General features: G+C 33.9%; 2 protein-coding genes and 2 long non-coding RNA genes across 13 annotated transcripts; 1 reads left to right on the top strand and 3 right to left on the bottom strand.

The window, feature by feature from the left end:
* Positions 1 to 24,845: 24,845 nt before the first annotated feature.
* On the bottom strand, positions 24,846 to 71,897 carry LOC128222576 (uncharacterized). Of its 5 annotated transcripts, none has more exons than XM_052931658.1 (16): positions 71,826 to 71,897; positions 47,598 to 47,656; positions 45,517 to 45,615; positions 44,956 to 45,045; positions 44,591 to 44,653; positions 43,934 to 44,029; positions 43,338 to 43,379; positions 42,899 to 42,940; positions 41,849 to 41,905; positions 40,095 to 40,136; positions 39,712 to 39,753; positions 38,793 to 38,825; positions 32,422 to 32,748; positions 31,990 to 32,091; positions 25,603 to 27,456; positions 24,846 to 25,383 (listed from the first exon to the last, which is right to left on the bottom strand). In XM_052931658.1, the coding sequence occupies exons 2-13, from the start codon at positions 47,630 to 47,632 to the stop codon at positions 32,580 to 32,582; spliced, it is 810 nt and encodes a 269-aa protein (XP_052787618.1). In that variant the 5' UTR covers positions 47,633 to 47,656; positions 71,826 to 71,897; the 3' UTR covers positions 24,846 to 25,383; positions 25,603 to 27,456; positions 31,990 to 32,091; positions 32,422 to 32,579. The 5 variants fall into 5 exon arrangements, with proteins under 5 accessions (XP_052787618.1, XP_052787620.1, XP_052787619.1 ...); XM_052931660.1 differs by having other exon boundaries at positions 25,603 to 25,832; XM_052931659.1 differs by having other exon boundaries at positions 25,603 to 25,832; positions 31,990 to 32,748.
* Positions 71,898 to 83,809: 11,912 nt separating this feature from the next.
* LOC128222092 (GRIP and coiled-coil domain-containing protein 2-like) lies at positions 83,810 to 233,363 on the top strand. 6 transcript variants are annotated; one of them, XM_052930921.1, is made up of 16 exons: positions 83,810 to 84,060; positions 93,065 to 93,154; positions 139,411 to 139,500; positions 143,476 to 143,574; positions 149,170 to 149,259; positions 202,213 to 202,302; positions 207,905 to 208,030; positions 223,340 to 223,429; positions 223,650 to 223,712; positions 224,009 to 224,071; positions 224,330 to 224,425; positions 224,912 to 224,953; positions 226,279 to 226,299; positions 227,554 to 227,598; positions 227,859 to 227,900; positions 230,318 to 233,363. In XM_052930921.1, the coding sequence occupies exons 2-16, from the start codon at positions 93,066 to 93,068 to the stop codon at positions 230,745 to 230,747; spliced, it is 1,476 nt and encodes a 491-aa protein (XP_052786881.1). In that variant the 5' UTR covers positions 83,810 to 84,060; position 93,065; the 3' UTR covers positions 230,748 to 233,363. The 6 variants fall into 6 exon arrangements, with proteins under 6 accessions (XP_052786881.1, XP_052786884.1, XP_052786885.1 ...); XM_052930922.1 differs by lacking the exon at positions 83,810 to 84,060 and adding an exon at positions 84,386 to 84,557; XM_052930924.1 differs by lacking the exon at positions 149,170 to 149,259.
* On the bottom strand, positions 120,800 to 126,351 carry LOC128222093 (uncharacterized). The gene is made up of 4 exons (XR_008259066.1): positions 126,277 to 126,351; positions 125,174 to 125,251; positions 124,071 to 124,173; positions 120,800 to 123,175 (listed from the first exon to the last, which is right to left on the bottom strand). It is a non-coding gene; the product is annotated as an uncharacterized LOC128222093 (long non-coding RNA).
* LOC128222094 (uncharacterized) lies at positions 126,354 to 131,110 on the bottom strand. Its single transcript, XR_008259067.1, has 3 exons — positions 130,974 to 131,110; positions 128,497 to 128,640; positions 126,354 to 126,387 (listed from the first exon to the last, which is right to left on the bottom strand). It is a non-coding gene; the product is annotated as an uncharacterized LOC128222094 (long non-coding RNA).
* Positions 233,364 to 249,212: the final 15,849 nt, after the last annotated feature.

Here is a 249,212-nt window from a genome sequence, read left to right as displayed (position 1 = left end):
TATTTATACCTTTTGTCACTAACGTCAGCGTTATATACTGTCATGGCGAAAGTAATCGTGGCCTTGTTAGTATTCTTGATATAAATGAAGGTAAGGTAAATGTGACATTACTGGATGACATAGGCATAACGTTCTCAGTCGTGTCCATGAAATTTCGTTTTTTTTAGATATCTTACAAGTCCTCAGCGGAGGCAGAACATGTTAATCGATTCAACATTGAAAACCGTTTTCTCGACAGCATCGTTATGAAATATAACATATAAGATGTAGTGATGTCAACTGTATAAAATGACTCAGAAAGGATACTCGTTTCGTCGATAGCATTCCCTCTTTACATATTTACATGTACTATAGAAGGTATATGTAAAAGTTACTTAAAAGTATAAATCGACTCTGAGTGATTACCTTTTCATCTTGAGTCTTGTATAAATTTGTGTAAATATGTGGACATTTTAGACTGCGACCATCATCCTAGATGAGTCACTTCCAACAACGGGCCACTTCTTATTTTGTTTGTTTTGTGTACATGAAAACGTTTGTTTGAGCTCTTTGGCTGGGTTTGCTTTACCGGCATTGGAAACATGTGATATATATTATTAACCATGTATGCAACATGTTTGCAGGTAAACTATACAACACATGATAAAAAACAAAGTAAAGAAAATTTATTTTCACAAACCGCCGTTTTTATCTTAATAAAGCAGGCCCGGTTTTGTTCTGAGAATGCCGGCACATCATACCACGAAAGAAGCTGAAAGGTCTCATCTAGGGGAATGTACGTGTGTAGTTGTGGTTTCATTTGTTCAGCAAACTGTTGACCTGAAATATAAGTTAGGGATATTCAATTTGCCCAATATTGATTCTTATATTTATATTTTTTGTATTGCATTTTGGAGGACAGTTACTTTTATAGTTCTTCGAGTCTCTTCCTAGTGCTCATCATGTATTTGCGAAAAATTCCCTCCCTTCCAAACAAAACAAACAAAATACAAACAAACCATTTTATTATGACGTTACAGACATTTGCTATGCAGAACAACTTTGATTGATATAAACATGATATGGTTAATCTGTTTTATGGATATAAAAGAGTAATATTATCAATTAGTTGTAGTAGCCTTAGATAAATAAACCATATACCATAGCCCGCGACTTACTTGAATTAAGGAGTGCAGCTGCGACACATCAAGTTACACTAATGGATGATATAAATATACAATTCAGCGTGCAGATGTGTCATTGAATGAAATACTTTACGGATACTTTCCTCTTTCGCAATATTTACCACGAAGCCCTATCTTACTGGAATTGGTCTCGTAAAGAGAGCACATGAATACAGGCTCTTATCCTAATCGAAATGCTTGTCATTGACTCCTGTCTTACTTTGAAAGGTGTTTTCAATCATTCGTTTGCCCTTAACATTTACTTGCGAATTTGGGCAGTAATACATTTCCATCGAGAATATAGGTACTTACGCGTCTTTATCAAACCCAAAACATTTGCTATATACATCTGTCCTACTCTGTCCACGTGCATATAGCACATACCAAAATGAAGATGTTTGCCTGATAGATACGTTTGTCATACAGTTGTTACCGGGTTGGTGTAGACCGTTTTGGTTACGGACGTGTGGAGTGAAATGAGAGTTGTGTTTATTACATATCGGTGCACGTACCATAGCTAATATACACACCTAGACATATTTAACAGTTATTAAGACATTATTCTCTTTTTCTACAAACTACATCAATAGGAGCATGAGCTAGCTAGGGTATACAATAAAGAACGTACCAACAGGTTATAACCTATTCGCAATGTACCGTATAACTCTGTTTAAACTGGCAAGTGTAATCAATGATACACATAAATAAGAGCACCTAGCTACCTCGCAATGTTTACCGTCGTATCTTATCTTCCACTTGCTGGTTTTATCAAGGTTCACGTATATATACAGCACTTACATATATTGCAATGTTTGATATCAGTTCCTGCCTTACAAAAGCATATTGCATTCACGTATTAGACACCTTAGGGTACTAATTTAATTCTTAATGTTTGTCCCGCTCTTTAACAAAATCTGACGTACAAACATATACATGCCAATCTCACAATTCAAGTCTAAAGCTGGAATGTTTCAACAAGAACACACTAGCGTACGGGCCATGAAATAATGATATACCAGGGAATAACTTTGTTACTGCACGTGCATACGCCTACTCATGTATCTCGCAATGTAATGCATATATTCATGTCTTACACCGGCATGTTGTAGCAATATTACACGTGATTATTGGCACTTATTTAGCTCACAATGTTTGCCATAGAATCCCGTCTCACACCGGCATGTTGTAGCAATAATACACGAGATTAAGGGCACTTACCTAGCTCACAATGTTTTGCCATTGAATCCCGTCTGACACCGGCAGGTTGTAGCAATATATCATATGATAACGGGCACTTACCTAGCTCACAATGTTTCCCATTGAATCCAGTCTTACACTGGCATTTTGTAGCAATAATTCATATGTTAACGGGCACTTACCTAGCTCACAATGTTTGCCATAGAATCCCGTCATACACTGGCACGTTTCATCGAGAATACATTTCCCTCCGTTTTGGCAGGGGAGCTACACACAGGGGCAACTGTAAACAATGTCTTTAAAATCACAAATTGTGTTGTAATTACTTAAGTTTATACAACTTAGATATTGACATATGTAAATTTTCTTTTGGATGTCAAAAAAAACATCTTAAATATACGGTATTGTATAGCAATTTTGGAATCAATAAAGAATATCTGCAATATGACTTACAACTAACATATTGTTTTCAATCTTTATTATATCGTTTCCATTTTCTCTGGACAAACATACTCAATCATATAACATATGAAGATGCTGCATACCTTCACAACATGTTCCTTTGATACCGGATTTACACTGGCAAACACCGTTAATAAAGTCACCATTGTTCAAACAGTACTGATTACATGGTTGTGTCGCTGAGTCTGTTACGCTTGAATCTGTTATTCGGCCATAGCAATAATTCCAAATATAATTCGAACTGCAAGAAAACTGGCAGATTCGTGTTCGCGTCTGAATACCACCTCCGCAAGTTTGACTACAACCACCATAGTTCAACCAAGATGACCAGTTGACCCAATTAATATAATTAGGGTTAAAGGGTATCGCACGTGCATTGCAGGTTGGTGAAGAGAATGATTCACCTGGAATGTATAGAATTAGTTGTTTACATTCAATGTATATACTTAACAATGGTTATGCAGTTGTATGTGTTCTTAAACGTTAAGACTGAAGGCGAATGATACAATTTAAAACCAAATGTAGAACGGATGACTGAATTAATGTAAAACTATAAATATAAATATACTTACCCAATTGGAAGAACAATATCAATATTTTTAAATATTCCATTTCTCTTCAATTTGAATTTTCAGCTCGTGATTTGGCTTATCTTAGAACCGCACGCAAACTATTTGTGATAAATATATTTCACATTAAGGTGGTTGCATTAATAAAATGAAAGATAACGACGAAATCCATTTGCTTTAAATTACAGGATTTATATAAAAACATATTATTTTTTTAAATGCACCATAATTATCGCGATAAAAAATAAACATGCACAATATATCGCACTAATAACTTGAGTTATTGAAAATGCCATTCGAATCACGAGGGAGGCGAAGTTAATGTTTTTCAAACAAAATTTTAAAAAACGAGCTTGGGTATAAGTGTAAAGCATGAAAAGTTATACCTGGATTTAGCTCCGCCCTTTTATTACCGTTCCGATATCGGAGTTGTTATACGAAGCAAAGGAAGCACCCTCCAACAGGTTTTGTGTCAGCTCTGCGATCCTACATATGGATATCCAACCACATGTAACCCACTCGTTTTTGATGACATGACATATTGTATTTTGGTTAAAGCTTTACATTATGAACAATTTTAACTTTGTTACTTGAATGCCCAAATGAACACCTTCAATTCAATACAATGCAGTAATAAAATATAAAGGGGCCCCTTTGGGAATAGCGTTTGACCGTGGTACTATTTTCCCTAGAAATGCAGATAAAACAACGGTGGGGGTTTCGGATATCATTAAATAATTACCAAGGTAAGTCTTCTACAATATATCGATTAACATTCACCTTGACAAATAATCAGACAATTGTATTCAATATAGTCGCCAAAATCTAAAATGGCCACTATCACACATTATATAGATATTTTTTCTCAGTCCTTAGTGTAATATGAATAAAGGGAACTTAAGTATTCTGCGTATGATAATGGCATATCGAAATACTTTGTTTAGATATTTACACAAATGATGATACACGCTGCCAACTCGTCAACATAATTGTTCATGTAAGATCTCTTAACAACTTTTGAAATACGTATTATAAATCTTAATAGAAAAGCTACAGAAAATAGGAAGTACTAAAGTTTTTGCTAGAAGGGATGGAGGGAAAAAAAGTCGAATCATTAACGTTTACCAACGCTAACTACAGGCAAGCTCTGATTTTGTTGACAAAGCGTTTTGAACAAAAGCAACACATTTCATCTGCATACATGCAGACACTTCTACAGTTACCTTCCCGATCAAACAACATCAGAGAGCTCCGTGAGTTCTTCGACCGACTATAAACTACAATCATAGGTTTCGAGTCGTTAGATAAAGAAAGTTATGGAAACCTATTTATTCCTTTAATCCTTGAGAGGCTTCCACCGAAAAAGAGGCGTCACTTAGCAAGAGGACTTGGAACTGGAAGTTTGACACTGTCTGAACTTCGCGAAGCGATACACAAAAAAAACAAGATATTATGGAGGATGGTCAGACACAGGCACAAGTACCTCATTCCTTTCAAGCACCCGTTAATCGTCTAAACGTGACGGCTTTCCGAATTCATCACAAAAGATGAGTTAAGAAGAAAATGCGAAAACCGCAATTGCCCCAGTAAACGCTGACGATATTTCTATTGCCAAAAATATATTATTTGTTGAGGTCATTCATAACACAGAATTAGCCAACCAATAACATCTGCAGAGAGATGGAAGTGACGTCATACATATGTCAGCGTTTGGTTACCCTGCGAACACAGTACAAATATTTGATAATGCAACAGCCAACATAAAAGCGGGTGACGGGGGGATTCCCATTCGAGGATTGATTGTAATTGTTCTTGCGATACCAATCAAAAACCTCTTTTGAAATCCCATTATGAACATGCCATATCTCAAGAACCAAAAGTTAACCTTGACGAAACATTTGAGATTTCCCTCGTTATCGTTTTTTTACTGGGAACCCGTAGATGACAAGACAATCAAAGGTGCCGTACCCACTGCAGTTAGTTCCCGCATTGGCTACTTCCTTTCTGGTCCGACAGCGACGCAACTCAAAACTTCCTGTACAACAGCAGTGGACGTAATAGTAACGCATGCTTAAAGACCACGGATCTCGCGAGATTGTGGGACCTTCCAATTGTAGAGGAACTCATTACCGGTAATGTCGGATTCACGAGGGCCGCAAAAATACATACAGCGAAGGGGGCATCCACTAGGCCTCAAGTGAAAGTATTCCCGCTGGAAGTAGTGGACACTAAATATACTTTATCGGAATACACCTTAGAACCATTTGTGGCCGGGAGACATAACGCGATGCATCGACGTATCGCGCGTGACGTATTTATACTCCCTGTGTGCTGTTATTGTACTTATCACAATAATCAAGGAAACGATCATACACGACGTGTTTTACCGTGATCATCTCAAACAGTATAATTTATGAGTGTCACTCTAGTAGCAAATGGATATGAGTTAACCATAGCTGGTACTACAAAACAAAATATGGAATATTATGGTAAATAACACACAGAATAAAACGAGCAACGAATCTACTTTTTTAAATCGCAAAATATGCGCCATCTATACTAAGAAACGTTTGTAATTATGATAGTCATTGTCGACAGGACATTCTACTACTACTACTACTACTACTACTTTCACTACTACTACTACAACTATAGTACTACTACTACTGCTGCTAGCTACTGCTACTGTTACTGCTGCTGCTGCTGCTGCTGATACTACTGCTGCTGCTGCTACTACTACTACTACTACTACTACTACTACTACTACTACTACTACTACTACTACTACTACTACTACTACTACTACTACTACTACTACTACTACTACTACTACTACTACTACTACTACTACTACTACTACTACTACTACTACTACTACTACTACTACTACTTCTACTACTACTACTACTACTACTACTACTACTACTACTACTACTACTACTACTACTACTACTACTACTACTACTACTACTACTACTACTACTACTACTACTACTACTACTACTACTACTACTACTACTACTACTACTACTACTACTACTACTACTACTACTACTACTACTACTACTACTACTACTACTACTACTACTACTACTACTACTACTACTACTACTACTACTACTACTACTACTACTACTACTTCTACTACTACTACTACTACTACTACTACTACTACTACTACTACTACTTCTACTACTTCTACTACTACTACTACTACTACTACTACTACTACTACTACTACTACTACTACTACTACTACTACTACTACTACTACTACTACTACTACTACTACTACTACTACTACTACTACTACTGCTACTTCTTTTACTACTTCTACTACTACTGATACTACTACTACTATTACTACTACCACTACTACTACTACTACTACTACTACTACTACTACTAATAATAATAATAATAATAATAATACTGCTACTGCTCCTGCTACTGCTGCTGCTGCTGCTGCTGCTGCTGCTGCTGCTGCTGCTGCTGCTGCTATAACTACTTCTACTATTACTACTACTACTTCTTCTATTACTTCTACTAACTACTGCTACTACTACTACTACTACTACTACTACTACTACTACTACTACTACTACTACTACTACTACTACTACTACTACTACTACTACTACTACTACTACTACTACTACTACTACTACTACTACTACTACTACTACTACTGCTACTTCTTTTACTACTTCTACTACTACTGATACTACTACTACTATTACTACTACCACTACTACTACTACTACTACTACTACTACTAATAATAATAATAATAATAATAATACTGCTACTACTACTACTACTACTACTACTACTACTACTACTACTACTACTACTACTACTACTACTACTACTACTACTACTACTACTACTACTACTACTACTACTACTACTACTACTACTACTACTACTACTACTACTACTACTACTACTACTACTACTGCTGCTGCTGCTGCTGCTGCTGCTACTACTACTACTACTACTACTACTACTACTACTACTACTACTACTACTACTACTACTACTACTACTACTACTACTACTACTACTGCTGCTACTACTACTACTACTACTACTACTACTACTACTACTACTACTACTACTACTACTACTACTACTACTACTACTACTACTACTACTTCTACTACTACTACTACTACTACTACTACTACTACTACTTCTACTACTACTACTACTACTACTACTACTACTACTACTACTACTACTACTACTACTACTACTACTACTACTACTACTTCTACTACTACTACTACTACTGCTACTTCTTTTACTACTTCTACTACTACTGATACTACTACTACTACTACTACAACCAATACTACTACTATTACTACTACTACTACTACTACTAATAATAATAATAATAATAATAATAATAATACTGCAACTGCTCCTGCTACTGCTGCTGCTGCTGCTGCTGCTGCTGCTGCGGCTATTACTACTTCTACTATTACTACTACTACTTCTTCTATTACTTCTACTAACTACTGCTACTACTACTACTTTTACTACTACTACTACTACTACTACTACTACTACTACTACTACTACTACTACTACTACTACTACTACTACTACTACTACTACTACTACTACTACTACTACTACTACTACTACTACTACTACTACTACTACTACTACTACTACTACTTCTACTACTACTACTACTACTACTACTACTACTACTACTACTACTACTACTACTACTACTGCTGCTGCTGCTGCTGCTGCTGCTGCTACTACTACTACTACTACTACTACTACTACTACTACTACTACTACTACTACTACTACTACTACTACTACTACTACTACTACTACTACTACTACTACTACTACTACTACTACTACTACTACTTCTTCTACTACTACCACTACTACTTACTACTACTACTTAATTGCAGTCGGTTCAACATTATTGGTGCTGATGGCCAAACTCATTTCTCTTCATTTTATAACGTTAATAAAAAATAGACAAAGAATACAAACTTTTCAGTGTCACCAGTATTACTCACCTGTGATATCTCAGCAGTGTGCATATATTTTATCACAATTTAACACATCTGCAGAATAGTATGTGCCTCATGCAGCTGTTAAGTAAATACTTAACTTTTAAATATAATATGATAGCGTTTATATCAAAGTCTGGGAATGTCGATGATTCGTTTATGTTGATATAATAATGTAAACCTTTGGTTAAATCATGGACAATAGGAAGAAGCCTGTAAACGGAGCATCAACGGTTTACACAGCTTACACAAATCACACATTAAGTTATTAACTGAAGGCGATGCAGAACAGCCTTAATGGCATTTCATTGAAACCAAACGAAATGACTCAACTAAAAGCGTTCCTTTGGTAATTTCAATGACCAAGGGTACATGTAAAATATCATGAAATTGCTAATTGAATTATTCATAAGCAAACATACAAATGATATTGCAATGTTTTAGAAACAATCCCACGTTTCTGAAGGAAAACAGTATTAAAAAAGTAACATAAAAAACATAAACCAACGACAAATGTTGCTACGGCATCTGAATTAGACAACCATTTAAAAACAACTAAACGCGTTTGTTATTTAGCCAAACTATCATAAACCTTAAAGAACACGCATATACAAAATGTGACAAAAATTGTAAATATTTGACAGAAATAAGAGTGGATTAACTTTGTTGATGTGTCGATATATCGGCTTATAATAACTGAAGCAGCGTATCATGATCAAACACATGCTTTAAGAAAGTTTAATCATTCAAGGGTTTTGCTTCAAGACTTCCATGTCTGAAGACGAACTTAAACAAGACAAATGATGTTTTACCAAATGATTGATAATCACATGTTAGTTCAAGTGCCTATTGACGTCAGTGATTTTAATTAAATCTCTTCGTTATCGCATATTCTGTTGACCCAGACTTTATCATCTGAAGACAAGGGACATTTAAAAGAAAGAAAAATAACAGACACCTGAAATGAAGATGAATGCTTGTTAATGTTTTTCGGCAGTTGCACGTGAACTTGAAAACGTTCGCAAAATACCTCGGTATCGAACAAATATCATGTTTATACACTTCCTTTTGCACTGGAAAATAACTTCAGGTTTTTTGTTAGTGTATTAAGTCAAGTTTATATATCAAATGTATACGGTGTAACCGCTGATTTTATTTCTTATATTGTTTTTCAATGCGATTTTTAGATATTTAATTTCATTGTTTTTGCTATTTTTACTTCGACATCAATTGTAGAACATTTTAAAGTAAAACATTGTAGGACAACATCATAAAAAATAAGTGAATCTATTAAGATAGCCACATACTCCTAATAATGTAAGCTACTGATATGATTGTTTACTTTTTTCATTTATCCAGCTTATAAGGTCCACCTGGTCAGAGAGTGTGCAAGAGGCACACTTAATTAAAAGAAAACACACAGACACATACACGTGACTGACCAGATTCAAGTGAGTGAGTGAGTGAGTGAGTGAGTGAGTGAGTGAGTGAGTGAGTGAGTGAGTGAGTGAGTGAGTGAGTGAGTGAGTGAGTGAGTGAGTGAGTGAGTGAGTGAGTGAGTGAGTGAGTGAGTGAGTGAGTGAGTGAGTGAGTGAGTGAGTGAGTGAGTGAGTGAGTGAGTGAGTGAGTGAGTGAGTGAGTGAGTGAGTGAGTGAGTGAGTGAGTGAGTGAGTGAGTGAGTGAGTGAGTGAGTGAGTGAGTGAGTGAGTGAGTGAGTGAGTGAGTGAGTGAGTGAGTGAGTGAGTGAGTGAGTGAGTGAGTGAGTGAGTGAGTGAGTGAGTGAGTGAGTGAGTGAGTGAGTGAGTGAGTGAGTGAGTGAGTGAGTGAGTGAGTGAGTGAGTGAGTGAGTGAGTGAGTGAGTGAGTGAGTGAGTGAGTGAGTGAGTGAGTGAGTGAGTGAGTGAGTGAGTGAGTGAGTGAGTGAGTGAGTGAGTGAGTGAGTGAGTGAGTGAGTGAGTGAGTGAGTGAGTGAGTGAGTGAGTGAGTGAGTGAGTGAGTGAGTGAGTGAGTGAGTGAGTGAGTGAGTGAGTGAGTGAGTGAGTGAGTGAGTGAGTGAGTGAGTGAGTGAGTGAGTGAGTGAGTGAGTGAGTGAGTGAGTGAGTGAGTGAGTGAGTGAGTGAGTGAGTGAGTGAGTGAGTGAGTGAGCATGTTTGACAATCAGTCGGTCGGTCGACTGACTGCCTACTTGACTGACTAAATGTCTGGCTGAATGGCTGGCTGGCTGGCATATACAGTAAACCAAGCTTTATGCGAACGTTTCAAAGATGAATAACAAAACATAAGTATGAAAAAAAAATAAAAATATATATATATATATATATATATATATATATATATATATATGATGAATGAATATATTGTTATCTTATTTAAGATGCAAATATAATATCATTTCTTACATAAAACATGAATATTCTAATTATATTTCCGTTGCATGTTTAAAAAATCTAGTTTTTAAACTATTCACAAACGCAAGATATTTTTTCCAAATCATAAAATACATGTGCAACGAATCAGTTGTGTTATCCTTTTATGTATGTCCAAGTGTCGATCATCATTTTATAAAAATATTTTCCAAGTTTCAACGGAATACATGCAACATGACCAAGGTAATGAAACCTCCTTATATCGACACAAATATAATATTAAGTTTTGATACTTCTTAGACAGATGTATAATTTAGTTAACAGCTTAAATGTTGCTTAATCAGTATCGCAATTCAAGCAATTCGATAATTCTACATTGTCTCTCTTGAATCAAGAATTAGATTCGAAAATATTTGAGATCACAAATTATGAAATGATTATGTTGTCTATATAAATGTATTTTTAAGCCTCCGATTAGTAGCAAAATATGTCAGTGCTGTAAGTGTACTATACTACTTATTGGGTACCTTAACCCTCATAATATAAAACTGTTAGTAATAAAACGTGAATGTAAAATATGTGTGTTTAAGAATTTCGTAAAACTTCATCAGCATAAATAAATGGTTATGCTCATTGATATAACATACGTATTTCAAAAGGTCTTTATGTTAATAAAAATATGTTTTTATTAAATATTAACGTATAGTAAATACGACACCATCGATGCAATTTCTGATTTGTAAAAGTTCTTTAAATTAATACTACATGTTTTTTTTATCATTTATGCAACTTTTCAGCGTTACTACTTCCAATCAAATTATCTGATCGAATTCAATCATTTTAGTAATAAAATATTGTCTAAGGGACGTTACAAGCACATTAAACAGAGAATTAAACGTAACAGTATTTTATCTTGATCAGGAAATTGGTCGGTGTTACCTTAAACTTGTTGTATTGCATTGTAATATATATGCACTTATAAGCTAGTTTGTTTACCAGGTATGTATTAAAGGATTCATCGCATGGCTTTAGATGTTATATATCTATAACATATTAGTACAAACAACTATGCGATTAACTGTTTAAGTTAATCGACTGTGAGGCATTTGTTTTGTTTCAAGCAGTAACTTTATAACTTAAAACGTTTGCATAAGGACCTAGTTATTTTATTTCTTCGTTTGAAGATGAAGTAGGGATCTTTTGTAATGAACGAACTTGGGGTTTTATTTAAGATTTGTTTTATTGTAAAGTTTGCTCAAGTTACTGTATACTCGGTTAAGACTTACCATGAAGGTTCCTACTTTGTTCGGGATCGAGGGATAAAAGTGATTTAATTTACATCTTGCTGAATGACCACTAAATTAGAAATGCTTTACTTGTTTTAAAAATGTATTGTTCTTAAGGATGTGTTAACAAAATGTTTGTCAATATTTCAAAGAAATAAAAGGTAGAGCAAAGTTTGTTGTAAGGCAATAATTATAAAAATAATGAGTTCTTCTTAATAAAATTGTTTGCTGTTGATTTATTTCTCTATGGATTTTTACCACATTTTTTTGTCATCTGTAAATTTTATGTGGACATGTGCTTCTAAAATGTGTAAACACATACTTGGTTTTGAATATATTTAGATGATATGAAATGAGTTTGGATTAATATTGTGAGTTAAGTTATTTTGTGATACAAGTGCCTTATGCTAGACTCATGTACATTGCGTACAGTGAGGATATTTATCGAATGACGATATTAGGATAGCGGCTTGGTGGCGAGGCATAGGAAGAAGATAGTCCTTGTGGAGCAAGCTCAAGCTGTTTACAGCTAAGACAGTAGCTGTGTTACATAGGAGACCTGGTGGCGAGGCGTTGTCAAGTTCTGAGTTAGAATAGCAGCCTGTGATGGCACAGTTGCGGCCGATTGGAGGAGTGGCGTAGAATAAGCTTCATTAACTAGTTGTGCTAACGGATAACATCCGAGTGACGTAAAAGTCAGCGTCCTGGTTGCTACGCAAGTTGACATAGGAGAAAAAAAACGTACTGCGACTGGAAGCTGATGGCATGGTAGGCTAGAAAGGTTATAACCTGGCCCAGTAGCGGCTTGAAATTACCGGTCGAGTGGAGAACCATCGGCATAAAACAGCGCGACGTAAGCATTTTAATAAAGTAGATGTGTTCGACTTGTGGCATGAATGTAGCGACATAGAATAATTATCATGGTGGATATATAAAGAGTTCAGTGGTCTGGTGGCTAAACGGTATAAGCTAGGGACGTATTTCATAAGCTGGGTGAAGCATGCGACCAAGTAGAGTGGCGTAAACGTAGCGGCCTGGTTATGATTTGGCGTTGATGTTGCGAAAATTAAGCGGTCTGATGGGAAAACTGGCCTTATTTAAACGGCCGGGTTATAACGTGACATGTAGAAACGGCTGGGTTGAAAAGTGAAATATGATAGCGGTTTTGATGTACATCGGCGCTAAGTAAGCGGTCCTGTTAAAGATTTTCGTGTGATAAAAGGCCTGGATACTTAAAGGAGTTTAGGTAGCGTTTTGGGGATCTTAGTGGCCTTGTAGAGTACGACTTAAATGTTGCGGCCTGGTGAAATATAAGCGGCCTTGCATATAAGTGTCCGGGTGTAGTGTCGGCGTAAATACAGTAGCCTGACTCATCATCTGCGTGAATTAGAGGATTGGTTGAGTATCAGCGTGGAAATAGCGGGAGGTTTTTGGAGTAACGATATAAATGAAATGTCATTTAGAGTTGTGGCGGGCAGGACAAGTAGCTTAGTGAAAGTAGTGACCTTAATAGTAAAGAGTAGCGCTTTAACGGTAGGAATAATGGCAGCGTGGTTGTGTGACCTAACATCCCATTGGCGCTTTAAAGGTATCGGCATGTAGGAGTAATGGCAGCGTGGTTGTGTGACCTTACATCCCAGTAACGCGTTGAAGGTATCGGCATGTAGGAGTAATGGCAGCGCGGTTGTGTGACCTTACTTCCAATTAATGTTTTGAAGGTATCGGCATGTAGGAGTTAGAGCAGCGCTATTGTGTGACCTTACATGCCAGTAGCGCTTCGAAGGTATCGGCATGTAGGAGTAATGGCAGCGTGAATGTGTGACCTTAGATCCAAGTAGCGCTTTGAATATATCAGAATGTAGGAGTAATGGCAGCGTGGTTGTCTGACCTTAAATACCAGAAGCGCTTTTAAGGAATCGGCATGTAGGAGTAATGGCAGCATGGTTGTGTGACCTTACATACCAGTATCGCTTTTAAGGAATCGGCATGTAGGAGTAATGACAGCATGGTTGTGTGACCTTACATCCCAGTACCGCTTTTAAGGAATCGGCATGTAGGAGTAATGGCAGCATGGTTGTGTGACCTTACATACCAGTAGCGCTTTTAAGGAATCGGCATGTAGGAGTAATGGCACCAAGGTTGTGTGACCTTACATACCAGAAGGTCTATCGCCCTATCGCCCCAGTAACCTTTATCAACTGCATTACTTAAACAAACCGTTTTTAATTCATAGTAAACATTTATCAGTTGTTTAGATGCGTTATTAATACAACCTTTTTTAGCCTATATGACCGTTTTAACCTCATAAATTGTTTTGTTTGCTTCAAATCCGATGGAGACACTGGTTAAACAGTTTCAAAACATTCTTATCTGTAATTAAACATGTTGTGACAAGGAAGTTTACCCAGGTTAATATTATATATATTTGAGTATCAATCGAACACAAAAAGGGTATTTTTTAAATCAGAGCTTTGTATTGATAAAGCTACTGTTTTGATGACATACACAGCGTGAATATTAAAGACGATTAGGATATGTATCTTATAGCTGTCTTTCTACTATGGAATATCAGTAAGTGTACTTTAATAACATTTTTAAGAAAACACAGCATGATTTCTATCATATAATTATTTAAAAATACTAAAACAATACCTCAGGTGAGTGAGCTCATTGCCTTTTTTATAGACTTCTTCATGGATTGCGTTACTCTGCCAATATGTGAGATAAATTCCTAATATATGTTTCTTTGTGAATTATAATAACTCAGATTTAAAACACAAACAAACAAGTTACATGTTTAGATTATTGTTTGGAAAAAACTAGACCAGTAAACAAGATACTCATGGAGCAGTCAAGATACTCTTGAACATTAAGCCGGTCAATTCTTTCTACGGAATAATATTAATATATTTTAGCTATATATAATGATTAAGAAAGGCGACTCAACTGGGTTATATCAAGTGTTCAGTAAGCAGTTAACCAAATTATACAAGTGGTAAGTATATAAAGTGCTTAACGGCTAGACTTTGTATTTAATTAATATCTAGAGATCGATAATTAAATGTCATATGAGAAAATCAAACTGACAGAAAGGGATCAAAACAGCAACCTCAAACGTGAACTGTTTGGGACCCTCAACAATTTAAATTAAATATTAAACTTGTTTTTGAACTTGTGTAAACTTATTAAACTTAATACTAACTTTAATATTTTTTCATTACTAAAACATTTTATGGGAGAAAAATGGTGGCTGCTTTCCCTTAAACCACATCCACCAGTTCCATTACTCCAGCTCTCGAATTGCATTCACTGATACGTTCCCTTTTCCTAATACTTATACATGTAGTTATTTATTATCTATATAAATGAACAGCTTGAAGAGGAAAGTGATTGAAAAAGTCCTTGAATTCTTGAAGTATGAATTAACAATATTTATGCACTATTACACACCACTGAAGGTCATTACGACATAAAGACCGGCCAGTCAACACACGAAGGTGTCTATGGACCAGAATCAGAGTATCACCTCTTGTAATTTGGTCATGGGAACTAATTATGACATAGTTATACATGTTAACACTATTTACAAATTTCTATCAATAATGTTTAGTACAAATAGTCGGACTATTAGGAAAAATTTGCGTTCTTGCTGTCATTGATTCTTGATTGCGTGATATGAAATGCATTGTTTAGATGGTATACATATAGATTTGTATGTGCTTATTTGTATGTGTTTTTCCTTTGTTGTGGCCATCTGATTACATCTATAGTATGATGGTTTTGCGTTTGGGCAAAGGCATGTCTTTTCTGATATTATCACTTGCACTGCCATAAACCAACTCTTTTCAGATTCAGTCTGTTCTCAATCACAATGCGGAAACTACACCAATCTAACAGGCCCTGCACTGCGTACAGACAATAGCCGTCTGACACCTGTTCAAATACCGGTAGGTTGGTACAGATATACTGGCACTGATGCCGGTATCATGGCAACTAGCTGTCCGAATGGTAACAACCAGTGCGGTGCAAAACAGCAAGTCTGGATTAAAGGTGAATTGTCACTCCACCATAACGAACTACACTTGCGGATGACTGCGATTCTCTAAATAAAATCCGAAATATCCCGGTAATTTACCACATTTGACACATCTCAGAGCCTGTCTGAAAAAAAATATATTCATAACCTTTTAAAAGATAACCAATATTATACAATATATTCATGATTTTTTAGAAAATAATGTGAACTCTTCTAAAATTAAAGTACATTTACGCTTGCTATTTCTCGATAACTTCTGTGTCAGTTCAGCTGGCACAAATAATTATGTTTAACAATAGACCGAAAAAAACATTCAATTCTTTTTTGCGTAAAACTTTCCAACGTATTGAATTACTATTTACAAACCTTTCTGATGTCAAAACAGTACTTATGTCATGCAATGTTTCCCTTCTAATATTAAATATGTATTTGATGTATTTACTGTTTCAGATTGTTCGACAGAATCAAATGTATGTCATATTTGTCAATCGTAATGTGACACTGTTTTCCTTTTGTTGATTAACCGTGTATTACAAATAGTGTTGGCTACTCAGTTTACCTCTATAGGTCTATTGTGTTTTAACAACATTGTTTTTTCCAGGTGTATTTCCTGCCCTGAGAAATGGCTCTGTAACTGTTGATACGTGCGTCAGGACTGTAATCACCGACGGGTCAGCCAATTGCTGTGAACGACAAAATCAGTTACGAATTGAAAACTGTGGCTTATTCTACATTTATTTTCTTGTTCGTCTACCACCAGAAACACATGTTTGTTTTAGTAAGTATTAAGTAGAAATGTCAAGCAACATAAGCCAATTTCATAACAAGAACATTAATTTACGAGGATACTTTGTTATGTTTGCTAATTTTGTTATTGCTAACTACTAAAACTTTATACTCTAACATTTTCTTTATGAAAACGTAATGTGGTTTCTGTACGTTTGTTTCTCTCATTCAGTGTGGTTTGGAGCTTAACGTTATGATTCTCGTTACTCTACGGGATATATCTCTGCAGTTTTTATTTCATTATTTAACTGTTCAGGTATTCCAATTTAGTCATTCAATTGTACAATTTACAAGCAGAATAAGGGTTTTACCCAAATTTTGAAAATGATATGTTGATACAGAAAAGGGACAACGTTCCAACACATAAATAGCATATCGTGCCGGGCTGTGAAAAGATGTTTAGGAATTGTGTTTAATTATAGTCGGTTTCAACTACAAAATATGTCAAGTATGAATACATTGATAATCATACGTTTAAAATATAATTAAAACAAAAAACACATTTGATTGTTTAACAGGTAAATATAATTATGTTTGCCCCAATTTGGATTAACCGTACCTACTTGGAAAAGTATACTGTAGGAGGAATTTTATGACTGTTGTAGATTGAAAGATCATGATTTTAGAGTAGCTTTGTGTGGACTGAAATACATAATTCTTACTATTCAGTTATATTTTAGTTATTCTTATTAAATATAATTGAAAGACGTGTTATGATACCCATTTGAATTATTTCAATTTGTCTTTTTAAATATATTTAACTAGATAATACAGCAATATCACTGACAACAACATCAACACCAACATCTTTACCAACGAGTACGACGACCACATCAACACCAACATCTTTACCAACGAGTAGGACGACAACATCAACATCAACATCTTTACCAACAAGTACGACGACAACATCAACATCAACATCTTTACCAACGAGTACGACGACCACATCAACATCAACACCAACAACTACAACGACAAAATCAACACAGAAAACAATAACTACGACGAAACCATCAACAGCAACACCTACAATGACAACGTCGATACCAAAATCAGGAACTACTACCACAACACATCAAACAACGACAATTGGATTGAGAACAACTGAAGTATCCACACATCTGTCTAAAGAGCCACCCACATCGAACACTTATCTCGGTAAGCAAACAAAAGTTTGGTTTGGAAAACTTCTGGCCGGAATGCATCAAGTGATGCTTCTTAAATCCGCATATTTTTATGCATTCAATGTTCAAAAATGAGATTTCGTTCTTTGGTTAAATGTTGATGCCTGGTGAGCCCATATAGTTTTGGAATTGTTTAAAAATCGTATAGCTCTGTGATTTTTTTCTTAAAGCAATGATGGAAAATACATAACAAACAAAGTTATGTCATTTTTTTCGACTAATGTTGAAATTAAAATGACCGATCTTTAACTCGTACACTGTCAAAACAGCCTGGTTTCAATAAATTTTACATAATATTCCTCATCACACAAGTTTAACCCTATTCTAAAATACCAAAATAGTTAAGCCTACATACACAACCAACTACGTATATTTGGCAAGAAAAAAGCGTTGCCACCGCAGAAATGATTGCGTCATCGCGGTAGATCGCGGCGATATATTCCGTGGTAGCCAATGCGCCGATCCGCGTCATCGCCGCGTTTATCTGCTGCTCTCGCGTACGACTTCCGAAAACATGCACGCGGCGGGTCGCCACGATGCGGCTTACCGCGATATACATGTATTTTTACAGGTAAATGTGGTACAAATAGAATATTGTCCATGTATATAGAACCGTGCTTGCAGAATGGATTTCATTCGATTGCGAGGGAAAACAATGTCATCCCCAAAACTTGATAATAATGTCGCTTGAATATTGAGTGTTTGTTCAAGTATTTTTAATATGTTAATTGACTCAATACAGTACTTATTTGTATGCGTTTTATAAACTGACTAGAACACATGTTAAAGACTAAAAAAGAAAAAGCCTTTATAAAATTGACAGCTACGTTAATTACCGTAAATAAACACCTCGCAACGCCGCGGTTACTCGACGCGGTGAAACGCGGGGGTAATTATCGAAATAAACGCGGTTTGCACCATGCTTCAATCGCGGAGTATAGCGATAATTAGATTAAAAAGATAACGTAAGAAAAATCGCGGCGAAATGTGCAAAAGAAACCCGTGGTTTGTAGTGTATTATATATTGCTAGTTTTTACACATTTAAATGATGAACATTTATACTTAACGCAATATATATGGATTATGTTAACCGTACAGCATATAATTAACAGGATCACAATTAAGCAATACAACTACACGTATGTTGATATTCATTAGCGTTTTGTTATATAAACTGTTTATAATATCTACCTTTCTTTCACAGTTGACAATCTTTATTATACGTTTTAAGGTACAACAAATGAACACCGTATCTTAACACCTGGAACCACAGTCATGACGAACACCAATTTAAATGTAAATGTTTCTGGTAAATCTGGATTCAAAACAGAGTTGGGAGCATATATTGGCGGAGCCGTGATTCTGACAGTGATAGCCATTGTACTTCTATTTGTCGGGATTCGAAAATATATAACGTCGTATGTACTGGCATTGTTTCTTATTTTTCCAATTTCTCCTTTTACAAGACTTGATTATCGATAATCGAAGAAACAAAAAAAACAACAACAGCAGTTTATTATTTATATGAGTTAATATATTAGAAAGAATACATCCTTTAGATTAACATTACAAATCTTCAAAAGTGAGTTTTTGCATAATTGTGTACGTGCCATGTTTCAGACGCCAGGAAAGAGTCAATAATTTCGACGCGAATGCTCATCAAGACGAAAGAAATGTCGAATCCAACTATCAGGACGTTCGTGGTATTTTAAAGTCGAGGGACAAAATGATACCATTGAGGAGATTTAATCCGCGGTCGCTTTATGAAAGTTCGTGTGCGAGCAGTCAATAATCAACACTTAGACATCAAAAGGAACTTTTCTTAACATTGTAATCATACAAATAAAAACAGTTGATCAACGCCCAAGTTACTCCAAACACTCAATCAACTAACGCACTCATATCACCCCTCATTGAAAGAACATAGTTTAAAATCGTATACATTGTACTGTCATGCTGTTTTAATTAAACGCCAAACACCAAACAACAGTGACAACTAAGCAATTATCCCGTTATACAAATACCAAATAAAAAAATGGTCCAGGTGTTCACTACATATATCAAATCTAAACTTTAGGCCATAGCTATTGCACCATAATAAGTGTCAACGTAAGATAGCACAGCCATCCACGAATGAACTATTTACTTCGCAAAGTGAAATATATTGTAATTTGTTTTATTATAAGTCACGACATTTTAGTGCAAAAGCGCACCAACGTTACGCTTAAAGGCAGAATACCGGGGTCAAGGTCATTGATTTTGCTTCCCAGTAATTTTATCGTCTATCGTCTTTCTAGCAGTGGACAGAGCTTAATATTAGAGCAGTGGATTTAACTTTTAATAAACTAATAGTGATAATATCATGTTTTAATACACATATTACTATTCTGTATTAACGCATTACTTGCATTTAAGCATGAAATAGTAATTTATACAGTGAAACATTCATTAAAAATGTGGATGTTATCAAGTTCCATGATGTCAGGACGTTCACGGCTTTAAACTCTGGTGGTATATGATGGTGGACATATACTTGATATACATAGTGTATATGCGGAAACACAAAGCGTATGTATAATACGTATCCTGCCTCTCTTCCTCTTAAAAAGAATCACTTTTGTCTTTAAAACTCCACACTACACTGACATTTATTCTGTTAGTTATTACCACAAATATATTAACTGTTCTGTTCAATCTTGTTACAATATACTTGTTGGCATTTTTAATCATATTGAACATTAACTTAGATTTCTGGCCATAGTCATTCATCTGATTGTAAGACTTTTTGAAATGTAATGATGGTTTGGTATAGCAAAACATAAATAAATAAATTTCAAAATATTTATTTTAAATGAGGTGATATACTTTGCTATTTTTCTTATTGCCATATTTCGTTAGATTTCCGGACATGAAACTTAATTGTCTATTCGTATCTTATGGTGTCGTTATAACGCTCAAATCATGGTCTCAATTTGACCGATCAAGACGAATACATTGCGACTTCAGATACATTTCAATGTATATTTTAACGTCATAGAACTCGTGAACATTCCCACTCATGCATTTCAATGTTATTGCTGCTGATAAAAAGAAACTTAGTTTTCTTCCTCAAACAATGTTGTAAAAAGTAACGAAAAAAGGCGAACATCCTCAGGTTCAGTGATACCATAAATACGTAATATCGCATCATTTGGGCGAGTTTTATCACAGTATTGCACAGCTGCAGTATATCATGTGACTCACGCAATTATTTTGGTAATATCTAAATAATCGATAGGAGTTTTAGAAGTTTATATCGCAGTCTGGGAATGCGGATGTTTCGATTTTGCTGATATAATGATAAAAGTTTTAGAAACATGCATATCATAAATGACGAAGCATAAAAAGGTAAATAGTCACTCAGTGTTAAATCAACACAATTTTAACTGAACGAGAACTTCATTAAGAGCATTTCAGTGGAACACTAATCCGATTCGAATGTTATTAATCGCATTCAAACATGTGCATAAGCCTTTAAAATGCACAGGCAATATGCGATAAAAAATGTTATTATTTGACAAGACAAGCGGCTTAACCCTAATATCACTGATAATCGCTCTACCTGCTTTTAGAGAGTAGGAATATTCTCGTATCATAATCAAACAAATGCTTTATTTCAAGCTAAAACGTTTTATTATTTAATTTTTGGTTCTTATCTTCCTTAATGTACATAATATATGAATGCACCTGATTTGATATAAGGTATAATTTATTACGCCCTGGTGTCCAAAGTATTGTCAAATGTTACGCTGAAATGTTTCACAAACTGGTTTGCGATAACATGACAAGTATTTTCTCATGTCAGTGATTTAATTAGATCTCATGAGTTATTGATCCAGACCATTACATCTAAAGACAAGGAAGATTTGATTGTAAATTAATTAGACATTTGAAATGAAGACAAAAACCTTTCAGGTAGTTCCACAGTTGATTTATGTGAGATTTATAATACGAAAATTCACACGAAAATATGAATTTATGAAATACTTGGTAAAAGCACACCAGTAATAAACGAAAATAACTAATACTTTTCTAACTCCCTGGCTTAGTTACCTCGATGTTTTATTTCATACGTCGTTACTTCATCAACATTTATAAGACAATGTGAATTGTAACATAACAAAACTAAATCAAAATGTGTAAGAAATAAAAAAAAGACTTCAACACAATGTATTCGATATGACGCTATTTGGATAAATCATTTTACCATGCCAGCTACCTGTTCAGTAAGGGTGCACACACACACACACAAATACACGCACGCACGCACGCACGCACGCACGCACGCACGCACGCACGCACGCACGCACGCACGCACGCGCACCCCCCCCCCCACACACACACATACCCTCGTATTGGTCCTGTGCCGGAAATGCCGCATCGCCCAAACATGTACACATACTCAAATTATCATTCGTTTTTATTATATAAGGATATTAATTCAAACTGAATCGTTGTATAACAAACACATGTTATATTGCATCTAAGTATTGGAAATGAAGTATCAGTGCACTTTTTTATACAGGTATTATAGCAAAATAAATCTTTTCTAAACACAATTCAAATGTTCCTATTTATCAAGTGATGCATTTTTGTGTCGATTTTGATAAAAGTGCCGTGTATGATCATATTGATTCCTTGTGGTTGGATTAAAGTATGTTCAATGATTACGATGAAGTGTTTTACCAACGGATTGTTTGATAGTTTGTCATTTTAGGTGCACCTTACGTAAAATTGAATAAAATGTATCCGTTTGATCTCCAATTGCGTTCGCCACAAAACATATATTAAGCTATTTTAATGTTTTAGTAATATCTGTGTTTGTAATCCTTTTTATAATATATATATATATATATATATTATAAAAAGGATTACATATTACGATATATATTTTAAGTATTTAACGTATAAGTAATCTCTGTGTTTGTAATCCCTTTTATCCTTTTTATTTTCTCACGTTCAGTTTAAGTTATGAACCTTGTATCAGGACATGTATCTTAAGCTATGTTTAAGTGTCCGTGTTTGCATTCCTTTTTATTGTCCCACGTTCAGTTTAAGTTATGAACCTTGTATCAGGACATGTATCTTAAATGTACGTCTTCGTTAATTAATTGAACACTAGGCCTGTCTCTGTACTTCCCATTGTATAAATAGTTTTATAACAAACATGGCGGAACAAATGGCGAGTTGCGTGTACGGGCGAATCGCATCAGATCGGCATTACCAAAGCATTGTGTTAAAATTTGTGTTTATATTATCTACATAGGTCTAAATTTTCAACTGTAACTTCTCAATCAATGAAACAATTTTCTGGCATAGTTACTCCCAGCCAATTCGTCCATTATTATACATTCCATCCACCTTTTTATTGTAAACATATGTGTTTGAAATCAAATGGCGGATACAATCATTTGTAAACAATTCAGTTGTAAAAATTGTTAATGACGATCATTTAAGTATAGGAAATGGTCACGTAACCATTATTAAAGTTTAGGTTAAAGCTTTTCTGAAAAATCCTTCGTGCCTATTGACAGGATATATTTCAAGAATACAACATTCGTTCTATATGAAGATAACAAACAAACAGGGTTTTTTCCGGTTAACTTGCAAACTTTAGGTTGCTTTGTTCAACAGTCTTGTACTTTCAACCCGTCAATTCAAAAGAACTAGTAAACTATTAACTTGTGATGTTCACGGTGTTTGATTATTATTGTATTTCTAACAAGGACATTATTTGGTTAGAAAAGCACACAACATTAAAAGCAAACGTAACAATATTTAGTTAAAGACTATGCTGAAATTATGTTGCAGTAAAGTTCATGCAGGCGACAGATAAATAGGGGATATTATAAATACGTATCCGTCTTGACAGCAAGTCATTGTATATCTGACTATTTATTCCTTTTTTTCGGTTTCGACTTGATTGAAATTTACCGCTATTTGTCAAATGTTCAAATGTCCATATATGAGATGGCTTGCTCGTTTAAATGTGTTACGTTCGTGTGTGTATTGAAGTTAAGGGAGGCTACTGCAGCGAAATAAGTCAGACGTTACATAATTCGTTATATATCAGCCAAATAAACAAACTGCCAATACTAGAAGAATTATTAAATGTCACAGCACAAGATAAACTAACATAATAATATATTATATAATCGTATTCATCTTATGAGTGTTAACCAATCGTCATTTTCTAAAGATGTAACGCAGCCTTTTAACAAAAGTGAATGTTCGTAGGATTTTTTTTTGACGATCATTATATGCAAAATAGGGGGAAGTGTATGAGTCAATCGCTTTTACTATCGATGACGCGAATTCGCCTTTATTTGTTTTAAGAGAGCTGTTATTTTTTATGATAATGTTGCAATTTTTGATCTTCAATTAGTTGCCTAGTACATGTTTCTTTGATTACCATGTACCTGAATATTTACATGCTTTTGATGGCGTTGGTAATTTGAGGTTATCTTATGTATCAAAATGATGACATGTTAGCGACACTAAAGTAGTTCCTAGAATACATACCGTACTTGCATGATATGGAATTTTATTATGCACCAAAATGCATATAATATATTACTTTTATAATAAATTATAAATATGAAAATTCAAATCTTACGGAATATAATTTTATGGACTTTGATACACTGACTCAAATCGCTTAGAAAAACAGTATCACAAATCAAATGGGATATTTGACAAAGCTAAATGCATTTTAAAAGTTACTTTATCATATTTCGAATAAATATTAATATAAGCAGTGCCAAACATTATACATAAAACAAAATGACTACTTATATGCATGTACCAACATTTTATCAATTCAACCTGAATCACAAAGCTTTTGAAATTGATATATACAATGATCAATAGTTGATCACACTTGAAAAAAAATAACCAGTAACATATTGTGAATATTTATGAATAAAAGAGAATGTCCAATGAAATGCTCTTTACATGTATGACGCAAACATGTATTTGAGTTACACGCAAAATCACATATAAATCGTCAGCATTGATATGAAGCAATTGCCCCATTTTCTGCCACCATGGTCACGTGGTCAAAGTGACTTCCGCTGTAGCAGGAATGCTGGGCTTGGTACACAGCGCGGTCACGGAAACCAGTGCCAATATACACCCCAAACCTAGGACCGTAGTTATCACCTTTCTATAGTGTGATTCGAAAACTGTCATCTCCAGTCGATCGTGAAATGATATTTCCAGACCTCAGTAGAGCCGACTGACTTCTGTGTAAATAATAATATATCAACTTTTATTAGTTACAACATGGAAGCGTCCACGAAGAGGTACATTGCAATTGAATTGGACATCGGTTATATAACAGAACATTTATTAATAAACGGTAATACACCCAAACACGTAAACACTATTTGTGCTAATATAATAAGATAAATAAATTATTATAATAAATTATGAAATGCTTTCGGGGCACGATTTTTACATACCTTGCTAGGCAATGCCCGGATGTTGTTTCCATGGTGACATTGACCACAATATCAAACGCTGCTCCTGTGGTTAGAAATCCGGGACATCTGACCTGAAGACAGGCGAACCTGCTTGTCCCATTTAGAAAACCATGCGCGTCTAATGGCCCCATTGAATAATTTCCAGGTGGCGAACTTACGTCAGCGGTAGATATCGACTCAGCGGTAATAATCGTGTCCTCGGGAGCATTCTAAAATAAATAATACAGAAAATGTCAGTGACTTCACCAGTGATAACTGACTCAGCGGTGAAGCTCCTCGGCAGCATTCATTATATGTATATATACTGTTCAAAGGGTAATATATTATTAAAAACATTCATTGACGACAGCAGATATCAGCGATGACTGTGTTAACACCAGCATTATATCTATAATAATACAGCAGATTTCAATGACGACAGCGGTAAACACAGGTATCAGCGATGACTGTGTTAACACCAGCATTATATCTATAATAATACAGCAGATTTCAATGACGACAGCGGTAAACACAGGTATCAGCGACGACTGTGTTATCACCAGCTTATATCTATAATAATACGGCAGGTCTCAATGAAGACAGCGGTAAACACAGGTATCAGCGACGACTGTGTTATCACCAGCTTATATCTATAATAAAACAGCAGGTCTCAATGACGACAGCGGTAAAGAGGCATCAGCGATGACTGTGTTATCACCAGCATTATATCTATAATAATACAGCAGGTTTTATTGACGACAGCGGTAAACAGGTATCAGCGATGACGACAGCGGTATATTTGTATCTTTGAGAACGTTTTATACATAGACAGACACTATTTAAATTGTTGTGACGTCAGAAGAAGATTTTTGAAAGTCACGGTAGAAATTCACTCATGAATTGTCATCGTTTTGACGTCATTCTTGAAGTATACAGAGACAATGGGTAACTGACGTGTTCGGTAAATATTAATATAATGACAATTGTTTGACATCAACAATATGTCACTAGCTACATCATTAAAAACTTCAATAGCAATGATAGTCGTGTCACTGGGAGCATCATTCATTGGTTGTTATCACACTATGTCAGTCATGTTCAAGATATCCTACAAGTCGTCAGTGGAGTCAGCGTGTGCGTGATAATCATTTCAATAATGAAAATCGTGCCCTCGACAGCATCGTATATATTTATATAAGAGAGGATATTCGTGTCGCCGAGAACATTCTATACTGATTTAATATAGTGTATGTGGAAGTAACGTAAAAGAAAAAAATCGACTCACCAGTTTTTGATAATCTTGTCACATTGAGCTTTGATTGTATATGTAACATATAAAGTGTCAGTGACGTCAGTGTTGCAACATTCAGTAAGTCACGACTATACTTATGCGTAATGTGTGTAACAACGTCAATTTAAGTCCTTGTTTTTTTATTTTATTTTATTTTTTGCACACTAAACACAATCGCTTAATGTGCTAGATAATTCCGGCTGGGACCAATCATATTCCAGATGAGTCACGCCTATCAATGCGTCATTTCTTATTTCGTCTGTTTACTGTAAATGAAACCTTCAATACGTGCTTTTTGGTTGAATTTGTTTTACTTGCATTGGAGCACTTAATATTTATTAATAACCATGCGTATTAGAGGTATTTTAGGTAACGATACAACGGCTGATGGAAACTTTAGTAAAGTAAGTTATTTACATATACCGCCGTTTTTATCTTAATAAAACACGCCCGGTTTAGTTCTGAGAATGCCGGCACATCATACCACGACAGAAGCTGAAATGTCTCATCAAAAGGAATATACGTGTGTAGTTGTGGCTTCAATTGTTCAGCAAACTGTTGACCTGAAATATAAGTGAGAGATATTTCATCAATTTGTCCCATATTGACGACTCCTATATTTATTTTATATGTTTTGTAAATGTAAAAACAGCCATTTGTGAAGATCCTCAAGTCTTGTTCCAAGTGCACAAATTGCATTTCCGAGCATTTCTCCTGCTTCAAAACAAAACAAACAAAACGCAAACAATCCGTATTAGTTTGACTAAACAAACATTTGCTTCGATAAACAGCATTGATTGATATAATCATGATCTGGTTAGTCCGTTTCATAATAGAAAGCAGCAATAGTGCCTAGTTGAAGTTGCCTTTGATAAAAAATATATATAAACGATTATCTAATCCGTAGCCCGCGACTAACTTGACTTAAAGAGTGCACCTGCGACACATTAAATTAAACTAATGGATGCTATAAATAGAAAATAGACAATTCACCATGCGGATAGGTCATTGTACGAAATTACTTACGCGTACCTTCCTCTCTCGCGATATTTGAAATTAAGTCATGTCTAACCGGGATTGGTCGCATACATATATCTTATGAAAACGGGCATTTATCTAACCCGAAATGCTTGTCATTCACTCCTGTCTTACTCTGAGCGGTGTATATAAGATTTCATTTGCATATTGCATCTACCGAACGAGAAATGTTCGCAGTAACGAGACTGCAGACGAGAATATACGTCAATACGCATCCTTACTAAAGTCCAAACAGTCTAAATCTGAGAGGTGTCATTATCTTAAGATGCATATGGCACTAACTTAAATGGAAATAGTTGCCTGATAAATATGTCTTACATTCAAATACGTACCAACAGGTACTGTTTTAAATTGGCAAGTGTGAGATGATACCGGTCGTTGCGGTCGTGTTCTATCCTCCACTGGATGGGTTTCTTCAAGATGCAAGCTTATACAGCAATTACATATATTGCGACGACTGTTATTAGTTTCTGTCTTACACGAGCATATTGCAATTGCTATTTTACGTACAAGCCACTAACGGGGACTTATCTAACTCTAAATGTTTGTAAAAGCATCCAGTCTTGCTCTGGTTTAAATAAAGCGAATAAGTGAGTACTTAGGTACATGCACATACCTATCTTACCATGTCTTACACGGGCAAGTTTCTTCAAGAGCACTCGTGCAAAAGGGCCATAACATAATGTTTTACAATCACAGGATTTAAACAAAAACTACAGGAACCTACCTTACTCGCTATGTTTGCATTAATATATGTTTCAAATGAATACACGTGTATATGGACACACATCTCGCAATGTTTGCCATATAATCCTGGTTTGCAATGCCACTATTAATCCCAAATTTATGCCACTCGAAATGTTACCCATATATTCAAGCCATACATCGGCACGTTGTAGCAATAATACACGTGATTACGGGCACTTACCTGTCTCACAAAGTTTGTCATCAAATCCCGTCTTACACTGTCATGTTGTAGCAATAATACACACGATAACGGCCACTTACCTATCTAACAATGTTTGCCATAAAATCCCGATTAAACATTTTGCTACTGAGCTTGTTTCTGTAGTTTTAACATAAGTATAACATCGGCATGTCTACCTCACAATGTTTGCTATAGAATCCCGTCTTACACCGGCAGGTTGTAGCAATAATTCACATGATAACGGGCACTTATCTAGCTTACAATGTTTGCCATAGAATCCCGTCTTACATCGGCAGGTTGTAGCAATAATTCACATGATAACGGGCACTTACCTAGCTCACAATGTTTGCCATAGAATCCCGTCTTACATCGGCAGGTTGTAGCAATAATTCACATGATAACGGGCACTTACCTAGCTCACAATGTTTGCCATAGAATCCCGTCTTACATCGGCAGGTTGTAGCAATAATGCACATGATAACCGACACTTATCTAGCTTACAATGTGTGCCATATAATCCCGTCTTACACTGTAATATTGTAGCAATAATTCACATGAATACCGGCACTTATCTAGCTCACAATGTTTGCCATATAATCCCGCCTAACACCGGCAGGGTGTAGCAAAAATACACATGATAACAATCACTTACCTACCTCACAATGTTTGCCATAGAATCCCGTCTTACTACTGCAGGTTGTAGCAATAATACACATGATAACGGGCACTTATCTAGCTCATAATGTTCGCCATAGAATATAGTCTTATACTTGCAGGTTGTAGCAATAATACACATGATAACGGGCACTTACCTAGGTCACAATGTTTGCCATAGAATCAAGTCTTACACTGTCAGATTGTAGCAATAATACAGATGACAACGGGCACTTACCTAGCTCAAAATGTTTGCCATATAATCTCGACTTACACCGGCAGGTTGTAGCAATAATACACATGATAACGCGCACTAACCTAGCCCACAATGTGTATCATATAATCCAGTCTTACAATGGAATGTTGTAGCAATAATACACATGATAACCGGCACTTACTTGGCTCACAATGTTTGCCATAGAATCAATTCTTACACCGGCAGGTTGTAGCAATAATACACATGATAACAGGCACTTACTTGGCTCACAATGTTTGCCAAAGAATCCATTCTTACACCGGTAGGTTGTTGCAATAATACACATGATAACGGGCACTAACCTAGCTCACAATGTGTGCTTTATAATCCAGTCTTACACTGGTAGATTGTAGCAATAATACACATGATAACGGGCACTAACCTAGCCCACAATGTGTATAATATAATCCAGTCTTACAATGGAATGTTGTAGCAATAATACACATGATAGCCGGCACTTACTTGGCTCACAATGTTTGCCATAGAATCAATTCTTACACCGGCAGGTTGTTGCAATAATACACATGATAACAGGCACTTACTTGGCTCACAATGTTTGCCAAAGAATCCATTCTTACACCGGTAGGTTGTTGCAATAATACACATGATAACGGGCACTAACCTAGCTCACAATGTGTGCTTTATAATCCAGTCTTACACTGGTAGATTGTAGCAATAATAAACATGATAACAGGCACTAACATAGCCCACGATTAGTGCCATATAATCCAGTCTTACACTGGCATGTTGTAACAATAATACACATGATAACGGGCACAAACCTAGCTTACAATGTTTGCCATAATATCCAGTCTTACATCGGTATGTTGTAATAATAATACACATGATAACGGGCACTAACCTAGCTCCCAATATTTGCCATAGATTCCCGTCTGACACCGGCATGTTTTATCAATAATACACATGATAACGGGCACTTACCTAGTTCACATTGTTTGCCATCGAATCCAGTCTTACACTGGCATGATGTAGCAATAATTCACGTGATTGCGGGCACTTACCTAGCTCACTATGTTTACCATATAATCCAGTCTTACACTTGTATGTTGTAGCAATAATACACATGATAACGGGCACTAACCTAGCTTACAATGTTTGCCATAGAATCCCGTCTTACACTTGCAAGTTGTAGCAATAAAACACATGATAACGGGCGCTTACCTATCTCACAATGTGTGCCATATTATCCTGTTTTACACTGAAAGATTGTAGCAATAATTCACATGATAACGGGCATTAACCTAGCTCACAATGTTTGCCATACAATCCCGTCAGACACCGGCAGATTGTAGCAATAATACACGCGATAACGGGCATTCACCTGGCTCACAAAATGTGCCATATAATCTGTTTTACACTTGAAGATTGTAGCAATAAATCACATGAATACCGGCACTTATCTAGCTCACAATGTTTGCCATAGAATCCCGTCTTACACCGAAAGATTGTAGCAATAGAACACGCGATAACGGTCACTTACCTAGCTCACAATGTGTGCCATATAATCCTGTCTTACACTGGAATATTGTAGCAATAATTCACATGAATACCAGCACTTATCTAGCTCACAATGTTTGCCATATAATCCAGTCTTACACCAGCACGTGTAGCAATAATACACATGATAACGGGCACTACCCTAGCTCACAATGTATGCCATAAAATTCTGCCTTAGACTGTCATGTTGTAGCAGTAATAAACATGACAACGGGCATTTACCTAGCTCACAATGTTTGTCCTAGAATCCAGTCTTACACTGGCATTATGTTGCAATAATACACATGATAACGGGCACTTATCTAGCTCACAATGTTTGCAATAGAATTCCGTCTTACACTGGTAGGTTGTAGCAATAGAACACACGATAACGGGCACTTACCTAGCTCACAATGTTTGCCATAGAATCCCGACTTTCCCTGACAGGTTGCAGCTATAATACACACGATAACGGGCTTTCACCTAGCTCACAATGTTTGCCATAGAATCCCGCGTAACACTGTCGAGTTTTATCAATACTTCAAATGATTACGGGCACTTACCTAGCTCACAATGTTTGCCATAAAATTCTATCTTACACTGGCATGTTGTAGCAATAATACACGAGATAAATGGCACTTACCTAGCTCACAATGTTTGCCATAGAATACCGTCCTGCGCTGGCATGTGGTTGCAATAATACACATGATAACGGGCACTTACCTAGCTCACAATGTTTGCCATAAAATCCCGTCTTACACTGGCACGTTTTATCGAGAATACATTTCCCACCGTTTTGGCAAGGGGAGCTACACATAGGGGCAACTGTAAACAATGTCTTTATGATTACAAATGCAGTTATTGGTGTTGTTTGAACTATAATAATAACATGTTCTTGTATAATAATGGAAATTATTTTATTGACATGGAAATTCCAAATACATAATACGCACAAACCTAATATATAATAGAATGTTCATTGTGTTTGTGGATATCATGCAAAATTATTAGACATTAGGTATGATAAAGTGATTTTAAAATCAATAAACAATACAAAGTATTTTAAAGCTAACATATTGTTGTTTATAAAGATAGGACTTTTACTGCTTTCTCTGGACAAATATAAATACGTGAAATACAAACAAGGATTCTTACCTTCACAGCATGTTCCTTTCATACCAGATTTACACTGGCAAACACCGTTCACAAAGTCACCACCGTTTACATAGTTCTGATTACATGGTTGTGTCGCCGACTCTGTAACACCTGAATCTGTTTTTCGGTGGAAGCAATACAAACCCCAATACTGGTTCCTATAACTGCACATATACAGGCAAATTCTTGACCGCGTCTGTATACCACCTCCACATGTTCGACTGCAACCTCCAAGGGCTGACCATGTAGACCAGTTTACCCAATACACATAACTTTGCATGGATCCGGCAGAACTTGAATCGCAAATTGGTGATGAACATGCTGCACCTATATTTAATTGTATATCATAAACACAAAGAAACGATCACTAATAGTATATCATGTTTGTAACCATTGTACATGCAATACAGTGGTTTTCCTTCAAGTAATTGGTATGCTTAGACTGAAAGAGAGTGAAATATACTGTAATACCCAAAGTAATAACTTAGTTATGCAGATCTTTATAAATAAATCAACCTACCCAATTGAAATAAGAAAATAAATAATTCAAAATATTCCATTTCGTTTCAACTCGACAACTGGTTTGTTATGGCTTGGCTTCATCTTAAATCAGTAATCATAATATTGGTGATAAAGGTATGTCGTGAAAAGGTGCTGAGTCAATAAAACGAACGATAACGGCGACATTTGGCATTCATGGTATGAGTTGTATGTTTTCAATGCACTAAGCATGTAGCGATAAGAATGTGTGCATGCAATGTTTACTGCACCTACGACTTCAGTTTTGGACATAACATTTTCAATCGCAAGGGAAGTAAATCGTTTCTACCATGTTTTAAGACCTCCATTCAAAAAAGCCTTGCGTCTTAGTGAACAGCTTTGAAAATTATCCGTCCAATATTTATAACAAGGTTTAAGCTCCGCCCTTTCGTAAGCGTACCAATATCGGTGAAGACGAATATCAAGAAAATACTACCCAGTATGTAATATCTGCAGCTGTGCTTTCAAAAACGGAACAAATGATTTATTTTCCAATATTCGATTCTATAAATAGATAACCAAAAAAATTTAGTTCAAGTTATCTGAAATGCAATTTGTTACCGAGTTTGAAGAATATCATAATAAAGAAGAAGTACAACTTTATAACTTGAACGCTTTAAATGAACACCTTCCATTCAATGCAAGGCATTTAGGTTAAAGACTTTGCGCCATTTGGGGAGGCAACTTAGACCATGCGATCCATTTCCCTGGAAACCCAAAATACAAAATAAAAATATCCTCAAGAAAAAAATGCTATTTTGGGAGATATCCTCAAGAACAAATGAAAACTATTATCCGATATGGCATCCAAATTGAAAATGGTCGCCCTTGATGTTCCTATATATTTTGCTTCAGTCCTGACTGTGAACTGAACAAAGGAATATTTGCCAACATGCATTTGACTATGTCGAATTGTCTTTACATATTTACAAATAAACTTAAGTAGTAAAAAATCGTCAAAATGTTTTTCATGGGATTATGTCTGAACCATTATTGAAATTCATTTTGTATATTTCAGTTAAATATCAAAATTTTGAAATCGATGTAGATTCCTTAAAAGTCTTAATGTCCCTTACTTTGATATTACTAAATTTATGTATGTTATATTCTTGTGTAAAACTCAATTCGCAAGTGAATATTAGTCAGCCATACTTTGAACTAGGTTAAGCAAAATGTTTATGTTATATGACAAATAACATACAGACCCAAACATACACGTGTTAACTGCTTTGTTGTTACCCCAAACTATCTGACCGCTGTTCGCACAAATATTTTATGTCTGTATAGTCATCGTCTAAACGCCTCAGGGTGGTCTACGTGTAGTACATGTTTTGCCATTGATACATTGTCCTTAACGTGACCTTTAAATTATTGTTTCACATCCTTGAAAACAAATTATTGAGACCATTAAATTGAACAACGTCACAAGGGACTTAGTCAAGTGCGTGAGTTTTTGCTTGGAAATAGTCTTGACTTCATTTTCTTCAAATATTTACAATTTCAAATCATTGGGAAGGAAAGATTAGCGAACACATGTCGCTTTTATTTTTAATAATGTTTTCCTTATTTGTTCCCAGTTTAAGTACAATAATGCTTTTTATTAAGAAACTCTATGATCACACAGTTTTAAACCTTTTATTTTATAAGGCAGACTGTGTGGGATGTTTAAAGTTTCTAACAATGACCTCATCGTATCTTTGAAAAGTTTTTGCATTAGGGGCTCTGAATTGTTACCCTCCGTCTGCAGATAGAGTTTGGATCTCCAATCATAGAAGTACTTGGATTTACTTATACATTTATTATTATTTGTTTTATTGATAAGTTTCCTCAAGTTAATGCATACTTTGATAAGATTTACCTTTTGCGTTTTATCTTTATTAAGGATTATTGGGATAAGAGTGAGGTTTGTGCACATAAACTGGTTTAAACCCCCAGTATATTTGCATTTTACTGACCGTTCCAAGGCGGTACCTAACAATCCTTGATAAACCTACCTATTTTTAATGTACAAAATGTATGAACTGTGCTGTTTGTGGAGTTTTGTGCTGTTCTTCTATGTTTCTTGTTTGGGATTTTGTGTTCTATGTCTTTGGCGTTTGCCCAGTGCCACTAAACCGGGTTTATGTTTAAACTTTTTCCTACTGAGCTTGTTTCTGTAGCTTTTTGCATAAATGTTGTTACCCTATCATGTAATTTATTTTCCCTAGTCAGTAAAGTATGTATACAACGTTTTTAAATCCAAATTTTAAAATCAATAACTCTTAACCATTTATAATCTATCATTTTCCACCATCTCATTCAAACCAGCAATATGTTTTACAATCAAATATGATGTTGCCGTTCATTTCGATGGCCATCTGCGATACATTATACAACATTAGAAATTTACAAAAAAAGTATGATTATTATGGTTCCATCAAGTCAATTGCAAGATTTAAGTACAGGTACAATGTTACTAAAGAACGAGTTTTATGTCATACAATGTATACCATATATATGATGACGTCTCTTTTCACATATTGGGTTTCTAGTAAATGTGGCTCTACCCTGTCAGTCCAGTGCTTAACATGTATCCATATCAGAACCAGGTCACAAAACTACTGTAAAACTATTGCAAGTTTAATACATAAATGTTTAAGCAAAGTATGAATCAAAATATTGTGTGTTTTATTTATTTCCTTATTTCTCATATAAAGTGTTGATTAAGACATGTTGGCAATATTCCAAACATATGATTGCTTGAGTAGCTTAAAACATTTACATGTTTTGTCAAACAGCTTGGGAAACAGTTCAATTCAGACGCAAACGAATTTTAAACTCGAAATTTCAAGTCCTGAAATAGCTAGTTCTTATGCCCAAGCAGAATCTGCAGTCAAAAGAGCGAAATGAATGCTACGTAAATCCACATACGCGAAAACCGACGCATACCCCGCTTTGTTATAGTTTCCAAACACTCCTTTCTCATACGGATATTCGCAGCCTCTTTTCCAGGCACTTTTTGCCAACTTGTAATGAGCAATTGCCACAGAAACCAGTCGACATTAAATCAGCGTTTGAAAACAACAAAAGCATATTTCAATCCATTTCAATCAAGCAAACCAATAATAAGAGCAATACCATTACTGCTTGACGTCATTAGCAATCACGCGAGTGTGTACATGTCATTTGGCGATTGAAATTTGGAAAAAAAACGTTAGTCAGCGTCAGAGTCGCTTTCAAAAGTGCGAATTCGCTTTGTAGCTGGTGGAATACAGCATGATTTATTTTGTCATTTTGACGGATGTGCACATGGATATTACCTCCGTGAAAAGCAAGAAAGGATAAAGTAAATACAACTGTCCCAAAGAGACATACTTACAATGAACGACTTTCTTTCGAGAGAGATCATAATTCAATGAACTACAAACTAGTCTTAACCTGATAAAGAGATTATGTCGCTTTTAAGAGTTAGTACTAAAATACGAAGGAATTATAAGGGTATTGTAAAGTAATATTTTGAATTGTTTTTTCCGTGTCGGAGGACTGTGAAGTAGGTGAAAGCGAGTTCCGCAACCATATGAATGACGGACTTAAAGTGTACCAAACCCTTCTCTTTGTTGTAACTGATGTGACAGAAGTCCTCAATGTCGAACAATGCCGAATGCTTTGCAAATGTTGCAGAAGTTAATACAAACTTCCTTACCACCATCATGCACCTCTCCGTATTTAGTAAATAGAAGCAAAATGGTTAATAATAAAATTAAAAGGTCTCAAACCAGACTAGGAATCGATCAGAACATTGTTGTTGAGTGGATGAATGCATGTATGTTCGTCAAAATCTCTTTCAAAAACTTTGCTAAGAGAGTTAGAATGTGACAAAGTACGATTGGTTAATACTAAATTAGACGCACTTTCTTGTGAACTGAATAAACGTTAACAACCTTCCGAAGTTTTGAAGAAAGCACAGAATGAGTATGAAAGCCCAAGCGAAGGTCTAAAAACATAAATTATTGATTGTGTCTGTTCCAACAGGCTTTCCTAGGGTATAAACGAGAGGTTCGATATCAGCATGGTTAAACCATCTTAAACTAGGTACCACTCAATTTTGTACGGTAAGCTAACTGGTTCGGTATTGGGCTCCTCGAGAAAGGTTTGGTTGACGAAAAAGTTGTTTAATGCAGCTGCTTTCTGTCCATTGCTATGCAGAATATTAAAATAAACAAATATGAGATGAAATGGACTAACAATGGAGCTCGTAGACAGGAACTGTTTCCCAGTAAACGAACCTATTTCTTGACAAGATGTGACTTAGAAATACGTCCAATGTGTTCTTTCATATCGACGTTTATCTTTGCAATGATAGTGTTCCTCAATGTTCTCAAACGAGCCATCTTGGTTCGTGAGGTCTGAACGTAAACTTTTTACTAGGAATAAGCTGGTTTGCGTTTTCAAGGATGTGAGGAATGGGAAATTAATTCAGGAATTCAGCTATTTTCAGCGTATCGAATCCAAGTCGAAGATAAAAAAAAATACATTTTGAAGGCACAAGCTACGTTTTTTATGTTTTAATTTTGTTCTATATTGTGATGCTTTTTTAAAATGTTTCAAACTTTTTAAGGACATTCTTTTAAAAATGATAGTAAGAACCTTTCGTTGGCCTGAATAAATCAAGTTCAAGAAATCTGACGTATAAAGCGAACTGTCAATATTCGAATTATTGCATTTACAAATACAAATGTACGCTGAGTACATAGGCATAGCATTAAAGGTTTCGTGTTGTTCTATTTCAAATTAGCAAAATACCAGAGTATTAAGCATAGTCATATCATTATATCATGCTATATTATTTGTTAGTAAGGTGATAAAAAAGAATAGAAATACTAATGAAAAAAGTGTATTTAAAAACTATATTACATTGTTAAACGTAGTCTTGACATTTTTAACTAGTGGTTAAAAAGCCAACAATTCGTGTCATCTTTAAATGCAATAGCGCACACAGTTACCGGGATTTATTTTAAAGTTTATCATCAATAAATACGTTTGGGTTGATTAACAAAAGTTAAGCAAGTTATCTTAACCTGTTAAGCAGAAAATATGTTGTTGCATTTGGACCAGTTAAATATATCAAGAATTAAAAGATAAAATCCACGATGACAATATCAACTCGGAAAACAATAGGAAGTTTTTTTTTCAACAATCAAACAAAAACGAGAACCGTTACGTATATCATTCAAAAGTACGTTGAATACATTGTCATAATTTTAAGGGCATAGTGTAGGACATTAAATGATCCTTATTGAATGTATTCTCTGTCATGCCAAACATTTGAGAAAGATAATTAATAACACTCCTACGCACAGGGTACAGAAGGTAGAAACTTCAGCTCTCTATGAGCTTATCAAATAATGCTCACACTGAGCCAATTCCTGACCACGGTGCGAAAGAGTGATAAGCTTAAAGCATGCGCGATTTTTAAAGTTAAAGCAAGAGTACAGAATATTAAATGCTCTTTCTTTTTGTGTGTTTAGATTTCTTACATGATCAAACTAATGTGTTAATGTATATTTCACTGCATAAGTTGTGATTTTGCAACATTAATCTTGACTTATGTTAACATGTATTTATATAAGTCTGTCTTAAGATTATTGCGGAGAGTAATGACCTCAATTGGTTTCGGAGAGCTGGGTTTAAAAGTTAGCTTATTAGCTTAGTAGTGCTAACATATGAGCTATGCTTTGTGCGACTGTGACTTAGGTCAGTGTTGTCGAAGTCAAACCGTGCGATATTGCTTCAACAGACGTAGAATTAAATAACATTTGTATCTAGAGCAGAGAATGTATAAATTCCCAAACCTTTGTTGTACCATTTCCAGCTCCGTAGTTAACCTGAAACAAATTATAATATCGTTTTATTATCTTCTTGTATGAATTCGCTAATATATAATTCATGACATTTCCTCGAATGTCAATTGATGTCATCTGATATTTTTTGCCTGTTGTATTGATTATTATCAATTGACATATTTGAACAAGATGCATACAAAATCAAGTCATACGTCAAACGAACTACCTTGACCAATAGTCCTTATTTATATTGTTAAAGGTCAAGTTAAAGAACTGTCTGGCATTGTATTTCCCTGTTGTGCATCTCCTGTTTATTGCACTAGTGTCACAGTAGAGGCAATTTCCTGTGTATTTGTTTATTGGCTCACTAATACATATAAACACTATGCATAGCTAATGTTCTTAGTAATTAAACCGATTGAAAATAAATAATTAAAAAATAAGAATAAATATTATATAACATAACTTTATATTCATAATACATTTAAAATGGTCACCATTGTTGTATCCAAATTGTGAAGCATCTTGGGTAAATCATATTAATGGACTAATAAAAAACATAGCTCTTATTCTGTAATACAAATATTATCATCATTTGAAAACAACAACAACAACTACAAGACAATACATTTCTATAATAAAACCTCAATAACTCTTCTCGACACTCAGATCGGAGATCTGATTAGGAGCACCATGCAATTAAGATAAAGATCAGGTACAATACACTAATGGGGGTCACTTATAGAAGGCGTAAACTATGCCTTTAAGACTAAAATACAGTCCTGAGAAAGCACGGATCGGTTTAATGACTATTCGTACAAACACTTGATATTGCTACAAAACACGTAGAATAAAATTAAAATTGCAAGACGACTCGCGTCAGTATACCAAATCGTATCTAATGCAGGAAAGGTTTAAATTCCCAAACCTTTTTATTTCCTCTTCTTTTTCCGATAGTTCCATAGTTATACTGAAAAAAATAATATATTTTTATGGTATCTTCATTTTTGACTTCGCTATTGTTTATGACATTTCCTTAAATGTTTGGAAAAACTGCTATACTGGCTATTACTATTAATATTTATAATTAAGAGTTTATTTATCAAATCATTTCCGGGTTCTTCTGGACTTTAACCATCAAATTTGTAAATTGTTTTCTGTTGTTGCTATTGCATTTGCTGTTAATAATGTTGTTAATTATTACGATTCCTTGTAATACGATTATATAAACACAGCCAGAATCATGAATATTTGCATTCTTATTTATTATTCTACATTTATTAACATTAACAACGGCAACTTTTCACTTGCCTGTGGTTCACATTATCCAACTTGTTAACGTTTTCTTCCGACCTGAAGAGACAAATATAATCTTACTAGATAAATAGTATAGCAACATACTAAACTTACCATACTGTTTGTTTAACATAAATTGTTTATCAAATACTAGAATGTTGCACAAAAATGACGGTGATTATCCATAATAGTTTTTTTTCATTTTCAGCAATAGCTTTCAATTTTATATTATGTTTAATAATTCTACGCTTTAAGTGTATCCATAACATTAAAACGTGTCGATAATCACAAACGCTTATCAATGATGGGAACTGTTAAATGCATCAATATGAATATAATCAATATGAATATAATTGATACGTAAAGGACTCTTGTTAAGGGTGTCTAGAGGTGCTGAGAAGATTATAAAAAAATCATAGGCGTTTTCAAAATATAATGCAACAGGCGTTTTTGAGGAGATGAGATAATCAGAAGTTAATGCAACATGCGTGTATTGGTCCGATGGGATGACAAGAAGGAAATGCCGCCGGATGAACTATTCACGAGGAGATAAGTTGAACTGAAGTTAATGTCATACGTGTGTATAGGGGTATGCGATGATCAAGTTGTAATGCAAAAAGTGTGTCTTTCAAATGTTAGATGAACAGACGATAATGCAATAGGTATGTCTTTCGGAGAGGAAATCAGAATATAAATCAATAGACGTGTATGAAAGAGAACATGATAAAATCTGAAGATCATGCATTAAACTGATTAGAAGAGTTGAGAAGACATCGGACCGAAATGGGCCGTGTTTTTACCTTCCAGGTGGCCCTGCAGTGCCGGGTGTATGCGGTGGTTTTGTATTCGCACCAAATATAGCGGGGAATGGGCCTTACTTAGGGTCCTTGGGGCGCGGGGGGGGGGCATTTGGCGGTTTTTTTACCAGCAGTTCGTCCCCGCAGAGCGGTGATTTTGCCCGGGCTTGGCTGGACCAAAAGTCAAAGTCCCCGCTATTCCCCGGACCTTGGGGGCCGTGGTTACAATTGACTGGTGCATAATCAAAAAATGGTACAATAGGTGTGTCTAGCGGAGCAGAAATTATCAACCTAGGGGCGATGACATGATGAAAAAATAATTTAATAGGTGTGTCAAAGACGAAGAGATGATCAGAAAGGTAATGCAGTAGGCGTTTTAAAATGAGATCATAGTATTTAAAGAATGATGTAGTGTTGTTTATTGCCCCAGTGGGAAGAATAATTGTCAAAAAACTTTAGCCAACGGTTTTGAATAACATTAGCTGTAAAAATTAGTTTTTACATCGGCTGTATTTGACATTTATTTTAATAGGTGAGCATAGCTCGTGTCACACTATTTTCTGACCTTCACTGAATGTAAACATCCGGGCACAGTTACAGGTAATACTCTTAACTAAAACACGGGAGGTATAATTAATTGTAGAACTCTTTTTCTTTTTAAATATCATAAGTATATCTGCGCTCATGATCTTGTAGTTCATTATCCGCGTATGCGCCGCTTTGTCTAAATATAAAGGTTTTATAGAATGGCCAAGTAGGTCTAGAATTGCATGTCAGACAAAGTATATTGTTCGTTATAGTAACGAAAACAACAGTGGTAATTTATTGGTAATCTACTAACCCAAATACATAGATGTCTTAAACTGGTCAATTGTTCAGGGAAACTGCTTCGCAATATTTTTTGTCAATAAAGGCTTTCGTAACACTGTTGACTTTGACCTCAAAATTATTCAAAAACAATTAAAGTAATACTTATTCAGTCTCTGCACTTGTAGTTTCAATTCTTCATCGAGGTCTTCCTTCAGGTTTCTGAAATTATGTAAGTATAGCAATACATTTCCACGTAAAAAAGATACACACGCCGATGATTTCTAACGGAAATATTAGTAAATTAAAACTAATTAAGCATTTTATGTTTTCTTTGTTTACACACTTGAAAGATAGTTAATTTAAAGAAATGCTAACATTATAAAATATGTAGTTTCTTCTGTGAAACTAAAGAAAACAGTTTCTTTGTCCAATATATTGTATTTAAAATGTCTTGTTTATCAGATTGGTATCAACTGTCGTGCTCAGTAACAAGAATGTGCTCCTTGCCATTGAATGTGCATATTACCTGCTTTGCAATATTATATTTCAAATATGGACCCCGTTATACGAACAATTATAAGTTTTCTATTGCATAATCAAGCAAAGTTTACTCTTGTTATTAGGTATGAAATGTGTACTTACTTGTTAAACAGTTTTAAATATGTCGTTGACATTCTTTTTAAGTCGATCATCAAAAGCAATGTAAAGGTATTTTAAATCGAGATCAAGTACATTGATAAATAAAGAGAACCGCCAAAAACCTAACTATTTCATTAACGATTACGTTGAGTACAGGGTAAAAACGTCAATGGGTTGGTAATGTACATTAAAAAATTTTGCTTGAAATGTAAGTATTGACGTCGCATTGTGACTGATACATATTAAACCTCTAGCATGCGCGAATTCTATTAGTGTAATGAAATTAATTAAGACTACGGAATATTAAATGATCTCAATGGAAAGATTTCTCAAAGTTTCTAGAACAAATAACAACACTATAACACTTGTTTATACATGCACGTGTAGTTAATTTGCATTTTTTACTAAATTAGTCTTCAGTTGTAATTATCAAAGCTAACATTCCATTACGGTTTTTTACAAAATTACATAAGAATATCAGGGAGAGTACACTTCTAATCATCACTCTAAATTTGTAATGCATTATTTCCCTTCCATAAAACACATCAAATAACTTTATACATATTGGCTTACCTTAATTCTTCTTCGGATTCCCTTAAAGTCCTTTCGTTCAATCTAAGGATAAAATACATATTATTTCATTGTATATTTTAGTTATAAAAACTGATTCATTTCTGTGGCTTTATTCCTTTAACGATTTCTAAAATTATTTTTATTTCGAAATTGAATACAATACCGTTCTATTCTGCTATTGTCTTGATATTTGAAATACAGTTAATTTATGTCAACTCATGTACTCAACTGATGTTCATGTATTAAACTACAATGTACTACATGATTAGTGTTTTCTCAGGATAAGTCTTGACCTATGGCATCTAAAGTTATACAAGTTTGTGTTTACAAGAGTTAGATAGAGTTTAAACAGTACTCATACATTCATTACTATAATTGTATGGCCCTTCAATTAACATATCGAAAACACATCAACAAACCGTGATACATATTTGCTCACCTCAATTCCCCTTTGGAATCCCTTAAAGCTTTTTCCTTGTACCTAATAATACAATGCATATCATTTTGTTAAATAGAAAACGCTAACATATGTCTTTTAATATTATTTCTTTAATAAGACTCTCTCTCTCTCTCTCTCTCTCTCTCTCTCTCTCTCTCTCTCTCTCTCTCTCTCTCTCTCTCTCTCTCGCTTCCTTACAGTGGATTAACTACATCATCACTTGCATATTAACTTAACGTAACATGTAAGTAATATACGTGGATTAGTTTTAGATGCTAGCTACCATTTCTTTCAGTTGAACAAATACTGTTTTGATAAGATAACAAAACATACAAACGAGTAATTGTCTTTGAGAAAAAGCCCGTATTACTGGTCTCGTGATATAAACATCGGACCGACTGACATGATTAGGCAAAATGTATCAGACACATGAGCGACAAGATACCATTTTTGTTATTTTTTGAAATTATACGAAATGCTTATACGTTTAAAGTTATTTTGTTTTAAATTATCTTGTTGTCAATATTTTGGATCAATTGAAAAGGAGAAACCTTGTATAGAATGTAATCATTATCATGTACCTATTTCACACTTACTCAAATTGGTCTTGCAAAACTTTTAACTGCTCTCGTGTTTCTCCCAATTCGTTCGACTTTACTGCCAGAGTGTCCTTAAACTGATTGCCCTTTTCCCTGAAAAATAGTACCAATGAGTCATTAAAGATTCATTTTAATGGCCGCTGAGAGAGCTTAAACAATATAAGATTTATTTAACTGGATCATAAAATAAACACGTTAACAAATAAGATATACAAATACCATACCTCAAATCAACAGCTTATAATTTTAAATATTCTTATTGGCCGATTGTTTAAAACTTCAAGTTTACAGTTGCTTACTTCGTCATTGTTAACTTATAAATCGTTGCTTCTCTGGACGTTTAATATATATATCTGGCCGTATTTTTAACAATTTCTATGCGAGTGATTCAGCTTCTTTTTTTAAATTTAAATATTTGACTTTTAAAAGTTAACAACGATGTCTTTAATCACGTTGTAAACTTTTAACAAGTTCTTAATAAACCGCCCCATATCAATATTTTAATTAAAGCTACGGTTCATATAGCAAAATGTCTAGTAGGTCAAGGCCAGTATCCTATTTAAAACCCTCCACATTAGATTTTGTGTTTTATAGGCGTTTGATTTACGTTGTAACAGTTAAGTTATAATGAAGACATATTATACATAGCCTTACCTCAGTTCAGAACATTCCTTCTCAAGTTCCTCTATTGTTTCTTTCAACTTCGTTTCATTTTCTCTAAACGATACAGGGAATATACAACGTTATATATGTCTACCTTTATAAACACAAATTGAACTTTTGCATAAAAGCTGCGATATCAATTTTAGCAAAGAAATAAGTTGGAAACCAGGAACTGTATGTTAGATTGAAATAGGCGGTTTGAAAACCCGTCGAGAAAAGAATATGCTAGTTTTGATAAAAGGATTACTGATGTAGTCTGTTATTCATTGACAAAACATATACATTAATTGTTTAATTTTCTTTTTTTCTGTCATTAATAAAATAAATTTAAGAAAGACTTTGAAATAATCACTTACCTAGCTTTAAGTAGAACTTCTTTCTGATCTCGAATCGTCTCCAAAAGCTTTATATTTTCTTTTTTATGAGCCTCAATCTCTTCTTCCTTTCTGTTAAAATAAGTAAGGTATTGTCGCAACATGTCTGTTTATGAAATGCAAACGAGATTGTTTAACTAACATTACAACGTTTGTTATATCATTAAGAAATATCAATGAAAGGAATATTGCATACATATCTCTAAACAATTGCTCTTAAAAAAAACGTTGATTCTTCTTAATGGCTGATCACGACATTTGATAATTATAATATTTCATTTAAGATAAATTTAGTTTCAAATTTTGTCATTTTTTGTTTTCATTTTTATTTCATTTTAGAAATAATAATCATATATATACCAAATGTGAATTAATCAATGAATATTCCCATCAGGATCTGATTTAAATCTGTGACGTTGATATATATGAGCAAAATATTTTCAGTTTGAAAGCGATTTGTACGTTCGACACATTAATATGTTAGTACATCAAAGATAAAACAAAATGAAAAACCAACGCTTATAAAATAATTTGATATCAAACCGGTTCGTATTATTGATGATCACTGTAGCATGAGGATACAAATTTTCATCTCGAAACATTTGCTGCTCCTCTTCTGTTAGAACCATTGTAGACAAATCACTGAAATATGAAATACACAATCAGGAAGAACTCAAAATCATAATGTTAATACTGATAAAAAGAACAATACGAATCATGGTAAAAAAGAATTATTCTAATTATACTACTACTACTACTACTACTACTACTACTACTACTACTACTACTACTGCTACTGCTGCTGCTGCTGCTGCTGCTGCTGCTGCTGCTGCTGCTGCTTCTACTACTACTACTACTACTACTACTACTACTACTACTACTACTACTACTACTACTACTACTACTACTACTACTACTACTACTACTACTGCTGCTGCTGCTGCTGCTGCTGCTGCTACAACTACTTCTACTACTTCCACTACAACTACCACTACCACTACAACTACCACCACTACTACTCCACTACTACTGCTACTACTACTACTACTACTACTACTATTACTACTACTACTACTTCTTCCACTTCTACAACTGCTACTACAACTACTGCTCCTACTACTACAATTACTACCTTACGGTATTTAACGCATTAAACATATCGACAACAGCTGGATCTGACAATATGTAGTTTTGAATATATGTTTAAACTGTATTTCTTCGGATGCGACTTCGTCTGTTTTATAAATGATACTCTATGTTGTTCTCTCCGAAGAGATACATTTCTTAACTCAACTATTGACCAATTAGTTTAACATAACCTATTAGAATAAATTTGATAATAAATCAAGTGAAGAAATCAAATTGGTGTGTAGATAAGTGCTCTGTTGATACAGGATGGAAATAAGATTAAAAGCGAAATATGGTGTTCTGCAATACTTTGAAATAACGTTTTTCTTTTTAATTTTTAGGTTTATCATTCTATTTTTTTTTAAATTTACGCTTTATATACTTTGCAACGAGAAAATGCAATATACATCAAATATTAAAAAAGGTATCAGTGTATCACAAGCATTACAATTGCATGGTTATTCCAAAGTGTATAGTAGATGAGATTAGCAATATTTAATAACGTTCGCAATATGGAGAAAAAAACCAACAACATATATTTGAACTATCAAACAAGAATACTGTTTGCCAAGTGGGACCACCAAACGAACACAACAGGGAAAGATTAACCTGCCACGATATTTACAAACATTTACACAATATATTAACTAAACAAATAACAAATGCGATTAAGAAAACGTAATGGGAATTCTTAAATACCTAGTCCACGAAACCTAATCTACATCAACTATTGAACAACTAAAAATATGAGCATTATTAAGTTCAATCGACACTATCACAACAAAAACTGATAGATAGTTGAAGTGTGATCCACACGAAATAATATAATTAAAACAATTTTTTTAGAAATGTTCTCGCACTTGTGAATTTTTTAAAGTCTAACTTCTTATATGAACGTTTTGATTTCATTTTACCAAAGACTTGTAATGATCAGTGTAGTTCGCAAATACTAAATGTTTCAGAACATACTAGAAAAATCCACAAAATCTTTGTCTAAAATTTTATAAAAAAATCGTGTGTATTCTAAAATTTGTATCAATGGAAGAAACATACGTTATAAAGGGTGCCAAGTATATCATTGGATAACATAGTATATGCTAATGAATCAAACACTCCAAGTAGATGACAGTATCAATCAATGAAGTCCTGAATTTAAAATTCATATGCGTGTAATGATAGCTACCATTTTTTTAAAATATACACTGAAATCATTCCTTTCCCATCTTGGTATCACATTTTCATTATTATGATTAACTGAATTCTACAAATATCTACATGCACGGACGTAAGGTAAATTAAGGTATTTTCAAAGATAAATAAACTTCAACGAAAGCAAGGAATGTGTGACATTCATTCTCTTACAATTTTTAACAAAGCATCATAACATTTCACAACGAACGTGAACACAATATCATATTGAGACACGCGAAATTATTCATTTGCTAGGAAATGTATATTTTTCTTACTATTAAAAAATTCTCCCACGCAAATTATACCTGAATTTTTGCAAACGAGGTCGATTACTCTCCATTTTGGCCTCAATGGAATCTTGTAACTGAAAAAAATACATATATATTGCACGAAAATAGATAAGTGAAAACTATGAGGCTTAAGGGGTATTAGCAATGATTAGTAATACAAAACGGGTAACATTGGGAAACCATGACATATATCGCCGCTCACCATAACAGACCGTGACGAACATCGGACGTATTCTGCCTGTACCGAATGGTGCTATATTTATATCCCCGCTATTCATAGACCAATAATAGAGTTTTTTCAGCGTATTCTTTTTTAAAACTAATAATATTTTTTTTATTTTTTTTTTTCTGAATAATATTCATTTAATATTAATAAACACTAAAAGGACACGCTTATAGTCAATCATTTATCATTATAAGCGATTCCGTTAAACATGTTATTTAGGTGATATCTGCACAGAAGAGAAGATTTTTTGTCTAAAAAATTTCCACAAACTGCCTGATACTATAAAAGTCAGATATTCATGATAATGGGTTACCATGTACAATTGTTAGAAGATTATGAACATTTTGTGATTTAAAAACCTTTCTGATTAATTATTGCTGAGTTATCATTTTGATATTGTGTTTACTCAATATTTATACAGCATATTAATATACACATGATTTATGTGCATGATTTATGGACAATGTTGCATGATTACTTTATTTAAGAAAATTTTAAAACTTGTGTAAATAATTATTTTATGTTATTTCTAATGTGTGTCATTCCGCGATGTCCTTAATATCTGATTTCGTGTTCCATCACCCACCTGAGGTATTCTTTTAGCTGTTCAAAAGCACACACTTTTAAGACAATATTTGAACAAAGGTCATCTCTTCTATAAGGCCGTTCATTTATAAGTGGCAAGGTTAGGCCAAACAAAACAATAAGCTTTGATTGGTTTAAGCAGAATTGAACATGATAACACAATTCAGTTTAGAAAACACACATATACCATTAAATAGACAGAGATTCACAAAGTTATCATTGTAGTCATTATTTGTTAGTATGAGATATCAAGGATAAATTATACTAGCAATTTAAGTACACATTTACATAATTTAGAAATAAGCATACATTTTTTTTTCTAATTCACTGTTTTGAAGAGTTTATTTTTAACTAAGTATTGAGAAACAAAGTTGTTGAAGACTAAAACATACAAGAATGGTACTACTTTTATGGTTATAAGGAATTCAATAAACTTAAGGGTTTATTTATATTCCAGATTTTGGCTCAAAAAAACGTTTGTTTTGTTCTCGGAGAAATCAGGCATAAGACGGGAACATGTTTGTGTAAATATGCCTCAGACTATCGAACAAACAACAATACAATTTAACATTGGATATGTTTAATATTGTCCTTTTTTTGTTATTGCATGCCATATTGTGTTTACACATTTTTAATTCCCCTGTAATTACGTCATTAAGTTGCATATTATTATTATTACACTTATTTGCTTTCACCTAATAAAGATTTAAAAAAAGACTAGCCGCATAATAGAGTGAGGGCGTGTCGTATTTTAGAAATTGTAATTAACAACTCAAGAAATTACTTCTCCGTACACATTTTGATGTCATATAATGACTCTCAATACATTTCAGCCGTGGGGTGTCTATAAACCGCTGCATATTCGCTTTACTGAAACAAGAGCAAGAGGATTTCCACATACCATAATATCACATAAGTGTAACGTAATATAACCCTTTAACTTCAACCAAAACAATAACAAGAAACAATCTGATGTTGTTGGGATTTGTTCAATGTTTTATTCCTTTCGTCAAAATTGTAACACTTGTTTGTATGTCACATAAACCGTTAAAGAGTATTGTGTCGATGATTTCGTAATGAATATAGTACCCGACTGACAACCTAGAGGAAACAGTTTGATGCCAGCTGCCAGTAAAATATGCAATGCCTTTTCTATTATATTTAACATAACCTGTTTTCCATTGCTTATTAACGTTATATTTTTTACCAATTTTCAAAAAGTGTTAATTGTTATCTCATATAGCAGTATTTATTTTTTCTTTTACAAACTAAAACCAGAAAAACAACAATCGCAATCATGTATACCCATTACCTTGTTGTTTATGTTTATATTCCATTGGATTCTTTTTTAACTGGGTTATTCTGATTTTGACATAAATCATCAAACATAAATCTTAAATACCTTTTACGAATGTTTTTTTAACATTAATGCAATGCAATTCTTTGCATATTTCACACATAGTTCACACAAATATGTAATGCAATTTTCAGCATTTATCACGTATTTATTATACACAGGCTAATGCAAAGCAAGTTTTAACATCAGTCCCGAATAATTTAAACAGAAACTAATACAATGCAGATTTCAGCACCATACGCGGATATTTATTACATCAATTAAAGCCATGCACATTTCAATATCATATATACATATTATATACAAATAACTAAATACCGTAGGCGACATATTTGTTTAGGATAAGAAAAACTGCAATGTCACACCAAAAGATATCTCTGTTTTCAACGTACCAAGTGGCGGTATATTTACTGATTCACATCGACATTTAAGATCATTTTTAATACAAATTGAAATCAAGCACTTTGCATGGTTTATATGAATGATTATTGGGTTTATTATAAGCCATACTCAGGAAGCATTTCACTTTGGTTATCTCGAGATTAAAAAACTGCAATCGAAGAGTAATCGAGGTAATATGAATTATACTCTGCATAAGAAGATACTTGTTTTACACGATATGCATTGCGCGTATTCATTATAAACGGTTTGTTTGGACTGTAATTATATATGTGAAATACAACCTAACAGGCTATCAGATAAAGTTAATCTTGAACGAAAATACCCTTTAAAAACTGATAGGACGATTGCATGATAACACAGATTTGGTTGGTTCATTTATCACCCCGTGACAGTCGCAAGTATAGTTTTGTCTTGTAAAGCCATCAAATAATTAAATATTGTCAATAGTTTTCTTCATTTTATTCTTTGCTCGTTGGAAAAATTAACCTGTTTTGTCGAATCAATGACAGCAGAATAAATGATTGATATTGTGTGAAAAGTTTTGACTGTATTGGTCTATTGAAGATATCAACTATTTTTCACATAACAGAATGTGAAATTTGCGAAATGTTGATGAACTAAAGATTTTGACATTGTCCTTAATGTGCTTTAAAAACAAAGTTGACCTGGCTAAGACCTTCAACAAGAATATAGGGGACCATTTTCACACAACATCTTCAAACATGTATATCTTTTTGTTTTATTTTTTAGTATAACTCAACAGCATTCCAATTTATTCTATCTTAACGATCTAAGCTGCCATATTCTATTTTCTAACTCATTTGCCCAGTTTTTGAGTTTCACTCAATTGTAATAGTTTATTTTATTTCTCATTCGCAAAAGAAGGTAGTACAAAGTTCCTACTTAACAGAAATAAAGTGCACCATTCCTATCGGCGAGCTTCCATTCATCTTTTTAAACAGTTGAGGTACCACGTCGCCATGTAGTCTTTTTTTGAATTGATGAGTTAAAGTGTTTTCAACAAAAAATACTTGATCACTAATTTACTGGATTTTTTTAACTCAGTTTTAATTATAACTTAGGCCTGTCTCTTGTCTATTTATTAACGAAGAAGTCAAACAATAATTAAACGTTTCCTGTTTGTAAGGTCAGGACAGAAAAATGTCGCCAGAGGCTAGGATCGCACATTTTAGTGATAAATGGAAATATACGATCGCTATTTATATCTTGCATAACTTTAGATAATCATTTTTATGGAAAAACAACACAAAAATGCATTGTTTTAACATTAAATCACCATGGTAAACACGTCAGGTCCAAAGAAGTTATGCAAACATAGTAAGCAAGTCAGGTACAAGGAGTATCTGTATAAGTGGTAACAGGTCAAGTCTAAGGAGTATATATATAAATGGTAAACACGTCAGGTACAAGGAGTGTATGTATAAAGGGTAAACAAGTCAGGTACAAGAAGTGTCTGTATAAATGGTAAACAAGTCATGTACAAGAAGTGTCAGTAAAAGTGGTAAACACGTCAGGTACAAAAAGTTTCTGTATAAATGGTAAACAAGTCAGGTACAAGAAGTGTCTGTATAAATGGTAAGCAAGTAAGGTACAAGACGTGTCAGTAAAAGTGGTAAACACGTCAGGTACAAGGCTAGTGAGGGTAAATGGTAAACACACCAGGTACAAGGAGTGTCAGTAAAAGTGGTAAACACGTCAGGTACAAGGAGCGTGAGTGTAAATGGTAAACAAATCAGGTACAAGAAGTGACAGTCAAAGTGGTAAACAAATCAGGTACAACGAGTGTATGTATAAATGGTAAACATGTCAGGAACAAGGTGTGTCTGTATAAATGGTAAATAAGTCAATTACAAGAAGTGTCAGTAAAAGTGGTAAACAAATCAGGTACAATGAGTGTCTTTATAAGTGGTAAACACGTCAGGTACAAGGAGTGTCTGTATAAGTGGTAACAAAGTCAGGTACAAGGAGTGTCAGTAAAAGTGGTAAACAAGTCAGGTACAAGGAGTGTCTGTATAAGTGGTAAAGAAGTCAGATAAAAGTAGTGTCTGTATACATGGTTAACAAGTCACATGCATTGAATGTCTGTAGCAATGGTAAAGAAGGCATGTACATGGAGTGTATAAATGGTAATCAGGTCAGATAAAAGGAGTATCCCTATAAGTTTTAAACAAGTCAGATACAAAGAGGGTCTGTGTAAGTGGTAAACATGTGAGATACAAGGAGCGTCCCTTTAAATAGTAAACAAGTCATGTACAATGTTTTTCTGTAGAAGTGGTAAATACTTTAGGTACTTTGAGTATATGAATAAGTGGTATACAAGTCATGTACAAGAAATGTTTGTATACATGGTAAACAAGTCAGACATGGAGTGTCTGTACAAATGGTTTAACAGGTTAAACAAGGAGAATCTGCATAAATAGTATACAGGTCATGATCATGGAGAATCTGCATAAATGGTATACAGATCATGATCAAGGAGAATCTGTATAAATGGCAAACAGGTTATGTACAAGAAGTGTCTGTATAAGGGGCAACCAAGTCAGGAGCTATGGAGTTGCACACGTTTATTTCTTCAATATCGTCAATATCAAGAGAGGGAACATTAGTAAATACTGATAAAGTAGCTATAATTCTTCATATAGTTACATACACATAACGAACAATCATTGCAACATCAAATAATTTCGAGTGTTTTTCTACAGTTATATTTTATTGCCTTGCATTGAATCATTAGATTTCAATCCCTTAAATATTTTATCTGTTTTAGTTCTTATCAAAATATAAATTAAACGAATTACACTATCACTGATTGTCGCATTTTAATCGAAATCAATTAGGCGACATATTGTATTAGCGTTAAGGTTATTCGTAGCATACTCATTGTTTGTACATTTAGTAGACAAACACAAATCATGTCACGTAATAACAATTTAAAAAAGAAAGATATTAAACGACAATGAATCACAACTCACCAGTTTCATGTTACAATGCATACTGTTTAATAATCATACGTGCGTTTTAAATTTGTAAACAAGCTAGTTAGAGCGAGTGTCTGTATCTTCTGATATGGATACTGTTCATTCATAATTCCGTGTTAAAAATTTGAATCAATAATTTGTCGACGGAATAAATATCGCCTTAAGAGAGGAACTATCAAACTTTATGCGATCATGTATTGAAGAAACAATTGGGCTTACAATTCTATCTCCTTTTTCCGTTATGCATTAAGAGTCCTGTATGCACTGTTACTCCGCTTTGACATTTGCGTATGCGTAAATGTAACAAGTTCACTCAGTGCATGCACGTTTACTGCGTAGTCGCTTTAATAGATATCAAGTCATAATATAATCACATTTCGTGTTTAATTGTTTCCGAACACGTATAATTTTATGTGCACGTCGTGCTTCATTAAATATTTACCTGCACGGTAAGCTACACGTACAAGTTTACGTGCACGTCGTGCTTCATGAAATGAAATATTTACCTGCACAGGAAGCTACACGTACAAGTTCACGTGCACGTCATGCTTTATGGAATGTTTACCAGCACGGGACGCTACACTATCAAGTTCACGTACACGTCGTGTTTCTTAAAACAGTTACATGCACGGGAAGCTACACGTACAAGTTCACGTGTCCGTCACCTTTACCTTAAACATTATATATTTTACAACGATTGTGAAGGAAGCTATGATAGCTTATACTAAGTCGTTGGCACGATGTTGCGCGAGAGTGTGGTATTGTGATGTGGGGGAAACCGGAGTACCCGGAGAAAACCCACTGGTCCGGCTTGGTGACCACTAACCAAATTCACATGCGCCCAAGCCGGGAATCGAACCCGGGTCACCTTGGTGAGAAGCGAGTGTGCTAACCACTGCGCTAGCCGGACAACTTCGCAAGCCGGACAATCCGTCACCTTTCATGGAACATTTATCTGCACGGGAGGTGACACTTTCAAGTTTCGTGCTCGTCCTATTTCATGGAATATTTACCTGCACGTGAAGCTATAAGTTCATGTGCACGTGCACGTCGTGCTCCAAGGAATATTTATCTGCATGGGAAGCAAATGTTTACGTGCCCGTCACATTTCATGCCACATTTACCTGCAAGGGAACCTACACGTACAAGTGTACATGCACGTCGTGCTTCATGGAACATTTACCTGCACGGGAAGCACATGTTAACGTGCACGTCACGTTTCATACCACATTTACCTACAAGGGAACCTTCACGTTCAAGTTCGCGTGCACGTCGTGCTTCATGGAACATTTACCTGCACAGGAAGCTAAACGTACAGGTTCACGTGCACGTCGAGTTTCACGGAACATTTACCTGCAAGGGAGCTACACTTACAAGTTCACGTGCAGGTCATGTTTATTGCAGCATTAACCTGCACGGTAAACACGACGTACAAGTTCACGTGCACGTCGAGAATCATGGAACATTTACCCGAACGGGACGCTACACGTACATGCTCACGTGCACATAATTAGTTATGCAACGTTTACCTGCACGAGAAGCTACACGTACAAGTTCACGTGCATATCGTGTTTCATGCAACAATACCTGCACGGGAGCTAGACGTACAATTTAACGTGCACGTCGAGAATCATGGAACATTTACCCGCACAGGACTCTAGACGAACAAGTTCACGTGCATGTAATTATTTATGTAACGTTAACCTGTACTGGAAGCTACTCGTACAAGTTTACATGCATGTCGTGTTTCATGGATCATTTACCTGCACGTGACGCTACACGTACAAGATGACGTGCATGTCGTTTTTCATCCAACGTTTATCTACACGTGAAGCTACATTTTTAAGCTCACGTGCACGTCATGTTTCGCAACCTCTCTTAAACCGAGTAAATACTTCAGACTCGGCCTTCCACGTTGTGCATAGTGTCCAAAATACATGTAATATCTGTTAGCACGAAGCGTATCAAATTCTTAAAAATTTCCCAAATCCAGGTATTTATTTTGATCATTTTTCTTTGGAAAATAAAATGCTAACATTTATTGGTTTAGAAAAAATATCGTCTAATTAAACATATGGCTGTTTTATAAGTTATTTGCCACGATGTTAATTAGCATGATATATTTTTCTTTGAAATCAAACATTTTTAACCAAGATCATCTGATCATAAGTTAAAAACATAAATTTCATAATTTCGAAAAAGTATTTTTCATCTCTCATCATGTAAAACAAACATTTGTTCAGACTAAAGACAAAACATAACTTGTATGACTCATTTTTTAATTTCGTATGACATCGGTTTAAATGTTTCAACTAATTTGAAGCAAAGTATAGATGACCTTCGAATATTGGCTTATTGTGATATGGACTGCGTACTTTTCAAAACTCTTGACTGTGTTTTTGTTCCTCAAGACCAGCTTTTTGCATACAAGACACTTGGTTGTAAATTATTCAAATTATTCAAGGATGATATTGAAAAAAAATGACAATGGTTGGTGGTTACGTGTATGTAACCATTTGAAGAATTATCCGCCTGTACTAATATTACGTCCCTTTGTATTTACTATATATTAGAAAAAAAAACCCCTATATTTAACAAATCTTTAATTTGATGACAATGTGAAACTGCACTGATGAATGGTTGGCATGTCATTACTTTCATTAAGCTGTTGACTTAGATCTAAACTTTTATTTTCACTTTCGTTTTTAATTGTAACTTCAAGCAACTCATCAAAAGAAATGATCATCACTTTTCTGGACAAATCTCAGCTGCAGCAGCAGTTTCCTCAACCAATTCTGGCTTTAATAACTCAAAACTGCCAACAAGATCTTTGAACAAGTCGAAATCTGACTGATCATCCGCCATGATTACTCTGGGCCGCAGACAAAATGTCAGCTTACAGTTCTCCGCAATCAATTCATGGTCATAAATAATAAAAAAAATATAAAAAAAGCAATATTTTTAAAAAGTTTATTGTTCAGTAGTTGCTTTATTTTAACCACAAAATATTTTTTAAGACGGAAAAAATATATTAATTGCGGAAAACAACTTTCTATTATGACGTCATTGGTAGAAAAAAAAGTAGTCCGGTTATGAATATTAATGAGCTGATTTGCAAACACGAATGCTTCATGGAGAAATGAATGAATGTCACATGGGTTCTATCACCCAATAGGATTTAAGCATTTACTCGTACCTGCTCAAAGTTGTGATTAATTTCCCCCAACGGAGTGGGGAGGGGATTATAGGAATGCACTTTGTCTGTTTGTTAGTCTGTCTTTCTGTCTGTTCCTCCGTCTGTCTGTCCGTCCGTCCGTCTGGCTGTAACATTTCGTGTCCGGGCTGTATCTTACTTAAACATTGATGTATTACAATATTGCTTGGTACAAATGTTGTCCTTTTTGAGACGATGTGCACTGACCTTGACCCGGCTCCTTACATCAAAAGTCAAGGTCACATCTGACATTTAAAGGTCAGAGTACACATGCTCGTGTTCGCCCTATAACTCACTTTTGCATTGATGGATTACCATATTATTTGGTACAAATGTTGTCCTTATTGAGACGATGTGCAGTGACCTTGACACGGGTCCTTACCTCAAAATTCAAGGTCACATCTGACATTTAAAGGTCATAGTACACATGCTTGTGTCCGGGATTTTTACAGTTAGCAGTGTATACATGTCAATTCTTACTGGATTTATTGACCTTATACTTTTCATGTACTTTCAGCAACAATAACCGAATTCGATTCAAGAACTCGATCCAATTGCAATCTTTGCCAATTTTCCATCATGAAGTTCCGGGTCCTTATTATGACAATGCTAAATAGAGGATAATATATAAATGTTAAATGAAAGTTTTCAACAAGTTGAACAGATTGATACTAAGCGAGTTTACCAAGCATTATCATTATGTGCAACAAGTTTAATATTTAAAAAAAAACAATGGACACAAATGTGATAATTTATTTTAACATGTGTTTTCTCTTTAAAAGCAGTAAAACAATTTAATGACGTCACCACAATATATATGTATCACTTTATCGAAAATACAGAAGGCTTGCTTTTTCATCGATATTATAAATCAAGGACTCGTTTTCCTTATTTTTTTAGCCAAAATTAAAAAATAACAATGTTGACATGTACACTGAAAAGTGATTCAAAAGTATTTGCCAGGCAGTAAGTAATGACTGGAATTATTAAACATTCTGCGGCCACCTTATCAACAAGCGTATGGCAAAATACCGTAAGATCAAAACAAGGAAAATCAAATTAATAATTCAACTTGCCATTTCAAATGAACTTTGTAACATCTACAGCCAAATTATTTTTCAATCTTTAATTACCACGGAGAATGAAGTATTCAATAAATAAATCCAAACGTTTGTTACATTACTTTCAACACAAAAAGGTAATGCATTTCTTACACACTTAAACTAATATTGTCCTTGACTGACTTGTTATTAATGTTTAATCATGATATATAGTTGCCATGGCAGCCATCATAGCAAAATTCGGTCATGTTTCAAAAAGCTATGGTCAACACTTGATGTAATAAAAAAGAAATGATAGCATATTTGAAAGAGGGAGCAGATTAAATTATGTTAGAAATCACGTTTGGTAGCTATGCAGATGATCATTGGCCATGTAAAAATGGATGTTCACAGATAGCTTTGACCAATGAATAATTAATCAAAGGGGGATAATCATCAGTATTTACATTAATGTGTTTCATGTCTCATTGTCATCTGTTACAAGCAGAAGCAATGTCAAAACAGTTAAATGAAGCTCGAACAAAGTTACCTGTCATTCCTTGCACCTTTAAATGTCAGTTCACAGAAGTATCCACTACGGAATGCATCTAACACAAGAACGGTTATGTCACGCACAGATTCATACTTTTCCTTTTTCTTACCTTCAACTATACGTGCCTGGAATGAACTTCCACATAATGTGCGGGATTGTCGTTAAATTGCATCCTTTTCGACACGTTTCTGATCATTACCTGACTAGCATAGTTTCCCCAATATGGTATGTACCCAACTTCTTTTCTTCCTAAATATCTGTCCACACCCTACTTTCATATCCTTTATACAATCAGTTGTGCTTATTTTGTCTATCTATTATATATCGTGTTTGAACTACCGAACCCATATCTAAACACAAACATCCTTAATTCTATTTATAAGCAGTAGTAGCAATTTTTCTCGCATAAAACATATATATCGTCTAATCGTCAATCATACGCATTTTTCTGGTAAATGAGTAATTTAATGCTTTCTTTCTAATCCATTTTAATATTATAGACAACTTGTGTGTATGCATATTATGTGTAGTTTATTTGTATATATTTTGAATAAAATTTGTTTAATTCAATTGACCTACAATTGTACCTAGTAGGACGTTAATTAAGCAAAAGACAAATCATTTGATAGTTATTAATCAATTTTTAGGGCAATCCCAAACATATACGAAAGGGACTTAATGTTCTATCTATTTTTATAATATCGAATCGAAACCTGCGTAAACGTTTATGAAGGTCGTATGAAAATGACTGCTATTGCATTTTGACCACTTAGAAGCTTATGATATGACTGATGACCTAAGCAGAGATGAGTTTATATTGTCGAGAGCTGTTGTGTTGCAGTTGTTCTAAGAAAATATTTCAAGACTCCCCTTTATTACATGCTGTAGTATCTAGTGATTGGAAGTGCTACTGGACACTATTGAGACCTTAATTGATGTACATAATATATAATTGAACGTCAATAAATTGAGTTCATTTGCCTAGATTTTATACCATTATAAGTTTTGCATAAGCTTTTTTCAAATAGAACTCAATTAAGTACAGCTAGTTTTCAGTAGAAAATACTCATTTCCATTTGAATCTTCTTTTTAGTGTAAGCAGAACGGTACCTTTGACAGTTTTCAGGACATTCACTAGTATGTTTACATCAAATCAGTAGTATAAGTTCTGACAAGTAAAATTACACTGCCTTTAGTATTCATTTATATAGTAGCATTGTTCTAATTATTTAACTTTGTTTTAAAAGGGACATGCAGTTTATAATAACTTATTGTAATTAAATGAGGTGATATGGTTGTCATTGCTTATTTTAGGTTTCATTTAACGTTATGCTTGCATGTAAGATATTTTTACTTGTTAAGGCAAGAAAATAACAATACAATGAAGGCAGAATTCCATGTGTATACACTGTATCTAAACAATTATGTTTGTTTTCAATATGTTTTCAATACGTGTTGCATTAAGTATCGACTAGAAAATATATGTCACGTGCGTCATTTCAAGGAAACAGGTTTCAAGAACTCGTCAGCCTCTTTTGCAATGGAGAGAACAGGTAGCTAGCCCATCCGTCAACAACGTTCAGAGCTATTCCAAACATTCGCTGAAAATATCCTCTACGGGACAATGAGTCATAAGAAGGGTTTCTGAACGCAATTAATCCTCTTGAAGTCGACCATAAGTTCTAGTATTTTTAGAGAGCCCAAATTACCACACGTTGTTGGCTCTAGATTATTTAGTTAATTATATTAATTAAACTTCAATGCATTGTTTGAACTTCTTTATTAAGTTCACATACACCTTACGGCTGACAAGCTCTGGACACAACAAATGTGTGTAATTGTGTATCTTTTACAGATTTAAAGAAACTTCAATGCCTCGTGACTTCATGAGATAGTTGAAACTTTTTGAAGAGTAATATATGTACAAACAATGAGCAAACTATCATTTAATCTTAATTTCTTAATTATAACTGAACACGGATATTTAGTGACCTATTTTATGCCCAATCCTTCAGCAGAAATCAAAGCGATCTTATCTTTAATGTCAAATACAAAACAAAGGTATATTTCATAGTTTTCTTCTTTGTTTCAAAAGCTGTATAGAGAGGCATATTGCAATATTTACATTCGCCCTGTTCTTTGTATAGGTAAAACTTGACGTTCATAATGTGTATCTTTTATAGATTCAAAGGACACAGCATAAACAATAACCTAAGTATGAAACACAAATCATGTGCGTAATTGTTTATATTTTATTGATTTGAATGAACTTCAATGTCTCGAGAATCCATGTGATATGGAAACTTACTTCATTGAATTTGCTCGCGTTTATAAATTGTTAACAGTCCAATCGTGATTAAGATGCAAGTTGGGAAGTCAGTGGATTTAATGATTTATATTAGTTAATGGTTTAAAGTGACATCTGTTATGTGACAAAAGTATGATTGGAGCAGCTCAACTTTTCATTTCTCTCATCTACATCATGTAATGTTGAAACGCTTATCATATATATAATGTAGCCTTATTTACCAAATTAGCCATTTTTTATTGTACAACTATTGACATGTTCTGATGGATATTGAAAACAATTTTCCTAACCTATAGAATTTATGTATCACGTACAAAAAAAACAAAGTTGCGTGTATCAAACGTTTAATTCAATGTTTGGAACAAAGCTGTTCTTTAAATGTGTCCAAGACTAGAAAAAAATACTTCTACCTATGAAATTAACTTTTACTACGATGTATGGTTTACAAAGATGTTTAAGTATTTCATTTTACAAATTGGCTCTGTTAAGTTCAATATTTCAGTGGCTTAATTACAATTCATTCTTTAGAAGCATGTCATTTTGGTTAACTACGACAGACAGCTCGCTCGATATAATTAAGACAGCAAACGCAGAGTGATCAAGATAATAAAGAGAACACTTTGCAAGTGACAAATATATCGTTCGCCTGATATGCTTTAGGCCTATCATTACATCAGGCCTAATTGCTTTACTGTACTTGTTTATTTGAAACGCAACCTTTGAGGCTATCAACATTCTTGATCTTGAAACAATAAACCCTTTTATCTCGGGACGACAATTGTTTTTAAATCATATTTGCTCATATCTAATCTCATGACAGTCGAAACAATATGGTTTGGATTGCAATAGAAACCACGCAGATCTATAACGATTGTCTATTGTATGGCTTGATAGATAGCTTTTTATTGAGACAATATAACTGGTTCATCGAGGATTGGTACATTTGGCATGACTCACCAATAGCGGGTGCAAATTTCCGATTGAAACGGTCGTTTGAACATTTAAACACTAGTTCTAAAACAAACTGTTCCTATTGAGAAAACATGGTGAATTGAACATTTAGGCATGGCCCCTCTCGTGGTTTGAAATACAACCTTAGATCAGACTCTGATAAATAATATGGCTCCGTTTTAACAAAGATTCCAATAGCTGTCTTCATAAAGATTACATGAGCATTATTATTAAGTATTATACTATTATTGCATTTCAGTGAGGTCGATATGGTGATTTATCGACCCGATAAAAGGCTACGCCCTCCGTCGATATCTTTTTATCAGGTCGATCAATCACCATATCGACAACACTGAAGTGCAACAATCGTTTTATTATTAAATCTATATTTGGTCTAAGATTCATAACATAAATCCAGAGTAACTCTTTAAAATATCATCATAGATTTTAAATTTTCAGTATAAGCGTAGAACTAAAACAGATAGTTCAAGATCAATCCTGGCTGATCAAAACAGTAAGCGATTGTCACAAATGTGCAAATTATTAAAAAAAAATCAACTATCAACAATTGCACGTATAGTGCTACTGCAGTTTTAGTACCCCGTTTGGTATTCCCAGCATCCTTGTTAATAAATATTGGCAATTTTGCTCCACTGTCAGGCAAGCAAAACGCTCACCGAACGCCATGTTTGATTACACAGGAAGTTCAGTTTATGCCGTAAAAGTTTCATACCCAGGCGATTCGCACGCGACATGATTCGCTCAGGTCATTCCGCCTACGAGTCAACACAGCAATTTGTCGCCGGTCATTTTACCACGTTTAGTCCAATAAAAATCGCCAATGTAATACGATTTATTTATAATTTTCAATATCATCTTACTTTCTTTGAACAAAGGAATTATTAACTTCCACGTTCTTTGTTGAAACAATCTTTATTTTTGATGTTCCATGTAATGTGATGCTTCAAATGTTTTATATATTCCAAAATGTAATGAAGCCCGTGATTCGCTTTTTTTAGATCATCTGTTATTGTGTCAATACCCCCCAACACATATAAAACAACAATTATTTAACAACTAACCTTCATTCAAAATATATGAAGCTATCGCTAAAATATAATCTTTCATGTTGCATGTATTGGACATTCTTAAAGGAACTGAAAGTGTAACCCCAAACTGAAATCAAATGAAACATTCTCTTCGACAACTTTCCATTCATCAGTTAATAAAAGTTGTCAAAAATACCATGTCACCATGTGGTCTTGTCAATTTTACGAGTTACACTACCAAGTACAAATGTATTGTTTACGAAAGTTGTATTGTTCTCTTATAAAATGGATATGTTGCTATGAGGTTGGTCGCTTCGTTAAGCATTTTATGTAAATGTTTTAAATAGAGCCAGCATGTTCAACTAGTTTTTGTCAATATTCATTTAATAAGTGTACATGTGGTTATACATTAAAACAAGCCGTGTAATCACTTGTCAATTCGACATAAAGCTATTTATCACATACTCAGTATATGTTACATGATTTTGAACTTGCATATATAGTGATAATGGTTTCATAATAAAAACATAGCATAAGTATATGTTTTTGAAGGTAACGAAGATAATTATTGTTTTCTGAGTTAAAGGCTTATTTTTATGCACCGAACAAGCACCGAAGGCTATATTTCATCGGTGGCATAGCAAGGAGTGAAACATTTATTTTCTATTGTTCAAAGTGAATTATATTGAGATAACACGCTGAAACAAACATTTGTTTTTATTATTTGCAATAAAAACGATATAAAATGACAGATAATTATAGTCGTTAAGAAGAGTGATACAAATACTACGCTCACGTAGCGTCATTTCGTAAATATTTTTTTTGACATTGTGTCCCAGCCGCGTGCGCGTTGAGGTTTGATTTGAATATGAAAGCGATCTAAAACCTCAGAACATTGAAAACTATTAAATTGCTTAAAACGATGACATCTCATTATGTGACTGGTAAATCTCTATAACAATCTCAGAGCATAAACTTAGCCTAATATTTTGATCATCAATATAAACATGTTTAGTTTATATCTAACTATTTATAGCTGTTATAAAAATTGGGCACCTTATTGGAATAGAATCGATCAGTCCTGATCTACATAGTCCAGTGAAAATAAAATTAATTTGTATTTTAAGGCTATGTTTAATTGACTTCACTGTTCGTGTTTCAACTTTTGAAATGAACCAATATTAGTTTGTATTGTGAACAAAAGCATAGAACTTAAATATACTGATTTACCTGCACAATATGTTTTATATTTACAACAATATATTGAACAAAGGTCCAAAGTGTTACTACTAATAAGGCTATGCTGAATGGATTTTATGGTATGTGCCTCCAGCCGTCAAGATGTTATCAACATTGTAAATAAGCCTATCAATATTTGAAATCACCGTGGGTTAACAGAATACAAAGTATACTTTGTCTTTAAGTGGAATAGTTAAGATAAAACAGTATTGAGAAAATATCGTCTGAAAATGAATGTTCAGTATTGCATTCAAACTTATCATAAATGACATGGCGCTTTAAAAATATTTGAAATTGCATTCAAAGGGACCATACATGTACAAATACTTGTATGATGAGGCTATGCTTTTACTTAACTTCAGTCCTATGAACAATTAAATAAACGTTCGGATTAAAGTACAGGTGTGCTTTTGTTGATAAAAGATACTCGGCCACGTTCTTTGCCATAAGCATTTTAAAAGACGTAAATATTTTAAAGAGTACTGCATTAAACATTATGTCTGAATTTACTTAAGTACGCGTTAATTCTTAATATGTTCCTCTATTTTTATAAAGACCTTCTGAAAGGGGAGATAATTTTGAATTACATAGAAAGTATGAAAAGGCAGGTTGGTTTTAATCACATCATTGCAGTGTGCAACTCTGTCAACGCCCCTATAATCGACTTTAGAACAAATCCATTTTCAAAAGTCATTACGCTGTATCGAAAGAAATCGAAGGATGGTTAAATATATGGCTGCACTTTAGACCTGAAGCTATTTGTATGGTATGTGCTGAAAGGCATGATTTGGAACAGTATAGTGTTAATGTTGTGAATCTCACTGGATGCTTTCTAGGTAATCATCACGATTATTTACAGAATTAGAAAACAAGCGGATGTATTTTTGTCTTTCAAATTAAACTGCTAAATCCTGTATTTTTCATTGTTTTATTATAATACAACAGTTCTGAAAAGCATATATGTTAACGAGTGGCCTAGACAAATATCAAATATGATAGATATCGCATTGAAACTGATACACGAGTAGGCTCTATATACCGCCGGGAGATTGTTCAGGTTCTGTTTTACTCCATCAGTTTTGCGATCTGAAAGTCTATAAGTAGAACAACTTGTTTATTCATATCAAGTATCATTAACTTGAATGTGTTGATATGTCATTTTTGCCGGAACTACATACAAAATGACGTTTTCAAAATAAGTTCCAATTTTATTCCAACTGCAAACAAATTCATTGGCATTAAAATGATATTTCGGACGGCTTCACTCAACAAAAGAAGACAATAGAAATCCATTTCAAAAAAACAGCAAAAAGGTCTGCAATAACAGTTTCAATGATAGTAATTAGTTTTGATTAGTGCCGAGTTAGTTTTCACTCTGTCCTAGCCAATGCGAATCGATATAGTCATTATTAAGTCTGACTCGACCGCCCCCAAATTTTCATTGATTGCTTTTCTTAAAAGCTGTGTTTTTATTTTGCTTTTCTTCGCTAACACTTTAGATGCCAGTGGTTTAGTAAAGCTAAAATTAACAGTATTTATTATTTATTAAGCAACATTTTATGAACATTTTATGAACTAAATCATCAGGTGGAACAGGTTCAATCAGTTGATAAATTAACATTCATTGCAATTCAAACATAAATATTATTATCAATATTTATTTTTAACCACAGGAAGTCAAAAATCTTAAATAATACGCTTATATAAGCAAGAACATTTTAAACATTTTAAAATTAAAACATATATTTTTTAAATCGGTCAGGATTCATTTCAAATTTGTGTGTACAATTAAAAAGCAATTATCAGTATAAAGCAAATATTATTGTACAGGCTGTATCATATCGTTCATTGTTTATGTTTACAATAAATGTCAGGTTTGGTATAGTTCTGCTAATTTGTTGTCTCATTACCAGATGTATTTGCATCAATTTTCATAATTAAGTCAAATGACATCACTCACATTTAAAAAAACACAGACATCAATGGTTTTGGATAACTTATGACAGAACTCAAATTTTATAAAGCATTAGTACCGCGTTTTAGCCATTAAATATTTATTTAAATTAAAAAGATGAACTACGATCTGATCTTCTGTCACCAATCGTATGTATAATATCACTGGTTTCCAGACATTAACGCAAATACTGGCTCATTCGAAGGCAGTAAATAAAAAAGTTATCAATACAGTCAATCTGTGAGAGTACAGTTATAAGAAAAGGTAAATGATAACTAACTAAGTGTTGCTGCAAATGCTTCTACATAAAGTAATGCGTATGAGATACCGCTAAATAATTCAGTTAATACAACCAAGAACTGTCCAACTGCGTCATATTTGACACTTTTACCCTGGCTTCATGTATACGTTTAAAGGAGATTTCTGTATCCAACGGCTGAGAACATTATCTAGGTCCGTTTATTTGTGAAGAGAGATCCAACAATTTAGGATTTTTCAAACATCACTTTCGTATTGTTTAAAAAGAAAACAGTGAAACTAACAGTATTAGACTTTATCCAATAGCGATTGTTTCATTTTGTTCAAATAGTTCATACAGCGTTGATTTACTTTTTGTGTGCCTGTACATATGATCTTTTTTATTTGTATGATACAAAGTTTATTTCTGTAGCTATCATTGCTATATAATTAATTCATTAATTAAGTCCAATACTTTTAAATACTTCTTTTATTAAATTACCTATGTTTGTTCGTTTATCCTTTCAACATATAAATACTATTCTAGCACACCGGATAGGCATTTCCGGTTAATTTAGCCGTGCTGGAAAACTCCATCTGGCATGATGAGTCACACGCTGTGACGTAATACTTTTCATTTCTTTTATTTTACACTATGTAACCATAATTATGAGATTTCAATTGATGAGTTCCATAAACAATAAATTTACAAAATATACCTTCAAAACAAACAAAATAACCCTTTAAAGACGTGATACTGAAGGAATTTCTTGACGTATGCAGTGAATAAAAATTACTGCGCGTCATGACGTCAGTAAACATCATTGCACGTGCTTTTTGGTAAAACGTACAAAAATGCGCTTTTTCATGTATTTTTTCACAAAATAATAATAATTTAAGGTGTGCTAGAAAATATCAATCATGGGTTTCCGTTCCGGATAGAAAAATCCGACCCTCGGACAAGCCTCGTTACCTGGCAACGCAGGTGCCCTCGAGTCGGATTTTTCTATTCGGAACGGAAACACATGACAGATATTATTATTCAAATAGGAAACCTACACTTGTTAAGCGTAAATGAGAATGTAACTAAACTGATCAAAATTGTTTAAGAATATTTGACGAAAAAACATTGATTTTACGGTGTTTGTTTCTTTATGTGCATTCAAAAGGTGAATTCAAACGGGTAGATCTAAATTATATCCTTTGGCAATTATTGTTATGTGGACTTTGAAATTTGTATTTGGTTTCAATATAGTTGCGTACTGATTGACACAATGTAACAAAGGGTTTTTATTTCAACATTGATCAATTGAGTTCTAAAGTCGGTGTGCGGAATATTCAATTGCATAAATATTCGGTCGTTTAATCTTAAATATTGAATAAAAGCAATGAATACTCCTTAAGTTCTTCAATAGAATGATAATCTTAAGTTGTTCATTCGAACGATCTAAAAATTCAAGTCGCTCTCATGAGCTGGCTTTATTACGTATTAACAACTGTCAACCCACATGTGTTAGTGATGGAAATTAACTTAAACAAGAGCACTACAAATATGTCGTCTCGATTGCAATACAAAATGTGCACAAGCCACAAGAAAACGTGACACAACTATATAAATACAGCTTATTGTTTCTGACGCGCGACTTTTCTCACTTATTTCAATTTGACCACATTTCACCGGAATACGCCATCAGACTAATAACTAACTATATATAAAAGTGATAAATGTTTTAATGAATAAAATCGAACAACGCTCTAAAATACATTTACTGTGTTTGGGCAAGCATCTGGACAGTCAACTGATTGCACAATGTAATACATAATACACACTTTGTGCGAAAGTGCACACATATTAAATATGTAAAAACAGTTCAGGAATATAAAACACAAATTCTTCATTTACATGATTCATGTTTTCGTTCTATATCAAGTTAAACAGGTGTGTATTAACTACATCGCTAGGCTTTTGTAGACAAGTGAAAACAAATACCAGAAGATCATTTATATAATGAATTTGCATAATTACAGAAAACTGTCGCCATAAACATTTGCTTAAAAAATAAACATTCAATTGAATCGATGTGAACGTTTCGGTTCCTCAAAGCTAAATGCCTTTAGATGCATATGCGTACGAAATATTCGTGCGTATGGAGCACTCGTGCTTAAAAGCTTATAACCTGGCGGTTATTCCATTATAAACAAGGAAAATTAATTTATTTCTCATTCGTTTTACTCAAACGTTACAAAATATATTTCCCTGAATACTATTCTATAATCGTTGTTACAATAGCATTAAACTTGATATTACGATTGCGAATTGCAAAAACTCTATTTAATATAACCAGGTTATTTTACGCTTGTATTCTATGAATACCTGCTCAGGTGCACTAAAAGATCGGCCCGCGTTATTTTGATTCATTTACATTAGCTTATAGAAAACCAATTCGGTCGTATTGTGAAACCATAATTGCATGCTCGCTTATGACAAAGGCGATCAGGTGACATTTAATGCATTTAAGCAATTCAGCAGTTTAGACAGATTTTATATTTAAAAATAAAAACAGCTTATTTACATGTTCATGGAGAATGATCGGTTACCCTGACCATGACATTATCGTCTGCATATTACGACAAAACGTGCTTAGTTAAGTAAATATGACATTTCATGAGTTGAAGTAAACGTACAAGTACATATGAGAATTTATGTTCTTCTAAAATAACTTTAATGCGAAGCTTCTCATTTCCCCTGCACCTAAATTGCGCATGAACATATCATGCGATTGCAGACTATGCATTAGAATTATTAAACACAACTATAAATAAAGTTATATATATATATATGTATGTACCAAGCATTATAAAGGACTGTAATAACGGCCTCGAATAGCATACCATCCCTAATCATTTAAAATTTGCAAATCTGTTTACAATTTCATGATAACCGGATGTAATCAAGTACTATTACGTGTTTTTAGTTCTGCGTCGTTGAATTTCAAAGCATGACGGTTATTATTGTTGAACACCCGAGTTTTATTGTTAACTTAAGAGCAAACATATAATGCATGTATAATACACTTACACCGAAAAGAAACTGCGCAATAAACGTCATGCATTTTGCATATGCATAAATGTACCAAGTCACACAGCGATGCACGTTTACTGCGTAGTCGCTTTAATAGATATCAAGTCATAATATAATCACATTTCGTGTTTAATTGTTTCCACGATTGCAACTCGTTTTATTCGAGTGTTGTAAGCCCTTAAGCACGTGTCTATAATCACATTTCGTGTTTAATTGTTTTCACGATTGCAACTCGTTTTATTCGAGTGTTGTAAGCCCTTAAGCACGTGTCTATAATCACATTTCGTGTTTAATTGTTTTCACAATTGCAACTCGTTTTGTTCGAGTGTTGTACGCTCTTAAGCACGTGTCTACATTATACTTTGTTATCGCGTTTTAGCCAACCGTTAAAGATTGTTTAATTTTCCTTATATTAAACATAATGTTATAATTTAGTTATTACGACCACATGTACATAAAACAGGAAGCATGTACGTAAACTAACTGACATTGATAGGAAAATCAATACATTAAAACTCTAAAACATAAATCTCGTGAAACTGATAACTTAGCTTTTTGTTTGAATATGGTGGTATAGTTTTACAACTGTGAACATACAAGTTCACGTGCTTCATGGAACATTTACCTTCAAGAGAAGCTATTCGTTCAAGTTTACGAGCAGGTCGTGTTTCATGGAACATTTACATACACGGGAAGCTGCACGTACAAGTCCACGTACACGTTATGTTGCATGGAACATTTACCTACAAGGGAAGCTACACGTACCAGTTCGCGTGTCCGTCACCTTTCATGGAACATTTACCTGCACAGAAGCGACACGTACACGTTCACGTGTCCGTCACCTTTCATGGAACATTTACCTGCACAGAAGCGACACGTACACGTTCACGTGCACGTCGTGCTTCATGGAACATTTACCTGCACGGGACGCAACACGTACAAGTTCGAAGTGCCGTCACCTTTCACGGAACATTTACCTGCACAGAAGCGACACGTACACGTCCACGTGTCCGTCACCTTTCACGGAACAATTACCTGCGCAGAAGCGACACGTACACGTTCCCGTGTCCGTCACCTTTCATGGAACATTTACCTGCACAGAAGCGACACGTACACGTTCACGTGTCCGTCACTTTTCATGGAACATTTACCTGCACAGAAGCGAAACGTACACGTTCACGTGTCCGTCACCGTTCATGGAACATTTACCTGCACAGAAGCGACACGTAAACGTTCACGTGTCCGTCACTTTTCATGGAACATTTAAATGCACGAGAAGCTACACGTACACGTTTACGTGTCCGTCACCGTTCATGGAACATTTACCTGCACGAGAAACTACACGTACACGTTTACGTGTCCGTCACCTTTCATGGAACATTTACCTGCACGAGAAACTACACGTACACGTTCACGTGTCCGTCACCTTTCATGGAACATTTACCTGCACGAGAAACTACACGTACACGTTTACGTGTCCGTCACCGTTCATGGAACATTTACCTGCACGAGAAACTACACGTACACGTTTACGTGTCCGTCACCTTTCATGGAACATTTACCTGCACGAGAAACTACACGTACACGTTCACGTGTCCGTCACCTTTCATGGAACATTTACCTGCACAGAAGCGACACGTACACGTTCACGTGTCCGTCACCTTTCATGGAACATTTTCCTGCACAGAAGCGACACGTTCACGTGTCCGTCACCTTTCATGGAACATTTACCTGCACAGAAGCGACACGTACACGTGAACGTGTCCGTCACCTTTCATGGAACATTTATCTGCACAGAAGCGACACGTACAAGTTCACGTGTCCGTCACCTTTCATGAAACATTTACCTGCACAGAAGCGACACGTTCACGTGTCCGTCACCTTTCATGGAACATTTATCTGCACAGAAGCGACACGTACAAGTTCACGTGTCCGTCACCTTTCATGGAACATTTACCTGCACAGAAGCGACACGTTCACGTGTCCGTCACCTTTCATGGAACATTTATCTGCACAGAAGCGACACGTACAAGTTCACGTGTCCGTCACCTTTCATGGAACATTTACCTGCACAGAAGCGACACGTTCACGTGTCCGTCACCTTTCATGGAACATTTACCTGCACAGAAGCGACACGTACAAGTTTACGTGCCCGTGCTATTTCATAGAATATTTACCTGCACGGGAAGCTGTAAGTTCATGTTCTCGTGCACTTCGTGCTAAATGGACCATTTACATGCACGGGTAAATACACACGTACAAGTTCTCGTGCACGTCGTGCTTCATGGAGCAATTACCTGCACTGAAAGGTGCACGTACAAGTTCACGTGCATGTCGTGTTTCATGGATCATTTACCTGCACGGAACGCTACACGCACAAGTTCACTAGCACATTATTATTTATGCAACGTTTATATGCACGGGAAGCTACACGTACAAGTTAACGTGAATGTCGTGCTTCATGCAACATTTGCCTACACGGGAATTTACATTTTCAAGTTCACGTGCACGTAATGTTTCACACCCTCTCTTAAACAAAGTAAATACTTCAGGCTCTGACTTTCGCGTTGTATCTAATATCAGAGTGTACATAATACATGTAATATATGTTAGCACGAAGCGTATCAAATTCTTAAAGTTTCCCAAATCGAGGTTTATATTTTGATCTTATTTGTTTTTGGAAAAAAGGTGTTACCATTTATGGCTTCAGAAAAAATATCGTCTTATTAAATATGGCTGTTTTATATTTAAGTTATTTGCCACGACGTTAATACGCTTGATATTATTTTTCCTTTGAAATTAAACATTTTTAACCAAGATCATCAGATCATAAGTTAAATACATAAATTTGAAAATTTAAAACAGTATCTTCCATTTCTCATCATGTAAAACAAACACTTGTTCAGACTAAAGACCAAACATAATAATGACTCATTTTTTAATTTCGTATCTGTTTGAATGTTTTAAATTGATTGTTTTAAATTTGGTATATACTATATAGAATTAATATATATGTCAATAGTTAGAAAACAGTCGTACGTACGTACATTTCATATAAACTAATTCTAATCCTCTTGTATCCTGCAAACGAATCAGAGAAAGCAAAATGTGTTCATCACTCAGGTCGATCTTTTGAAAAAAAGGCAAGGGGCTGTATTAGTCATACTTGGGTAATATCGGGGATTTCCCTTGTACACTAGGCCGTACTTTATTAAGTTTATTGCTGTTAGCTTTCTGAAGGTTAAACAATCTCATATTTCATATGATTGTGAGATACAGCTGTCACATCAATACAACCGAAAGAAATGAACAAAAGTCATCAGAGGTTTTTCAAACCGTGCTTTACAATTTTAGATCTGATACAGTAAGAAGAAGTTTGAAGGTTGAATAATGACTCACTCTTTGTTATGCATGTAGGGAAATCAAAACAATCCCTACAAAACGTTATCACTCTTCATTGTCGCTTGACGTCTTGCCTCGACAATATATATTAGACTATTACCGAACCTTGGTAGGTTGCAGGGGAACATCCACCCTATTCCTATCAACACAAACAATTGATTTCCACGTTTGTGCGTTAATTTTCTATTACACACCCCTGGTAGTTTGCACGGGAACAAACGCCCTATTCCTATCAACAGAGACAATTGATTTCCACGTCTGTACGTTCATTTTCTATTACACACCCCTGGTAGTTTGCAGGGGAACATCCACCCTATTCCTATCAACACAAACAATTGATTTCTACGTGTGTGCGTTCATGTTCTATTGCATAACCATGGTACTTTGCTGGGGAACATACACCCTATTCCTATCAAAACAAACAATTGATTTCCACGTGTGTGCGTTCATTGTCTATTACACATCTTTGGTATTTTGCAGGGGAACATACACCCTATTCCTATCAACACAACCAATTGATTTCCACGTGTGTGCGTTCATTTTCTATTACACACCTTTGGTAGTTTGCAGGAGAACATACACCCTATTCCTATCAACACAACCAATTGATTTCCACGTGTGTGCGTTCATTTTCTATTACACATCTTTGGTATTTTGCAGGGGAACATACACCCTATTCCTATCAACACAACCAATTGATTTCCACGTGTGTGCGTTCATTTTCTATTACACATCTTTGGTATTTTGCAGGGGAACATACACCCTATTCCTATCAACACAACCAATTGATTTCCACGTGTGTGCGTTCATTTTCTATTACACACCCCTGGTAGTTTGCAGGGGAACATACACCCTATTCCTATCAACGCAAACAATTGATTTCCACGTGTGTGCGTTCATTTTCTATTACAAACCCCTGGTAGTTTGCAGGTGAACATACACCCTATTCCTATCAACACAACCAATTGATTTCCACGTGTGTGCGTTCATTTTCTATTACACCCCTTTGGTACTTTGCAGGAGAACATACACCCTATTCCTATCAACACAACCAATTGATTTCCACGTGTGTGCGTTCATTTTCTATTACACACCTTTGGTAGTTTGCAGGAGAACATACAACCTATTCCTATCAACACAACCAATTGATTTCCACGTGTGTGCGTTCATTTTCTATTACACACCCCTGGTAGTTTGCAGGGGAACATACACCCTATTCCTATCAACGCAAACAATTGATTTTCACGTGTGTGCGTTCATTTTCTATTACACACCCATGGTAGTTTGCAGGTGAACACACACCCTATTCCTATCAACATAACCAATTGATTTCTACGTGTGTGCGTTCATTTTCTGTTACACACCTTTGGTATTTTGCAGGGGAACATACACCCTATTCCAATCAACACAACCAGTTGATTTCCACGTTTGTGTGTTCATTTGCTATAACACACCCTTGGTAGGTTGCAGGGGAACATACATCCTATTCCTATCAACACAACCAATTGATTTCAATGTCTGTGTGTTCATTATCTATATACACCATTGTGTTTTTACAGGAGAGCATCCACCCTATTTACTTTGACAGATGTTTGTCCAAAATTTAACACTTTGACAATTGTTTGTCCAAAATTTAACTGTTTGACAGATGTGTGTCCAAATTTTAACACTTTGACATATGTTTGTCCAAAATGTTTAAACTAAAGTATTGATTTAATGACAATATTTAAAGGGGCTGTCTCACATATGATAAAATATAGAAAAAAAAAGAAAATTGTCGAAAACTGATATAAACTTGGTATCGATGTGTACAATGCATTGCAACTTACTAACTGAAGTACCACATAGTTAACAATTTATTTAAGTTTAGCAGTTATTTCGTATTGTTCCATTAAAACAAGATTACTGGATATGTCTACCAGGTAAAATTCATTCATTATGCGTGATTGGCTAGTCGGTGTTATCAAGTGATATTACCGAGGTAGGTGCATAGCTTAATAATGTCTCCCGATTAGAAAAACCCTTTGTAGCTCAGTGAGTAAGAAGCTGGAATTCAATCTTGGCGACGCGGGTTCAAACCCGGTTTCCGACACAAATTTATTTTACATTTTGGTACTTTTTTACAATTATGATATCAAAGCGAAACACATTCTATTAGATAATTGTCCTGAGATTCGTTATAGAAAAAAACTTTTTGCCAATCTGTGACGCAGTCTCTTTAACAATGTAAAGGTTTAGTACCCGTACACTGTTTTGTACCCCGACGAGCGGCAGGTTTTTCTTACCGTTTCAAAGTAGTAACCCCATTTTTTAAAATGAATTCATTGTATTCTAGTGTGTTTCTCAGGTTTATTTTTGTACTTTGTTTGGTCAGTGTCCGTTGGGCCAATGTTCGACTACTCGGCTTGATGCAGTTCATTTGCTACATTTTTTCCTTCATCTTTTTCAATGTCAGTTTTACTTCATTTCTTTTTGGAACTGAATTATGTATTGTGTTATTCAGAAATTATGTAGTGAATTTGTTCCTTGTTTGCAGTTTAAGACATATCATGGACAATTTGGCCGCTCCAAAACCTTGGTGATTGGTTAAACAGTCTATCAATTTTATAAATCAGGCCGAACGTTAACAATGACAGTTTAAAAAGCCTTTGCAAAATGTAAATGAACTTTTTATTCGTAAAGAAATGCATTGACAAATACAGCGGTTTGAGTATAATGCCTTTATTCATTTAAGCTGCAATGACATTATTTGAAGTCGGATATGCTTTTCGTGAAACTTGATATTGTCATGGATAAATAATACGTTGATTTCGTTTACATAAAGAAAGATCAGACTTACTGATACGCCTTAAGATAACATCTACTTATTGAATAAACAAAATATTTAGATAAAATCCCATCTTTTTGGATGTTTAAAGAGGCTGTTTAAAAATACAATTTAAATGTTTTACGTCACTATCCCATCTATGCATTATCAATTAATCGACATATGACTTCTTTAAAAAATATTTAAAGCCAAGGTTGTTTGCTTTAATATTGCATTCTAGGCATATATAGTTTAATGTAAAACTAACATACCAGTGGTTCGTGTTCCAATTAAATTGCGTTTTGTTACTTATAAACAAAAATACCAAATAAGAAATCACATTTCAGACGTGCCAAAGATAACACTGAATTTAGTGAACATCGACAGTAAGACATGAATACAATTAAGATAGCATTGTATTGGAGGGTATTGAGTAATCAAACACATGAATCGTATCATCTTTAAATTTAAAATCAAGTCTTAATAACGTTAAGTACAAGGGCTGTATCACTAAATATGCCCTGTTATACTGATATTGCGTGGGAAAGTACATATCGTATTTAACTACGATTGAATACAGAGTGAAATCTTGTATTGTTCGAGTTTAGTGACAATTCCGCTTGAAGTGATATTTACCTGATTACGTATTCACAAACGAACTTGATAAGATCTTTCATTCTTTACATAAAACGACCTAAAATAATATTAGGTATCTACCACAAGGTAGTGCAATTGAATTCTTAAATGACAATTTAACTTCAGTTTAATTGTGAAGCATCACATTACAATTTATGTCGGTACGGTTTATAAAACGCATTGCCCAAACTTACTTTTCCTTTTATGTAGGCACACATGTATTGAAACATACTTAATATGTCAATAAGTGTTAAAAGTTGCTGGGTAGTGTTCAAATAGCTGTCGATTTAAACTCGCTATGACTTAAATGTGATGGTTCATAGTTGTGTGTGTGTATGTGTGTGTGTGCGTATGTGCGTGCGTGCATGAGTGGTGCTTGCTTCTGCGTGTGTGCGTTTGTGCTTGCTTCTGCGTTTGTGCTTGCTTGTGTGTGCCTGCCTGCCTGCCTGCCTGCCTGCCTGCCTGCCTGCCTGCCTGCCTGCCTGCCTGCCTGCCTGCCTGCCTGCCTGCCTGCCTGCCTGCCTGCCTGCCTGCCTGCCTGCCTGCCTGCCTGCCTGCCTGCCTGCCTGCCTGCCTGCCTGCCTGCCTGCCTGCCTGCCTGCCTGCCTGCCTGCCTGCCTGCCTGCCTGCCTGCCTGCCTGCCTGCCTGCATGATTTGCCTGCCTGCCTGCCTGCCTGATTTGCCTGCCTGCCTGCCTGCCGTCCGTCCGTCCGTCCGTCCGTCCGTCCGTCCGTCCGTCCGCCTGTCCGTACGTCCGTCCGTTTTGACATCACAAACCTAATGATTATAACTTGCATTATACTTGCTCGTACAGGTTTAATTTTATTGGAAAAGACCGGGTAATCATTGAAATGAAGACATATGGGGATACCAAAAAGTATCAGGGTCTGCACCGCTGGATAAATAAACTGAAATATTAACGATATTGTCGAAGATTTATAATAATTAATAAAAAATGTGTGAAAGTTGGTGTGACGGATGTTCTGCAAAAATGTTTTGGTCAAAATACCACAATATTGGAATTTACACAGCATTCGCTCATGGAAGATCATAGCTCCCATGCTGTTAATTCGCTCTTTTTTATAACAAACAAGGAGTGTACGGTTGACATGACTTTGGAAACAAAGTTGAGGTTGATAATTTAAAAGTGTGCGTAGAAATGAAAGCTGTTCCAAAACAAAAATGCACGTTGAACTGGCCTATTATATAAAACTAGAGCTTCAGCTCCCAGGATACGGAGAAGATGAATTAAGATCATACGATGAAATTATACTCCTATATAAGGACAGCCTATGATACAACTTAAACCGAATGAAATAGAGCCAAAAATAGAGACAGAAGCGCATAAAATGTAGAAGTATTAAAATAACCATGTTTTTTTTCAAGATATCTAATCTATTAGTAGTGCTGTTTTTTTGTAGGTGGGCCTGGAAGGGATACTTTCCATATATTTTTATACATTTGATATTGTCTGCAACGATCCCAAATAAAGCGATCTGAAAAGAATCATATAATTGTCTGTTCAATTATCTCCTCAACTTGTATGGCCTCGCCAGCCTTGTCCTCGCCTTGGTACGTGTAATTGTTCGTGTTCAACCAACCTTGACACTAGTATTTACCCCGAATTAATTATATATGTAGTTTAGCAACCCAGATGAGCCAAAACATATCAGCTGTGGGGAGTACTATATTGGTACAAAAAAGATACACATAATATGACATGGTCTGCCACTCTTGTTTCTTACTATATATGTTTCCTTCCATTCTACATCTATTAGAATAATTTGCATAATTTAAACACAGACTTGGAGAAATAGACGGCCATATACTCGATGTCGTGTAATAAAGGACTAGCAAGGGACCCATCCCCTGTACGTCTTCACGGTTGGCATTCGAAAGCTATTCAGAACCTGCGCTACGTTAATGCAAATATAAAAAATGCATTTAGAGTCTTACGGTGTATATGGTAGTGGAAAATGAATAGACTTACAACATCGAATTACGTCTCGAACTAGAGTAAGATTGTCGTTTTTATGAAAACACCGATTGATCATACTTATAAAAGTGCTTCTACCTATTTTTGACAAAACGTTTTTGAATCATTCACTTTTGCGACGTAAATTACAAACGCCGCATATATATATGGAAATAGAAAGTAGTGTAATGGTTAAGAATAATCTTATAAGTTGTTTTACTATTTATTTCCAAAGAAAACTCGGATTAATTCCATCAAAAACATATTAGTCGAGGCTGGGGTGCTACTAGAATAGATTTGGGGGGACAGGTACAACACATATTCACATTTGTATTTCTGCTATCTTGAAATAAGCAAATCATTAGCAAACGAATATTTCACATCACAGTGCAGACTTAGTCATAAACATTGGGTAGGACATTTAGTATTAAAACTTCCTGTTAAAACGTCCAGATTTATCAATAAATCAAAATGTACACGTATTACTGCAATTTCTTTCTTACCTTTAAAAAAAAATAAAAAATAATACACTATACATATTGTTTTCAAGTGAAGCACAGACACAAATGTCCTTCTTGAGTTTAAAGTAATGTATAAAAACCAATGTCCTTGTCTAACAGTGCGCTGATGCACGTTATCATCTGAAGCTCCTAAGCAAACAAATTACCTGTCAAAGCGGTCTTTAATTTCAGTATTTACCTGTGGCCTTCATACCTAAACAAGATACTACATGTTATTTAAAACTGTTTTTGTCTGCCGTATAACACTATCTAAATCCTCGATCTTTCTTCGCGTTATGTCGTCTGCTTAAAACCAATACTATTACCTCTTCTGTGTTGTCTTAAACCAGCGCTTGTGCAATCTAAAGCACGTACATATTGTTATCTCTTTGACGAATAATTTCGAACCGCTTCAATTTATATACCCGTTGTAAGGTGTTGGGTTAATTGTTATACAGTGTATCAATGTGGTAAATGTTACCTACTTGTTTACAGAGTTAAAATACATGAAAACAAACAAACATGTTAAACAATAACAATACACTTAATATTCTATTTTTCAACCGAAGATAAAACACCAATTCAACTAATTAAATACTACATAGAGTTTAATCCGCACCATTGTAACTTTCTTTATTCTATTATTGACATTACTCGGTAAATATTTGATTTACATTGTGTAATATCTGACCTTTTCCCCTGGCCCTTATGAAGGTTATATAGAAGGTAATATATTATGGGTTAAAACCAGACTGGTTGTGGTTCCTTCTATGTCCGAGTGTGCACAAGAAACAAGCTGTGTTTTAAAAATGAAATACTGTTCAGTCATTCTAAACAAATAGTCGAGGCATAGTTGATTTAACACACTAAAATATAAATAAACAACATTATGTAAAAATAACATAAGTTATTATATAATATGTTTTAGAATAGGTATATCTCATACAACATTTAAGTGCTTAGTGCCCGTATTAACCCACGACTAATGAGATAAATAGCATTCCATGCTAATATACTAGTAATACAGTAAGGGTAACAACACCAAAATATCCATGACATCAACAGCTACGTTTCATACACTTACAAGGTTCAGACCTATGTGTTCTCACTGGTATATTCTCGACTCTCAACCCTGGTGTCTCTATACCCGGTTACTATGGTAACGATTGCAAACAATTATGAAAAACAGTGAAACACATGCAAAGGGCTTTCTTAAGTGTTGCTGAAATCGTGAAATACTGAAAAAGATTCTAATTTAACATACAAAAAAGCACAACCAATACAGCACATTGCAATTAAAAGAACGACTCCTTAGAAATCATTTAATACATACCTTACGAGGAAATGCTCTATGGAAATGACTCCAGAACTCAATTGAAACCAATGAACTAAAATGCGCCAAACCCCTGCAGATTGCTATACAACATCAAAAATCAATAAGGGGAAGCTGACAACACAAACTATTAGTAATGCAGCATACATCACTTTAGTAAATATTCATAGGTCTACACTTATAACGAAAATTGTATCGCATTTATTAGTGAGCAAATAAATGCATAAAATAATATGGATTTATAAATTATTGATAACTTATAAATATAACTATTTTTCCGAAAAAGAAACATTAGATTATTATCATGGCCTTTCTTAATACAATGCATCGGCTTGTGGGTTTACTCGAAATTTTCATGCACGGTCCGCTTACAACCGTAAGAATTCATTTGTGAAAAACTACAGAAACAAGCTCAGTAGCCACAAGTTTAAACATAAACTCCTTTTAATGGCACAGGGTTAACATCAAAGACATAGAAAACACTATGAATATGACTATGAATATAGAAGACTCTTTTTCAATAGCTCTGCTGGGCGTATAGTCGTGTAACTTAATAAACCAAAAGGACAGAACGTCGTCACGCGAATATGTATGTTTCTTCACGTAATTAGAATATATGTGAATTTCATGAACCTGCTTTGCAGTATGACCACGAGCGGATACGAAATGCGCCGATGATTATATCAATGAAAACGCTCGCCCAGTTATTCAAAAGGAAGCTGTTTTTGAAGAGGTCGCAAAACGTTCGAAGTACTTGTTTTACTGTTCAAATAAACGAACTGAGGAAAGCTCACCGTACATTCTAGTGAGTCGAAAGAAACAAACTATGAAAACGTGAGGCTGTAGGTTCATACAACAACACGGAAGAGCAGTCACCATCAAACGTGACGTTACTCGGTAAAACGCCAAAATATATTCTCGGAATATAAAACATAAGAAATAAGTAACAAACGTCCCGGCAGGGATTCCACATCACATAATTGTATTTGAATATAAATTTAACACAAAACCATTTAATCTAAAAAATCAAAATGTTATGAAATTGAATACATCATCAATAGTGGAAACTCCGTCCTATTTGAACATGATAGTGCATTGAAATCAATATGAATTTAGAAGCAAGTTTACTCCAAGTAAACAAAATTATAGTTTGCGTCTATTGATAAGAACTATTGATATAAAGACCATATAAAGTTTGTACTGTGCAATATGGATTTATCGAATGAATGCGTTTTTATTCAACACTATTTAACAAATAGTAGCATTTATAATTCATATCCATGTTTATTTCACATCGGAAGCTCTTGAAATTGGCTATTATATTTAAACCTGCAAAGAATGAATAACGATCCGTCATTGCCAATGAATTTAAAGGCCTGTATTTATAAGATAATGAACATATATTGAATAAAAGTTTTACTAATAAGTTTAGAACAATAGAGATTACAAAATACTACTGTTAGTTGTACTTGTACATAAAGCATTCCGTTCAAGTTAATGTTGCAGTCAAACTCGGTCGCTAAATTTCACATGTGTGTGTACCGGAATATCATCCGACTCCAATACATAACGTTTCCTTAAGATTGTGTACTGAATTGTTAAAAGCAATACTTAATTACCATTAAGTAAACTTTCAGTAATTCTTTCTCACCCATTATGTAAATCGATTAACCCGACCGTAACCGGAATCAGTGTATCACATGACGTTCTACTAAGCGGAAGAAAAATAATCACTTCAAAGATGATCCGTTTAATAACTTTTAAACATGCTATTGAAACGCAAATGACAGCAATACATCTAGCAAATAATAAATTTACACTTTTTGACATGTTGTTTAAAGTGTTAAGTGGCCTACTAACACACTATAAACAATACAAAAAACACAAACAAATCAATCTATAATCGCAATACGAACGTATCTGAAGACGTTGTGTACATCGGAAAATATATGCAATTGTCGATGGCAGGTCATTAAAGAAACGGAAGTTGAGATGTATCATCATCATCATCATCATCATCATCATCATCATCATCATCATCATCATTACATCATCATCATCATCATCATCATCATCATCATCATCATCATCATCATCATCATCATCATCATCATCATCATCATCATCATCATCATCATCATCATCATCATCATCATCATCATTATCATCATCATTATCATCATCAATTTAAGTCAACTATGTTTTATATAAAGTAATCACATCAGTTCTGACAGAAGCGGCAGCTTTGCAAACAGACATTGCTGTCAAATCTGACTTTAAAGATCTAACATAGTAGTTCAATGCAAGGTGGTATTAATCATAAATTGTTGTTGATTTTGTTATATTCAGTCAGTCCATACCTTATCGATTTTTAGACAGTCCATGCGAGGCTTACACAAATAAAATATGTTTTGCCAGTGTTCCAGCGCTCTTGTATTCTAGTCCCAAACATGACACAACATTTATCTGACAGGTTAATTTTGCGTATGTTAGAAATAAGCCGTGTACCAAATTTTACTGTATTATATTCTAAACACATTACTCAAGAAACAGTGTTCATAATCATGAACATAAGTCATGTACATGGTGTTTAGAAATTTAATAAATACAAATTATCAATAAGAAATATTAAATCTCAAACGAAATTTAAATCACAGAAGCTAACATCATAGCTCAATATCTAATTTCAATTATACATTGTTACCCTTTTCCCCGAATCTTACAATTAAATGTTCATTTAATAGTTTATGTCAATTATTATTGCATTGCAAGTCAAATACACTTCATTGTTATCAACACAAAACTCCACAAACAGCACAATGCATATATACTTTATTAAAAAACTAGGTTTTTTTTATCAAATATTGCTAGGTACCGCCTTAGAACGGTCAGTAAAATGTAAATTTACTAGGGTTTAAACCAGTTTAAATGCACAATAATACAAAAAGCTACAAACCGCACTGTTATCCCAACAATCCCGAAAAAGTAAAATCGTTAGAGATAAATCTTATCAAAGTCTGCATTTACTTGAGGAATTTTAAAGGGACTGTACACCAGATTGGTTTTTCTGTAAGGAATCTCAGACCAATTATTTTATAAAATGTTTTACTCTTTGATATCATAATTGTAAAAAGAAATCCAAAATGTAAAAACACAATTGCGTAGGAGACCGGGTTCGAACCGGTGTCGCTAAAATTGCAGTCCAGTGCTATATCCACTGTGCTACGAAGTGCTCTACACTAAAGGAATATTTAAGCTATATACCTAACTTGGTAATATCACGTGATAACATGGACTAGCCAATCAAGCATAAGGAATGAATTCTACTAGGTAGACATACCTAGTAATCTCTTTTAATGAAAAAATACGAAAAAACTGCGAAAACAAATTAATTGTAAACTATGTGGTACTTCAGTTAGTAAGTTTTAATGCATTGTACACATCGATACCAATATATATGCAAAAAGCTACAGAAACATGCTCAGTAGCAGAAAGTTTAAATATAAACCCGGTTTAGTGGCAATGGGCAAACGCCAAAGACATAGAACACAAAATCACAAACAAGAAACATAGAACAGCACAAAACTCTACAAACAGCACAGTGCATAAATACTATATATATATATAAATGATTGGTATTTTTATCAAGTTTATGTCAGTTTTCGACAATTTTCTTCTTTTTTTTTTGCTATTTCATCATACGGAGTACAGCCCCTTTAATAATAAAACAAATAATAATAAATAATAGGTAAATCTCAAGTACTTCAATGATAAACTCATTCTGCAGACAGAGGAATACCATTCAAAGTACCTAATTCAAAACTTACCAATTCATGCCTTTGTATTATATCCATTTTACTATTGCTGTACGAAAATGTTTGCTGAGGTCAATCAGCCGCTTTATAAATCGTGTGAGGGAGACAGATATCCTCTGTTTAATTGAAAAGGGTTAAGTAATCTTAAGGTGTAACACATTGAAGATTTCGGATTTCGAACTTTTTTGTATATAAAAAACAAGAAAGTAAAGTCCGTTTTCAAATTAAGTCAAGTCAAATCAAGTCAATATTTGTTTATTGTCGGGTTCTATATATAATATCCAATATACGCCTATTACTTTCTAAATATTATCATTGTGCTTTCACAACTATAATAACCGTCGATTCGGGTTACAAATCGAAACTATTCAGACAAGTTCGTTAATCGTTTGCTGTTAAGACTGATAAGTATTATATTCAATGAGCCTTTACGTGAAGAAATTGTGCCTCAGGTCTACTAGTTCGGAATTTGATACGCCAAGCGTTGTCCTCAAAATAGATCAATACAAAGCCTGTCGAGTTGATCGATACTTATTCAAATCTAAAATCAAGGAGTACTTCCCTCCAAATAGAGTATTTACATAATTGTGTTCCGTTTTTGGTAGATGATTTCATAAACTAGAAATGATAAAACATTTTCACGCTGGCCGTGTTTACTCTGGCCGTTTTATATAACCAAAATTAAATAAGCTGAAAGCCTTGGCATACAGTGAAATGGAATTTGGAATAGTTGTTTAGACTGGTGCTTAAGCTCATGTGCAGTGACTCTTCTAAACATGTTCGGCTTATAACTCATAAAATTAGGATAAAACGAGTAAGTAAAATATTTAGACTTATTAGTTGAAACTATTTAAAATATGATATGCATTGCTTTGCACTCAAAATAGATATACTGCAATATAAAACCTTACAGAGAAATACGCTTAATAGTGCTAAGAATGATTGAACGATGTTTAATTCAACTATTATTGGGCCGTTTTATTGAACCAAAATTAAAAGCTTTCGGCCTTGGCATACACTTGATGAAATTGAGTTAACAAGAGTCATATAGATTAGTTCTTAAGCGCATGCGCAGTAAAACTAATATAGATGTTCGGCTTAAAACCCACGTAACTCGGATAAAAGGAGTTGGTATCTCGAAAACGCTTCAGCAGGGCATGTGCTTATATAATGACGTGATATGTATTTAAAGCGTCCAAACGAGAATGCGCAAATGTCAAAAAACAACGAGCGAAAAAAGACTATAAACGGGATTTTCAACAAAAAAAAATAATAAAAGAGGACTATAGCGAAATCTAAACCGAGAGACACGTATGTTAGCTTGTTTTAATACATACAAGTTCGTTTATTATATTGAATACAGAGTATTTGTTTTAGTGTTAGATCGCAATATTGTTTTTCTAGTATGCACCAAAAGTTACATTTCACGAGATCTTACACTGTAACAAACATGTTTTTCTTTTTTTATGTTAGGCCTATAAATAATATGAATGACATAAACATAAATGACAACCGTTTTAACTTGTTTCAATGCAGTGCTATAGTTTACCCTAACCTTAACCCTTAATGTAAATGTGAAGATCCTGAACTTTAAAAAAAAACAACATCAATAATGTTAGTATCTAGTGACAGAAAATTATTAAACGTGCACTTACGAGAGCCGTGACGTGTCACGTATCATTTGTTTTAAATATTGGTTATTTCTTGTTATTACTATGAAGTATCCCGTTATAACGACTAAGTGTGTGTTTTAAACGACTTAGTATATTGTTTAGACAAACTAATATGTATATCATTAAATCTCAGTTTTTGTATTTATTTTAAACGACTTAGTATCTCGTTTAAACAAACTGATATATCCTTAAATACCGATATATTTAATCGTTCAATCGTGCGTTCGTAACAAGATACTTAATCGTTTTAGTGAAAAAATAAGTCATAACAACGATAAAGTAAGTCGTTGCAATGAGCAACTTAGTCTTTTTAACTAGATACTAAGTTGTTTTAAGAAGATACTAATTATTTAATACTAGATACCTATTCGTTAGGACAAGATACTCAATATTTTAAACGAGATTCTAAGGTGTTATAACGAGATACTAAGTCGTTAAAGCGAGATTTTAAGTTGTTAATACGAGATACTATATCGATTGAATAAGATACTTAGCCGTTATAATCAGATACCATTTAAGTCATTTATAACTACATACTTAGTCGCTTTGACAGGAGTCTTATACTTTAAAATAAATACTACGTACAGGCTTCCGCATGCATGCAAATATATAAGTAGATAGTTACGTTATCAGAAACGAAAGCAACGTGTTTATCAACAACATCTTAATACAATTATTGTAGATAACAAGAACACTGCAGGATATTTTGATGTTCTCCCCGGCGATATGTCCTTTATCGATTAAGAACTGGTTCAAAACCTTTATATGGAATTGAGAATTAAATATACATAATAGCCGACACTTCTTGTATCAGACTTGTTTACCAATTATTTCGCACGTTAAGTTATTTAACATACTGCTTTACATTGAAACATTGTAAGATGATACTGTTATAATAGGAGATAATTGAGAAACGATTCAATGTAGATCAAAAGAAGTCGTTAAATATCTTCCTTTTGTCGATATTATTGCGTGACATGAGTCGTGTTTTTCTTGTTGAATGTATTAAATGTATGGTTAAGTTTACTTAACTGACTTAACTTAACCCTTGGCATTGTATCGCTACAATTGCGTCAATCAATGGAATGCCGCTTGTACAGCGATAAACCTATTTGAATCAAATTCGGGTTTGTCTTAGAGGTAGTTTTAAACCAATATTGGATCAATACATTTTGATGCCCGGAAAACTGGACGGGAAACCTGTTTGCTTGAGCAAACACATGTACAAATTTACACCTCTCATCAAATGATTCAACATTCTTCAGACATGTTTTTGATATACGTCAAACATAAATAAAGATTCGTGTATACACGAATTCATTGCTTAGACTTATACTAAGGGATATTAAATTATCCTAAAGACCGTGAATACATGAACATTTTTATCTTGCTATCACCACTTCTGACGACTGGATAAAGGCCGCTTTAATATACTGCAATAGCGCACGTGAGACGTATGAGTACGAATTGAATGTGACAAAGTGCTATCTCTGTTGTTAAACATGTATCGCTTTCTTTTTCAGATACGAATGAGTTGTCACACTATTTAATATGTCGTATATCAGCTTGCATAAAATTAAACCTTCAAACACCTGCTTTTGTATAACAAGTACATATTGTTGTGATATAAAGTGAAATGATATTTGTATCATTTCTAACAATGGTTACTCGAGTATTGATCATGTATTTTCGTTGCATAATTATGCAACTCTTCCATTGAAATAAAATGAAGCCGTCTTTGTATTTGTTTCAAAAAATGATTATTCAAGTATTGATCGAGTATTTGATAGTTATGCCGCTCTTTCATTAAAACTTGTAGGCCAGCCCTTGAACATTTATACTGAATTACGGCGTGAAACATGTTATCAATTCATATTTAAATTTTCAATACTGCTTTAACGTAAATTGTATTGCTAATGAAAAGTTAAGGATGTTGTATGTAGTATAAATATTTCATACGAATAATTTTTTAATTCGTTTAATTCATTTTCATAATAACTCGAAAAAAAAACTTTAAGTGAAAACAGTTATATTTCAGTGTATGACAATGTGGTAAAAAACAACAAAAAAACATTGTTGAGGTTAATTATATTCTATATAAGTATTATGAAAACTTTCAAAGTTCAACATTTTATTGGTATCCACTTTTCATTACGTTTTAAATGAGTTAAAGCTAAGGCAAATATGTTCTTATCTACATACTATGTTTGTATAAAGAAATAGTTGCGTAGGTCTGCGAATCTTTCCTTTCGTCAGTAACGAATCAAAGTTTTCATTTATCTGGTGCATGTGCGTGAATGGTAAATTATCTTTGATATAGATGAGAATTCCATCACCTGTTTTATTGTATCGATCTGATGGAATGATTTTTTTTTTACGATCAACAATATATTCATGCAAAATGATTCAAAACTTGTAACAGTATAAATTTTAATTATACATGAGTATGTATCATCTAATGTGGGCACACCATATTGCGCTATTATGTAAATGGTCGACTTTAAAGCAAATATATTCAATGCGCAACCCGACGGTCATGTTTTACTATTTTGATTAACTGATATTTATTTCGAAAATTCTCCCGTCTATTATCAAAGGACACAGAGCTTAGATGTTTAGTTTTAGCACCAGTTATAGGTTTGTTCGAATCATACCGTTATTATTCCTTACGCGGACGTCTGCACTTGAGATAGTAAGCATGGCAATGATAAGTTTTAGTCAGAAGATTATATCTCAAGCGAGTTTGTTGTCATCCGGTTTCAAAGCAGATGATATGGCCATAAGTTTAACTACTTTAAAATTAAGAACTAGTTAATATATACCATTTTCACTTTTGTCTCAAGACGTCTTCTGGCCTTCTCAGCACACGAGATTTAACTTGTCTATACGCAAATGTTAACCAGATCTTAACAGGGAAGTGGACATTTTTAAATTTCATTAGATTCAAACATATTGATTATATCTTACAATATGTGTTTCCTTATAAGGTACTTTGACACGAAACAGAAAAATCAACAATCAGGACTGAGCACCGAGCATTTACAACAGAAGATAGTTTGATTCTGTTAAGAAACAGAACATATCTTGAAGTGTTGCGTCTCTTGTTTGGTGCTTGTTTGGCGTTGATGAGTGTGTCTGTAAATATAATTGTGGTGAAACTTTAGGAAACTGGGTTTGTTTCTGTAGCCATTATTTCTTAGTGTACTTCTTTTCAATGAATGCATTGTATGATGTTAAATGTGGCAATTGTGTCTCTCGTATTTAGAGAGTGTTCTTCGTTAGTTGTCTGTTTGTCTGTTACTTTTTGTTCTCTGTGCCCTTTTGCCATTTCAAGTTTACTGTTACATTTGACTCCTACGTTTTCTTTTATTATAAATACAAATCTGCGCATGGTACAACTTTAGATATATTTCCATTCAAATGTGAAACCTATACTTATTTAACGTAAATTAGAATTAAACCATATAATAATTGTTTGAAAAGATCTGTCGTCTTACCCATGATTCAACCTGTTTCCTTTGGGTGCATTCAAAGGCTGATCTATTCAAAAGGGTACATTTTAATAATATCGTTTTGTAATTATTTGAATGTGGAAAACTGACTTTGTACTTTGTTTCAGTATAACTGTGTCCTTCTTGCAACAATGCAATCGCAGGGTTTTTATTTTAAAAGTGATCGTTTAATAACGAACGTCACTGTGCCGTAAAGTAAATAACAGAAATCATCGGCCGTTTAAACTTAAAATCTAATGAATACACCTTTTAGACATTAAGTTATTGACTTTAGAAACAAATAAATTATTAAAATTTAATCCTTGCCATGCAAGTGATTTGTTCCATAGTAATATACAGTACTGATTACAAATAATAAGATTCATCTAGTTTATTGAAAAACATAACTCTTGACGTTCAGATTGTATGCATGGCAAGAGATTGTGACGACATTGCTCAAATCAATATTACGTTCCAATTGGACAAGAGTGACGTAATATAACCAATGGCAAACTACTTTACAATTATCGGCAGTTCATGTATACATAGAGGACAGTTATGTAGTAAATACTGATTATGTGATGACTTGCTTTATGTGAATTTGACAAGTTTCCAAAGTTATGTCAATTTGTCATGTTACTCCTATTAAATAGATATTACGCTTTTTTATGTATTGAAAAAAATCTAGTTGAACATGCTATGTCTACTTCAATATTATGAAATCTACATAACGTGCCAAATGAACCGACAAAACTTATGTCAACCGACGAGAATATTTCATTTGGTTTCAGTTGGAATTACATTGGAAGTACAACCATATGTAACTTTTGAGAAGGGGAAATAAAATATTATAACTTAGTGATAACTTCATACGTTTTCACTTATAGTTAGTTGCTGTTGTATTTTATATTCGATTGGGTAGTATCGACACAATAACATATAATCTGTAAAAAGCATATCCCGGGATTTATTAGTTATTTATGTTGAATCAGATACTAGTAAATCTTTGCAACATCAAATGAGATGGAGAATGAGTTAAACATTGTGTTCTTTACCAAACATGTTAAAGCTGGTGATTGTTATGTCAGAAAAAAATAAGATGATATTGAATTACCCAGTACTTTAAGATACAAATCATATAATCTTTCTGAAGACAATTTTAAGATTATATTACCACTTTCCTTGGTTTCTGTTAGATATCAGAACCAGGTCCGATGCTGTATTTCAAAGCACAAGAAGGGTCATGACAAAATGTTCAATATTTTCGGAAGACAATTTTAAGATTATATTTGATTACGGTTCTTGGTTCCTGTTAAGTATCAGAGCTAGGTCCGAGGTTGTATTCAACATTTCAATTCACGATATTATCACAATATGCAACATTTCGTTCGAAGACAAGTATCAATATTTTCAAACGACCATTACGATAAAACATACACGCGATATTCATGATACATGCTAAATCTGCTTTAAAGTTACGGACGAAACAAGTTCAATAAGCAAACTATACAATAAAGCAAAACTATCGGTAATTTTCAATATTTGACTGCTATTATATATAAAACTATTTTTGCGACTGTCGTGAGAGGTCACCAACCAATTCTTTGTTTGAAAACAAACGTCGTACGAAATGTAAAAGGATGTATTATTTACAATTCAAGTTGGTATTAATGTTAAGCAGAATCTATGAGGCTATTAGAAAAACTTCATCTGTAAATCATTAATAGCGAACCAAATGCCATGCCATGTTACTAGAACCCATTATTAATAATAAAGAACCAAGTAATTTTGTTATAAAAACTTATCTGCAACATCCGTGCAGACCAAACAGGGTACTAAACATACCACGTTACAGATAGATAGATAAAACAACGTTTGCAATTCAGTTGAAGCATGTATGACGTATATTTCCATTAAAAAAGACACGGTGAGGAATATCCGTTTACTTAAAGGGATTCGCTCATGTTTTGTAAAACGCGCATTTGTTGACGAAATCAAGTATGCCAAATCATGTGTTAAAACTAAGATACTGACGGTTGGAACGCTTTAACAAATGTTTATATATACTCACATATTGAAGTTCAAGACTTTGAAAAGCGTTAGTAACGCGATTCAACAAAAGGCTTTAGCCTGAATGGTTGATTGACATTATCACGTGATCCTACCGATATATTTTATAAAGGTTAAAGTATACATCAGCTTTTGTATGAGTCCTTGTGGCAGAGTGGTATTGGTGTCAGTTTTCAAATTATTGTGTGTACCGGCGTGGATTCGCTCCCCACTACAACCAAGTGTTTTGTATACTTAAATTGTTTTTGTCTGCAAGTTCGGTATGAAAGAGTGAACAAATCATATTATTAGTGTTGTTGATGCATTACCGTGCCAAAAAAATGGTCCTAAAACATTGGCGATACCTTTTAATCGGGAGAGCATGTTTACGGAAGATCTCAAATTTGACAATGATAGCAAGCTTTGAAATTGAAAGAAATACTTACATGCATTGCATTACTTTTGTATAAATACGAGTGAATAATGTTGAAATTCGCTTTGCATTAGTTTTGGTATAACATATGAGTGAATGATGTTGAAATTGACTTTGCATTAGTTTTTGTATTAACTATAAGTGAAAGATGTTGAAATTGACTTTGCATTAGTTTTTGTATGAGATATAAGTGAAAGATGTTGCAATTGGCTTTGCATTAGTTTTTGTATGAAGTATAAGTTAAAGATGTTGCAATTGGCTTTGCATTAGTTTTTGTATGAAGTATAAGTTAAAGATGTTGCAATTGGCTTTGCATTAGTTTTTGTATGAAGTATAAGTGAATGATGTTACAATTGGCTTTGCATTAGTTTTTGTATGAAGTATAAGTTAAAGATGTTACAATTGGCTTTGCATTAGTTTTTGTATGAAGTATAAGTGAATGATGTTGCAATTGGCTTTGCATTAGTTTTTGTATGAAATATAAGTGAATGATGTTGCAATTGACTTTGCATTAGTTTTTGTATGAAATATAAGTGAATGATGTTGCAATTGGCTTTGCATTAGTTTTTTTTTTATTAAATATGAGTGAAATATATAAAAAAATGGCTTTTTATTAGTTTTTGTATGAAATATGCGTGAATGATGTTGCAATCGGCTTTGCATTAGTTTTTTTTTATTAAATATGAGTGAAATATATTGAAAATGGCTTTTTATTAGTTTTTGTATGAAATATGCGTGAATGATATTGCAATTGGCTTTGTATTAGTTTTTTTGTATTATTTATGAGTGAAATATATTGAAAATGGCTTTTTATTAGTTTTTGTATGAAATATGCGTGAATGATGTTGCAATTGGATTTGTATTAGTTTTTTTTTTGTATTATATATGAGTGAAATATATTGAAAATGGGTTTTTATTAGTTTGTGTATGAAATATGCGTGAATGATGTTGCAATTGGCTTTGTATTAGTTTTTTCTGTATTATATATGAGTGAAATATATTGAAAATGGCTTTTTATTAGTTTTTGTATGAAATATGCGTGAATGATGTTGCAATTGGCTTTGTATTAGTTTTTTTGTATTAAATATGAGTGAAATATATTGAAAATGGCTTTTTATTAGTTTTTGTATGAAATATGCGTGAATGATGTTGCAATTGGCTTTGTAATAGTTTTTTTGTATTATATATGAGTGAAATATATTGAAAATGGCTTTTATTAGTTTTTGTATGAAATATGCGTGAATGATGTTGCAATTGGCTTTGTATTAGTTTTTTTGTATTAAATATGAGTGAAATATATTGAAAATTGCTTTTTATTAGTTTTTTGTATGAATATGCGTGAATGATGTTGCAATTGGCTTTGTATTAGTTGTTTGTATTAAATATGAGTGAACTATATTGAAAATGGCTTTTTATTAGTTTTTGTATGAAATATGCGTGCATGATGTTGCAATTGGCTTTGTATTAGTTTTTTTTGTATTAAATATGAGTGATATATATTGAAAATTGCTTTTTATTAGTTTTTGTATGAAATATGCGTGAATGATGTTGCAATTGGCTTTGTATTAGGTTTTTGTATTAAATATGAGTGAACTATATTGAAAATGGCTTTTTATTAGTTTTTGTATGAAATATGCGTGAATGATGTTGCAATTGGCTATGTATTAGTTTTTTGTATTAAATATGAGTGAACTATATTGAAAATGGCTTTTTATTAGTTTTTGTATGAAATATGCGTGAATGCTGTTGCAATTGTCTTTGTATTAGTTTTTTTGTATTAAATATGAGTGAAATATATTGAAAATGGCTTTTTATTAGTTTTTGTGAGAAATATGCGTGACTGATGTTGAAATTTGCTTTGCATTAGTTGTTACGAAATAAGGCTTAAATCCATCCTTCGTCTCTTCTTAATTTTAAGGCAATGAACCTTGCATCTTCAGACTCCGTTGATATATTAAATTCAAGGAAAATTGAATAGTTTCGAAGGCTATTTGTTCAAAGTGTTATTTGATTTATTGAATAGTTATTGCTATTATTATTTGAAGTGGATTGAACAAAAGAAGGTGGTCTTACAATAGCATCGCTAATGTGTGTTTTTGTTTGACATTTGACCAAGCATTTATATTACCAAATTTCATAAATATATCTCAACTGAGTTTTATTTATATTCAGAATGGATCGAGTGGAGCTCTTTTTTCTTATCCTGATTGGCGTGCGTTTTTTCAGCTGTGTCCAGACATCTAAGAACGCCAATATCAAAAGGTGAGCATTTTTGTTTCAACATGCAAAGAAATGGGTGGGATATACTCTATCCACGGCGCATGTCAATTACCGGCAACAAATAGTGTGGATAGTGAGGGTTTTTTTTGTTTCATCTTTTGAATCAAAACTCAACACAACACAAGTCCGAAATACTAAACAAAAATAGCGTGTGTGCAATTTCTTCTTCACATTTATATTGGTCTCCAATACAAAGGAGGACATTGTTTTATGAATAGTGTTGTATTTTAGAAGGCAATATATTTATAGTATTAAGAAGAATTCTTTAAATCAATCCGAATAAGCAAGATTGATTAAAGGCACAATACATGGACAAGAGCAATCGTGAGATCAACCTCTTTGCGTATTATGCTGAATCAATAAGTGATTTCGTATAATTACCATTACTATATAAAGAGTCGAATCATTTTATTTTAAGCTGGAGGTTCGGGAATGTAGTAAGGCTTTGATCCACGTACCGCTGAACTGAAGGTTTGGACATATAGTTAGGATTTTATATATATGCCTTTAAGCTAAATGTTGGGGAATGTAGTTAGGCTTTGATACACGTGTCATTTAGCTGACCGTTGGGGCATGAAGTTAGGCTTTGATCCACGTGTCATTTAGCTGACCGTTGGGGCATGAAGTTAGGCTTTGATCCACGTGTCATTTAGCTGACCGTTGGGGCATGAAGTTAGGCTTTGATCCACGTGTCATTTAGCTGACCGTTGGGGCATGAAGTTAGGCTTTGATCCACGTGTCATTTAGCTGACCGTTGGGGCATGAAGTTAGGCTTTGATCCACGTGTCATTTAGCTGACCGTTGGGGCATGAAGTTAGGCTTTGATCCACGTGTCATTTAGCTGACCGTTGGGGCATGAAGTTAGGCTTTGATCCACGTGTCATTTAGCTGACCGTTGGGGCATGAAGTTAGGCTTTGATCCACGTGTCATTTAGCTGACCGTTGGGGCATGAAGTTAGGCTTTGATCCACGTGTCATTTAGCTGACCGTTGGGGCATGAAGTTAGGCTTTGATCCACGTGGCATTTGGGGCACAGTAATGACCTAAACGGGCGTGGTTTCTTCAGACTAGAAAATAAAAAGAGTATAGTTGAATAATTTAAAATGAATTGATAAACAGAGAGTCAAAGATACCTTTTTGATAAAGTAGGAATATGTACAGTGTATAGTTAGAACTTTTATTAGATTTAATCAGTATTAAATATATTTATGTGTGTTGATGAAAAGCTGGCAATGTATTAATGTCAGGAACCTGAGATTAGGAAAAACACAAACTGTGAATGTTAAACAGACTAAATTTTAAAATTTATTTCACAGGTACAGTACATTTTTTTTTGATAATTTTACAGGTACAGTGCATCTGTATTATGCTATTTTAGGTACAATAACATAAGGTAAAATAGAAAGTGAGTATTTCTAAAATCAATCTAATAATTTGAGAAGTCAAGTGTTTCAACTGCATCAGTTTCTATTTCTGGTATCAGGGACCTTGCTTAAAACTTCAACCATGAAAGCCCCCTGAAAGGTCTTTGAAAATATTTACAACAAGCCAAGTTTAGTTACAATATGACAACCGTTTTTAATACTGTACATATATATATATATATATATATATATATATATATATATATATATATATATATATATATATCTAACATAATTTCCTAAGTAACTCAAAGGCCATTTGGGTCTAATGACCTTGATATTGACCCCATGTGAACAAATTTCGAAGTTGATTTCATCAAGGGGAACATTCTGACCAAGTTCAAACATTGTATGACCTATGCCTATCAACACCGAAGAAGAGTGAAAGACAGAGCAGACATAATGAAGGACGGAATGGCATATTGACAGACAACGCCAACACCATATTCCCCTCCCAAACTGATTTGGCAGGGGATAATCATTTCTTGTAAATTTTGAGTTGGTAATATCTTTGAGTGACTGCAAACTATCTCATGAATAAGCCTTAAGTTGTGTCCATGCAAAAAACAGGTGGAGTAATATCATTCAGGGAGAGTAGATTTAGGGGTGTCTCTTCCTGCTGGATATGTAACCCAGAAAATAGATTTTCGATGCCTGATAAATTTGTCAAATTTATTTAAGTAATTAACTAAATATTATTACTTAATAAACAGTTAACGACATGGCAAGTTTCATATTATCATTTTCATCAGCCATTTCTACATTTCATGCCAGCTTTTGAGATACACTCCGCATATAATACATCAGTCAATTGTAACCCGCGACCCCCAGGTCTGGGGAATAGCGGGACTTCACATTTCGGTCCAGCCAATCCATGGGATCTTGGGTAAAATCCTCGCCCTGCGTGGCCAAACTGCTGTTAAAATCTCCGCCAAATGCCCCCGCATAGTGGGGACATCCAAGGTAAGGCCCGTCCCTCGCTATTTTTTGCTCGAAAACAAAACCACCACATTCACTTGGCAATGTCGGGCCACCTCGAAGGTCATAACACGGCACATACCTCCCCAGATATTTGGTGTACCCCTGGACCTTGGGGGCACGTGGTTACAATTGACTGGTGCATAATAGTATCAGGAATTATGTGGGTTTTAAAGCAAATTTTCCCTGTATTAATCAATACAGGGTCAGTGATTTTTTGGTGCAGTTGACTGCCTTCTAAAGGCTGTTTCCCCTTGCGAAAAAATGTCAATGTTTTCCAAATTTTATATTGTTTCCCCATTTTGATTAATATAGATTACGTTAATGAATAAAAAAGCAATGAATTTCTTGAAATATAAACAAAATCTTAACAAAACTTACTCTTTCACATCATAATGTATGCATAAAATAGTTAGAACATGTACAATTACCATTATATTAGCTAATTTAGCCTAATTTTGTATTTTTCCGAAAGTCAACTTTTTTCCCAATATGCAAGGCAAAGGCGGTAAAATAATCCCAAAAAGATCACTGAGGGTACTATTTGTGCAAATGCCAATAAACATACCACAGTTTTTTGCCCATCGCTGGAATAATAGAATGTTTTGTTCTCTGCATTTTTGATCTCACGCCTCTCTATTTCCTCCTCAGTCAACCTCTTCACCAAACACTCCAGCAGAAAGCTCCCTTTGATATGCTCTACCGTGGCAAACACGCCAAACCCTGCAATTATTAACAACTTGTCAGTTTTACACCAACCCGCAAACACTTTCAAGGATAAGAAGAATCACGTTTTAAACGTTTATTATCTACGACTAATATGCAAGGTTGGATATAAGACTGGCCGGACCGGACATTTCCGTACCGGTCAAGAAATCATTCGGATGTCTTCAGAATTTAGATTGGGTATAAAAGATTGGCCGGATCGGACCATTTCCTAAATGATGATAATAACAACAAACAGCTATTGAAGAACTCATTACATATTAAGCCTAAAGAAGGGTCCTCTTTCTGGTAAACCGACCGACCATACTTTTTGTGTCTCAATTTCAATTTTTGTAACCCAGAGTCCTGGGAAAACCAAATTGGAGACAGAAAATATTTTTTTCTCTACACAGGGCTTTCAATTGACCCGAGCTCCTGTGAGAAGTTGTTTATGGCCAGAAGTTAGCAAGTTCGTGTCAATTTTGTCCCAGGATAATTTCAATGCAAGAGTCGGTAGTTCGGAATCTGAAGATCTAATGGCTGAATGTTTGTTTATTCAATTAAAGTATATATATATATATATATATATATATATATATATATATATATATATATATATATATATATATATATATATATATATATATATATATATAGTTTTAAAACCTCTAAAATATTGGGGCCCTGTTTATATTTACACCCGAATTATTGGGTCCACGGTGTATTTATTGGGGCATACCTCAATATTGGGTCAAAGACCCAACATATAAGGACCCAACATAATTGTTTGTTTTAAATGTATCTGCAGGGTCAAATACGTGATTGCAACCTGTATTCCTAAACACATTTATTGGGTCGCAATTTCACTATTGGGTCGCCAAATATACACGCACCGTGTTTCGTGTATATTTGTATATTATATTATATATTTTGACCCAATATTGCAATATATTGGGACATCACAATAAAGTGGAAAAGCTATCGTTATTGGTATATGTTATACTTATTTTTTTCCATACACAGTAACAACAAACCTTAACGTAGCAATATAACACCTTAACCGTTTAGTTGATGTACTATTATATAGATGATGACATCATTTTCTATAAATAATTCAATTTTTTTTTTTTTTGCTTGTGAATAGCTTTGAAAATATGATGTAAAATGGAGAATTTGCTCCTTAGGAGCAAAGTTTCCATGTTTCATCGTGTTTTTAAATATCACATTCTACATTCTCTAGATGCGTTAGAATGTGTCTCTATCAGTTATTGGGTAGATGTGAACATTAACATGTAACTCAAAATAATTTAATTCATAGAATAACTCCTATGTCAGCCAGTATAGATCCCAGGAAAAAAAATCAGGCATTCTAGTGCAAGAAAACTTTCTAAATATTACTTTCTATGAAGTTTAATGCTCCTTCACTAAAAATCTGTTTCTTAAATGCTAAATAATGGTTTATTTTTTTATTTCTTTCCTGTACATCATCGTATCACTTCATAAGCATACAACTTGAATCCAAATGAGACGCCGAGTAATTGGACGTCCCATTCGGATCCAAGCTGGTTGACATTCTGATATGAGTTAACAATCAACATACAATAGGGGAGTGGGTACACTGACGAGCAATGAAAATGCAACAAGTATTTTTGAGTGTAACTACAAAACGTGCATTTTCGTAGACAACAGACCAAGACATATTTCATATTAGTTACCTATGCTACTCCCTGAAATGGGTTTTGTTTTCTGAAATCAACCATGACTGACTACGGCCGGACTTCTGGCGTATTCAACGTCCGCGACGCGCACGCTTTCTTAGCGACGTTTTTAAAATTCGTTTTTACTTTTATTGCACGTGTGCGTTGATTTACTTTATGAAAATCACCTGAAATAGCAAATCTCTAAGAAATAGGCAATGACACGATAAAACAATCGAAAAGTCAGTCTTCAAATTGAACGGTATAACGTCACGGGCTCCGTTTCAGACTGTCCATGACAAGGTACACAGCGTGCAACGCCGTCAAGACAGAATGTCTACCAACGTTAACGTAATCGATTCCTTGCAGCCCAATCGACGACAGAAGACTTGGTCAGGACACGGTGGTAAACCAAAACATTGGAAACTGTGTCAAGAAGACTTAGGGACTACGGTGGAAGTTGTCATCGGCTTTGCAAATTGTCGTGTTGCGCCGTAGCCATCGTATTGAAGTTACAGTCAGCTTGACACAGGCGTGGCAACTGTGTTGCTCTGGGTACCACATCTTGCACACCCGTCTCTCAGGCAATGCCTTGTTTAAATTTTCTTTTTCTGCAGGCATTAAATCTTAACACTTTGCTAGATGAAATGACGACCTTAAGAGATGTGTATATGTTTGCATTCAAAAGATATTGAAGCATATATTCTTTGTTGCGTTTTCATTGCTCGTCAGTGTATAATCCGAAAGCAGACGAAGACAACCAAAAATAACACATAGGCAAAGCAAGTTTGTCGTCACTAAGTATTATCTAACAACTGTCAACAAGTGTGTATGTGTTTAAATTTTCCAAACACTGCTGTCTGGTTGTGAAAGATGTTTGTAAAGCACTGACAAATCCTGACGAGTCCTGACTAGCAATTGTGTATAATTAATCAGAGCTTAAGATAAGGTGTGTATTGCATGTTCTAAAATATCCATTTCTCAATCTATTCCTATGTTTGACCACTTATTAGAATCGCAACCGGATGTTTGGATTCCTAGAACAGGGGGAATGTCTAATATATGGGCATCGCAGATACGGCCACAGTACCACTTCCGGGTTTAATCAGCGTGTTTCCTGGTAGTATCGTGTCAGTGTTACGAAAGCTTTCCATTTTATTAAATCATATTTTAAAGTATTTCAAAACTGGATAAAAATATCTCGAGAACATTTCAAGGATACACCCACTCTTATCCAGAAGCAGTTTTAGCCACTTGTGCCTATTTTATAACAACATGCTGTCGCATTTATAATTCCACAAAGATGTAACGCCCTCGCATTTTTGAAGGAGTAACATTTTTGTGGACTTAAGGTGACGATGTGACATGATGTGAAAATTTCATTAGCACCTTTCTCAACCATTTACCTGTTTATCACGTGTTTTCACGCCCTTGCAAACAGAGTAGACCCAGATCAGGCAGCTCCTAAAGATCTGGGTCTGCTCTGCTTGTTTCACTCAGGGGTGACAAAATTCCAGAATTCCGGATTTTGGGCAAGTGTCCAAAAAAAATAAAAAAAATGTTTTGGACACTTGCCCACTCATTCTCAATATGTTTCTAAAACACATTAAGAATTAGTGGGCAAGTGTCAAAAACAAATTATGTTTTTTTCTCAGCTCAAATACAGTTTTCACATAAGCTTGAGTCGGATATTGTTTATGAAATTTGGACCAGGTCTCTTATTCTTGCATGCTCAGACTTTACCCTTCCTCCACACAAGCACAGTGCACCTATTGAAACCTTTGAAACTTAAAGTGGTTGAAAATTTAAATGAAATTAGAGTATGTGCTCATATAGAGCAAAATGCTCCATTTCCCATGATATTTTTAAAGGTATTCAGACCATCATTTTTTTCAAGTTCATTTTGTGCTCTTTTTTTTTAACTTCATTTTCTATAAATTTGTAAACAATACAAATTTATAGAAAATGAAGTGATGATCTAAAATTAATGTATGAAGTAAATAGGACTGCAACGGTTCACCGAAGTTCGGTTATTTTCGATTCTTTTTTCTCGGTTCGATTTTCGGTTTGGCGCCGCAAAATTTCGGTTCGGTGCGTCAATTTACGGCCATGACGGCCCATTAGACTATACCGCTTATTTGGACCAATCAGCTTGCCGATAATATTCTGCCTACCGTTGTTAGGTAAAAATGTCTGAATTGTGCGATCCACTGGCTGCTTTAAAATCGGCACTTTGGAAGCATTTCGGCTTCTTCAAGAAGGCTTGCAGCATAACTTGATAGTTGATACAGTTGACAGATGTATATATTAGTCTTATTAGATGAATATTGGCAAGTAAATGAGTTGTTTTAAAGTGTTTCTATAATTATCTTGTGTTCCCTATTTCCGAACCGAATAATCGATAACCGAGAGTGTAATAATCGAAACTGAACCGAACCGAGAAGTACCTGTATTGTTGCAGGCCTAGGAGTAAAGTGTTAAGACTTTGGAATAGTCTTGTGTGAATGGAGAAAACGTTCGAACAGAAGCTGATAATCATTATCAGCTTCTACCAAAATGGTTATTTCATTCATTTGATTGAAAAGTCCCAACTGTGAACTGAATACATAACACTTGTAAACAATGTAGTTTGAACTTCAGACCAAGGCTTGTAAGACAATTAACTCTCAAACCAGGACTGGTGGGACATTTTAATCTTAGACCTGGACTAATGAGGCAGCAGGCAGTGCAGTGCTGACCAGATGGAAACAGTTGACCCAACAATGTTATATATATTACTTGCAAAACCCTTAGAATTGTTGGGTCATAAATTTTCTCGCAAAACCTGGTGAAAGTGATGATATATAGTAGACAAAATTGGCTAGGGGCCCAAAAAGAGTCCCTTTAAGCCAAAACAAAAGTGACAGTTAATATGGTTCCGAATTAACCAACAATGTTGCCTAGATGCCCCTTAAGGTTACCTTTAGAGCTAAGAAAGCTACAAGCTGTAATGGAGATCAGTGATCCAACAACATATTATACATGAATACCTGTTGGGTCATAAATTGTTTTCATACAAGTCCTGTTCCCATAGAGACCATGACCATTGAGACAGTTTACTCACAGGCCAAGACTAGTGAGACAGTTTAATCTCAGACCAAGACTAGTGAGACAGTTTAATCTCAGACCAAGACTAGTGAGACAGTTTACTCACAGGCCAAGACTAGTGAGACAGTTTAATCTCAGACCAAGACTAGTGAGACAGTTTACTCACAGGCCAAGACTAGTGAGACAGTTTAATCTCAGACCAAGACTAGTGAAGTATCAGGCAGTGCTAACCAAATGGAATTGACACAACAATGTAATATATACTACTTACAAAACCCTAAGAACTGTTGGGTCATTAATTTTTTTGCAAAACCTGATGAAAATGATCATATATAGTAGACAAAATTGGATAGGAACTCTTTTGAATCCCTTTAAGCCAAAACAAAAGTGACAGTTTTGGTCAGACCTCGGGCCAAAAACTTGCTCAGGATGTTTTTCTTGATGATGTCTTGATCGAGTTCAGTCATGGATGGGGCAAGGTCAAAAAATAGGTCAGTAGGTCAAATCTTCGAAAAATCCTGTTTACCCTGTAGGAGCCCCATTTTTTGCCCAATCTTCCTGAAATTCAGTCAGAATATTTGTTTGATGATATCTCAATCGAGTTTGACCATGGGTTGGGCCAGGTCAAAAAGTAGGTCAGTAGGTCAAATCTTTGAAAAATCCTATTTAGGCTTTAAGGGCCACATTTTTTACCCAATCTTCCTGAAACTAGCTCAGGATTATTTCTTGATAATATCTTGATCAAGTTCAATCAAGGGTGGGGCCAGGTCATAAAGTAGGTCAGTAAGTTAAATCTTAAAAAATCACAAACCTTCACCTTTGACATTAGTGCGTAAATGGGCACTCCCAACCCCTATTGCATGCACAATTGTGAAAAAGTGCCTTCATGCTAGACCCAGTCCTTTTGGGGCATGTGTCATGTGACTGTGACAGCTCTTGTTAATCATTTCTTTTTATATGCCCAAAGAAACTTTGGTTGTATTTTGTTATGGCGCATCTTCCGCTTGTCCATCCCTCTGTCTGTTTGTCTGTCAGCCATTCTTGTCCGCTCAATAACTTTAATACTATTCAGCTTAGGGCAACCATGGATTAAAAATTTATGACCCAACAATTCTTAGGGTTTTGCAAGTTATATATATATTACATTGTTGGGTTAATTTTTTTATGACCCAACAATTATTCAGAGTTCTCATGGAATATATAAAAAAATGTATAATACATTGTCTTTTTGTCTGTTAGCCATTCTTGTCCGCTCAATAACTTTAATACTATTCAGCTTAGGGCAACCATGGATTAAAAAATTATGACCCAACAATTCTTGGAGTTTTGCAAGTTATATATATATTACATTGTTGGGTCAATTGTTTTATGACCCAACAATTATTCAGAGTTCTCATGGAATATATAAAAAAATGTATAATACATTGTTGGGTCACCAATCTCAAATACTACCAGTAGCTATCTTTAATTTGAAGGTTATGTTATCGGGCACCAAGGCAACACTTAATTAGGGACCAAATCAATGTCAATGTCACAGTTATCTGATATATAGAATGCCTGTGCACTCAAACATTTCTGCTCAATACCGTAACTTGAATAACTCGATCAATAGGTCATCGCCACCGTGATCTTTAATCTAGTCAGTACCATTAATTGAAACGCATTCAGCTAAGGACTACCTTATGTGGTGTTATAGATGATCATGGTCTGTAGTTGATGCTTATTTTTATACCCACAGAAACCAAGTTCGAGAAGGGGTATATAGGAGTTGGCATTGTCGTTGTTGTCGTCATTATCATGGTTGGTGTAGGCATGAAAAACTTTAACCTTGGCTATAACTTCTTTGTTCTTGAAGCTACTGCAATGAAACTTCACACAGCTGTTTACAATCACAAGGGCTTTAATCTGACCAAGAGCCATAACTCTGTGATGCTTTGTTGTCAGAATTATGTTTATGGTCTTGGGAAATAATAGACGAGAGTTGACCTCCATGCACGGGACTTATAGTTTTGAATTGTCTCTTCAAGACGATTATTGAGTAATAGCCCATAATAACAAAACCTTGTTGTGTCAGGAGCTGGGGCAGAAGTACTGATGGTTCTAGGGTTTTTGTGTCACCTGCTGTAGGCAGAAGGTGACACTAAACGATCACTTCTCTGGCGTCTGTCTTAGTCCGTCTGTCCAGCCGTCTGTCCGTCCATCTGTCTGTCCGTCACACTTTTCATGTCACGCGTTTTAGCTCACCTGAGCAAAGCTCAGGATGAGCTACTGTGATCGCTCGAGGCATCCAATAAATCGACTATTATTCTTTTGATATAATTAGAAATAATATAAATGATAATATAAATATAAGAAATGAACGCCTACTCGCTACATTTCAACGGGTATATGAATACAACAGGTCGCATGCATAGTTAATGTAAACCCCTTCGGGGTTTACGAACTCTGCACGCGACCTGTTGTATTCATATACCCGAGAACAGACGCGAGAAGGCGTTCATTTCTTAATTGAAATTAAGTTTTAAATTTTATTCATAATTACACCTGTAATAGCCTATAGGACTTATTCTTTTTGGCTGAAATCTGTTAAGGTTTTGGGGTTAGTGTTGTAATGCACTGTTGCTCCATGAAATAATATTTGCCCTAGGAAGCTTATATGTGACGTCGTTTGAAAAAATGGGACCAATTGCGGGACAAAAAATGCAAACTTAGATCAGACGCCGCTCATTCTGCGCGACGTCTGATCAAAGTCTGCACTTTTTGTCACCCATAGACGTGTAGAGAAAACATTTTCTCTCTCTGTGTGTGAAGATTAAACTAAAAAATAACGACACATGTGTGAAAACAGCTGATATATAATGTCACCATGTTTTCCGCAATTGGTCCCATTTTCTCAGACGACGTCACATATTTGAAATGGAAGTGCCCTGTATGCTGAACATAGATTCTGCATAGATACTGTTTCAAACAATTGATAATTTTAGTCAAATTTCACAGGATTTGAACTGAGTCATTTTTAGTTTAAATCTGATTGATAGTTGAAATATTTGCTGTAGGGAGCTTATATTTGAAATGGAGATGCAATGGAAGGCTGAATATAGATACTTCATAATTAAAGATGATGAAAATATGTTTTATCCAAATTTTAACCCTTTACCTGTTTAATGTTCATGTAAAAAAAACTCTGCCTACTATGCATATATTATTAGATCATTTTCATAGTTTGTGAATTATACTTGTAATTTGTAGAACAATATCCAGACTACAATATTTTATGTTGCAAACAGAGCAGTGTAGTGGACATGATATTTATTATCATATGTTAATATAATAAACACCATGTCCACTACAGACCATAGTTATCTCCCCTTGATGTGTTAAAGTAGGCAAAATAAGCCCTGTCCGGGATTCTTCTTTGTTATTATTCAACAAATCTTTATCAAACTTTCAGAAATTAATGGCCATGTTGTAAACTTTCGCCTCTGTGAATTTGGTACGGGTCACATGACCCTGACCAGAGTTATCTCCCCTTGATGTGTTAAAGTAGGCAAAATTAGCTTTGTCCGGCCTAACTCCAGGGCAAAAAACCTAGACATGGAGGGGATGTACTTATTTCAAACAGTTAGCTCTAGGCGAGCTTTGCTCTTTGTTACTTTTTGTTGTATAAATGGTACAACATGTATTTTTATGCCCCCTCTCTTAAAAAAGGGGGGGGGCATATAGATTTGCCTTTGTCCGTCCGTCTGTCTGTCTGTCTGTCTGTCATTCCGTCTGTCTGTACGTTCCGAAAAGTTTGTGTCGCGTGTATCTCAAAAACCGTTAGTAGTTCAGACTTGAAACTTCATGGATGTAATACTCTGGGTGGGAACTTGCGCACCTGGGTATTTTCATCCGGCCAAAATTGATATTTACGGAGTTATGGGCCTTGATTTTGTGAAAAAATGGCATTTTTAGTTTGTGTCATCTGTAACTCTAAAAGCCTTTGTAGTGCAGACTTGAACTTCATGGATGTATTACTCAGGGTGTGAACTTGTGCACCTGGGTATTTTCATCCGGCCAAAATTTATATTTACGGAGTTTTGGGCCTTGATTTAGTGAAAAAACGGCATTTTTAGTTTGTGTCATCCGTAACTCTAAAAGTATTTGTAGTACAGACTTGAAATTTCATGGATGTATTATTCAGGGTATGAACTTGTGCACCTGGGTATTTATCCGGCCAAAATTTATATTTACGGAGTTATGTGCCTTGATTTAGTGAAAAAGCGGCATTTTTAGTTTGTGTCGTCCATAACTCTAAAAGCGTTTGTAGTAGTGACTTAAAACTGCATGGATGTATTATTTAGGGTGTCAATTTGTGCACCTGAGTATTTTTAGCCAGCTAAAATGTATTTTTACGGAGTTATGGGCCTTGATTTAGTGAAAAATCTGCATTTTTGACAAAGCACTAGTGGGGGCATCTGTGTCCTATGGACACGTTTTCTAGTTCATAAAAGAGTTCTTTAAGAATAAAAGTTAAAATGAAATTTTAGCTTTGTCTGATTTATTCCCAAATCATTTGAATTTTATGTATTATTAACTTGGAGGTGTGTTTCTTGAGGCTAGGAAATCCAGTCCCTACCTAGGTTTACAGACCGCTTAAAACTAGCACCTAGGTTTGGAAAGGTTGGGGAATAATCTTTCGTAGGCAAGCAAGGTCATTTTGCTAAAAGCTAGATCGTTTCTTTTTAAGCAAGATTAAAATCTACCTCTGACTTCCTCTTACTTTGAGAGTCTAGCTGAAGGAAACGCACATCTGATGACTTTAAAAAGTAGGACCCATGCAAACATTTTTGGACTGATTTTTCAACGAAAAAAATCGTCTATTAAAATAGTGATGTCCGGGCGGGCGGGCGTCCGCACAGGACCACCTTTTGGTAAATGTGCTATAATTATTTTATCCTTCAATGGATTGCTTCCATATTTGGACAGTTGCTTCATTGGATAGTCCCTTTCATGTGACATTGACCTTGACCTACTTTTTTCCCCGGAAAATCCGTCCATAATGCGTTTCTCGATTTTATTTTTTTAGCCCACCTGAGCACAGCTCGGGGTGAGCTTTTGTGAACGAGCGTGGTCAACAATTTGCTAATAACCTAATAACCACTTTATAGGCCAGAATTTAGAACCTTGTGTCGCCAAACTTGCTCATAATGTTTTCTATTGATAATATCTCGACCGGAAGCTTTTTTTTCTTCACTATTAGATCTATTTAGACAAATAATTGATATTTTGTTCCATGTTTAGGTCAATTATTTCAGGGTGACATGGCTTACGAGCATGTGCAAATAAACAAACTAGCTATAGCTTAGGTGGCCTAACTTACGTACTTCAAGGGGCTAGCTTACGTAAGAAGACTTTAAAAATTCCAATCATAGTCACACGGCCTGTAAACGTGGGCGCCACCTCTTTTTATGCCCCCAGAATCTGTGATTCGGGGGCATATAGGTTTTGCCCTGTCTGTCTGTTTGTCTGTCTGTGTCACGAAAACTTAACCTTGGCTATAACTTTTCAACCATTGGTCATAGAGCTTTCATACTTGGCATGTGTCTTCCTTGTGACAAGAGCTTTCCAGCTGTGCAAGATTTGTAACTCTGTCTGCAATATTTAAGGAGTTATGCCCCTTTAACCGAAAACTTAACCTTGGCTATAACTTTTCAACCATTGATCATAGAGCTTTAATACTTGGCATGTGTCTTCCTTGTGACGAGCTTTCCAGCTGTGCAAGGTTTGTAACTCTGTTTGCAATTTTGATGGAGTTATGCTCCTTTGAAATTTTGAGTTTTTTTACAAAAGTGCCGCCTGGGGGGCATTCGTGTTTCACAAACACATTTTTCTTGTTTTTAGATGCATTGAAAATGCCCCTATGCAACTTCACAGATACCAAGACATATTTCCACAATTTCCTAGATTGAAGCAGTTTGGATTAAGCAGACGATAATTTTATCGGCGGGTTCAGGGTTAAACTATCGTAAGCAAAATTATGTGTGGCCGCAGCCTCTTAATATAGCGACAAAAACATTTGACGTCATCTGCGAAAAGGACCTTATTGCGGAACAAACCATAACGTACGTCATAAAGCAGCTGCTTTCACACGTTTATGTTGATATTTATAGTTTATACTGCACACAGAGTGATAAAATGTTTTTCTACTAGACTATACAGTCCTATGTGACAAAAAGTGCAGGCTTTGATCAGCCGCCGGGCAGAACGAGGCGTCTGGTCAAATCTTGCACATTGTGTCCCTCCATAAGGTCCTTTTCCCACACAACGTCATTTTTCAGCCGTTTTAGATCTGCAGTCCTGTGCTTTTCAGCTTATTGTAGAGCTAAGCCATTAAAATGTTTAGTGTCCTGAAAAAAAATGAAACTGCGTAGACGGTCAGTGTGACACGTGCTCGCTTAGCCCATTCAGCCCTAGCGACGAGTTTCAGCGTCCTTTGCAAAAACGTGTAAACCAGATCAGAGGGCTCCTGATGGAGCCCTCTGATCAGGGTTTCACTTTTTGTAAAAAAATTAGATTTATTCATATTTTTTTCTCAAAAAAATCCCCCAAAATCTCAGACTGAATTTGTCTTTATAGATCGCATGGAAAAGTCCATTTTAAGGCTAATGCTCAAGGAACTATCTGCACTTTTGTTTTAACGCACTTATGCCTAAAGTCGACAAAAGTAGACATAGGCAAATGGTGTAGACCCAGATAAGCGGACTATGTTTGCTCAACCTGAAATTTCCAAAAAAATCAAAAATCTTAACACTTTGGAAAGTTTGTCCTTATTGTATCAAAATAGACTGTTCCGTGGAATAAATTGGAAAATCCCACTATTAATTCAGGCATGAATAGTAGTGATGTACTGATTAATCAGAAAGTCAACGAATCGTTGACGAGTAGCCCTCTGACTTGACGATGACGGCCGCAAATATTCGTTGACGAAATTTGCCCAAACCCGAAAATGCTTCATTAGTACTGTAGAAGGCATGCGTCTTTGCCTTCGAAAAAATACTGCACTTTTATCACTAGTTTTTAATTGAAAGAAAGTATTTTTCTATAAGTTCTCTATATCCTCCTATATACCCCCAACTTTTGTGTCGGGGGATAACAATACTGTATCAAGCATCAAAGAGTATTATAGTAGTCATTTAACCTTTACAACATTAGTTCTAATGAAGTTTTGCAACTTTTCTCACAAACATTAATACTGTCCCTTTTAGTTGACTTTAGTCGATTAATCGTCAACTTTGACCACTGATTAATCGACGAACTTTTTGGGGGCTGATTACAATCACTAATGAATAGGTTAAGTGATTACCGAATTATTTTTTTAAAATGGTTCTTTCATATTTTACCTCATTCTAACTGCAAGTTCACGATTATACTAGCAAATGTTACTACCGCTGTTATGATATACCACTATACCGGTATATCGAGGGGTTGCTGCCAGAAGCACATAGCTCCTTCTGGCAGTAATCCCTCGATATCATTCGATGTAATTTACACAGGTTCTTAAGACCTCCAAACTGTGTGCAAGAATAGCGGTCCATTCAAGACCTAGGGACTGTTACAGAGGGACTTCGAAATTTCCTTAACATTGAGTTAATGTTTCGTTAATGTTTGCTGGTAAATAATGGTTACAGTAGTGAACTTGATTAAATTGACAACTCTTCCGGTTCCGGTTTGGTATTACTGATTGAATTATGGGATGTGTCAATTCTTATGCAAAATAGTTTGGATGCTGGGACTCTCACAGCTGGCGGTGTCTCACAAAGTTTCCATCTGTAGGTATTTGCAACGCTCAAATACATGTATAATGGCCACAAAATGTTTGAAAACGCTGGATTTTCTTAGTTTGTTAAAGCTTTTAATGGCATCATTGATTAAAAGGTTAAATACTGTGGTACACGTATTAAGGTTAGGTGTTGATAATTATGACAAAAAGTTATGTTTATTGTTTAGCGATTTATTAACACAACGAGCTTCATTAATACTAACCCTATCCAATACAGTAACAATTATTAACGTATAAAACATGATAAAAAGTATACATAATTCGAATTATCTGCACTGATTAACCCAATCATCCAAATTGGTAGAGCTGTTACGAGTATCCGAGTACTCGGATATCCGTGAATCAGGCCTAAAAATCGTGTACGGATATTCGTCATTGCCGAGACCGGTGGATCGCAATCTTTTGCACATTATATAAGTTATACAAAGTATAACGTTTTTGTTCATTATCTTGCCATTTTAAACTGTTCATTTCTGAACAGAAAGTAAAGAATCAATCTATAGGTAGCAACGAACCTTTGTCATTATATAAGATTCGATGATATTCTTGTATGAATTTTCAAAACACAAAAACATGTTTTGAAATTAAATCTTAAATCAGAATGACAATGAACAAGAAATTAATTATAATTTTATGGATATAAAATAATAAATAAATAAATCGGGCTTATTGGTTGACAGGACTGATACACACACGCTTTGTAAAATAAATAATTTGCCAGCATTAACGTTTGACTTAAATGATTCGTATGTGAGCTATTCACTAGGAGAAAGAAACTACTGAGTAAGAACAGTCATAAGGGTATTGCTAGTATTTGCTATCTTTCCATTGCTGTTTTGTTATTATTATGTCTCCCCTTCTCTGAAAGGGGGAGACATATTGTATTTGTAGTTATTCTTATTCTTATTCTTATTATTCTTAGTCTTCTGGGAATTTTTTTGTCCGATGCAGAACTCGGAAACTACTTGAAGGAATTGATTGAAACTTGGAACATAGCTAGATGGCGATGTGAAGTTGTGCCCCTTGCAAGAGTTATAACTCTAGACCATTTTTTTTGCAGAGTTATCTCCCCTTTTTCAATTTTTTAATGGTGTACTTTGTCCAGAGCAGAACTCAGAAGCTACTTGAAGGAATTGATGGAAACTTGGAATATAAATAGATGGCGATCTGCAGTTGTGCATCCTGCAAGAGTTATAACTCTAGGCCACTTTGTTGCAAAGTTATCTCCCCTTGTTCAATAGTTAAATAGTGTAAACTTTGTCCAGAGCATACTATGACAACTACTGGATGGAATTTTATAAAACTTCATACAATTGTAAAGCTCAATGAGAGGAAATGCATTATTCAGGGGCCATAACTCTTAATTACATAATCACAGAGTTATGTCCCTTTGTTACTTTTTCTTATCTAGTTCTTCTTCTTATTCTTCTGGGAATTTTTTGTCCGGAGCAGAACTCGGAAACTACTTGAAGGAATTGATTGAAACTTGGAACATAGATAGATGGCGATGTGAAGTTGTGCACCTTGCAAGAGTTATAACTCTAGGCCATTTTGTTGCAGAGTTATCTCCCCTTTTTCAATATTTTTATAGTGTACTTTGTCCAGAGCATAACTGAGAAACTACTTTAAGGAATTGATTGAAACTTGCAACATAGATGACGATGTAAAGTTGTGCATCCTGCAAGAGTTATAACTCTAAGCCAATTTGTTGCAGAGTTATCTCCCCTTGTTCAATAGTTAAATAGTGTAAACTTTGTCCAGAGCATACTATGACAATTACTGGATGGAATTTTATAAAACTTCATAGAATGGTAAAGCTCAATGAGAGGAAATGCATTATGCAGGGGCCATAACTCTACTTTACCTAATTACACAGTTATTTCCCTTTGCTACTTTTTCTTATTTGGAGCATACCATGAAAAGTATTGGATGTAATTTGATAAAACTTCATAGAATGATAAAGTTCAATGAGAGGGATTGCTTTGTACAGGAACCATTACTCTAATTTACTTCATGACAAAGTTGTCTCCCATTCTTTAGGTCAAACATATGCTAGGGGAGACATCTGTTTTCGACGCTATGCTCGAAAACAACACCCATCTAGTTTTCAAACTGAATTTCGATGAACAGATGATGAAAGCTATAACACAAATATCAAAATAGATATTATTTTACAACACAAATTTAAAGAAAATGATTTTCGTAAGGTGTTTATGTGGTCGTTAATTAATGCTGATGATTCGTGGTTCGATCTGTGAATCGTCATCTCTGACTCGTGGATCGAATCGGATCGCCACTTGACCGGCGATCCACAGCCCTACAAATTGGACAATCATTATGTAATAATTAAAATTGATAATAGAACTATCACTAAAATATTTTGATGCTCTTTTCTGACAATATTGTCAATATTGTCAAACATTCTATTTTATCTAGAAGTCGGAGGCAAAATTACCTATTTATATTTCAAAGTGATATAAACCTTCAAAGCAAATAAATAGGATCCTGATGAAACAACTACAGATGCTGTCTCGACGGGGTCCAAACTACAATTAAGACATGTTATAACTAAATCCATACATTTTGAAATTTTAAATTCATTCAGCCCTAGTGTCAAAGATAAGCGTGGAATCATACCGATTCGACCCAATAGCTTAATGCATTTTATATATTATATATAACATATTGGGTCTAAAGCCCCAGTAAAATGATGGGTCTGACCCAAGAAGTTGGTGACACTAAAAAGGTACCTATGTGTCAAGATTTTCTGATGTATATTGATATACATAGCATTCCAACAGTCAATCTATACTGTATATAGGACAGTGACGCCTGTATCACTATTATATCTAGTAGGTCCCAATAAATATGGATAGGATTATAGTCCCAATAAGTTGGCGAGTTTAAGTATATATATATATATATATATATATATATATATATATATATATACAACACATATCAAGAGCAATAAACGCCCAAAGTGACAAGTGATTAACGATCAACTGTGTCCATTAGCAGCAGTCAAACTCAATGTCATGAATAACTTCGCCCATTATGTAAATTAACAGATCCCTTCGGCAGTTTTAGCTTGCTACATTGGACGAACAACAATGCTTTAATATCAAAAATTGAAATGACATTTAGTTCAATTCTATAGTATTAATAAGGCCACACCAAATTGATATTTTGTTCCGCGGATTTACCGCTCCTATTTTTGGGGAAATTAAAAAAAATATTCAATTTTTGTTGTGCGCCCGCTCTTATATTTTAATCGCCAACCAGATTTTGTTGTGGTAGTATTTTTTTAAAGGCTGAAAAAATAATCAATTATATTTTTTCTACGTTAGTTGAAGTGTTTTTGTAAAGGGAAGTAAGCGATGCGTGGTGTTTGATACTGTATATCGATCGGTTTAGCATTGGTTTCAATAAATTCAATCAAAATGGCGACTTCCGGTATAAACACAGAGGTTCGAATTTTGAACATTTAATCTGATTTTTTACAATAAATGTTGTTTTGACCATGCTGAAAGTCATTCATCATCGTCTCAGTCACTAAATGATCATTAATTAAATCAATAAATATGCAATAATACATGTGTATCGGATACTGGTAGCTATAATACTGGTTATTAGTGTTTCTTTTTGGATGGAAATCGGAATGATTAACAATGACTCAAGTATTATTTGATTCAAGTCATAATACAAGTGACCAGAAGTTTACATTATGACGTCGATGCTGAAGAAGACAGATTCACTTAACAGGCACACGGTTCACTATTTGGTCCAAATTGATGTATCAAAGACAATTTTTACCAAATTCTGAAAGTAAACCGAACCTTATCACCTTAATTTCTATTTTCTTTTACAGCATAAGCCGGGATTATAAAAACATCTTACTGACCATAAAAGTACTCTGAACATACCTTTGTACTTTTTATTTCGATAAGCACGTTCCATTGCATTTACAGTGATAATCAAAACGAATTTAAGTGAAGAAATTAAAATATATATGGTGTCTGATGTTTGATGATGCCAGTGTAAAACGTCATTTTTTTTTAAACATCCGAAAGCAATCCTAATGAATGTCTTAATACAGTTGCAAATGATGCTAAAGTGATTCAAGATGATTTATATAAGTCGTTTCAAACTTTTTCCTAAAAGCAATGTTATTTTTTTATTATGAGTGATCAGCATACTTAAAATATGCTTTAATTATATTAGAAATTTGGTTTATCCATATAATGTGTGTACTAGAAACGGATGAATACATAGCATGTATTTGGACATTTTCCCAATATCCATTAGAGGTTCAGTTGAATATTGCATTCAAATGTGTTTAAAGGGACTGTACACCAGATTGGCACCATTTTTTCTGCAACGAATCTCAGGACAATTACTTAATAAAATGTTTTACTCTTTGATATCATAATTGTAAAAAAATACCAAAATGTAAAAAAAAAAATCGAGTCGGAGACCAGGTTTAACCGCTGTCGCGAAAATTGCAGTCCAGCGTTTTATACACTGTGCTACGAAGGCTTACCCTAAACGGTTGGAATATTTAAGCTATATGCCTAACTTGGTAACATCACTTGATAACATCGACTAGCCAATCACGCATAAGGAATTAATTCTACTAGGTAGACATACCTAGTAATCTTTTTTAATGGAAAAAATACGAAAAAACTGCGAAAAATAAATCAATTGTAAACTATGTGGTACTTCAGTTAGTAAGTTTCAATGCATTGTACACATCGATACAAATTTAATGTCAGTTTTCGACATTTTTTTTCGCTATTTCATCATACGGAGTACCGCCCCTTTAAGTGCAATTTTATTGAAAAATCTTTCTTATTTATATTGATTATAAGAAATAAAATCGCTCTTCGCTCGCTTCGTGTATTATGAAAACTGACAAAATTGTATTTTTATTTCTTTTTTTTTTTTGCTCGCTTGTTTCATTTTTATGCATAAATCCGAGGAACGAAACATTAATTTGGTGTTGCTTAAAATAAATGGTAAATCTTTGAAGTGTTTTATGCACAGCAGAATAATATAAACATGATTTGTAGCATGCACACGGTCTATAAAGCGCGGCAAACAGGAGAAAACATTTACTTTCTGTCAATTTTAATGAAAGTGTAAGGATAACTATTTGACATAAATCTTGGTTTATCTACAGTTCTATTAAATAACATTTTGATTGCTTTGCCTTTTTTATGATAAATGTAGGGATATTGGCAATAGGAACATATGTATTTGCTTTTTTGGAAGAATATTAATTTGAAAGTGAAACTAATAGTAAAAGCGAGAAAAAAATTCAACTCATATTGGATTTTGACAAGGATGCGTTGGATTACAGAACAAATAACAAATGCAGGTTCCTTTTTCACTCAACATTTACCGGTACAACTCAGATAACATTGACATACATCGCCACTTTCCGTAACAAATCGCTAAAAACGTCTAACGTATTTCTGCAGCCAATACGGGGTGTTGTTTTTTAGTAATGAAAGATATTTCCCCGCTATTCATAAACTTCTACATCATAGTATTTGCAAACTAGAAGAATTATGTTGATGTTTATTAAATAAATACATTACCATTGTTTATTTTTACAATAAACAAGTCTTATGTTGTGTCAAATATCATTGAATCAACATTTGCTTCTATTAAATGTGCTATCAAATGCTGGCAGACAATACATTCAACATTCAACATTCCGATCCAAAGGTTTATTTTAAAGGCCTATGTTCAGAAACAATACCTTTATTTGTTGGCCTTAGTATTAAATATATAATACATAATACATAAATTACATAAAAGTATAATACTTGATAACTTTTGGACACTGTAAGAACAATATACTCATCAAAAAACATACAGAGATAGGTACATCCAAATTAGCTCAAATTAATCAGGGACCAAATATATAAATATATAATATATAATACAGAAGTTACATTAAAGTATGATACTTGATAACGTTTGGACACTGTGAGAACAATATACTCATCAAAAAATATACAGAGAAATGTACATCAAAATTAGCTCAAATTAGTCAGGGACCGATAACAAACCATCTCCCAGAATAAATGAACAATTCAAACACTAAGCAATTACACTTTTGACGAAAATAACTTTACTATATTTCACATAACCACTACGTTAAAAATAGTAATGTAAACCGTTTGAATTGTGTGCATTGCCGGGGATTGGTGACCTCGGCTGCAAGCACCGTATTTTTCGACTTTAAGACGGGGAAATTGGTTCCCGACTTTGACCTGAAAGTAGGGGGCCTGTCTTATAGGCGAGGCTATAAAAACAGAAAGAATAGGGTCAGAATCAGGATTCTTTATCATACAGTATTCGACTGACCGATTTATTGTCTGTTGATGACATCCCAATAAAATTGACAATATCACATCCATTGGATTAAGACGACCATCTGTTTTGTTTCGCTACGATGAACACTCAATATCTTCTAATTGGCAAACGCTTGTTATCGGTCCAAACACGCTTTGCTTATATCATGCAGACTGACAAGTTTAATATACATTTCATTAATCGTTACATTTAATTATCCGCAATCATCATAGATTATTTATTTCTCTTAATTTAAGTCCATTCAATGCAATTCAAACAAGCACTGGGAATGTTTCGCTTATTAACACATGTATTGGAATATGTCTTGTTTGTGGGCTGCAGATCAAACAGTGCAATATGTGACGTCACAACATGAGCTGTGTAATGATCAAATGCACATGTCAATGGTTTGTATCTAAATCGGTCAGTTTTTACCGTATGAACCCATTTTACACCCAAGATTGCGTCTAGGCTGGTAAGAACATACAATACGATCGGTAAATAATAATCAATAATCCTCGTCTGAGAACCTTCAAATCATGGCCGATATATTTGAGTGTACTACAAATATAAATGAACCTTTGGCTGTACGAAAAAAATATGTTAAATAAATCCTTAACTGCGTTACTTTATTAAATTACTTCCACATTAAAGAGTTCACAGTTGGCAATACATCGGCGATTTTCTTCAAGCAAATGAACACATTTAGTTGATAATTGACTGTTTAGCTTGAGCATTATCACAGACTTGGAGAAATGTACGTGCTGAATTTGCTTTAAAAGTCGTCTTATAAACGAGTTTACCAGTCAGTAGACAAAACAACAGATTTCATGAGCAAAGTTAGGGGGTCGTCATATAAGCGGATCGGCTTATAGTCCTGGAAATACGGTAATGCTAATGATATAATCGCGCTTCTTTCTTGTTAAATTGTACATTAAATTCCTTATTATTATATTTTACCATGTATTTGCGTACGCTACCATATATAAATATATTTATTACACATGAATTGCATTTACATAGTTTTGTACATGACTTGTTTGTATTGATGTATACTGTAAAATTGTGATTGTTTCAAATATTGAATATGTTGAAATCATCCTCCGTTGGAAATAAAGAGATTAAAGAGAATATACATAATAAAATATTTGTAGTCATTATCTGAAACTGATGTTTAATCATTTGTAATAAGTTAACATAAAACAGACGATATTGAATTGTTGCACAACGTTAAAACGTATTGTTTACAAAGTGTATTGAAATTTTAAATGCACTTCACAAAACAGTACGTATTTTCATATTTTAATACACCTTCTAGATCTGCAAGTCTTTTTTGCCCTACTTCTTAATCAGATCAGTATGGAGATTTCCGTTGGTACAGAATTGATCCCGTCCGGCCGGTCTTTTATATGGCCCTTTTTATACCCAACAATATGTAATTATGTTGACGTTTAAAACGGTTAAACCTTAATGAATATTTTCAATTTAAAACATGTAACATATAATTAACATTGATCAATAGTACAATAATGCAAAATTCAAATCAGATCGTTTGATTCTTGACCTGGCTTTACAAATAATACACAGACACTGTGTAATATTTCCGAATGCATATTCTTGCACCTTGTACCGTGTCTTCATTTGTTATGATAATTCAGTTCTAAGCTATACTGGTCAATGTCCTGTAAATCATGTTTATCTTATCGTCGAACTTCATCCAGGATAACGTAAGAACATTTTTTTGAAAACAACCAAACATTTAACTGAAAGAATTGTCTTTAATACTTACACAGCGTTTTCCATAAGAAACTGTCGCCATCTTGATTTTTCCCGTCTAGGTACTTCCGGTACAAACAAAATATATATCCTACTTAAATCGCGACATGGGAAGAAAATATCGATTTGTTAATTACTGCATTTTTACCGATCAAAGCAGAAATATTTCAAAGATATCAAATAAAATGATAATAAAACCCATTAAAACCATAATAATACTGCAGTCCTGTATGTTAAATTCACTTTTAAAAATTGTCTGCCTATGGCGGGTGCATAATTTCCTCGATATACACTACCTGGTATTCAAAAGGCAAAATCTGTATTTTTTAACATAAATGATTATGTGTACAAAGCAACTCATTCAAAGAAATGAATCAGTTATAAAAATAAGTAATCTTTTCCGCGTGTTCAGAAAAAAATAGACCAAAACGTATTATATCTATATCTCTCTATATATCTACATATAGTGACCCAATATGGAAAAATATCTGGTCACCGCGGTCACTAATCTTTTTTTTTCGTACAAAAATGGCGTCTATTTTCCTATTCCGATGAAAAAATGAAACGTTTCCCATAATTGTATTATAACGTGGTATTTTACAAAGGGAGTGTAATCTTTACAACGATCATGTTTTATAAATTTACTTTGCTGTGACCTATTTCGTTATTTGACGTCTCTTGTTTAATTTAAACATCCTCTTGTCGTCGGGAGTTAAAGTGACATTAGTATTATGGGGTTAGTAGCAAATTTTGTGATTGAATTGGCTTCTTGATCAATGTTAACAGGTTGTCAACGTGATATATACGTTACGGGGTTAGTAGGTGACCCGAAATGGGATATACGTGGCGCAGGAAACCATATTCGGGCTTCGTTCTCTTCCGATGTGGTTTCCTTTGCCCCGTATATTCCCATATCGGGTCACCTACTAACCTCGTAACTTATAATATATACATATATATATATATATATATATATATCTACTTAGGGCATTAAGGAGACCGTATGTATTTTACGGCATTAAGGAGACAATTTGTATATTTTTTGTCTTATACTTTTTTTTGCTTTTTTGTTGATAATTTAGTATTGAAATGATCATTTATTATGTGTACAAAATTTAGGCTTCTTAAATTAATTAACAAAAAATATACGTAATTTGCGGTCTCCTTAATAATTTGTAAGTATGTTGCAGGTTTTAAGGGGACAGGTATATATGTCGAAGGGTTTATGGAGACCAGTGTATATATTATATTATTTTTGAGGCATTAAGGGGACCATCCATATTTTATGGCATTAGGGGGACAAATTATATATATCTTACTTTTGACAGTGAAGGCTCCCGTAACCTTAAGAGACAACTTTGTAATAGTATTTTTATATAATTGTGTGTAATAAATCCACAAACAATGACCGGTCGAAACGGGAGGACTGCAAATTTCATAGGATATTCATCGGAAATCTTTTACAGACCATCTCATTCATTAAATGAAATTCATCTTCAGTCACTTGGTATGTGTACCGTTTGATAAACAAAAAATATAATGACCAGGGGCGCATCCAGGAATTGTCGTTAGAAGGGGGCGTTACTAAGGGACGTTTGCAGGAGGATTGAGGGTTACTCAATCAAGAAATTTTTAACAATTTGTAGTCGGAAATGATGCATTATGTGCGTATTTATTTTCTTCTCATATATTGACACAAAAAGTAAACTTGGACGATTTTAAAGACGATTGCGCCCCCTTCTCAATCCGCTAGTGAATGGTGACTTAATATTTGATATATTATGGTTAAATAGAACTTTCAGTTGAATTATATAGAAACTGTAAATGCTAAATACAAGTTCTGTGCTTGTAAAACAATAAAAGTTTCGTCTGCACAGGAATGTGTCTGTTGACGCTTGAACAGTTAGCTCATGATAAAAGAACATTGTTCATTGGGTTCATTGTGACCCATGGAAGTTTTATTTATTAAATTCCAACTTCCCCTTAAATTATACTTGCCTAAAACTTTAACCGAAGTCAATCAGGGGCCATAACTTGTATTATGGAGTTATGTAACCTCATTGGCTGATGGTCCTGAACAATTGTGTGAAGTGTTAAGTCAATTGAATGAAGGGTATAGAACGCCTTAACCAATAGGCTACGGAGACGGTTTTAATGCATGTAATCAATTGCAGATTCAGGGGGGGGGATCGGTCCCAGCGCGCGCGCCGTCCCCCACCCCTTTGAATCGTCCGTTTATAATACGTTCTCAATTAATATCGGGAAAAAATACAATATTAAGATAAAAATGCACTATTTCGGACTATAAATTAGGGGAGTCTAACCCCCACCCCGGTCCAACATTTTAAGCCATTCAATTTCTGTTCTGAGGGAGGGGCGGATGTGGAAAGATTAAGCCCATGAGTTTCACGTACCCATTCTTAAGTCAATTCCTGGATCTGCCACTGATATCTGTAATCAGATTTGTTGTTTCATAATGTTATAGTTCCTTTAAACAGTTTAAACCTTTTATGGCATCTAAATAAACAGACGCATGTTCAGTAAAAACATACTCTGTATACAACGTTCTCGTACTCCAGAGCGATGATGCTATGCATTATATTTATCACCATCTGACTGCCAAAACTTTTCCGTTTAAAGAGACTCTCTCATGTTTTGGCATCAAACATATTTTTGCTCGTAATGCATCTGAAAACACTTACATGTATATTTATTTTACTCCTTGGTACTGAAATTGCAGAAATAATAGTAACCAGGTTGATTTTCTTTTATACTTAAATTGCATTTTACAGTAAAGTATTAAAAATTAATCTTGTTCAAGTTGGGAGCAAGCACATGGGGGTGCAGATAACACATAGAATAAAAAACGGATCGCTTATCCACTCGCCCACAGGGACTCATACTAAGGTGTTGAATATTTTAACCTTAATGGAAGTTATTGATTTATCACGTGATTATGTCAATCAACTGATTGTGCAACAGCCTTTTGTTGAATCGGGTTAGTAACGCATTTCAAAATTTTGGACTTCAAAGACTATATTTTAGCACATATCAACATTTATTGAAGGGTTTCAGCCATCAATAGCTTGGCTTTAACACTTCGTTTGATTCGCCATACTTTATTTCGTAATAACAATCTATAAAATCCAAGTAAAAGATGCATTTTCGAAACATTCGCTTATATTCACTCAAAAACTCATGTTCGAAAGATTTAAAAAAAGTATGTCATAATCATATCCTCTTTAGCGGCTGAGTTTCTTAATATTTAAATCTCTTATAAATTTGCCAAATAAAATTCAACATGTGTAAACAATTATAACAAATAACGTATTTTATGTATTGCAACATATTTATAAAAAGATAAAGTCAATTGAATCAAATGAACATTTTCAATGTACTTTCTTTCTCGCGGAAAGTGGACATTTCATCTTACTCCAACAAGTGTGGGGTATGGTTGATTCTCTTCGTGACTGAAACCAACTTTTTAAACACTTGGTGCATTTCAAATCTAGTCCATATAAACAGCCCCTTCAGATTCTTTGACGATTGCATTTCCATGGGAGATCACTGCGTTTCAATTATGTCAGGGGCGTAGCTACCCCTCTATTCATGTGAATTCATAAATGTGCTGGGGGGTTCAGGGGCGTGCCCCCTCAGAAAATTTTGAAAACCATGGTGCAATCTAGTGCATTCTGGGCGTTCCGCTGTGCATTATTTAGTACTGGAAAATAACCTATTTTAGATTCATATAGTCAAGTTCGCATACTGCAACTTTGGTTGATTTTTTTGTCAGAATCATGTGGATTCAGCCGCGTATTCACGTATAGGCGGCTACACGCCTGTATGATGTGCATATGAATGTATAATTTGGTTTAAATGATGCATCCTTAATGTAACACCTCCTTGCTGCTACACCAATAGAAACTTCATGGGATGTTAATAGTAAAAGAACTAGCACTGACGTTCCCATTTTTGTCTGAGTCATTTAAATAATAGATAACAAATTACAAGATAAACAAATTTGTTTTGACTTCTTTAATGAATTATATAAAAACATTGTACAAAGATATCATGACACTTTTAAACAATAAGTATGGTTGTCAATTAAACAGTATGCTAGCTTTAAAGATTTAGGCAAACCATTGGAATTTTACAGCGGTCTTAAAAGGTGTATTTAAAGCTGCAATCTCACCGATTGATCGTTTTGACTACTGGTACTCTTTTATTGTTTGTCTATAAATGGAGTATTTTTTGCAGAAATGTCTAGACCCAATTTGAAGTGATATAAGACTGCTGAAAAAAGATCATATTGCAGTTCATCATATTTATGTTAAAAAAAAATGATGTTTTATGACTAAAAGCATTACGAACAATGACTAAAAGCATTACAAACAATTTAATGTAAATGAACTTTTCGGCAGTTTTACCAAACATTTTTGATTGGTTCTATCGTGAATTATCTAATATGACTGAATTAAAGGAATGATAACCAAATCAGCCGATTTTGAGACAAGTTTGTGTCTAAACTGACAATCTGTAAGAGTGCAGCTTTAAGTGTTGATCTAAAGCTTCATATACACATTGTTATATTGTCAATAACTGTTTAAAAGGTCTCATGTACTAAATAAGATAATAATTTTCATAATATCTAAAATTGATTAAAATAAATAAAGTACCATTATACCTATTGCTTAATAGTGCCGTTTCTCATCTGACAATACCATTCAAAGCCATCATTTCAACTATGAATTTATTTTTAACTTTCAACTTTTCTATAGCATATGCAACAAAATATACCAAAAATACAAGCCATGAACAATATGATTGTTCAACTTGCATTATCTTTGACCTTTTGATATGACCATTTTCCAGTTTTGTCTATTTGTAAGTTGTGCCCTGAAGAATAAAGTATGACTGTATGAATCAAAACCAAGCAATAAAAACACTAAAAATATGCCCCAATCCCTGTAATTTCTAATACAGTAGTAATCAAGCAATTAAACATTTAGAGCTGCACTCTCACAGATATACCGTTTCCACAACTTTTTTTGTCTTGGAATGAGCAAGTTTTGGCGTAATTATCTGCAAACCAATGATAAAAGATTGCTGACAAAAGATCAGATCGCAGATTTCATATTTCCGTTCGAAAATTAATGTTACTAACGGTTTAAGAAAAGTGCATAAAAACATCAATGTTTTAACTTAAATAGAAAAATCTGGGATTTAATTTTTCACAAAAATTGGATGGTTCCAATCCAAGACATAAAATGAAAAAGGTTGTCAAAACATCCAAAGTGTGAGAGTGCAGCTTTAACGTTTGAAAGTAACTCTGTTTGCCTCATGCCCCTAAACAGGGTTTAATTATATTATATGCCTAGTGGGCTTGTCCCTGTATATTTGATTGTATGATTGCAGTAATGGATACTGGTCTAATTATCTTCTGACAATTTTTCACCAATTTTAAAGAATGAGAAAACACATATTAAGCTCATATAACACTGTACAATTTAATCTCATTCATTAGGTTGAGAAAAATTCCCTAAAAATATTAATTGTGGAGACATATCTTATTTAAATACATACAGGAAATGGCGACATCATTTACCCTTTAGTATGAAAAAGGCAGTTTCCTGATAATTGAATAGCGGTTTTTTATTTAAGCATCTCAATTCATAGTATGTATCAAGTTTCAAAGGAAACCAAATCATTGTAACGATTGTTTTCAAAATAGATTCACACTCTTGATAAACTTCTTTTCCTAGTTTCAACTTTTGAGACTTTTTGATGAACCTGCACCTTCCCCCTCTTATGCTGTGGCTTCAAGCAATAAAGCTACCAGCTCAAGTTGCACAGCTGGTGAACAAGACTGCTGATAGTCGGCAAACTGCACACTTGATGCCATGATAAATCATGTCCATCGACTTCCAGAATGAAGAAATGACAGTAGCACAGAATTGATTTCAATTGGATCTCTCTGTACTTTCATCACCTTGTTGTAGTCAAAGACTATGTCTTAGTGTGCAGTGCGGGATCTTGAGAAGCTTTCTGCTCGCCTGATGAAGTAAGTTTGGCAGAGTGTGACACTCCTATCTACTCATATGGCTAGACACCTGTGATCTATGTCTTCTTGTGTGTGCCCAACCATCACCTGAAGAGAATTTAGAGGAAGTTAGTGCTTGATTACAAGACAATGTGACAAAACAAGGTCTTTCATTTATGCCACCAAGAACTAGTATTCCAAGTTTCATAACTCGTATGTTAACTCAAAGCAATTGAGCAGAAACTGTTTGGTAATTAATTTGAAGTCACTGCTTCCACTTATACTGCAAGTAATATCGAACGTGAACCGCCTGACCCAAATGCAATTCTAAATAATTTTTATGTGCAGAAACCTAAATCCTATTGACACAAAAGTAATCCAATTGTATGTCTTCACAAAACATTCTACAACAATATTTGTCAATTTAACTCAAAGATTGATTATTGTTTTTTAGTCAGACAAACACAGAGATGGCCCTATATCGCTCACTTGAATTGAGAAAGGATTCTAACTTAGTTATTGTTTGGACACTTACTGAATACTTTTGGTCTGACTTTATAATGCAGCTGGTGAAAATATTAAAAGTCCCTTAATAATGGGCTTACAAAAACATAAAAAAATGTATTTGTTTAAAAATTACAAAGGGCCATAACTCTTACAATATTTAAGTTTGTATTGAGCAGAATAAAAGGCTTTGCCTAAAATACAACCTTAAAACTATATTTACAAGTAAAACAAAAAAATCTACAAATATGTTTTTAGTATCTGGTTTTTGAGAGTGAATGATCAGAAGAAAACATCACACATTCACAATCATATTAAATAATAATTTAGTTTTTTAAAAATTATATTATATTATATTTCAAAAACACTGCAAAAGACAAGACACTTACGTTTCAATTTCTTGATTTAATACAGTGATGATTATCAATTCTTATGAAGGGAGATGGGTCTTACACTCTAACCAGTGCAACTTGCATGTTCTTAGTTGCTCAGTTATTACCTTTCTTAAAATTCTCCTCTTGATCTGAGCCACGCCAAAATGATGGGAGATGCTTTTGTTTTTCCATCAGAATGTATAGCACCTCTATGTTTCTGTTTGTCTCCTGAAATAGTAAAAGTTTATTAATAATAATAACAATAATAATAATCAGTGACTTTTATTGAAATTATTTTCACCGATTGTGCCTTGCACATTGGGGAACAAAGTTGACTTCTGAGGAGAAGATTTTTCCATTTAGACATATAGCAAAAAAATAGCTCCGCACCCTGGAGCAATGTTTTTTATGAATCAATATCCAGTGAAGAAAATTCATACAGGGTATTGAAACATATTTTGCTTCAAATGAAGACTTTTAACAAAGATAATTTAACTAGCTCTTCATCATATTAAATAAAAATTAACACAGTCTATGCCGCACACGGAGCCCGCATTTGATCTTTTACCAAAGTTTGATTGAGAGTTTAGTTTCACATCGACAAGTCTTTACAGGTCTATTAAAGCTGCACTCTCACAGATTGAACATTTTGAAAAAGGTTATATTTTTTATCTTGGAATGAACCAATGTATGCGAAAATGATGACAAAAAAATGTCTTTGAATTCCCGTCAAACATGTCCGAACCAAATTCAAACTACGGATAATCACTGTCATTCACAATGAAATTCAGCACTTCTTGCCCAGTATATATACCCTTACTTTAAGCAGAAGGCAAATTAAAACAAACACATTTGTCCGAAATTTAATCAAACTTTAAATGGTAATAGGATTTTCATTTGTTCACGTAATTTTCAAGAATCAGGAAGTGGGGAACATTATAAAGCCATTTAACGATACAAACAAGACGATTTTCTATTGAATGTACAATAGTAGTACCGGGGTAATATGCAAATAGTTATTATCTCAAGAAAAGGACATCAAGATCTGTTCATTTACCAGTAGCATCTGACAGTCAATAATGGTTCTGAGTTTAAAGAGCATAATTTCCATTTTATTGTTTGTTTAATCATTATATATTTAACACCAGTTGTGAAGAAGGAGTTATCATTATATAAGATTATATTATCTGGCAGTGGTTGAAAATGTAAAGTGAGACCAGTTTTTTACCTGTTATTGAACAAACTGTTATGTTGGCATGACTGTCCTCCTCAGCAATGCAAAGAACAGCAATGACTGGCTGGCACTCTGTAAAATGGCGATTAAAACATTTTGTCCAATTAAAACTGTCCCTTTCTAAACAATCCATCAGCAATATATATAAATGAGCTGCGCCATGTGGAAATGTATCTTGGGAAGTTTCCATTTCATGTAATGATGTCATGAAGATGAGCAGAAGACATTACTTACTATGCAGTAAAAGTTCTTACTTTAACAGTAAAGATATCTTTTTTTGAGAAAATTTATCAAAGTGAGCTCTTTTATGTCATGTTTCTAAGTCTTGTACACATCAATGTTACATATGTAAATAATAAACAGGAATAAAATGAGGAGTTGTGTACACACTTATTCCTCCTTATGTACTGTGTAACTCAAGAAAAACAATCCATAATTCTAGTAAATCTCTAGAATTCCCTTACTTTTCTCGCTGTACAAAAATGAATGAGGAGTTGCAAACAAGCAGGGCCATAAAACTTTTGCTATTTAAACTGTACCGCAACAGCAATTTAAAGACAGTGACACTCATTGATGGAATAGACACTTAGACAGCTACATTTTCTGAGAAATGGAGATCAGACTAAATTCTCCAGAGATAATTTATAGATTTATTTGAAATAAAGAACATGTTACAGTGTTTGTGTTAAACTTGTTACTTATCCCTGATTTAACAAAATCAGTACCTTCAAAATGGTGAAAAAATAAAAACAAATATACCTTATTAAACACTGTTTACTATCACATCTGTACCCCCCCCCCCCACCCCGTTCTTACATACTTAAGCGGCTGTTACCAAAGTAAAGAATGAAAGGTCCACAAGGCCAATTATAAACCATGAACCATGAGAATCCTGTTTACTAATTTGATTTTAAATCACCCAAAAGGCTTTCTACACATAATGGTTCTTTAATTTAAATCTAGTCTCCAAAGGTGTCACAGTTGTGATTTCATTGAAAGACTTGAGATACGTTATTTAAAAAAATGACGAAAGGAAAGCTTAAACGCAGAAGTCTGGCCGGGTATATGAGCCTGGAAATAACTAAGCAAAAGCTCACCATGCTGCTAAGGAGTCTTATATAATTCCCGGCCCCAGTTCAGCTGGAGATGTTGATTCCACAAGGCTGGAAAACCAGCCCGGTGCACCCAAGCTTCACCATCAGCAGTATCTGCAAGAGGAGGGTGTAAATCTGGGAAAACGCATTTATAATCAATTTGCAAAAGTTCTTATCCGTCATAAGTAGTGAACATGTATGTGGCTTATAGAACATCTGAAATTAAGTTTAATGAAGGAGACAAAGTTTGGTCTGGGATCTAAACCTGGATTTTGATGCTGAAATTGTAAGGGCCGAATTCAGAACATCCACTCTCACTCACACTCCAACCACATTCCCGTAAGGGACACTCAAATGATCACTTGAGTGGAATATGGGGAGTGACACTCAAGTGATCTGTTTGTATTCACACGCCTCGCTAACACTCCACTTCATCAAGCGAGCAATACAGTATATAATTATACACGTATGTTAACATGATCATATCGGATTATCTGTTTGACTATGGTGATGTTTACATTATACATTGTAAACATATGTTTATTTGAGATTTGAGTACCTTATTGTTAGTTATGGCAACAAACAAATGATAATAAGTGTTATTCTGAAACTGAAATTTACATTTTAAAACAATTGGTTAATAAAAATAAACGTTTTGTGTTGTAAATAACTGTTGCAAAATACGTTTAAATGCATGTTTTTTGTTGTCGTTGTTGTTGCTGTTTTAAATATATAGCCGTTTTCCATTGTATCACGTAATTCAAATATGTATTCATATATAATCTTGCTTATGTATTCTACATAAAGAGGTCTTGGGCGTTTGAAAATAATATATGGAAGTTGAAAAAATGGAAGTTGAAAAAATAGCAGATGGATAGAATTAGCGAATGAATCTACTTCTTATGGGGAAATAACACCTCGGAGTGAAAAACAACTCAAGAAATGTAGGGGAAAATGGATGAAGATGACGATAATAATAATAATAATAATGATGATGTTGATGATGATATGGTGGTGTTGGTGTTGGTGGTGCTGCTGCTGGTGGTGGTGCTGCTGCTGATGATGAAAATGATAATAATAATAATAATAATAATAATAGTAATAATAATCCAGCTGAAAGTAGGCTGGAAAATACATATCAATTCCCTTACCACGCTATGAAATGGCCTAGCGGCGTCAAGTTAGCGGCCTGGCAGCCTAGCCGCCTCATGTGACTAGCGGCCTAAAATTGTTTCCTATTCCAAAGCATTTTATATGCGTTCTTTTCTAAAACAATGATAAATTAAATGTCCTTTTCATAAATCGACATCCTTTAGCGAATATCAGCATTTCCCCCTTTTCATGGGCTGCTGGATTGAGTCTTGGGGATTTTTAGGGGCTAGACCACCAGGCCGCCAAGTTCACGCCCCAAGACCGCTCAAGCGTGATGTATTTTGCATAGGAAAACAATTATTTTAGCATTGTTTTAGAAGAAAACTCATATAAAAATGCTCTGAAGTAGAAAACAATTTAAGGCCGCTAATGTACGACTAAAAACATTGATTTATCTTATTTTCCATTTAAACCATTGAACCTTGAAATAGATAACAAATTTAGGCCGCTAGTCCGCCAACCTCACGCCGCTAGGCCGCTAACTTCATGCCGCTAGGATGCTAACTTCACGTACCTTTAGCTGCCTGTCTTTGCAGCCATTGATGAATTGCAAACATCAACATTGCTGGGGGTTCAAGATCATTGCGAAACAAAACAAATATATGATAGGCGCATCCTTTTGAATTTGTTTTGTTTATAGATGGCCACGTTATTGAATGAACATGTACTTCAATGGATTATCCCGGTCTCTTAAATATTGTCTGGGAACGAGCATGTCCCTTATTTGTTCCAAATATTTGATATATTTCATCTTTTCTACTTGCCATGTACTTTTTTCACATACACTCATTCAATTCCTATTCACAACCAATCCTCGAGGGCGGTTCAAGTGGCCTAGCCGAGCACTCACAAATGTCCCACTCACGCAAAACACTTGAGTCTCACTCACACCTGTGAATTCGGATATACCTTTCACTCGAAAATATTTCGACCGTTATGTGATTACAGAGGATTAACTCATTGAGTGTGAGTGAGAGTGATTGTTCTGAATTCGGCCCTATGTTTTGTTCAAATGAAGTATAAACTTACATTGAGAACAGAGATATCTTGAAGTCCAGATTTATTGCTTACCTGAAGTTCGTAGGGCTACAATTGAGAGCTTTTCTGTAAATTGCAGGAACTGTCCCCATGAGCCTATTGTCTGTTAGGGGAATGGTGGCTTAGGTGATTGGTGGTACCACTCTGCATTTCTTATCCACACAAAACACAGTGTATCTGAAAATGACAGAGAATGGCCATGCACTTGTGAAAGCTATGCTAGAAATAGGCCGTTATGAGTGTATCAGATGACATTTCCACACAGAAATTGTGAGGCCTCCAATACAGCAGTACTGACATCAATGACGAAAACATATATATCTGTCATGGAGCTATGCTGGTTCTGTGGCGTCAAAACCACTGCAACTGGGCAATTCACTAGAAACATCTTTTCAGAAAAAAGAAACAACCAATACTGGGTAGCCTTTGTCACCCAGTGAACACCCAGAGCATCTATTTACTTTGAGCATCTATTTACTTAGAAGTAGCCACATTAAGATCTCAAATTAACAAAAAAGTGTATCCGTAAGCTTTCAAATATTGAATGAAGTGCAACTTTAAGGGGGGCTGCGAGCAAATATTGTCAAGGGCAGAAATCTCACAGAAGTTTGAAAAAGATTATGCAAAGCTCTAGCTTGATGATTTTGGCCCAATTTCAAATTGTTACTCAGTAACACGGCGGCGTAAATTTAATCTAACATCAATATAGTTACACAGGAAAATAAGAAATAGCTTTAAACTCTCTAACATTCATGGCAGAGTGTCTGATGACGGTCCAGTATGCCAAAAGGACGGAGAATATGTGAAGCATGCACATCCACACCTTTACAACCCAACATTTGGTTATGGTTTCACAGTTATTCATTTACACAAACTCACAATCAATCAATCAATGCACACCCACCTGGAAAGGTACGACATCCTTTGGAAGAGATGAATCTCTCGTAATTTAATGCTTGTTTAGTATGTTTGATAGTTTAATTAAAGCACCGCTCTAATTTGATTCAATCATAGAAGTCTTTAGATAAAACAACCCTTCAAAATGATCACTAAAAAAACGTTTCTAGTTCTTTATTTTCTGCAACAAACAAATAAATGTTTTAATCAATTTTCTTTTTACAAGTTTGATTATCGTTTGATTATCGCGCAACAGTCAATCCACAGCGCAATCATCATTATCGATTATCATGTTAACATAACATCACAGGTGTAATATTTAAAGACGTACCGGCTGTCAAAACAAAGTGACACGTGATTCGCCAATTCCTAATACACATAATTATTTTGACATGTTTGAACAAAACGTCCGGTTTTGTAAGGTAAAATTACGTTGACAACTAACAAATTTTCTCGATTTTTTGTCCGGTATCCGGAATTCCGGGGTTCCGGTTTTGTAGGGATTTTTTTACATTGATAATAGAAGGGGAAACCGGGACTCTGATAAAATTCCAGTATCCCGAGCATTCCGGTTTTGTGGAGATCCAGTTTAGTGAGTTTCCACTGTACCATAACTAATAATTTTAGGCTGTTTTTTGTTGGTTTCGGATATAAAGTATGCAGAATATGGATCAATTGAGAAAAGAACAGAACACAATTTTGTTCGTTTTAAACAATTCAAACAAATATAGTCAATGAAATAGGTCAAGAATGATCATTTATGTAAACGTAATTTTACTCAAAAATACATCGCGATCAGTCTTAAATTATTGTTTATAAGTAAGCAAAATGTAAGAAAATAATTAACATATTTTGGTAGTATAACAAATCATTTCTAATTTAGCATGATATATATATATATCTAATAACTATTGAGTAACATAAATTATTGGCTTGTTACTAGTGAGAATTTGAGTAATGTCTCCCAATTGGTGTCTTGGTTGCTGTGCCATATACATCCAGGTTCGAACAATACACTTAACGAGGTGCTATGTGTACTATTTATCACCTTGTTAAATGGTGGTTACCATATGAGCAATTGATTTCTTGACGGTTACGAATTGACTAACAAAGTGGTTACGAAGTAACCAAGATTCAGCAGTTACGAAATGGTAAGGTTACGAAATGACCAGATCCCAGTCAAATGCCCCTGGGGACATCCTAGGTTAGGCCCATTCCCCGTTTTCAGCGCAAAAAAATAACACCGCATTCACTCAGCACTGCCGGTCCACCTGGAACGTAAAAACATGGCCTATTTCCCCTGCTATCCCCGGTATAAACAAGACCTGCCTGGGGCAGTGGGGGCCATGGTTGACTGGTGCATAACTGTGGCAGAATAAGGGAAATATTTTATTGTTGCATTTATTATCAAATATGAGAATTTAAGACACATGCAAAAAGCCACAATACGAATTGGTGATAGTGTTCGTTCTGTTCTGCTATTCAAAGGTGATGAGAATGACTAATGACATGACATTGACAAACAAAATGTAAGGCATTTGTATCATTTCGTCTTTTATTTATTAAAATCTGAGATGTTAAGGGAGCAAATCCCTTTTTAGATTGAAACATACCAAATAATAATAAGCGACGATGTAGTGGTAAACCAAGTTTGCTAGAAATCAATCGAGTTTCTCCAAAATACAAGCAAAAATTACACCGGATGTTGATACTAGTGATTTAGTTTCGGATGAACAAAATCCGGATAAATCATTTGCTTTCCATCCAAAGGGTAGACGATTTATACTACTGTACAAAAGTCATAAAAATAAACGAAAAAAAACGTTTAATATGTATTTTAAACACTTACCAAGTTACCATTCTCTTTCCGTAAGAGATGAACGCCATACTGCATAATTGCACGGAGATGGTACCACGGAGATACCCGGAAAATTTCCGTTATATTCCGGAAAGTTAAATTTATGTATACTTGAAAATTTGGATGCTGGTGGTACACGAAATATCGAATTTCCTTATTTCTGTTTTTTATGGATTGAAACTTCGGGATAATATACAATAGGCTTTAAATAAAGTAAAACAAATAAAAAATGCTGAGTATATAGCTATTTTTGACCAAAATTATGATTTTTTCCCTGGTCGCCTTAATAGCTATTTTTATGGATACACAAATATACACACACAAAAGTTTAAGAATATTTTTTTTGATATTAAAAGATAATAAGATTTAAAACAATGAAATGATCTCGTAAATAAACATTCAAGCTTATCAACTTACTGTCAATGGACATTTTTATTGACATTTGATACATCAAATCTGGACTGAAAATATTAAGGAGACCAATTTTTGTCGCCTTAATCCAGCGGTCCCCATAATGCCTAGATTAATATATATATGGTCACCTTAATATCTGTAGTAGATATATATATATATATATATATATATATATTTAGGGCATTAAGGAGACCGTATATATTTTACGGCATAAAGGAGACAATTTGTATATTTTTTGTTTTATACTTTATTTTGCTTTTTTTAATAATTTAGTATTTAAATGATCATTTATTATGTGTACAAGATTTAGGCTTCTTAAATTAATTAACAAAAAATTTACGTAATTTGCGGTCTCCTTAATAATTTCTAAGTATGTTGCAGGTTTTAAGGGGACAGGTATATATGTCCAAGGATTTATGGAGACCAGTGTATAAAATATATTATTTTTGAGTCATTAAGGGGACCATCCATATTTTATGGCATTAGGGGGACAAATTATATATATCTTACTTTTGACAGTGAAGGCTCCCGTAACCTTAAGAGGTAGCTTGGAAATATCTTGGAAAGTGTGTGTAATAAATCCACAAACAATGACCAGTCGAAACGGGAGGACTGCAAATTTCTTAGGATATTCATCGGAAATCTTTTACAGACCATCTCATTCAATAAATGCAAGTCAGCTTCAGTCACTTGGTCTGTTTACCGTTTGATAAACAAAATATATAATGGCCAGGGGCGGGTCCAGGAATTGTCGTTAGAAGGGGGCGTTACTTAGGGGCGTTTGCTGGGGGGAGGGGGTTGCGGGTTACTCAATCAAGAAATTTTTAACAATTTGTAGTCGGAAATGATGCATTATGTGCGTATTTTATTATTTTCTTCTCATATATTGACCAAAACAGTAAACTTGGACAATTTTAAAGGGAGCGCACGCCGACTGCGCCCTTTTCTCAATCCGCAAGTTAATGGTGACTTAATATTTGATATATTATGGTTAAATAGAACTTTCAGTTGAATTATATCGAAACTGTAAATGCTAAATACAAGTTCTGTGCTTGTAAAAACAATAAAAGTTTCGTCTGCACACGAATGTGCCTGTTAACGCTTGAACAGTTAACTCATGATTAAAGAACATTGTTCATTAGGTTCATTGTAACCCATTGATATTAATGATTTCAAAGTTGGGGTCAAAGTTCGGCATTGTGATAAACATTAAATAAAGAAAAAAAACTTCCTAAAGTAATCTTTTTTTCATTAAAAACGATAGGGGTCATCTGCTTGTCAATGTCAACAAACTACCTAGTTTGAGGACACTATGCCTGACCATTCATCAGTTATTGATTGGAGATGTTTTTGTATACAGGCAGAAATGGTTTTTTGAAAGTAACAAAGGGCCATTACTCTACTATACATGACTATAAACGGCCATAGATGTGCTTTACATTAGTGGAATGTAAAAGCTCTTAACACATCATTTCCCTTATCAAGTATACATTCATTCAAAGTTTCAACAAAGTTTTACTATCAAGTACCAAAATATGGCTCGGGACAGAAAAAAAGTGTTACAGACGGACGAAAATTGCATATTCATGGGAAATCACTGCGTAGGATAAACATACAAGTGTTGTTTAGCCACACCGTTTTTTCAATTATGTCAGGGGCGTAGCTACCCCTCTATTCATCTGGATTCATAAATGTGCTGGGGGTTTCTCCCCCTGAGAAAATTTTGAAAACCATGGTGCAATTTAGTGCATTTTGGGCGTTCCGATGTGCATTATTTAGTACTGGAAAATAACCAGTTTTATATTCATGTAGTCAAGTTCGCATACTGCAACTTTGGTTTATTTTTTTTGTCAGAATCATGTGGATTCTGTCGCGTATTCACGTATAGGCGGCTACACGCCTGTATGTTGTGCATATGAATGTATAATTTGGTTTAAATGATCCATCCTTAATGTAACACCTCCTTGCTGCTTCATCAATAGAAATTTCATCGGATGTTAATAGTAAAAGAACTAGCACGTTCCCATTTTTGTCTGGGTCATTTAAATAATAGAAAACAAATTACAAGATAAACAAATTTGTTTTGACTTCTTTAATAAATTATATACAAACATTGTACAAAATCATGACACTTTTAAACAATAAGTATGGTTGTCAATTAAACAGTATGCTAGCTTTAAAGATTTAGGCAAACCATTGGAATTTACAGCGGTCTTAAAAGGTGTATTTAAAGCTGCAATCTCACCGATTGATCGTTTTGACTACCGGACTCTTTTATTGTTTGTCTATAAATGGACTATTTTTGGCAGAAATGTCCCAATTTTAATTGATATAAGACTGCTGAAAAGATATGAGATTGCAGTTTATCATATTTATGTTAAAAAAATGATGTTTTATGGCTAAAAGCATTACGAACAATTTAATGTAAATGTACTTTTCGGCAGTTTTACCAAACATTTTTGATTGGTTCTATTGTGAATTATCTAATATGACTGAATTAAAGGAATGATAACCAAATCAGCCGATTTTGAGACAATTTGTGTCTAAACTGACAATCTGTAAGAGTGCAGCTTATTGAATGAACATGTACTTCAATGGATTATCCCGGTCTCTTAAATATTGTCTGGGAACGAGCATGTCCCTTATTTTTTCCAAATATTTGATATATTTCATCTTTTCTACTTGCCATGTACTTTTTTCACTTACACTCATTCAATTCGTATTCACAACCAATCTTCGATGGCGGTTCAAGTGGCTTAGCCGAGAACTCACAAATGTCCCGCTCACGCAAAACACTTGAGTCTGACTCACACCTGTGAATACGGATATACCTTTCACTCGAAAATATCTCGACCGTTATGTGATAACAGAGGATTAACTCATTGAGTGTGAGTAAGAGTGATTGTTCTGAATTCGGCCCTATGTTTTGTTGAAATGAAGTATAAACTTACAGTGAGTACAGAGATATCTTGAAGTCCAGATTTATCGCTTACCTGAAGTTCGTAGGGCTACAATTGAGAGCTTTGCTGTAAATTGCAGGAACTGTCCCCATGAGCCTTTTGTCTGTTAGGGGAATGGTGGCTTAGGTGATTGGTGGTACCACTCTGGATTTCTTATCCACACACAACACAGTGTATCTAAAAATGACAGAGAATGGCCTTGCACTTATGAAAGCTATGCTAGAAATAGGCCGGTATGAGTGTATCAGATGACATTTCCACACAGAGATTGTGAGGCCTTCAAAACAGCAGTACTGACATCAATGACGAAAACATATATATCTGTCATGGAGCTATGCTGGTTCTGTGGCGTCAAAACCACTGCAACTGGGCAATTTACTAGAAACATCTTTTCAGAAAAAAACAACAACCAATACTGGGTAGCCTTTGTCACCCAGTGAACACCCAGAGCATCTAGTTACTTTGAGCATCTATTTACGTAGAAGAAGCCACATTAAGATCTCAAATTAACAAAAAAAGTGTATCCGAAAGCTTTCAAATACTGAACGAAGGGCAACTTTGAGGGGGGCTGCGGGCAAATATTTTCAAGGGCAGAAATCTCGCAGAAGTTTGAAAAAGATTATGCAAAGCTCTAGCTTGATGATTTTGGCCCAATTTCAAATTGTTACTCAGTAACACGTACTGGAAAGGTACGACATCCTTTGGAAGAGATGAATCTTGCAGTCTGGTAGACGGTTGCTGATTTAACGTTATTGTCCCAAGCAGCAACTGCAATTAGATAAACATGTTGATGTTCGCACTAAAACAAAGCTTAGTATTGAGTAAAATTAAACATGCAGCCTGTTGGCTGGGGTATCATATCTAAATCCCCAAATGGATGATCTGATCCCAGCCAACAGATCAGCGAAACACGAATTGTATTGCGTGTCCTGGGGGGGGGGGGGGGAGAGGGGGTCCCAAGGATAACTTGACGCAACTTACCATAGTCGTCTTGCGTTTTTGTTCACAAAGCCGGCACACACAGTTCATTCTCAGTTTGCATGTTGTGTACTGAAAAGTTCCAGCTTTCCATGACACTCGCAATAAACCTATCCATAAATTAAAACAATTTAACAAATAACTACCAGGTAATTATGAAAATATAAACGTCATTTTTTACTTGATTGATAAATACAACTTATATTGCAGTCAAACTGGATAAAATATCAGAAAAATGTGTCCAAATCAAAAAAGTGTGTTTCAAAGTTGCAGACAATAGTCCAAAGACCAAGAATTTAAGTGTTTAGACAGGGGCAGGCATATCTTTAAAAAAATGTCAAAATTTTAAAACTTAAATTAAACTAAAATTATACAAACCTTATATAAATCATGTGTACACTTGAAAATACATACAAGAATACAATGTACACATAATCAAATGCTACTGGAGAGAATCATTTGTTTCAAGAACTACTTGAAGGGGTACTGCGACCCGCAAGCATTTCGTTGTGGGCCGACACCTTTAAACCTCTTTCCCGCACATTAATTAAACACGTCTTATGTTTTGTCAGTGACGGTTTTGATGACCAGTATAAATCAAAAAGCAGTTTTTCTGCCAATATTTACCCAAATAATTTGGATGAATGCTTAACAAGAAATTGCAGTGTACACAATCAAATATTTAGTGTTCCAGAAAAAATGAGCAATCTGAAATCTGACCCCTTACATTCCTTAAATATTCACAAATAGTTAAGTTAAAATTTAAGCAACAAAAATCACATTCAAGCAGAATAATTTCAAGCAAAAATGAACAAGAAAATAGAAACCAACTGAATTGTATTTTCAAATGTTCCATCCGTGTTTGTTTGTTATCTTTTATGATTCAAATGGTAAAAAATGGTGCAAATGTGAGAAGCTCTGAAGAAGAAAACTGATATTTTAATACAAATAGTGATGAAATCACTGACATTATGTTTACTTAGCATCTAAAGCAACAGACCAACCAGACCTACCAGTATGCTAATCTGTATTTAACTGCTAAATTTTAAAAACCCTAAACATACAGATATTATCTGTGGCGCAGTTGTTTACATTGTGTGATTAAAATGCATATATTTTTGTTGGTGATTAGTTTAAATCCAACTGAAGCAATCTCTTATCAATATAAACCTTAGTTCATCCAACAAATTAAATATTTGAATGTTAGAAGATTTGTTTTCAGAAGATCAGCAATAATGTTTTTTACTTTGTCTCAATGAAAAATGTAATGTTCAAGTTCATAAGCGCTGTTTTATCTGGGAATTTCCCTGGGTGTGAACCGCTTACTGTGTCCAAGTTAACCAAGCTGGATCTAAGACATTACTACAATATGGGCAATTTGCTCTGCCGATTTTTATAGATAATTGTGTATTCCAAAGGTATTCTTTTGGTACATTGAACTCAGGACAATATTTGAACTCCTGACGTCCAGCACCGCTGTCAGATTATCTAATCCAACCACTATGCCATTGCATGCTCTTTACTGAAGGAAAGATAAATGAATACGCACAATTTTGAACAGACTTTTTTTGGTCACAGATAGCAACCTTTTAACCCCACTTAAACATGTCTTACCTATTTGGCAAACAGAGAATATTTAAAAAAAAATGTTATCTGATGAACGTAAATTATTGGCTTGTTATTAGCGAGAATTTGTGTAATGTCTCCCAATTGGTGTCTTGGTTGCTGTGCCATATACATCCAGGTTCGAACAATACACTTAACGAGGTGCTAAGTGTACTAATTATCACCTTGTTAAATGGTGGTTACCATATGTCTAATTGATTTCTTGACGGTTACGAATTGACTAACAGAATGGTTACGAAATAACCAAGATTCAGCGGTTACGAAATGGAAAGGTTCCGAAATTACCAGATCCCCGTCAAATGCCCCTGGGGACATCCTAGGTTAGGCCCATTCACCGTTTTCGGCGCAAAAACAATAACACCGCATTCACTCAGCACTGCCGGTCCACCTGGAAGGTAAAAACATGGCCCATTTCCCCTGCTTTCCCCGGTATAAACAAGACCTGGGGGCCATGGTTACAATTGACTGGTGCATAACTGTGGCAGAATAAGGGAAATGTTTTATTGTTGCATTGTTTATCAAATATGAGAATTTAAGACACATGCAAAAAGCCACGATACGAATAGGTGATAGTGTTCGTTCTGTTCTGCTATTCATAGGTGAAGAGAATGACTAATGACATGACATTGACAAACAAAATGTAAGGCATTTGTATCCTTTCGTCTTTTATTTACTAAACTCTGAAATGTTAAGGGAGCAAATCCCTTTTTAGATTGGAACCTACCAAATAATAATAGGCGACGATGTAGTGGTATACCAAGTTTGCTAGAAATCAATCGAGTTTCTCCAAAATACAAAACAAAATTATACCGGATGTTGATTCGGATAGACAAAATCCGGATAACTCATTTGCTTTTTATCCAAAGGGTGGAGGATTTATACTACTGTCCAAAAGTCATAAACATAAACGAAAAATCATTGAATATGTATTTTAAACACTTACCAAGTTACCATTCTCTTTCCGTAAGAGATGTACGCCATACTGCATAACTGCACGGATATGGTACCACGGAGATACCCGAAAATTTCCGTTATATTCCGGAAAGTTAAATTTTTGTATACTGGAAAATTTGGATGCTGATGGTACACGATTTATCGAATTTCTTGTTTCTGTTTTTTATGGAATGAAACTTCGGGATAGTGTACAATAGGCTTTAAATAAAGTAAAACAAATACAAAATGCTTAGTATATAGCTATATTTGACCAAAATTATGATGTTTTCCCTGGTCGCCTTAATGGCTATTTTTATGGATACACAAATATACTCACTCAAAAGTTTAAGAATATTTTTTTTTAATATTAAAAGAGAATAAGATTTAAAACAATGATATGATCTCGTAAATAAACATTCAAGCTTATCAACTTTATGTCAATGGACATTTTTATTGACATTTGATACAAATCTGGACTGAAAATATTAAGGGGACCAATTTTTGTCGCCTTAATCCAGCGGTCCCCATAATGCCTAGATAAATATATATATGTGCACCTTAATATCTGTAGTATATATATATATATATATACGCGATATATGTTTACTACGCACAAAAGAGTTCCAGGAAAAACAACATATTTTAACTGTATTTTATAATGTTTAGTTTAATTTTGTTTTACTGGGGAGGGAGAAAAAGCATCTACAATGGCCGCTCGTGTACGATAGGTTCATCCGAACCCTCGCGCAGGTTGTTCTGCGGAAACTCGGTGAACATCGTTTCTGCAAAACAACCTACGCTCGGGTTGGGATGAACCAATCGTACACGAGCGGCCATGGAAGATACCTCTAATGTATGGACAGATTACCATTTTGAAATAAATTCCAACTTGCTTCTATTGATAGTTCAAAAATAATAAATGGTTACGGATTTTAAAATGTAAATGATGAGTTGTGTTCAATAAATGCCTTTGCCGAAAATGCACAAGTGCAATATAATTTAACAGTTGTGAGCGACGAAACGTGGTTGTAATTCAAACTTGTATACGGATCAACATTTCTGTCAAAGACTATGCCATTTGTCATTTAGAGCTCCTGCAGTCGTATTTATAAATGACAGAAAACATGTTATATATTGTTTTAAATAGTAGCGAATACATATTTTGGTGTATTAAAATGTTACGAGGAAATGCCAAAAACGTTCTCAGAATAAATCGGGTCGATTCTTCAGAATGTAAGAAGTGTACAAAGTTATTAACGGCAGCATTTTTACTATTTAAAGGTTTAACGAAGAGATTGAGAATCTAACAAAGGAAAGATGTGCGTTTTTGGATTACATACTTGCTCAGGATAAAGAGATACAGAAAGCTAGGTAAGTTATGAATACTTTCCTAGAAAAATCGTTATCATGATTGAATATACCAATATAAACAAGTGAATACTATGAGGCGTGTTTCTTAAGTATTCACTTCTTAAGTTGACTAATGGCACACATCATCAACATACGTTTAAATTCTCATGAGAACTATATATTTTCTCACATACAATAAGTCATGTGAACGTGTTTATATGCGAAGGAAGTAGTTGGTACTAGTTGCACATTGTTTTAAAACCTATTGTATGATTGTATCTGTTTCGTTGTACCCACTAAAACCAATAATTTGTATACTATAACTGTACTTTTTTCTGCAATTTTGATCTCATACAGAAAAATAATGATAAAATAAGTGTTTTCAGATGAATTACAGGGACAAGTTTTAAAACCAAAAACTTCTTAGTTAAAAAATGCTAAGCAGTAGTATATAAAGCAACATAGAATTAAAGGTATTCAGAAAGTCACGTGATATGCGAATTTCATAATGACGTTGTGCGCTAAATTTAGATTATACTTAGGTTATACTTTCAGTTTTGTTGCATTTTGTTATTGCATGTTTTATCATTCTTGGGGGTTAAACATGTTAACAAGACGCGCCAAATGAAAGATTGTTATTATCGGACATATGGAGAATGATTCTCGGAAGACGATAGTTTTGCCACCGTCGTGAAACCGCAACACGGCGACACAAAGATCATCGATTTTCTTCAAAGGATGTTCGCATCCTAGAGATCAATTATCAATTAATACAAATATGCAATAAAATAGTAGCCATATAAGATCGTTAGGTTTAACTGACTTTGCTTTCATGCCTTTGTGTGAAATATAGAGTTTAATCAGTGAAATAACAGCAGTGGACAATCAATTACTTTCCCTTCATCAAAACGGAACCAGTAAATTATGTCAAAATAAAAAATGTTATTCGAAAATGATGGAAAATGTTTGAAAAGGGTTTTGACGGAAATAAACACAAATTACTGTTCAATAGGGAAAAGACAACATTTTCCAAACGTTTTTTAAGCTGAGTGCTCGAACATTTGCTTCCATACAATAGTCAAACATTAGACGAAAACAATTGTTTGAACGTAAATTTGATGTTCTAGCATGTATTTATTATCTTTTCATAATGTCCGACTTTGTAATACGAACTTCCGGTGAAATTCACACATGAATTGACTAATAAATGAAAACAAATCAAAATACCCACCCACACGTCATGTCAACGATAACGAGTTGTCTTTCTCCAATCTTGGAAACGGCCATTCTATAAGGGAATAATACGAAAGAAACCATGTATCATGAAACAAACTCTAAAACGTTCAAAACTGTTTTTAATCCAATGTTAATCCTCATTTGTTTTGTTTTCACTTTCGACCTTTCACCAGTAAACGGCGACCACTGTTAATAAATGTATTCATGCCCTGTTCAATTTAAAACTAATTTGTAAAATACCAGTTATTATTAGGAACATAAATTCATGAATGAAGTTGTAATGATAAATGTTTAGAATATGTTTGCACTGAAATACCAAAAAAAAATAAACTTTATTTTTTTTTTCCATAAGCCAGCATAGGAACGACAGTCTACGTCATCAGTATCAAAACTGAAGTTTATTGTGGGTTATTGTAAGGAAAATTGTAAGCCTTGCAATTTGGCTCAAATCAATACTAACTTACAATACATTCAATACATGCATTTCTTTATACAAAACATTTAAGATTTTAGCGATTTCTGACGTCCTATAATTGCTTTGAAAACATTATATTGAAAATATGTTCCATTTTCATTAAAAACGTCATCTTCTCTGACGTTGTTAAAAGTAAATGGCAGACAATCATATTTTACCCACCCCAGATAAGTAGATCCAAATATTTGGTTATGCTGGAAATCCGTAAAAATAAAGATAAAAAAAGGTTCCCGTATTGAACTAATTTTGCATTGTCATCACGCAATGAGCTCCCTTGTTGAAGACCGTCGTCTGTAGCACCATGACAACCTTATCTTGTGGCAATATTTAAAAGCCAAATAAATTATTTATCGCTTCAAATAGCACCAACAAAGTGTTCATACTGTATTCAAAAAATAATGCTGCACTCTCCTCAGAACTATTTAAATATAAAGTACTATTTGACTTTTTACATATTTTGAATCACTATGCTCATATCAATGACAACAACAAATTATCACATAATTTACAACGCACAAAAAAATTCCAGGAAAAACAACACATTCTAACTGTGTGTTATAATGTCTATTTTAATTGTGGTAAACTGAGGTGGGAGAAAAAGCATCTACCATGGCCGCTCGTGTAAGATAGGTTCATCCGAACCCTCGCGCAGGTTGTTCTGCGGAAACTCGGTAAACATCGTTTCTGCAAAACACCATACGCTCGGGTTGGGATGAACCAATCGTACACGAGCGGCAATGGAAGACATTTATAATCTATGAACAGATTTCCATTTAGAATTAAATTCCATCTTGCGTATATTGATTGTTCAAAAAAATAATTAATGGTTACGGATTTTAAAATGTTAATTGATGAGTTGTGTTCAATAAAGGCCTTTGTCGAAAATGCACAAGTGCAATATAATTTAACAGTTATGAGCGACGAAACGTGGTTGTAATACAAACATGTATACGGATCAACATTTCTGTCAAAGACCATATTTATCCAAAAAAAATACAAGTTCAGTAGTCAAAAGTTTAAACATAAACAACCCGGTTTAATGGTACTGGGTAAACGCCAAAGACATAGAACATAAAAAACAAATAAATCACAAACAAGAAACATAGAAGAACAGCACAAAACTCCACAAACAGCACAGTGCATACATACTATATATATAAAAAAACTAGGTTGACTCATTCAATACGTGAGTAAACTAATTATTCACTAATCTCAAAATACAACAACACAAACAGTTTAGGAATTGGTAATGTATTTGGTGAACATGCACACAGGAAAAGGCAGTATTCGGATGCTGAAAGATTGGTTATAGCGTCTGAGCACATCTGGATCGTAACCTTGGTCAATCGTTGCCACGTCCGTCTTTAGAATCAGCAACATCAATAATGACTGGTATCTTAGAAAACATCATGAAACAACTGGAACGAAACAAAACATATGGTAAATCTTAAATCATAAAAGTTACAAATACGTTACTAACTTAAGTTAGGCAATCAAACAGTGGAACTCTGTAAATGAAAATAAATATGCATGTTAATAGAGCACGTGCAACAGGAAAATCAACCTGAAAATAGGGATGGGATGGGCGGGAAATATTATCAAATTTATATCTTCGCTTTTAGACATTTCAAAATAACTTCTTATTTCACCAAATACAAAACCTCGAGTGACGAAAACAAAATCGTTTTCCCCATATACCCACAAAAACACGAGGAAATCATGTTACTTGTGTCCCGCCAAACTAATCCACCTAAGTACTGAAGTACTACTAGTTCTTGAACCAATCTCATGAAATCAATAGTCCTGAAATTTATATTTTTCAAAACGTGAATAATTGTATATGTTTATCAAGGATTGTTAGGTACCGCCTTGGAACGGTCAGTAAAATGTAAATTTACTGGGGGTTTAAACCAGTTTAAGTGCACAAACGTCACTCTTATCCCAACCATCCTTAATAAAGAAAAAACGCAAAAGGTATATATTATCAAAGTATGCATAAACTTGAGGAAACTTAACAATAAAACTAATAATAATAAACTTATAGGTAAACCCCAAGTACCCACAGTATATCTATGATTAGATGTCATTTAGACTGCTCCTGCAGTCGTATTGTTAAATGACAGAAAACATGTTATATATTGTTTTAAATAGTTGCGAACAAATATTTTGGTGTATTAAATGATACGAGGAAATGCCCAAAACGTTGTCAGAATCAATCGGGTCGATCCCGCAGAATTTAAGATGTGTACAAAGTCTTTAACGGCAACATTTTTTACAATTTAAAGGAGGTCCAGTCAGGTTGCGAATCTAATGAATCTAATATGGGACAGATGTGCGGTTTTGGATTACATACGTGCTCAAGATAAAGAGATACAGAAAGATAGGTAAGTTATGAATACGTTCTTAAACAAAATCGTTATCATGATTGAATATACCAATATAAACAAGTGAATACTATGAGGCGTGTTTCTTAAGTATTCACTTCTTAAGTTAACTAATGGCACACATCATCAGCATACGTTTAAATTCTCATGAGAACTATATATTTTCTTACATACAATAAGTCATGTGATCGTGTTTATATGGGAAGGAAGTAGTTGGTACTAGTTGCACATTTTTTAAAAACCTTTTAAAATATTGTACCTCTTTCGTAGTACCAACTAAAACCAAAATAGTTTTTTATACTATAACTGTACTTGTTTCTGCAATTTAGATATCATAGAGTAAAATAATGATACAAAAAGTGTTAAAGTGATTCAGGATGATTTATATAAGTCGTTTCAAACTTTTTCCTAAAAGCAGTGTTATTTTTTTACTATGAGTGATTGTCATACTTAAAATATGCTTTAATTATATTAGAAATTTGGTTTATCCATATAATGTGTGTACTAAAAACGATGAATACATAGAATGTATTCGGACATTTTCCCAATGTCCATTAGAGGTTCAGTTGAATATTGCATTCAAATGGGTCTAAGGGCAATTTTATTGAGAAATATTTCTTATTCATATTGATTATAAGATAAAAAATGCTCTTCGCTCGCTTCGGGTTTTATGAAAACTGACAAAATTGTATTCTTATTGATTTATTCGCTCTTCACTCCATTTTTTTTGCAAAATTCCGAGGAAAGAAACATTAATTTGGTGTGGCCTAAATTAAATCTTGGAAGTTTTTAATGCACAGCAGAATAATATAAACATGATTTGTAGCATGCACACGGTCTATAAAGCGCGGTAAACAGGAGAAAACATTTACTTTCTGTCAATTTTAATGAAAGTGGAAGGATAACTATTTGACATAAATCTTGGTTTATCTACAGTTAAGTTCTATTAAATAACATTTTGATTGCTTTGCCTTTTTTATGATAAATGAACAATGTAGGGATATTGGTAATAGGAACTTTGAATGTATTTGCTTTTTTGGAAGAATATTAATTTGAAAGTGAAACTAATAGTAAAAGCGAGGAAAGAAATCATCTCATATTGGATTTTGACAAGGATGCGTTGGATTACAGAACAAATAACAAATGCAGGTTCCTTTTTCACTCAACATTTACCGGTACAACTCAGATAACATTGACATACATCGCCACTTTCCGTAACAAATCGCTAAAAACGTCTAACGTATTTCTGCAGCCAATACGGGATGTTGTTATTTTAGTAATGGGAGGATATTTCCCCGCTATTCATAAACATCTACATCATAGTATTTGCAAACTAGATGAATTATATTGATGTTTATTAAATAAATACATTACCATTGTTTATTTTTACAATAAACAAGTCTTATGTTGTGTCAAATATCATTTAATCAACATTTGCTTCTATTTAATGTGCTATCAAATGCTGGCAGACAATACATTCAACATTCAACATTCCGATCCAAAGGTTTATTTTAAAGGCCTATGACCAGAAACAATAGCTTTATTTTTTGACCTCAGTATTAAATATATAATACATAATACATAAATTACATAAAAGTATAATACTTGATAACTTTTGGACACTGTAAGAACAATATACTCATCAAAAAACATACAGAGATAGGTACATCCAAATTAGCTCAAATTAATCAGGGACCAAAAACAAAACATCTCCCAGAATAAATGAACAAGTCATACACTTTTGACGAAAATAACTTTAATATATTTCAAATAACCACTCCGTTAAAAATTGTAATTTAAACCGTTTGAATTGTGTGCATTGCCGGGGCTTGGTGACCTCGGCTGCAAGCAACGTATTTTCTCGACTATAAGACGGGAAATTGGGTCCCGACTTTGACCTAAAAGTAGGGGGCCCGTCTTATAGGCGAGGCTATAAGAATCAGAAAGAATAGGGTCAGAATAAGGTATTCGACATACAGTATTCGACTGACCGATTTATTGTCTGTTGATGACACCCCAACAAAGGTGACAATATCACATTCATTGGATTAAGACGACCATCTGTTTTGTTTCGCTACGATGAACACTCAATATCTTCTAATTGGCAAACGCTTGTTATCGATCCAAACACGTTGTTTATCACAGGAGAAACAGTTTGCTGTCTTTATAATAGAAATATTTTGGATATATAAAGTGTTATTTTTCCATGTCCGAAATAAAACTTACCTTTTCCTTACGATTAGGCTTTGCTTATATCACGCAGACTGACAGGTGTAATATACATTTTATTAATCGTTACATTTATTTATCCGCAATCAGCACAGGTTATTTATTTCTTCTAATTTAAGTGCATTCAATGCAATTCAAACAAGCACTGTGAATGTTTCACTTATTAACATATGTATTGGAATGTGTCGTGTTTGTTGGCTGCATATCAAACGGTACAATTTGTGACGTCATAGCATGAGCTGTGTAATGATTAAAGGCACATGTCAATGGTTTGTATTTAAATCGGTGAGTCTTTACTGTATGAACCCATTTTACTCCCAAGATTGCGTCTAGGCTGGTAGGAACATACCATACGATCGGTAAATAATAATCAATAATCCTCGTCTGAGAACCTTTAAATCATGGCCGATATATTTGAGTGTACTACAAATATAACTGAAACTTTGGCTGTACGAAAAATATGTTAAATAAATCCTTAACTGCGTTACTTTATTAACTTACTTCCACATTGGAGAGTTCGCAGTTGGCAAGACATCGGCGATTTTATTCAAGCAAATGAACACATTTAGTTGATAATTGACTGTTTAGCTTGAGCATTATCACAAACTTGGAGAAATTTAAGTGCTGAATTTACTTTAAAAACGAGTCTAGACAAAACAACAGATTTCATGAGCAAAGTTAGGGGGTCGTCATATAAGCGGATCGGCTTATAGTCCTGGAAAATCGGTAATGCTAATGATATCATCGCGCTTCTTCCTGGTTAAATTGTACATTAAATTCCTTATTGTTATATTTTACCATGTATTTGCGTACGCTACCATATATAAATATATTTATTACACATGAATTGCATTTACATAGTTTTGTACATGACTTGTTTGTATTGATGTATACTGTAAAATTGTGATTGTTTCAAATATTGAATATGTTGAAATCATCCTCCGTTGGAAATAAAGAGATTAAAGAGAATATACATAATAAAATATTTGTAGTCATTATCTGAAACTGATGTTTAATCATTTGTAATAAGTTAACATAAAACAGACGATATTGAATTGTTGCACAACGTTAAAACGTATTGTTTACAAAGTGTATTGAAATTTTAAATGCACTTCACAAAACAGTACGTATTTTCATATTTTAATACACCTTCTAGATCTGCAAGTCTTTTTTGCCCGACTTCTTTATCAGATCAGTATGGAGATTTCCTTTGGTACAAAATTGATCCCGTCCGGCCGGTCTTTTATATGGCCCTTTTTATACCCAACAATATGTAATTATGTTGACGTTTAAAACGGTTAAACCTTAATGAATATTTTCAATTTAATACATGTAACATATAATTAACATTGATCAATAGTACAATAATGCAAAATTCAAATCAGATCGCTTGATTCTTGACTTGGCTTTACAAATAATACACAAATACTGTGTAATATTTCCGAATGCATATTCTTGTACCTTGTACCGTGTCTTCATTTATTATGATAATTCAGTTCTAAAATATACTGGTCAATGTCCTGTAAATCATGTTTATCTTATCGTCGAACTTCATCCACGATAACGTAAGAACATTTTTTTGAAAACAACCAACCATTTAACTGAAATAATTGTCTTTAATACTTACCCAGCGTTTTCCATAAGAAACTGTCGCCATCTTGATTTTTCCCGTCTAGGTACTTCCGGTACAAACAAAATATATATTCTACTTAAATCGCGACATGGTAAGAAAAATATCGATTTTTTACTTACTGCATTTTTACCGATGAAAGCAGAAATATTTTAAAGATGATAATAAATAAAATGATAATAAAACCCATTAAAACCATAATCATACTGCAGTCCTGCATGTTAAATTTACTTTTTAAAATTGTCTGCCTATGGCGGGTGTTGCATAATTTCATCGATATACGCTACCTGGTATTCAAAAGGCAAAAAAGGTATTTTTAAACAAAAAATGTCAATTAAATGATTATGTTTACAAAGCAAATCATTCAAAGAAATGAATCAGTTATAAAAATGAGTAATCTTTTCATCGTGTTCAGAATAAAATAAGGCCAAAACGTATTATCTATCTCTCTCTCTCTCTATATATATATAATATATCACGCTTCCAACATAAATGACGCAACGCCATTGGTCCAGAGCTGGTCACGCGGTGAACCCATATTTTTTTATATTGGGTCACTAATCTTTATATCGTACAAAAATGGCGTCTATTTTCCTATTCCGATAAAAAAAATGAAACGTTTCCCGTAATTGTACTTCAACGTGGTATTATACAAAGGGAGTGTTATCTTTACAACGATCATGTTTTATAAATTTACTTTGCTGTGACCTATTTCGTTATTTGACGTCTCTTGTTTAATGTAAACATCCTCTTGTCGTCGGGAGTTAAAGTGACATTAACATTATGGGGTTAGTAGCAAATTTTGTGATGGAATTGGCTTCTTGATCAATGTTAACAGGTTGTCAACGTGATATATACGTTACGAGGTTAGTAGGTGACCCGATATAGGATAAACGGGGCGCAGGAAACAATATTCGGGTTCGAGCTTCGCTCTCACCCGATGTGGTTTCCTTTGCCCCGTATATACCATATCCCATATCGGGTCACCTACTACCCTCGTAACTTATAATACATATCATACCATACCGTATACCCATATATATATACGCGATCTATTTTTACTACGCACAAAAGAGTTCCAGGAAAAACAACATATTTTAACTGTTATTTTTAATGTTTATTTTAATTTTGGTTAACTGGAGAAGGAGAAAAAGCATCTACAATGGCCGCTCGTGTAAAAAAGGTTCATCCGAACCCTCGCGCAGGTTGTTCTGCGGAAACTCGGTAAACATCGTTTCTGCAAAACACCCTACGCTCGGGTTGGGATGAACCAATCGTACACGAGCGGCCATGGAAGATACTTATAATATATGAACATATTTCCATTTTGAATTAAATTTCAATTTGCGTATATTGATAGTTCAAAAATAATTAATGGTTACGGAATTTAAAATGTTAATTGATGAGTTGTGTTCAATAAATGCCTTTGCCAAAAATGCACAAGTGCAATATAATTTAACAGTTGTGAGCGACGAAACGTGGTTGTAATAAAAACTTGTATACGGATCAACATTTCTGTCAAAGACTATGCCATATGTCATTTAGAGCTCCTGCAGTCGTATTGTTAAATGACAGAAAACATGCTATATATTGTTTTAAATAGTAGCGAACAAATAGTTTGGTGTATTAAAATGATACGAGGAAATGCCAAAAACGTTGTCAGAATCGATCGGGTCGATTCTTCAGAATATATGAAGTGTACACAGTCTTTGACGGCAGCATTTTACAATTTAAAGGTTTAACGAAGAGATTGTGAATCTAACAAAGGAAAGATGTGCGTTTTTGGATTACATACTTGCTCAAGATGAAGAGATACAGAAGGCTAGGTAAGTTATGAATACGTTCCTAAAAAAATCGTTAACATGATTAATATGTATATATATATATATATATATATATATATATATATATATATATATATATACAAATTCAACCTTTGGGACATTTTGCCTATTTGAACAACCTTTGGAAGACATTATCATTACATGCTATATATCCTATAATAATATATCCTTTGCATATTCCTTCATAAAATATGCATAATTAAATGTAGTAAAGCATAATTAATGATGTTTTTTTCCCAAAAAACTAGTAATCGAGAATATACAATTTTTGACTGTCGCCTAAAGGTAAAGCGCCGGATGTTCATGAAAAAGTACAACCTTTGGGAGAAGTACCCCAAATGTTGTACTGTATATGTCGCCGAAAGGTTCAATATTATATATAATGTAATTTGACTACTTAACTCAGCCGGTAGAGTGGTCTGAATGTTTCGCGGCAGACCCCGTTCGACTGTTTTAGTCCTACTGACAACGTTAAGATGCCAGTTCGGTAACCATGATTTATGTAGCCATCTCCTCAATCCTTTCATTATATTGTCAAATTACTATTTCTTGCATTTTATTTGCTGTGTTCATAACAATATATGAAGCTAATTTTAATTTAAAGTCGGGCTAGGTTGTGATCTTACTCTCACACTAAGACGAAGATTTATGAACCTTAATAAACAATACAACAAAATATATGCCATTATTAATAAACCACATACATGTTGTTTGTCCAATGACATGCTCTATTGCCGTTTTCATCATTGCATTACTCTTGTAAAAAAGCAGCATTGTTTGCACTTATGACTGGGTTGCTGAATTGCTTCAACCACCAGTTGGTGTGTAAGCTTCTTTAAACTCGCACTCGGGCCTTGCCCATTCGACGAGTGCTCTGGTAAGAGTGTTAGTTATCTAAAATAATTCAAGAATGGTGCACAGACACAATAAAACCCTGGTTTGAACCAATCCAATTCTTTGACGTGCCGCAAAATATAGAACTGTCACACGGGACCCCGATTAACGTCCATCCCGGAAGATGATTAGTATATAAGTGTTGCGGTTGGGAATAGAAACTGCTGTCCCTGGATTGACTAGTGTGACACAAGACCACGGAACCACCCGGAAAACGTTGACAATCTATTAACCGTGTATTTCGGTATTTTCTCCCTATATATGGCGATACCGATGAGCAATGCGATGGTTGTCGGAATAAATCCTCCGGCGGGATTATGTATGCCAAAAACATCAATACTTATGAAACGGGTATAAAAATTACAAGTTATTATGACTATATGCAAAATGCAGCATGAATGACTCATTTAATAATAGTTTAATACGAAAAGTTGAAATTGTTGTGTATGATATCCACATCCTGTTATGCCAATGCCAAAACGATTGTCTGATTGAGGGTCAGACATCGACGGCCCTATACTTGGAGGAAGAATTGACGATTGGATTTTAAATATGTCTCTGGTGTAATGTTGTCTGCGATTGCATACGTTTTCTTCTCAGACTTAAACAGACGTGTCGTTGCAAACCCACTGTTGCTATATTTTAAATAAAAAATAGAAACCACTCTTTGCTAATATCTACCGTTATGGCATTCCTTAAAACACCTAGTGCACGTGCGTTTTTCAAAATCATTTCAGAACTGAAAAAAAGAGTGAAATCTATATACATTGTTAATTTATTATGTTTTCAGTTTGAAAAAAAACTGAAATGCTATGAATATATGTAAGTTTCACTTGTATCTGTTTTATTGTTAAACCAATCGAAATAATTATGTGAGGCTTTTTTTCCAAGAAAATAATGACTGCAAAACAAATCAGTAACGTATTATTTCACTTGAGAAACAACCACCAGAAACCATACAGTAAAATTACACTAAGAAAAATGATTTGTTTTAATGAATGTAGTACAGTTAATCTCTAAAAAAATATTTAAAGGTGCACTTGACAATTATTCTTAAATATTTGATACGGTATAAAAGCGGTTACAGCAGGCGAGAAAATGCACAATATAAGATTATAAGTATCTCCCATGGCCGAGAGTGTAAGATAGGTTCATTCCGACCCGAGCGTAGAGTGTTTTGCGGAAACGAGGTTTACCGAGTTTCCGCAAAACACCCTGCGCGAGGGTCGGGATGAACCTATCTTACACGAGCGGCTATGGTAGATGCTCTTTCTCCCACCTCAGTTAAACAAAATTAAGTAACAATGTATTTTTTGCTGGAACTCTTTTGTGCTTAGTGAAAATAATTGCGTATGAATATGCGATAGCACGTGGTTGTCATGGATATGCGCGCAATGATCCAGTTAATGTAAATAGTCAAATCGGTCTTTTTAAATAGTTCTAAGGAGAATGAAGCATTTTTCTTGAATGGTGCTTGAAAACTGTTTTATGGTGACATTTGAAGCGAGAAATAATTAGCGTTCTAAATATTACCATAAGACAAGATTTCCTTGATGCTACTGACGACAGTCTTCAACAAGGGAGGTAATTACAATGTTGTGACCATTAAAAAAGGAGTTCCATACGGGCATTTTATCTTCGCCCGTGGGCAAGATAAGAATATCTAACATGGTTAAATTATTGGATCTACTTATCTGAGGTGGGAGAAAAGAAGGTACAACACTCGCCCCAGGCGGTAGGTCCTGACGCGAGGCCAAGACTGTCTGTACATCATCTTTCCGCGTATCTATACCCCATTTAAACACAGCGACACACGAACATTCCCTAGATTGAATATCAAATTGATATTGCCACTAACTGTTTTTTTCTTGAATCCATCGTGTATGCGGTCGAACAACTTCTTCCTTGTGTCGATCACTTTGTGGTTAATAAAGGTGATATGGTGCCCCTCTTTCCCATTTCTAACCTACGCCCCTCAGAAGGGGTTTACATACTTAATTATTAAACGGCTCCAGACATTAATTAAGTAGAATTGTATTTTAAACATTGGCATAACACATGTAAATGGGGGGTAGACGATGTATAACAAATATAAGATATTTTGAACGTTTGCGATTCAAAGATTCATTTAAATATGTATCAAAATGAATCTAGGAACAATTTAATTTATTCAAAAATGGTTCTTATATAGTTTTCCCATCAATTTATAGAAATTATTTCAATTACAAATCGAACTTCAGTTTTCCAGACATACTCATTCGTTTCACGATGTCCCTCCCAGAGGAGTCCGACTGCAAATATTAATTGTTCAGATATTAAGAATGTGTTCATTGGTTGCACAACACCTAGTTTAGTTTAAACTCTTTTTACTAATTTGTGGGATTATATTGTTCCTGAACCAATTCTTAGTCAGTAAAACCTTTAAAATTGGTTATTTTGTTTTGTATTCGAATAACAAGGGACCACATAAATCCGCTGGCGACTTTTGGACACCAAATAACTGGGGGTTGACGTTTTCACTTAAACCCAGGTTATGGTTACACCATAGAAGTCGAGACAACCGTTGAAGTATAAAAAAACACGAAAAGAATGAGGTCACAGGAGCGGAATTTTATACAGGATAATGAGGCCTAAATTGAAATTGATTCGACTTTTTTTATTGAAATCCCTGTAACGGAAAAAGATTTATCACAAGTTTAGAAAAGTCCTCGGTACACACAGAACATAATGCTTGACAAACCTATTGACTATTTGACATACGATTTTGTTTTATTTTGACTGACGAAGAGGTGTATCACTGTTATATTATTGAAAGGCATTTACTGCATGTTTTAAAGACTAATTAACACATAACAAACACTTTGCAAACACGTCAGTAAATGTAAAGTTGTGTTTATGTAAGGTTTATTCGTGTTTCTAACATGACTTTTACCTCAATTATACACCAATGATATATCTAAATCAATACGTTGAATAAATAACTGAGTCGGAAATAAAAACGTATGTTTTATAATCATCAAGGTTTAATCGAAATCCTTATTTAATTTACATGGAAAAGAGCTTTCATATGAAATACGTTTAAGCGACATACAATATACATGGATTTTTATTACTTCTTCAGGAAGGATCGCTTAAGACCATATCGTTCTTTACATGAAGCTTACAAAGGCCATTTTTCCTGCAACAAAATAGAGGGAAGAACAGAACAATAACACTAACATAATTTTACGGAATATTTACATTTGTTTGAATTGTATTCATAATCTTTTTAAGTTCTTAACCAGACGACTTACACTGAGCAGAGATTATCGGTTGAAAATTCAAAACAATTTGTACTTTTGGGACATATAAATTTGCATAGGTCCTTAAGTACGAATGTCCTGAAAATCTTGTGACAAGCATATCATCAACTTTTATGTATTTACTTCAATCTTTGATTTCGCATAACTTGACGTAAGAACGTGAAGGAGTCTGTATTTAAGACACAACCGTTTCATTCATTGGCAGGTATATTGTCCTTAAGTCTATAATAAATTCATATAGTGTACTAGATGCCATTTTTTCTAAATCGAACAACTTATAAAATATTCAGTGGTTCACATATATTTTACTGTTTGAAATTATGAAATAAAACGAAAAGGACTTTATGGACTTATGCATGGCATAAAGAACGATATATTAATCAGCTTTTAACACTACCGAGCCCGGTAAACAATCACTTATTATTACAATTATTTTGATGATCTATTATCCACGTTGTGGTGACAAAAAAAATATTTTTCTTTTCTGTTTTCTGTTTTCGTTTTTACATGAAAGGATGAGGTATTTCAGAGTATGATTTTACAAATCGGTCTAACCATAAACAATTAAATACATGTCACCACAAAAACATAACGTCAAATGAACAAACGCATCAAGAAAATAAATTATATCCAGTGAAAAAGAGCATACATTGAACTAGGGGCGACATGTTTATGTCTAGATAGTCAAGTATGGGTAATAATTACCTCGTACTTGAATACTTAATTAGAAAACAGTCGAACGCGGGCCGTTTGAAAAACAAAAACAAACAAAAAAAAAAAAAAAAAAAAACATAAATATGTAGATAAACATTTGAAAAAACAACTAGAAAAATAAATTAATACAAAATGTCAACATATTGTTTGGTATTGAAGAAGTTTTAGAATTCAAATAGTAGTGAGGCAACTGGGAATTCAACAACAAAGAGGTCAGTTCACATTGTTATATATGTATGCACACTGGACGAAACGTCCTGATCTCAGAACACTCTCTTGCCAATGAACTGTCCGCGAGTCTTACTCATCCTTTAAAAATATCAAAGTTACCGTAATCTAGCTTTTACATTTTTAAGACACGCATGCTATCCGATTTCTAAATTACAACAAGTCAAGACCAATGAAAAAAACTCATTTGGCAAATTTCCCACAAACAAATGGGATTAACCCACCCCCATGGCCTCAGAAATATGTTTCAGTCACACTTGGGGCTGTGACGGAGTCAAGCAATAACGCAGCCTCTATGGGGTGCGGGGAGACCTTTATGAACTCAACAACGGCAATAATACACGCCAAGTGGCGACATGTCAAGCCCGCTAAATAAGCTTCAGACAAAGTCAGAATATTTTCCATGTTATTGCAACACAGACATACATGGAGTTCAACAGTAAGACGAAAACTATTTATATTTAGTATGATATATTATTTGGTAACGTTCAACTTGGAAAATTAAAAAAAAATATCGAACATCTCAAATTATTGTGTACTTAATTAATATGTTTCAATAGTACTGTTTAAAATGTTGACCTCTCAGTGTTATTTTCAGGCCTGGCTGATTTGTGTGCTACGTCGCCTTATAATTGTGAAACCGTTTTGAAAATCCTACTATGTATGATCAATACAGCCAGGACAATGTTTTCTCAGGATCGATTGATGTACTTACGTTTTGTTGAAAATCCTTGTATACATGGTAAAGTTTCAACCCGGACTAAGTTCAGTCAAAATAAGTTATATAAACAGTATTCATTTTGATATTTAACTTGTATTGTGTCCTTGACATTTGACGTACAAATAATTGCTGTGCGTTCATACCGCTTGTAGGCTCGTACTTAGGCGGGATTCCGATCGTTCAATCCTCATAAACAGACAGAAAAAAGGTACATACATTATCACTACGAAATCGTGGCTTAATAAAATCAATCTTTATTAACAGAACAGAATAGACCATTCCGAAACAACAGTTTTTCTTAAAATCCGCTTTTCTACGATCATCATAATTATCAAATCACTATCGAACCCATGGACAAATACCGCCAAATATGAGATACTACGATGACCGTGATAGTATGCAACTGACTGGTATGTTTTGCCTATTAACCGAAAACAGTAATCTAATATCTACAGCGTGCTTAAAAGATAAAAGAGACATTTAGAAACGTTTAAAATTATAAACATATATATATATGCTATAGCACCATTACTGATGATAACATTTTACTGAAAATAATTCATCTATGCCATATTCTAACATGACACATACTACTCTTACTGACAATATATTTTTCGATCCCTAAACTTTACTGTTAGGCAGAGATAAAATAAAAATGTCATGCGTAGGCAATTAAAAAGGCAATTTACTTCTAAGTCCTTTTATGTTAAAATGTGTTTTACACCTCAGAGGAATAATGAACCCACAAAAACAAAAACAACCAAAAGTAAATAAAAAGCAAAAACAAAAATAACAAATGCGATAACATTAAATGTAAAAACCTGTATGCAAAACTATATTCTTTTTTAACACAGTGACTTTTCGGTAAAATTTTCTGATCCTAAACAAAACTTTACTTTTAGGCAGAGGTAAAATATTCATGTCATGCGTAGGCAATTAAAAAGGCAATTTACTTCTATGTCCTTTAATAATAACAAATGCGATAACAGTAAATATAAAAACCCGTATGCAGAACTGTATTCTTTTCAAACACAGTAAATTTTGTCATCTGGTAAAATAATTTCATGTCTCCCAAAGGTTGTTGCGATGTTACCTAAAGGTCGGATTGTGTTAAACGTTTCGGACACTATATTAAATCATTTTCTTGCTCGACATATGCTACGGGTAACCAATGTCGCATGTGTCAGGTTCAAATATGCAATTTGCATTTTTGTAATGTTATACGAAGTTACAAGAATATGACCTCACCCTACAGTTTGTGGTCCAAGTAGGCTTATAACAGGTCAAAACAAGTCCTGAATTGTGCACAAAGTGACCCCGGTTTCTGCTTGATGCCCTTATAAATACATATTAGGGACATATTATGCACGAAGTGAACAGATAAGGATGATGCATAATTTGTCGCCCTAGTAAACGTATAAGCTAGAATTGCTAGTCCTTAGCTGAATTTATAGCTATCTCCGCCTACTGGTTATTGTCCTCATAGGCACATGAGAGGGAAACTCCAGTCCGAGCTGAACATTTACTGCTTCCGCCCACTGGTTGTCGCCCTAATAGGCACATCAGAGGAAATTTCCAGTCCTAGACGAAAACCTTTATGTTTATAATAATATATCATTTGATTACGAACAACTTTGAAAAGCAAACAAATCGAACCTCTTAATTTATTATGTACTTAGTTAATGAATGTATCAACAGTACTATTTAACTGTTGACCTCTGAGTGTTACCTTAGGACCTGGCTGATGTGTGCACCACGTCCCCTCATAATGATGAACCTTCATGGCAAAGCCGTTTTGAAAATCCTATTATGAAATACAAAATACAGCAAGGACAATGGTCGGTCAGGATGGATGGATGTACTCACGTTTTGTTGAAACTCATAGAATGCATTGTTCATCCCGGACTAGCTTCAGTCTAAATAAGTTCTATCAACAGTGTTAGTTTTGATATTTAACCTGCAAGTGTGTCCTAGACATTTGACGAACACATCTGTGTTTATGCGCTAAGGGCTTTATGGTGATCCTTTATACTTGGTTAAGATACAGTTCGGGTGGAAGCACTTACAAACTTTTACCCACTCAGTGATCTTTTTCAATATCATTATTTAACATAACACAAACGCTGAGGTACCAGTCATTCAATATGTATGCGTTTCAAGCCTTTGGATATACGGTTACAATCCTGTTATCAGTCATTAATATTTTCCGTAAATGCATTAATTAGTGAGTTGTTAAATATTATTCTCTCAATATTCATCTTTGTTATACATGTGTATGGATTGAATTTGAAGGAGAGTGTCACTTTTAGGAAAAAGAACTATTGCTGTGCGTTCATACGGTATGTAGGTTCGTATGTAGGCGCGCGCCCGATTTTTCAAACTGCATAAACCGACAGAAAAAAGGTACATACATTATCACTAAGAAATTGTTGCGTAATAAAACCTATCTGTATTAATTAGACCATTCAAAAGCAACAGTTCTTCAAATCCGCTATTCTACGATCATCGTTATTATCAAATCACTATTGAACTCTCAGACGAACCCGCCAAATATGAGATTCGGCGATGACCGTGATATTATGCAACTGACTAGTATGTTTTGCCTCTACAGCGCGCTTAAAAGACGAGAGAGACATTTAGAAACGTTTAAAATTATAAGCATAAGTATGTGTTGTGGCACCATTACTGATAATAACATTTTACTGAAAATAGTTCATGCATGCCATATTCTAGCATGACACATACTACTCTTACTGACCATAACTTTTCTAAACCCTAAATAATACTTGTCCTTGAGGCCTAGGTAAAATGTTTATGTCATTTCTATGCAGCAAAAAAATAAATATGCATCTATGTCCTGTTATATTAAAATTGTGTTTACACTCATCAGAACATTGGATCTACAAAAATAATAAATTGGATAACATGAAATTCAAAATCAAACATTTGGAAAAACAAATTATTATTAAATCTAATACCGTTTGGATTACAATCGATTAAATCGTCTGGTAACATACTTTTTTGTCTTCAAAATGTTGCAACGATGTAACCCAAAGGTCGGATTGCCAAACCATTTCGGACACTTTTTTTAAAGCATTTTCTAGAAAGATTATTGTTGTTCTTCACATATTACTGACCAAAAATGTCGCGTATATCATGCTCAAAGTGCTTGTTGGGGTGGGAGTAGAAGGGAAGGGCGATTTTGTACATGTGATATATGCCTTTCTTGTTAGAATGTTCATTATTCAGTTATAGAATTCACATTGTATACTAATACATAATATACTTACTCGGTAACTCGATTTTATCTAAAGTGACAACAGAGTGACCTTATCAGGTGACATTTGCCGACTGGTTGTCGTCAAAATAAGCACATATAAGGGTCAAATCGGACCTAAGCCTCACACAGTGGCCCCTTCCTTCTTGTTGTCACTCCAGAAGATACCCTTTTAACCAGGCATGATATGCCTTTAATCACATTTATATTTAAGATTGTTTCTTGAAACAAAATATATTAACGTTATTTCGGTTTTAATGTTGTTTAAAGAATGATTTAAATTGTTGTTCATTTATGCTGTATGTATGTATGTATTCGCGCCTCCGATCGTTCAAACTGCATTAATGAACAGAAATCGCATATCACTAAGATGTCGTGACGTCACAAAATCTATGTTTATAAACTTATTATACCATAAAGAAACACATTGTCTCATGAAATCCGCTCATCATTATCAAATAACTTTTTAATCCTTGGACAAAAAGTAGCAATATTGTCAGGGTTATTGTGTTACAGCTATAATCTCACGGTATTAATTTACATTAAATGCAGAAGCCCGGTAACCTCAAACTCTAAATGTTGTTATAAGCTTATACTATGTTCGTATTGTCCTGATTTTTCTATCCTGTGATAGATCCCCTCGGAGATGGGATTCTGCGATGAACGTGATATTATGCAACCGACTAGTATGTTTTGCTTTCTTCAGCGATAAAATTTAGTAATCAATACTGTGCTTCAATGACGAGTGTGATATTTGAATTCGCTTCTAGTTATACACTTAATTATGTAAATATAATAGCATTATAACGGATGGTAGATGTTTAATGAACATAACTTCATTGGCATATTATAGCAAGGTACATTCTACTGTTACTGACAATGCATTTTCTGATCCTAAACAATACTTTACTTTTAGGCAGAGGTAAAATATTCATGTCATGGGTAGGCAATTAAAAAGGCAATTTACTTCTATGTCCTTTAATAATAACAAATGCGATAACAGTAAATATAAAAACCCGTATGCAGAACTGTATTCTTTTCAAACACAGTAAATTTCGGGCAAAAGAAAATTTTGTAATCTGGTAAAATAATTACATGTCTCCCAAAGGTCGCAGCGATGTTACCCAAAGGTCGGATTGTGTTAAACATTTCGGACACTATATAAAGTCATTTTCTTGAAAGGTCACTGTTGCTCTTCATATGTTATGAGGAATAAATGTCGCAAGTGTCAGGTTCAACGCGGGGAAAGGGCAACTACTTCAATTTCAAACATGCAATTTATTCATTTGTTTGTTAGAATGTTTATTATATAGTGATAAAAATACCCGTGTATAACAATACATGACAGCCTAAAGCGTACAGTCGATAATATTTATAATGTTATGTGACAAGAATGCGACCTCATCCTACAGTTTGTGGTCCAAGTTGGCACCTAACAGGTCAAATCAAGTCCTAAGTTGTGCATTAAGTCACTCCGGTTTCTGGTTGATGCCATAATATATACCTAATAGGGAAAATAATGTCCCGAACAGTACATTTAATGTACTTTGCCATGACAACGCGGCAATGTAGTCAAAATATGGGGACAAACTGGTACTCAGCTGCACACAAAGTGTCATTGCCCAATAGGCACATACTAGGAACATACGAGATATGACCTTAGGCTATTTATGTGATGTTCAAAGTTGGGGAGCGGTAAATATTTATTTTTTATGTATGCAAAATATTCCTCTTTCGTTAGAATGTTCATTAAACAATAATGCCTACTTGTGCGACAACCAGTAGGCGAAGGCCACTATTTCCTGTTCAGGACTTCAGTGTCGCGTTTAAGTGCATTCTAGGACGGTAACAAGAAAGCAAAGATCTCTTTATGTTCATTTCAGGATTTATATGTCTTTGTTATATTTTTACAGGGACTTGATTTACATTATGAATGCATGCATGTGCTTTAATTTTTATTTACATAAATTTTAAATAAAACAAGTATAATCACAAGTTTTTGTTATTAATTAAACACTGTTTTGACATAATTATATACTGAACTATCACTCAACTAACATTCATAACGGTGTTAAGGTGTTGCACATTTTCACGACTTTATGTTTTATGTCACCAATAAATCGCGCATGCTGTTTTGTCTATAAATTGTTTGTTCGACATACCGTTAATCCTTATCCCGATTTAGGATTAACGGTGTTTAATGTGTATATTGACATCGGCTTACGGATTATTGCCCTAGTAGAAACAAACCCGAGACATGCTAGTACAAATCTGAACTGAACTGAACATAAATGGATATACGCCATGACTGACAGCAAAGAATTCTCATAAAACGGACATAGTAAACATCCATTAAACATTAAGTGTTGTAGGCGATCTATATCATTCGAGTTTTAAGAACTATGTTTGGGAAAAATACAAGAATATGAGGATAATGGGGATATATAGTACATGTGGAAAATAAAAATATTGGAAATATATTGTCATAAAGTTATTAAAAACTATCGAGTATACTGGCGAGGAGGAAACAAGTCAATGATTATGAAAAAGTGTAGAAATCTAACTGCTATGCGATTTTGGTCAAAAGAAACGCGTCAGTTAGAAACTAGCAATATATGTCTGAAGTTCTCAGCAAGTTGATACCAAATTCTGCAAAAACAGTGATATCTTGCCACCGACTTGTAAAGTATGCCTATATGAGCAAACAAGTAATCTTAATAATTCTTACAATACGCCTCAAAAAAGTGATACGTTTGGAATCGTTCCAAATTATCCAAATAAATATGTATTTCTTGTAGCACCATAACTTATGACAAAATTCTAATTACCATTACTTATTTGATATATATTCTAGCATGGCAAATACTACTTTTACTAACCTATTAGGCTGAGGTTAATATTCATTTAATTTTTAGGTGATTATCATCTCCATCCTTTAATACCATTAGTGTATCCACATTTCATCAGAACATTGCATCTACATAAAATATATTATATTATAATTTATATATATTGGATTACACAAAATGTAATGAACCATATGCCAAATTATGTTTTATCAAACACCATACCTTTTGGGCAACATGCTATTTAACCATCTAATAACAAGTACAAGTTTCCCAAAGGTTGCACCCATGTAACCCAAAGGTCGGATTTGTTTAAATATTCCGTAGACGATTTACAATCTTTTTCTAGAAAGGTCACGGTTGCTCTACTGCTCTACACACGACAATATCACATATACCATGTTGAAAGTTGATGGGGGGTCGACACTCTAGTTTCCTTTTACAGTTGCCTGAACTTACAAAATAGTGACCTCCACCTACTAATTGTGGTCCGCGTATCCACAAAATAGGACTAGCACCCACTGGCCGATGCCCTAGTAGACGCATGAGACGTACCTGTCCTGAATTGAACATAATGTGACATCCACGATGACTTTATGCCCTAGTGGGTTCATAAAAGGAACAAACAGAGCAAATTCAGCTGTTCATATAGTGCCATCCGCATACAAATTGTCACCCTAGTACGCACAAAATATGAACATGATATTCGTGAACTGAATGTTTATGACCTCCGCCTACTGGGCATCGCCCTGTTACGCACATGCTAGCGTTAAATGCAATAAAAATTAATATGAACCAACTGGTCTAAGGCCGGACATACATTGACATCCAGGTACTGGTTGATGGGCAGACAACTGATAGAGACAAATTTGTTTCAAAATGGGTTTATTGTGACGTCCGCCATTCCTCGTCGCACTATTATGCACATAATTGAGTCAAACGGTAACATATATTGACAATCTGTCAACTGGTTGTCATCAAAGTAAGCACATAGTAAGAACCTACCGTACATGAACTTAATTTTATTGACCTCCGGCTGTTGTCCAAGTTAACACATATAACACATATAAGGATATAACAGTCATGAATTCAAGTTATGACCTCCACGTACTGGTTTTTGTCCTATTAAACAAATGATATCCATTTGCTATTGGTTTTGGCCCTGGTAGTCTCATGATACCGACATACTAAGTATGAGCCAAAAACAGAGTGATATCAGCCTACTGACATCGCCTACTATTTATCTGCCTTGTCGGCACATAATAGGGATCTACTGAGCCATATCGGAACACATGGTGACCTCCACCAACTGGTTGTAATCCTACCAGCTGCATTGTAGGGACAAACTAGACATACTGTAATCATATAGTGAACTGCGCCTACTGCTTGTCGCCATAGTAGGCGAAAGAAAACGACATACTAGTCCTATCTAAAATAAGTGACCTCCGCCTACTGGTTGTTGCACTAACTGGCACAAAATAGGAAAATACTTCGATTAAAGAAACCAAAAAGCTGAGACTTTCGCCAACCGGTTTTCATCTTCGTAGACGCAAAATAGCGACCGAATAGACATGATAGTGATCGCCCCTACTGTTTTTTCAATAGAAAGCAAATAATAGGGACGGACTATTTCGAGACTATAAGGCAAATTATAGAAACATCATAGACGTGAAATGTTCATTATGACCTGCTTGTGGTTCTTGCACTAATAAGCACCCAAAAGGGCTAAGCGGAACAAGAATGACCTCCTGCTACTGGTTATCGCTCTTGCCATAGAAGGGATATTTTAGGGACATTATTAGTTTGAACTAAACACACAGTGACATTTGCCAACTTGTTATTTCCCTAGGACGAACAAATCAGGGACATATCGGAGCTGAACTTAACATAAAGCGATCTCTGTCTATTGGCTGCCACACTTGAAGGCACGAAAGAGCGACATACACGCCCGGAACCGAACTGGACATAGTTAGTTTTGCCTACATTTCGTTGCACTAGTAAGCACTAAAAACGATATACAAGCTGCACACATACTTCTGCATAAAACATTTCAACATAACTTCTTTGGCTTAGTATAGCATGACACGTACTAGTTTACTATCTTTATCATTGGAATATACTGGGCCTGAGTAAACGTATAATAGCTTGCACGTACCGATTGTCGCCCTCATGTGCACTTTTAGTGAATCAGCCTACTGGTAGTCTCTCTGTTCGGCACAAATAAAGACATACCAGACCTGATTTAATCGCATAAATATTGACCGCCGCCTACTGGTTGTCGCCCAGGTAGGGATTCAATAAGGACATATTATGAGTCCTGAACTGAACAAAGAATGATATCCGCCTAATTTTACCGTTCTAGAAGACACAGTATATGGATATACTTGGCTTGAACTAAACAAATTGTTGAGAAGAAATATAGTTGGAACATACTAGGTTGAACTGATCATACAGTGTCATCCTGGTTATGCCTGACGCCCTTGCATATGCATAAAAGAGACTTACTAGTCCTAAACTGAATGTATAGTGACTTCCGGCATGATCTTGGACCATAGCTTATACTCATTCGGAGCTCCTCGGCCATTATTTTCAAAAACAACCTCGGATGTATTTGGACGGTTTACATACTAAAAAGAGGTACGTTTACGTCCGCTGCAAGTAGATCGCGTAGTGATTTTATTTAGTAGTTAAACTTTATGACTTTACTCTTGGAAATCTTAATTATGTTTGCAATAATATACTTCAATGACAATCAGTTTAAACTTAGATCAGTAAACACAATTCTAAAACACTACATTTCTAAAATGATTTAATTAAAAAAATACGAACTACTTTAACTGATGTACCGACAAACATCCGAGGTTGTTTTCAATAAAAATGGCCGAGGAGTTCCGAATGAGCTTATACTAAGCTTAATCTGAACAAATGGTGACCGCCGCCTACTGGCTGTTGTCCTAGTTTACACATATAAGGGAAATACTAGACATGAACTGACAAATACAACCTTTTGGTAACATCGTTGCGACCTTTGGGAGACATTGAAAATTTTCACCAGAAGGTCATTTCTTCTTCTCGCTAATAGTCAATGCGCGTTTAATAATAATATATTATTGTTAACGTATTTTTATGTAACATGTTTTATTATCCCAGTTGTTATTTGATAAATATATTTGAGTTTTGTTTTGTTTTTGAACCAACGTTCTGATGAAGTGGCTACACGCGTTTTGATTCGGACGGAGAATTGATTTTTGCTTTTTTTAATTTGCTAGATATCACACCTTATTAATTATTTATTTAGGACTTTTAAATAAGGCATCGTTTATTGTTACAAACAAATATGAATAGCATGGTACTTCAAATTAAATTTATTTGACGCGTACCAAATAAGACGTTTTCAAATATATATACAATCGAAATCCGTTGTCTCGATATATCAGGGACTGGCTATAATACTTCGAGCCTCGCGAATATTGAGCCAAGCGATATTGCGTATTGTATGTGTATATTTATACGTTAAAGAAAGACTTGTTAACCTCGTTTGTTGTTTGCTACGTTATCTCCTAAAGACCTATTATTACCGTGTGCATATCGTACAGTTCACAATATGACAAATTTGATCATATGAAATAATTTGATTTTTTTAATTTATTTACGCAATAAAATTATATTAACCCATCCATAGAAAACATAAACAACTAATCTTGATAATAAGTTAGTAGGAATACGTGTGAATAGCTTAGGTTGTACCGAGTCCTCTCAAGATTGCTCAACATTTGACAGTTGTATTAATTCTTCCATTTGGAGAAACCTTCAGCGCAATAATTTTATCTGAAAACGCCTGATAAAAACACAATCAGATTTATACCTGTACTGACATTACTATTAAAACGCACATTAGATGAGTTTGGACATACATAAATGTGACATAATGCAAATGTTACGAAAGTTGAATTGGAGATGTTAATCCAACGTGTTTATGATCAATGCGTACTTTGTTGGTTTCAAAATGTTAATAATAGTAAAAAGCTAGAAACGTATGTACTTATGAAAATAAGTGTTGTATGTGAGCCCAATCTGAACTATATTAATATAATCAAACATAGAATAGCATGCATCAATCTATTAAACTAACACAGTGGGCGATTTGTTAAACACGAAATCCTCGTGCACGTTCTTATCAATGAGATATTTATGTCAAATCTGTTCTTATACATGTATTCAACAATATTCAAACCCTATATTTTCATCAGGCATGTTATTTACAAACTTAGATAATTGTGTAAATGGAAAAGTTAATGATAACTTAGATTTATCTTGTTCATTTTTTAGATATTTAACAACATAATTTTCTTATGATTAATATTTACATTTGTGTTTGTATATACATTACTTGTTCACCGTCTTTAAATTGTATTATGTATAATAGCAATGACATTTTTATGTTTATGCTAATAAAACTTAAACTTGACTCTGACATACTTTTAACGTCTGTATTCGTACCAGCTAAAGACAGAAATTAAAGTGAAAGCATGTTTGCTCAAACTGTTAAACCATTTAAATATGATAATGATTATAATACCAATCAAGCAAAATTAATCGATCAGCGCCTCGGTTTAGCCAAGCGAACAAATCAAGGTGTGAAAACTGACATCGAGTAGTACAAACAAAACAAAATGTTTACTGTTTACTAGAGACCGCAAAATGACATCGAGCGTTGAGACATATTTAACCTCAAAATACCAAGCTAACCGATCGAATTTTATATGAACATATTGAAAAAAAACAAACACTTTAAACCTTGTTCGAGCCAACGAGGATATCGAACCTTGCGATACCGAGACACCGAGTTTCGACTGTAATCGAATATGAATTCATTGGCATCAGTGGCCGATCTGCCGAGATGAAAACCTATCATATTTATCATTTTGTCACTTCCGATTGCACTTAAGTTTGGGTCGCAATTTTTATACCTTACTTAATATATTGTTTAACGCTATGCGTCTAGAATTTTTATATTCACTCGCGTTACCACGCGCCAAGAAGGCAAGTATCTTAAACCATAGCATATTGGTTGTCGCCAGAGTAGGAACATAATAGCGACATTCTATGCCTGATTAGAAGACAGGGAGACCTCAGCCAACTGGTTGTCGAAATTTTGGAATCATAAAAAGACATTTTCAGTCTTGAACAAAACTTGTACGAGTCTTTACCTTAAAAAACCTTGATAAACAGTGGTCTTCACCATGTCACGGCGCCGTATTAAAACACCCTGAGTCTGAGCAGAGAATATAATGACCTCATACTTCTGAGTATTGCCATAGTTTACTCATTATAGGGAGTAACTAGACGTGAACTGGGCATAAAGTGACCTCAGACTACTTGTTTTCGCACTAGTAGAAACATAATTGAGACGTCCTTGACCTAAAGTGATTATGCAGTGACCTCCGCATGACCTAGTGCCCTAGCGGGCATTAATAAGGTCATCAACCAGGCTCAAATGTCGCAGGCCATCTTTATTATTGGAACATACTGGGCCTGAGTAAACGTATAATAGCTTGCACGTACCGATTGTCGCCCTCATGTGCACATTTAGTGAATCAGCCTACTGGTAGTCTCTCTGTTTGGCACAAATAAAGACATACCAGACCTGATTTGATCGCATAAATATTGACTGCCGCCTACTGGTTGTCGCCCAGGTAGGGATTCAATAAGGACATATTATGAGTCCTGAACTGAACAAAGAATGATATCCGCCTAATTTTACCGTTCTAGAAGACACAGTATATGGATATACTTGGCTTGAACTAAACAAATTGTTGAGAAGAAATATAGTTGGAACATACTAGGTTGAACTGATTATACAGTGTCATCCTGGTTATGCCTGACGCCCTGGCATATGCATAAAAGAGACTTACTAGTCCTAAACTGAATGTATAGTGACTTCCGGCATGACCTTGGACCATAGCTTATACTCATTCGGAGCTCCTCGGCCATTTTTTTTCAAAAACAACCTCGGATGTATTTGGACGGTTTACATACTAAAAAAGAGGTACGTTTACGTCCGCTGCAAGTAGATCGCGTAGTGATTTTATTTAGTAGTTAAACTTTATGACTTTACTCTTGGAAATCTTAATTATGTTTGCAATAATATACTTCAATGGCAATCAGTTTAAACTTAGGTCAGTAAACACAATTCTAAAACACTACATTTCTAAAATGATTTAATTAAAAAAATACGAACTACTTTAACTGATGTACCGACAAACATCCGAGGTTGTTTTCAATAAAAATGGCCGAGGAGTTCCGAATGAGCTTATACTAAGCTTAATCTGAACAAATGGTGACCGCCGCATACTGGCTGTTGTCCTAGTTTACACATATAAGGGAAATACTAGACATGAACTGACAAATACAACTTTTGGGTAACATCGTTGCGACCTTTGGGAGACATTGAAAAGTTTCATCAGAAGGTCATTTCTTCTTCTCGCTAATAGTCAATGCGCGTTTAATAATGATATATTATTGCTAACGTATTTTTATGTAACATGTCTTATTATCCCAGTTGTTATTCGATAAATATATCTGAGTTTTGTTATGTTTTTGATCCAACGTTCTGATGAAGAGGCTACACGCGTTTTGATTCGGACGGAGAATTGATTTTTGCTTTTTTAATTTGCTAGATATCACACCTTATTAATTCTTTACTTAGGACTTTTAAATAAGGCATCGTTTATTGTTACAAACAAATATGAATAGCATGGTACTTCAATGATTATGGTTTTACACATATATTTGATAATGTACAAAATGTAAACGTAAATACATTTGTTCACGAATTTAAATGTAGAGTTATAGATACATTTAAGCAGGAATGGCATGGTTCATTATCTAATAGCTCTGTTCTTGATATGTATAAGGTATTTAAAAATGCATTCCAGTATGAAGAATATCTGAATATACAACAAAGGAAATACCGACTTTATATTTGTAGATTACGATTATCTGTACATCCATTAAGGATACAAACTGGACGATATGCCAGAAATAATACACCGCGTAATGAACGCTACTGTATGTGTTGTAACCATCTTGATATTGAAGATGAATACCATTTTGTATGTATATGCCCATGTTATTTAGTTATAAGACAGAAACACATTAAACGTCATTATTATGTTCGCCCCTCCGTGTTTAAATATCACCAACTATTAAACTCTGTTAATAGATTTGAGCTTATTAAGCTCTGTAAGTACGTTAAGGAATCACTATGTATCCGTAACTCTATTCTAAACAATGATACATAATTCTGTTCATCCTCTTTTATAGCCTGTTTATTTAGCTGTTACACTACTGCGTTTACATATTTATACCTTATAGTAGTTAATAATAATTGCATAACGCTCCTGTAACACAAATATTTGTTCAACTTTTAAACTTACCTTGTACAAACACATGACATATTTAAGTGAATTATTATATGTGATGAGACAATGTACGTTAGCTTAAGTCTTAATAAAATGTCTGTTCTGTTCTGTTCTGTTCAAATTAAATTTCTTTGACGCGTACCAAATAAGACGTTTTCAAATACTTATACAATCGAAATCCGTTGTCTCGATATATCAGGGACTGGCCATAAAACTTCGAGCCTCGCGAATATTGAGCCAAGCGATATTGCGTATTGTATGTGTATATTTATACGTTAAAGAAAGACTTGTTAACCGTGTTTGTTGTTTGCTACGTTATCTCCTAAAGACTAATTATTACCGTGTGCATATCGTACAGTTCACAATATGACAAATTTGATAATATGAAATAATTTGATTTTTTTTTAATTTATTTACGCAATAAAATTATATAAACCCATCCATAGAAAACATAAACAACTAATCTTGATATTAAGTTAGTAGGAATACGTGTGATTAGCTTAGGTTGTACCGAGTCCTCTCAAGATTGCTCAACATTTGACAGTTGTATTAATTCTTCCATTTGGAGAAACCTTCAGCGCAATTATTTTATCTGAAGACGCCTGATCAAAACACAATCAGATTTATACCTGTACTGGCATTACCATTAAAACGCACAATAGATGAGTTTGGACATACATAAATGTGACATAATGCAAATGTTACGAAAGTTGAATTGGAGATGTTAATCCAACGTGTTAATGATCAATGCATACTTGGTTGGTTTCAAGATGTTAACAATAGTAAAAAGCTAGAAACGTATGTACTTATGAAAATAAGTGTTGTATGTGAACCCATTCTTAACTATATTAATATAATCAAACATATAATAGCATGTATCATTCTATTAAACTTACACAGTGGACGATTTGTTAAACACGAAATCCTCGTGCACGTTCTTATCAATGAGATATTTATGTCAAATTTGTTCTTATACATGTATTCAACAATATTCAACCCCTATATTTTCATCAGGCATGTTATTTACAAACTTAAATTATTATTGTGTAAATGGAAAAGTTAATGATAACTTGTATTATATATAATAGCAATATTCAAATATTCAAAGTTTATTGGCAAAGATCGGCATACAAATGCCTATTGCCATTAAACACATAGTCATGGTGATAATATACACAAATAGAAACACACAAAGATTCAGTAATACAGTACATATCATAATACAAAAAAAGACACAAAAACATAAAGCAAAAAAAAAACAACATAATAATAAGCCAATTGGTTTATACTTAATTATTTCATTAAATTTTAGAAACAGTTAAGGTTCCAGGGTAGATTTTCTTAATTCCATTATAAATTTGATAAATCTTACAGTATTAAGTAACTTACAAGTTGATTTGTTTAGTAAAACAGATTTTAACATATCTATAGAAGGCCAGGAGGTGTTGCCTAAGTAAGTTTGTCTCAATCTATTGTATAGTTTAGAACATAACATAAAATGAAACTCGTCTTCTATCATATTTGAAGAACAACATTTACATTTTCTGTCAACTCTGGCAGTACCAATATATCTACCAGTTTCAATTTCAAGATTATGTGCTGATAACCTAAAACAAGTCATATATTTTCCTAGCCTATCATGCTGAATTTGTACAAGATAATTTCCAAAAGAATTTTTTTGGTTAAGTTTACAATTTAATGAGTTTTGGCATACTATTTATAGAAGCATTCCATTCTTGAATAAACTGATCACGAATTCTACATTTAAGTAAAGGAAGATAATTTATGTTTACATCGAAGTTTAGTCTTATATCCATAAAACCAAGATGATCAATAATGGAATTGATTCTCTTTGCCCGAGAAGAATTATTTATATTAGCATTCAAATCATTATATACCATATGTATTGGTGAATTTACATTTTTTTTAACCAAAATTTAACCGATCGTTCCTTGCATAAAATGGATAAAGGAAATCTGCCAAGCTCACCATATACAGCAGCGTTAGGGGTTTGTTGCTTTACACCTAAAATATACTTAAGAAATGTAATGGGTAGCTTGTCAACTTCCTTAAAGTTATATACCCCCCATACCTCTGAACCGTACAGTAAAATTGAAACAACCATAGCGTCAAACACAGACAATTTGGTTTTAACATCGAGATGAACTTTGTCAAACAATGACAAGAGACTATGGCAGGCCTTTAGAGCTTGATCATTTAGCATTTTTATTGCATGTGACATATTGCCTGTATAATGAAAGTTAACACCTAAATAAGTAAAGTTATCTACTATATTTACCAATTCATTGTTAATATAGAATTGTACATTTCTAGCTTGCTTCCGTTTTTCAAGTTTTAGTTTTATTTACATTGATTTTTAAACCCCATTTAACAGACTAATGATAAATAGCATCCATCTGGGCTTGTAAACTTGCTGGATCTGTGGTAAATAATACAATATCATCAGCGAATAAAATCATATACATTGATAAAAGTTCTAAATCCTTAGTAATAAATGCTTGAAAATTTAAATTCTCAAATATCATTTATAAACAATATAAATAAAACAGGAGAAAGAGGTTCTCCTTGTTTCAGACCGACTGTTACGTCGAAAAATTGGGAAAATTCCAACTCGCCAGCAGAGCATAGTTTAACACATGACTGTAAGTCAATGACATTTTTATGTTTATGCTAATAAAACTTAAACTTGACTCTGACATACATTAAACGTCTGTATTCGTACCAGATAAAGACAGAAATTAAAGCGAAAGCATGTTTGCTCAAACTGTTAAACCATTTAAATATGATAATGATTATAATACCAATCAAGCAAATTTAATCGATCAGCGCCTCGGATTAGCCAAGCAAACAAATCAAGGTGTGAAAACTGACATCGAGTAATACAAACAAAACAAAATGTTAAATGTTAACTAGAGACCGCAAAATGACATCGAGCGTTGAGAAATATTTAACCTCAAAATATCAAGCTAACCGATCGAATTTCGTATGAACATATTGAAAAAAACAAACACTTTAAATCGTGTTCGAGCCAACGAGGATATCGAGCCTTGCGATACCGAGACACCGAGTTTCGACTGTAATCGAATATGAATTCATTGGCATCAGTGGCCGATCTGCCGAGATGAAAACCATCATATTTATCATTTTGTCACTTCCGATTGCACTTAAGTTTGGGTCGTAATTTTTACACCTTACTTAATATATTGCTTAACGCTATGCCTCTAAATTTTTTATATGCACTCGCGTTACCACGCGTTCTGTTATGTTATATATTGGTGTTATTATTACCCTCTCCTAATGACTCCGGGTATTCTGCGTTATCTAACACTATGTTTTACAATTTGAGCAAATTTGGCGGAACTAATTTCAAATGAATTCTTAAAATAAAACGCCATTAACATATTGATGCCGGGGCTCTTTCGATATAGAAGATATAAAATTCTTAAGTTCTGTTTCCGAGATTATCCCATCTAGCGACTCATATGCCTTAAAAGGCACTTTTTGTTTTAATTTTTCGCAGCACCAAAAGGTTTCAAAAATGCTTATACAACTCATCTATAGATAAGCCTTCTGAGCTGAGTATACTTTTCTTGTACTGAGTTTTCATTTATTTTCCCAAACTGTTTTGTTTTTGTTATTGCCATGTTAGCAATTCTACACCCTCAATTTATGTTATTATTATTATTATTATTATTATTATTATTATTATTATTATTATTATTATTATTATTATTATTATTATTATCATTATTATTAAACGCGGTTAATCGTTACTGTGCGACTGAAGTAAATTTAAGAATGAATTACGTTTATCGTTATCACACGCAATGTGTATACTGGGGATATCCAATTGATCAAGTACTTGAATTCCTGTTTGTAAACAAATACCTTATAAACATATTGTTATTGCCGAGTGGTCATAGAATTGTGTGGAAGGAAGTATTTCAAAGTTGCTCAAAAGAGAGAAATATCGATAGTTAATGAAAAAATAATCTACCGGGTTATTTGCTTTAGTTTTATTGAAAATAAAGTCGCTTATTTTACTATCCTTACTAGTAACGTTTTTACGTGGTTGTCTGAACATTTATCTTTATGTAGGAACATTTGTCAACATTTGTTCGAATTGCTCGTTGTCTATATTATTATCAGTTTCAGTTTATTGGCAATATCAGCAAATACATGCTTTTGGCCAAAATTAACATCAAATATCACATAGATGGCCACAAAAAAAAGAAATGAGAAAATTATCAACATACAAACATATGAGTATTTGATAACTATAATTTTAGGCTACACATGGTTACTCACACATGCTCACATTCATACATATATTAATACAATCAAAAATCAAAAATGCTACTGTATGTAATCAAAACTTATGAAGCCAATTTCATCCGCCATGCGGCCGTTTGAATTGCAATTTAATGCAAGTATATAATCAGTGCTATATATTTCGATTTCCTGTTAAGTTTTACAATTTGTATGCCTTTCAATAATCGTAATATTATCTTTAACACTTTCCTTAAAATAAATGGAGAAAGATCCACTATAACGATTTTTGTTTGTATTTTTATTGGAGGTTTACCATTTGTGATAAAATAGCAACAGATAAACATGTAAAAATGGAATATAAGACTGATTGTATGTTGTTTGTTTTAATCATATAACTTGCAGTGCGTTTTTCAATTAATTATTTGAATAAGACTTCTAAGCTTGTTCGGTCAGAAAACAATCAGAGTCAATTATTGATTAACAAAGACATCAAAACAATCTTGAAAAACTGCAAACTTTCCATTAGTTTTTTTTAACGAAGCCGGGCATTAATTTGTGTCATTATAACTTCTTTAATTATAAACAATGCGAGAGATTTGAGTAATAAACGCTTAAACCAAGCTGACTTAAAATAGACCGCTTGTGAAAATACCCATCACAAGACGATAGGCGGATTCGAAATAACAAGACCGACCAATCAACGATCCGAATCCGCTACAGAGATAAGCACCCTCTATTGAAAAATGTACTGGACGCGTGGCTTCTGTAAACACCAACGGGGTTTAATGGTCTTATCCTATAAATCAATACTCAACCACATGCTACAAATGCATTTGCGTTTACGTTTGGAGAGGAATTATAAGCAAGATATTAGTATGATTTTTTTCAATTGCTAAAGTGAATTTGATGTTATATTTAAGATATTTAGGACATTTGGTATATTTATAAATATAGACATAATTCAAAATAAAATCCTTAAACGTTGTTAATGTCATTTCTGCACACGTTTTTGTTTTTGATTCTAAAAATTGATATGGTTTCCGTTAATGTAGGTCTAATACATTTGACTTAAACATAAAATATTACAATGAGGCATTCATTTAGATAACGCTACAAAACAATTATGTTTTATTTAATATCATTGTAATGTCCCAAGGCCTATGTCAAGCATTCTGTAAGTGACAATTGATCCCCGACCCGAAACTCGTGTGAATAACTTCTCGGTATTGATCTTTATTTCAATTGTCTTGTGTTTCCTATTTTTACATAACATTTATTCAGCATCAAATGGTGTAAAAATAAGCACTAGTAACTCTGCAATATATGGTGAACTAGGACGGTACCCTCTGTATTTTACTAGACATGTAAGAATTGTAAAATATTTTCTAAACGGATTAATTTAAAACAGACAGTTCCTTTTTATACAAAACATTGCAAAGCCTTCGATACGATGCGGAAAATAACGCAAATTCAAACAAGTGGTGTTCTAATGTACGCACACATATCCGGAGTCGATTTATATTGATTATTTTATTCCTTTTTTAGAAGAAGATTAATCGACTCATTTATTGGACATTGGAAAACTTATATAAACTCATTAAGTTCATTAGTGTTATACAGAGAACTACAATTCACTATTCATATGTCATCGTATATAGATAAATTGTATAGCTATAGACTTAGCTAGATTTAGATTGTCTTCTCATATGTTAAATATTGAAAAAGGCAGATATGTTAATATTGAAAGAAATCAACATAAATGTATTTTATGTGTTCATAATGATATCGAAGATGAATATCACTTTGTTTTGATTTGTCCGAAATATAATAGCATAAGGAAAAACAAATATAACTAAATTTTACTATGCAAGACCAAGCATGTTTAAATTCATTCAATTATTAAACTCAGAAAACGCTGCATGTCTACGAAAACTAGCTTTGTATTCCAAACATACTTTTAAGCTACGATATACTGCTTTGAATAATAATGCTTAATTTTTAACATGTTGAAATCATTGATAGTTTATATATGTATAATGCACTCTCGCATCTATCAACTATTGCCATGCAATGTGTTATATTATTGTAACAACGATGAACTGTAAATGTTAAAGTTAACAATAAATGTTCTGTTCTGGTCAATGATATATAACGTTCAAAGACAAAATGCAAAAACATATGAAACAAATCATCGTGATATCATTATAACCATCATGCACGCTGAATTGTGTGATTAACTTGGTTGATATTTTCCTTTTACTCTTTTATTCTTTCGATTTTTGAGTAATTTCTAAAAATTCTGTCAATGATAAAAAATCATTTAAAACGTGTTATACATTAAACTATATATAGTTTGATTGTTTATGTGTGTGTATTCTATATTTCTGTTTTGTATTCATATATAACGATGAGCTTTTTATGTTTAAGTAAAAAATAAACTTTCTGTTCTGATCTTTTCTATCAATAGAGAAGTATACTATACATCATAGTATCAAATTCTTAACATAATAATGTTCTCGATCGTAACAAAGATGCATACTTTAAATATTTACTAACTTGGCATAATTTTTTCCGCCGCTGTCTGAGGAAAAAGGGTAATACATTTTGTTTTGTTGGCCAAAAGCAAAAATATGGTTTACAGCAATGATTTCGTAGATTATGCTGTTTTTGACATACAAAATGATATTCATCTCGATGACATTCATATTACAAAAGCTACATATTCTATATTTTCTTGGAAAGTGATGCTGTCTTCCTGTTTCGATTAAAAGGTCATGTGAGGAAATGTTTTAACGACCGTTCTATATTTATTCATGTGCATACTATTTAGATTTTTTCATGCTTGAGTTCATTTTTATACCAGCGATATGTTTCTAGTCTGTTCGATTCATTAATATCTGCATTCCATATATGTCAATTATTCTTTGTCGTATTATTTCGATCAAAATCATAATTGAATGTAAAATATAGGGATGGCAACGAGTAGTAAAGTTAATACTCGAGTACTCGGACGATCGTTCGATCTAGTACCCGGGTACTCGATTACTCGGAAAAATTGAATATGTGTTCGCAAAGACAAGATTGTGTAAACATGTATCGTTAATGACGTATATTGCGCGTTGGTCGTATTATTGGTCATTTTCACCTTTAAAGTAAACTTTCATTACACATTTTAACAAAAAATGATATAAAAAGAAAACAAATGTTGTTTCAGGCTTTTAATTTGTCTTATTCGTTTCATTTTATACAAGTATGCACCGCAGAAATGAACAACAATCAGAATTACAATGAACGAAAATTAATAGCATACATAAAACTAGTGAACGAAATTCATTACGAAGTTCAGTTGTTTTGTTGTTCACTCTACAATTTTTTTTAAATGATAGTTTTTTGTACTGTGTCATTGTTGTTTACCTCATTAATATTCACAATTCTTGATTAAAAATATCAACCAATCAATTGTGATAATCATTGCAAAAATAGTTAAAATACGCCCATTAAGAAATCAATTCTCGTAACATTCGATACTCTTTCGCTCGTTAGCGTCCATTGTTTGGTGAAAGGTCTCTAATTGGTATACAATAGAATTGTGTAGGTGAAAGTACCTCTATCAAAACTTCGCTAATTGACATCAGTGCTAATTTGAAATAGAGGTCCTTTGTTGACAGTTTAAAACTATCACAACAATTGTCAAATAATTGACTGAGGTCAATTGTGTACACAGCGGGGATTAGAGGGACCGTAAATTGTCCTCTTGGCAAATAACCAGATCTGATATTTTGTCTGTAAATCGTGAATTTGGTGATTTTTATAGATTTGTTCCCGAGTACTCGAGTAGTGATTTGGTACTCGAGTACTCGGACGTTCGATCGAGTACTCAAGTCCTCGGGTACTCGTTGCCATCCCTAGTAAAATATCAACAAATCGTAGACTTGCCTTTTTGAAATTGATTTTAAATAGTTTTATTAAGACTGCTCCAAGTCAATCTTTTAAGAAATATTTGAGAATTAAAGTTCGAAAAATAACAATGAGGGTTATTTCTCCATAGTTCTTTGGGTCGTCTTCATTGCTCCCTTTAAATGCAGGTACTAATAATCTTCCCTAAATGGATCTGGAATATTCTCCTGTGGTAAAGATGCGATTTAATAGTTTCAATAGAAACGGTGATATATCTGTAAATATGGTTTTATAGATTTCAGCATTACAGCTTCCTTATTCTGCCAAAATGACCTTTTTTATCAAGATTGTCATCGTAAATGTTTGCTCTTAATTTTGAGTTGTTAGTATAATCTTAAGTACTATATAGTGTTTTGAAATTATCCTATAAATCCGACGCATTTTGATTCTCAGATTTTGGTTGACTTTTTTATATTCGTTTTTATTTTATTTCTAAAATTCGTTAAGGTTTATTTTGCTCAGGCTCTCACGGCTTCTTTTGAAAGCGATTTTCTAGAAGTTGTATCATTTTGTTTTTTGGCAAACCGACACAAAGACGAATTTGAATTATCTGTATGAACGAATTTGTTGAACCCTCAATGTTTAATTAGAATCTAATCGTTCTACAAATCAAGACAATTGGTTACATTTGAATGACAAACTACTTTTAAGTTCTTCAATTTTGGATGGATACCATTAAATTGTATTATCTTTATTGATTTTATTACTCTTACTATTATTTTTGGCATTATTTTTCCCCAGCTGCTTATTACAAGCGAAAACGATCCATGATTGATTCGAAAATTCGGTTGGATCTTGTATTTGAAAGTCTGAAACAGAAAATATATTTTGAAGCTGAAGTATTTAATAATCCAATACGCCTGATTGATTCTTTTTGAATAAAATGTATATTTGCCCATACCTGATCGGTGTGCAGTCGACATATAACAAAAATATCAAATTTGGAATGACATTACTCGATGAAGCGTTTACCTTGTGTAACTAGCACATAAGCTTTTGAATCACGTGGTGGAATATAAGCACAATCTGACAGCTGATTACCCGTCGAATGTTAGGTAATCTATGATTTAGAGCTACTGCCACCCGCTGTAACCAAGTTCACTTCGTAACCTAAATTTTCACTTCAATATTTTTAGTGATTTTGATTTACTGTTTTATATCCATATTTGAAACCAGACAAATGAATGAGGTTCGACATTCATACGTTGTGGATGGACACTTGGCAAACGAACACAGGTTTCCAGAGTTAACCGTCTCTGGTTTTGCCTGGCCGGTCGGTTGTACTGCATAGGACTTTGCCAGTGAATTTCATTGTGTTGTGCTCTACATAAATACATGTGCTCGTTTTATACTTACTTAACCTGGCTTCACGTCATCTAATCTTAAATCGTAAATGATTCTCAAATTGACAAAATGTGGTCTACAATACAATGTTTACGTTTTCTAAAATAAAGACGGGAACCAAGATTAGCAGAGCGTATTCATAAGACGTCAAAATTACGCGGTGTACTTAAGTTATAATATAATATAACGTACTTTTCTTTATATTTCATCATAATAGTGGCCATCAATATTAAGTGTTAGAGGCTTTTATACATATTAGCATATGCACAAACCCTAAAATCTCTGACTGATAAATACCAGCTAACGTTTTACGGGCGTCAACATCACCTCTATCTAGTAGTTTAAGCTCCCAACAAAATTACCCACACTGGTATAGAAACATCTGCGGTACAAGACCATTTATGTATTTTTATTCAAATAGTAAATCTACCCAAAGCGCCTTCATTGGTTGGGATCAGGTTTGAGCACTAGATTTCCGCTACGTGCCTTTGTCCGGTCTTCGGGTGCCACATCGCGTCTTTATAATAGCATGAAACCCATCCAGAGTCAACAAACTGGCTTATAATAGAAAAATACGTGGTTCTCTAAGCTGGCCCTTGTTTGCTGATATAAGATGGTAGTTCTAGTTGTCCCCTTCGTACCAGTATCCGGTCTTAAAAAGTCAAATCACATCGTTCTAGTATTATGAACCATATTATTCATAACATATACTATTATATTATATTAATAACGAATGTTAAGTAATTCACCATTCATCAGCCGTCATGAAATATTTCCTAATTTGCTGTTACGGTAATATTATTTATTAATACCTTGGATATATGTTATATTTCGACGTAACCCGCATAGTTATTTGTTTTAAGCTGCGTTATTTATTGTTTTCATTTTTATCCGTTATCCTTCGTTGGTTAAAATAGGGCCTATATAAGGTTCATGTCGCTCACACATGGAGTGAACCTCATTTACAGTGATTTATAAGTTGACTGCATTTTTAAAAGTTTCTGTAGATGCTCACTGTCATGCGATACACATTAGTCATAACTGATATCGAAGAATGAATTTGAATTTAGCAACTAAGCACTCAAGTTGATGGAAAGAAGATATTAATTATAACTGTTTTTTAAGTATAGTCGACTCAGGTTATTGCAGATGTACGTGTATTACGTATTAAGTTTGAGTAACTACGTTTATTGTCTTCGAATGAACATTTACATGTTAAAATATTATTTTGGGATACAATATTTGATCTTGAGGATTTGGGGAAAACTAGTTAGATATGCCGCTTGTAAACCATACACCATCAGATTAAAATGTTTGTTTTTGGTGAGGAGGTTTAACCCTGAACTGATTTTGGTTTATCAGTACATGATAACACATTTCGACGTATTTTATAATTTTTGCCGTCTATTTGAAAAATAGATTATATTTGCTCAACAGATTTCCGCTTTTATGTCGGAATAATTGATTACAAGACGATTGTTCGGGTTATGTTTTATTTAAAGTGTTTCGTCTGAAATTTTAATCTAGTAGTAACCCAGAGCATTTTTATCTAGATATGAAGAAAACGTCTTGTTGTTATCGAAAACATGTACCTTACTTTAATATATGAACTCATAGTGGATTCGTCATTTTCATGTTATTCTAAAATGTAATCAATGCATCAATATAAATGTTAATCAATACAAATAAAACATTAAAACAATTCTATATCATTATCTGATATTCACTATCAACTAATGATAGATGACTTCTCTTAAATTCTAAATGTTGGTCAGTTATAAATAGGCAGGAAACTTGAAGCAGGAAACGACATGTTATATGTAAACCTATTTGTACCAGCATCTAAGGATTGAGGAGATATGGCGAAGTTACTGTTTACACTGCATATATAGATAGCAGATATTTGTTTATCTACTTTGCAGAACATGTGTATCCCCTTGAGAACGAATTATTCTTAATAAGCTTAAAACAACCTTATCTATAAGAACACAGTGATGGTTTTATGCGTTAGATTTTAATTGTTAAACCTTTGATGGATGAGAATAAATACAACCCAAATTTCTAATTACATGACCAAAACAAATCCGATAATCCATTCAAATTATCGCAGAAAAAATATCATACGCCAAGAAATTGATTTTGTTGATCACTGAATACATGTATATATGTACTGTTATCACATAATTGCTTTATAAATCAATATACTTTTGTGTCTTAGCCATCATTAGATAGTTTGTAAATGGTCAAAGGCAAACATGCCGATTCGCCAATAAACTCTTGAAACTCTTAATCACGAAACTCTTAAACATCAATTAAAATTATAGAATTTTTGCTATAATCCCTTTAAACATTGATTTTGTTTTTGAACGACATTCATCAAATTGATATTTCATATTCATGATATATATAAATATATATACATCATAGGCATTCCCTTTGAAATACAAAATCTGATTGTCTTGTATATGGATTGTGTCTTACCTTATCATAATAATTAACGTAAATGCACAAAAAATAAATGTACGTAGAAACTATTCTTGCACAGCATATCAGAGTGGTGCGTATCGGAAATAAAAGCTATCACGTGTGAAGAAAATAGCTAGACTTTAACTAACAGGTCCAAACAAGTATATTGCTTAGCAGCACAGATTTAACGTTTTTTACAACCTTTTGTATTTTTTGTACAGAAATGAGTAGAATTTTTCGTAGTACTAAATATATGCAAACCAGCGATAAAAGACTGCTGATAAAAGACCGCAGATTTTCATAGTTCCGTTCTTAAATTTATATTTAAAGCTAAAAGTGTTACTAACTGATTACAACAAATGCATAAAACATCATATTTCGAACTTAAATAATTTCTGTCTGAATTCTTATATGCCTTGTTTACACGCATTTTCACATAATTTGACTCGTTCTAAAACAGTTGTCACAACGTTCAATCTGTGAAATAACAGCTTTAAAACGCGAATAAGAATTGTTTGAAAAATAAAACGGATTCAATATATAAACCATTGGTAGTATCAAACAGCTGCATTTGAATATTAATCCTTACTAAATCGTCACACTAGCTATTTTTGAGAAATCATTACTATATCCTATACTGCAGCATAGGACATCGTCTCTAAACGAAGAAGATATCGCTCATTTTAGGCATACAAAACGATAGAAGAAACACATGCTTGTAGAATAAACGTTTAGAACTTTTTCGAATAGATAAACATAAATCTAAAAACATGTAAGAATTGCTTTACAACATCAGATGCAAATAAAAAATTGGATTTTTGTGTAAATTCTGTTAGATACATATTAAGAGATAACCTTTAATTGTATTTACGATATTATAGTTGTTTTAATTGATCGACATACTGTCTTAAATACATTGTATGTGTTCCTTAATTTACTGTAAATAGTTTATAAACATTTAATGTGATAACATGATGGTATCGATGGATCGATACAAAATGGTGTTATCTGTGAGTGTGCATGTGCGCGTGTGCGAGTGTGTGATACACGCGGGCATTCATATTTCTTATAAATGATTGATTTGTTTAATTGAAGTAGCCGGGAAAGCTGCGTTATTGACCGATAGTATTGATAATTCTGATTTTGCGGTCACAATGGACTGCATATGCAACAAAATCAAGTATCAGTGTGACGTTATATCTATTTTTTAGAACTGAACAAGTTGAGCTCACTATGGCAGAACCAATTTTATATATACTACTCGTATCAGATGATGCTTAAAATTAAATATAAGTTAATTAAAATGTTCCTCATACAAAACGTATTGTACATCAGGAACGGATGTTGTATATTGAGCAGAAATAATAGCCTAAAATCATAGTAAAACTTCAAAAAATCAATCTTTAAAAATGTATATTGATTGAGATAATGAAAAACGAATAATAAAACACTGTGTGCAACTGTTTGCAGTCTTTTTGCAATGGAAAACTAAAGTATATTTTGTCAAACTATCTTTAATTGGTGCAATATTTAGGATATATTCAAGGAGCTTGAAATACCAAAACATATAGTCCTCGACGTTTTGCTGAACCAGTGTTGAATGGTCCATTGTGAAGAAAGTAAAGTTTATTGATAAGTAAATTAACAGTTTTCGCAATCATTGTAAAATAAGTAAGACTCATATATTAAACAGTGAAGGCGTGTGACGTTGGAACTGAAATATACGGATTTCAAAACAATGTTTTAAGAAACGCAACATTTTGTGTTGTTTACCATTATTTTGACTCCTTTGATGATACAATTTCAGCCAACTTATATACAAATCAAGAACACTACCAGGCGGTCGGTCTTAAAGCTAGTTCTGCATTAGCTAGACTTAGCTAACTTAATTTGTAGCCTAATTGTTTGTTTTGATATTTTGTGTATATGTATTGTAAAACACATTTGAACATATATTGCCATATGACAAGAGTGCTATATAAATCAGGTATAATAATAATAATAATAATAATAATAATAATAATAATAATAATAATAGTTGACTATCAATCAACTAGTGATTGATGAAATCCGATCAGGCGTTAACGTTCAATGCTGCTCATCTCTTTAACACAAAAGTATGTTTGGTACCATTGTCGATAAAACATATATTAAGTAATTTAGTTTCATCCTAGATTTCTTACAGGTAACCAATGGTTTCTACAAAACTTTGAAATGATGTACTGACTACTGAATGTAATATAATTATGTGCTTACTATCATGATACGAAGTTATGTTAAATAAAACCAGTATCTCTATACGATGTTGATCTTAATGTGCGATTGCCTGTAATTATACATTTGGCTTCATTTAGTAAGAAACCATAGGCATAAGTATTCGTATATATTTTTAAGATTAATGCCGTTTGACTTCACGAAACTGTATTCATTTTATTGCATGTAATATTTTGTTTATTCCATGTTATACACGATTGGTGTAAGAATAATATTTGTCAACATTTGTTCAAATTGCTCGTTGTTTATATAATTAACAAAATTTAAGAAGTCAATTTTATACGCCATGCGGCCGTTAAAATAGCCATTTAATGCAACTATGCCAGCAGTGCTATATATTTCGATTCCCTGTTCAATAAGATCGAATAAATATATTTAAAATTGTTTTAAAATAGTGGAATTACTTGGTGGTAAATATAGACTGCATATATATAAATCTTCGAATGCTGAAAGGACACCTAAACATATTTTAGTCTACAAAACAACATTTTTATGTATTTCAATAGTTGTAATATGTTCTCTAAAACTATCCTTAAAGTAATTGGAGATACCTCCCATTATAACGATATTTTCTTGTATTTTTATATTTAGTACCAAAGAAAGGCTCATAATGAAAATTTCCTATGTCTAAATTTATAGTATGTTTTTCTGATAGGCATGTCTCTGTTAAAATTACTATATCATATTCACATATAATGTTCACAAATTTAGTATCGCCAAGTTTTCTACGAAGTCCATTTATATTTCACGATCGACTGCAAATTACAAGTACTACTAAATTGGGAGCTATGTTTTGTTATATTAACAATTACGGATAATCATTAAGTCGTAATTATATAAAAAAAAAATAACTTTTGAAATTATCACTTGACCTTTGAATCTGTGCAGATAATAAATGTTTTGCAAATCAATAATTAACTTACGACGTAAAGTAATCTTGAATAAGCATACACATAACGCACAATGACTATTGGTCGAAAGAAGATATGACCTTCTGGTGAAAATTTTCAATGTCTCCCAAAGGTCGCAAAGATGTTACCCAAAGGTCGGATTTGACCAAATACTTTGGACACTATTTACAAGCATTTTTAGTATTTTCTTACTGTGGCTCTACATCTGTCATTGAAAGTGTCATGTGGGTGATATTTCGTTTCTCATACATGCAAAATATTCACGTAATAAAAATATAAACCCATCCAGATGAAAACAATAAACAAGCAATCTTGATACTAATTTAGTACGAATATCTTAGGTTGTACCGATTACTCTCGAGATTGCTCACCATTTGACATTTGTATTAATTCTTTTATTTGGAGAAACATTCAGCGCATTATTTTTATGTGATCATCAATACGCCTTATCAAAATACCTTCAGATTTATACATGTCTATACAAGTAAAACGCTTATTAGATGAGTTTGACATACATATATGTAGCATAATGCAAATGTTACGAAAGCTGAATTGGAGATGTTAATACAACGTGCTCATGATCAATGCGTATTATGTTGGTTTGAAGATGCTAATAATAGCAGAAAGTTAAAATCGTATGCAGTTATGAGGAAAAGTTATATATATGAACCCAATCTTAACTATATTAATATTATGAAGTATAGATTAGCATTACAACGATTCAGGTGTTCTAAACATAAACTTATCATTAAAGAAGGTATATACAGAGGCATCGATTGAGCAGAAAGACTGTGCACAAAGTGTAACATGCGTACTTTATGAAATATGTGCTGAAATATTTGTATTTAAATGTGCTATGTAAACTTTTTATACGCAATAAGGCCAGAGTTTTTTTTAGTTTTTTTCAAAATTTTCAAAGAAAGTTTTCAAAGTTAAGCGCCATGAGGAGGGAATAAAATTAAGAAAAAGATGTCGAAAAATGAGCGTCGAGAAAAAATAAATAAAAAAAGATTGATTTTTCGTATTTTGTTTCTTTTTTTCGGAAACATTTAAAGAATGTATGTTTTGAAGTTGTGCACTCTTGTTTCGCACTCCATACTGCCTGTTGTATAATAGATCTGTATAATAATGTCAAAACAAGAAGTCGTTTTCACAAGTAGCCTCAATCATGCACCATTGAATTGTAACCAGCCACTCCCCCAACCCAGGTCTTGAGAATAGCGGAGAATTTGACTTTCAGTCCAGCTAATCCTTGGTAAAACCCTGTCCTGCTTAGAGACAGGCGACAATCTACTGGTCAAATCCACGCCAAATCCCCTGCACCCTGAGGTAAGGCCCATTCCCCCACTATTATCGGCGCAAAATCAAAACCACCGCATTCTCTCAGCACTGCGGGGCCACCTGGAAGGTAAATAACCGCCCATTTCTCTCGTTATCCCCTTTATACCCCCGGACCTAGGGGCCGTGGTTACAATTGACTGGTGCATAACCTGGTTCATAATGCACGTTTAAGGAACTTATTTCAACATTAATTTTGGATATTCATTTTACTTCCTAAACGCCACAAGTCAACTGATTCACACCACATGTAAATATATTCTTCAACTGTAACTCCACAGTATTTAACACTGCACTTTTAAATAAAAATTAGTAAAATTACACAAATTATTATATATGCATGATTTTAATATGAGCATATATACTTTTGTCGTGCTTTTTATAGTCACTGAAACTGCACCGGCAAAACATAAGGCATCTGGCATATTGTTTGTGTCTAAAATGTTGATAAATATCATTGTGGGTACATATATTGAGATAAACAACACATCTGAACAAATTTAATGTCTTTGATATACAAGAAAAGAAACAAGGTATGTAACTCAAACTTACCAGATTTCACAGTAGAGTCCATTTGTTTCAGTTTCTTAATGAACATACAAACAATCCATTTTAAAATGAGTAACATGAAAAGAGGAGCCAATGCCCATTAAAATGGTATGCGATATGTTGGTATAACTTAATTGTCTTTAGACAAACAAGCCAAATCCAATGTCACATTCTCGTCTTTTTCTGTAGTCGGAACATGTACAGCAAATTACAATTCTCAATGTTTCCCCGTGTAAACAGGTCTACACACAGAAATATTTTAGAGATCTTATGCTTTGGTATAAATATCACAAAATGACAAACGCACTGATTAGTCTTCAAACTAAATCCACTTTAAAATTTCCTAAAGGCGGCCACTTTCCTTGCAATCGCTTAGATGATGATAATAAGCAAGTTTCAAGTTTTATTTTCATCATCACATATAATATGCATGTGATATCACAAAACAATGAAACACATTTCAGTTAACATCATAAGCAAGAAGCGCCGGCTTCTGCCATCTTGGAAATTGTGCGCGATAATTTGTTGTTGTTGTTAAATTAGCAATAAGTTAAAAAAACCCACTAAATTTTATTTTCTATCGGAGATCAAAAAAACGGGCGGCGGAAAAAATAAAAATAAAGTAAGGAATTTGAATATTTTTCTTATTTGGGTTTTGCAATATTTAGGTACGGCGCTCCCGTAAAACGAAAAAAAAAAATCTGGCCTAAGATATGAGTAAACCAAACAGGCGGGTCCGTGTAGATGCGTACGTGCGTGGGTGCGTCAGTGTTTGCGTAAGTGCGTCCGTTCGGCTTATTAACACTATAAGTTGAACATGCAAGGAGGATAACGAGTGTCAAGATTATAGTCTTAGCTTTATAATAATGAACATTTCTAGAAATAGCGAAGACTGATATTTATTTTGGTTTAACAAGAAATATATATCTCATCACATTAACATAATTATAAGACAAAAAGAAAATAGTAGCTCGATTAGATAAAAGGTCTTCATTATTTATCACGTACATAAGTGCTGAAATAAGTTTATTTATGCAAAGATCTTGAATAGCTTAAACACCATAGTCATATGATTCTTTTAAAAATGATAAATTACACTTTAATCAACAAGTTATTTATTACAGCAGTACAAGTAAGTCCAGTATAAATGCGTACAAAAAAACGCTATGGCGTATAAAAAAGGATAATTTCGAACAAAATATTACAAAAATGCAGATATAATTTGTTTAGTCTGTATAAGATTAAAACAACATCAATCTTATTTTGGTTACGATGTATGTGTATTCTTAGGTGTCAATATATTTCCACCTTTTTTGTGGCGTCTCTTCTTGTGTTCTGGCTTTTAGTGACGTTAAAGCTTTACGATCACTTCTGATTTATCTCTTGCTAAAATCATTTTTCATACAACATTTAAGAAACATAGCAATAAGTCTTATAAAGAAATATGCAAAACATGTTTTGTGGCATACTTCTCACTAACTACATTCCCTGCTTTGGGAGGGTTTCTGCATGTTGCCTAAAAATACATCAAGACAAAATCTGCATGTTTAGTAACGTAATAATACTGCACTGTATCACAAATAAGTCTTATTTATTTCATTATATTTCATTATATTACTGACAATTTCTTATTTCAATATGAGATATTCATGAAAACACACACCTTCCCCACCATTATTTTGTTTTTGCTGCCCGACATTTTTTAAGGAACATTTTATGTGACTGCGCAAAACAACTTGAGCCAGCCAATTCTTTGAAGATTTGTGTATTTTTCCGTCTTAGACTTATGCTTTATGGCTGGTTGTTGGTACATTCATGTTTTCTGTTCTTTTTGATAATAGTCAGTGTTCTCTGTGACATCTTGTTAGGAAGAGGCAGTGCATTTTTTTTTAAATCATTTAAATTTGACTTCCCAAACCTTTTCGGTCAGAAACGATCACAATCAATAATGAATTAACCAATATAAAATACTGCCATCTAACTGTTATGCTTTCATCAAGGCTTCAAATTATAAACAATGTGGAATATTTGAGTTATAAATGATTAAACCCAGCTAATTGTGAAAATGCCGATCACCAGACGGTAGGTGGAGTCGAGATAACAGGACTGACTAATCAACAACCGTATCCGCTAATGCGGTATGCATCTTCTTATAAAGAAATCTATGTAAACACCGTGAGAGGTATAAAGTCTTAAACGATAAATCAATATACAACCCCATAAAAATGCACTGAAGATAAGTATGAAAGTTATATTATGCAAGTTCACTTTTTATGCTTTATGGCATTCGAAATCATTTTTTTCTTTTGCTTATAAAAGTGAATTTGCTGTTATATGTATCTTTATAAATGTATATGTATTTTGAAATATAACTTGAACTTATTTTTTTTTGCTTTTTCTTGTGAATAAAAGATATGGTTTCCCTATTCTTTGTCTAATACATTTGACTTAATCATTAACCTAATAATAAGAATTTCAATGTATGAACGCTTCAAATATATGCTTATTTATTTGTATTCAAATGTTTCAAGCTTATTTAGATTGAACCCACTATAGGTGCTATAAAATGCTGTTTAAATAAAATAAAATTATATCGTCCGCATAACAATGTTTACATTTTCTAAAACGAAGTGGGTAACCAAATATAGCAGAGCGTACTCATAAGGGGTCGCTGTAATTACTTCCTATACGGACGTCAAAATCACACCAGGTTATAATATACTACTATTATGGCGTTTCCTCCATATTTTATCATACTAATAACAACCATCTTCTAACTAGTTTAAGAGGCATTTCTGGTTCTTCACATTTGCACAAATGTGATTGTTTCAACTGGTAAATGTTTAACCAATACTTTGAGCGAATAAGCCAGGACACGGTGCCTTTGGGTGCCATTATTCGCTTATACCAAGTATTAGCCCTAGATGTCCCATACGTACCGGTACCCAGTCTTTAGGCGTCACACCACCCCATCTAGTAGTATTTACCCCCAACAAAAATCCACACCCTGGCTTATAAAGGAAAACTCTGTGGTCCTTGACACTTAAAGTCATTTTGAGTAGACCTACCCGATCCTCCCTTATTGGTTCGGGTCCGGATGGTAAACTAAATGTCACCTACCTGCCTGTATCCAGTTTCCGGAAGTCACATTGCGCACTTATTATCCTCCCAGCCCAGAGTCCACATACTCGCGTATAATAGCAAATTCCGCGGTTCCTGACATTAAGACTCATTACTAGTCAACTTGACTCAAAGCTGGCCCTTATTGGCTTGTATCAGATGGTAGCCCTATATGTTCCCAACGTACCAGTACCCGGTCTTTGTGCGTCACATCACCTCCATCTAGTAGTTTCAATCTTAAAATTTGCATATATACCTATTTCGCTTAATTATGTAAAGGATAAATTTACACCGTTGCCCATATCGCTATTTCTGAAAAAGGGTATAGGCGTAGACAAGTTTAGTATATATATCTAATATTCACATGTTATTTAGCAATTCACCATTAATCAGTCTAAGTCATTTTTGTCTAACTGGCTCCTACGATGATATTATATGCTAATAACTTGGTTATACTTTTTATTTCGGCTTATCCAATCTAGTGATTGGCTTCTGGTTGTAGTTATTCTCTTTTTCATTTGTATCAGTTATCATCACTTGATCAACATGGGGCCTATTGTTTCATGTGGCGCTTGTACCCCCTAAACCTTCAGCTCAGTTTGAGGTTTAAAGGTTTTTTCCTGAAATAATTAAGTTAAATCAATACAAAATGATAAATTCAGACGGTTGGCTTCTTTTTAGACAATAAATTATGCTTGGGAAATAAAAGGTGCAGGGGCGGCTGCCCAATTAAACTGCATGTTTTATTTAATTAAAAAAAAAACAGAAACTTATTAAGTTATAAAATGTAATCGAATCAATTGCATGATTATTTAATTTCTGATACAAAAGTCAGCTTTAAAATTAAGCTATGCATGTAATTTTGAAAATCTTGTTGTTCAACTGTACGACTTGTTAAGGGGCATTTCTACATCTTAAATCAAGAAAAATCATTATAAATGAACTATATATGTATGTAAAAAATAAAATATAATATGCATGCAAAACTTGATTTTGAACACATTGATTTTACGATTCGATTTGTGAACAAAGATCTGTGCACTTAATTAAAAAAATACCCGATTAGTTTTAGCAATATTCTAATGCATTCAATTAGACCACTTTTTTCTAATATAATAGTTAATCAATATAAATACAACATAATATTCTCGATTGTTATATCTAATATGCAATAACACCCTAATGATGGCTGACTTCACTTTAATTTGTAATGCTTATGTGTAAAACAGCTAGGCTGGAAACTCGAAGCAGGAAACTAACTGCTAAATGTATCAACTTATCTGTACCAGCATCTTAAGGATTGGGGAAAAATGGCGAAGTGTATGTTTATACAGTAGATATCAATAACAGTGTTTGTTTATCTACCTTTGAGAACGTGTCAAACCATTTGAGAACGAACCATACTTTATCAGCTTAAACAACCTAATCTCTTTACCCAAGTGATGATGCTATGCGTTAGAAATACCGTTATCAAACCTCTGATGAATGAGAATGAATACTAATCCAATGTCTAAATACATGACCAAAACAACTCCAATAATCCTTTCGAATGCAGACAATTGATTTCCCCATCCGGATGAAAATATCATAGTATTTGAATAGGTTAATCACGAAATTCTTAAACATCAATTAAAATATAGAATTTTTAGCTATAAGTCCTTAAAACATTTAATTTTGTATTTGAACGATATACATAAAATTATTAAGCTTGAAATGAATATTCACGAAGATTAATAAACTATGTAGTTCTCCATTCTAGGACTCATCATGTTTCTTATGCATGAATGTAAATAGCATTTCCTTTGAAATACAAAATATGATTATCCTGGGAAAAACAGTAATATGTGAATAAAAAATCATGTGAATAATAAATAAATAAATAAATAAATAAATAAATAAATAAATAAATAAATAAATAAATAAATAAATAAATAAATAAATAAATAAATAAATAAATAAATAAATAAATAAATAAATAAATAAATAAATAAACTTATTTACTTTTAAGCTGGGAAATATGAGGTCATATTGACCCAAAATAAATTATTGAACGAGACGATATAATAGAGAATACTGATTTTGAGGTTAACAACAACTGTATATTATTTCACAAAAATAAGTTAATAGCTGTTTATCTACATGATAACGCATGACGTAGCATCACGTCATGATAACAGTATAGTATAGTTAATTGAGAATTCAACTGATATTAAACGCATTGTCAAACAGGTACGACAGTTGTATATTGATCAGAAAGAATAGCCTTTAATCATAGGTCAAATTAATCAATCTTAATCAAACTATAAGATCTTAGTGTGCAAATGTTTGCTGTCTTTTTGCAATGGAAAACTAAAATATATTTTGTCAAACTATCTTATATGTATTGCTATGTTCATTATTCGGGAACTAACGGACACATTCAGAACAGCCGCTCGCACTAACACTCCAACCACATTCCCGCAAGGGACACTGAAGTAACTTTAGTGGTACAAGGGGGATGACACTCAAGAGATATGTTCGTAATCACACGCCTCACTAACACTCCACTTCATCAAGTCACCAATACAATAACAAATACATGTACTTGTTCATGATCATTTCGGATTATGGTGGTGTTTTCAGTAAACATAACAAATATGTTTATATAAGATTTGGGTACCTTATTGTTAGAAATGGTGTCAAATAAAAAACAATTACTATTATAATTTGAAATTAATATTTTAAAACAATCGCTTGAATAAACATTTTGGAAATAAACAAAATGATGCAAAACGCACTGAAATGCACGTGTGTGTGTGTTTTAATATGCAGCCGTTATGCAATGTATCACGTTAATTAATGTGTTTTCGTGTATAAATTTATTTTTTGTTTGTTTGCAAAAACTGTTTTTTAAGCGTTTAAAAATACTAAATGTTAAGTCGAAAACACATGGAAAGAATAAGCAAATGAATCGGCTTCGGGTGTGAAAATAATACATCATAGTGAATAACAACTCAAGCGATGTAGGATATTGAAGAAGAAGAAGAAGAAGAAGAAGAAGAAGAAGAAGAAGAAGAAGAAGAAGAAGAAGAAGAAGAAGAAGAAGAAGAAGAAGAAAAGAAGAAGAAGAAGAAGAAGAAGAAGAAGAAGAAGAAGAAGAAGAAGAAGAAGAAGAAGAAGAAGAAGAAGAAGGAGAAGAAGAAGAAGAAGACGAAAAAGAAGAAGAAGAAGAAGAAAAAGAGCGATATTAATAATAATAATAATAATAACAATACTACTACTACTACTACTAATACTAATACTACTAATAATAATCCAACTGACTGGTTTTTGGGAAAGACATATTAATGCCCTGACCACGCTCTGTAATAAAAATCTTGCGTAAAACCTCAAAGCTGCAATGTACGTGAAGTAAGCGGCCACCTAAAATTGCTTCCTAATTCAAAACATTATATATGCGCTTTCTTCTAAAACAATAATTAATCTTATGTTCCTATTCACAAATCAATATCCTTAAGCGAATACCGGCATTTTCCCTAAATGGATTGGTGATCAAATTTGATTTATACTCGCTTTAGAGTGTTGATTGTTTCGTAAACAAGTATTGTTTAAGAAGCAAACACATATGAACATGATTTGTGTTAATCTATGAATACATATGCTTTGATTAATCATTGTTTTCATAAAATGAAACGAATGTTCAATTGCATTGAAGTAGAGAAGTAGGACGCTAGGCCACCAACTTCACTCCGCAAGGCCGCTCGTTCCCAGCTAATATTCAAGAGACCGGGATAATCCATTGAAGTACATTTTACTTCAATAACGTGGACTTCAAAAAAAATCAATTTTTCAAAAGGATGCAAAAATCACATATTTGTTTTTTTTGTGCTGATCTCCAACGCTCAGCAAACTTGATGGATGCAATTCATCGATGGCTGCAATAAAAGGCAGCTTCATGTACGTGAATTAAGCGGCATAGCGGCGTGAGGTAAGCGGCCAAGCGACGTAAATTAGCGGCCTTGCGTCCTAGCGGCGTGAAGTTGGCATCCTAAAATCCTAAATTTGTTCTCTATCTCAAAGAAATTGTGCATGTGTTTAATTGGAAACTAATGATAAATCAATGTTTTATTCACAATTATAGTATAATTGCGGCCTTATATCATTTCTTATTCAAAACATTTTTATATTAGTTTTTTTCTAAAACAATGCTGAAACCATTGGTTTTTTTATGCGAAATGCAATACTCTGGAGCGATTATTAACATTTGTTTCAAAAACTTGATCGAGCAATCCAGCGCCATAGCAGCGTAAATCTTGGGGCCTAACGGCCTGATAGCCTAGCGGTCTAAAATTCCGATACCACTCAATCCAGCCGCCTAAAAAATAAGGAAAAATGCTTATATGTTCGTAAGAACATTGACCTTTGAATAGAAACATCTAATTTATCATTGTTGAAAAGAACGCATATTAAAAGTTTTGAAATACGGAACGTTGTTAGGCCGCTAGGAAGCGGGGCCGCCAGGCCTCAAACTTCATGCTGTTAGGCCGCTAACTTCGCGTACATGGTTTTACGCAACATGTTCATTTCAGACCTTGGTCAGAGAAATAATATGTATTTTCCAGCCTACATTCAGTTGGATTTATTCTATTTTTATTATTATCATCATATAATGATATTATTTTTATTATTATTATTATTATTATTATTATTATTATTATTATTATTATTATTATTGTTGTTGTTGTTACCGTCATCATCATCCGATCATAGGCTCCCTACATTTCTTGATTTGCTTTCAGTCCGAGATGTAATTTTCTTTAAAAAGTAGATTCATTCGTTTATTATTTCCATATAATGTGCTTTTTAATAAAGTCTTAATTTATTTTCAAACTCTAAGACCTATTTAAAAAAAAAACAACAACAACAACAGAAAACGAATTTTAACGAATTTTGGAACTGTTATTTTAAATATTCACAATCCAAAACATATGTTAACATTAGATACTGTAAACACCACCATAGTGAAACAGATAATCCGATATGATCATGAAAACATACATGTATTTGTACTGAATTGGTCATTTGATGAGATGGAGTGTAAGCGAGGCGTTTGAAAACAGAAAGATCTTTTGAGTGTCACTCCATTCATTCAACTCAAGTGATCACTTGAGTGTCCCTAACGGGATAGTGGTTGGAGTGTGAGTGAGAGTGCATGTTCATTCGGCCCTAATTTTAAAGAAGATTTTTAAAATAAGACTAAAAAAGAACATGGAAATCCTTGTACCACACAGGGCCAGTCTAGAGAGCAAAAAACCTTAATTTGAACAAACTGTGTAAAGCACCATTACACCATGCTCAAAAACTTTATTTCAAGGGACTGCGACTTGCGGTTTCAGGAAATTTTCTTTATTTTCTTTTTTTTTACTTCAGACGCTATTTACTAAGGCCAAGGCATGCTTTTGCCAAAGGAATATTATTTGATTTTTGTTAGTTAACAGCAAAAATATGAGGCTACATACAACTTATCAAAATTCTTGTCCTTGTGATTGAGAGACATCTTGGGCAGGCCAATTTTTGGCAACAAAGCAATCATTTTATGTTGTTGTTAAATTGGCATTGAAAAAAAAAATTGACGCACGGAAGAGTGAACACCGCCTCCCGCACTCATCCACCAATACTTGCACGTGTCTTCTAGGGGAAGGCCTTGATCTTAGGTAAAACCAAACACACGTTCAAAAGCATGTCAATACGAATATCTTAGGGTTTGGTTTACAGCCATAGTCAGGCGCGTAGCTAGCCCTCTATTGATGAATGTGCTTGCACCCCCTTCGGAACATTTGTAAACCACGGTGCAATCTGGTTCATTCTGGTCGTTCTGAGGTGCTTTATTAAGTATTTTGAAATAAACATCAGGTAGTCAAGTATGCGTATTGCAACGCTGTCTGTTTTGTGTCAATATCATATGGATTCAGCCGAGTACTCGTATATCTATATTTACGCGCCTGATAGTCCATTTAACTCTGAATTTTACTAACCTGTGACGGATATCGACCGACACTTGTATCCGAGAACAAGGTGCTGGAAGACAAATATATGTGTATAACGGCCCAAATAGACCTGCAGTACTACTGTGAACATTGCAGTGTAATGGGGATTTGAACGTATGTACAAGGTAATATTATGATGCACACCAATTGCTTGGTCCGGGGTTGTAAGAATCCAATTCAAGCAGAGTGTCATCTTCAATGTTTCGATATACACTTTTGCAAAGAATGGTTGTTATTGGGTTGATTGTTAAAACAAGAAGTGCAAAATGCATTGTTTGCACAATATCACAGACGGCGAATTTTGTCACCACATTTTCACAGCCCATTCCTGAACGTAGTAGTCTGGGTCTGTTTTCAGTTAAAGTTGAAACATGCGAGAAATTTGAATTAGCTCGTGAGACAAAGACATTCTGCAGGTCACAACTATAATTGGTTGTACCTGCTATAACCCCGTTATTGCACTTTGGACACTTATTCATCAGAATTTTATGAGGATGTGTGTACTGTTGCATTAAAAATCATATTTTTTTATACTTTAAATGTTATATCTAATGTGCATGCCCTACTAAAACGGGCCAGTGTTTTTTGAGTGCCTATTTGACATGAACAATGATGACCTTAACCCTAAACTAAAAAAAACAACATGAAAGTTATTTATACGGCCGCTTTTTAGAGTCATGATCGCGCCATGGATTTAATAAAAATAAATACCCTGTTAAATACATCTGATAAGTTCAATTCAAATTGACGAAAGTTGTGCATTGATATATTAACGCAATTGCATGTATTCAGAAAGTCTCTGACGTGTGGCTGAACCAGTGTTAAAATGACCATAGTGAAGAAAGTGAAATTTACTGATTAGTTAATTAAGATATTTCGCGCTAATTGTACAATAAGTAAACAGTGAAGGCGTGTCACATTGGAACTGAAATATATGGATTTCAATACAACTTTTGAAGAAGCGCAACATTTGGATTTTTTTACTATTATTTTGGTCTTTGAAGATATTATTTTAGCAAACTTTTATACAATTATCTAAACGAAAAATAGCTCATTGTGATAAGCATACAGATAATTCCCTTTCGAATTCCCAAAACGCTTAAAAGGGTAAAATGGCACAAATTAAACCAAACAAAAAAATCGGCTGAACTTAATACTGTTTTAAGGGACTTAAGATGTATCGAGCAATTGGGGCCGGAGGTCTGTAAATGGTACATGATAAAGCTGACGTCACAGTAATCTTGGACCCTTTTTTATTATTGAAGATTTAATCGGCTGACAACGCGATCTGATTATTTTTGAAACTTATATATCGCCCATGTGCATTTTAGTCTTAGCAACAATAACTGTTTATTCGTCGTATTGTTTAAAATTCGAAAATCATATCACGAATAACGTTTGAAAAGTGAATTCTTCGACAGTGTATACTTTTGAAATTCTTTTTCGGGCGGATTCATCTTTCATAAAAAAGTGGTTTGAAATATTCATTTCAATTTGAACATCATAACTTTTGCATTGAAATTGTAAAAAATAAAATAAAAAAGTTCATTCAATAAGTTTTCATAGAAAACATTACCGATAAAAATAGGAAGATCAACCATAATTTATGTCCACTGCCTCATGGGTTTTAGACCTATTTGCGTCGAAATGAGAAATCCTGAGATGAATTGTGCGGCTTCTGCAGTCTGCTCAAAACTTCATGTAATCATAACGAATGAGATTTCGGCGCATCACCTTCTGCTCTTAAGAAATGTTTTGATCAGTCCCACAGAAGTACCACAAAGGTTTAAAACAAGATTTACACTGAAGAGCTGGCCGGAAGGATAAGTAATGAAAATGTATCTGTTCACAAACTTTGACATTTACTCATAGATGTGAGTGCGAGGTTGGTGCCACGACACTTGAAAGTGACGATAATGCAAATGGGGCAATTACCATAAAAATATAAAAATGAGTCATTATCACCATGCGGTTGTGCGGCATAGTTGTTTCGCAAGAGACCCTGCTTCGAATCCTAATTCTTGGAACTATTGCTTATCCAGGAAACATAGTATACTGGATACTTAATATTGGCACCGTTTAGGAGCCATTTTGAGTTAACAGTTTTCGGTTTCTGACTTATATTGTCTGAAGGTTGCAACTAAGTTAATCTTATCACTTTCAGCTGTTAAATAAAGCTTAAAAAAGTAATTGCTTGGGTTCGCGTCTAGGTCCTCACACTAAGTGACCGATATTCTATACTGTAATAATTAAGAAAACCCAAATTATTTTTCTTATAAAGATTACACATAGTTGAGAACCTAAATGTTGAGAAAATGCATATATCAAGGTTATGAAAAAATATCATTATATCGGTATAGAAGCTAGAAGCACATACTTGTACAATGCACAAACCCCCCTAGACCTGCAATCACGCCCACTGCTTTATTTTAAGAGATTCTATCGACATTTCAAGATATTTATGGTGTTTTTCACATTTCAATTTAAAAGTTAACTACTGTGTATTCCAAAGTAATAAAACACGACTTGCATGAACATATATCCTTATATACTCGGTTTAAAAGTCATGCTACAACACATTTAATTGTCAACATTTAAAAACAAGTATCTCTAAGACACAAGTATTATGCTATTCTTGAAAATGTTAACTCTTACTTACGCCTATATAAAGGCAATTAAGTATCCATGAGTTATTTACAGCGACTAAAACATACATGATATGAGTAAAGGGTCTGGCATTTACAGACTATTCATTTGCATATGGTAGACATATTTCATGCATTACTTGTGAAGTGGTAATGCAAACAACACAATGGAACAACTCAATGAAGTCCGAATTCCTCGGTTTAAGTGTCAGCGGCCAGTCATTGTCAGACGGGATACTAGTGTTGTCTCTACGTCGTTCAGTTCAGGATTCAAGCGATTGACTGTTGAATGTTCGCAAAAATCATATTTTAGTATTCTTAGAATTGGACTTTCTTTGGACATTAAGCAAGAGAGGACTTCTGTGACATTTCATGTGTTTCAAATTTAGTTGAAGAGTTACTGGTCAAAAGATCTCATTTAAAGATTCACTCTCATGCCCAAATTAGAGTAACCTCAATTGAAAGAAGTGTTTCAATTTATCAAAATTAAGAAATATAATTAAAAAATATAATGAAGGACACCGTCTTTAATATGAAACAAAGGAACATAAAACGGTATTTCTTTTATGAGACAATACTTGATGACTATTATTATCTTAGGACCCACCAGTCATTTATGTTTTGTACGGTTTTAGCTACTGAATACATGTTTATAATCTTGTTATAAGTAAGAAATATTTTCCATAAATGCATAATTTCGCAGTTCGTTTCGCCGATAATAGTTAACACATATAAATACACGGAAACAGCCAGTCATCTAATTATTCACTAATAACGCATCAATACGCGTTAAACAGTAATGTAACAGAATTAAACTTGTGTTTTACTTTTTTAAACCGTTCTTTTTCTAAAGTAATATGCATATATGAACTGAACCTGTACCAATAAACAAGAAGTATAAATTGAAAATAAATAACCTATTACACTTGTTTTATTTCTAATGATTTCGGCAACATTTGTTGACAACGGAAATAGAAAAGGCTATTAATGGCCTGTATGATTTGAACACAATTTATGGAATGAATATCAGCAGCATTCACTCCTTACGCATTCCATAAAGAAAATCTTTTACCTTTGATTAATGTTTATGTAGATCCAGACCAGTTAAGTAGCATTAAAAGATGACAGCTTTTGTATATATAAAATCACAGATTTCGTTGGCTTCAAGACAAACATATCAGTTTGCATGATAAAATAATACGTGCAGGTACATAAGTGTATATTTTTACTCTCAAATACAGATATTGTTAAATTAACCACCAAAACCTGTTTTAATATACTTGAATTCCGATTCAATGCTTTGTACAAGTAGTTAAGTGATAATCCTTTTAGATGTATCATAGTTTCTTAGCTTAAAAGAGTCATGTAAATAAGAGTAATTATCTTTTTTAGAATAGACTTAATTGTTTTTTATCCTTTATTAACAATGTCAAGATATGTTGTTGTATTTTTAGTCTCCTGTAATTCAATTTTATGAATGGATGTGCACTGAACTCTTTAATATTTGTAGTTTATGTTTTGTCATGTTGTGTACATATGATACATGAATAAACTATAAAACTGCAGTGAAAATCATTTATTATAGCACATTATAAAAAAATATCAGATAACTGTTGTGAGTCACAATTGTTCAATTACTAACTAAGATATAATATGTGCTTTATTTAGCTTGCAACTCCGAGCATATTCGTTTTATCTGAAGTATTATATCCGAACGTATTTGTAAGTATATGTACCTTAAATGGTTTTGAAATGAACTGTTCCCACTTATATCAGTAAATAAATATAGAACACGGTTATCTGTAATATAGAGACGAAGCACATGCGACCTATTTGCCATTCGTTATTCGCAAATAGTTGCGTCAGGTCCGTCACCCTTGGTAGTGACTGTAGGCCAAATTGAAACTTTCTCGACGTTTGGTTCGAATGTCCAATTAAACATTTTAAAATACAACTATTATAAATTATATATTAGCACTTTTGTCATTTGTGTTTATTAAATTTTCAATAAAATAATTAATACAACTAAAAAGAACATGCCGTTCTTATAGTCTGCAAAGCATTGAATATACATCAACCTTTGGGCGACACGAAAACACGGAACGTACGCTTATTGCGAAAATATTTTTTTGAGGGAATTTCGGAATCTTTAAAATTGAACACAATTTACTTTTCCGTTAAAAAATATTATGTTCTTTACATTTATGAATTCTTATCTCAAACATATACCTATGACAAGAAAATTATTGATAAAAAATTAAATGTATCCCAAAGGTTGTTTTCAAAATATACACACTTTTTAAAAATTCATGATTTTTCCTTAAATGGTATTCCTGCTGATTAGTGCATAATGACTGAACCTTTTTTAAAGCCTTCAAAATCGTTTGCAAAATTGTTTTATTATTTTAAAAAATAAATTGATAGAAAAAAACACAACTACTTTTGGGCGACACAACATATATCCTATGGGCGACACGAGTCTCCCAAAGGTTGCATCAAAGTTACCCAAAAGTTGGATTGGTCTAAATATATATATATATATATATATATATATATATATATATATATATATATATATATATATATATATATATATATACCAATCTAAACTAGTGAATACTTTGAGACGTGTTTCTTAAGTATTCACTTCTTATGTGAACTAATGGCACACATCATCAGCATATGTTTAAATTCTCATGAGAACTATATATTTTCTTACATACAATAAGTCATGTGAACGTGTTTATATGCGAAGGAAGTAGTTGGTACTAGTTGCACATTGTTTAAAAACCTATTGTATGATTGTACCTGTTTCGTAGTACCCACTAAAACCAATAATTGTTATAATTTAACTGTACTTTCTTCTGCAATTTCGATATCATAGAGAAAAATAATAATAAAATAAGTGTTTTCTGATGAATTACCGGGACAAGTATTTAAACCAAAAACTTATTAGTTAAAAAATGCTAAGCAGTAGCATATAAAGCAACATAGAATTTTAGGTATTCAGAAAATCACGTGTTATGCAAATTTCGTAATGACGTTGTGCGCGCTAAATTGAGATTATACTTAGATTATACTTTCGCTTTTGTATCATTTTATTTTTGCATGTTCTATCATTCTTGGGGGTTAACAATTTTAACAAGACGCGCCAAATGAAAGATTGTTATTATCGGACATACAGAGAATGATTCTCGGAAGACGATAGTTTTGCCACCGTCGTGAAACCGCAACACAGCGACACAAAGATCATCGATTTTCTTCAAAGTGTGTTCGCATCCTAGAGATCAATTATCAATTAATACAAATATGCAATAAAATAGTATCCATATAAGATCGTTAGGTTTAACTGACTTTGCTTTCATGCCTTTGCGTGAAATATAGAGTTTAATCAGTGAAATAACAGCAGAGGACATATCAATTACTTTCCCTTCATCAAAACGGAACCAGTAAATTATGTCAAAATAAAAAAGTTATTCGAAAATGATGGAAAATGTTTGAAAAAGGTTTTGATTGAAATAAACACAAATTACTGTTCAATAGGGGAAAGACAACATTTTCCAAACGTTTTTTTAAGCTGAGTGCTCGAACATTTGCTTCCATACAATAGTCAAACATTAGACGAAAACAAATGTTTGAACGTAAATTTGATGTTCTAGCATGCATTTATTATCTTTTTATAATGTCCGACTTTGTAATACGAACTTCCGGTGAAATTCACACATGAATTGACTAATAAATGAAAAAAAATTCAAAATACCCACCCACACGTCATATCAACGACAACGCGTTGTCTTTCTCCAATCTTAGAAACGACCGTTCTATAGGGGAATAATACGAAAGAAACCATGTATCATGAAACAAACTCTAAAACGTTCAAAACTGTTTTCAATCCAATGTTAATCCTCATTTGTTTTGTTTTCACTTTCGACCTTTCACCAGTAAACGGCGACCACTGTTAATAAATGTTTTCATGCCCTGTTCAATTTAAAACTAATTCGTACAATACCTGTTATTATTAGGAACATAAATTCATGAACAAAAGTGTAATGATGAATGTTTAAAATATGTTTGCACTGAAATACGAGAAAAAATAAACTTTAAAAACAATCTTTGAAAACTGTTTTTCCATGAGCCAGCATAGGAACGACAGTCTACGTCATCAGTATCAAAACTAAAGTTTTTGCTTTGTGGTGGTTTATTGTAAGGAAAATTGTAAGCCTTGAAATTGGTCTCAAATAAATACTATCTTGCAATACATAAAATACATGTATTTCTTTATATACTTTTCAAAACATTTAAGATTTAAGCGTTTTTCTGACGTCCTATAATTGCTTTGAAAACATTTATATTGAAAATATGTTCCATTTTCATTAAAACGTCATCTTCTCTGACGTTGTTAAAAGTAAATGGCAGACAATCATATATTTCCCACCCCAGATAAGTAGATCCAAATATTTGGTTATGCTGGAAATCCGTATCTTGCCCAGGGGCAAAGATATGATACGAGGAAATACCAAAAACGTTGTCAGAATTAATCGGGTGGATCCCGCAGAATTTAAGATGTGTACAAAGATTTTAACGGTAACATTTTTACAATTTAAAGGTTGTCCAGTGAGAATGTGAATCTAATATGGGAAAGATGTGCGCATTTGTATTACATACGAGCTCAAGATGAAGAGATACAGAAGGCTAGGTAAGTTATGAATACGTTCCTAAAATCATCGTTATCATGATTGAATATACCGATATAAACAAGTGAAGACTACGAGGCGTGTTTCTTAAGTATTCACTTCTTAAGTGAGCTAATGGCACACATCATCAGCATACGTTTAAATTCTCATGAGAACTATAGATTTTCTTACTAACAATAAGTCATGTGAACGTGCTGATATCCGAAGGAAATAGTTGGTACTACTTGCACATTGTTTAAAAAACCTTTCTTCTGCAATTTCGATAGCATAGAAAAAAATAATGATCAAAATAGTGTTTTCAGATGCATTAACGGGACAAGTATTTAAATCAAAAACTTCTTAGTTAAAAATGCAAAGCAGTAGTAAATAAAGCAACATAGAATTTAAGGTATTCAGAAAGTCACGTGATATGCAAATTTCGTAATGACGTTGTGTGCGCTAAATTTAGACTATACTTTGATTATACTTTCGGTTTTGTTGCATTTTGTTATTGCATGTTTTAACACGGGGTTAAAAATTTCAAGAAGGTTTAGAGAAGCCATTTGGATATGCATACAAAAAAATAAGTTTACATGTCTAAAACATAATTGGACTTGAATTTTTGAGAATGGCTCACATACAATTCAAGCACACATCCTGTTTAGAATAAAAACATTTGCGCAGTCACCTTGTTTAATGCCCTGTCCATGCCTTATATTATTAAGTAAAGCAAAACTGATAAATAACCATCAGTTAGTCTTTGATATTGATGGGTCTTATTTTAAAACTGAGTGACCACATTGTTTTAGAACCTCTTACCCGGTCTGTTGATTTCTTGAAAACAGATCACACTATCCAGCCAAATAATAAAAATGTAAAATGTAAATTCATCTAATTGTAGATAATTACAAAACATTTGAACCAGTTTCATGCAAAATAATGGGCAAACCACTTATAAATAGCAATCTTGATATTATAAAACAATGATATAATGCATAAACCTACCTCATTATTAACTAATTTAGAATTATTTTTTTTTATTAAAGTTGACATCATAAGTAAGCAAACAAAATACGATTTGAACACATACATCGACATGTTTTATCCCCTGTTTTAGTTTTTGCAAAAATGCATGCAGAACAACTACATGACAGTTCATAAAAGTTATACCCAGCGATGCAGGATACGTTAATGTATCCTTGGAAAGTCACTGACAATCAAAATAGCCGAAAACGGAAGTATAAAATGTCAATCAAAACGTCAAAAAAATTGCAGATAAACGGCAGATTGCAAAAATGCCTGTGAAATGTTTTGCTCGTTTTATTTTGTTTGACATAATTAAATAAAACCCTAACTGCAGTTGGTAGACAAATTAGTCATGATTATTTTGGTACCATTTTCGGCAGTAAGTATAAATGTTTGTGGGAGTAATATTCATTGGACATAAAGTTCAAGTCCCAGTGCCACTTAAGATTAAACAATTAGAGAAAAGAATAAAATTCCGTAAATAACTATGATAAAGTCTTAGATCATGACTGATAAAACCCCGAGGTTCACACGATGCTTTATTAATTAACATGGATGGTAAATACCAAGGGAGTCCCTAACTCGACAACGGACTCACTGTATGCTAATAAGGTGGATAAGTGGGCGGAGCATAGCGCAGTTGCCGGACTGTTTTTGATGTTTTAGACTGGATAAATAACTATTTTGCTGGTATAAAACACTTTAAAAAATTGAGATCTAACAAAGCGCCTTTGCAAATATTTATAAGGTTCCATACGCTTAACTCTGTATTCATTCTGCGATTCACGATATCTGTTGTTTTTTTCTAATAGCTAACATTCAAACTATAAAGCTGTGAGGTCCGATAATATAGTGTGAATATCAAAGTTCTATACTCACATTGATTAAAACCGTATCAGAGTTTGAAATGTATTAAGCAGTTAACGATAAGTGTTTATTTGTACATAAACTGAGAGACAATGGCCCGGTTATCAAAAGTAGGTTGACAACAAATGTCCATCAGCTATTGGTATATATTTAAATACTAGTTAAAACTCGAAAACTGAAAGTCGAACCCTGTTGGCTCGAACTCGCTTGGCTTGTTTTCCTCGTTGGCTTGAGCTGGATATAAAGGACCGATTAGTTTTGACTGAATGTAAGCATGCCCGCTTGGCTCGAACTTCCCGAGGCTCGAAGTCCTAGGGAGTTCGAGCAAACGGGGTTCGACTGCACGACTATTTTTTATCTTGAGATAATCCGTTTGAAATGTCATCATGTTCATCAATATCGTCTGCCCTATTTAATTTTTCGTTGTCTTCTAACTATGTTAGACCTGTTTCAAAAAATCGGTTGTTGAGTACAATGGAAGGCTGTGCTCAATATCGACTGATCTTTAGCGTTCGTATTCGTAATGGTAAGGCTTAGAAGCTGCTACTGTTATTCCTTTCTAACTGCGAAGTTGTATTGTTGTGTCAATATTTTAAGACGAATTTGTGATGCGAATTTTACATAGTTGGAGGATAAATATAGCTACGTTGCTTTATAAGTGTAGTTCACCGTGCTAATGCCAATGCTAAGCTGACAATAGCATAGTATATAAATATTGACTGCCTTGAGAGTGACAGTACATATTGTCAACCTGAGGTAAATACTGTCGACCGAGGCGAAGCCTTTATTATACCGAACACAATTGTAGTATTTTAAAGACTAAAAATACCATTTTCACTTACAGCTGCGAATCCTGCTGCCATTTTGGCAAGAGTTGTCGGCAGGTAAACAAAGCTCAGGTGATACAGACTTTAAGTAAAATACTATCAGTAAATCCCGTATTCGTACCGTATTGCCAATTCATATGTTCTATAGAAGTGGGGTTTTATAATTAGTGCCTTTTAAGGTTGCAATGCCAGTTTTATATGAATTAATTAATATTTATACAAATCCAACATGGCGGCGTATTTGTAGCGTATTTTCAATTTCAAGACGTCAGAGGGTAACAGTGCGGCAAAGGGTGATAGTGCGGGGTGATAGTCGAAAATATTGCCCTGACGTTTTTACTATATGTTCTATAGAAGTGAGGTATAATAATGTCTTTTATCATATGTATTTCAACCAAATGATGGCATGTCCACTACCACCAAAACTTCGACAAAAAGTAATTTCTTCGCAGCGAACATAATTCCGAAAGTTTTTCTCGTATTCTGACTGAAAAGAAATGTTAAATGAACGTTGAGGTCATTTTACTTTCACGAATTTAACTATATTATGTTTGAATAATCGTTCTTCAAAAAAACTCATGCAGTAAATAATTTGCATTCTGAATAATGTATTGTTTTCCACTGGATCCCTATTTTTGAAAACTCGAGAAAAAACATTGCTCACAAACCAATGTATTGAGACTCATTCCCAAGCGCTTTTCTGATATATTTTGCGGTAATGTCGGCTTGTTTGTTCATCTTTATTTTTCTTTATTTGGACTTTTTTCTTCTTCGTATTGTTTAACCCACTCTATTTACTGAAGAACAATTATCTGATTATCAACGTTTAAACATATATTCTAGAATTTGCACCTGCGAAAAGCCTTCGGTTTCGAAACCTTATGATGCGTTCTAACCAATATATTCGCTGGCTGCATTTCTAAGACCCATGTTGACATATTAAAAAGCAATGTCCATTATTTAACAGTCTTGTATATAATTTTTGCGGTCAGTCACATCAGCATAGAGATACCTGGAACAAAATGTCATTTAACTTGTTTACGCAGACGTTGTCCAACAATTATTAGTTTTGAACAATTTAAAGGGACTCTTTCACATATAGTAAATTGTAGTTTATACGAAAATAGTTCCCTTTCCAAAATCAATGGAAAATCGTTTGAAGTGTTAAAATTAAGGTATTGACAGCACGCAACCTTCAAAACAAGTTTACATATGTTCAAATATTGCCTTTAAAGTTACCGAGTTTGATAACTGCATATACTAATTGCAAACTAGTTTACCAAAATCCAAAATGGCTATTATTTCTGGTTTGTACCCTGGAAACCGACAGGAGTGTGAGCCTATGAACAAACTATCAAGTTAGTCTGTAAATTCATTACGGAAGGTTGTAATATGTATTCTATTCCTTTCTCTGTAGCGAGATCGTTCAACATAGCCTCGGAAAAAATCGTACCTTGGGACGCCAGAATCAACATTTTGGCCTGCATGTGTAGGTTAAAGACTATTGTTGAGCACGCTAAAATAGCAAGGGTGTTACGACCACCAAACGCAACAGAGAAAGAGAAAGGCAACACACTTTAAACGACAACAACACTTATTAACTAACAGTTTTACAAAATCAATTTCGACACTTTCAGAATAATTCCCACAAAACGTTGACATGTAATCCTTACAGAATAATTAGAAATGTTCTACCACCAGTGAAACCTTTATAGAAACTTTAATTTTACTCATCATCAAGGTCAGAGAAATTTGCTCTCAATGAGAGATACGTACGTACACACACAATAAATATTGGCCTTGGCATCATCAGTTAAAGACAAGTTGTGAACACGGGTTTACGTTGGGCTTAAACAAGTTTTTATTTAACATAATTGGTTAACGTGGTGATAATAATCACCAAGCGAAACAAATTGAGAGATAACTGCGTTTACGTATGTATTTTGGATTATTCGTACGACTCAATTACTTTAAAAAAAACAGATTTTTTTTTTCAGCAGGAACAAATTCAAATACAATTAAACTTCATCGTCTTCTGCCAAAATTTTAAAAGCATGCACTTTTACAGGATTTGATTACATAGTCATCAATATTTACATGATCTTGATATTGTATTGCCAGTGTAACATTTTCAACACGTAAATGTGTCCGAAGCGAACCGATTTAAGCCCGCAGTGAACGAATTAAATCGTTCTACATCATTTTTTGTTATTCATATTCGTATGTTTATGCTACATGTGTGCTGTTCTGTTTTGCTGTATGTATCGTTTAAAGACATAAAGCATCCTAAGATATCACAACGGAAAATACAGGGCCAAGCACAGTAACCATCATTTTGAACATTTTGGTTCAGGATTCAGAAGCTTACAACATTCTTGACATTCAAAACATTAACGATAGTAACAACGACATTCACGCTATTCGCAATATTCACGCCAATAGCGATATTCACAATATTCGCGGTATTTGCAAATCACGCGACATTCACAAAATTCACGATACTCGTAACATTCTAAACACTTTTAATCGTAACTATATTAAAAGTAAAAAACAACTAACTGCTACAACTCTCTGAACCAGATTTTGAGTGATTTTAAAAATAAGAACATAACTGTCAAAAAACTGCTACAAAACCATCTTTCGTCTCTTTTACATTAAAAGGAAATGAACCTTGCGTCTTCAAACGCCATTGATATATTAGTATCTAGGAAAGTTGAACAATTTTAAAGGCTATTTGTTATATGATTTACTGCAAATTATTTATTTTATTATTCGAAACGGATGGAAGTAGAATAAAAGGTCTAACAATGGCAGCAATAATGTGTGTTTTTGTTTGCCGTTGGATCAAGTAGTTATAATACCAAATTTCGATCATGTATCTCAACTGAGATTTATTTATATTCAGAATGGATCCAGAGCTATTTCTACTTATCCTGTTTAACGTTTGGACATTTTGTGCTTTCACTTGGCCATGGGTCCAGTCATCTAAAGAAGCTGACCTATCTTCAACATACTTGAAAAATAACAAAAGGTGAGCATTTTTGGTTCAACATGCGGTGAAAGGGGTGGGGAAGACTATCAACGGCGCAAGTAAAGGTGAGACTCAAACAAGAGAAAATCAATTTTGACGTTGGTCTTGTTATTTTTGTTTCATTTTATTTTTTGAATCAAAACACATCACAACACAAGTCCAAAACAGATCAGAACTACTAAAGAAAAAATACGTGTGTGCCATTTCTATTCTTAATAGCACATTTATATTTGTCAATACAAAGGAGGACTTTGTTTTATAAATAGTTTTGCCTTATGAAAGGCAACGGGAAGAGATGGCTGAAATCATCAACTATGATTTGTCTTTATGTAAATGGAAATAGCGTTTTCATCCTATATCCATGTACGTATATGTTTAGTATTTACAAGAGAGTTCGTATAATGAACATTACTATATGAAGCGTCGAATCATGTGCTATTAAGCTGGATGTTGGGGAATGCACTTAGGCTTTGATCCATGTGTCTTTAAGCTGAATGTTGAGGCATGTAATTAGGCTTTGAATCACGTGTCTTTAATCTGAAGGTTGAGGCATGTACTTAGGCTTTGATCCACGTGCATTTAAGGTTAAGGTAGAGCTATGTACTTGTGCTTTGATCCACATAGCTTTAAGCTGAAGGTTGGGGCATGTACATTTTCTTTGAGACACATGCCTTTAAGCTGATTGTTTTGGAATGTACTCATACTTCGATCCATGTGCGTTTAACAAGAAGGTTGAGTCATAAAGTAGAGCTTTGATCCACGTCCCTTTAAGTTGAATGTTGGGGCATGTTGTTATGTTTTAATCTACGTTCGTTTAGGCTGAAGGTTGGGGCATGTAGTTAGGCTTTGATCTTTGTGCATTTAGGCTGACGGTTGGGGCATAAACTTAGGCTTTGAACCATGTCCTTTTAGGCTGACGGTTGGGGCATAAATTTAGGCTTTGAACCATGTCCCTTTAGGCTGAAGATTGGGGCATTTAATTAAACTTTAATCCACATGCTTTTAAGATGAATGTTTGTGCATGTAGTTTGGCATTAATCCACCTGCTTTTATGCTGAAGATTGAGGCATCTAGTTAGGCTTTTCAACAACATGCCTTTTAGTTGATGGTTGAGGCATGCAATTAGGTTTTGATCAACGTGCCTTCTAGCTGAATAATCGGGCATAAACTTTCTCTTTGAGACGCGTGCCTTAAAGCTGATGGTTCGGGCATCCACCTGCCGTTAAGCTAAAAAGTGAGGAATGTAATTAGGCGTTATTTCAGGTGCCTTTAAGCTGAAAGTTGAGGCATGTAATAGAGCTTTGATATACAGGCCTTTACGATGAATTTTGAGGTATGTACGTAGTTATGCTTTGATCCACGTGCCTTTAAGCTCAATGTTTAGGCATGTATGTAGGCTTTGAGACATGTGCCTTAATTCTGATGGTTGAGGCATGAAATTAGGATTTCATCCACGTGCGTTTTAGCTAAATGTTTCGGCATGCAGATAGGCTTTAATATTCGTTGCTTTATGCTTAAGGTTGAGGCATGTAGTTAGGCTTTGATATACGTGCCGTTAGACTTATTATTGAGCCATGTAGTAAGTCTTTAATCCACGTGCCTTTAGGCTGACTGTTGGGGCATGCAATAAGGTTAAAGGTTGAGGCATGTAGTAAGGCTTTCATATACACGCCTTTAAGCTAAATGTTGAAGTATGTAGTTATGCTTTGATCAACGTGCCTTTAAGCTGAATGTTGAGGCATGTAGTAAGGCTATGATCCACGTGTTACCTGTTACTTAAGAAAGAAATGTGGCATACAAAATGCATATGAAAAACTACGCAAACAAGTCCAGTAGTCGAACGCTTAAACATCAAACCCGTCAATGACACAGTGTCAAAGCCATACACAAAGGATAACAACACAAACATCCACACACCAGAAACACGTAACATCAACACAATACTCCAAATACAACACACAGCATAAATGGTATATCAAACTATGGTGTTTATCAAGGATTGTTGGGTACTGCCTTTGAACGGTCAGTAAAATGCTAATTTATTGTTCTTTTTTGGAAAAGACACATACTCAACAATCGATGGCGAGAGTAGGTAGAGACAATAGATACTAATATGATAGAGGATTTAAGTTTCAAAGTTTTCAAAGTTTTATTTGCATAACATCCAGAAGGCCATGGTAATCGCATTTTGTGAACTTAAAGATTCACCTAAAAGAGTAAGCAATGTCTGCGGCGTCAAAAGTGGAAATATAAAAGCACACTAGTTAAAGCATGGAGTGAGTTAACACTTCAGAAAGCTCTTTATTTTTATATAGCATCAGTGTCGTCTGACCATCAGATTAAAACAATGACAGAAACTTTACAAGACGCGTCTTTGAATTGTGTAATGTCAAAGACAAGTGTCAAAAAATAAAGATATGACGAATCGGGAATGAAAGACTGTATACGCAGACTTAAACACAAGCCGGTTTATGAGTCCGGCACATAACACAATCTTTCAGGAATGTGGTCATAAAACCATTTTGCAAAGAAGTGCACGAATGAAATTGCCGTGAAACACTAACAACGCAAAAAGATAATGTACATTCAGTGGTAACAAATGCCAGAAATCAAAATGACACAGATTACCATGGAATACTTTATATCACTTTGCACGCTGTCAACAGTGACTGGATAGTAACAAGTGAAATAAACAATAAACTGAATAAGCCACAGAGTACATTGAGATCGTTAAGATGAAATTCAATAAAACCGATGGGAGTAGCAAAGCTTAACACGAATACATGAAAACATCAGAAAGTTCCTACAATTATTGGAGCAAATACATGTAATAGCATTGGACCGGTTCAGAAAATGTTTGGGAACATTTTCTAAACCCGTCCGACATTTTTAGATGTATTATTTGAAATGTTAAATTGTATTCCAAATTAATTTGTCAAAATGACCCCTTAGATTGAGTAGATAACTTTGTTATTGTCAAAAAGCCATATTGGAATGTCCGGAGTAATATATGTTCTAAGTAGAATGCTACATTTCCATTTTGGCCGATCGAGTTGAACGCAAGAGCTCACAATTGCTGATATTTCTCACGCCAATTTGAAGCTACAGATACAAAAGGCTAGCATTTGGAATAGTATCTGCCCCTGATGCAATTTACAACGTCATGGATGTTTGAAGGACTAGAATGAGTCAAAATGATTATGGACGACATATTTGTCACAGGAAATTATTTAGCAGAGCATGACAAAATTTTAAATCATTGTATAATATTGTATAATTCACCACAGATCCAGCGAGTTTACACGCCAAAAAGATGATATTTGCCATTATCCTGTTAAATGAGGATTAAAAATCAATGTAAATAAAACTAAGATTTGTGTTTTCTTTTAAAACGGAAGCAACCTAAAAATGTACAATTCTATATTAACAATGAATTGGTGAATATAGTTTATTTTAATTATCTTGGTGTTAACCTTCATTATAAAGGCAATATGTGACACGCAGTAACAATGCTAAATGATCAAGCTCTTAAGGCTTATTATAGTCTCTTGTCTTTGTTTGACAAAGTTCATCTTGATGTTCAAGCTAAATTGTCTTTGTTTGACGCTATTGTTGTTCCAATTTTAGAGTACGGTTCAGAAGCCAAGCCAAGCCGGTTATTATAACAAAGGTGTTCCAAATAAGTTACTTGTCAAAACGGCAAAACACAGTCTGGGCACATAGTCCCCCGCTATCGGAAATGACGTCTCGTCATAACGTCATGTTGAAACATAAAGTAATCAGTCCATATAAGGTCCGACAATCTACCTTATACACTATCATATACTACTACGCACAGCGACGCTTACTGCCTAGAACACTCTCTACTAAACCACAACAAATTAATAACAATTAATAAACATAAATATGATCAACTACAATACACCACTCCGTACACCTTCAAATTCGCCAATGACACTTACCTCGTCTCCTAATTCAACTATTTTACTATCGTCCTAGATTTTATCTTCATGATTCTCATTGATCTTGGGTTCATGAGCGTACTCATGTTGGTATACATTTACTTCATATCCTTCACCTTCACAACCTTCATCCGAATCATCTGCACCTTCAGTGAATTCACTCTGTGTGTTTATCATATCTTATGGATGCATCCCTGTTCTCTACATCTTTATTTCCTATTACCTCATTCATCGCACTTCCTTAACCCTGATGCTCAACCAAGAGTAAGTAGTTGCGATGTAATGTTCGTTCTCTGGCTCCTCCCTAGCATGTTTAAACACGACATCAATTGGCAGGCTGGGCTTCCTTCCGAAGAGCAACTCAAAAGGGGACACTCTCGTCGCTTCATGTGACGTGTAGTTGTACGAGTATACGAGACTGCTAACATGCTTCTTCCAGTCCGCCTTCTTTTTTTCTTCCAATGTGCCCAACATCCTTAATAGGGTACGGTTAAACCGCTCAGGCCCTGTATTACCCTGTGGGTGATAAGGTGTGGTGTGGCTCTTCTTCATACCTGTCAGACGACAAAGTTCGGCTATGAGCTGGCTTTCAAAATTGGCCCCTTGATCGGAGTGCAATCTGGTAGGGATACCAAAATAGACAAGAAACTCGTTGTAGAGCGCTTCGGCTGTTGTCTTTGCAGTTTGGTTCTTAGTGGGAATATCCTTAGCGAACTTTGTGTAATAGTCAGTTACAACAAGTATGTTACTGACGTTTCCCTTTGATGGTTCTAAGGTAAGGTAGTCCATGCAAAGACGTTCTAGAGGGTAAGATGTGTTCACATTCTCAAGTGGTGCCCTATCAATCTTCCCTTGTCGCCTTATACACCTGTCACACTCATCAATGCCTTTACGTCAGATGTCAGTCCTGGCAAGTTATACCTGTCCCGCATGAGGCGCATAGTTCGCTCTTGTCCTGGATGTCCTGACTGGTCATGTAACCCCATAAGTATTTCATGTCTGAATGCTTCAGGTACTACTAGCTGCTCAATGTCCTCGTCATGTTCATGAATAGTTCGAAACAAAATCCCTCTTTTGATGTGCAGATGTTTGAACTATTTCTTCATAGCTAGGTCTTGTCCCATCATAAAGTTATTGGGCAGTGTTTTGTCGATGACTGCTCTTCTCCACTTCTCTATCAGTGGGTCTTCCCGCTGTGCCCTTCTTATTTCCCTCGTGTCTTTCTGAGCAAGAGGTCGACCCATGTCTTCGTTGGCCTCTAAGATGTTTATCTTCATGGGCAATGTGTCTATACACCTCGAGCGATCGCAGTTTTACTGTATATGGTACAGTTAGCTTGTTATATATAGCTTTCACGGTCGAGTCGTCGATCTTTAATCATTCGGTGTCATCTATGTCTGTAACATTCTCGTATGGGTACCGACTCATGCCATCAGCGTCCTGATTCTTCATCCCCGCCCGGTACTGAATATTCAACCATCGCCGATGCCCAACGTTGTCCCGTAGCATCGAGCTTGTCACTAGTGAGTATGTGCGTCAGGGGGTTGTTGTCCGTCAAGACAAGGAAGTGTGACACGGTCAGGTAGTCGCTGATTTTCTCCGTCACCGCCCACTTTAAAGTCAGGAACTCCAACTTGAAAGCACTGTAGTTGCATTCTGACGTGTTCAATGCCCTACTGGCGTATGAGATGACCCTCTTCTTACCATCCTGCACTTGGTTCAGCACTGCACCTAATTCTTTTCCAGATGCGTGAGTGTGTAATTCAAAAGGTTGGTGGAAGTCTGAGTATGCCAGTATAGGTGGTGAAGACAAGATATATTTCAGATTGTCGAATATGGCCTGCTCTTTTCCTGTCCACTTCTACTCCGGTTTGGGTGTCTTGGAACCCCTTTGGTGGTCATTGGAGGCAGTAGTTCATTCAGTGGCTTGACAATATCACAATAACCGGCAAAGGCGAGGCAGGAACGCAATTCATCAGAGTTGGATGGAATGGGCTATCCTTTCACCTTTTCAATATATGCCGGGTCTGTCTCCACTGCGTTTCCACTAACGACATGTCCTTGAAAGTTTACACTGGGTTTGAAGAAATGACACTTTTCAGGCGCTAATTTCAGATTCGCTTTATGCAGTTTTGTCAAAATAATATCTAAGCGTTCAAGATGCTGTTCATAAGAATCGCTGAAAATGACACGTCATCAAGATATATCAAGCATATGTTCATATTGAGATATCTTAGAATCTCCTGCATTATACGTTGGTAAGTGGTTGGTGAGTTGGTCAAACAAAATGGCATGTTATGGTATTCAAAGAACCCTAGATTCCCTACAGTAAAGGCGGAACGTTCTTTGTGGATCTCCTCACCTTCTATCTGGTGGTTGCCTGACTTCATGTCAATAGTTGTAAAATACTTGGCTACATGCAGACAGTCAAATATTTCCTCAATTCGAGGCAGAGCGAAGGAGTCCTTGATAGTAATGTTATTTAATTGTCTATAGTCTACACAAAGGTGTAAAGTGACAATTCTTGTTGCGGACTAATGCCACATTTGATGAAAATGGGGACTTGGCGGTGCCTTTGTTTGAAAGGAATGTCATTTATTAATTCAATGCGATGTTTGATCAGGTAACAAATGCCAATATCACTATCATCACTTGAAAATATATCTTTGTGTTTCGTCAATAGTTCAATTAATTCATTTTCTGACCTTCATCTAGTATATTAGATTCATCAATGTTCAAACTATATAATATATTACTCCTCTTTTCATCAATCTTGTCAAAAACCTCTTCAGCTACTGTGGCTGGTTGTATTTCACATAATATTACATGCGGTTAAATGACAACAGGGTTGGTGGATATGTTTGATAGTGTTACTCTTACTTCTTTACGCTTTTCCCCGGTCTAGTGGATTACAGTAGGTGTCACATCGATAGATGGGGATTGACACTCATCGCACTCCTGAACAATGGCAGAAGTGAAAGTATAGTCTAGTTCATGATCTGTTTATCCAATTACTTCCAGATTTGGATTTAAAATGATCTTCTACGTTACAGCACATTTCACCACAGCAAGACGGTTTGTCTTCTTGCGTAGTTCTCTCTCCCTAATTACCATAGTACGGAAGCTGAGATACCACGGTGAATGGAGTGATGCTATTTGTAGAAATCTTTCACCATAGTGTTCTGAACAATCCTTCAAAAAATCTTTAGGAGACATTTGTACCTAGTATAACAGGAGCTCTAGCTGAATATTTTGTATCCGGTGTAACTAGTAGTAAACAATGAAGTGATTTTGAATTTGGAAGTCCGTCATCAGCTGTAATTATTGTTTCGATATATCCTTTGTGAGGTAAAATCTCACCGTCCGCGCATTCTATGTTTTAAATATCCCCAACAGGTTTAATTTCAGTAGAAGAAAGATGTTCGTTGTATTATGATTCAAAAATAATGTTGACAACACTCCCTGTATCTAATAAAGCTACAACCGGTGCATTGCCAACAATAATATTTACTTCATTTGTGTAACCTATCAATTTTGGATCTGACGATTCAGTGCTTGGGTTCGATCCCCCCACTCGGGCACTTACAAGTTTGAGTAATCTTTCTTTAAAGGACCCTTATTTTTGCAGTTGGAGTAGACGAACTGGGCAAGTATGGTAGGGTAATCGCGCTGCAAGTGTCCTTTTCTGTTACATATGAAGCAAGTTCTTTCATTTCTTAATGTGTTGCCTTCATTAGCATTGGGACTGTTAGCTGTGTAACTCCCTCGGCCCCGATTTCCACCATGTGCAGCTCCCCTATATCCGCCACGCCATCTCCCTCGATATCCCCCTCGAGGCTCATAGGCATGTCTATGATCAAATTCCTGTTGTTATTGCTGCTGTCAAACCTTTTTTATTTTCTCAATCCTTTCACTAAGCTGTCTTAACATTTTCAGTGTCTCGCTGTCTTCCTCTTTCTGTACATTTACAGCTTGTCTGCAAGGCTTTCTCTCTGGACTACCGGCCTTCATTTCCATCTCGATCTTGCTAAGTTCTCTCCTGAACTGGTCATACTTCTTGATCTTATCACATTCATCAAAAAGATCTTCCAATCTCGATGCAAAGCACTCAACAGATTCCCCGGATTTCTGTTCACAGGTATTATGATGCTCTACTTGGTGTCAACAATTCCATACGAGTTGTCCAGTTTCTCTAATGCCTGATAAACCCTCAATCATGAACCTAATATTCTTATTTTATCAGCTGCAGCACCCTTAGCGGCTTTTCTAATGCCAAACATGATCAGTTCCTCTGTATGTGATTTAGCATCTAATTTGAATTTCAAACTTAAAGCTGTCCCAAGTTACCTCACCTTTCCATACTTTACCAAAGAATATATTCCCCGTTGTTATTAGTGGTTCAGGTCTTCGATATTCCCTGGATGTGGTCCATTCCGGTTTGACTCCACCAAGGATCTCGATCAGCGTTGCAGCTTTCTGAGGATCGGCAACATCTGGCTTCAGCTTCAGAAACCTTATCAGCTGTAACATTTGCCGCTCTTCTTCAGTTATAATTCCAGCTTCCTTAAACTTGCTTTCTTCTTCTAGATCCATGTCATCTTCTTTCGGTTTTAGCGGCGATCCGTTATATGTTGCCATTTTCACGATTCACTATCACTCAAATATCCAAAATCGATAGTGTATATATCACGGATAAATGTTCACTAAAGACACACAAGTCAAAAGTATTTATAATTATAGCACAAGTCCATTTCTTGTATACTGTTCTCCACTCAGTGTATTTAGCACTCCATCATTATTGCTCACTTATTCAATTGACAATTTAATATCAAATAAAATCATAAATGTAATAAAATATCACACAATGTAACCTAATGTGTATCAGGAGAAATCAAAATGCTCACATATTTTCAGCACAAAAAATATCGAGCTAATTCACTTCAACAATCGAGAACACTTTAAAAAAAACTAAAAAATAAACTAAGTGTACTGTACTATAGCGCTTAGTTACCAATCACAACTTCACAACAGGTTTAAATGCTCTAGTCACTCAATGGACTTATTAATGAAAAAAATCAACAAATGAAAACTGTTTTCAATACTATGTTTAGTATCAAATTATTAAACTTATACAAAATATTTCTAAAAGTAATCAAATAAATTCAAGCAATCATTAAAGTCCAAAATTAAATTTATTTGAATTAAATAATTCCACACAAAGCTGGCCAAATACTAATTTCAACGAATTAAATATCAATACGCCAAGCAATAACAAATAAATTTGAAAATTAAATTACATGTTCAAGGTCACAATCAATAAATCAAGTACCACATTTTGTATATGTACGGTAAATAACCAGAATGATAATTTCACACACGAAGTTTAACAAAACAAACAAATCAAAAGTATCTATTTTTTTAATTGAGAATCATTCAAACAATTAAGTTCTAATTAAATAAATATCAAACATAATAAACTAACTCGAATAACCATAAAGTTCAATTTCAATCTAACAATATAACTATCAAGAGGCAATGTATTTTTTAAATTATTTATAACAAAAAAATCACTATGTCAATTAATAAAATCTGTTTAAGACAGATAACCCAAGTCTATGCAATATTAATCTGAAAATAAATGCAAATAGTAATAAATTTATTTCACATGATCACAAACTATTTCTCAGAGAATAAGTCATCACAGAACAATTGTCAATGTAAAATATATCCAAACCGAAAGTATGCAGAATCGTAATTTACGCTAAGATTTTATGTTATTAAATCAACTCTATACATCAAATGTGTAAATGGACCTATCTAATAAGCACTAAATGGTTATAAGTATGCTAGAAACTATTGTTTATAACTAAATAATACAATACTAAGCTGCCAAAAGCAGATATGCCAAAATGATTTTTCAATTTCGTCCAAAATATCGTAGCAGGTCAATGTAAGTCAGAAGTCAGACTAGAGTTGCAAAGCAACGTTTGACGTCACATAGCACCTAAGTACATAACGACCAATCGGAATTGATGAAGTATTCAGCGCCTAATTACGCATTCATATGTCACAGCAGAAAAGCCAATCAGAAATCAATATTGTCGAGCATCTTATTACGCATTCATTAACCTCAATCACATGGTCAGAATGGCGTAACACAGAAACTGTACGATGTCAAAAAAACAGATCAGATTTGCAGTAAATATGGAGAACAATTACCAATAAATAATGCAAAATAACAGTCCTAGAAGAGTTTATGAATCCCTGAAATGCAGGTGTTAATTGCCGTTCCTTAAATGAATAACCATGCCTTGAAATTGACAAACCACGTGCTCAAAATGAAAACAAACACATGTATAATGTGTTCCCAACTGAGATATCTGTTTACCAAGCAAAAGTAAAGGCTTCCAATGAAATCAAATAAAAATAAGAGATATGGTTATGTCCAAATAGAAGTTTATCACCAAGAATTAGGTAGATTTGACCAGGCACCAAGTTAGTTATCAGAGATGATAGTTTAATTGACTGAGAATGTTAAAATTAATCCTTATTCCAGAAGTTATACATGCAGTGAGATATCTCTCATTCTGACAATATTCTTTCTAGATATATGTATACCAAAAAAATGGCAGTAACAGCAGAAATTACAGTATATAATACTGTAAGAAATGAAAGAATGCACGTCACTGCAATTTTTAAGTATACTAAAACCTATATCTTTACTCACGCCCTTTGTAGAAACTTGAAAACATCTAACTACAGTTGATCAATGATGGCCGCTAGCACAATGTCAATATCACTGTAAATTCCAACACAAATTTTAATAATCCAGTGTCACGAATAGTTTGTGTTCACTGATCACTTCGTAGGTCAATGTCCTGCTGAAGTGATGAGTCCTCCTAAGTATACAACGATTCCTCCCGACAACGAAACGGGTATTCCTTTCCTCCCGCAGCAACGAAGGCGTCCTCGTCTCCACACTGCACTAATCTGCATGTAGCAATAATGTGCCAATCTACTGTCTTTCTCTCTTCCAAACTCCAACGAATGAATTAAAATATCTAGATGAAATCAAGATAAAATATATTGTTTCACATAAAAGAAAAAATGTATGAACTGTTCAAATACTGACATGCACAGTCATACACAGCTTGCTTATAGTATTACACACATTTTCGTGTAATTATAAATGCACCTCATGCATTTACACTCAGTTAAAATCACTAAGCATACAATTCTATTCACATATAAATGCAAGATCAAGCACTCCTTCTGAGCTTATATCTTATCTTTCAAGCTCCAGCACTTCTCCTGCGCAGCGCACTTGTCTGTTCTACACTCTATGTGGGGTCTGTTCAGGTCCGAGTTTGTTGGGCGCCAGATATAACAGATCGCTTCTGCTATGATATGGGTATAAGGACAACCAAGTCGATACTGGATTAAAATTGTTTAAAATATGTGGTACTAAAAACTCCAGTCTGACTTTCACACACTTCAGATCGTTAGTAAACCAATAGAGCTTAAAAACTTCACAAAACTTAACTATTTCAGATGCATAACTCAAGAAATCATGCCATGTCTGCAAAACTTCGTGGTAACTACTGAGCAGAATATGAAAGATCCAATCAGAACCAAGATAACATAAATCATTGACCAATCAAATTGCTAGATTTGAAACATGCCAAGCTGGTTATTATAACAAAGGTGTTTAAAATACGTTTCTTGTCAAAACGGCAAAACACAGTCTGGTCATATACTAAACCGTCTGGTCACATGTGTATGGTTGTGTTGATGCTTTAAGACGAATTGGTTATTTTAATTTTATATATTTTGTTGATATCGTTTTATAGATGTACTCACCCCGCTGATTTTAGTGTTAAAATAATGTAAAGACAATTCGAAATTACAGCTTCTTGTTTTCTTATTTACATTTCGTCAAAACGATGGTATATCCACTGCCACCGACGTTTCGGAAAAAAACTTCGGTGAAAATATCACTCCAAATATATATTTCGTAATCTGACGGAACATAAATTTGGCCTGAACATTGGCTCATTTTACTATTGTCGATTTGTATCATTTCCTGTGTTGGTTATCTTTGTTGACAAAATTCATCTTCGGTGTAATCGTTTGCAAACCGAAGAATGGATTATATATGCTCTGCACTTAAAGAGCTCTCTGCACTTCCTGAAACTTGAGAAAAGACATCGCTCCAACACGAATGTATTGAAATGCATTCCCGAGCGCTTTTCAGAAACCTTTACGGTATTATCTGATTGTTCTTATCCTTATTTGTTTTTGCCGGTTTTAAAGTATTTTCTTCTTCATATTGTTTAACCCCATCTAATGATTGACGAAATATTGTCTGTTCGTCAAGGTGAAGCATGTATTCTAGACTTTTCTTTGAAACCTGTAAAATCTCTTCCGTTTCGATTGCATTTCTTAGTACCATGTGGTCATATTGCAAAAAGAGGTCTAATATTTCGCAAACGTCCTCGCTTACAACCGCAGGATCTTAAAAGAAGTGGGCAGTTTATATGTCATAATCTTCAGTGCAGTCACACCAGCATGGAGATACCTGGAAATACTATTTCATTTAACTAGTTTACGCAAAGAATTTCACCAAATACTATTAATATGTGTTATAAGTATGTTATCATTCGAACTTTATATTATGTTTTGACTCGTATTCTTAATTCAACTTACCTGACCATAGTGTGTTTTTGCATGCTTATGTTAAGCTAGAATTAAAAGTAAAGAATAGTTAAAACTTGCAAAACTTTTATGACACTACCTAGTGCAATTCCACTATGATATTGGAAAATTCGAGGACTTCAAAGTATGTCTTATTATTTCGATGTATGTATCATTAAAGGTTTTATTTTAAAATAAGTTCATCAAGAAAGAAATGGCATATTGAAATCGTATTACAAGGATTATCATTTAGCGTGTGTATCTTACTGTGACAACTAAGTAAACACTGTTTTAATTAGGTATAGAATAAAACAACAAAAAACATGTCACCCTTTAAGGCAAAATAATTGAAATTAAAAGCAAAACAAACTGAAACATACACAATGCATCAAAAATTATGCAAAACAAATATAAACTAGAGGGAAAGGCCCAGTAGCCAGAAATGTAACGATTATCCTTTTTAGACGCATACGGTTAAGGTTTAACATACATTGAAACGATTGACACACAACAACACAAAACGACCAATTGATTTATAAATGTCGGGATTACCGCCATCGAACAGTTAAAAAGACAGGAGTTCACTGGGAGTTTAAAGTAGTTGATAGTGGCACTATCCGACTAAAACTAATTATGACCAACTATTTCATACAGTCCTGACTCATTAGTAGCAGAAATAATACAAATTGATACTGAAGAAGTCAAAATCTGAGCAATGTCAGATTTAAGTTTTCAAATTTCCGACTAGACCACGGATACTATTTAAGCAATTTTGACAATGGCGTGTAACAATCCAAAAAGTTTAAAATCATGTACTCTACTAGGTCACAATATTCCCTGAAATGTGATATTTGAATAACATTTGTCGTATCAAGAGATTCTTAAAACGTGTGAAATATTAAACCAGTCTTATCAAACTAGGAACCAATTACTTTTACATAATTTCATATAAAATGCAAGTTGGGAAATGTGTAACTTCTTTCGTAAGTGTTTGTGAAATTAACTGCTGACTTAAGCAGATAACCAAACAATAATGTAACGATTAATGTTGTGGTGTTTATGATTCTTAAATTCTGCAATGATTTCGAAGCTCAAACTATATCCAATGATTCAAAAAACTAGTTTCGGTTTGAATTAAACTGTTCATCTACGCAAATAAAAAGTACAACTAATTTAATTAGAGAAATTCTGGATAAATAGGGAAGAAAGTTATTAAAACAGTACATTACTACAGTTAGAAACCCTTTGGCTTAACAATTAACATTAACCATGTTTATTTGCACATTATTTAATGCCTTAAAGACACTAAACGAGTGATAAATAACGTTACCATTCTGCAAAGGCAGTATCTACATACACATATCACATACATAACGTCATATATATAAAGTAAAAAACACCATTATTATGCTTTAAAATGATGATGTTACAATGTTAATTGATGAGTTGTGCTGAAATATGCCATACAAAAATACACAAGTGAAATATAGTTCTATTCTCGCAATACCTTATCGCAGGAGGAAACCAAATAAATTATATAATTTAAAATTAGCCTTTTTGGAGGATACATTATTATATTGTTTATAGTGTTCAATAAATACCTTCCCGAAAATGCACTTGTAAGTGAACAATATAGTAACAGTTGTGACGGACGAAATGTGGTTTTAATACAAACTGGAATACGAATCAACATTTTAGTAAAACTCGTCGTCATTTGACTTTGAATTCCTGCAGCTGTGTGTGTGAAAACCGGCCACGGACCTTACAGAAAATGAGCAGCAGAAAAAAAGAGACGAAGGAAGTTATCATACAGTGCTCGTCAATGAGTTCATTCGTTTAGAGTTACTGTTTCGTCATTGTTAGATTATAAAATAAAGCTAATTTATTGATTTTAGTAGTAGAGAACCGAAAATATTTTGATTTAAAAAATACGAGAATATGCCGAAAATACGTTTAAAATCAATGGCAATTGTTCATAACTTAAGAAGTTAACAACGTATTAAACGACATCACAGCTACCTTTCAATGTCTAGATATTGTATAATGTGCTTTATATTAAGATGAAACAAGCTCATGAGACGATCCTAATTATTTATTTTTGACGTTAATATGAGTTTTCAGGTATATGAGCTTCGTGGCTTTATTCCTGAAATTAATTGTTACACTATTTTATTAATTACAGTGTTGTTTTTGTAAATTGATAATGCAAAGATAATTGTTTTGTGAATTTGTGTTTGTGTGTACATTATAGTACATTATTCTAAATTCTAGCAACCGTTTCAATCGTACGTTGTTTAGATTTAACAGAACAAAATCTCAACACTCGACCGATTAAAGTGTTAATGCTTTTTTTAAACTTTATCATCAATTTGAATATCATTAATTCAATTTCAGATATTATTTCAGAACCAGGTAGTCTACTTAATATTCGATTTTAAAGCGTCTTAAGCCATTGTCATTATAAAACAGTGTGATCACAAAAATATGATTTCACATATGCACGAGTTGATGTTTTAAATCGAACTTTGTCTTCGATATTTATTTGATAACACAGTGTGTAATGCGTTAACGTTTTTTAATATAGTGACTCATGCCACTATCTTTAGAAACAATAAAGCATTTGGGAACTAATTTCAACTGTTTTTTTTTGCAGTCGACAGAAACAGAGGGACATGTTTGAGAGGAAAAATGCAACAATTGTAAAGATGATAGAAGAGCAAAGAGCAGCCTTAAATAAAGCCCGGTAACATGTTTGAATTAATCTGAATCTTCATATTTGTCAAATAATTCAGAGAACATTCAAATGAGCCAAGGTAATTTGAAAGAAGTCAGTATTGCCCTGTGATTCTTGCCCTGCCCTTACTTAGCAGTGTAAAATTTTGTAATAGTACATTTGCTCACAAAAGTATACCAATAATTTACAATGATAACAACCGCTTTAAACTTATACATGTGTATTTCAGGGACAAAGAAATATCGATGCAAAAAGATATTGACAGGCAAAAACACGAATGTAATGGTTTGAGGTGAGCCTTTGCTACATTGATAAAATGACATAAACTCAGCCTCATTAAATTATACGTATTATCTCATAAAACGTTCGTGATACTGTTCAAATTCTTAAATCAAAACGTACAATACTACGTTTTTTTACTGTAACAGTGTTTTGCAAGAGCCAATGTAGTATATAATGATTGCAATGTGATTCTAGGCCCAGCATGTAGAATGTATATATCAATTTCATGTAATGATAACTTCCAGCATGCATTTGTTTTTTATCTTTAATTTCTCTTATGATGGTAAATAACTGTGTTTATTTCAGAGACAAACAAAAATCGCTGAAGAAAGTAATTGAACAGCTGGAGAAAGAATGTCACGGTTTGAGGTTAGCCTTTGTAACATAGATTAAATGAAATAAATTTAAAAACAAACAAAAATAATTACAGAGCTCAGATCGTGTGACAAGTAAAGTTCTTAATATAAATATATTATACATAAAACAAATATAACAATAAGAAATAAAACATAAGTAAAAAACGGAAAAACGGTTGTTGTTCGCGGAACCAATGATCAGTTCTTTTTTTTAATTCGAGGCTTAAAAATAACCATCTGTAGGAATTATGGTTATTACTTCTATTCACAGAAAGAGCAGCAATTTGCGGCGTACTGCTTTGATAAAGAAACAAAGCGAATTAGATAAAAGAAAAAAAGAACTTCTTTCACTGCAAGCAACAATCAAGTAAGATTTACGAAAATAACAACTAAACAGTCAACTAAATTAAGGGAGATGAATTCTGACAGTGGCTTGTGTTCCTGCATAGCAGACCAAGAACCATACACAAAAAGAAAACCAACAAACCAGCACATGAAATTGTATAATATTAAATGATATGTTTGCATTAATGCAGCATTCATTTTCAAACAAATAAATATGAAAGTATGCATGGTTTAAATACTATGCTTGATCATTAGGATTTTCGGGTGCTTAAAGGTAGTACTGTACCTACTGTTGTTCATTAGACTTAGCACAGACAATGTGCCAGCAAATGAGGATGTATTTTAAGACAGTAGGATGACTTATCAATAGTAATTTTCAATGATTATCAATGGATCCTTCTTTATGCTCACTCTGCACATAATGATACTGAATGATTAAATATATTTCACAATTTAAAACTCATCTTAAGTATCAGAAACGACTGCCTATTTATTTTGATAATTTTAGAGAAAAAGATGAATGCCTTCGAAAGTATTATGACGCACTAAGGTAAGCTGATTCAAATTTATTTATTACGCATCAATGATTAAATAATATATTATTAAAACCTTACCTGTCTTCACATTTTCTCTGTCAATCTTAAAGGGACTGGACACCAGTTAGTCAGAAAATAAGCAAGTATAGTATTTCCTCAAAACCAGCCTATACTTGTTTAGTTTGTTTCCGAAAATAATGTTTGTTTCATGAATTAAGAATAGACGCAACCATCATGCCATCTGTCATCTGATTTCCCATTCTAAAAAGCGCGGGATAGTTTTCCCTTTTATGATACTGAACGTTTCACACTATAACCTTTCAATAAGCAATTCATCCAACTTGCTGTCATTCTCTGCAGTATTAATCTCTTTTGAACGTGTCCATCGATAAACGTCATCACCGATGTTAATTTGTCGAGCTATGTGTTTTTGTTGTTTCGCAGGAGTTTTCCGCTTCCATGCTCTGTCGATCTTTTTGAGGAGCCATGATGTGAGAATACGTAGCATGTGAAAGTCACGTCATGTGTGGAAACATATACCGCACTCTTTTAAAACTTACTGGAACCGACGGGGAAGACTTACCCAGTAGATTTCGAATTTTTTTTTTTTGGCAAAATCTACGAAAGATAAATGTTTCCAATGCGTTGTTCACAAATATATCAATTGCATGTACTAAGTGTTTGTTTTTCACGCAATTGTATCATCTGGTGTCTAGATTCTTTAAAATACAGATGTTTATCAATATCATGACAGCATTGCCAAATTTCTAATATAATGCATATAAAATATAAGCTATTTAGTTATCATAATACCTTGTTTGGTAGAACTAGTCATGAATGCATTAGAAACCAATACCTAAAACCATATGACATCTTGAAGCTTATTTTGGACGAATATTAATACCAAAGGCTAAGATATTATTATAGAATGATTATTAAATTGGACACATACAAAATTGTACGTTTTATTTTGTTGAACTTGTAAATTGCGTTTTGACACTGGATATCGACAAGACAAAAAAACGTGATGGCACGTATCAATAATTTAAAATCATCAGAATGTATCTCTGTTCTATGTCACAAGCATCAGATTGTACGTCGCTTACATTTTTTATAACAATTGTATGCATTCCATTCAGCTAATAGATCGCGCACTTATAATTGTCCATTGTTTTAGGTCAAGTCGATTCAATATTTGTTTAATTGTCGGATATCTTATAACATATAAACATAAGTTTAATCTATAACTGTTTACTGTATCCTCAAACTTATATATGTAGTATAACAGCAAACTAAAGTAGAAGGATGACATTTATTTATGTATTTCTAACCATTTCAGTGAGTTGAAACTTGAAATATCGTAAGTATTAACGTTCTTTAAATATTTGAGAAGCATGTATTTTCGTCACTTTTGTCCGCCTGTCCAAAAGTATTGCCTGAAATGTATATGAAGTTATATACCGTTAAAAATATGTCTTTAAGTTGGATGCACGTAACCTCGTAATTGACCATTACACGACCATTGCTTATCAAGCGGCTATGGAATATAAATGTATAGGTCTTAGAATCATTATACAAAATGTACGATTTCTGTCGAGCAATATTATTTTTTATACAAGTAATGTTTGTGAAAATTATTGGACCCTCGGCGCTGCTTTGGCATTAACATAAGGACGATTGAATGACGTTTGTTAGAAAAGTATGCATTGATTAATAAATGTTGTACAATATGTTGTGAGAGTGAATACAAACATGTTTATTATTCAAACGTCATCAACGTGTTCATGACAAGCCATGAACAACAAAGCGTGAAGTGTTATGGTCATGACGTACGATTGGTTGACCAAATTATGTTTTATATAAACTTCACATGTATTAACTTGACATTATATCTACCGCTCTAAAGGAACAGGGATAATCTGGACAATAACTACAATACATTCACTGGTCTTAGATAAGACAGTTCTCGAAATCGACTGATCCCTCGTTGTCTCGTAAGCATTCAGCTTTCCATCAAATGATTGTGTTTGTAGCGATAGCATACATTTTTCCTTTCATTTATTTTGATACAATTACACCTTAAGGTTAATTTTACTTACTGCCCGAGTTTTAATAAACGTCTGCATTAAAGTTACGGAGGGACAGTTATCAAAACGGTCACTCCAATTTCTACTTGCATTTTACCGTTCAGAGAATGCACATAGGTGAATGGATGGTATACGAATGTGGGTTTAATCAAAATTATGTTAGATAGTCGTCAAAGAACGCAAGCAAAGTGGATCTACTTTGTTAAGGCCACTTTTGCGTGTTTTCAGTTTTACAGTAAATGACAAGAGTATATACGGCCTCGTAAAGGTATTGTGATAACAGTTTTTTAAGAGACGGCATTCATTTATCAGGTGACCTAAAGAAACACAATCGTTAATAAAAAGGGTATCGCAAAACGTACACACTCGATACAAACGGATTAAACATACAATAGCAATTTATATCGGACGCTTGTGAACAATATAACTATGCAAAAGTGTATCATTTGGACAAAAATATGTAGATGACTAATTACAAATACTTGTTTTGAAATTGCATGGAAGTGACGCCTATTTTCTTTTTTCAGGGATATGGAAAAAGAACTAAAACTGCAAACCGAAAGACATAACGAGTAATAATCTTTAGTAAAGTAGTAAAAATTATGCAAAACGAATTTTACATCCTTACATAAAGTGTTTTAAATGTAAGTACATGTATATATACATATCGATATATTTTTATACGAACATTGAAAAAACGTGTATCTGCTGTTACGCAGAATGAAATAAATACTGTGAGATATCATATTGTTTGGCCTCGATCAAAGCCCGCAAAGGTAAAAAAACTTCAATCCTTTAGTTCAGATTTTTAAACATTTTTTTTCTATTTCAGAGAACTGGGACAAATATCAACGTTAAAAGAAGAAAAGGAAAAGCAAGTAACAGATTATATCATTTTACCTTCTGTTGTGCTCGCGGTAAAAGGTTGGCAAATTATAAATACCCTTTTTGAATATCTTACTCTTTTATGTAAAACATCATCAAATTATTTCAATTTAATTGTAAAGAATGAACAAACATGTTTATTACAATGTTGAAGTAATAATCCTCTCACAGGCATTAGCAAACAAAACGTGTTTTGAAAAACGTTGTCAAACTAACATACGAACGTGAACATCAATTCTTCTTAGTGTCTCATAAATGCATATCATTTTGAATTCTAAAAAAATGTTTACAAAATTATTGTTTTTATATTTACCAGCCCGTGATTATTTGTGATGAAACCGCCTGTAAGCATTGAGGACATAATTTATTCATATAAAAGTACACTATATTTCAACATTTTAACAATTTAACACACTATTTGTATAAGGTCACTTTTAAGGCGCATCTGAAAATAAATAGGTCTCGTCATTTTCTGAAAGCTTTTTAACATATATGACTATGCATTATATAATTAAACAGTATAAACTGGTTTTAACAGTATAACGCACATGCATGGTGGTCGAGCATTTACCTCGGGCTTTTACTACTTGAAATACCATCCTCCAGATCAACTTACAACAGTACGGCAATTATGTACTTACAGTGAATTAAGTTTATAAATATTTCAAATAAAGCAAAAAACAACAACTAGTAATTGTGTTTTTATCATAGGTTGCTTGGCCTTGTCTCTTGTCTCCGTTGCAACTTGCAAAATATAAATTATAACAAATGTCCCAATACTTATATTTATAAATTTGATCGTTAACTTACAGTGTCCTTAAACTGTATAGAAGTATAGAAGTTCCTTCTAAAATATAGAAAGTATTAAAAAAAATCCCAGGCCGACTACGTGCATATACTAACTTAAGATTTAATGTGCATGTACATATCCGAAAGACATGTCATAAATTTTGTTTTGTTTGTAACTCAATATTTACTGAAAATGAATACTATTTGTAAATATACATATAAGTAGATCATAGAAAGAGTTCTTAAAACTTTTAAACTAAAAAATATTTTAATTTAACACTTTATCAGTGAAAACCCTAAGATGTACGGCAATGCATATACCTCTATTCCTCTAGATATATGCCACTGAAATGTAAGATATTTCTAAGGAGATAATATACTTTAGTTGACGCGCGAGACTCTTAAGAAAGGAAGATCAAGGAAACAAGATTGATGACTAGCTATATATTTCTACTACTAGTGCTACCGCTGCTGCTGATGCTAATACTGCAATTACAAATACTCAAACAAAATCTAAAGAGTCAGCCAATATTTAACGTGTTTTTTTTGTTCCTTTTTTAAATAAAAGTTATTCAAAGTTAGAGATATAATCCGTTACGAATATGTATTAGGCTGCTTCGACAGCATGACATTTTCGCTTCTTTGTTTACAAATAAAGATCTAGTGTATTCTATTGTTGGCCGGGCCAAGCATCTGTGGCTGCATCATATTATCATAAAGAAAAACCACAATGAGCGTAACCAACTTTAGATCGAAAACTTACGCAAAAACTTCATTCCCTGTGTTTCATCATATTTATTAGGAATACGTCGTGAAAACATGAATTAGTAAACGGGGTCACTTATCTAAGAATCAGTCTATATGACACAAATATTTCCAAGTGCAAATCTGAGATCAACAAAGTTCAAAGTTTACAACACCTTGCTTGTCGAATAATTCACCAAATCAGGATATCACTAAATACTTTCGATTAATTTTCATCAGGAAAATAAAAACCGAGATTAAATTGAAACGTTATTGTTATATCAATATATCACCGCTCTTAGCCAATCTGTAGCATTTATGTAGGTGAATATTTCATTCGTTTTGTGCATTCCCTTGGTATCATGATTTTAGTATTTTGGGTATCAAAACAAACTCGTGAGCAGATTTTGTTTGTGCGATGTTTTTCAAATATGCTAAACAGGAGAAATCATATTATCTGTATGAACAAACACAACAAAAGTAGTATTTTCATAGTTATATTAACGGAATTAGTATATATAAGCGTTAATTATTGTAGTTCAATTTTCAATACCGTTTTTTTCTACTTTACGGGGAATGTATTTCATATCATACTGGCAATAGGTAAGAACAAAGTAACTCTTATTTGAACTTCTAGTTGATGGTATACCATTTGTACAAGACGTTTAAATCGATGTGTGATCGTTCACATTGCGCCTTGAGGACATTTCGGTATTTATTTAAATCAACACACCCATTGCAAATAAAAATCGTTAACCACTTTTTATCTGAAGATGCAGTATACCTAATAGACAGGTTTTTAATAATCTGCATGTTCAGGATATTTCGTAACTATCAGCCTTTATTTGCTATATTTCATTTAATGTTTTTCAGATATATGGAAGGAACGGCCAATAAACAGGACGAATACTGTTGCTTACATGTGTGGCATGACTCACATGCCTCCCTTGAAACGCCTACAGGGACGTATATAAGTATTCATCCTCCTCATAGTACTTTGTTTTCCACAAATGTGAAATCACTGAAGGAGGATATCAAGCACCTACAGAAAATACCAAGCTCTAATATTCCTTTATTTGGTCTTAATGTGGACGCTATCGATGAATGGTACAAAACCATTGTGTACCCTGAACAATTAAGAGATCATTACTGGATGTTAGCAACTGCTCTTACAAAAGGATCCGTGTTTTTTGAGAATGAATTTGCAACGTTCGCTGATAAGGATTATACTTATAATAACGCCACTATTTTTTGCGCTGCAGACGAGTATGCAAAGCAGCAGTTTTCATTGACAACTATTTAAGAGCTAAAGAAAGTGGCTCAAAGACTTTTGGTAAATAAGTACAGAATTACACAAAAAGATTGAACGCTTGCAATAAAAGGAAATACAGTTTAACTAAATACGTATGAGTATTTCAAATGAACGAACGTGGTGTGTTACACGTACGTTACTTATGCAATACGCATTCCGCTTATGATATGTCAAAACAATGATATTATATATTAAGCATTGTATGCGTAAAGAACGACGCAGAAATTTGTTTTATTTCTATTAATTTTTTTAATAACATATGTTATGAAATACACCGGACTGTTTCGTATAAGCAAGTACAATAATATATTAATTGTATAACACTCTCATATAAATGCTTTCGAAAGTAAATATTTTAAACTGTAAATTTTGAATAACTTTGTTCATACAAAAAAAACATATTTGATTTTGTGTTTGTGTGTATGGGTAGAAATTGCTTACATCCTTCTTTATTGGCACCAATTTTTTTATAATTTGGAGAACCAATTTTTAATTTTGTTTAGGTGCGTATTGACTGCGAAATCCTTCACAAATGGGATCTCAAGTGCATGTTACAGGGAATTACACCACGTTCAGGTTACTCATGTTTTTAAAGTGAAAAACATCCCGATTCTCATCAAAACTAAGTGGGGTGTTTTCTTCAGGATCCGAGTGTAAACATGTTTCGCTTTCTTGCTGTAACATTAGCACCACGGGATTTGAAAATGTTTCACCAGAATTGTGATATAATTGATATATTTCACTATCGAGACGCACTCGCTTACAAACATCCTGTGTTTTTCCGTGTTGTACTACTCAGAGATCCCGTGTAAAACCTAGGCTAAAAACCGAAACGCGTTTAAAGGTCCCGAATGAAAACCGAATCGACAGGAGCTCTAGATAGTGCGTTACGATAAAGCTTCTGTTATCACCTGATCAATATTTTTGTTTCGATGGTTTGACAGACATCTTAGCATACCTCTTTTTATACTGCTATGAAAGTGAATATATGTTAAAATTATTTAAGTCTGGAGATCTAGCTCTTGTTGATAAATTCAATAGCACGTTTGGATATATTGATGATATTCTAAGTTTAGATAATCCTGTGTTTACAGATAACATTCATTTGATATACCCTTCACAATTGCAACTTAATAAATCTAATACATCCGTTTTAAAAGCATCCTATTTAGATTTGCAACTAGAAGTAAAGGAAGATATATTGAGCATCAATGATTATGATAAACGTGATGATATATTGCCTGAATATGTACAGATGTAAAAAAAATCAGCTCTCGCAGTAAACTTATGACGCAAAAACTTCTAAAACAGGGCTTCCGATATTTTAAATTAAGGAAAACTTTCTCAAAATTTGTTAATGGTCATTATAATCTCATATTAAAGTACAATAGTAGTCTTAAATCGCTCATTGCTGATAGTATTGCTCATCCCGATTTGTATGGTGATGTTTTAAAGAAATTCGTAAAATTAAAATGTTTCCAGTAGGTAGTTGGGCAGATAGACTTAATAAATTACTTGGATTTTATTTAAACCGTGTATATAAAGGCAATATTTTGAAGAGCACTTGCCTTCTTGTTTTTGAAGATGATTACCTGAAACAAAATAATGGGTTGAATATAGCATCCTTTCATAACTAAACTTTTAGTGCTTTGATTTTTATGAAGAATTTGCTAATTCATGTTATCTTTAAAAACTTTTTTGGCGGACACGTGTTGCTTGACACCGATTGTTTTGGCTGTGACTTAATATTCTTCAAATATTTTACGTTTTCAAATCATTTGGAAGGAGAGAACGGCATATACAAGTCGCTTTTATTTTTAATAATGTTTTTCTTTATTTGTTCCCAGTTTTAGTACAATGATGCTTTGTATTATGAAACTCTATGATCACACAGTTTTAAACCTTTTATTTTATAAGGCAGACTGTGTGTGATGTTTCTGGTTTCTAACAATGACTGCATCGTATCTTTGAAAAGTATTTGCATTAGGTGCTCTGAATTGTTTCCCTCCGTCTGCAGATAGAGTGAGGATCTCTAATCATTGAAGTACTTGGGGTTTACCTTTTCGTTTTTTATTATTATTTGTTGTATTGATAAGTTTCCTCACGTTAATGCATACTTTGATAAGATTTACCTTTTGCGTTTTATCTTTATTAAGAATTGTTGGGATAAGAGGTTTGTGCACATAAACTGGTTTAAACCCCCAGTAAATTTACATTTTACTGACCGTTCGAAGGCGGAACCTAACAATTCTTGATAAACATACCAATATATATATATATATAGTATTTATGCACTGTGCTGTTTGTAGAGTTTTGTGCTGTTCTATGTGTCTTGTTTGTGAATTTGTGTTCTATGTCTTTGGCGTTTGCCCATTGCCACTTAATCGGGTTTATGTTTTAACTTTTTGCTACTGAGCATGTTTCTGTAGCTTTTTGCATATATATTGATGATACTGATTTTAGTTTAACATTTTTCTGTTCAATATGCAATATATTTAATGCTTTCACAGCTTGGAAATCATATTTACTGGCCTAGAGGTTTATCCAATATTATTTTCTAAACTGTTTACTCGTCAAAATGTATATGAAATAACTAATAAATAAGTATTGCCCTTATTTGCTGTTTAAGTCCGTTATCAAAACTACTCAATCCGAGTTGCAACATCCTTCTTAGATGTAGTTATTACCAATATTGAATACTAGCCCAAAGCTACCAATATTACAGGTAAATAGTTGTCTCAACCATTGTTATAATAACTAATGTGCCAATTAAGGTTCCAGCACAATGAGGAATTTAACGTAAACAACGATGGAGTTTACAACGGTGGAGTTAACAAATATGACAACGTTTTGAATAATTGACCAATATTCTCGTGGTTGAAATTGAAGGCATACTTAATTAAATCGTACAGTTGATCGTTTAAAATGAACTACTATTTTGAAACTATTTATTCAATCTTGATATAATGTATCGTAATCACCAACCAATCCGTGTATTGCATATGTAAGTAAGGATGCAAACTGAAGCCATATATCACTTATTAATTGACATACGCAGGTTCCAATACTATAACCATTCACCATGCGAGAAATATAAACGTGTGTCGAGCAAACAACAAGAGTATTATATTCAATTTAATTTCTTAGAAATATATACAGCAGGCGCCGGTGTAAAGACACGTTGACAGTAGACGCCTACGTCATAACTCCTCTTTGAAAATTCACACTGACAACATTTCTATATAAAATTGTGATCAACACAATCATTTACACTTGATCAAAGTTGACATTGTATCAGTCATGGGGTAGATTTACGGTTAATACGTTTTAAATTCGTCAGAGGTCGAACAAACTCACAGTTGTATCTTAAAAAAGCGACTTGTACAATGTTACTAGAAATAGTCACTATATCGGCAGGCCGATACGTATGCAGGGTTCTAACAGCTGATAATTGTTAATCCTTTTAAAAATGCTTCTTCTGTCTTTTATATGTACATGTAAATGATTTTTACACTGACATTTGTCATCAAATTTATAAATATGAACAGCCGGTTGTAAAGTAAACATAACTATCAGAGATAAAAATTGATAAACACCGCAGTTTGCGATTTTATCATACATACATGAGTGGCGAGTAAACATTGAATGTCAAGATATCGTTTGTTGAAGGCGAAAACGTACCTCATCATTTAATTGCAGTTTTATAATTGAGTATTGACAATCATTAACTTAAAGATGGCATCAAACAATGAAACTCCTGTAGTCACTGGCGTAACAACAGAAGAAATCGATGCAAGTCCCAACGAAGGGAAGATTACCACGTTGAAAATATCTTAGTCTAGAGTTCTTGCCCTTTTTGAAAAAAACAACACTTTTAGATATATTGACGATATTCTAAGTTTGGATAATCTGGTGTTTATAGTTAATATAAACTCGATATACCATTCACAATTGCAACTTTATAAATTTAATACATTCAATTTAAAAGCATGCTATTTAGATCTGCAACTTGAAGTTCGGGAAGATAAATTTAATCTTAATGTAAATCGTGATGATTTTATTTTTTGAATAAGAATAATCACCCTTCTTTAGATGGAGATGTTCCTAGTTCACCATCATCTGGTGTTTAATTGCACAGTTGATAAGATTCGCTGGAATTTGTACATATGACAACAATTCCAGCTCTATCAGTAAAGTAATGATATAACAGAATTTTAGATATCATTTATTATAATATTATATCAAAGTACAATCGGAGTTAAATTGCTGATTGCTAAAAATATTTTTCCCGATTTTTATGGAGATGTTTTAAAGAAAATTCGTAAAACTAAAATGTTTTCAGGAGCAAGTTGGGCAGAAAGACTCAATGAATTGCTTGGAATTTATTTAAACCTTGGATATAACGGCAATACTTTGGCGAGTACAAGCCTTTTTGTTTTCTGATGAAGAATTCCTCAAACAAAATATAGGGCTGAATACGGCGTCCTTACATAAATAAACATTCAGTGCTTTTTTTTTAAATTCATGTTATCTTTTACACTGTTTTTAACTGGCTAAGCATAATAAATATATTCATTTCCACTACTTTCGTTTTGTGAATCCATAAGCCGCGTTCGTTCATTTGTTTATTTAGAAAGTAAACTATCCCAATCGATTGAATGACAATTGCTAATTATACACAAAGGTTTTGTTAAACAAATATTAAGCAACTTGCTTTTCGTCTGAATAAATCATTGTCTTCTTTGCAAACGACTGACAGTTAAAAACTATATTTGAGATGGTACTGACTGTGAGATAGCACTGACTTGTTTTTTTTTTTTAAAGTTCACCCTACTTTCGTTTATAATATATGAAAGGCGTGTTTGCGTAATATCGACCCGTAAAGCTATTACCATGCGAATTTACAATTAAAATTTTATGTAAGTTGGGAATTTAGAGTTTAACAAAAGGTTGTCCTACAATTAAAGATAGAACATAAGAAAAGGTCTTCTAATCCAAAACCAATATTTAAGACAGGGTCAGACGATGCCGTAACTAACCTCCAGACTTTAATACAGACATATAATTCACCCTCATCAATTCGAAGCTTCCACTCTTTGCCTTTTGAATGATACCTATGGGGCTAAATCAATGGTGTGCAATAAAGTCGAGAGTCCCGAACAATGAATCTTACTGCAACTTCTCTTGTACCGCAAGGAACTCGTACAGGTTCAAGTACAAGTAATAATGCGAAACATCTAATGTTAAAAAACGAATTAGAAAAACTTTCATTTCACATATGATAAAGATGGAGGCATTCTTCTACGATGACTCGTAATCCTTAATATGCAGGTTGAAAGCAGACTGCCAATTGTATTCGGTTTCCGATTGTTAAATCTGATATAAATATCATGTATGATAATAAATACTTCTGAACGCGAAACAGTGTCAAATAAAAAAGCGTCCTTATACGATAAACCCATATTGCACAAAACAAACTTTATTTGGTCTTAATGTAAACAAGATCATCAAAATGATTTTTTTTTTATTTTGTTAACCAGGAGATTCCTCCTCAGTTATTTTTTTCAATGCACTATGAAGGTAAAATATCTTTTACTTACTTAACATAGTGATTATCATATCAAAATAAGTGTTAAAGCTGCACTCTCGTAGATCGAATGTTTTAAAAACTGTATCTTTTTTTGTCGACGAACGAGCAAATTTATGCGAAAAAGCATGTCATATAACACTGCTAATAAAACATGAGATTGAAGATTTTTATATCAAAGTTCACAATTTGATGTTTTAGACGTTTTTCTAAAACCGTTTAAAACATATGCCATCTGAATTTTGTTAGCCATCTTTTATCACTGGTTTGCAGTTATTTAGCAAAACATTTGCTCATTCCAAGACAAACAATAAAACATGTTGTAAAAACGGAAAAATGTGTAAGTGCAGCTTTAAAGTTTATAATAAAATCAATGTGTGTGCTACGGAAGCCCTGCAATGATATTTGTTATTACAAGTTTTTATGTTTTGGCTATAAATAACTTAAGAAAAATAGTATGTCTATTTTATGGCCAATATACAACACATGGGTGTTTGAAAAAATCTCCTTAGCCTGTTTAATATTTAAATTTTGTTTTATATACATTTTAGAATAATCGGGATGATTGGGTATTTTTATCAAAGTACCTTAAGGAAATTAAAGAAATTTGTCTGGCAGACGTTGGACCATAGCTCTCTATCAACTTTGCTAGCTGGGCACGTTGTTGAGAGTTAACAACTATCGGATATTACACTCTTTCCCTTTTTAACTTTATAGGGCTTAACATTGTTTATTCATTTTATTGGACCAGACATCCCCTTAGAGCTGTACCAAGCAACAACCATGTTATTTCGGCAACGGAAAAGGTATATTTGAGTAAAATCGTGTTTGCCGAATGTGACCCTAGAACCGGGGATACCCGGACAACAAGGCAATAGCTATACGAGCTAAGCTAGCTGCATTAATGACTGCCTTCCCACTATTTGATACTGCATCCATCCACAATTTAAAATGCCGATGCTTAATCCCGACTATAAACGTTACGGGACCAGACCAGTATTCCGTGCTATACCATGCATTTACCGTACGACTCTGTAACCAGTTACGTGCATTATTGGAGTATGAAGTATGGCCAATGTAATGCTGAACCGACGATCCTTGAAACGCTAGACAGTATGTCAACCAAATGATCTAGTAGGGCACACAGTCGCAGGGTTCATGATCGTTAACTTAGTCGCAATGGGAATCTTCATTATCGACCATATGCACCGTGTGATTCTAAATTCATTAATTATATTTGCTTTAGCGTAGCGCAGGTTCTGAAAAGCTTTTGAATGCCAACTGTGAAGACATACGGGGGATGGGTACCCCTGCTAGTCCGTTACTATACGAATCCAAGTATATGGCCGTCTCTTTCTCCAAGTCTGTGTATAAATTATGCAAATTAGTTAAATTTTTCTCCAAGAATGTGTTTAAAATGTATCACTGTTTAGAAACAATGCAGGATATTTTTGTTGGTGCATGCACACGTTTTTATTTGCTGGTTTTTATTTTCTGCAATTAGAATATTTTAATACATGTAGAATGGAAGGAAACAGATGAAGTAAGAAACCAGAGTGGCAGACCATGTCTTATTATGTGTATCCTTTTTGTACCAATATAGTACTCCACACAGCTTATATTTTTGGCTCATCTGTGTTGCTACACTACATTTATAATTCATTCGGCGTAATTACCAGTGTCCAGGTTGGTTAAACACGAACAATTACACGTGGCAAGGCGAGGACAAAGCTGGCGTGGCCATACAAGTTGAGGCGATAATTGAACAGACAATTAAATGATTCTTTAAAGATATTTTGGATCGTTGTAGACAATATCATATGTATGATAGTATATGGAAACTATCCCTCCTAGGCCCACATGTAAAGAACAGCACTATTAATAAATGTGAGTAATACTTCTACATTGTATGTGTTTTTGTCTCTATGGCATTCGGTTTAAGTTTTATTATAGGTTGTCCTTAAAGATATGTTGTTTCCTCGCATAATTTTAATTCATCTTCTGTGTAACCTGGGAGCTAAATCTCTAGTTTTATATAATAGGCAAGTTCAACGTGCATTTTTGTTTTGGAATAGCTTACATTTCTACGCAAACTTTTAAATCATCAACCTCAACTTTGTGTCCAAGGTCATGTCAACCGTTCACTCCTTTTTTGTTATAAAAAAGAGCGAATTAACCACATGGGAGCTATGATCTTCCATGTTGATATGCTGTGTAAATTCCAATTTTGTGGTATTTTGACCAAACTGTTTGCAGAACATCCGCAGAACATCTGTCACACAAACTCTTACACATTTTTCATTTTTTTTTATAAATCTTCGACACTAGCGATTATATTTCAGTTTATTTATCCAGCGGTGCAGACCCTGACACTTTTAGGTATCTCCATATTGCTTAAATTAAGTGATTCCCCGGTCTTTTCGAATACAATTAAACCTGTACGAGCAAGTATAAAATAACGCATGTTATAATTATTAGGTTTGTTTTGTCAAAACGGACGGACGGACAAACGAAAGGCAAGCAGGCAGGCAGGCACAAACACGCACAAACGCACACACGCACAAACAAGCACAAACAAGCACATACGCACAGGCGCACACACACACAAACACGCACACATGCACACATACTTGCAAGCATCGCCAACTGAGGACACGCAACATTTCACATCCAAATGAGGACACTATTTTCCTGGGTGTAATTTTGAAAAATAATTACGTCAATGTGTTAAACGGACTTAAAGCTATCTGGGTAGAGGTTTAAATACGTAAACATTTTTTAACAAAACACCGCCAACCAGGGACATTGACACACCCAAATGCGAACGAAACACCTCCAACCAAGGACATTCTGCCTCCGACCTCCAAATGAGGACAATTTATTACCAGGCAAATTTGAAGAAAAAAACAAAGCGATTGTTCGGGAAACGTTATACGTCAACCTGTTCGTTGTGTGTTTTGACTGTAAACCCTCATTTCTATTAGCTTAACATTAGAGTAACTGTGTGATTAACACAAAGTTTCTTTATATATGTTTGTAAACAGTGGTGGGAGCCAAAATCAACTTGTAAAATGTCATATTTTGTAGAGATGTCCAATTTTATTTTTATAAGAAACGTTCTTGCGTTTTTGTTTTCAAAAATGAGTCACAAACAAGCTTTAACTAGCATGCATGTCATATTCATATTAATTGTTGTCAATAGCAGTATGTGATTCGTCAACACTCAGTCTTATATTGGTTAAAGATCAAACTTTAAGTCCATGCCTATTAAAAAGTATATTATTTCCGACATGCATTTAAAGAAAGTTAAACATCTTGGGACACATTTTACCACTAGCACTACGTACGTTTGTCAGTAAATGACCAAGGTCATATTTAAAGCTGCACTCTCACAGATTGACCGTTTTGAAAAGTGTTTTATTTTCAGCTCGACTAGACGAAGAATTAGGAGAGCTATAGTACTCAGCCTGACGTTGGCGTCGGCGTCAGCGTCATACCTTGGTCAAGGTTTGGTTGCAATTACCAGTTACATTATATCTCACCGACAACTTGATATATTGCATTGAAACTTCAAGGCTTTCCAACCATCACACGAATTGAAATATGCAAGTTAGTTAACTCTATCATGTATTTAATGTAAATTATGGCCCTTTATTTGTATACTTAGGAATTATGGTTAACGTTTTGCTTGCAACTACATTAAAGTCTATATTTCAGTAGCCATATGATTTATTACATTGAATTTTTATAGAAGGCGTCTCAACCATTACACCAATTGAAATAATTGAGTAAGATAACTCTATCTGGTTTTTAATGCAAATTATTGCCCTTTATTTTTTGACTTGGAAATTTGGTTATAGTTTTGTGCGCAACTACATTTCAGTCAATATCTCAGTGACCACTCGATTTATTACATTGAAACTTCATACAAGGCTTCTCGACTATTACACCAACCGAACTAATCGAGTGAGATAACTCTAGTTTGCATTTAATGCAAATTATGGTCCTTTATTTTTCGACTTAGATATTCTGATTAAAGTTTTATGTGCAACTACATTTAAATGCATATCTTAGTAATCATTTGATTTATTACATGAACACTTCTTGCAAGGCTTCTTAACCAATTACACCAACTGAACTTATCCAGTAAGATAACTATTTTGCATTTAATGCAAATTATGTGCCTTTTTTATTGCATTTTACAGGTACATATTGCATCGTTAATGCATTCATTTCTTAAACAAAGCTGTGTATAGTCGAGCACGCTGTCCAACGACAGCTCTTGTTTGTCATGCAATAAGCCAATTTTTAAGTAAATGTCGGGAAACTATTGAAAAAAGACTGCTGACAAAAAATCAGTTCAAATTTACTTAAGAAATTGATGTTTTATGGCTAAAAGCGTTACTTATGATTTAAAAATAAAACTTTTGGCAGTTTATATATGAGTATTTTGTTAGTCTAAGAATAATCGATAACATATCTATCGATTTTGTATATTCAAATCTGTTAACATTAAGTAGCAATATTTTTATGGACACATACAAACAAAAGTAACTTGTTCATACCTTTTTTTAGAAAAAAAAATGGTATATTTAAGCCCAAAACAGTTCAATATCATTACCTTCTTTAAAATATAGTTCTTTCTTTCATGCTTTTCAATAAAATATAGTGTTTTTATCAGTGAAATAACAGTGAAAATATCAATCATGAAACACACACTAAAACTAAGAAAAATGTATTATATCCAATGATTATCCACAATTGTTTTGCTTACGCCCTTCTACCTTTCAAATGTTCATTCAATAAATTTAAATAATATCCGTAGTAATTTGGTTATGTATTCATACCACGCTGAAAATTAAAGTGTCTTCGTTATTTTTTGGAACAAAGATGCTTCATTGATAACTGCTCATTAAACTTTGCACTAAAAACGAGCGAATAAGTAACTATAAAAAATATCAGAGAACTGTTTCTCAACAAACATGAAATAGAAAATTGACAGCTACGTCATCAGCTATTATATATATATATAATTTGCGTAAGGGACGTCCCACGGGTAGAGGCGTAAAAACACCCTTCTCAAATATTTAGAAAATAAATTAAAATACTAATAAAACTCTGAAAATAAGCATAAAAGAAAAAGAAAGTTGTTAATTTCAGTGACCATAAAAAACAATATTTTCACTCTGGCTTCGCCACTCGTAAAAATTGCTTTTTCTATGACATTCGTAAAATAAGATACGATCTCACACTGAAAAATCAACAACAAATATCCTCTATATCATACTATAAAAAATCGGCATGATATAAGCTGATGATGGTGATGATGATAAAGATGATGATGATGATGATGATGATGATGATGATGATGATGATGATGAGGAGGAGGAGGAGGAGGAGGAGGAGGAGGAGGAGGAGGAGGAGGAGGAGGAGGAGGAGGAGGAGGAGGAGTAGTAGGAGGAGGAGGAGGAGGAGGAGGAGGAGCAGGGAGGAGTAGGAGGAGGAGGAGGAGGAGGATTAATTGGTACAAGCAATTTGTTCACAAATCACGTTTTCTGTTCATGTTTGATACTATATTTCTTAAAGGGCAACATTTTTAAAAACAGTCATAGTGCTTACCTCAACAAACATATAACCATTTACCACTTCGCATATGACGACGTAGTATATCCTTATAGAAACGATTTTAAAAACCTTAACACTCTTTATGTCTAGAAATAGTCTAGATGTATAACTATATTATTTCAGATACAAGGCAGGAAAGGCCGGCAAACAGGACGGATATTGTTGCTTACATAGATGGTACAACTGTTCACATGTGTCCCTTGAAATGCCTACAGGAACATACACAAGTATCCACGCTTCCCATACAACGTCGATTCCCACAGACGTGAATTCTCTGTGGGAGGATATCATGCACCTACATAAAATCCCATTTTGGTGTACTCCTTTATTTGATCTTAATGTCGACGCTATCGATGAATGGTTCTATTCCATTGACACAAACCATGGACAGTGGAGTGTTGATTATAAGGTGATAGCAACTGCTCTCACAAAAAGATGCGTTTTTTCGAGAGTCACATTGTAGATTTTAATGATAAACAGTATCAAATCGCCAGTATTTATAATGCATCAAAAGAATATGCAAAGCAGGTACAACTATTGACGACTTAGTAATGACTCAAGAAAGCAGCTTGAAGAATTTAATAAATAAGCACACGAAAATACGACCTGATTTCATTACAAATGACCACCATATAAAATATTAGCTGCGTTTTTATTATATGTTTATTATTTTTTGCTTATGATACTGTTTTGTTGTCAAAAAAGAGGCTGGTTCAAAAGAAGTGCTGTTATAAATAGAGAGATATTTCGAACGATTTAGTGTACATTCACATTTTTTTAATACAAAGGTTATGATATTTTAAAAAGAAGGTAGATTATAAGTATATTCCATGGCCGAGAGTGTAAGATAGGTTCATTTCGACCCGAGCGTAGGGTGTTTTGCGGAAACGAGGTTTACCGAGTTTCCGCAAAAAAAACCTGCGCGACGGTCGGGATAAAACTATCTGATACGAGCGGCTATGGTAGATACTTTTTCTTCCACTTCAATTAAACAAAATTAATTAAAAATGTATTTTTTGCTGGAACTCTTTTGTGCTTAGTGAAAATAATTGCGTATGGATATGCGATAGCACGTGGTTGTTATGGATACGCGCGCAGTGATCCAGTTAATGTTAATAGTCAACTCGTAGTTTTTAAATAGTTGTAAGGAAAATGAAGCATTATTTCTTGAATTGTGCGTGGAAACTGTTTTATGGTGACATTTGAAGCGAGAAATAATTAATTAGCGTTCTAAATATTACCATAAGACAAGGTTTCCTTGATGCTACTGACGACAATCTTCAACAAGGGAGGTTATTATAATGTGGTAACCGTTAAAAAGGAGTTCCATAAGGGCATTTTATCTTCGCCCGTGGGCAAGATAAGAATATCTAATATGGCTAAATTATTGGATCTACTTATTTGAGGTGGAGGAAAAAGTGGGAATAATATTTTGGGTTTTTAGTTCATGAACTAGAGGTCGGTTGACAAGTTTACATCACATGGAATTTTGTTTAGACCTGATATTTTTTTATAAGTACGTTTTATACATTATCTTGACAAGCTTTGAATGCTATATATAAACTTCGACAGTGCTTGTCAATTTTCCAACAATGTCTGTGAAACATAGATTAGATAAATTTGATAAACTTTATATATGCTGTTTTAAGTAACGGCTCTGAAGTAAGGGTTATTTTTAAAATTAAGCAAATAGAAAAGTCATTATTGTTTTTTTTTTTTAAAGAAGAACTAGTTGTAAGAACGCAAACTCAAGATAATTTTGTAGGGCTTGATTGTTTAATAAACGTTCTGTAAATGTTATTAGAAATTTCCTTTGAACAGTTGATATGCAAACTATAAAATATAACATATTTGAATAGATAATTAGATAGAAATTCAAACAATTAATCATGCATATGAATAAATTGGAGCTTTATGTTAACTGAGTCTAATAGGACTAAAATCCATGTGTTGTTTTCAGAGATAAATCTTAAATGTATATATAAGATGTAAATATTGATTAGCGTAGATATGCATTATCAAGATTTCGAATGTCTGTATACATAGGATGCTGGCACTTGGCTTTAACCATACCTTATTTGGAAAGGAAAGGTCAATTGTGTGACGTAGTAGAACTTGAATAACATATTGTTCCTGAAAGTAAATTAAATACTGGTATAAGAAAAGCTTACATAGATGAATATAATTTTAGAAGACCGAATCTGATTTAAATGTATCTAATCATTTACCTCTCAAATAGCAATAGCAAAATGCATATAGAAATTATCGATGTAAGAATTTAAAGCCTTCGAGATAAGAAAGACTTCATTTATTGCGGATAGAATTTGTTTTTTCCCCTTGCTATCTATTATGTGTGCTATAAAACTGTGATTATCAAATTAGTTTGTAATGATATAATTCAAAGATAGACTAACCGTTGAATATGTTATTTGCATAAACATAGTTTACTGATTGTGCGCATGGGCATATTGCATTCATCTGAAATAATCACTAAATTAAACACTCTATCTCCCTTCGGTGTAGATGTGACGTTAAAACTTGATAGTTACAAATATTACAACCATGAATAAAGGTTGTAGTTAGTTTTCATGTGTTAGGGATTTACTAGTAAAAAACAGGTAATCTGGTAGTGCAGTACGAACATGGCTATACATTCTCTTTGACTTTATATCATAATTCCTAAACAGCTAAGAATGTACATATTTTATCTCCTCGACTTCCTTTTATATTACAAAACAGTCCTGCAGAAAGCCGGCTTACGCCGTTTATCGATTAAATCGGGTTGCATGGAAAGTATATCTTTATCACGTGACCGCTCTAAGCAAATCTGCGTCATTTTTATAGAAGGATATTCGATTCGTTTTGTGCAGTACCTTGATATCAAAATGCTATAGTACATTTCTTGACATAAACTGTTTGAGCGATGTATGTACAAACACACTTACCTATTCGAACACAATTGGTATATTAAAGCCTAAAGTATATGTAGTTATATTTTCTTTATCGTCAAATAATTTTTATCATACTTCCAATAGAGATAAACATGATGCTGTTATCACAACAAATACATTCCAACAAATATACATTGTATCTGTCGATGCGGTCTGTCTAATTGACAGGATTCAAAGTAACTACGCATTTCTTATATCTCGTAATCATCGGCCTACATTTTTCATTTGTATATTGTTGTTTTCCAAGTACAAGGTTGGAACGGCAAACAAACTGGACGAATATTGTCTCTTATTTATATATCTCCCTTGAAACGCCTATAGGAACGTACACAAGTAATCCCCATACTACCTTGTTTTCCACAGTTAAAATCTCTGAAGGAGGATATTAAGCTCTAATAGAAAGCCCCAGAATGGAGTATTCCTTTCTCCGATCTCATTGTGGACGCAATCGAGAAATGGTACAAAACAATAAATTTTAACAATATACAATGGAGAGAGGATTACAGGTTTCTCAATTAAAAGGGTAACATAAACATGAGGAATTTGAATACAACTGCTACAGCTACTACATAAACTACTGCTACTGGTATTGCTGCTGCTGCTACTACAACTATTACTACAACTACTACAATTGCTACTTATAAGAATTATACTTCTGCATGTATAACAATGACTACACCAATCATCATCGTCTCTAACACCAACACTTCTACCAATAATTTCTAAAAACTTTTTTTTGTAAATATTTTCGTCAAAAATATTAAAATTCCGGTTCTTTCAAATAGCCAGACCTTATTTCTATTCAGTATTTATAGTCGCATGTATACAAAACATTACAATGTTTTAGTTTTTTTAAGTTCACTTACAAACATTATGACAACAATATGTACAACTATTCGGAGAAGAGGTGGTTTTTCAACTTGCAAGTTAGAATACCATGCACTTTTCCTTAGACCGTAGTTAGATTCCAGTGTTTTACAGACATTGCTAGTGAATATTGTTTCTATCTTAGCAATAAGTGTTACATCGTAAGTACAACAACATGTATGATATATACATTCTCGGTGACTTAATATCATACATCAATAGCTGTTAAGGGAGTATAATCTGCTCGGTTTGTATAAAATGTTTTTCTTCATAAATGACTAGATCTGGAATCTTGATTTAGAGTCGGGTATATGCTTACCAGAAACGTTAGCTCATTGAGCTACTTCCGATCTCTAGGACCGTTCTAAGCCAGTCTGTATCATTTATGTAAAAGGATATTTCATTATTTGTGTGCAATACCTTGGTATCATCATGCTTTAGTATTTTGGGTATCGAAGAAATTCGTTCGCATATCTTGTTTTATATTGTGTTTTTTTCAAATATGCTAGAATGGAGAGTTCTGATTCTCTGTATGAACAAACACAAACAGAAGTGACATGTTCATGCTTATATTAACAAAATTGGTACATACACAAATCATTAACTGATGCAGTGAAATTTTCAATGCCGCTACTTTCTATTTAATTGGGGATGTATTTTTTATCATACTTGCAATAGGTAAGAACATAATAACTCTTATTTGTAATAACTCTTATTTGAACTTCTGATGATGATAAACCATTTGTACAAGACGTTTGTTTCGATGTGCGATCCTACATATTGCACATTGAGGCATTTTCGGTATTTGGTTCCATTCAACAAACCCATTGCAAAAAAAAAAACGTTAACCATTTTTTATCTGAAGATGTAGTATACCTAATAGACTGGTTTTTAATTATCTGCATGTTCAGGATATCTCGTAATTATCGGCATTTATTTGCTATATTTCAATTAATGTATTTCAGATATATGGAAGGAACGGCCAATAAACAGAACGAATACTGTCGCTTATATTTTTGGCATGACTCACATGCCTCCCTTGAAACGCCTTCAGGGACGTATATAAGCACCTACCTTCCTCATAGTAATGTGTTCCCCTCAATTGTGAAAACTCTGAAGGATGATATCGAGCACCTAAAGGAATTCCCAGTATGTAGTATTCGTGTATCTGGTCTTAATGTGGAAGCCATCGAGTAATGGTACAACACCATTGATATAAAGCATGAACTATTAAGAGGGCATTACAATATGGTAGCAACTGCTCTTAACAAATGATGCGGCTTTTTTTGAGAAACAATTTGCAACGTTCGATGATAAGGATTATACTTATAATAACGCCATTTTTTGCGCTGCAGACGAGTATGCAAAGCATCAGTTTTCATTGACAACTATTTAAAAGCTATAGAGAGTGGCTCAAACACTTTTGGTAAATAAGTACAGAATTACACAAAATGATTGAACGCTTGCAATAAAAGGAAATACAGTTTAACTTAATACGTATGAGTATTTCAAATGAAAGAACGTGGTGTGTTACACGTACGTTACTTATGCAATATGCATTCCAATATGCATTCCGCTTATCATATGTCAAAACAATGATATTATATATTATGCATTGTATGCGTAAAGAATGACGCAGATATTTTTAATTACTATTATTTTTTTTAATAACATATGCTATGAAATACACCGGACTGTTTCGTATTAGCCAGTACAATAATGTATTAATTGTATAACACTTTCATATAAATGCTTTCGAAAGTAAATATTTTAAACTGTAAATTTTGAATAACTTTGTTCATACAAAAAAAACATATTTGATTTTGTGTTTGTGTGTATGGGTAGAAATTGCTTACATCCTTCTTTATTGGCACCGATTTTTTTATAATTTGGAGAACCAATTTTTAATTTTGTTAAGGTGCGTATTGACTGCGAAATCCTTCACAAATGGGATCTCAAGTGCATGTTACAGGGAATTACACCACGTTCAGGTTACTCATGTTTCTGAAGTGAAAAACATCCCGATTCTCATCAAAACTAAGTGGGGTGTTTTCTTCAGGATCCGAGTGTTAGCATGTTTCGCTTTCTTACTGTAACATTAGCACCACGGGATTTGAAAATGTTTCACCAGAATTGTGATATAATTGATATATTTCACTATCGAGACGCACTCGCTTACAAACATCCTGTGTTTTTCCGTGTTGTACTACTCAGAGATCCCGTGTAAAACCTAGGCTAAAAACCGAAACGCGTTAAAAGGTCCCGAATGAAAACCGAATCGACAGGAGCTCTAGATAGTGCGTTACGATAAAGCTTCTGTTATCACCTGATCAATATTTTTGTTTCGATGGTTTGACAGACATCTTAGCATACCTCTTTTTATACTGCTATGAAAGTGAATATATGTTAAAATTATTTAAGTCTGGAGATCTAGCTCTTGTTGATAAATTCAATAGCACGTTTAGATATATTGATGATATTCTAAGTTTAGATAATCCTGTGTTTACAGATAACATTCATTTGATATACCCTTCACAATTGCAACTTAATAAATCTAATACATCCGTTTTAAAAGCATCCTATTTAGATTTGCAACTAGAAGTAAAGGAAGATATATTGAGCATCAATGATTATGATAAACGTGATGATATGTTGCCTGAATATGTACAGATGTAAAAAAAATCAGCTCTCGCAGTAAACTTATGACGCAAAAACTTCTAAAACAGGGCTTCCGATATTTTAAATTAAGGAAAACTTTCTCAAAATTTGTTAATGGTCATTATAATCTCATATTAAAGTACAATAGTAGTCTTAAATCGCTCATTGCTGATAGTATTGCTCATCCCGATTTGTATGGTGATGTTTTAAAGAAATTCGTAAAATTAAAATGTTTCCAGTAGGTAGTTGGGCAGATAGACTTAATAAATTACTTGGATTTTATTTAAACCGTGTATATAAAGGCAATATTTTGAAGAGCACTTGCCTTCTTGTTTTTGAAGATGATTACCTGAAACAAAATAATGGGTTGAATATAGCATCCTTTCATAACTAAACTTTCAGTGCTTTGATTTTTATGAAGAATTTGCTAATTCATGTTATCTTTAAAAACTTTTTTGGCGGACACGTGTTGCTTGACACCGATTGTTTTGGCTGTGACTTAATATTCTTCAAATATTTTACGTTTTCAAATCATTTGGAAGGAGAGAACGGCATATACAAGTCGCTTTTATTTTTAATAATGTTTTTTCTTTATTTGTTCCCAGTTTTAGTACAATGATGCTTTGTATTATGAAACTCTATGATCACACAGTTTTAAACCTTTTATTTTATAAGGCAGACTGTGTGTGATGTTTCTGGTTTCTAACAATGACTGCATCGTATCTTTGAAAAGTATTTGCATTAGGTGCTCTGAATTGTTTCCCTCCG

Source organism: Mya arenaria, chromosome 16 (genome assembly GCF_026914265.1).
Source record: "Mya arenaria isolate MELC-2E11 chromosome 16, ASM2691426v1".
Classification (NCBI taxonomy): domain Eukaryota; kingdom Metazoa; phylum Mollusca; class Bivalvia; order Myida; family Myidae; genus Mya; species Mya arenaria.
This window is presented reverse-complemented; position numbering and strand designations above follow the sequence as displayed.

Coding starts and splice junctions, on each gene's coding strand:
- LOC128222576 (XM_052931656.1), bottom strand. CDS start 47,632: ATGGAGAGTAATCGACCTCGTTTGCAAAAATTCAG. Junction 45,046..45,516: donor ATCATCAATAATACGAACCG/GTTTGATATCAA, acceptor TTATTTTAACAG/AAAGGAAGAAGAGATTGAGG. Junction 44,654..44,955: donor GAAGTTCTACTTAAAGCTAG/GTAAGTGATTAT, acceptor TGTATCGTTTAG/AGAAAATGAAACGAAGTTGA.
- LOC128222092 (XM_052930921.1), top strand. CDS start 93,066: ATGGATCGAGTGGAGCTCTTTTTTCTTATCCTGATTGGCGTGCGTTTT. Junction 143,575..149,169: donor AAAGAGATACAGAAAGATAG/GTAAGTTATGAA, acceptor TACAATTTAAAG/GTTTAACGAAGAGATTGTGA. Junction 227,901..230,317: donor TTAAAAGAAGAAAAGGAAAA/GCAAGTAACAGA, acceptor AATGTTTTTCAG/ATATATGGAAGGAACGGCCA.